This window comes from Cydia strobilella, chromosome 12 (assembly GCF_947568885.1).
Source record: "Cydia strobilella chromosome 12, ilCydStro3.1, whole genome shotgun sequence".
Lineage (NCBI taxonomy): Eukaryota > Metazoa > Arthropoda > Insecta > Lepidoptera > Tortricidae > Cydia > Cydia strobilella.
In genome coordinates, this window is record NC_086052.1 from 9,798,319 (window position 1) to 10,034,550 (window position 236,232).

The 236,232-nt window shown below is 37.7% G+C and overlaps 7 protein-coding genes across 10 annotated transcripts; 4 read left to right on the plus strand and 3 right to left on the minus strand.

Moving 5' to 3' along the window:
* Positions 1-2,631: 2,631 nt before the first annotated feature.
* LOC134746069 (tRNA N(3)-methylcytidine methyltransferase Mettl2) lies at positions 2,632-4,570 on the plus strand. Its single transcript, XM_063680290.1, has 4 exons — positions 2,632-2,808; positions 3,037-3,189; positions 3,557-3,997; positions 4,251-4,570. The coding sequence occupies exons 1-4, from the start codon at positions 2,723-2,725 to the stop codon at positions 4,561-4,563; spliced, it is 993 nt and encodes a 330-aa protein (XP_063536360.1). The 5' UTR covers positions 2,632-2,722; the 3' UTR covers positions 4,564-4,570.
* A 115-nt stretch (positions 4,571-4,685) lies between these two features.
* LOC134746068 (cytochrome P450 CYP12A2-like) lies at positions 4,686-15,288 on the minus strand. Its single transcript, XM_063680289.1, has 9 exons — positions 15,168-15,288; positions 14,965-15,083; positions 10,317-10,453; positions 9,447-9,559; positions 9,230-9,346; positions 8,858-9,136; positions 6,781-6,940; positions 5,543-5,752; positions 4,686-5,080 (listed from the first exon to the last, which is right to left on the minus strand). The coding sequence occupies exons 1-9, from the start codon at positions 15,209-15,211 to the stop codon at positions 4,757-4,759; spliced, it is 1,503 nt and encodes a 500-aa protein (XP_063536359.1). The 5' UTR covers positions 15,212-15,288; the 3' UTR covers positions 4,686-4,756.
* A 7,359-nt stretch (positions 15,289-22,647) lies between these two features.
* On the plus strand, positions 22,648-42,577 carry LOC134746070 (tripartite motif-containing protein 2-like). 3 transcript variants are annotated; one of them, XM_063680293.1, is made up of 13 exons: positions 22,673-22,775; positions 23,080-23,209; positions 26,737-26,846; positions 28,265-28,902; positions 29,114-29,354; positions 29,606-29,768; positions 30,844-31,020; positions 36,146-36,249; positions 36,554-36,639; positions 36,910-37,068; positions 37,521-37,653; positions 39,169-39,419; positions 40,303-42,577. In XM_063680293.1, exons 2-12 carry the CDS (start codon positions 23,190-23,192, stop codon positions 39,414-39,416), a joined length of 2,079 nt encoding a protein of 692 aa, XP_063536363.1. In that variant the 5' UTR covers positions 22,673-22,775; positions 23,080-23,189; the 3' UTR covers positions 39,417-39,419; positions 40,303-42,577. The 3 variants fall into 3 exon arrangements, with proteins under 3 accessions (XP_063536364.1, XP_063536362.1, XP_063536363.1); XM_063680292.1 differs by having other exon boundaries at positions 22,650-23,209; XM_063680294.1 differs by lacking the exon at positions 26,737-26,846 and having other exon boundaries at positions 22,648-23,209.
* Positions 42,578-49,539: 6,962 nt separating this feature from the next.
* Positions 49,540-137,352, minus strand: LOC134746084 (transducin beta-like protein 2). Of its 2 annotated transcripts, XM_063680322.1 has the most exons (6): positions 137,035-137,352; positions 125,208-125,405; positions 79,489-79,712; positions 65,979-66,351; positions 62,949-63,137; positions 49,540-51,318 (listed from the first exon to the last, which is right to left on the minus strand). In XM_063680322.1, exons 1-6 carry the CDS (start codon positions 137,180-137,182, stop codon positions 51,104-51,106), a joined length of 1,347 nt encoding a protein of 448 aa, XP_063536392.1. In that variant the 5' UTR covers positions 137,183-137,352; the 3' UTR covers positions 49,540-51,103. The 2 variants fall into 2 exon arrangements, with proteins under 2 accessions (XP_063536392.1, XP_063536391.1); XM_063680321.1 differs by lacking the exons at positions 49,540-51,318; positions 62,949-63,137; positions 65,979-66,351; positions 79,489-79,712 and adding an exon at positions 86,956-88,307 and having other exon boundaries at positions 137,035-137,322.
* Positions 137,353-137,558: 206 nt separating this feature from the next.
* On the plus strand, positions 137,559-147,861 carry LOC134745860 (coiled-coil-helix-coiled-coil-helix domain-containing protein 10, mitochondrial-like). The gene is made up of 3 exons (XM_063679953.1): positions 137,559-137,691; positions 140,661-140,799; positions 147,640-147,861. Exons 1-3 carry the CDS (start codon positions 137,663-137,665, stop codon positions 147,859-147,861), a joined length of 390 nt encoding a protein of 129 aa, XP_063536023.1. The 5' UTR covers positions 137,559-137,662.
* LOC134746096 (coiled-coil-helix-coiled-coil-helix domain-containing protein 2-like) lies at positions 138,542-140,052 on the plus strand. The gene is made up of 3 exons (XM_063680347.1): positions 138,542-138,712; positions 138,796-138,946; positions 139,454-140,052. The coding sequence occupies exons 1-3, from the start codon at positions 138,663-138,665 to the stop codon at positions 139,691-139,693; spliced, it is 441 nt and encodes a 146-aa protein (XP_063536417.1). The 5' UTR covers positions 138,542-138,662; the 3' UTR covers positions 139,694-140,052.
* Positions 147,862-150,736: 2,875 nt separating the features above from the next.
* On the minus strand, positions 150,737-189,525 carry LOC134746099 (rho guanine nucleotide exchange factor 10). Its single transcript, XM_063680351.1, has 13 exons — positions 189,423-189,525; positions 180,989-181,091; positions 173,561-173,771; positions 169,379-169,555; positions 164,482-164,641; positions 162,101-162,330; positions 158,701-158,823; positions 157,109-157,258; positions 156,545-156,743; positions 155,575-155,786; positions 153,814-154,074; positions 153,436-153,627; positions 150,737-153,000 (listed from the first exon to the last, which is right to left on the minus strand). Exons 1-13 carry the CDS (start codon positions 189,496-189,498, stop codon positions 151,384-151,386), a joined length of 3,711 nt encoding a protein of 1,236 aa, XP_063536421.1. The 5' UTR covers positions 189,499-189,525; the 3' UTR covers positions 150,737-151,383.
* Positions 189,526-236,232: the final 46,707 nt, after the last annotated feature.

Sequence of the window (236,232 nt, forward strand, 5' to 3'; positions counted from 1 at the left end):
GTAAGCAAAGCCTAAAGTGATTACAATGAACCTAACCTACCCCAATCTCAATTTCGCCGACCGGCAACGATGTAAAATGAGATTTGAGTAAAGATTGAGAAGCAAGTTTGAGTGAGATTGAGATTGCCTAGATTTTATTCTAGCTGTTATTGTATTTTATTTTATAATTTATGTGTGTGTTTTGTGAGTTGTAATTGCATGTCACTAACCTTATTTCATTCTAAGTTTTGTTGTATTTACTAACACTATATGGATCAAAATTATTCGAACTAAATAAATAATTGAATTGAATTGAAGTATCAATTTGAATAAGGATGTAGCTATTGTTATTTCGCGTTTCACAGCGAAAGCAAATACCTATTACCATAGAGTAACTTATACTAGAGCGGTACTGTCATAGTAAATTTTGTAACCCCAGTAAATTCACTGCCATCTGTCGACACACTTTAAAACTAAAAATGAAGATTTATAAAAATACGATAGAATGTATTTAAATATAGATAAATGATTTTTTTTATTTGCATTAATTATTTTTATGATTTTGACCCATGTTCTTTCACTGATATGCGTTAAAATTGTTAAATAACAAACGAAACCGTCAACGCCATCTATACGACTGTAGGCCAAAACTAGTAGCGCCCTCTGAACGAGAATCAAATTTATTTGATTTTCGAGGCACGTTTTTTCCTTAGACTGTATCCATCTATTACGGAGTTATATCTATCTTTGCTATTACCTACTTACTGTATCATTAGCAAGAAGTTTTAAATGAGCTACCAAATCGATTTTATGACGTTTAGGTAGTTTGATCAGAGTAGAGCATCGAGCGTCTTTTATGATGCCATTAGTCTGAAATCGGCAACGATTTTATACGGCTACTTTAAATGTGTACAAGCACCGTTGGAAGAACACAAATAAGATGTATTGTAGAATATCAGGTTTTTCGAGGGTACTGACAATTAGATTATTATACGTGTGACGACGAGCGAAGGAACCGACCGGTAAACAGCTATAATACGGGCGGGGACCGTATGATCCACTACGTCAGCTGATCTGATAAGTACAAGAATAAGCCCCATGGCACACGTTCAAGTGATGCTAATTTTGGAAAAAAGAGTAAAAAAAAATAGAATTGGCCGAAAGCACGAAAAAAAGGGTCACTTTCGGTTACGAAAAAAAGTGAAAAATACGTCATCTGAATACAAAGATAAGACTTGTGGCAACATATAGCAATTTATATGTAGATTCAGAAAACAATCGTCTGCCAGCTCGCAAATGGCCGAAAGTGCGTCTTTTAAGGTATCCCTGTACCCCTCGTAATCCTTTTCACCTAAAACTGATCAACCAAAACCAAAGACTCCGTCGTATTAAGTATATTAATAACGGGTCACTAACGTATTTTAAGTCGTAAAACAAACACAAAAACAAAACAAAACAAACAATACTCCGTCGGTCCAAGGTTAGTCTGACCTTGGCCGGTGGTTCGTTGCGACGAAATTAAATTTGGTGCCAAACCACCGCCTACAAGGGTGAAAACCAGCAAGGTCACCTCACGGTCACCTAGTAGAAAGAAATGGCCAGAAAATTGTAAATGGTATATAACCGCGAAAATCGACGTTCGCAAATTGCGGGCATCTTTCTCTGTCACTCTAAATACGCCTTCATTGGAGTAAAAGAGAAAGATTCCCGCAATTGGCGAATTTCGGTTTTCGCGGTAGGCCCCCAGAGCACATTAAAGGCTGGCGTCCACTAGGCTCGCCGAGGCGGATCGCAATAATTCGCCTTCTATACATTTACTATGAAACTGCGTCTGTTGACGAAGAGCCGCGGCGCGTCGAATCGAATTTACCATTCATATTAAATGTATAGAAGGCGAATTAATGCGATTCGATTCGATTCGCCTCGGCGAGTCTAGTAGACGCCACTACGCCAGCCTTAAGTATTCTCTATTTGCGTACAGGGAATGTTTGATTTTATATAGTATAGGTATATAAAATTTATGTAAATTACATAATTAGGTACTCACACCCGAACAACTCCGCCGACGGCGAAGTCTTCACGCCGTAAAAATATCTACACTCTACAGTGTAGAACGCTCTTCTTGTCCATAGTCCGGATTTTAATAAATTGACTATGCACTTTTTACATGTGTATAAATCTATAATGTTACAGCTTTATTCGTTTTACAGGGGCGGGAAAATACTATGTCAGTCCTTGGTAGGTAGGTATGTATTATAATAAATAAAATAACAAACAGTGAGTTAACGGTAACTCGTAACCACAATACAAACAATAGGAATGAATTCGTACACAATTTTTTTTACATGTCATTATGTCAGTCATGTCATTGGTACTCATTCATAAGATTCATACTTTGACTTGTCAAAGGACTGTCTCATTTCAAACATAGACAGAGAGACTTATACTATCTTTGTCTTACACTACTACTAGCACCCAAAAGAAAAGGATGAGTATAGTTTCTTTTTGTTCTTATTTACTGCCAATTTGGTTTGACCAACTATACTTGGCTGTTCTATTATTACAGCCAAGCAAGCGGCCAAGGCTAAAACGAGTAAACGAGTTGAGCTCAGCTGTCCTGTCACTGTCAGATATAAGTTTAGCCAAGTTGTCACTGTCAAGCTGCTAGCTGCTCTAGTTTTTTAGGTTATCTTCTAAACGCAATTCATTTTTATTTTTATACTATTCTGATAATACACATTAAATGGAAGATTCTGCGACTGATAAAAGGCCTCAGTTTGGGAACAGACTTCTAGAAAATGCTGACGATTTATTCAAACATAATGCGTGGTACAGTATTTTACAATTTATGTAAAAGACTCAGATGTTCTGCGAACAACATTCAAGATTTAGAGAAAACAAGACACAGGAAAAAGCCTCCTCGTGGTTCTAGATATTTAAACAGTAACAAAAAAGACATTGTTTATCTTTTCAACGCATGGTATATTTTTATCGTATTCACAATTATATCTTGTTTTATAGTATAAAATAATCATGAGATATTTATGTTTATTTCAGGGATAATGTTGAATGGGACGAAGAGCAAGAAAAAGCAGCAAAAGAAAAGGTGGAACAGAACTCCCAAGTTACATTTGTAGACAATGTTTTGAAGGATTTGGAAGAAAATGCTGATAAGCATTGGGATGCGTTTTACAGCATACATCAGAACAGGTAAACGAATAATTTATATTCCTTTTAATTACTTAGTACATATTTATTTTTACAAACTAGTAATTTACTATAATTTTACTAACCAGGCACTCTTGGCACTAAATGAAGCAAAAAATATTATGACTGGGTCAGTGATTATATATTAGGCAATATTGATCTTGTATTTATTGGCCAATTTAGTTTTGCATAATTGGTATAACTAATGCTTTATTTATACTTCACAACTAATCCTTTTTATTAATTTTGATATACTAACATGACAGATTGGTTGCACCAATTAGTCCAACCAATATGTAATAAAAACAGATATTGAATATGATTGGTGTATGAATTTGTTTTGAACTTATTTCTACTATAATATTTTTAGGTTTTTCAAAGATAGACATTGGCTGTTCACGGAGTTTCCAGAACTTGCACCGGACAACACTTCCGCGCCAAAGAGAGTTTTTCCCAACAATGAAACTCCAACCACAACTACACCTATCCAATCTGATGCCCCAAACCAAGTTGAATCTAAACCAGAGTCAAATAGCTCTGATAAACGGTACATATTTGAAATAGGCTGTGGAGTCGGAAACACAATTTTTCCTATTCTACAATACAGCCAGGACCCGAACCTGTTTATATATGGTTGTGATTTTTCATCAACCGCCATTGACATAATGAAAGAGACTGAGCTGTATGACACTAAGAGGTGTGAAGTGTTTGTTCTGGATGCAACTGCTCCTGAGTGGAATGTACCATTCAATGAAAACTCCATTGATATAATTGTGCTTATCTTTGTTCTGTCAGCAATTGAGCCTGGAAAGTAAGTTGGCCAAATTGATAATTATTCTTTACTGCAGTTACTTAAATAGGGTCAACATTTTATTTTGTTTCAATTACTATTAGCCACTATTAGGTTCCAATAGTATTTTTTTTTGGTGTTTATTAGATCTTCAATCTTGAAATTTAATAATTTTTTCATGTCATGAAATTTTTGCTTTTGTAATAATTGTAATAAATAAGGCAACTTAAAAATAATTAAAGTTATAAATAAAGTTTATTTTTCTGAATTTCAGAACTGCGTTAGTTGTTCAACAAATATACAAGTATCTAAAGCCAGGTGGACTAGTAGTTTTTCGCGACTATGGTCGCTACGACCTTGCCCAACTACGGTTTAAGAAAGGCCGCTGCATATCTGACAACTTCTATGCCCGAGGGGACAAAACAAAGGTCTACTTCTTCACGCAAGAAGAAATAAAGAATTTATTTACATCGGCCAGTTTCACAGAAGAACAGAATTTGATTGACAGGAGATTGCAAGTTAATAGAGGGAAGATGTTGACTATGTACAGAGTGTGGATACAGGCGAAATATAGAAAGCCTTTATAGCAGTAAATATATTTTTATTTTTATTATACATGATCCATTATGTAACTGTAATACCTATAGTGCATACAAAGCACATCCAAAATTTACAATTCATGTTTACTTTTGATTTTAAATCTTAAATCTTTCATAATTATCTGTAGGTATTCCTTATACATTCCATAAAACAATATTGCATACTTCCAATAATAGGTCATTAACCACTTTCAAATTTAAAGTAATACGGTTTCGCAAAAGTATTTATAACTTTCGTAACAACCTTTATTGGCGGGCCGTTCCAAATAACCTTTTGCTTTACCAATAACTTAGTAAGGAACACCTCAATCTCCAGCTCAGCAATTCTTCTGCCGATGCAAGAACGCACTCCTATTCCGAATGGCGCGTTGACCAAGGGATGAGCGTTCCCGTGGAACAAAGGATCTGTCTTTTCGACTAACCACCTTTCTGGTAAGAACTCCTTTCCTCGTGGGTAATATTTATCGAGGCTGGATAAGTATTCGTTTGGAGCAATCACGCCAATCTATAAGATGTAAATGAGTCATTAAATATTGTTTATGTAATATATCAGGAAGTAGGCATAAGATCTCACAACAAAAGATTAAAATGCATCTAGCAATATGTTTGTAGACATGACTAATCAGAGTAATCAGCATTGCTAACATTTTCTTTTGGATCTACACCGAAAGGACACAGTCACACCTGGAAGTTTCGGGGTTAATGGAAAACTCGTAAAACAGCACAATGCTCGTGATCATAGTCTGTACATACCCCAGGAGGTATCCTGTAACCAGCACCAACATGTTCCTTGGTTCATCTGCAAATTAGACCCAAATCCGAAACTTCCGGAAGGACTTCTTAATGTAGGCACTAAGCTATCGTCTCCACAACCCCTTGCGTATGTCTTAACTTGGCCATCTTGGAGCAGGGTTGGATAGCTTACACATAAATCATATGCTCAGCAGCAGGCGATCATTCTACGTACCCCGATAGGTATCCTGTAACCAGCCACAACATGTTCCTTGCTCGTCCGCCTCAGATTCGATGGCACCACGGCCCAGATCCGCAAGGACTCCTTCATGCAAGCCCGCAGGAACCGTCTCGATTCCCCAGCCCGGATCTCTTCCCGCAATTTATCCTGTGCCGGCTGATTGGTTGCCAAGTGGTAGAGAATGCTGGTTATGGTGAACGAGACCTTTAAATAAACACGAATACCTACTAATTAAAAATCGGCCATATACTCGTATAAGTATCATGTACATTACAAGCATAAGGTACCTTTGCAGCGCTTTGTAGGTACGTCTTTTTACTAAGAAGAAAAGAAGAGACAATAACTCAAAAACGACTGGAGCGATCATGTTCGCTATAGTTTTCATTGAAAGTATTTATTAAGCTTTTGTTTTACAATTTTTTTATATTTTTGGACCCATGGTTCAAACTCGGAACTATTATTTCCGAAAATATTAACTTTACCAAAAAATGTTTTTTGGAGACTCTTATTCGTTTTGAAAGACCTACTATAAGTATATCCAACGATACCCCACAGTATTCGGTCACAGCAAAAAAAAAAAAAAACATTTTATTGGAGGTACCCTAAAATAGCTATTTATGCAACAAGTGCGGAAAGTGTATCTCGACTCGTGTTCCTTTATACACTCGCACGCTTTGCTCGCTCGTGAATAAAATTCCACTCGTCGGAAATCATCTTTACGCACGTGTATCATACAATGTTTTACTATGCATTGTGCGAGTAAATAAAAAATATATCATGGCAAATAAATTTAATTATTAAAAGGAGTGTTTTAAATCGACACGAGTTGCGAATTACCTATTCGCACGTGTATCGTACAACGTTTTACAGTACATATGGCCCTTTAAACTTTCGACATATGCACGAAAAGTGCTCTTTTCCGCACTAGTGCGAGAAAGTAGCACCATATCTTCACACCTAACTTAACGAAATTTACAAATAAGAGCGACAAAATCAGTGCGTTACGCGCGTTTACCTAAACGTCGATCAGAAAAAAAATCATTACTAATTTAGTGAGTCTTGTTTTCAAAAAATTGATCTGATAAAAGGCAAGATAAGAAGACATGCTAATAGAAACTAGTACTTGTTATTTCAATTTGGTAACAAAAGGTACACCTTTTGTTACCAAATTGCAAAATTGCGACTAAAATCGACACCGGCCTCTTAATGAATGAATGTAGAAGCAATATTACCGTGTCAATTCCAGCCATCAACATTTCATTGGCCATCAGGATAGCTACTCTTTCGTCAATGGCTATCAGTTTTTCGAGGATGGACTTGTCTTCCTCTGGCACATCATTACCTCTCTCTTTAGCGAGTTTCTTAGCGTCCTCGATATACATTGCGCTTATACTGAAATACAAAAATAACTACATGACCTCCCCAACCCAAATTCCACAAGTTAGAGGACATTGTCATGGTTTTGAGTCAAAGTCACGGGTAGCCTAGTGGTGAGGGAAATACTAATTCGAAGGGTATGGTTCGGATCAAGGCTCGTACGTATGAGGAACTTAAGAGGAATGGGGACGGCGGCGGCTTTTCCAAACAAACGTAGTCCCCATTTTTAGAAAAATGGGGACTGGTTGTATGGAAAAGCGGTCGTCATTTGCTATTGCTTCAGAAAACAAAGGTACATACGTCTCCGAACAAATAATACTGCCTGTGTGAAGTCCCCGATCCGAACCAGGCCTCCTTCACTCGCTCAAAGCCACGCGCTATATGCCTACCGCTCGGCGTATCGTCGACGATATAATTGACAGAGGGCCGCCGAACGCCCGCCTGAGCGCTCGCACCGCACGTTTCCCGCGCTTACGCTTCGAAATGCCGAAACCACGTAATTATTGTGCAGTAGATGGGTGTAAAAGTCAAAAAACAAAAGAAAATTTGTCGTTTTTTTAGGGTTCCTTACCCAAAGGGTAATAACGGCACCCTATTACTAAGACTCCGCTGCCGCTGTCCGTCTGTCACCAGGCTGTATCTCATGAACCGTGATAGCTAGACAGTTGAAATTTTCACAGATGATGTATTTCTGTTGCCACTATAACAACAAATACTAAAAAGTACGGAACCCTCGGTGGGCGAGTCCGACTCGCACTTGGCCGGTTTTTTCATTTCCGAGAGACGAAGAAAGGTGAGTAGTATTTTAAATCTATCTTAATTTTGTCACTATTTATTTCTTTGAACATAAGTAGATAAATCGTAAATTAAGGAGTTTTTTGAGTCAGGTATTATAAGTGTTGTTTTTAAATATTTGATTGACTAATATAAAATATGGTTGATTCGCAACAGTCGTTTTATTACAATAATAACATAAGTAACAGTACAACCCTAGCGCATTCTTACGATGACGCGTTGGCACGTGGCTCGCGCGGCGAGCAAGGCAGTCTCGACTCTTTGTGCGCATACTTATGGTACATTTCTTCTCGTCCTGAGCAGTAGGTATTATTATTAAGATTTTGTAGGCTATTATAGCGTAGGTATTTTCGCTTTTGTATGGGAATGATGTATCTGTTACGTAGTAACTATTTATTAATCTGTGTCCGAACTGGGCTTTACCTAAGAACGGCCTGTGTATGTAAAAGGTACGGGAAGGTTTATAAATTATTATAAATGGCTTTATTATTATTAAATAACGACGACGATTAAACGATTTGACGATCGGTCTGGCCTAGTGGGTAGTGACCCTGCCTATGAAGCCGATGGTCCTGGGTTCGAATCCCGGTTAGGGCATTTATTTGTGCGATGAGCACAGATATTTGTTCCTGAGTCATAGATGTTTTCTATGTATTTAAGTATTTGTATATTATATATATCGTTGTCTGAGTACCCACATCACAAGCCTTATTGAGCTTACCGTGGGACTTAGTCAATTTGTGTAAGAATGTCCCTATAATAGTTAAATAATAAAGTCGTTTATTCCGAACAATCGGAACAATATAAATTACAATTGAATATATTTTATAATTATATCTCAGTGCGGTGTGCCGTAATGCATAAGGCCTACTCCAACTGTTTCCATTGGGCTCTGTCTGCAGCAACCCTCATCCAGTATGGCCCCAGAGTCAGACGAGTGATGTCAACTTTCCATCTTGTAATTGGATGGGCTTGCTTTCTAGTACAGCGTCTAGGGCACCATAGAGTAATCTGTTTGCTCCGTTTTTCTAATGGGCAGCGTAGCATGCAGCATGCCTGTCTATCGCCACTTTAGATGGTCAATGCGAGCAAGTACGAGAAGGTTTATAGCAAATAAAATAAAAACTAAATACTTACTCCCATTGCAAATCATAAGTCTTCATAAGCTTTTTAAAGTTTGGTGTCGCGATGTACTTCCACAAACTAGGTAAGAATTCTAACTTAAAGGACAGCTCAAAAATATCATTGGTACACTTTATCAATTGTCTAGCAGGGTGGTCCTCTTCGAGGTTGTCTTGAAGACAGCCGAGTCTTGTTCCAAGGCTGACAAGGGCCAAAGATTCCAAAGACCACTTTGTTATTTCGAGATCGAAATTGTTTTGAAGGTAATCGCCCTCTTTGCTAAGCCTTGTTACCCTGTAATGCAGAAATCGCACCTGAATGTTTGTTTTGGATGTACAAATATACCTAAGAATCGTATATAAGTACTTGTACATATAGTACTTTTACCTTTCCACCATTTCTTCGGCAATGTCGCCCAACCCTGGAGCGTAAATTTTCACCAGCTTCGGTTTGAGTAAAGCCGGATTCACCTTTGTCCTGAAATCTCGCCATTGAGGTCCTTGCCTAGAAGCATCATGGAACAGGTAAGAATATTAAAACCTAAGTAACTAATACTTATCCTTTATTACCTTTTTCTGAGGGTTCCGTATTTATTTTTACTTACGCTGACATTAAGCCAAAATAACCGCCAAATCTCTCTTTTCTCAACACTTCTCTGTAATATTCTATGGTCTCGAACCCTGGCCTCAGTGGATTATATTCTTCTGCTTTGTAAACCTTGAACCAACCGAAAAAAAGACAGAAAATCCTGTTAACGGTTTAGCCCTTAAATAGGCAAAAAACGCGGAAGGTCGTAAATTGCTAATGATTCTGTTTCACGAAAAATGTAAAAAGGCCTCTGGGCCCGCCCTAATCGCCTATCAACCGGACCGACACTTTACAAAATTCTTGATGTCGGTCGTCCACGGGCCCAATGTCTCCATTGCAAGCGCCGCAAACTCGTACTACTCATTCGACAAGAACGCGTATTTGCGGCACTTGAGAGTTTGGGCCTGGTCCGCGGCAGTCCCAGGCAGTAGTAGTAGATTGTCAACCAAGGGATGAAAGGCACTCATTTCTGCCGAGGTATGCTCTCACTGCGTTCAAGCGCCAATAGTCCGAGGCAGAAATGATGCCTTTCACCCGAGTTAAACACTACTTTTCATTTCGAATACGAGGAAAGTTAAATGCATGTGTTTTTTTATAGTATTTCTTGAGGTTACTTTCAATTAACAATTCAGGCAAAAGTATCGTTATTTATGGAATGGAGAGTCAAATATCAGAATCGAAATTGTATAACAAATCCATTTAAAATCAAAATTCTATTGCGTATCGTAAAAAAATAAAAAATCGTAATTCGAACGTAAAATGCTCTAGTGCAGACACGTATCATTTTCTGCACATCTTTTATAACAACAATGACCCTCTTTCAGAGCATGAGAAATGACGAAAATATTTGATTTACCTCAGTTATATTTACTTCTGTTATCCTTACCTGTTCAAAATGTTGCGGTTCGAACAACACCAAAAGTGTAGCCCTCGGCGCGATGCCCTCCAATTTCACAACTGGCCCATACTTCTTATGCAGTGTTTTTACTAAGTCATAAAAATTTTCCTTGTAACCAATAGCACCTGATAATCAATAGTAGATTGTGTCACAAGGGAGCAAAATGACATTTACGGCGAGGGAGTAAATTGAATCCTAAACGAAGCGAAGGATTATATAACAGAATCCCGAGAGTAGCGAGGGATTCTAAAGTAGAATCCTGAGCGTAGTGAGGGATTCAAGTGTGCTACGCCCAAGATGGAAATAATTTTGCTACCATATGATACATACTGCTTTTCACATCACCTATGAGTAATTATGATGTTTAAAAATATTATTCAAGCTAAAGAAATAATGTGCAGAAAATGTAAAAATAGTGTCCTAGAACAGAAAAGTGTTACTTTGATCCCTTCTAGGCGGGAAGAAAAAGCCCTTTTTTGAATTGGTAATGTGAAAAGAATATTCCGAGTTATTTTGTACATCCACAGATAATTTTTATATTGTTACTATTGTTAGCATCTACAGGATGTCTTTTATTATTAATTTATGTTAAAATTACAGCTCTCTAGCATTATCCAAGACGAAGCTACGAGGGTTCGAAAATACAGCGAAACGTGCCGAGAAAAGATATGCACTGCCTTTTGCCCTTTGTCTCGTCTTGGCGGGGGCACGGCCGTGCCCCCAGATAGTTGGTCAAACAAAATTTGCAGTAAATAAGAATAAAAAACACTATACAAGTGGGATAGAACGATACTGTCATAGTAAATTTTGTAGCCACAGTAAATTCACTGCCATCTATCGACACAGGATTAAAACTAAAAAAAAATTTTTTTTAATGTTTTTATATATGGATTTTTTTTTATATTTGCATTAATTATTTTTATATGATTTTGACCCATGTTCTTTGACTGATATGCGTTAAAATGGTTAAATAACAAACGAAACCGTCAACGCCATCTAGTCGAGAGTAGGCCAAAGCTGGTAAAACGTAGTGGCACCATCTGTTCGAGAATCAAATTTTCTTTATTTTCGAGGCACGTTTTCTAACAAAATAAATTCGCGATAGACCCGATTGTAAATGTGATTTAACCCTTGCACAGTCTGGGCTATCAAAATCTGTGCCAAACTTAGCTTGGTCTAACTCTACTGTTTTTGTTATAAAAACAAGAGATTAATTTTTCATTTCAAAATTAAACTCGTAGTTTCATTATCTGTACCTATAGTTTGTCAAAGGACTCTCTCATTTCAAACATAGACAAAGAGAATCATACTATCTTTGTCTTACATTAGAACCAGCACCCAAAAGAAAAGGATGAGTATAGTTTTTTTTTGTTCTTATTTACTGACAAGATTTGCTTGACCAACTATATGTCGCCAGTCGCCGAGTAGCCTCCAACGAGATGGAGCGACGACCTGGTGAAGGTCGCGGGAATTCGGTGGATGCGAGCGGCACAGGATCGGTCGGAGTGGCGACTGGCGAGCCTTGGGGGAGGCCTATGTCCAGCAGTGGACGTCTATCGGCTGACATGATGATGATGATGATGAGTATGAACTATATGTCACATGACCGAAAACGCAGACCGCGTTACCATTCCATTTATCAGCATTCATTTTCATTTTTGGGTTCCGTACCCAAAGGGTCAAATATCAGAATCGAAATTGTATAACAAATCCATTTAAAATCAAAATTCTATTGCGTATCGTAAAAAAATAAAAAATCGTAATTCGAACGTAAAATGCTCTAGTGCAGACACGTATCATTTTCTGCACATCTTTTATAACAACAATGACCCTCTTTCAGAGCATGAGAAATGACGAAAATATTTGATTTACCTCAGTTATATTTACTTCTGTTATCCTTACCTGTTCAAAATGTTGCGGTTCGAACAACACCAAAAGTGTAGCCCTCGGCGCGAGAGACAAAAGTTGAATGGATAACGAACGAAATACTTAACCTTATGGAACAAAGAAGACAGTTTAAGGAAACAGATAAAGATAGATACGCTCAAATAGACAGACAAATCCGAACCAAGATCAGAGAATCCAGAGATAAGTGTTTGAACGAAGAATGTAATAAGATAGAGATGATGGAAAAGAAGAGAGATAGTTTTAATTTACACAAAAAAGTTAAAGAATTCACAAATACCCATAGAAAAGTAATTACAGGAAAACTTACAAATACCCAAAACAAATTACTCATAGATAAAGAAAAACAATGTCAAGCATGGGAACTGTACATCAAACAGCTATTCGGAGACGAAAGAGGAGAGCTTGTTACGGTAAACACAAATAGACAAGAATTTTTGGAAGGTCCTCCAATCCTAAAAGCTGAAATAGAAAAGGCAATCAATACCATGAAGGACGGAAAAGCTGTTGGACCCGATGGTATATACTCGGAAATGTTAAAGTTATTGGATGAGACAAGCATGCAAATTTTAGTTAGACTTTACAATGACATTTACGACACAGGACAGCTTCCAGAAGATTGGCTCAAATCCACATTCCTCCCATTACCCAAGAAAGTGAACGCAAAAACATGCGGAGATCATAGATTAATAAGCCTTATGAGTCATGCACTAAAAGTATTTCTGAAAATCTTACACATGAGAATTTACAATAAAATAGATAAAAATATATCAGAAACTCAGTTTGGATTCAGAAGCGGGTTGGGAACGCGAGAGGCTTTAGTAGCAGTGCAGGTCTTGATTCAGAACAGCTTGGAATTCAGCAAAGATGTCTACGCATGCTTTATTGACTTTGAAAAGGCATTCGACAACGTGAAACATGACAAACTAATGCAAATACTCAATAAAACGGAAGTAGACGGCAAGGATCAAAGAATCATCAGGAACCTGTACTGGAATCAAACAGCCAACATAAAATTAGGAACATCAAGCACGAGCGACCTCAATATCCTAAAAGGTGTAAGACAAGGTTGTATTCTGTCACCGCTGTTGTTCAACCTTTATTCAGAATCTATATTTCAAGAAGCTTTCGAAAACGTGAAAACTGGTATCATAGTCAACGGAACGACAGTTAACAACCTCAGATATGCCGATGATACCGTTATTCTTGCCCACTCACTGGACGAACTTCAGCAGCTACTAGATCGTCTCAACTCTGTAGTAGAAGAATACGGCCTCAGAATGAATATAGCGAAGACCAAATGCATGATTGTGGGTAAGAATGTAACTGAACCGACCTCATTGACTATAAACGGTAATATAATAGAAAGAGTTAAATGTTATAAATATTTGGGTAGCTCACTTAATGAGAAATGGGATCCAGAAAAAGAAATACGCATCAGAATAGAAATTGCCAGAAGTACGTTCATGAAAATGAAGAAACTTTACACAAATAAGGATATTAACTTAAAGTTACGATGGCGCATGGTCAAATGCTACGTGCTGTCGATATTTCTCTATGGTGTCGAAGGGTGGACCATTAATAAGATTATGGAGGCTAAGATCAATGCATTCGAAATGTGGTTATACCGAAGAATGTTAAAAATTTCCTGGAGAGACAAAGTTTCAAACATTGAAGTTCTGAATAGAATGAACAAAAAACTTGAACTTTTGACCACCGTAAAGACAAGGAAAACCTCATATTTTGGACATATCTATAGACACGACAAGTATAACATAATTCGTAACATCTTGGAAGGGAAAATCGACGGCAAAAGGAGCAGAGGAAGGAGAAAGCTAACCTGGATAGACAACATTAAAAGCTGGTCCAATATTAATGACACTGCCAGTTTGTCTAGACTGGCACAGGATAGAACCAAGTTCCGTAAGATGGTCGCCGACATCCGCTGAGGATATGGCACAGCAAGAAGAAGAAGACCCAAAGGGTAAAAACGGGACCCTATTACTAAGACTCCTCTGTCCGTCTGTCTGTCTGTCACCAGGCTGTATCTCATGACCCGTGATAGCTAGACAATTTGAAAATTTCACAGATGATGTAGTATCTACTAGTTTTTCTAAGGACTGTCTCATTTCAAACATAGACAGAGAATCATACTATCTTTGTCTTACATTAGTATTAGCACCCAAAAGAAAAGGATGAGTATATACATAGTTTTTTTCTTCTTATTTACTGACAATTTGGTTTGACCAACTATATTTCTGTTACCACCGCTATAACAACAAATATGTACTAAAAAGTACAGAATCCTCGGTGGGCGAGTCCGACTCGCACTTGTCTGGTTTTTCTCATGAGTGACGTCACTATAGTAGAAACAACTGTTAAATTTTTTAATTGCAACAACGGCGAAAAGTTTGCGCTATTACTAATTACTAATGATATTATTAATATCCCAAGAATGGCGACTGCCATTTTGGCGCGAACATTTATTTAAAAAAAAAAACAGGAAAAAAATAAGTACCAGTGTACCAGTTTAATTGGCTATTGAAGCTATAGCTGGTCAAGCAAATCTTGTCAGTACAAAAAGGCGGCAAATTTAAAAAATGTAGGCGCGAGAGATATCGTCCCATAGAAAATTTGAATTTTGCGCCTTTTTCTACTGACAAGATTTGCTTGACCAGCTATATATGAATATTTATAAATATATTTAAACAAAATGGAATAGCCTACTTACCTACGAATGGTAAAAAATGATGCAGGCCGCCTATTATTGGAACCTTAGAGATACCCGGAATCTCTTCAAGAGGTTTTATTGAATCCGAAGCAACAGAAACAGTACGAATACTTTGATATCTAGAACATAAACAAAACAACATTTGGTAATACCAAATGAAAATACACGTGGATGTACCTACCTTATGTACGTTGTTTTCCTACCTGCTTTGATTTCGAAGATAAAATAACGGACGTAATTTCTTCATTTTTCTGACTCAACTTGTAATCACTTCTAAAATATTCTAAATCAAGAATTCAGTATTCCATCGCTGTTCAATAATCATTGTCCATATCATTGCGTCTCACTCTCTCATTAAGCTAAATGTGAGACAAAATACACATCGGACAGGTGGAATACCACCCTTAAACAAAATTCACAGCAACATACGTCTGAAGCACTGCGTGAGTAGCATTAAAATAGATTGTTGATGCATTCGGTATCAATAACTTTGACCTTGACGAGATTACCCGTTTTGACTGCTATTATCATGAGACAGCTACACGATGAAAAGTGTTATGTCGTTGTTATCAATTAAATTGGTTTTGTTATTTACTTTGTATATTTTATCGATAGGTAGATATTTGGGTTCATACGTACGCTCTGTATAACCGATAAATTAAGCGCCTACTCCGATGGTCATAGCAATATGTTCTTGTACTGATAAAATTATACTTTGTTACGGGTTGTTGAGGTATAAAAGACAACCAATTGATGCGTTTTAATGAATTTAATAAGATAACCACTAATGTACTAGAATGCAAAGGGTGAATGAAGAACTTAAATCTAATAATCTTAAACTAAGTGTTGTTAGGCGCCAGGAGGGATTTTCTCAACAGCTGGAACCCTGCCTATCCAATTGCCACCGGCTAGCGACGTAATTTATTATCTCGTAGGTTCTCCCTGCGATCGCTAAATGCCATCAAACAATAACCCGGAACTTGAAGGGCATGTCCAGAAGCTAAAACAATTACACTAATTTAATCTACTGTATGGCGTAGTGCTTAATTACAAGTTCTGATTTTAGCTTAAAACTAACACTTACCCCTTCGCCGTACAAAACACTCACAAATAGCAAAAATGTCTATAAACTACTGCACTGCGTTTTACATTTCATTATGCTCGAAATTGCATGTCATTTATACAATTGCAATTCAATCTCCATTTTGGAGGGTAAACTTAACACATTGCCACCACCGTCTTTACATCGGTGTGAACACATCTAAGAGATGAGCGGGAATGAACTCTCGAACTGACGCGGTTGTTATTTAAACGAAACTGCAATATGAAATGCTAACTTAAAAATAAATAAATGGAAAAAGATACCGGGAGGCGGGGATCGAACGCCCGACCTCTTGCACTCATGTCGGGTCCTCATACCGCTGGTCCAGCTAGCCATTAAGCGAGCTGCCGAATGATGCCGTGACTATCTACTAGCCATATAGCTATATGAGAGTCATTGAAGAATCGACCTTAGATTTGTTAGAGTGCAAACTCCAGAACGAATAATTTAATCATTATATATGCCCTCTCCCTCTTTAAAAAAAAAACTTTCTTTTTTTTTTTTTTACGTTTTGAAGTCTTTCGCATGCCACACTCCTATATCTTTACCATATGCATTATTTAGACGATACACGTTCTCTGATAACTTTGCAGTAATAACGGCCCTTTCAAATTTAGGAGCTAGCTTTGCCTTGAACTTTTTCTGAGCGCTCGACAGAAACTTTGTCCTACGTAATACAACATCTCCCACCTTAAACTCACTCCGCCTTCTAGTTTTGTTGTAATGACCTGTACTGCTTTCATGTGCCTTTTTTAACCGTTCCCGCACTTCTACGAATACTCTGTGCCTGTGTTCCAGTTCATTTATGTAATTCGTTACATCTGGGTGTGGTGGCATATTGTCTGTGTCTGATTCATTTCCTAAGTCAACTGTGTAGGGGTTGGGAACTGCCGTTTCGCGGCCGTAGAATAGGTAAGAGGGAGTGTATGTCGTAGTTTCATGCCTAGCCGTCCTAATGGCATTGCCGAATTCCTGTAAATGTACATCCCACTCGTTGTGCTTTTTTGCTGTAGTAAATGATGCAATCATAGTCCCTATGACTCTATTCACGCGTTCTGTGGGATTTGCTTGGGGATGATAGTTTGGGGTATACCATATCCTTGAATTATATTTAACTGCCAGATCTTTAAATAAATGAGAAACAAATTGCTTGCCATTATCACAGATTAGAGCTTGAGGTGCTCCAAATAACAGAAACTGATCCTCCAGGATCTCACATATTTTTTCAACCTTTCCGGTTCTCAAAGGAAAGAGAAGTGTAAATTTGCTGAACCAGCACGTGAGAACAAGTAGCATTGTGTTACATCTCTTACTTTTTGGAAATGGACCCATCAGATCTAAAGAGACTATTTGCCAAGGCTCTGTAGCGTCTCTGTGCTGGCCCATTAAACCATAGGGTACTTGTTGGGATACTTTATATTTTGCGCAAGTCTCACAGTTACCTACATAGGTTTTGACATCTTGTAACATATTCGGCCAGAAGTATTTTTGTTTGATTTTAAAGTATGTTTTACGAACTCCAAGATGACCCGCTGTAGGCTTGTCATGACATTCGTGAAATACTTCTTTCCGTAAGGCTTCTGGCACCACAAGTTTCCACGCACTTGACTTTGGGTACAACTTTAAACTCATTTTCTTAAATAATCGCCCCTCAGCTACTTTCCAATCTGATGCTTCCGTCTTGTCAGTAACCTCTTTCACTTTATCTCTATACCATTGATCTTTATGATTATCAAGTATCTGTATATTATTTATTTCCGATATTACCTTGGATCGTGATAACGCATCTGGAACAGTGTGACTCTTACCTGGCCTGTGAATGATGTCAAAACTAAACTGTTGTAGCTTCATGGCCCATCTCGCTAGCCTACCGTGAGGGTCTTTCATTTTGTGCAACCACTGCAATGCACTATGATCAGTTACGACCGTAAAATGTGTGCCGTCGATATATGGCCTGAACTTGTCGACTGCATACACCACACTCAATAACTCTCTCTCAGACGTAGAGTACCGACATTCTTGGTCCGAAAGCTTTCTGCTCAAATACGCTACAGATTGTTCTACTTCTCCGTCTTTTTGACACAATATCGCTCCAACGCCCGTGTTTGAGGCGTCACACTGTATAATAAATGGCTTAGAATAGTCCGGGCATGTCATTACTGGCGTTGTCGTAAGTAATGTTTTCAACTTGACGAATGCTGAGTCGGCCTCATCATTCCAATCTAGGAGCTTTCTCTTATTGCCTTTTGTTAAGTCGTGAAGCGGCGCTGCTATCGTCGAAAAGTCCTGTACAAACCGTCTGTACCAACTCGCTAGGCCAATAAATCGCTTTAGTTCTCTAAAAGTTTTTGGCCTTTGGAAGTTCAATATTGCCGAGACCTTATCAGGATCTGTCCTCAATCCATCCTTGTCTATCACATAGCCTAGGAATCGTAAACTAGACCGAGCAAACTTACATTTTTCAACGTTAATTGTTAACTTGGCCCTTTGTAAGGTGGTCATTACCTTCCTCAACAGAGTTAAATGTTCCTCAAAGTCTGCTGAGCACACCACTATGTCGTCCAAGTAAGACCACACTTTATCTTCATTAGAGCAAAAAAGAATATCCATAAGTCGTTGTTGAGTTTGAGAAGCATTCACCAGGCCAAATGGCATTACTTTGAATTGGAATAGGCCCCTCCCGGCTATGGCGAATGCAGTTTTCTCCTTACTTTCTTCTGACAGAGGTATTTGCCAGAAGGCTGACTTCAAATCGATAGTACTTAGATACTTCGCATTCCGAAGGCTATCTAGGATATTAGTTACTCGTGGCAGCGGATATGTATCCCTCTTTGTCACCTTGTTTAATTGCCTGCTATCTAAGCATAACCTGTTCTCCCCGTTAGGTTTTTTAACAATTAGCACAGGCGAACACCATGCACTGACCGACGGCTCGACTACGTCCTTAGAGAGCATATCATCCAACTCCCTTTCAATTTCTTTTTTTATTACCGGAGAAAAATTGTACTGCTTTTGGTGGATTGGCTTTGCTTCGCCAGTGTCTATTGTGTGGCTTAACATATCCGTCCTTCCCAGATTACCCGTCCCGATTGTACGTTTCATCTCATCTATGATATCCGCCAATTGTGCTTGCTGATGTTCTTCCAAGCATTCTCTGGAAATCACCGCACTATCCCTTAGAGTCAAAGTGTCTATAGCAGTCTGATCTGTCCTCAGTTCACTTCTAAATTTTATTGCGATACCAAATTGAATGAAAAAATCTCTACCTAGTATCAGATTTTGTTTCAAAGTAGGCATAACTAAAATCGGAATGACTTTGTACTGATTATCAAACTTGCATGGAACATGAAATATCTGAGTGATTTCATGATTCTCTCCACCTGCTGCGGAAGCCTGCATACTTGTAACCTTAATGGATCTTAGTCCTAGAGAACTTAAAATTTCTGCATAAATCTCGTTAACTACTGTACGAGTTGCACCACCATCTAACAAGCCAATCAATTGCACTTGCAAGACATCCACATATACGTACGTCCTGTTATCATTTTCCTTATTGACTAACACTGGACACAGTTCATTATCTCCCCGCGAGAAAAAATTTCTGACCACTACCAACCATTCCTGCCACTCTGTATCTTTATCATGGGGTAAGCTTACTGGGCAGGTTTTGAAACTTCCCCCGGAGCGTTTCCCTTAGTGCACTTACAATCCTTTGATGTGGTTCCAAAACGCCCACAACGGTAACAAAATAAGCGCTGTCTTGGTATAGTGCAATCTCTAAACAAATGCCCCGCCTCACGGCAGTTCCAACACCTCCTTTGAGACACCGGTTCCTTCTTTGTTTCTGTCATATGAACCAGTTCACTGATCTCCGTAGCCCCCGAAGCAACCTGTGGTAGCTTATAAGCTAAGTCTGGCTCAAGCAAGTTTTTAACTGTCTGCGGTTCCTTAAAATTGTCGCAATTTATTTTTGTCCGCTCTACCACCCGCAACACATTAAACAAATCCATAAGCGACGAAAATTCATCCCTACATACAGCTCTTTGATAGTATGGTTGAATGTTACGTAGTATTATCATAATTTTTTCTTTTTCTGTTATCTTTGTTGGTAGCCTGTTAAACATATTTTGCATTATTGAAATGTAAATAACAACCGATTCATCCCTACCCTGAGTTCTCGCTTTAATTTCCGTCAACAACTCCTCCTGATAGAACGGTGGCTGGAATGTACGCTTAAGGAGGATCACTAATTCTTCCCAACAAGTGGCATACTCCTTGTTGGCCCTATACCATATCAACGCGTCGCCTTCGAAAAAGTCTATCGCACACCTCCATAGATCCTCATCAGACGCATTTCTTGCTTCCTTAAGTTCAGTGACCCGCTCAATAAAGGCATTAACGCTCGAAGTATTGCCCCCTGAAAATTTTATTCCCCATTTAACGATTGGTACAAGCTTACGCGTGGAGAAGTCATCATCCACTGTAGACGTTCGTGTGAGTCTATCTTTATTACCCCCTACTTTTCCCGACTGACCTACCCTAATGTCGTTACTCCTAGTACCACAAGGTTCATCTTTCTTTTGTTTAGATGTTCCTACATCCCTGGGCCTTGACGTGTCATCTCTATCGCTGTCTAACTTCCCTATAATCTGCTGACCTAAATTTCCTAATGTCTCCTGTAGTACTTTCTTGTCCTCCTCAGTTAAGTCTTCATTTTCTGACAAGTCGTCCTGCTCCTCCAACTTACCTATGAGGTCGTATGCTTTTTGCGTTAATTCTGCCTGAAGAGCATTTTCAGCTTCTGTACCAGTCGATACGAGACTTAACCTATTAATAACGTGGTATAATCTTGATACCAACCTTTTAAATAAATTTCGGTCAGGCTTACCCACGACTTCTGCTATATAATTGCTCAAAACAGTTAATTTCGAAGCACATGTATGTAACTCTGTGCTTAATGTATCACTGACCCCTAACACTGGCTTGCTAGCCGACCCCGACACTACCGATGTATCACTTAACATAAGTTCTTTTAGAAGCTTCTTCAATACTGGTACTGTGCTTTTAATGGTAACACCACGGCTCGCAAGTTCGAATTCCAGCTCATCTTTTAATAAAAAGTTGGGATCCATGTTCACTAATTATTATTATTATTATTTACAAAATATTTATTTCTACAAACTACAACTCTTCGTTATCGCCTAAATAATAACACTAGCAAAAAAAACTATAACCCGATACACCAAAAACGTTACCGTACTAAGCGTCACAGTTCTCCAATTTTACTATGCTTATAATACCATAAATCCTATACTAAAACGTAATTTTAATTGAACACCTCTTCACATATGTTATTTGCAACCAAAAACACATTAAACAATATATATATATATATATGTTAGAAAGCTTTTAAGAACTATTATAAATACAAATACAGGTGTAAAATTTAACACTAACTTTTAACACTAACGCCACCTCAACCCGTGTCTTGTTTTTTTCGTTAGGCGCCAATTTGTTACGGGTTGTTGAGGTATAAAAGACAACCAATTGATGCGTTTTAATGAATTTAATAAGATAACCACTAATGTACTAGAATGCAAAGGGTGAATGAAGAACTTAAATCTAATAATCTTAAACTAAGTGTTGTTAGGCGCCAGGAGGGATTTTCTCAACAGCTGGAACCCTGCCTATCCAATTGCCACCGGCTAGCGACGTAATTTATTATCTCGTAGGTTCTCCCTGCGATCGCTAAATGCCATCAAACAATAACCCGGAACTTGAAGGGCATGTCCAGAAGCTAAAACAATTACACTAATTTAATCTACTGTATGGCGTAGTGCTTAATTACAAGTTCTGATTTTAGCTTAAAACTAACACTTACCCCTTCGCCGTACAAAACACTCACAAATAGCAAAAATGTCTATAAACTACTGCACTGCGTTTTACATTTCATTATGCTCGAAATTGCATGTCATTTATACAATTGCAATTCAATCTCCATTTTGGAGGGTAAACTTAACACATTGCCACCACCGTCTTTACATCGGTGTGAACACATCTAAGAGATGAGCGGGAATGAACTCTCGAACTGACGCGGTTGTTATTTAAACGAAACTGCAATATGAAATGCTAACTTAAAAATAAATAAATGGAAAAAGATACCGGGAGGCGGGGATCGAACGCCCGACCTCTTGCACTCATGTCGGGTCCTCATACCGCTGGTCCAGCTAGCCATTAAGCGAGCTGCCGAATGATGCCGTGACTATCTACTAGCCATATAGCTATATGAGAGTCATTGAAGAATCGACCTTATATCGATTTGTTAGAGTGCAAACTCCAGAACGAATAATTTAATCATTATAACTTTGCTTAGTCGGTTTTTAAGTTATTAAGAGCCTTTAGAGCACTATTTTAAATCCAATCCGGACCCTAGTATTAGCAATTTAGCATTTCCAAATTTTTATTATTTTAAAATAATGGTAAACCAATTAATTCTATATCAAAATATACCTTATGTCATTGTAATAAGTACCAACGTACCAATACGAGCAAAGTAATCAAACATGCTCAATCGTAGTCTAGTCGAACGCAGACTGCAGTCTGACAGTTTGTGTGAGGTTAATGGTCGACTCGCTCGAAATAGTTTTGATTTTGATAAATATTTGTATTCAAAATTCTTCTCAATCATGTAGATTCTCAACGTGAAACAGTAATACCCTTTCCATTTCAATATTAAGTTGATCAATAGTACTGGTGACAGGGAGTTAGCAAGGAAATATTGTAAATATATGATGTTTCTTTGTCATGAGAATAGTTTTTCTACTACTTATCGATCGATTACGAAAGAGCATTTAGCTTGTTTTGTTAAACATTGTAACTGATTTTCATTAAAATAGCTAGAGTATAATATCTATATTTGCGTGAGTCCGTCTCGGCCGTAATAAAGACGGGTTAACTCGAGCTACGCTAACTTGTTATGTGTGGTGTGTTTACTCAACCCGATCTATTCACAGCCAGTTACATTTGCTTAAAAAAGCCATAAAGTTAAAGCGGAGATTCGGTGTCGCTACTTGGACAGAGAAAAGGAGAGGTGTGTCTATGTGTAGCTGCTGAGGTCACTTCCATGTATTGTTGCTCTTTTCTGTAAGTACCTGCTCACTTTATTTATTTACTTTTTTTAATCAGTTTATCTACCGGTAAATTCACGCACTATTTCACCTTTTAGTTTGTTTACAAATAGTACAACTAAGTAGGTGTGACTTAAACCTCTTACCTCGTTTTATTTTATAAGTAGTCATATTTTAGTTTTATACCTACAATGAATGTAAATAGTTATTTTATCATCTTTTTAATAAAGGTTTGTTTTTCTTACAAAAGTAAACATATTCTTTAGTTCTGTAAAATAGTTACTCTTCTATTAGCTTTATCCTAAGTAGTTTTAAAGAAGGAGGTAAAACAAATAAACAAATCTTGTTTTAAATACCGATACTTATTACATAAATCTGCATTCAATTTATTATTTGTTTAGTTTTAAAATCTATTAAAATGATTAAGTCAAATTAATCAAAGTAGTGCTTTAAATTAAAATGATTGAGATACAAATTCTAGTATCCGATCCCTGCACTAGGTAAGATCACTCCTGAGGGAGGAAAAGGTGATTTAACCAGGTAAACTAAGTAAAAAAAACATTGTTATCATTAAAAAAAGAACATTCCAAATTTTAAAAATAAACACTTGTTTACAAAATTCTTTAGTTTTTATAAATACTGTCATGAAACCATTCAGAATGAAATCAAAATAATACAGTACAGTATTTAATGCAAAATATTATTTAGTGGAAAGTGGAAAGTTGATTAAATTAATTTAAAGACAATAAATACTCTGAGAGGGGAAACAGTGCTTTTATTCGCAAATACAATTAAGAATTTAAAGAAAAATAAAAAATAAACATTTTCAAATAAATATGTGTCTGTAACATGTGCCAATTTTGCTACATTGCCAATTTTTAGCCAAATGTTGTGTTAGTTACATTAATAAATATACCTAGTCCTACACATTGTCTTACAAATCAATTAACTGCTGGTATTTGAACTCTGAATGTATGGTCCATTAAAGTTCAGATGAATGAATCAATAGATATTATTTTATTGCTTACAATTTATTTTATACCAAAGTAAACATTTTAATTATTTACTAAATCATATGAGACTCCTTTTCAAAAGGCCTTAGTTCTCTATGAAGACCAAGCAAAAATAAGCCCGTTTGAAAAAATATGTATTGAACTATAACCACGAGAGGTCGGTGGGGGTGAACTATTTTCCTTATAATTGGAAATGCCTTACATCATATTATAAGGCAAATAGCTCACCCCCGCCGACCTCTGATAATCACACAAGACTTGAACCACAAACAAAACACTGCATAGGGTTTTGTTATCTCAATTTCAACAGAAACAAATAAAATTGTGTCATAAGTATAATAGACTAAACACTACCACATTTTTAAATAGCACAACACAATTATAAACTACATTATTCTGATTTAATTGGCTACATTCAATTAAAGGCAATGAGATGAGTGGGAGTCCGGTGGCAATCTGCCGGTGATTCACACATGACTGCATTATCACATACTAGCCAGCAATCAGGTTAGATACCATGTAATAATAATGTAACTAATCATGTATCTGACATGTTCTAATGATCATTCAGTTATAACAACAGTTTGTTTTGAAATTCTAACATTTCCAGTCACCCATAAGTGTTCTGCTAGTAAGTTTTGTTTTGTATTCTTTATTGTTTTGTTTTTAATGACTACTAACTAAACCTGCTTAATATGTTTATAACCTTGTAAGGCCCAATATGCATGACAATGTACACTCCATTTCATTCTAATAGACTGCGAGCCACGAACAGATTTCAATGACCAATAGTCTCCCGGGCGAAAACTCGTGTAATGGTTAAGGTTTTTTTAATTCATGACAGTATCTAAACTATCATCTGACAAAGTATCAACCGGTAGGCGATATATGCTCCTGGCTCGCGGTCCATAATTAGAACCTGTTGAGATGTTTCATTGCTTTCTCGAACATACGAAAATCATACCAAATTATTATACAAAAAGGTTTCTAATTAAAAGTAGGAAAATTTTGAAGGGATAAAATTTACCACAAAGGACCATTATACTTCTAATGGCATAGAATATCATATTAAATTTAGTCATATTATGCCCTGTTTCATATTGTTTATTATGTTATTGCCATTTCCTTATATAATCTTTATATAACACAATTTACCTTTTACAATCAAACTTCCTTTTCTAGTTGATGAACTAACCTTAGCAGTTTGGCTTAAACAGAATGAATTTATTATTATTCATCAATTTATTCTTGACAGTATGTTTTTTACAGATGCTGGCCGTCATTCAAATCTAATCTAATTTTGTTGCTTTTACTTTAAGAGCATGCACCTAGAATATAGTGCTAAATTTCCTTAAATAGGCGAGCCAGAGTGAATCAAGTTCAATAGGTGTTTCACCACTACTCCACAGAATAAATTCATGAATGAATATCTTAGACATTATATTTCACAAGTTTGTTAATTCTGATTGAGCCAAACATTTGTGCACAGTACGAACAATCTGACCAAAGTAGATATGCACGCATTTGCTGTACATTTGGGCACGTATGCGGTTGCGGTCCCACTATATTGGTCAGGTTGGCGCGTGGATATCAGAATACAAGAGATTTTTCATTACCTTATTTTAGTTTCTGAAATGATGTTGGAAAGTTCTATTATTTGATATTTTAAGTTTCAACACTTTCAACTAGGTACATAATAACTGTAACATAAGCAACAATGGCATCATAAGCCTTTGCTTATGTCTCTACATATGATATAAATAATAAAGAATTAAAAACTCAATGTAAACAAAAAGCCAGGTCTCACCCGCCAGGTACATTGTCATTTATATATTTTGTGGCAAATAGAAGTTTCACTTCAGAAACTAATGCTTGCAGATCAACCTGAGAAACTACCGCAAAAACCGAAATTCGCAAATTGCGGGGATATTTCTCTTTTACTCCAATGAAGGCGTAATTAGAGCGACAGAAAAAGATGCCCGCAATTTGCGAACTTCGATTTTCGCGGTTATAGCCCAAAGAACATATACCAGGGTATACCAGGGTATATGTTCTAATTTGCGCAGATACATAAGCTGAATTGATTGTAAATAATGTAAACATGTGTGTTCACTTCATGTAAACAACAAACATCCGTGTTTGCAATTCGTTACCTTTTCTTCTAAACATTTTGCGCAGGAAACAACACGTGCACCGCAAATCATATTCTGTTGTTATTACGATTATATTTAAAAAAATACATTCTTTTTTAATGAAATGTAATAGTCTGGTTGCGTAATAAAATATATGGTCACTGCAAAAATCATAGAAAAACACACAGGGACACAACCCTGTCTGATTGTCAAAAATCCTTATTGAAACGTTGACTTTTTAGTTCCAAAATTTGAATTTCCAGTTGAAGTGAAAATTTGGACTCGAAAGTGAGAGGTTTTGGATCTCGCCGCAGTTGCGCGGCATATCTCTTGTATTCTCATATCTATGAGTTGTCGATTGTTTTCCTTTATCACTCGGCTTGTTCCATTTGTCACAGTTCACGTTTGGGCGTCGGGATGGCGAGCATGAGTTCGACGCTCGTCGAGACCGTCTCTATAAACTACGAGGACTTTAACGAGAGCTTCCTTACCTGCGGCACATGTTTATGTTAGTACAAGTTTTTTTATATCACCATAGACAAAGGAATGAGATGACGTAACTGGCCAATGGTAATCCTTATTGCATTGCATTGCATTGAGATAAGGTCTACCAATGATCAACTAAGTGCGTTGCTGTTAATACAAAATGGAGCAATATAATATATTTTGGTCTGATTTTAACACCTTAACTTGATGGCGTTGTAGGGTGCTGTAACTGCTGTAAGTGCGTTGTCTAGATTGTCTAGACTCAAGACTAGACTGGGTGTTATTGACTAGCTAGATTGTCAAACGGTCAGTCGGTGACGCTTGAACCAAACGAATATGGCGGTATACAGATGCTCGTGAAGTTGACCACCCCATATCGTCTGCCCGCAAATGGCATATCTATATCGTTTGTTCATCGTTAGTTCACGTTTGTTCAGTAGGTAAAAGTTTGGCTTTTATAAGCAGTCATACGATAAATTGCTCCAATTTGTACACATTTTAATTCCTTTGACTATATGTTTATGGTGGCAGACAGTACGGACCGCTAGATGGTAAACGGTAATGTAGTCTATAGATGTGAATTGGGATGTCACATGCGCATAACCGACCGTTTGGAGGTCTTGCATTAGTCACTTCCGGAAAACGGGCATTCTGCAAAACAACTTCAGAAGTGTGTTTCTTAAAAAAAGGACATTTTTATTTGTTGTGACTTGATTATAATGTACGACGTCATCTGCATACAGTTAGTTCAACTCAGTTCACAATAAGAATAGATCAAGTATTTCGAAATTATTACACAACACTAATATATGAGAATGACCTTTGTTAACTTAAGTTTAAGGAAGCTTAGCTGTTAATAAGCGAATCCTTATAGAAAATGCTTCGTACAAGGTAATGACGTAATATACCTACTACGAAAAAGCCACACCTTATATTTAAGTGTTATACAGAAATAACTTTGATGTCAAGTAGCTAGTAATAAAACCATAACCCTAATGTTGATTGAATATTAATTACCACTTTACCACTAAGCTACTACTTTATATGTGTCATCATAAAGATATTTTGGGAAGATGTACTTTTAATTTCTTATCAAGCAGTCTGAATTCTAATGTATGTATACATAGACAATATTGTTTTGATGATTGATTATGAATCAGACAATCACGAAGTTCATTTAGTCCTTTATAACTTAAATTTACCGAAGTTTTTTGTTACGCGAATTCAAGTTTGCACACCACCTCATCCGCTCCATCTTGATTATTAAGATCTGTTTTTGCTTGATACTATTCAATGTATTCTTAAATATCTCCCACACAAAAAGCGGCATCCTGCTAAGGAAGTCAATCTACCATCCTTTAGTAGTTGTTTTCTGTTGGCTAAAATAAGAAGTAATTAGGACTGGAAAAGTGGTTTGATGAATAAATAATTTCTTTTCAGGCACTTACGACGGCGGTGAACATACGCCTAAACTTCTCCAATGCTCACACACAGTCTGCTTACATTGCCTCACTCGAATAGCCGCCTCACAGACCAGAGACGCTGGTAGCTTCCGATGTCCCATCTGCCGCGAACTCATAACTATACCGAGAGGCGGGGTTCAAGCATTACCACCTTCGTTCCTCGTCAATCAGCTTTTAGATTTAATGGCCCGACAGAGAAGAGAAGTCATTCCACAGTGCAGTTCTCATCCTGGTCGCGAGCTGCTCTTTTGTGAGACTTGCGACTGCGTTTTCTGTCGACATTGTGCTGACGGGCCACACAGCGACACGCCTTGCGACCACACTGTAGTGCCATTTTCTATAGCGTTAAAAAGAATGTCGGAAATTCTACTATATAGAGCAAACGAGTGTTTAAGTAAGCTTGGTTCAGCAAGAGATGCTGTGGCCAGTGAATTGAGGAGGTTAGAGGCTGCGGCCACTGCAGCTGATGACGCTATAGACAGGCATTTTAACGAATTGAAGGCTGCCTTAGATAAACGACATAGCGAACTGAAGTCGGCTGCGTCGGCCGCTGCCACACATAAGCGGAAGTTACTTGAAGAACAGTTAAAGTTAATAGACGCTGAGAAAACCAAGGTAAGACTGATACAGATGTCATACATTAAATACTGATGGAAACCCTATAATTTTCAGTTCTTACTCTTTCGGTGCGATCTTCTACCCTATTGGCAGTGCCAATCGGGGTGCCAACAGTTAATTTCTTTGAGTAGCGATGATGTTGACTCCCCATATCTGGATAGTGGATCCGGTAACCAACAAACATATAATATTCAATTGTCATTCTCAGGTGGAGGCAGAATGTTCCGGCCTCCAACAGCAAGTGGAAGTCCGCGAAGTAAGCAGCCGAGCGGCAGCATTAGGCGCACGGTTAGGAGACGCGGCGGCGCTGGCCGAACCCCGCGAAAACGCTTTTTTGGCTGTGGACTTTGCCCATAACGATGCTCAGCAGAGATTCGCGGAAGCACTGGCGGAACTTGGGAGAGTTAGGACCAGTACGACGTTTCCTGGCCTGTGTACTTTGCAATTAGGTAAGCATTTCATGAATATTATGACGAGATTTTAAAATTGCAAATGCGGAAGTTCTCTAACTATAGAGCTGACAACTTATTTGTCATCGGGGGTCTGAGTCTTTCCAGTATACTTTATTTTAAATATTGTCCTTTTTGCCTTCATCCAGGGTCAGCAGCGTTATCTTTAGTACCTATAGTCTCAAAATTGTCTAATATAATAAATGTGCCATGAGATGATGAAGCTCAGCGATACAATCGTTGATTTTCAGAATCAGGGTGTGTTTGTGGTCTGGAAGTGAGCGTGATTCTCCGCACGGTGGATTATCACGGCGAGGCTCGCAGCACAGGCGGCGACCCCGTCAGCGCGGCCGCCACTTTGGACGATGCGCCTCTACCCTGCACCGTGACGGATCTCGACTCTGGTCACTACAGGTATGTATGATCGTTTTAGAAAGGATCGGTTTCGGACAGTTTCTAGGGACTATAGAGGATTCTGAGATCCTGAAGCGATCCTAAAAACCATAGAGGACAGATGAGGTAAAATGATTGGGTATTTGATGCGACACGACCATTTCTTTAAAACTATTTTGGAAGGAAGGATAGAACACAAGAGAGGTTGTGCTAGACCCAGACACAGTTAAATGGAACAAGAGGCGAATTCAGAAGACGCTGAGTCGTTTCCACCTCTGGGCACTGCCTTAGTCACTATTTGTTTTGTGTATGAAATCTATTTAGATAAAAGATAAAACGTTTATTTCAGTTTATGATAAGGATTCAACGGAGCCACGCCGTTTTGTCGCCTAAATAAATAAAATAAAATAAATAAATAAAAAAGCCTTTTATTCCTTGCTTGCACTTAAGATTACAGTTTTCATGTTAGTTATTTAAGTAATCTATTTTCTAATGTTAGTATATTTTTTTCTTATTTTTGTTCTAACTTCTATATACAGTTTTTACTTTATAAAAAAAATGCTTCATTACTCTAAATGTTTGTGTATATACATTAGTTATTTTTATTTTTATTAATATGGTTCTGTTGCAAGAACCCCTGTTTGGGTATAGGCCTCCTCCAAACGGTTCCATCTCTCTCTGTCTTGGGCCACCTGTAGCCACGAAGGTCCAGCGGTTCTGACGACGTCGTCTTCCCATCTCGTATGCGGTCGTGCCTTACGACGCTTTCCTATAGGACCCTTCCAAGAAGTTACTCTTCTCGTCCACCTGTCGTCTTGCAGGCGTGCTACGTGCCCCGCCCATTTCCATTTTAACCTTCGCCTAAATAGTGTTTAGTTTTTAAGTTTATAAAATGCATATATATGTTAGTCTGTAAGGTATTTGTAATATGGGCTTTGTTGCCTGATTTCATTTTTTTTTATAAATAAATAAATAAGGGAATTCTGCCGTTCGAGCCTTATATAAAACTGGTTAAAAATAACATGTCCAAAAGGTGCAAAGCACAGCTCCTACTTTTGAATTCTAGCGTGATTGATTATTGTCGGAACTTTTCCAGGATCACGTTACGACCTTGGGCCGCGGGAGCGCTGACGGTACGCGTGCTGGTGTTCTCGCGCGCCGTGCGGGACTCGCCGCTGCGCGCGGACGTGGCGGCCACGGCGGCGCCGCTGCTGCTGTGGGGCGCGCGCGGCGCCGGCAAGGAGCAGCTCAGCCAGCCCGTGGCTGTGGCCAGGTGTGTACACCGGCACACACCGAGGGACGCGGGCGGGACCCGCCGCTGCTGCTGTGGGGCGCGCGCGGCGCCGGCAAGGAGCAGCTCAGCCAGCCCGTGGCTGTGGCCAGGTGTGTACACCGGCACACACCGAGGGACGCGGGCGGGACCCGCCGCTGCTGCTGTGGGGCGCGCGCGGCGCCGGCAAGGAGCAGCTCAGCCAGCCCGTGGCTGTGGCCAGGTGTGTACACCGGCACACACCGAGGGACGCGGGCGGGACCCGCCGCTGCTGCTGTGGGGCGCGCGCGGCGCCGGCAAGGAGCAGCTCAGCCAGCCCGTGGCTGTGGCCAGGTGTGTACACCGGCACACACCGAGGGACGCGGGCGGGACCCGCCGCTGCTGCTGTGGGGCGCGCGCGGCGCCGGCAAGGAGCAGCTCAGCCAGCCCGTGGCTGTGGCCAGGTGTGTACACCGGCACACACCGAGGGACGCGGGCGGGACCCGCCGCTGCTGCTGTGGGGCGCGCGCGGCGCCGGCAAGGAGCAGCTCAGCCAGCCCGTGGCTGTGGCCAGGTGTGTACACCGGCACACACCGAGGGACGCGGGCGGGACCCGCCGCTGCTGCTGTGGGGCGCGCGCGGCGCCGGCAAGGAGCAGCTCAGCCAGCCCGTGGCTGTGGCCAGGTGTGTACACCGGCACACACCGAGGGACGCGGGCGGGACCCGCCGCTGCTGCTGTGGGGCGCGCGCGGCGCCGGCAAGGAGCAGCTCAGCCAGCCCGTGGCTGTGGCCAGGTGTGTACACCGGCACACACCGAGGGACGCGGGCGGGACCCGCCGCTGCTGCTGTGGGGCGCGCGCGGCGCCGGCAAGGAGCAGCTCAGCCAGCCCGTGGCTGTGGCCAGGTGTGTACACCGGCACACACCGAGGGACGCGGGCGGGACCCGCCGCTGCTGCTGTGGGGCGCGCGCGGCGCCGGCAAGGAGCAGCTCAGCCAGCCCGTGGCTGTGGCCAGGTGTGTACACCGGCACACACCGAGGGACGCGGGCGGGACCCGCCGCTGCTGCTGTGGGGCGCGCGCGGCGCCGGCAAGGAGCAGCTCAGCCAGCCCGTGGCTGTGGCCAGGTGTGTACACCGGCACACACCGAGGGACGCGGGCGGGACCCGCCGCTGCTGCTGTGGGGCGCGCGCGGCGCCGGCAAGGAGCAGCTCAGCCAGCCCGTGGCTGTGGCCAGGTGTGTACACCGGCACACACCGAGGGACGCGGGCGGGACCCGCCGCTGCTGCTGTGGGGCGCGCGCGGCGCCGGCAAGGAGCAGCTCAGCCAGCCCGTGGCTGTGGCCAGGTGTGTACACCGGCACACACCGAGGGACGCGGGCGGGACCCGCCGCTGCTGCTGTGGGGCGCGCGCGGCGCCGGCAAGGAGCAGCTCAGCCAGCCCGTGGCTGTGGCCAGGTGTGTACACCGGCACACACCGAGGGACGCGGGCGGGACCCGCCGCTGCTGCTGTGGGGCGCGCGCGGCGCCGGCAAGGAGCAGCTCAGCCAGCCCGTGGCTGTGGCCAGGTGTGTACACCGGCACACACCGAGGGACGCGGGCGGGACCCGCCGCTGCTGCTGTGGGGCGCGCGCGGCGCCGGCAAGGAGCAGCTCAGCCAGCCCGTGGCTGTGGCCAGGTGTGTACACCGGCACACACCGAGGGACGCGGGCGGGACCCGCCGCTGCTGCTGTGGGGCGCGCGCGGCGCCGGCAAGGAGCAGCTCAGCCAGCCCGTGGCTGTGGCCAGGTGTGTACACCGGCACACACCGAGGGACGCGGGCGGGACCCGCCGCTGCTGCTGTGGGGCGCGCGCGGCGCCGGCAAGGAGCAGCTCAGCCAGCCCGTGGCTGTGGCCAGGTGTGTACACCGGCACACACCGAGGGACGCGGGCGGGACCCGCCGCTGCTGCTGTGGGGCGCGCGCGGCGCCGGCAAGGAGCAGCTCAGCCAGCCCGTGGCTGTGGCCAGGTGTGTACACCGGCACACACCGAGGGACGCGGGCGGGACCCGCCGCTGCTGCTGTGGGGCGCGCGCGGCGCCGGCAAGGAGCAGCTCAGCCAGCCCGTGGCTGTGACCAGGTGTGTACACCGGCACACACCGAGGGACGCGGGCGGGACCCGCCGCTGCTGCTGTGGGGCGCGCGCGGCGCCGGCAAGGAGCAGCTCAGCCAGCCCGTGGCTGTGGCCAGGTGTGTACACCGGCACACACCGAGGGACGCGGGCGGGACCCGCCGCTGCTGCTGTGGGGCGCGCGCGGCGCCGGCAAGGAGCAGCTCAGCCAGCCCGTGGCTGTGGCCAGGTGTGTACACCGGCACACACCGAGGGACGCGGGCGGGACCCGCCGCTGCTGCTGTGGGGCGCGCGCGGCGCCGGCAAGGAGCAGCTCAGCCAGCCCGTGGCTGTGGCCAGGTGTGTACACCGGCACACACCGAGGGACGCGGGCGGGACCCGCCGCTGCTGCTGTGGGGCGCGCGCGGCGCCGGCAAGGAGCAGCTCAGCCAGCCCGTGGCTGTGGCCAGGTGTGTACACCGGCACACACCGAGGGACGCGGGCGGGACCCGCCGCTGCTGCTGTGGGGCGCGCGCGGCGCCGGCAAGGAGCAGCTCAGCCAGCCCGTGGCTGTGGCCAGGTGTGTACACCGGCACACACCGAGGGACGCGGGCGGGACCCGCCGCTGCTGCTGTGGGGCGCGCGCGGCGCCGGCAAGGAGCAGCTCAGCCAGCCCGTGGCTGTGGCCAGGTGTGTACACCGGCACACACCGAGGGACGCGGGCGGGACCCGCCGCTGCTGCTGTGGGGCGCGCGCGCCGCCGGCAAGGAGCAGCTCAGCCAGCCCGTGGCTGTGGCCAGGTGTGTACACCGGCACACACCGAGGGTCGCGGGCGGGACCCGCCGCTGCTGTTGTGGGGCGCGCGCGGCGCCGGCAAGGAGCAGCTCAGCCAGCCCGTGGCTGTGGCCAGGTGTGTACACCGGCACACACCGAGGGACGCGGGCGGGACCCGCCGCTGCTGCTGTGGGGCGCGCGCGGCGCCGGCAAGGAGCAGCTCAGCCAGCCCGTGGCTGTGGCCAGGTGTGTACACCGGCACACACCGAGGGACGCGGGCGGGACCCGCCGCTGCTGCTGTGGGGCGCGCGCGGCGCCGGCAAGGAGCAGCTCAGCCAGCCCGTGGCTGTGGCCAGGTGTGTACACCGGCACACACCGAGGGACGCGGGCGGGACCCGCCGCTGCTGCTGTGGGGCGCGCGCGGCGCCGGCAAGGAGCAGCTCAGCCAGCCCGTGGCTGTGGCCAGGTGTGTACACCGGCACACACCGAGGGACGCGGGCGGGACCCGCCGCTGCTGCTGTGGGGCGCGCGCGGCGCCGGCAAGGAGCAGCTCAGCCAGCCCGTGGCTGTGGCCAGGTGTGTACACCGGCACACACCGAGGGACGCGGGCGGGACCCGCCGCTGCTGCTGTGGGGCGCGCGCGGCGCCGGCAAGGAGCAGCTCAGCCAGCCCGTGGCTGTGGCCAGGTGTGTACACCGGCACACACCGAGGGACGCGGGCGGGACCCGCCGCTGCTGCTGTGGGGCGCGCGCGGCGCCGGCAAGGAGCAGCTCAGCCAGCCCGTGGCTGTGGCCAGGTGTGTACACCGGCACACACCGAGGGACGCGGGCGGGACCCGCCGCTGCTGCTGTGGGGCGCGCGCGGCGCCGGCAAGGAGCAGCTCAGCCAGCCCGTGGCTGTGGCCAGGTGTGTACACCGGCACACACCGAGGGACGCGGGCGGGACCCGCCGCTGCTGCTGTGGGGCGCGCGCGGCGCCGGCAAGGAGCAGCTCAGCCAGCCCGTGGCTGTGGCCAGGTGTGTACACCGGCACACACCGAGGGACGCGGGCGGGACCCGCCGCTGCTGCTGTGGGGCGCGCGCGGCGCCGGCAAGGAGCAGCTCAGCCAGCCCGTGGCTGTGGCCAGGTGTGTACACCGGCACACACCGAGGGACGCGGGCGGGACCCGCCGCTGCTGCTGTGGGGCGCGCGCGGCGCCGGCAAGGAGCAGCTCAGCCAGCCCGTGGCTGTGGCCAGGTGTGTACACCGGCACACACCGAGGGACGCGGGCGGGACCCGCCGCTGCTGCTGTGGGGCGCGCGCGGCGCCGGCAAGGAGAGCTCAGCCAGCCCGTGGCTGTGGCCAGGTGTGTACACCGGCACACACCGAGGGACGCGGGCGGGACCCGCCGCTGCTGCTGTGGGGCGCGCGCGGCGCCGGCAAGGAGCAGCTCAGCCAGCCCGTGGCTGTGGCCAGGTGTGTACACCGGCACACACCGAGGGACGCGGGCGGGACCCGCCGCTGCTGCTGTGGGGCGCGCGCGGCGCCGGCAAGGAGCAGCTCAGCCAGCCCGTGGCTGTGGCCAGGTGTGTACACCGGCACACACCGAGGGACGCGGGCGGGACCCGCCGCTGCTGCTGTGGGGCGCGCGCGGCGCCGGCAAGGAGCAGCTCAGCCAGCCCGTGGCTGTGGCCAGGTGTGTACACCGGCACACACCGAGGATGCGGGAGGGACCCGCCGCTGCCACTGCTCTAATGACATTTCAAAGTATTGTTAAAAATGTGTTGACGATGATATTGTTATTATCTTATTATAGTGGCGATATGGTAGTTGCCAGGTTGCATCTAACCACCGATAAAGCGTTGGCTAAATTTAATTGTATAGAAAGTTTCACAGCTCATTGCCGACATTGATCAGTGCTAATTGTGGTTGTAATCCAATCATTGGGGATTAGGTAAATTTTTATAATTTTAATTGACTGTCATGACATTTTATTTTATATGTTGTATATTTTATTGACATTGTTTAATATTATACCCGATTTTTTTTTGTTTCCTAGCGTGTAAGTAAATTTGAAATTAGAATTTGTTTTGACATTTTTATGCGCATGTTTTTATAAGTATTAATGTTGAGGTTAGTTTTAATTAGTTTCCATGTTCCTACTCATATCTGTACTCCTAGCATGTAAGTGAATTGGTTTTAAACTGTAAACTTACATTGTTTCCAATAAATAAATAATAATAGGTACAAGGTGAAAATGTTTTAATTGGTCCAACTGGCCCTAGGATTAAATATTATAATATAATTTGCAGATGTCCGAAACGACGTGAGATCTACGTGCTGGACGCGGGGAACTCGCGCGTGATGGTGCTGGACGAGGAAACTTTCGCCTTTAAGTCGCACATCGTCAATGAAGGTTAGTTTGCATTTGCCCTTTTTTCTTTTACACAAACTCCTTAAAAAAGTAGTTGGGCTTGTCACACTTCTTCTTCTCATGGCAATCTTTTCAGGTTGTGCAATTGGCCAGTGTGGACACGCAATCCCTTTCGCTATAGTAGTAATTCAAATACGGTGTAATAACACTCGTCCCCGTTTACTACTTGACCCGTCTTTTGTGACACGAAGATGAAATAAAAAAGTGAACGAAACTGTTAATGATAACACAGTATTGTGTTTATAATCCGACCTTATTGATTAAAATCGTTTTGTAACTACTCCAGGTTTGGCAGGTCGCAGTTGTACAGGGATCGCAGTTACAGCTGACGGCATAGTCGCTGTCAACTGGCGAACAAGGACGCTCACTGAGGTAAGTGATTAATTTATTTATAAAGTGATAAGCTGTGTACATACAAGGCAAATGCGCCGCTCGCGTGCTATTTGCGAACCGCTTGCGCACTGCACGTAGGCTGTAGGTGAATGTATGTACATCATTCATACTACGAAATGCATGCAAGCAGTTCGCTAGAACCGGATGCAACTTTAGGCACAATCCTGTTGTTCTATGCGTAAAGCCAAATTTTCTTGTTACGTAATACTATATTTTGTCTTTTCATTTTGTTACTATTACTTATTTCAGGTGAGCGTAGAGGGTTCAACTCTGCGTACGATCAAGTCGGATCGTCTAGTGGAGCCAGTGTGCGTGGCGTGCGACCCGAATGGTCGGCGACTAGCAGTCGGGGACAACGGCGCGCGATGCGTGTTTGTGTTCGATGCTCGTGGGGTGATAGAACGAGAGGTAGTATTTTCTACTATTACTGTTATAATTTAAACCGTTTAGAATCATTTATTCATCAATTGTGCATTACAGGTAATGAATACGGGTGTTATAATTTGTTCTCTGTAATATGTCTTGCGACGTACAATGATTTTGGTTACCTAGCGCATGCAATATTATTAGAAATGTCACTATATTTATAATAAATAATAAGTTGTAATTAATAGTTATAATAAATAATGATTAATGGGCCTTTTATAGATGACTCGTTTATTAGCAGCTGTACTCATAGAAAAAGTTACAATTAGGACACAATGTCAAAGTTAAAACTACCTAATAGGAAGTACGCGCGAGTCGATCGATGCAACATGCTTGATCGGAGTGATTCCTTCTCTACACATCTTAATCTGTGTATTCAATTGTAGAGTATCAGTTTGGTAGGAGTAATACGTAAAGTTGTAATTGTTTGTCAGGTGGGCGGCGGGTCGCTAGGGCTGGTGGGCGGGCTGGCGCTGGCGGGCGACGTGCTGGTGGTGGCGGACGCGGCCGTGCGCGTGTACGACGCCGCCGGCGCGCTGCAGGCCACGCTGGCGCCCGTGCCTAAAGGTATATCGACCTTACTATACACCGGTTACAGTTCATATTCGAGTGGCAGCGCTGCACCGTGATGCGCTCACGCCAGAGAGCGAAACTTTGGTGCCGATGACAGACGTATGACGTCAAGCTAAATACAGAGTGTTGTTCTCTAGATTATAGATACTTAATCAAATAACAACTTATTAGCCTCTTTAGTTTACTGATATTGAAACTTGAGTTGAGAGTTTTTATACGTATAGGCCACGTATAAAAACAAAACTAACTGTCTTTGTCTTATTTTTTGTGTAAATTACCAAGCATTTTCATATATAAACAATTATATTATATATATCATCATTATTAACAATCATTGAGGTGTTACAATGTTGTTTAAAAAAAACATCCTATATGCGACTTAACGTAATACGTCTGTCATCGGCACCAAAGTTTCGCTCTTTGGCTCTCGCACTCACACTCCCTCGCGCCCGTGCCCAAAGGTACGAGGGAATTTCAACCTTATATACACTGGTTACGTTCCATATTTGAGTGGCACCGCTGCCCCGCGATGTTTGCCCTTGAGTGCTTACGATTAGCGCTGCTATTTAAATATGGGACGTAACTAGGTTGGTATTCAACCTGCCCAATTTATTGGTCCAGTGTGCACTGCGTCACACTAAGCAAAATGTGGACAGGTGTTACCACACTAAAACCTATTTATTCCCGGGTCTATCAAGAATTTCTTTTGTTACCTTTATTTCCGACGTTTCGACACAGGTTTCACTAACCTACTATACTACCTACCAGTGTTGGGCGCAATTAATTACTTGCGTAATATAATTACTAACTGAATTCCATGTAATTGAATTGCATGTAAATCAATTGTTTGTAATTGAATTACATGAAAATTCAATTACATGCAATTCAATTTGTTATGTAATTTGTAATTGCAATTACAAAAATTGGTAATTAAATTGCTCAATTACTTTATGTTGCCAGAAGTCTAATATAACAACAAACAAAAATTTATTTCAATAATAATTATGTATAACAAACTTACTGTAATTTTTTTTATACATTAACTAAAACCCGATGGTATAAAAGTCTAACATTTTTATCCTTCGATTTTCCATACATAAAACGGATGGATTATTTATTATTTCCCCTTGTACAAAATCTTGCAAAAATACTCATTTTTTTAAATATAAAAAGATTAAAAAGTTAAACACTGTTAGGTTAGTACAGTTTAAAGCTCAATCATAATTTTAATATGACTTTTTAAATAAAGATAATCGAAAATTTGTATTCAATAAAAGTAATTTGAAATTGAGTAAATTAATCAGTTTCAAATTTAAATTTCAAAATGTAATTAAAAATTTAATCAACAATTACATTTTGCATTTTCAATTGTAAATCGAAGGCGCAATTACTTTTTACATGTAATTAAAATTATTAATTCAAATTACTCATTGTAATTGCAACTGTTAATTAATAATTCAATTACTTTTAGTCCAACACTGCTACCTACGTTTTTTTATATCGTTCCAGGTCGCGGCGGCTACGGCGGCGTAGCGCTCGAAGAATCAGAATCAGGCCGCCACATAATATGTATACGCTCAGCGCGCGGGCGCCCCGCGCTGCTGGTGCTGGAGGCCAGCGGCGGCCGGATCCTGGCGGCCTGCGAGCTCGCGGACAAGAAACCGAGGCGGGTCGCCGGGTTGACGCTGCTGCCCAACAAGCGGGTACTGTTGGCGGATCTGGCAGGAAACTGTCTCAGGTTGCATACTTATTGGTGAATGGTAAGTTTTTTTTTTAAATTATGGGATAAAAGATACGCCTGTTGTAAGCGTCTCGGCCTTCGCCTAAGCTAGTCGTCTCGAATGAGAATGAGATCAGCCTGCCACACACATTCCACGTTTCTAGTATTCGAAGAAATTGGTGGCTTTATTCTGGCGGCCTGTGAGCTGACAGTGAAGAAACGTAGACGGCTCGATGGGCCGGCGTTGCTGGTCACTTTTCACTGCCCTATTAGTAATCAAAGCGAATGGTGTCCGTATTCTGGCGTGTCGACAATCTGATAATAAACCTAAATAAAATGCGGGATGATTGCGGGGAAATTTACTATCCAGCTGCAGTGTGCTGCTTTACGTGCACCGCACGCGTTAAAAACCCAGTTCAGTACATTTCATTATCTATCCACTGCCTAGGGCCATAGAGATGAAAATTGGTAATAGACAAACATTATATAGCCCTCTGAACAGTTTTTATGGCGGCCCCAAACGGCGGCTTTAAAACTTAAAGACTACAGGTACCTAACTAACCTAACCTAACTGCGGGTCTAACAGGGTTGCCATAAGTGGTGCAAATTTTGCTCCTGTGAGTATCACCGGACCGGGTCACCGAGCTTCAAACGAGGACGTATGGCAAGCCCTTGCAAAATTCTGAACATTGACGGGGACAATTTACTTAATGACGGCGACACGGGACACCAAGCTTCTAAAACACACTACGATTTTACTCAGTATTATAATTTTCATAGGAAGAATTATTGGTCATCGTAAAACTATTTTTGATTTGACCAGATGTAAGTGTGTATTGCGTGACAAGTATTTTTAACTACTACTCATATAATTTGAGTAATTTAGTAACAGCTGTTCAATTATTCCAATTTTGTCATTTCAGAATGGAAAGGCGAAAGAATGGAACGCTTCAAGCTGCCATAAGGCGTATTGTAAACGAATTTCATGCTAGTCGAATATTGCAACGGGGAATCGAACTGAAGGCCATACGCGTGGGCGGTACTCGTACCAAAGTCAATAGTCGCCGCAAGGCTTCTATCTTATCCACAGACATATATCTAGATCGACGCCGCATCGCGATTTGATACAATTTCCAAGAGGACAATTTCAAAGTTAGATGTGTGAGCATCAACTGATACTTATATTTACTTTGCGTTTACATTAAGCTTATAATTTGCGTCTAAATCTAAAACCTGTGACTAAGCTGTGTGGCCTAAGCAATTTCTATCGAATCTGATGTAAATTAAATTCTAATCTAGTCAGAAATTAATAAATCCGTATAAAACGCCATTTGGGTATAAAACACCGCTTTACACAGTCTCGGTAAAGATTAAAAGTGAGTTCGACTTCAAATATTATGCATTTTATGTGTTCTGTAGTGCATGTTCATTCGATGGCACGCAAAGTAGGCGAGTTTGGGTGTTCTACTTAGATATATGTCTGTGATCTTATAATTTACGATGTTCTTTAGTACTTACAGTATTTATTTACGTATTAAGTCGATTAAGTTTTTCACAATTATGTCAAAGTTGGCGAACTGGTTTTTTTTTGTTGGTGTCTTTAACTTTTTGGTTTTTAATATATTTGGCGTTTAGTGATAAGTATTTATATGATTATATAACCGTTTGAAAAATTATGATATTTAAAAGCTTCGAAATATTGTTATTGGCGTAAAAATCTCACTTTTGACTAGTCATTCGACGGTGGCATTTATGGTTGTCTACATTTCGACACTTTATTAATCTCTATGTTTGTAGATATAAACTATCTGCTTGGCACAAATTCGTAATAAGGGTGGTGGCAAATTGTGAGACTGAAAAATCAACACCTCGTTAAGGAGAAGCGGAGAATGTATACCCTCAAGTTCGTAATTTGTAGATATGCACCGGATATTCGGTTACTAACCGGTATCCGGACCTTATTTTAATATCCGGCCGGATACCGGATAATAATTTTGCTTGATTTCGGAGTAAACTAATTGGATTTAAGAAACATTCACGGTCATAATCGTACTCGTTTATTATTTTTCAACACACTTGCTCAAAACGACGTTTTGATTCCACCGATTTTTGGCTCATAATCCTAGATATTAAACACGCGTGCTCTTTCAGTGTATTATTCCACTCGTGCTTTTTCAATATATTATCCGACTGAGTTAAGAAGGTAACTGATTGCTAATAATATGCATGGAAAGGGAGCCTTCTTTAATTGGTCGGACTGGCGGGCACCGGCGCGCTCCTCGCGCCTGCGCGGCGCGCGGCCCGGCCGCCCCTCGCCCCGGCCGCGGGCGGCCCGCAGTACGAGTATGACAGATGCAACACACAATACTAACTGTTTTAACTATTAAAATTTGATTAATATGAGTTTTTTTTTTTCTCGCAAGTGTGTTGAAAAACGTCGTATGAAACGCGTGTGCATTGGTCTTTACACACATCGGCTTTCTTATTGCGCGCTCGCTTACAGCTCGCGCGCACAATATCGCCTCGTGTGTAATGACCAACTTAGCACACTTGTATCATAATGTACTATTAAAACAGTTTAAACATTCCACTCACATGCACGCGCACTCATTTCGAACCTAGAAAATAGTCCGTGCGAACGTTTACTACGAAACAGGTCAAAACCTCCACAATGCGCACCTAAAAAAACCGAGTAGGTATAGTTCCGCCGGCCGAATATTAAGCGACCGGATACCGTATATTCAGCCGATGGTCGGGCCGAACATCCGGTATCCGGTAACTGTCCGTTGCATCTCTAGCAATTTGATTCCAGAAATTGCACTAACCACGGCATTTTTAACTGTGGATTGGAGGCCTGATGTCTTTGAAACAAGGTTTACGTATTGTCCGTTAATAACGTAGATGATGGTACTAAACGTCTAACACTGAGTTATCAATATTGGCTTTATGTCGTGGTCACTAACTTTATTCTTTGCAAATATCTGACATATTACCAATGAAATTCAGACATTTGCTTAAATTTGTAGCATTAAAGCTAGTATTTTTTTCCTGGTCTGAAATTACTGTAAAAACATTGCTTTAATGGCGGCAAGTTGGTTGATTTTTGGAATCAAATTATACACGAGAGTATATTTTCCTAATTAGATATTATTTAAGAACAAAAATAATGGTTAATATGTGAGCAATTTACCATGATCCTTTTTGCGCACGATATTTTCTTATCAGATATTATTTTTAAGTATCAAATTTTGTAGCATCAAATCATCTTAACAACATTTCTCGTATTTTACATTTAAGATTGTTTTCACCCTTTACTAATTTACATAGTTTTACCACTTTATTATAAATTTGCTCAATGAATACGAAAACACCATATCACATAGTTGATGCTTCCATTTTGCTAGTTTTAGATGTTAAAGCATTCATTGTAAAAACAATTAAAAGGAATAGAAGATCTGTAAGCGTATGTTGGTAGTGTAAGTTTCTTAGGAAACGGACACTAAAATTAGACTACGGTTCGACCCTTATATCGCCACAGTCGTGAAAGTACGCCCAAATGAAAGTAATTTGTCTGAAAGAGCTATATAATTTTGCTTCATATCTTCTTAAGAGTGGAATCAACTAAAGCAAGGCAATTTCTTCGCTGTGGCGCTAAAAGGATTAAACGAATTGGATTTCATAACAGTTAGAGTTGAAAGTGCATTATTTTCCTATTATCAGTATTGTTACTATAATTTTAAACGTACGACCTAATAATTTAATACAAGGGTGCCAGAAAAGCGTCTGTCATCTTCTTAAGCACTACACTATTAGAAAAGTACGTAAAATTAGAACTCAAAAGTAAAATAACGGAAAATTTGACGAGTGACATAGTTACCACCATCTGTTAGTCACCTTCTATTTACCTTTTGACCGCCACGGCCACGACTATCTTATATAACACGTAATTGTAAACTTTATTAATATAGTTGGTCAAGCAAATTTAGTCAGTAGAAAAAGGCGGCAAATTTAAGAAAATGGAGGCGCGAACGAATACAGTCCCATAGAAAATTTGAATTTCGCGCCTTTTTCTATACTGACAAGATTTGCCTGACCAACTAATAGTAGTTTATGTGACTGCTACATAATGAAAGGCATCAAAATATGAGTGTGGGTTTATGAAACGAATGAAATGAGTTTCATAAAAGAATCACACGATTATTTTAATGCCTAATTGTGTACAGTTACATACACTGCCTTATCTACATCCATATCATAAGCTAAAGCAAAACAAATTATTTTATATAATACCTACAAACCTACTAAACGTCAAATTCAGAGCCAAACTAGAGTTGGGGCCCGGCCGACTGCCATATCGATCCATATCAAGAAAGAAACATGTGAGACTTGTCAAAATTGTTTGTCATTTCGACTGATATTAGAATAGAGGTCAAATCAAATTTCTTTGTTTCTCAGAGATGTTTTAAATTTGAATGTGATCGGTTATCGATAACGTGAAGTAAAAATTACGATTCAATTACAGATAAAGGTTTGTTAATATAGGTCATTAGCTTATCGCTTCTGAACATTATAAGGGAAGTTATGATATGAAGTAGATAAAATGTATTAAGGTTTGTACTGTAATCTTTGTCGGCTATAGCCGACTGTGGCGGTCAAAGGGCTAAACGCTCAAAAGGCAAAGTATAAACCGAAGTTTTATAACGGTCATTTTTTCTTTATAATTTAAGCGCAACGTCCCCGATGCCCGAATTATTATGATTAAATTAGCTGTAACTATCACCCAATACCTACATGTGTCGATTTCGTCAAGAGAAAGAAAAGCCGTGCTGTAAATGACAATACGAAGTCATATTTTGACTTGTAATACGTGATATTAATGTAATGCATTTAATAAACACCGAATTATACAGTCTTTCAAAAATAATTTTGTGACCGACATGTTTTCATTATCCTTTATGTTGCATTATTTCTTTGATGCATCAGGAATCAGACAGATGTGAACGCAACCATATTAAATGTATGAAACCGATACCCGTCACAACACAACACAACACGACAGACAAATGTGAATGCGGCTTTATTGTTGATTTACATGATATTATGCTTTTCTTTCTAATTAACATGCAATTGTCGCATACTCATTGTGTAGTCTACGTGCAATATGGTAATATGTAATATTTGTTTAGCTGAAACTTATGACACACTTAAGTACCGAATTGTTTGAGCGACAACTCACAAATGTTGCATATTTGCTTTAGTTGTGTATAAATTAATTTCAATAATGTATTGAGACAACTTTTGTTGATTGGCGTTTTTATTTATTCGTTTTATAATGCAAAACATGTTTTTTTCTCAATAACTAAAGAGAACATGCATATCGAAAGATCTGGTTAAGTAAACATGATAAAGGCAAGAGTTGTCACAGCTTTTTGAAATATCATTCAAATTGTAACAATAAGTAATGTATTTACAATATGAGGCTTTTATCTGTAACTAGATTAAGTCAAAATATTCATAATAACAACATTTAATAGCGATTCTTGGCAGAAGTTCAATCATAATATAAAACAATAATATCAACACCCAGTAGGATTTTCAAATTTGCTGTTAGAAATTGTGATTGATTTGTACAAAAGTTACTGTATACGGCTCAATAATTTTGAATCATTTTAGTTAATTATATTGCTAGTTTTTGGGCGTAATGTTAGTATGTACAAGGTACCTTGATGACACAAGTTAATTATAGGTACACAAGAGCTGTTAAAATGGCAGATAAGTAACCCCATTTTCAATGCTTTTGAGTACCTATCTAAATTGTCATACCCCTTTTCAATGCACTTGTATGCGTATTTAAGTACCTTGACCACCTCATATTTGTCAAGGTGAATACATTTGCAACCCAAAACTACATAGTACTTAAATAAATTTGAATGACCGTAATAATGTTAAATAGCACGTGTGGCTTGCTTTCTCGCTGCCTACATTAACTCGGTGTGTGTTGGCCCAAACTATTCAGATGATTCTATTCTAACAAAGCAAATTATAAAACAACCAATTACAATATGATCAACTTTCTTTAGCTACAGTGGACGTCAAAAACATGTATTAATTATTCGCCCTATAACTTGTTATAAGCCCCAAATTCCCTTGGGAATATGGTGCAAAAGTGTTTGCATACTTTCGACGTCGCCAGCATTTTGTCACTGATCGATGATCAATCGTCGTGAATTGCTTTGTGATGAATTATGATAACTCGCTTATTATCTTGAAGTGTATAAAGTAAGGTCTAGTCTCAAATAGTGATCACACTAAATTTCCTTCTAAATAATGTTTATGGTGAAGTGTTTTTTGTCTTAATCTGTTTAATGAGACATGTAATACAGACAGGGCACACTGTATCTGTTTTTAGTTAGGTATTAGGGAAATGAAGGTTAGCACCCTACTGAAATAACTTATAGGTTAAGATTCCTCATGATACCGCCTGAAAATTGGAAAATGTCTAAGATACCTTTTCTCCGAGTCACCCATAAGTGCCATGTGCCCTCTAGCTTATACAATACATCTACTGTGTACGTAGTCGATGGTAATAGGCAGCCAGTAAAAGTTTACATACTACAGAATTTAAATATCAAAATACCTATCCTTTATTGCAAAATATGTCCGATATTTGTGGCAGAAAGGTATTAAACAGGGCAAAAAACTGGTACATTCTTGGACTAAAATAAGGATGCGACCAATTAAGCATACCTAAACAGAAATATGTGTAGGTACACGTATATATATTTCTTTATGACCTGTATGTACTCGTTTTCCTTGCTCGAGAGTATAGATACTGCATACCTGACCTGTTTTAAGTGAAAGTGAAAAGTAACAATTCAGTCTCAAAATATTTAGGGATTGATTACTTATGTTATGTTATGAGATTCACATAACATAAGTAATCAATCCCTAAATACGAAAACCAAACGGAGCACTGTATGAAAAGTGAATGAAAATATCTAAAGATATTATTTTTGTACTAAATGATTTAAAGTTCCTTTGTTTCTCTCTGTCCATTGTTATCTACTGCTAAATAATGTTACAATAGAACGTGATAGGCTGTAGTTTCAGGAAGTATTTTTCGTATTACGGCTACTATACCACTAATAATAATACAAGTCATCTTGTACATGTATAATATGTATGTATATTTGTTATAACTTGATAATGTACACTTGAGTGTTCGTCAAATTTAACGCGGGAGCAAGCTCGAGTTTCTATGCAAGTAACGGCAAACAGTGTCAGAATAACACTGACTATTATTAGGCAAAGATTTATTATTATTATTTGTAATGCAGGCAGGCAGTTTAAACAACTGATAATGCCTGTATCCAGAGTCATAAACCAAGTTCTCAGTGTTGAGTAGAATTTGCTTTGTGCTTATCTAATTTATTCTTAAACTCATTGACACTTTGGGCCGCTACTACATCCCCTGGGAGTTTGTTCCAAGCGTTGACCACTCTGTTGCTAAAGAAGTGTCTATGAGGATTATTTATAGGATTTATTACAGTTTTGAATGATTCACGGTTAGTTTCACTAGACATATTGACCGGGATATGAACCGTGATTACCTTTTGTATTGTTTTCGAGCTCCCGATATTTCGACCCCGTGAACAAGATGCATGTATTAACTGCGTCGAAATATCGGGTGCTCGAAAACAATACAAAAGGTAATCACGGTCCATATCCCGGTCAATATAAGTAAAGATTTATTAATTCTGTAAAATGAGGAAAATCTAAGACAATATCGTGCTTCGAATTTGAGATGACGCTGTACGGCTCCGTACATTATGCGGTAACTTTGGTTGTCAAAATTTGACGTTTGACAGTTCAGTGACCAGATAACTTAGGATGCTGTACCTACGGCGCCACCTGTTTGACTGTCAAACTAGCGGGCACTTTTTCATCCTAGATTTCAATCAATAACTCTGCATTATAGACATTCTATGAATTCTGACAAGAACAGAATAATTTGAGTATTAATTACGTTAAAAGAAGGTGTTACTCTCGATAATCGTTGAAACGACGGTGTGACTTCAAAAATTCTTAGTGCAACCAATAAAATAATATCTTCATTATAAAATATGCATTTAAAATACGTTATTTTGTTGTTACTAAAGGTGTGTAATGTTTGATATACTTTTTTCGTGCTTAGTTAAATTATTAAAATCTCATTCAATGCAATAGTGTAGGTAGACATATATATTATTTAATGTTAACTGATCATCCTTTATTATTTGATATCCTTTATTGAGACTTGTTTTTTTTTTTACATTGGAAATTGCATAACGTATGAGTATGGAACAGTCAAAGTAGTCTGAACCCTAAATTAGTCAACACAGACCTTACACTTAATGTAATATTTGACCAAATTTTTTTTGCACGGCATAGCCTCTTGCTGAATTGTTCGGGTCATGTCAAATGATTTAACATAAATATATCAAACGTCCAACACCTAAATGAGTTTATTTCTATTGGCTCCTTCACAGTTCTAGACTTGGTTAGTCGATAATTCAGATCAAAGTTAAAAGTTATAGAATTACGAAGTTAATGCACCGAATAGCATAGAGGTGGTGTGAAGGGGCTAAACTTAGTGCATCCGTCACAAATGCATCTGCCACTGCCTTGTAACTCACGTGCATTTTTAGAAATATTCAAAACGTTGGTCCTCTTAACCTTTTGTCCGCCACAGTCGGCTGTGGCCGTCATCGGAGTCTTGCCAAGGACGCCAACACGCCAACGACGGCTACAGCCGACAGCTTCGCCAATACAATAGGGACTTACGTAAAGATCAATTTCGCTTAAATAATCGCGATCGCCTGGCGATGGCGTCCGGGGCACGGCATATTCCTTCGCCGTCTGGAGTTCATAAGGTTAATAGATATCACAATATACACTTAATTTTAAGGCGAAATAGATCAAAAATGTTATTACGATAATCTTAATATAAATACAGTTTCAACCGCAGATTGGTACAAAATAAAAGATTTAACAGAAGCATATGAAGATAAGAATAGTTATTTTTATGCCATAGCCAAACCTAGGTATTTAGATTGGTAGTGAAGAGTACTTGTTAATTTAAAAAATGAGAACTATTTTGGCATCAAGAATATTTTCTAATTATTAAAATTTAAGGAATTGAGTAAACGCACTGTTTATAATTGTAATATCAAAGCTCTTTGTGTTCGTCAAAAGCTGTGAAACTGTACTTAATTTGCAAATCACGAAGTATCTCAGTATACTTGTTGTCACTTTTGTGAGAGATGATGACGTTAATAAATCCTGTAAAGGTATATACTGTGTTTTCTTTTCTACATTTTAGAGTAGGTGCCTACACATTTACAGTACTTAATCATCATATCATCAATTCATCAACGTATGTATAAACAGGACAAGTGCGGACAGCGGAGTCTTAGTAATAGGGTCCCGTTTTTACCCTTTGGGTACGGAACTAAACTTTCCAGTACATTGTTATGAATTATGAACATTAAGTACCTACCTATTTTTCGTCTACTGGTTCTTGCCGCATCGGGGATATTAAATCAAATCGTGTATTCAACTTTATCAGACATGCGAAGTCGAACATAGCATTGTGGCAGCAGGCGCCATGTATTTTACTTTATTGACAATCCCCATCGCAAAATGGTAGTTAACTAATGGATTTATGTATTTAATTCAAATAAAAATCAATGCATTATAAGAATTACTTTATTGAGAAAATAGAAAAATCAACTCGTATCTTCATAATGGCGCATTCAGGACTGTCGAGATGAAAGTATAATATAAATGCAATCTGAACTGACCCCATGATTGAGCCTCGGGTCACAAGAATAAATGACAAACATGTGTGTTGTTAATAATACAATACTTTATAATATTGTAGTCTTAAAATATTATTTCAAACAGTAAAAATCAGAAAGAGTACCTACTATACTAACCCGAACGCTACTAAAATAAGTTGTCGCTTTAAAAATATTCAATATAGGTATATTCAAAAATCATGTGAGGGGTTTTAGTACATAGTTAAGCTACAATTCACTTAATATGATACATGTGTAAAAATAAACATGTCACACATTTATACAGGTAAGAGGTAAGCTTCGTTACACAATTAAATCTAGTACCCATTTAATCAACTTTTTAGCGTCATTTGTTGCCACGGTTACGTTCTCCTGGACAAACCTTAAAACCCTTATTTTATGGTATTTAACTTTTTGGACGCCAATGACCGATATATCGGCACCGCAGGTCTAACGCCAAAGACTGATTAATCGGCCACAGACCACAGAACAACATAGACCCACGTACATGTGCATAAAGTTCAATTTCAGTTTTGACACTTCGGTGACGTGGCGTCCGAGTGACAGCTTTTGTGTTTGACACGGCGTCGAAAAGGTTAAAAACTTAAAACCAAACATGCATTTTTGGGGTTGTGTGTTTGCTAATGAAACATGCTTAGTAAAGCATGTTTGTAGAACGCGATATCATGATATGATATATCATTTCTTCTCCTCTGGACACCGGGCCAAAATAACTACACAAAAAATTTATCCACCCTTAAATATTTTTAATTGATTTTAATCATATATCTGCTTTTTCATGCACAGTAATCGTGCATTGATAAAACTATACAACCGTGAAATTTGGGTGTAATACTCATTTAACGTAATAATAAGTCAATTCGCAAATACAAACATGATATTTATTAGACATTTGCACGCTAATTGAGAAATTAGAGTAGGTATTTTTGGTCTTATATTATAGAAACAACAATTTTATCTAAAAATAGTTGTAGTCTGCCAAAATACTTATAACTTTACAGTACTTAAAACAAATAAAAAATAAGTGTTATATTGGAACTTTTTTATAACTTATACGTACGACAAGGACTGTCAGAGATAAATGTAGACAAAAAATACAAAATTAGTTTTATTTCAATACATTAGTTTAAAATATGTGTCGGTTGTACATAAAGGACCATCTCGCTGACCACAAGACTTATAACCGTAACTGTCTGCATTAAACAAGTTCAAGTCAAGTCATTATTTAGTCTGTATAAAATTTAATTGTAACTTCAAATAACAATATGATGCTTCCCGTTTGCATTTTACTCCATTTTGAAATCGCTGCACATTACACATCGTTTACAAAATAAAGCAGTTCAAGATGTTAAAATAATTGCTTAACGTTTTCGAAAAAATAAAAATAAACATATACATATTACTCCCAATAAGTACAAAATATATAAAATGCAATTGAGATCATACGTATCAATACATTTGCACAATACTTACTCCACTTTTCACTAAAAACTAAAAATAATTATATAAAAAAATACTTTTTGTGACAATAAATGCAATATAGAAAGAGAATTGGGTAGTTATTCCAATTGCTTACTAGCACTGGCGAGTTGACTGCTCAGGCACACTAAAACACTCCGCACGGTTGGTTCTAACTTCTAAGGCCCAATTTAACTCGAGAAAGTGTGACGTAGTTATATACCATACCTTTTTCTACTTATAGCACCTAAGTGGCACAGTCGCGGCAGAACTAAACTGTCAAATTTTACCATTCGTCTTGTCGCCAACCTTCCGACACTTTCTCAAGTAAAATTGGGTACCGTGGCATCCGAATCGCCTGATGCTCGTTAGCAATGGCACACAAGGGCGATATGGCAAAGCCGAGCTACTTCCCAAACTTGGCAAGCGTTTTCTTGCATTCTTGTATTGTTTTATTTAACCGTTCCGTAGTAGCCGACGTCTGCCTCGTGGCCAGCAGCCGCGTGCAGCTGTCTACCGTAGTCTGATACCCGCATACGTTGTGGAGTATCCTCACCACTTTTTCACCGCAGACGAATAGGTATTTCCCGCTCGCGTCGAATCTCATGTGATTAATTAGACCTGCAACAGAAATATTAACCTTAACTCGTATTAAAGCATATCTGGCGTTTAGTCCATGGTTTTTCAATGTAATAAAATTTGTAATGCTTGGCTAGAAATTAGCGATTATGAAAAGGCAATAAATGTAATTGAAAGTACTACTTTATAGAGGCGATTGCCATTCATTGATTGGTTTTACGTCTTTTACAATGTCATAAGACGCATTTTAAGGTGCAACTAAGTAGCTCGTATTCATGCACCTATGTAAATACTATTGTACATACAAAGGACAGGTCAAAATTAAAATAAAAACAAAATAAATACACTATACAAAGGCGAACTAATCCACAAAAGGGATGTCTTCCAATTAACCTCCAGCTAGTTCAGTTATTTATTCGGGAGAACAATTAAGATAAAATATGACACCAAAATTTTAGTGTTTAAATTTTTAACCTTTCTTCCCAGTTAACTTTGGGTATGTGTATAAAAAAAATTACCCATACAAAATCTAACGAAATTCTAGATCCAAAACAGACACATTTAAAGAAAAAAACCCATTACGTCTGCTGCCGCTAAATCAACGTACTGTTCATCATAGCCTAAAAATGTATGTTATGACATAGTTTACGAGCAAGTGCGATGAAAACACCTGTGTGGGTCTCTTTTGTTTCATGATCTCCAAAGGACATGACAGAAACATAACAAGGCGAAGATAATCCGTTAGCAATATTCAAATAAGCAACTTTCGCTTGGCAGCTAAAAGACATTAGGCCAACTGTGTCGTTCAACGGTTTCTTCAATTCTCAATCGACCAATGGCGTTCTGGCCAAAATCTTATCGAAGATATGACCGTTTTTGGATGAATTTCGGCAACACCGAAAGACGAAACCATCGTAAAATGTTTAAACCATTAGGCATTAGGTAGCCGTTAAGCATCCATAGTTTTATGTAGGCATAGGCATGGCAAAAATAATGTAGTAGGTACGAATCGAAGAAGATTTACATATTTGTGTTGGTGACGCTACAAGTAGGTATATTTGCATCCAGAATTAGATTGTGTACTAAAGAACCTAATCAACGTACATATGTGGGCGTGTGTTTCATGAAATTAACCCGCTCGAAGATTTGTACCATATTTTATCTTAAATTGATGTATGATTAAAAGTTATTAAATAAACCAAAATATTGCTAAAAAAAAAGGTAAAATGTAGGAGGTTTTTTTTTTATATCGTTAAAGAGAAATATTATCCAGACAATTTTTGGGTAGCACAGATATTTAAACAAATTCATCGGAATTAAAAAGGAGTTGCAAAAAATGTTTAACAATAAATATGTAGCCTTAGGCTAACTGAAACGAACGGTATATATTTACCATAGTTTCCATTCTATAATAGTAGTATACTTCATCTGTTTTCACACGGTTGGCGTTTATCAATACAATACAAATAATCACAGGTTGTTGTCACAAAGGACCCAGGCAACGGTTAAACGTAATAATATACTATAATAAGGTAGCCAAGAGAACCATCAAAATATCAAAGGTATTTAACAGGCATTTAAAATTCTAAGGCGACCAAAATGATAACTATAAGTACAGACATTTGTATAAATAGACTACGTGACTAGACAATGTTACTACTAATTTTGTCCCCTATTAAAACAATACAAAAGCACAAGCTAATAGAACGCAAAACAATTATCATAAAAACTATAATGTGGGCTCGTATGTGTACTAATTGCAAACACTGAGGACGGCTTTATGCCCTTCCGTCCGGCAAGGCAAGGACGTCTTTATTTGTCCTTATTGTATACCCGACACGTCCTGGCCGTCTCTTTTCAATCGCTAGTATCGCTACCCGAATGCTTGGAAATCGAGTGGGAGCTCCATTGTAACGTGACCTCCGAGATACGAGTAATCTCTTCTTTTTCATCTCGTCATTGGTACTGAGGTTCACGGCCACATGTAGACCAGTCAGTGCCGGCAAACGCGATCTAACTTCTTACTCTATTGTCAAACCGAGTAGGTAAGGTGCATGAGGGTAACTTCGAAAGCGGGAATGATTTGGAAAATGGCAAACATCTATAAAATTAGAAGCATTTCGTATTTTAGCAACACTTACGCTTCTTCATACTCTTCTTCATTTTGCATACTGTTGCTACAGTTGAAAATGTTTCTAGTTTAGTTAACCCGCTTTCGAGATTACCCACCTTATGTAGGTATGTACATGTGTCATTTGGCCTAAAATAATCAGCTTCTCCATGTTATGCCTTGGAAACTACCCAATGTGCCCGGCTTGAAGCTCAGAACTTTAACAGAGAGTTCATCGCAAGTTGTGGAGATGTAAGTGAGTGATGAATTTATACTGGTTTGCCGAAGCCTGCGACTCGCCATTGTTCATAAGCGATTGTAATATTACCCCTGATAACATAGGATGTGATATCGACGTCGGCGTAGGTATAGATAAAGGAGCCTTGACTGCCCGCTCAATAAATACAGTCTTCCTATAGCCTCGAGAGTTAAAAATACATACAAACGTTATTGATTTTGGCCGGGGCTTCGACTGGAACTGAGTTAATTGGTTAATAATTTACTTAGGAAAATTTTATGGGAAAAATCCGATACAAGTACAAATACAAAATACGAATACATATAGTTTATTTTTGGTTTAATACACTTTACATGAAAGGCTGGAGTCTCCCATTAAGTAAAACAATACAAGTCTTCGTCATAATTTTGTTGGCGACATCGTATATGATGCGCATGGAAATGAGTTATCTATATTAAAAACCTGATCTGTTGGATTTATTCTGTTTTTTATTTCTAATGAACACAATTATTTATAACGAATCAGTTTTATAAGGTGGCACCACTCAGCAAAGTCTCAAACCTATAAATACTCAAAGGATTAACACCGCAGGTAATTAGTTAAATTATTATGTTTACTTGTTAGTTATAGAGCTAAAACTAATGTGATTTACACAACTTTGGGAACAAAGCAAATAATTTGATTTGTGTTTTTTATGTAGTCTCACTACTACAGGGTGTTTGGTAACAGGATGCAAAGCTTAAAGTAGGTGATAGTTTAGGCCATTCAAAACATTTTAAGGCATATATGTCTTAGACAATTTTTTTTTTATTTTTTTTTATTTAAGTTTTAGCATTTGCTGATACGATAGCTACAGCCGTGCTTGATAGCTTAAATGAAAGGGCAAAAGGGCAATAGCCAGCCAAGCATGTTTCTAAAATGGTTTGAATAACCAAGGCTATTTTAGTTTTTTTTTAATATCCTATGAAAACACTTAATTTTTTTTTTTTTGGTTAAAATGTTCTGAATGGCCTAAACTATCACCTACTTTCGGCTTTGCATCCTGTTACCAAACACCCTGTATATATAATATTAAAGATATAATATTATATGTCAAATATTAAAGAAAAAGTGAAGAAGCCGTCCAGTGGTGAAGGCCGGAGGAACGAACTGACGTCTTTAGGTATCCGGGCTAACGCCATGAACCCCTAGGCAACCTCGCCACTGGCGTACTGACGACAGGACGACACTTTTTCTTTAATATATGAAATCTATTTCAGTTTATAATATGTTGTGTACAGTGTAGGTACATGACAACAATATTATTGAGAAACGCAACCTTGTATAGAAATTAGAAACTTTCAGACCTTAATAATTTATCGTTAAGGGAATTGATCAATACCACGCGATAGTCCGAGTGCAAGCAATAACATAGATGACCTACAACAGGATTATACCTATCTGCGATATTTATAGTAAAGGATGCGACCCAATGCTTTTCTAATAAATTAGCATATGGTTTATTTATGACTTCCTACATTTTCAGGGTTGCAGGTAATTACAAAGTAATCAGTAATAATGACATGAAGGTAGCAGGCAATGCAACAGTCCTGCACTTTCTACTTGTTACATTAATTTATATTCAAAATCCAAGCATATATGGATGCTGATAAGCAATAATGTGTCAACCCACAAAACTGCAAAAATGAGATTTTAATGCCATATTGTAGCTGGTCCGCTCTACTTTACTTTGCAAAAATGAAATTTATAACTATTCCAAAAGAAGGAAAAAAGGTTAACACCAATCCGTTAACACGTGTCTGTTTTGCATTAATGCGTCTAGTACCTTAACTTATTCCAGTAATGGACAGAACGCATACTAAAATCTCCTGTGACGTGACGTGACGCATTATTGCGGAAATCCCATTCCATTAGTTCTGTTTTACCAGAAGCGCTCTGAAGGTAAGTGCAAGTTTTGCACGTTTGCATTTAGTGCACAAATCTATTAATTGTTGCACTTTTCAAGAGATAAATACTAATGCTAATCGAAATAAGGTATTTATAAAGCGTAATCACACTAGATTTTAAGGGTTTAATTTTTTAGGTAAGTTTGCCGAAATAAATTAAACAAAACCGCTAAATGCTGTAGTTTTTCTTAGCAATTCATTTTAAATGCCAAGTTCAACAATTTGAATTTACGCATATTCGTAAAATAATGTTATTTTAATAATTATAATGAATTTAAATTACTTGCTAGACTTGAATCATTCTTGCAAATCGAAAAACATATCATATCAATGCATTATGAGGCTTGATTGATTATTGCAAAACAAAATTTATATTGAGTTAGTATTTAACAACAACAAGTTATGTGCTATAACATGTGGATTATAAGTTCAAATGCAGATTTACACAATAAGCAAAACTGTGTTAAGTATAATGACACGTTCTTGAGAAAGTTTCACGTCATAATGCAATTCGCAATAAACAAAAGCGGATTATTACGATATAATTAAATTTATTTTGAATAATATAATTATAAATCATGTCATCAATCAGTATTTGTCGTATTTAAACTGACAAATACAACAGTTTGAACTACGAAATAATCTTTAGACGCCATTTTCTCAAAATGGTGCTTATGTGGGTTAACACATTATTGCTTATCAGCATCCATATACATGATCGTTACCGATATAATTTGTTCTGGCCGTCGTGAACGGTGCTCGCGCTGTTAGTGCTTTTGAATGTCGCGCGAGTGACTAAAAAACAAGTGATTCTAAACTGTAAAATTATTTAACGTTAGTATGTCTCACAACAGTTTAAATTCGATTTTTTGGTATTTCCTAAAAAACGTTTGTTTTAACGTCTACGGGTTTTTTGACTTGTCAAAGAACCAGATCGTCTATCATTTCTAATCCACTACATAATCTACATAAATAAATAACAAAAACCTTGTGTTCATGACCTCAAATTCTGAATATGACAGCTGTAGTATATTGTAATTTTCTGACTGCTAGCTAAAATGTGATATAGGTACTTAGTTTTATTTATTAAGGTTCGATACTGTAATCTATATGCAAAAACTGCGCCTATAATATTCATCGCCACGCGAGTAATGTAAATATTTAAAAAACTTATAATTAAAGTAGTATATTTTTGGCGTGCGAGGTCGTGTGTGCTGTGCTCGCCTGCTCGGTGCTCGAACTGCGGTTCTCTATACTTACTACGTAACGATCTCGATCTCATACACAGATTTACGAGAGTGGTTAGTTTTTTTATTTTTATTTTTTTATTTACTAGATAAATCACAAATTTTACATGGTAATTAATAAAAAGTATCGTTAAACCAGAATGGTTTGTCTCGATACTCCATTCCGCAGTACTTACATAATCCAATATACAATACGATACTTAGGTACACATCCAGTTTACCTATTGAGATAAATTATAAGGTGCTTCGTATTCATACTTCAGATTTGACTATTTCATATAATTTAAACATCATTAATTTTATTCAGGATAATCGTAATAGTTAAGATACATGAGAGTTAATAAAAATACCTAAATCGGAAACAAACTTGACATTTACATTTTGCTGCAATAATCAAGGGGCTCATGTGCTGCCCCCTAAAGTTCATGCATCATGTTCCCTATATCAATTTGTAAGAACTAATACAATTAGCAGAATTAGCTAAGCGAAAAAAGTGATCCAAAGTTTTGCGCACGACCTTATTAATAAGACAACATATAGCATGTTTTTACCGTATTTTTATTTCCTAAAAGTTACATGCCAAGTAAATTAACGTGCTAAACGCTAAACTTCTAAAAAATATATACATTCACGTGACAACTAATACTCCATATAAAAATTAACTGTCATAAGGGACCATCATTCGAAACGAGAGATATAACAAATGAAAATCATGCGTCATTATGATCAAATACCAGGTTACAAATACTAAGTACCTCAGGTACTCTGACGACTCGAAAATTGATTAATTTATTTGCAAACATTACTAACTGTCGTGCCCGCAAAATTCCTCCTCGAGTGCGGTGTATATTAATAAATTATGTTGCGTTCATCTCGCGCAAACTTGGAAGTCGATCCGTTATCTGGCATTATTTGTCATGTTTACGCAACACTTACGTATTGTATGTATCCACTTAGAACATGTATACCTTACTGTGCACGTGTATCATGATAAAACCACCTACATATAATAATGATTGTGATGGGAGATACTTCACTTAATAAAATTGCTAAGTAATGACATCGTTGTCCACAGTCCACAGGGGATTTTGTAACTATTCAGGTAAGTCGAGTCGTAAACTACTTTACACAGGTAGTCTTTAGACACGAAATGACAACAGTTCGTCATAAAACTCTTCTGTGGAACAGAATTGGGCCTCACTCGATAGACTTAGTTAGGCACTTCAACCAAAAATGGTAACTTCTTCGGTGAATGGACGAGACAGACGACCGTTTTGAGACCACTCTCTTTTTAACTCTTATGCAAGAAAAATACACTCTTACACTAATAACAAAACAATCAGTGACGCGTTCATTTATTATACATATTGGTTACAATAACATGACGCAGATTCAAGATCATAGGAATTTAAAATTTTACTTAAAAACAACCACAGGCCCCGTCCCATAAAAATTTAAGAAGAAACCCAGAAGGAAAAAACATATATGTATGTAGTCCTTGTGTGAATAAAATTGTAAAATAATTTGAAGAAAAGTAGGTATATAATATAAGACAAATGAATGTTAAGAAAATCTGGGTATAAAATGCTCTGGAAAAATATAGTTGCTAAGTGACAATAAATAAATAAAAATGTACAATATGTATATTCAACGTCTAAAATAATTAATAAAAAAAAGTTAAAGGTAAAATTAGTAAACGGTTTTTAAAGTCGAATCCAACTTGATTTTTATTGTAAATATTTTATAATTTTGAAATGAAATAAATCAATATTTCTTCTTTTTTCGTCGTTGCGCCGTGACTAAAAGTCGTGACCAATCGCAATGTCGCTACATATGACACGGTCAAGGGCTATGTGAGCTGCATCTACTTGAAAGAAGAAACTTTCTTGATGTGTCAGACCACCTTGAACGTGATCTGCCCTTAATGGATGCGTTTGCCCTCGATTTGGTTTAGCATATTTGTTCTAAATTTTCTAAGGAACTCCATAGGATACATCCTATGCCTGTTTTAAACTGCTCCTTTTTGGTCTTTAACAATTTGGATTCAATATCAATGAAAAACCGGCACTAGGTGCCAGGTAGTACTTTAAAGGTGCCGCCTTGCATATTAAATTACGAATAATTTTAATACTGACCACAATGAATTTTTAATTTGAAGACCTGTGCACTACTAGGCATTTAAATTCTACTAATAGAATTGAAAACTAGTGATCAATACTACTAGATTCCCAATTTCTATCGCTCGTATTTCAAAAATTAGCACGTCGCCGTTTTCCACCGATTTTCGAGTAAAGAAATCGAGGGGTCGAAATTCAAAAATCGGCCCCCTGAATCACTTAACCTACTTTTGACTAAAGCGTGAACTAGTGACAAAGTCGAACGTTGCACAACCTCGTTTTCACTGTAACAGGTTTTGGCAACATCATACCCCTTTTCAAAATAGTTAATTTTCTAACTCGGCTCGCCGTCGCAAAGTAAACAAAATCAGCCAAATTAATAGTAAATAATACGTCAAATTAGAAGCCAAATTCAAGATAACATCAACCATAAAATATAATATATTAATGTTCATGCCTATAAAGTTTGCCAAGCGTTTTTTATTGCGTAATTACTTACGTCACAACATAAAAGATACGAGTTGTGACCTCAGACAAGCCTCTTTGAGATGATCCATGACCATGACAAGCTTTGCTCCATTAGATTTGAGGAAAATATTTATTGCGCTTTATACAAATTAGGTACGCTTCTCAAATATATCTCCTAAAATGTAATTTTATTTCATACCTAGTCAAAGCGCAATTAAACGTACCTAAACGTATGCTAATTCGGAGCTTTAATTGTTTTGTAAAATAATTTTACATCGATTCCTTTAAATACAACATTTTTGCTGTATTTCATTAGTTGAAACTAACACTTACACACTATCGCAATTATATAAGAGGTTAACGTGGAGGGCCCTACTTATAGATGAAATATAAGGAAATAAAAATTTATTGTATACTTTATCCATTTCGTGTCGATTGAGTACAAAAGACTAATTAAATAAAATTGACTCTGCATTAGTAAAAATTTACATAGGTTTTATGTGACATTGGCTTCAATTACAGGTTTCGATTTTTAACACTTTTAAGATCTCCATCACGCTTATTTATAATATAGGTACCTAGTTGATACATTTTGATAAGTCTTTGTAAAGAGTTGTTGCCAAAACTCTCCCTAGCTGTCTGAAACATAACAGATGTCATATTTTCGAGGGCGTAGATATTTTCTCATTACACTAATATACACCAAGATTGCTTGTGTTTGAGACTGTACAATGAAAATGAACCTGATTAACAACTTCAATGTGAAAACTAGGTCATTTAGTTTTTTTTTTCAATACCAGTCTTAAAATAAATCGTGAATATTAACATATTCAATCAACTTTTTTATATTATTCATAAGTATAATAACAATTACGGCTGTTTTGGTATCTGGCATCAACAAAAACTTAGCTATTATGGCCGGTTGTTTAGTTGGATTCTACTTTACAATGTATATTTATGTATATGTAGTAAAACTACTTTGCAGATGCAACAGGAAACGAACCATTTTATCCGATATTATTGTATAGAATCGATGAACTGAAATAACTAGCAATAGTTAGTCTTGTTATCGATTTTATACCAAGTGATGATTAAATAATTGACTTAATGAAGTAGGTTGCACCAGTAGACAGTCGATATCATAGTCGTATTCTTGAGTAGGAAGGTAGAATAATAGAGATAGAGAAGAGAGAATAGATGATTTGAGATCACAAAGCTTTGATTTGACGATTTTTGTTACACTGGGAATTCTCGTACCTAAAAATGATTATGCGCGTATATGTAACGCTCGTGTGATTGCACCTAACGGTCAAAAAAGTTAATTTTACTGAAATATGCCAAAAGGTAAAGGGGGAAGAGTAGCGAATGCAAAGTGGCACTGCTCCGGCTTCAATGCCGACCTTGTCTAAGGGCCTACCGCGAAAAACGAAAATCGAAATTTCGTTATCTGCGTCTCTATCGCCCTTACATATTTAAGCGGTAGGCCCTCAGAAGTCACACAGTAACCTAAGTGTAAGGCACGCGTCCCAAGCGATGTGTCATTTGATATACGAATGCAAATATTACAGCCGACGTGTGCGCGCACGTATTTGCGTGGGAAGCCGAAGCCATGCTATTTAGTGCATATAGTATGATTTAGCCTGAAATGGGAAATATCCTTGGCTCGCAAACTGTTCGCAAGCTTCCTTTATTTGTTGTAGTGGTGCGTCATAGTTTAAACTCTAAAGCCAAGCTGAAGACGAACTATGCGGATTATCCCGTAGTTTTGTTTTATAGTAAGTATTTAAATCTTAAAAAGACAATGACATAGTCGATGTTTGTAACATTTTCCCTTACCTACCCTACCTATTTACCTACCTACCTACCTGTTTACCTAGTTATTAAAACGTCTTATTATAATAAGACTTTAAATCCGGCAAAAATTGCAACATTTCGGCTTGATGCTCGTTGCAATAAATTGATTTCTTGAGAAGTTTCCGATTGTCGAAAAACCTTAATAAGGTAATCCGTCGGTTTGCTGGTAAATATTGGTACAAACCGAGGGCCATGTGGTCACGGCCGTTTACGCCATCACATTTACGTGTTTGTACAAAACATACGAGGCTTTGTTAATGGTTGCCTTAAGACCGGAAAGATCACGCTAAAATACAGCAAACATACAGTAAGCTGCAAATAATAAAGACTGATAATGTGAATACAAAGTGTAATTTATCAGGGCCTCGGACGTCTCGGTCTTATAAGTACCTATAACATAACTACCTCTTGTAAAACTATGTACTTGTTTTAGTGAGGCATACGATTCTGGCTTTGTATTCCTTTGATCCTCTGTACCTATTTGATACACTGCCAACCCCAACAGCAATTGCTTTAATGACAACCTTAAAACGCTTACTATTACATAAATAAAAACCGGCCAAGAGCACGTCGGGCTCGGACCATGCTTATTGTAGGGTCCTGTAGCTACCCTTCTGTCGCAATAGGCTGCCTTGAACGGTGGCTATCCTATTAGTAAGTATCGTGTATTGTGTACATAAAGCTTATTCCAGGTCGATAGTGTATTCCACCTTCGCTTTCTACGTCTTTTTACTAAGAAGGGAATACTTTTTGTGATAATTCAAAAATGGTTTAACCGATCATGTTCGCTATAGTTTTCATTGAAAGTCCTTATTAAGCTTTACTTTCACTTTAAATTTTTAGGAAAAATGATGGTTCAACACTTTCCGACAATATTCACTATATCAAAAAATAGTTTATGAAAACCTCTATTCGTTTTGAAATACCTATCGAACGACACCCCACACCATAGGGTTAAAGCGAAAAAATCATTCCCACTTTACGTGTAAGTAAGCACCATCGATCACGGAGCAAAGCCGCGGACGGATAGACAGACAGATGGACATGGCGAAACTATAAATGTAAGGAAAGGGTATTTGACTACGGAACCCTAAAACCAGGTGTTAAAATAGCAGTTGACAATAAACTCCGTCACAGATAATATGCATTAAACCCCTCTACTTGCCGGATTTAATATTAGTGATTAGATAGTAGTTTTTCCGCATGGCAATCAAAATGATCATCATAATCAAGTTCACCTAGATTTATACTTCGTGTGAATCGCATGATAATTGGATCAGCAGGGTCTGCAATCAAATTACACAAGTCGCTTTTATCAAAATGTACCTTATGGCAAGTGTGTAACTGTTAGATATGGAAAGACAGATACGATTTCGCGAGCCGTACGCCCAAATAGTTATGTTATAAACTTATAAAAGCTATCGCTAGCTGAAGAAGAAGGTGATGAACAACGCACTCATTTGTCAAAGATTATTTTGGCCATGTGGTTACGCGTTACGATTATGAAAAGTGAAAGTCATCCAAAAACTTTAACCGTCGCTAACTTCGCTAACGTCGCTAACTTATTCCTTTGTAAACAAAGCCTAAAGTGTGTTGTGTTTCTAAAGTACGGCTGAAATTTAAGCGTTTTTTTTTCAACACTAGCAAATGTCTTAATGGCACCTGCATGCGTGTTGTGTGTAGTGCACATACCCGCAGTGTAAACGTTCTCCACGGTGTCGTACAGCTGGCCGGTGTACGTGTCGTAGAATTCGACCGAGCCGTCGACGGATACGGCCAGCACTTCGGCGTTGGGCGACAGCGCGATGCACGGTGGGTTCGCCGTCTGCGTGTACCGGCCCGTTTCTAGCACGTGGGGACCCTCGCCAATGGCGTAGTTTACTGTAACACGAAAATTAGTTTTGTACAGTCAAGGTATTGCCTTAATATCGACACGGACAAAGTGCCATAAATTTGTACACACTTAACTGTATATCGTTTACTGTTTAAACTACATAGCTAAAGACAAATCGGCACAAATTAAGAATTTGAACTATCACCCTTTTACAGTCACTGACTTTAATTGTTGAGCCATATAGAGTTTACTTCACATTGGGCATTTCATACAGTTAGTATTGACAACCAAACCAAATTAGCTTGAACCTTAGATGAATCAACAATTGAAGTCTGTGACCGTACACATAACTTCATATTTAGATACTACAAAGTAGACAGGACTTCTCTGGTGCTAGAGGAATAGATAAAGAACTTTCAAATTCGGCAAAGATTGGTCAGCAACACAGACATGCAGGGCCATTTGAAATGCCTCGCCTTTTATTATGAATCCGACCATGACGTAGCAAAAAAGATCAGCTGTTCGAGACATTTCGGCCGAGCACGACTACCTGTTAAAGTTTGGTTAAAGTTTTGTGTAGAACAGCTGATTTTTTGTTTATTTCTGGGTTGTACCATAGTAAAAACCGTTCAGTATGAATGACAATGTTCAATGTAGCATGATTTGTACGCATCGTTTTTTTCGTATGAAGATCCCACGCATGTTGTTCTAACACATCTGTAGAATCCTATGTACATTTCCATTGAATATTCTAAACGGAACTAAGGTATGTAAGTAATATGTTTACTGAGCTCAGGGCTTGGTCAAGGCGAACTAGAATTATCTGAAATCGCTTAGACAAACATTGTGTCTTCATTAGTTTAGTTTACTCTACTATGCTTAAACCGGAAAATTCAATGTAGAAAACCTTTAGGTACAGTAGATAATTAGGTATCCAATATACACAAGCAAGGCTAATTACGTTGGCATACATTGGTCCATATCATTGGTAATCGCGATTCCTTAGTGTGATAATATTGATAGCTTCAGGTACTGTTGGTTGCATGGGTTTGGCCAGTCAACGCTTTTTACAGATGGCGCCATTATAGGTTTCCCAGTCAATCATACGGTCATCGTCGAATTTAAACTGACCAATCAATAGTCGAATTTAAACTGTTGTGAGACATACTAACATTAAATAATTTTACGGTTTAGACACTTGTTTTAGTCACTCGCGCGACATGTTTCGGAGAGCCTAGGACTCCTTTCTCAAGAGTACGCGATACACGACTGTTAGTGCTTGAGAAAGGAGACCTAGGCTCTTCGAAACATATCGCGCGAGTGACTAAAACAAGTGAGACTAAACCGTAAAATTATTTAACCAATCAATAGTTTGTTCTTTTTTTTTATGTTTCGGATCTAGGATAGCAAGTCCCCTTTAAGCGAAATCCCATTAAATTGAACTAGAAACAGCGGGAATCTATTCTGGCACCTTCTATAAAAACAGTTGACCGTTGCCAACCACATTAAACTGTATTAAATCTCATACTCATACTCTGTAGCATAGCTCATACTTATATGATAAGAAGAGATCTGCCACCCAGCAGTTGGACACGTAGTATAGACACAAGTGGTGTTATTAATGGCTATTTTAAATAGCGGTCGAGGTGTTATTGAACTCGCTTTTCCAATGTAAATTAGCATCAATTACTTTTGTTGACTTTATTTGTCAGACTCGAGTCACTTTTGCAATCGGGCTATTGCATCAGATTGATTAAATGCGGCTATAAAAAATAAAGTAGGTACTTAAAAGGTCGACGTCCAAGATATGTTGTACTATTGTAGTTATTAAGGCAAAGTGTACCTATCTAAATATTTTAGACACCAACTATATACAAATACAGTCACCTAAAATTATACAGTACAAATGCTGGCCAACGAAGCGGTAAAAAAATGTAACGTGCTCTTATGACTACAAATTGTGTCATATCAGATATTTTTGCACGTTTCGTTGTGCAAGATATTATTGCAGGTGAGGTAACTACGAGAGTGCCTAAAATGCCCGAGCCCAGTCACAATTTTCAAAGTTCTTTGGCGAGTTTTATTTATTTATATTCAAAAATCGGTCAAGAATCAACAACAAAGTCCGAATGATGGACTATACTAGTACACTCTGAGAAGTCTGAAACGAAGATCGTCTTATCGAAAAAAATATTCTTTTCTGGATGACATGAGTTTAGATGTAAAGCTTTTATTAGAAATAATAGGCAAGATACTAAATTACAATTATAGTAAGTACACAATTGTATTTTTTTCGTAGGAAAAAGACGATTTTCATGATATTTTTTTAAATACTTCCAATTTTATTTAATTAAATGTTACAGTTAATTTTGAAACAATGTCAAGTAATGCAGAAGAATTATAAAAAAAGATCCAATATAATTGATCTAAAGTTATAGACTTATAGTTTTTCCCCTAGTTTTCATTTTCCAATTGACTGCTATTATATTGCACACAGCTGTATTGTTAAAATCTTCGTGACTACACCCACTAATACTTGACCGCTTTAGCGCATTGGCCATACACGCCAGAGACACGTAACATAAGCGATTATTACGAGTATATGTATAGATAACATAAAGATTTCCTTAAGCGTTTGTATTAGTTTCCACTCAGTAAGATTGTACGTCGCGGACCGGTTGAGTATCCGCGTGAGGCTGACCCGCGACGTATTTATAATCGACCAATATATATCATTAATGTCCCACTAAACATTCATACTCATTCACCGGGGAACAACGTCTTCGGGCTGACACACGATGTCGTCATCCGTTATCCTCACGTCCATATATTATATACACGTAAATTGCATTCGATAAGTAACTACGCAGTTCAAGTTATGTACTCACTCTTTGTATGATATAGTTTCCACGTGCCATCCTTCGATATGGTGGCGACGTGCGAAGTATCAACGTCGAAGGCAACCTCGTATATGCCCGACGAGTGGCCGGTGAGATCGTATGCCTTTGTCACTTGCTTGTACTCCCCGTTCTTTGTGAAGCAGACTTCCATGACTTTGATATCCGTTACTTGTCCCGTGGCGACCACGAAACGTCCGCATGGAGATATTTTGGCAGAGTATGTACTCATTAAATAAGTGTCGAGTGTGTCTAGTTTCTGGCCTTTCAAATCCCAAATTACCATGTCAGTTTTCGAGGAACATGACATAATAAACTTTCCGTTGCTGGATATGCCAAAGCCAACGACGTTTGAGTCGTGTACCTGTGGGACAAAATTTAAGTATACAAAGAGTGCACGTCGTTTAACAGCTTGTTTAACATACTTATAGATGATCTAAGGGACGTACACGCAACGACTAGCCAATTAATATCTAGGTACTAACAATAAGAGATCGCTTTATAGCGATAGGTTCGCCTGTTCTTACCTACTCATTTAAGTCCTGTCTTTGTTTGTTTTATGAACTTTTCTTTAGTAGAGTAATTAAGTTTTTTTTTATTATTATCTCTTCATTATTCATTAAATTTAACTTCTTAGGTTACTACTTAGGCATAATTATTATTAATGACACACAATATGTACTGATAGCAACAACAATTATCACAAAATGAACAAACATGTATTGTCTCAGACGGCAGACACAATACATAAGTAAATCTACTAAATTTGACAACATGATAACACAACACGTAAATAGGGCTTCCGGAGAGTTGCTTGAACGCAATCTTCTTTGTTATGCGGGTCACAGACAACAGTTAAAGCTAACAGTTTAACTGACAGTGAAAACAGTGCTTGTATGTGTACCATGAAAGCTGGAAGTTTTTGTTCAACAGGTCTCCGTTTTCATAGTCATTCGGCAGTTAGCGGAACTAATGACTTGCCTGTTAGTTACTATGAACAATCTCACAACAACGAAGCAGTTTTTTGAAGCTATTCCAGATTTAACATCGACACAGTCGAGTCGTGACTGTCGCGGGTTAGCAGCTATCTAGGAAAAGTAAGTTAATACCTAATGAATGAATATTAATCTCTATTTATAGAAGACAATAGTCTTAGAAATGCCTTAAGAAGGAGGTAAATAGTAAAGTTATCGCGGACAACAGTTAAAGCTAACAGTTTAACTGACAGTGAAAACAGTGCTTGTATGTGTACCATGAATGCTGGAAGTTTTCATTCGATAGGTCTCCGTTTTCACCGTCATTCGGCAGTTAGCGGAACTGATGACTTGTCTGGTAGTTACTATGAACAATCTCACAACAGTCACAACGAAGCAGTTTTTCAAAGCTATTCCAGATTTAGCATCGACACAGTTAGCAACGATCTAGAAAGAGTAAGTTAATACCTGATGAATGAATATTATTTTCTATTTAGGTATAGAAGACAATAGTCTGAGAAATGCCTTAAGAAGTCAAGTTACAATATAACGTATAGTAAAGTTATATAACAGACGACTTAATTGTCGTCATGTAAGTAGTCTAGTTCATGTTGTATGTAAAATGAAAACATATTATTATATGGATGTTTTACCCACAATATAAATTTGATTACTGTTAAAACATTACGGGACAATACCCTATAGTTATTATATACTTAGTTGCTGAATTAACATTAACAGTCGGCTGGTATCGAGGAACACGCGTCGCAAAAAAGCGTAAGAGTTCAAATTTTCATCGACAATTAGTCACAAACTGTGCATGAACAATGACATGAATTACAGCACGAAGCGAGATTGCGACGACACGCGCCTTACAGATAGACGTATCCACACGGAAACCGAGGCGTAGTTTTAATTGACTTGCGTCATCGGGGTCACGACTGTAGGCCCAAGTACATTTATTGTAATAAAGTGGCAAAATCATACAACACAGCTTACACTGCCTATATGCATGCACGGACTGCCTCCATTAGACTCGTATTACGAAGCATGCACCACTCTTAGGTGATCTTGTATTTATGAAACACTACGAGCTGCACCATTCCGATGCATTCGGCACTGTTTAACACTACAACCGCTCATGTTTCTCTCTGGAATCCAATTTGCTAATATTTTACACACGCATAACTTTAAAATTTGCCTCTCTATAGGACTATCAATAAGACGTAACGTAATTACGAAATTTTAGAGCAGTTTGCTCCAAACAGTATATTAGCCTCATCATAGTTCGTTATAATTAATTTGTACGAAAAGTTTGACAGTTAAGAGATAACAGCTGGGTCAGTTCATTGGTTGTACGTAGTGCAGTGCCACGCGCCCTTACATGCTCGGTCTAACGGGTAAGTGACCTGTGCCCTAGCCTCCAGCGAACAATGGCTTGCTGCTGTGCATGTGCCGAGTTCAGAGGATCGTCGTACGCGCAGCCTCGAAAATATATTTAGATACAGGAAGGTTTGCCGCCCGTTTTTCTCGCGTTCAATGTTTGCATTAAACCGGCTCATTCATAAAACATTCTGTCTCGACTGTGCTCTTCCCTAGCACAATTTGACCCCGACGGTCATGCCAAGTATGTATAGGTAGATAAATGTCAGACATGGTTCATAGTATTCATACACAGTTTTAGGCTCTAATTTGTGTACCTACCTATTCTCCACCACACACAAACCACAAATTAAAATATTTTCATAGGAAATAATTTAATTTGTTCTTAGACTACCTATTCTCTTCACGAACGTTAAGAATATCGGTAGCAAATGCCCTTAATTTAGGTTCAAGTCTGAACTGTAGGCGGTTTTTGGTGTGTACGACTCAATTATACTGCTAATTATAAAATAAAACTATTATTTTTAGGGTTCCGTACCCAAAGGGTAAAAACGGGACCCTATTACTAAGACTCCTCTGTCCGTCTGTCACCAGGCTGTATCTCATAAACCGTGATAGCTAGACAGTTGAAATTTTCACAGATGATGTATTTCTGTTGCCGCTATAACAACAAATACAAAAAAGTACGGAACACTCGCTGGGCGAGTCCGACCCGCACTTGTCCGGTTTTATTTATACAACTGTTTTTGAAACGACAACTTATGGTAATATTAACCTTACGACAATGAAGTTGAACAGTTTGAGGTCGTACTGCGAGGGGCGGTGCGAGTGCGACATTGGCTAACAATTATTTATTACTATTCAATAACCATCCACCTAGCTAATTATCGTTTTTATTGAATAAAATAAGTAGGTGTGTTGTGTTTAAGCATTCGTTAAAATCATAGAGTAACTTATACTAGAGCGGTACTGTCATAGTAAATTTTGTAACCACAGTAAATTCACTGCCATCTGTCGACACACTTTAAAACTAAAAATGAAGATTTATAAAAATACGATAAAATGTATTTAAATTTTATATTAAAGGAAAAAATGGAAAAAGTTACACTTCCGGCAAAATATAAAATAAAATAATTAATATAAAATATATATATATATATATATATATATATTGGTTTTAATATAAAATTTGGAGTATCGCTCGCAGACGTATCTGCATGTTAAAAAAATATTGATAATGTATTTAAATATGGATTAATGATTTTTTTTATTTGCATTAATTATTTTTATGATTTTGACCCATGTTCTTTCACTGATATGCGTTAAAATTGTTAAATAACAAACGAAACCGTCAACGCCATCTATACGACAGTAGGCCAAAGTAGCGCCCTCTGAACGAGAATCAAATTTTCTTGATTTTCGAGGCACTTTTTTTCCTTAGACTGTATCCATCTATTACGGAGTTATATCTATCTTTGGTTAAAATATAATTTTAATGACAGTCGCAACATGAAGGCACTGAGGTCACCGCAGACAAAGCGAGGTAATATGAATATTATTATGATCGCTATCGATGATGCAAACTATTTTCATGTAAAAAATATATGGAAAAAAAAAACCGCGACAACATATAACCTTGCTTATTCTTTTCATATCGCATTCAGAAATTGAGTACACCGAGCAGTTTTCTTAGTGATAATGATGGGAACTACGCAGCATTGAGGCTCGAGAGCTCGATTACCGCCGTAAAGCAGAGAAACCTTGTGATCGTGGCAACAATGACATAAAACTGCATTGATACTACAATGCTAGAAAAGTAATATTTTTACGAGTAAGTAGCAAGTAACGCTAGTTGCACTGGATAACGTAAACGTTTTGACAACAACATACTTATTGTTGTTGAACTAAATGTTCTGAGTACAAAATGATAAAGCACTCGTAACTATACTGAAGAATTGGATTGGACCTGACTACAGTTTGTATAACAATTAGTACTAACTGAAGTACCTACCTACCCTTTTCTATCGCCACACACATTATGAAGCTTAAGTTTTATTCCTACAATATGGTGCATTCAGTATTAAATATGTATCTACCGACGTCAGATCCTGTTGCCAACAAAGAACTATGTATTTCGATTTAAATAATTCATGGAAGTATGCACATACATAATCGTATTATTCCTGTAAATACAGCATAGGCAAGAACTGACATCACAACACAAACAAGCGCATCATCAATGAGACCAAAACAAAGAACATGCTAATCTCTGTTTCTTATATTATAATACACAATTTTATCAGATACGGGCTCCCGAAACGTGATCTTTTTAAAAACAGCAGCACCAATAAGCAATTGTTTGTAAAGTTCTCGGAATTTGTGAAACAAAAATTAGATATTCGTGCCTTTCGCAATGCTCACGACCCGTGAGAAGTCAGGTAACATGCAATACTGTCAGAGCTAGAAAAAAGTAACAAGTAAATCACAGTAATCGATCCGAGAAATGTTGAAGCGCTGGTTTAAAAGGCCGATTATATGTAAGCCTGATTTGTCTATTCATATGGAGGCAGATCAAGGCCTAGTGGATTACTGGTCTGTCTTCACGATCTTGCAAATAGACTAGCGAAACGTATCGCTATACAAATGATTAGGCTAACACAATGAGTCTTATCACTGCGTGACTCACCAACTCGCCTTCAACAGCTCAGGAACAACGCTACCGTTCAATGTCTGTTCAAATGTACCTAAAAAACTGTACTAAAGTTTATAAATAGAGCCGAGAGATTGTCAGTATTATATAATTTGCAAACCAAAACATAGGTCAACATTAACAAGCTTAATTCTTACTTAACCTTCCACGTATGAGTAACAATGTGACTGTTTGTAAATAAGTCGTGTTTATTGATTGTTAGTTCGTGGCTCGTGGCCATCCGATTGTATTAATCAGGCATGATATAGTACATTATGTTTCGAGGGCGACGTAACAGACGTCCGTCGGTGAAGTCGGTGGATAACCCGAGTGTGTACCTACTTTTTTATCGCTCTTAATCGACTGATCTTATCACGCACAACCTACATTTTTAAGCCAAATAAACAAACACCACACAAAGAAGACCCGTAGACAGAGACGCATGTCACGATAAAAAAACTTTACAGCTAATGATCTATAACATTCTAAACTGCAACTACTGAAAGTATGTAAATAAATAATATTGTCTTCGGTTACCGCGAAAGTTACTCATGAAATAGAACTATGAAAACGGATTATATCGCGTATATTGAATTTATATATATGTATTATAAATTCAATATACGCGATATAATCCGTTTTCATAGTTTTATTTTATGAGTATGTAAATAACTTTAACCTGTTAAATTTATCTGCATTTAATTGGATAAAATTATATTATCGTTCTCATATGAGTTCTATAAATTTAGATTTAAATTTACTTATTTATATTATCTAGAAAAATAGAAACTCGTTTAGAAAAAATCGAATTAAAAAATTGTCTTTGTTGAAAAACTGGCTTATGAGGAAATGGTCCAACTTCAGAAGAGAAAAGATTTACACCCATAATGTAGGTAATTGTACCTATGTCAGCATATGACGAAAATATACGAATACAATGATATAATTAGTCGAAAAAAACAAAATTACAAGAAACGTTACGCTCATGTTGTAATGTTCCGTGCAATCATTTTATTACTCTGCGACGTAGTACTGTAGGTACCTAATTAATTACTAGTACAGAATAAATTATCGCCATTCGTTATGTAATATTCGCTATTACTTCGTTTACGTTCTACCGCAGTGAGCAACCAAGTAAGCCGGGAAGTAAGTAGTGCAAGTACTTCCTATTTCAAAGAAAAAGTTCAATGGAAAACGGTTAAGAAATATAAATTATACTTAATCATTATAATTAATCTTAGGTTAAGAAATAGCGATTACACGTATTAATTCTATGGAACTACTGGACAGTAAGACATAACACTATTAGGATACTTCTCATTAGGTAACCCAAGGCAACATTATTATACACATTATCTATACAGATTAGCAATTGTCTGATGGAAGCCAGCGGAAAGAGCAGCGTGTGTGAGAGATAAAGACTACAAGTATGCAAGGGTCACCACACTACATCGTGACATTCGGATGTCAACTGCTGCGACATTACTTTGGTGGCGTTGATATCGCCGTTGTATCTGTAAATTTTCTTGAAATAATGAGTGAACGTTCAATCCGTCACTCATTTTAGTCATTTTATCAAGGAAATTGACAGATACAGCGCCCACGTAAAGGCCGCAGCAGTAATGTAGCAACAGTAATGCAGCAGCCTCCTCCGACGTCACCTAAAGACTCGCAGTCGCCACAGGGGCTCTTTAATATGTATGCAAGTTGTAACATTGAAAAATACTGCGCTACGGCTCACCACGTGGAAGAAACTCAAAGGCAATGAAAACGGAAATTTAGGTAAATGATGTGGTAAGAGACAAACTTAGTGTAAATGTAAACCGCCATGTCCCCCACTCAGTCACTCGGCCGTAGTTTTCGGTAGCGTAACGTAAAAGGGGCATAATAAAAAAGTTAAGGTAAATGATGTGTGGTGAGAGACAAACTTAGTGTAAACCGTCATGTCCGCCACTCAGTAACTCGGCCGTAGTTTTCGGTAGCGTAATGTAAAAGGGGCATAATAAAAAAGTTAAGGTAAATGATGTGTGGTGAGAGACAAACTTAGTGTAAACCGTCATGTCCGCCACTCAGTCACTCGGCCGTAGTTTTCGGTAGCGTAACGTAAAAGGGGCATAATAAAAAAGTTAAGGTAAATGATGTGTGGTGAGCTGGTGAGAGACAAACTTAGTGTAAACCGTCATGTCCGCCACTCAGTCACTCGGCCGTATTTTTCGGTAGCGTAACGTAAAAGGGGCATAACAAATTTGTATCCTCGCTGTGATCTTAGAATAATCTATTAATACTTAGAATAATAATTTCAAATGATTTTGTCATAGCCAAGTTGACAAAAGACCGTGACAAAGAAATGAATGACTAATAATGGAATCACGTTTCACGGCATCGTTTTCATACCACGTATGTATGTGTTTCTTGCTCGCACTTTTCCTACGACATCTGCACCAACATGAGTCACCAAGTACCTAGGTACTTGCCTATGTATGTAAACCTCTCACGAATGAGATTTAATGACACTAAAGGGGCCCACTGACTATCAGTCCGCCGGACGATATTGGCCTGTCAGTTAGAACAAAAATTTGACAGTTACGATCAACTGACAGGACGATATCGTCCGGCGGACTGATAGTCAGTGGGCCCTTTAAACTGTGGTCGTGATTGTGGTGCGTGTAGAACCTGTAGAGTAAAATCAACGGTCTGAACAACATACAGTTGGATGAGGGTAGAGCAGGACCAGTCGCTGTAGAGATCCTGGAGGGAGGAATTTGCCCAGCAGAAGACCAAACAGGTCCTCGGCTGATAAGACTATGACTCAATAACAATTATAAGTAATAATTAATTTTCAATCCGTCTCAGCGTTTCGAAGCGTGCTAAAGAAATTGTGACACACCCACCACCCAGTATGTTTATAAATTATACCTTTTCGTGAATGGATATACATTTTACGTAATTTAAGTCTCATTGATTGTGATTAATACAGGACATAACAGAACAACATCCGTCAACGTTGGCATTTCGCCTTGTTTTGTAGTTTTTAAACTAAAATTTTCACTCACTTTGAGTAGTACGACAACAATATTAGTGACATAAGGTATACCCGGGTAAGATGGTTATTGCTTCCAAAATAGTAGTTATTTTACATCACACAAAGTTAGTGAGATATAAGTAATATAATTTTTTGTGATGTCTTTCCAACTCGCCGAAAAATAGTCCGGTCTTACCCGGGTATACCTTAAGAGGCCGGTGTCGATTTTAGTCGCAAAAATGTAAAATTGATAGATTTCGTCGATGAAATTGTACACCTTTTGTTACCAAATTGAAATAACAAATACTGTTTTCTATTAGCACGTCTTCTTATCTTGCCTTTTATCAGATCAATTTTTTGAAAACAGACTCACTAAATTAGTAATGATTTTTTTTCTGAAGGACGTTTAAGTAAACGCGCGTAAAGCACTGATTTTGTCGCTCTTATTTGTAAATTTCGTAAAGTTTGGACTGCTAAAAATGGTTAATTTGTATTACACATATTCTGTACTTCACCTTTATCAGATTACATTTTTGTTATATGACTTAGAGTTCGAGGAAATGAAAGTTAAACGAATTCAATTTTCTCCAGAAATTACTTCAAAACAAGTTACAATTTCTCTGAAAATCGACTTAATTTCAACGTAATTTGGATACTTGAACAATCTACAACATTTGCTGAAACTATTCTTATACAATAATTTGTATAATTTACTACCATAATTTTTTGATGAATTTTTAAAAACTGCCCCTTCTCTTCATATATTACCGGTGACGGACGCTCGCGACCTCATTATTAAAAGGCAAGATGAGAAAACGTGCTAATAGAAACCAATACTTGTTATTTAGATATTACGTAACAAAACGTGTATAATTTCAACGACTAAATCTATCAATTTAAAATTTTTGCTCCAAAATCGACTACGGCCTCTTAATGCTAGCGTCGTCATTTTTTTTATAGCCTATCTTGTTTCCCACTGCTGGGCAAAGGCCTCCCCTTTCTTCCGCCACTCATCACGGTTTGGTGCATGCTCCCGCCAGTCGCTGCGAAAAGCGTCGAGGTCATCCCGCCATCTCTTTTTTGGCATAAAAAAACAAAAAATTCATCATCTTCCTCGCGTTGTCCTGGCATTTTTGCCACGGCTCATGGGAGCCTGGGGTCCGCTTGACAACTAATCCCGAGAATTTGCATAGGCACTAGTTTTTACGAAAGCGACTGCCATCTGACCTTCCAACCCAGAGGGCAAACTAGGCCTTGTTGGGATTAGTCCGGTTTCCTCACGATGTTTTCCTTCACCGAAAAGCGACTGGTATCAAATGATATTTCGTACGTAAGTTCCGAAAAACTCATTGGTACGAGCCGGCGTTTGAACTCGCGACCTCCGGATAGTCCGGATTGCAAGTCGCACGCTATTCCGCTAGGCCACCAGCGCTTCAAAAAAAAAACACAAAAAAATTAACGAGCGAAAATTATTTAAAGTAAATATTTGCAAACTTACAGGTAATCTACAAGAAATAAAGAAGGTATAAAATATTCAAATTATTTGTTTCCTGTAAAGGGGCAAGGAAAAAAGTAATAATAAAAACTTTCTTATTCTCGAATATCATCAATAAATTGAATAAAACAGCACTAATCAGTAAACGATTCCAAATTAGCATAGTAATAAATTCCTGTTTCGATAAAGAATTCTATTCATTCACAAATCTAGTATGAACACAATATTAATCGTTTATCTTAATTGGCCATTATTAAATAACAATTAGGAAATAGGGCATTTACTAGAATTTTATAAGTGAATGCGTAGTATTTGACCGCAATCCTCATAACATACTACTGACAATTGATTAAATATATGTACTTAAATAAAAGCGTAAAATAGGTCACGTTTTTGGGAAATTTTCCTTCCGTTTGTACTATAATTGACGTATTGGAATTGAATTACAAATACGAGGTGGCCAGTTTTATTTTTTAATGAAATTTTGTAAAAGACGTGTAAGTAGGTACTATAACAAAATATCCATCTGTATGTGTGCATGGAAATACGAGTATACATAGTACGTACCTACTTATGCACTCGCTTAGTTTCATAACATTGAATTTGATATTATAAATGAATTATAAATCAGCATGCACTATCATGTAATTTTGATTAATATTTAATTCTCAAGTACCTACACATCCTACAGTAAAGTTATTAATATTAACTGAGACTCTGTCGTATTTACGTGATTAACTATATTATTTATGTATGTACAAACTTTTTTACTGGAATTGTTACAAGGTTAAACGGGACTAAAACAACGGACACAAGTCTGTTAATATACCGTTCCCCAGTACGCATTTAACTGGTACTAATTGATCTATTAACGAATGAAATCCAACTTTTCAGCTGAGGCCAATGCTCTGCCTGAACATGCGTTTACGTTATGACGCCCACCTATTTTGGGCTTTGCTATATTTAATGCGCATTTCATTATACATATTGCGTCAAATCGAGCGGAGTTGGAAGCGAATGTTTTTTTGTAAGGGATGTTTGAATGAAAGAATCGTGTTGTGTTGTGAAGCAGCTTCTAAAATGGATACTTCAATTGCCGGATGAGTATTCTACGAGTATGTCTTATTGCAGCAATTGCAGGTAATAAATTATCTGTGTGCCTTTGATCATTTGATCCAAATGAGTTAAGTCATTTTTGAGTGATTGTCTGATTGAGCAACAAACATCCTAACATCCAAACATCTCAACATATAAATAAAAATTATATTATTTAATTAAAATTTGATTCAGAATTTCAAAAGTTGGTCGTCTGATCCTAGAAATAAAGATGATGTGTCATACCGTATTTACCAAGGGCCTGACACTCTTTGATAGAGAAAGATAGTCTTATTGCGATTCCTATACGAGGAAAGAGAAAATAGTGCCATGCTTTGTCCTTATCACCGACCGGGTTTTTTTTCATGGTCGGGTTATGGCAGCATAGGTAGGAGGCGATGGCGAAATACCGAAATTCATAAGAGTAAAAGAGAAAAAGGATTATGCTGCCATACATTAAGAGGCCGGTGTCGATTTTAGTCGCAAAAATGTAAAATTGATAGATTTAGTCCGTGAAATTTTACACCTTTTGTTACCTAATTGAAATAACAAGTACTGGTTTCTATTAGCACGTCTTCTTATCTTACCTTTTATCAGATCAATTTTTTGAAAACAAACTCACTAAATTAGTAATGTTTGCTTTTCTGATGGACGTTTAGGTAAACGCGCGTAAAGCACTGATTTTGTCGCTCTTATTTGTAAATTTCGTAAAGTTGGGACTGCTAAACATGGTAATTTTGTATTACACATATCTTGTACTTGACGTTTATCAGACTACATTTTTATTATTATGACTTTGAAGTAGTGTAAATGAAAGTTAGACGAAATCAATTTTCTTCAGAAATTACTTCAAAACAAGTGACAATTTCTCTAAAAATCGACTTAATTTCAACGTAATTTTGATACTAAAACAATCTACAACATTTGCTGAAACTATTCTTATACATCAATTTGTATAATTTACCACCATGATTTTTAGATGAATTTTTAAAAACTGCCCCTTCTCTTCATGCATTACCGGTGACGCACGCTCGCGACCTCATTATTAAAAAGCAAGATGAGAAGACGTGCTAATAGAAATCAATACTTGTTATTTAGGTACTACGTAACAAAACGTGTATAATTTCAACGACTAAATCTATCAATTTTACATTTTTGCTCCAAAATCGACTACGGCCTCTTAACCTGTCAATACATGAATATGTCTTTCTACGAAAGTGAACTAACTACAATTGGCAAGAAATGACAAAAATGAGGCGTGTCTTGTTTTGTTTTTCTATTTCTGGTCAAACCAATCTCAACGGACAGGAAGGTCGGGTCGGCCAATTCTCCGCCAAACACGCGCCGGTCGGATAAACGTCACACGCGATCAAAATACATATGTATGTTTTGATGATAGCCAGATACAAAAACAAGCGTCGGGCTTAGAGGTCAATCTTGTACTCGTAATCATAAACGGATTTTAGCGTAAATAACATGACGTGACTTAGTGCTTGTTAGCAGCGCAGCGACCAATTTATCTCGATTACTTTTCGTCAGGTCATCTGCCTCATTAGTAACTAAATGCTATGACTCAGCTAAACGAATGCATGACTTTCGTCAGGCTGCTAAGCTATTACGAGGTATTTAATCATCAGGCTATACCTAATAGATCCCACGACTGGAGCACAGGCCTTATAACATATACGAAAGAGTTTGGACCAAGTATAGCCCCCAGTCAATGTAACAATGCAGTTACTAGCATGAAATTTCAAACGGATAAATAGATAGGTAATATTATTTACAGTACATATGGTGCTACTTTCTCGCACTAGTACGTAAAGAGCACTTTTCGTGCATATGTCGAGTTTAAAGGGCCATATGTACTGTAAAACGTTGTACACGTGTTGATTTAAAACACCCTCGGTCGTGTCGATTTAAAACACCCTGTGGTCTTTCGTACTTGTATCGTAAATAACTATTTTGTGCGTTTTTTTTTTTTTGCAAATGCGATTTCATGGTAATGAGGATAACTTACCTATACCCAAGTTCCAGTGAACTGCATGAAAAGAATATTTATCTGGCTGATTATCCAGGATGGACCCAACGTCCATTCTTTACAACTTGCCCTTACAAAAACTAAACGTGACTACAATCAGCTGGCACTTAGTTTAACAATATTGTTAAATGTGGCAGGTATTATTCGTTATTTAAGGGTATTGCATGCCATAAAAGAAGAAACAAAAGGTTTACAATTTGCTTATACACTCACTTTCAGAGAAAGGTGAACCCGTCTGCAAATTAGAAGCAGAGCTGAAGCTTTAACACACTTGTTTATTTATATGTATATAGTTATAGTTAACATGCAGAGTGCACTACTATTTTGCATAAATATTTAAATGAAAGATGTTTTTATAACGAAAGAACCTAGCCTACCTTTGAGATCATTCAGAGAAGGTTTAAGAGAGCTCTGAATTGCCTCTAATCTGAGAGTATATGACTGAGGGCAAATACGTTCAAACGTTAATTTACAACTGCTCACAAGCTCGTATGATAAACCTAACGATAACCAAACAACACAGATAAGAAATTAGATAACTATTTGTTTGTTTTGTTATACATACCTCGTGCTTGCGTGCACAGCGCATGCATCGGCGTTCGAGTGTGAAAATATTTAAGGAAGATTCACTTTCAAAGCCACAATACGTCAACTTTAAACAGTAGCAGTAAAGGCTAGAACCGCGATGGATAAAAGTTTCGCGGTGTCGCGCGAATCCCAACACAGTGCCCAATAGCGCTAACTACTTATAAGGTCTAGTTTATACCCAAATACGAATACTAAATATACACTGAATGTTTCTCACCTTATCAAACGCGAGAACTTGAGTGGCGGCTCCAATAGCGCCATCTTTCTTCTTCTCTATCTTGTAGACGACAATGTTGTTCTCCCTCGCGGTGTGTACGATAAAGGCCTTGGAGTCGGGGCTCCAGGCCACGAACTGCGCGTGGTCGAAGTCGATGTTGACGCGCAGCGTCTTGTGCTGGTTGTGGCTCAGATCCCGGATATCCCAGAGGATCACTGACCCATCTGCGTCAAATCATTTTCAACGTAAGTACTGATTATAGATGCCATTCCTTGACCAAGGCGCAAACAATTCGCATCAACCGATTACAGTAATTACTAAATCGCAAGTTTGTTGCCAGCCAGTCAGATGTTCATATCACACAAATATTGTGTTGTTTTCGTCTATGACCATAGTTGTATACTAACTACGTTCGTCACATTGTCATAACATGTCTGTCTGGCGCAATATTTACCGGCCCGACGTCACGTACAAGTCGTACAATAGCATCCATCTATCTGTAAGGCCGTACCAGTCACAACGGCGTAACTAAACGTGCTTTTTCTACTCATCCTGACCTTTCGTGTAAAACGGTAACCGCCTACTATAGGTAGAGCCCATTTCTTGGAAAAATAAACACCACGTTTAGCTACATGTGAAGCGGCGAGTCTTACCGTGGGATCGTAAAGCAATTTAGTCCCTCAAGGAATTCCTTTTGTTTTCCAAGTAATTCTGCTATGAACACCTGACTGGCTGTCATAATCATAAACTACCCTTTTTTACCATAGCGCTAATCCTGGTTGTACTTACTAGTTACTACAGTATAGATAAAATTTTCTCTACTGAGCTCGTTCACTTACCTGTACTAAGAATGGCATTCTGTTAAACAAAAGCCATTATTTATTTTATGTGAGCGCCTGGCTATTGTGCCTAAGCGCGTGGCCATTGTGTTTGAGCCTCAGGCACAAAGGCCACGCGGTCGCACAAAATAAATAATGGCTTTTGTTTAACAGACTGCCATTGTTAGTACAGGTAAGTGAACGAGCTCAGTAGAGAAAATTTTATCTATAACTAAATATACTTCTTGGGAGCCCGATTTTATAAACCCAGTTTAGGCTGGCCTAAACCCAAAGGTTTATAAGTAGAAATACGGACCCATAAGAACATAAATATTGAAGCGGTATTGTAAAATATGACTCTATATCCAGCTTTAAAATTCCATCCTCATTTGAATAGAGAGAGAGTACAACAAAGCAATAATTGTACTCCCAAACCTACCTACTTTGAATGCTATGAAATTCTTTAACAAACAATAGGAGTCTTATGTTTTTTCTTACGAAATAAAGTTTATTGTAGTGTTTGAAATTTCTAAACTTCAATTACATGCCGAGATCATATTATTGGGCTTCCAAAGTCGTAACTCGAACAAGTTGTTTTTGTTTTTCGACAATGTAAGTACTATGTACTTATTAAGCTCTATTTATTTTAAAAACGTTGCCTTACAATATCGAAATTCGAAAGCGGTAAAATTACTATTTACAAATACAAATGAGTTTATTTCATTAAGTTAAGATAAGTTTAAGATTGTCTATTTAAGTTAAGATTGTTTTTTCTTCTTTTTTTGTTTATAGTGCCACATTAGTTATTTGTGCAACAAGAGAGGAAAGTCATACCATACCATACCATAAAAAAATGTATTAAAAGTATGAAGTTCATGGCCTTCACTAAATTAAAAAGCTACATTGTTTCACTCCCTGGAGTGAGGAAAGTGCGACTAAAGTAGGCTTGTTCGAGCTGTTGAGGTGAAAAATAAATAACCGAGTAAAGTTGAATTAAAAGTCCTAGTTAGAGGTTACTTTGGGAATTAATTGTATCGAGCGAAGTGTCATCATAATTCGTGTATCGAAATCTTATAAATTAAAGATAATATAATCAAGAACTACATATATTTTTTTCAGGTCTACGAATATCAACATCTCTTAGAAAAATATGATCATATACTTAAGGAGATTTTTCGCCTTCTGGCTCAGGGAACCGCCTTAAGGCCGTTCCATCGGTTTGCCACTGTCTTTGTCACATTTCGCAAGAAAGAACGGGAAAGAACATACGCGCCAAGTGTCAATCTTGATCGAATTTTGTCGGTCATTATTTATTTTGATAACGTTACCTTACAATATCAAAATTCTAAAGCTATGAAATTACTATTTATGTTAAGATTGTTTTTTCTTCTTTTTTTGTTTATAGTATCACATAATAAATAACCGAGTAAAGTAGGATTAAAAGTCCGAGTTAGAGGTTACTTTGGGAATTAATTGTATCGAGCGAAGTGTCATAATTCGTGTATCGGAAGCTATGTTGTTAAAGATAATATATAGGTAGTTAAGAACTACATATATTTTTTCCACGTCTACGAATATCAACGCCTCTTAGAAAAACATGATCATATAAGGAGATTTTTCGCCTTCTGGCTCAGGGAACCGCCTGAATAAAGTGGGTATGCACTTATTCAGCTGGGTGTCCACTCGTTCAGTTACTAACTATTATCGTAAACTTGTGATGTGACACAAAAGGTCAATACGGGTAAATGTACGCAAAGGCTAAGTATACACAACACACTCTCCCTTTATAATTGAGTATCTTTACCGTAAAATCATATCTCTATTAATTTAACATTCGTGATCTAACTGATCTACCAATACGGGCAGCTAGGGGTTAAGTAAGTGTACTTATTTTATAAAAAACCAACGTGGATTTCATTTCTTACTGTAATGAACACTCTATTTTTACCCGTATTGACCTTACTTTGGTATATTTAATGATGATACTTCAAGGACCTGCCAATACACATATACTCCCGCTTTTGTCCGTTCGGTATGACGCTCCTTATTATTTAAAATTTAAATAATTAACGTGCAACACGCGGCGGGTAAAGTTCAACGGACCACTTAGATATCGAAACTAAGTTACTGTATCAAGGTCTCTGGTTTCAGGCAATTGTATAGCACAATCACCGTGGGTGGAGCCGTAACAATGAAAACGTTCGACGAAATCTTGTCACGCGGTGCGGAAGAAAACTGCCTAAGTATAAAAGCAATAGGCCTAAATTTCGTGATCTTTTTATTCTGACATCGTGATCGACTGCGACATTTTCTAAGGACATTTTACATGGTTGAAGCTGTGCAGCTATGCAAAATTTTGAGATCTAGGTATAGGTAGACATAATTTGTCAAGAATTAGTACGTAACACCAAAATTGGTGTTATCTTCAGTTATAGTAATCTACTATCTACTAGAGCAGAACTCATTAAAATCAATTCGATTAGTCATCGTTTACAAAATGACCAGAGCCAAAGGGTGTTAAGATACAGTGATTGCTTCCTTCCTTGCGTAATGATTTCATCAATTTCTGGCACCATTGTCTAAATTATTTATTAGCCTATGATTTCAGAGCCGTACGTGATGCTTTGCAGATGTTGACGTAGGCATATAGCAAGCATACGTACATAAATACACGTAATATATTAAATTGTCTACATAAAGGAAGTTCTGTATTAGGAACTCATACGTTCTTAGTACGTTTCTCTTTTGTATTGTAAACAAGTGGGGGCCTGGCGTATAGGCGTGCCGAAGTTCCCTACTTCGATGACGAAATGACGCCTAAAATTTGTGCAAGTCGGATTGTGAAAGACTTATTGAGGCGGAGGCGAGCTCGGCGCCATGGAGGCCGATTCACTGTATATGTAATGTGTTTGCTTTAACCAAACCTGCTAACTGTCCTGTCCACATCTGAAACAAAGTACTTCAACTAGCGATTCATATGTAAACCTGGTTATTTATACACGCTCTGTCCTGGTTTTGAAATTTAAAGCAGTTTTGTTAGGTTGATGTATGTGTGAAATTCAGAGGCCTTCTTCTTGACCTATGTCAGCTGCACATTGCCCGTTTCATCCCGTGCGGGAGTTATTGGAATCGCCTACCGAGCGCAAGCGAGTCGAACAGTTTAGTGAACTAGTATAATTAAGTTCGTACGTCGATAATAAGGTGTTACGGATCGTTTGGCTGGACGTTTAATTCCCCAACTAGCTAGGTTAGCATTGATAATAAAACCAGGCTGCATCGGGGCCAGTCGGATGGGTGTGCCGACGTGAATAACTTGATCAATAACGTCGGTTGACTGGATAACACTGATTTATAGCAGCTATCTCGCTTTCCAGCCGCCCGGTGCATATTGATTGTAAGACTAATATACTTACGTTTCATAAGTTCTATTTTCAGCTTTCATTCGACGTACTGGGCAGCCGCTGCGGTGCGCTCTCCGATTCAATAAACTAAACCACAACTTCCTACTCATATAAATTTGCATTCATCTACATTATAGTATACCTAGCTTTAGTACAATTCGACTAAATAAGAATGGAGTTTATTTCAAGACTATTTATAATTCTGCCGCTTATGTACAGTGAGGTTCGAAATTGCATGAAGAAATTATGAATGAATTCCATTCAATTGCTATTGCAATTACGGTGTAGAGTCCGAATTCCAAGAAAGTATTGCAAAAAATCTAGACGTACTATCATCTATTTCTAATTTCGAAAACAGGGAAAGCGAGTTCTTCCGATGACTCAAAATACTCATGCTATAGATAAATGAAGCAATCCGTAATGATTAGCCTAACCCATTTTATAACGGCCAGATGATGAAGATAACAACGAGTATTAGATATAGCTCTCATAATATTATGTACGTAAGATTTGTACGTATTATCAACGATATCTAAGGAAATAAAAATTAAACCGATAATTAATATAATATTATTTAACAAGTGCTAGTCGGACTCGCGCACGAAGGGTTCCGTACCATTACGCAAAAAACGAAAAAAAAAAAAAAGTTTGTTGTATGGGACATGGGAGCCTCACTTATTTATTTTATTCTGTTTTTAGTATCTGTTGTTATAGCGGCAGCCGCCAACAGAAATACATCATCTGTGAAATCAACTGTCTAGCTATCACGGTTTATGAGATACAGCCTGGTGACAGACAGACAGCGGAGTCTTAGTAATAGGGTCCCGTTTTTACCCTTTGGGTACGGAACCCTAAAAAGTACTATTTTAACTGTGTTAGCCGATATTGACTCATAATTTTATAAAGAGCCGAGCCGCGAACTTTACGTAAAATGACGTAGGTACGTATTGCACTTTCTTAACCTCGTAAGACTAATCTATTTTTAGGGTTCCGTACCCAAAGGGTAAAAACGGGACCCTATTACTAAGACTCAGCTGTCTGTCTGTTACCAGGCTGTATCTCACGAACCGTGATAGCTAAACAGTTGAAATTTTCACTTTTTTTTTTTTTTTTTTTAATAACCTGTAGTATCCCACTGCTGGGCAAAGGCCTCTCCCTTAGATTTCCATGACTCCCGTTGTTGAGCTGTTTCCGGCCAGTTATTAGTGAAGGTGTCTAAGTCGTCCCGCCATCTCCGCCTGGGCCTGCCACGTCCGCGCTTATTTTGCGGCATCCACTTGGTGGCTATACTAGCCCACCTATCCGGATGCATGCGGCAGACGTGACCTGCCCAGTCCCACTTCAGCCTAGCGGTCTTCTCCCCTACGTCAGCTATGCCTGTTCTGGAGCGCAGTGTAGTGTTTCGGATGCGATCCATCCTTGTGACACCTAGAATGCTGCGCTCCATTGCTCTCTGGCAAACCTTCAATTTGGACTTCTGACTCTCGGTGAGCGACCATGTTTGGGCACCGTAGGTTAGGACAGGCAGAATACACATGTCAACGAGTTTACGCTTTAGTGACATTGGAAGGTCCCCCTTCATTAGCTCCTTCATGGACCAGTAGCTCTTCCAGGCGTTTTGAACACGGCGCTCAACTTCCTTGTCTTGCCTGTCGCTGAAAGAGACTAACTGGCCCAAATATATATACTCGTTGACATAAATTTTCACAGATGATGTATTTCTGTTGCCGCTATAACAACAAATACTAAAAACAGAATAAAATAAATATTTAAGTGGGGCTCCCAAGCATACAACAAACGTGATTTTTTTTTGCCGTTTTTTTGCGTAATGGTACGGAACCCTTCGTGCGCGAGCCTGACTCGCACTTGGCCGGTTTTTAGAGAAGCTCAAGATCGAACTTATATAAAATAAAAACTATTTTAAATATACAGGCTTCAAAATAGGAATTTGATTATTATTAATAAGCCGTTGGTCCATTGGGGTCAATTTATTATATTACTACTACGTTTCTTTCGATAACTTTGTTGACGTCTTGGCGCAATCTCAAAGTACATAGTAAATTGAATGTAAACCATATTTTGGAGACACGAATGGTAAACAAAACGCGTGTAGAGATGACCGGGCGCGAGGGCGTTGCTCCTTGCTGATACTCGAGGCGGCGTGTCGTGGTCTATTTACAATCATAATTTATCATGCTATGCAAAATTTTCTATTGTTCTACAATACACTAACTGAATACGGAACACTAGGCGCTCCAGACTATGAGTAATATAGTTTTCTAATTATGTGTTTATTCTATAGCAAAGCATTAAAACAATCCTATGATTCTATTTAAAGTTTGCTCTATTTCTCAGGTCTACAGAGTGGCCTAGCCAAGGTGGAAGTCATTAAGTTTGCTCATCTACTAGGCGTTTCGTCATCACTTTATGTAAGCAGCTTACGTAAATCAGCTCAACGTGCACGGCCGCACCGCGGATACTACAAGCATTTAGTCCAGCTTTATAGAGCTTTGTCTTGTACAAAGAGAAATAAAACTATTCCAAACTGGTATTTTATCCCAGCAGAGCAGGTAGCGAGGGCCTACAGACCCTTTTGACTGAGTGCATTCTTTCATTTCTGACAGGTAAATCATGGCAAAAGAATCACTACTTCAGTTCAAAGAACTCCCACGCATTTTTTTCGTTATCATATAACATAAAAAACTTCAGAAATTGATGATTGCATTTCAATAACAAGTTGTAACTAGACGTCATCGTTTTAGTCCTGAATCCGTGCGCGGTTCTTAGAAGATTGGATGAGTCACTGACATTAAAAAATCACAACTACTTTAGTCATCTGTAGTCATGTATAGTTCACCGATGAAGCCGTGCCGAAAAATAATTAATGATAAAAGCATGATATTACATCAGGAGATAGCAATATTAGGCATCATTGTTTACTGTTTATGTTCCGATGCAGTCTCATATCAATTTCCTGTTCGTAAGTCTGAAGATAAATGACTCAGATATAAAACCGGAATTGCCATCGGTTCATAACGCGGGAATTCCTCGAGTCAGTTCAAACTATGTGCTGGCGACCTGTATGTATGAATGCCAGACGTTGCAAATAATTTAGCATGCTTGCGTCATCGGCATCGCCAATGGCTCATCCAATTCCTATGAATATTAAAGGAAAAACAATTCCCATGACCATGACTAATATTTTTCTTACACTAAAATTTGGGTAATGGGAAAGCAAACAAGAAACATAAAAAAAAATTACGTTTATTGCGGTAATGCAATTCGAAGGCACATACGCTGAAAACGTACGCGCGCTCCGTCAACGTAACGTATCTATGTCACTTTACGAAACCGTTCATTCATATTGAGCCTAACCAGAGTTCATGTTCATAGCGTAGTCGTCTATCACTTCACTTATCACTTGGAATTTAGGCGGCACTGATTAAGGGATCATACGGTTGCAACATAGACAACTGTGTTGTAATGCGTGTACGTTTTGCTCGTTCCTCGTGTACTTTGAGCAGTACCAGATCCATAGCCGCACGCGCATCCTCTAGAGGAGAATGGCCGGCGCTGCCTCGCTGCACGCTGCGCCCGAGCAGCTCCTCGCACAGGACACGCAGCGACCGCCGCAACGGGAAGCCTCGCGCGTGCGGATACAGTGCACACGTATCCACCACAGCTCCGTGAAGCAACTTCAAGGCACGCAGGTCGTTGTCCAGCGCGTGCCCAATCAAAATAGTATCTGTTCCGACAAATCCAAGAATATCATTCTGCACATCCCGTAGCGTCTTAGTCGCGCGCGCCAAGTCGCGCGGCCTGATGCCCGAGAAGCGTGTGTTATGGTCGACAACGGGAGAACTAGGTTTAACCAATGATCTGTATACCAGGCGACCATCAGCAGCGATAACCGCGATGCTGGCCAGCTCGAGTCCCGCCGTCGTGTAGCACATCTCAGCGTCGATGGCGTAAACACCGCCACGAGGTGAGCGTGCACGCACATATCCTTCGAGAGGGCCATTCATGCCGGGGCGAGTGCCGCTCCATACGTGGCAGCGGGCGGAGCTGCATCCTCGAACACCCAGCGGGGCGTTGCAGCAAGTGTGTCGGTAGTCACCACTGCAGCGGCCCCAATGATACAAACAAGACTCCTCAGACAAATATTCACCCTCACGAGTCATTCTAAACATTTTGTCACAACGCACACACAAATGTTCCACTGCATCGGCTTCCTCATCGCTGTCAGACCGCGGGCTGGAGCCCAGCGATCCTCGTCCACTGTCACCTTGAGAGCCGCCAGGAACGAACTCCGGCGCGTTCACATCCCACGCCGTATAGCGCAAAGTGGTCGTTCTTGACCGCGGCGGAGGATTGATATACACAACAGCCTTCGACGAGTTGGGCTCGATCTCCAGCGGGTAGCCCAGCGCCCACATGCGCTCCGGCGAGAGAAGGTGGGGGCGGAGCGCCTCCACTAGTTCTTCGGTAGAGATTCTCTGGGGCGTCGACGGCGACGGCGGCGCGGTCGGGGGGCGCCGTCGATCGCGGGGCTTGCGCCGCCGTGCTGCAGCGCTGGCAGCATCCACCGTCGAGATGGTCTCTTGGTAAAACCAATTTTGCAAATTAATACAAAAGTGCATGTTTCTTCGTACGCTTGTATACACATAGAGTCGAGTGTTTATTTATTGAGAGCGAGCGCGGAGTCGACGCGATACGTGCGAGTGCGCGCGCGGGCGCTGTACTAATGGCACGATGGAGGGGCAGACCGAGCTATATACGACACGCAGGTAGCGCGTTTGTTAACGGGACATGCCAATCGACCGGCCTATTCTCATTTTTCTAAACAATAATAAAGTATTATTTCTTTGTGTCAATAAAAGTGTAAATGGGGTGATTTGTGTTACTGCACTAGAAAAAGAAAATTGTAATTGTATAGGCCTAGGAACGTTTCAGTCGCAGCGCAGCTGTTGTTTGTTTACGTTGATCTGTACCGCGTTTATCAGCTGTTAGTGTTGTTAGACGCCGTTGGTTATGCTTTCTAATAGCGCGCATTGAGATGAAATTTATACGTTGTGTGACTTGTGTGTTGAAAGTACCCGGGTACTTTTAAACTCTACAAGTATAAGCCGACCGCTAATTTAGCTAAGTTAATATGTCTCAATATATTTTAAATTCGATAAGCCGACCAATACTGCTTCGAGTAGTATTGATCAAGTATGTAATATTGAAGTATTATTCTCGACTCGTAAAAAATGGTTTAATAGACACTATCAATATTTAAACATCCCAAATTAGTAAAACAGTAAGTATTTTTAAAGCCTTCCGATAAAAAAGAAAATTTGGTAAAAATTACTAAGTTATTAAAAAACACACACTAGCAAGGGCTCATAAACATATTTTACTACATAGGTACATAATTTAGTAATGATAATTAGCTCATTATGAATTTCGTATTAGCATAATGTATTTATTATCGATGGAATCATTAGTTAACGATATTTTGCGTAGCTATTTAGTTTATGAGACTTAACGTAGTAGGTACACTAAGTACTGAGAAATACGAATCGGAAAAAAAGAGAAGACATTAAGCCGTCTGGTGGACGGGCGGGCGGAAGGAAGGACGGCGGGCCATTGCCCTGCCCGGCCGGCGTATCTCGTATTAATAACGTCAAGGTAAATTCAGATACCTAAAGACAATGTCTTCATATCATGTCATTCACTTTCAGGCGGTGCAAACACCTTGTACGATGAAAAAAACAATTACTTAATATACAATTACATTCAACATTCAGACATTCAATTAGGTCTGTATCATTGCAATTTTGCAATCGTCATTTTTATCTTATCATTATCACTACCTACAGATTTTTAAGATTTATGACAATTTTATGCTATATTTATATATCGCGTATTGATCTGTTGGCCTAATAAATCTTGAGCGACGCGAAATTCATCTAATCATGCTAACCACTTAGCAAAATGCTACCGGTTCGGAACCTAAAGTAATGACATTGATTATGGTTACACGATTACATAAAGTTTGTTCGATAGAAAATACCTAAAAAAAATTGCAGTCTAATCTTACCTCGGTTTTACTAATGTACCATTAGCAAAACTTATAGTTTAGCACCCCTGCATACAAATATGAAATTAGCGCTGCATTCAAAATTATATCCGACCTAACCTGCTGCGGCTCCCGCACTTTAGTTACGCACTAACTATTAGCCTAAATAAGCGCGCGCAAACCGAAAAGTCTTACGTTTTTCACCTAATACCCACGTGAAAAACCTCAATCGGTTTAGACATGTTAAGACATGATTGAACGAGCCTCCACGAAAGTTGGCCCAAGTGTTGTCGAATGAGCAGTCATGTGCGCTGGGCATGTGTGAGCCGATTGTTTGTATACATAGCGTGTGGGCGCGGCGCTTGGTCGCTGACACCGGCGATAACCTTCGAATCTATGTCAGACAAACGGGATAGAGTCGACGAACGGAATCGCTTCTCTAATTCACGAAGCATTTCTCTTCTGTGAGCGCGTCCCTAGTTCAACTTGAGCCTAAGATCGTAAAAACTGTGAGGAATCGAAGAGTATTCGTAGTCTCGTAGACTGGTTTGCTTGTGTAAGTTCGGTAAGTGTGGATAACACGATATAACACGCTGCTCGCTGGACGAGTTAGCACCGTAGATTCTGTGAAGAACTTACTAATGACTAACGGTCTGTGCCCAGCATATCACACCGTGTAAAGTAGATCGGTATCGGTGGGTACCTACTTTGTTACCAGTCATATTTGAACACCGCATTTGACCACATTAGTGTATCTTATTTAGTTTATTTTACAGAGCCACGCTCAGCCCGTATTCGTACACTGTTATCGTTTAACTCAATATTTGATGTCTGGGAGCATTAATCGCTTACGGCGGCCTTAAAAGGATAACTAGTCGGTCAAGCCTGTCCGTCCGGCCGGTTAATGCAAAACGTTTACTACCACTCGAAATTCGACATTTTTGCCTCCGACCAAACAGATATACAACCGGCCGTTGAAAAGAAGACACGGGAAACCGGTTTCTCTGTCAGTACAATATTACGAATGAGAAATCGCGCGATAAAATTGTTCTCATGTGATCATGAACGTGCTATCAGGTAAGAGGTATTTAGATTTCAATAAATACGCGCTAATATTGTAGGTCAGTTCCTACGATTCAAGAAACAATTCGTAGTAAACAATAATTCTGATTATGCATTTAAATTGGTTCATTGGTCATGTTTACTCATACCTATAGGTAGGTATGAATCAGCCATAAACCAATTACCAAGGGTAATGTTTGCATAATTAATACTTGTTGGTAACTATGTCAAACTACTCCCATAATATGCGATTTGACTACTGTTCGAAGAGTAATAAATTTGCTTCCGAGGCAAATATTTTAGCCTTGAATGTCAGTCGAATCGAAAATAAGCCACGCTTTTTTGTAAGAGCAACATTATGCTTAATTTGCTCATCAAGAGTAGAATATATATGTCTATAAAGATAACCGCCCACTTCTGGTGTCCCAGTAAGAATCGCGGTCACTAGGCCAGGGCGAGCAGAAAACACCGGAACTTCAATTTCAACCAGGTTACCAATTTCAAGTTCAGAAGCCTTGGAATCCAATCATTAATAACAAGAGCTCGGTACAGTATCGATTCAATACTAGTTTCGTTGTAAAAAAATCTAAGATCAAAACTAATTGTGTTTGACAAGGCTTCCATAAGATTGAATTACCCGAATGTAATGCAATCCAACCGCGAAATATAAACAGGATAGAACAGTTATAAATTAATGTATTGAAGGATTTGTGAAAACAAAAGGGAAACCGCGCGGAGTCGTAATATCTCGTGACGTAGTGTTTTGGTGAAAGTTGTTCATCATCGGCTCACGGCAGCGGTGACCACCGTCACGACGCGAAGCTCTATGTGGGTCAAGGAGCTCGCGTTGCCAAGCTAAACCTTTTTGCATGAATCACTAATAGATTAAGGGTCAGCGGCAAGTAAATTGAGTAAATTCCGTGAACGTCAACTTTGGAAAATACAGCTCTTGCAGTCTTGCGTCAGCCGTAACCGTGAGATCATAACCGAATATTCGAAATAAGATCAGATATGATTTAAGTTGATAAAGTAACCATAATCCGAAATGTTAATTCATTTAAGCGCTAAACACGACGAATGATACTAAAATGTGGTCCGCAAATGACACGCATTACGAAACTATCTCGTAAAACTGTCCGAAAATAGTCACTATCAGCCCGACAACTGTTGAAGTAACGGTCGAGTCGACTAAACCAAACAGAACGAGTCCACACTTAAACCGGAAAAATAACGTTTTCGGGGCACGTCCTCAGCCTGCGATACAAGTGATACTTACAACGTCGTGATCTACACACACGAGTACTACCTGATACGAGACTAACGAGACACGAATAATGTTTTATAATTTTAACAACGATATTTGTTAATTCTACATAGGAAACGCAATAAATTGATGCGTCGATTGGAGCCTCAATAAGACAAGAAATTAACCCTTAAATGCATAGTGTAGGATGCAGCCTACACAACAAAAACATCTAATTTTGTACATAATTAGATGAAATCTATTTGTTCGTATATATTATTTCAATAGTAAAACTAACCCGTTTTCCATTTTTTTTTTTAAATTTACGCAGTATTTTAATTTATAAAAATTATGTCGGAAAACTTGGAAAAGTTGAAGATTTTTAGTATATGTGAATTTGAAAATTTTTTTCAGGGTTTGTAATAATTTTATATTTATAAAGACTACTTTATAAGTATATCGGAAACAGTGTACCTTTCTGATGGTAGTAAAATCTCCTACTGAAAATTATATATTCACATAAATATGATTTAGCCTATGCAACTTCTGACACTGATTACACAGTAAAAATCGATGTTATATTGTTTTTACCATTTTTCCTATAATCACTAAACAATTACGTAACACATGTATTAATTTCGGGCAAAAAGAAAAAATCATGCATGCAAGGGTTAAATGCCTACTCAAGTAAATACTCAAACCTACTCAAAAAAAAAAGGAATAAAAATAATGCAGCAAAGAAATCAGATTCCATATATTTAAGAGGACTGTACTGACTGTAGGTAGTTTTAGTTTTCCTTTGTTTCATAACATTACCAAAACCGTTTCGATTCTTCACATGTTCCAAATACAAAAGCAAAATAATATTTTTGGAAATAAGGCCACCGTCGTCGGCTGTGCTATGCGCTCTTTGTTCTGCATACGAATAGAGCGTGATATCAAAGATAGATATAACTCCGTAATAGATAAGATACACTCTAAGGAAAAAACGTGCCTCGAAAATCAAGAAAATTTGATTCTCGTTCAGAGGGCGCTACTAGCTTTGGCCAACTGTCGTATAGATGGCGTTGACGGTTTCGTTTGTTATTTAACAATTTTAACGCATATCAGTGAAAGAACATGGGTCAAAATCATAAAAATAATTAATGCAAATAAAAAAAAATCATTTATCCATATTTAAATGCATTTTATCGTATTTTTATAAATCTTCATTTTTAGTTTTAAAGTGTGTCGACAGATGGCAGTGAATTTACTGGGGTTACAAAATTTACTATGACAGTACCGCTCTAGTATAAGTTACTCTATGGTGATATTTAATGCGATCTCATTTGACATCTCGTCCTAGTTGATGGAAATCGATGTATATTTACTGCTATGTTGTACAATGGACATATCCGACATATCAACCTATTATAATGCATAACCTCTATTAAATCTCTGTAACCCTTAAAGGGGCCCACTGACTATCAGTCCGCCGGACGATATCGGCCTGTCAGTTGTTCGGAACTATCAATTTTTTGTTCTAACTGACAGGCCGATATCGTCCGGCGGACTGATAGTCAGTGGACCCCTTTAGACTGTTAAAAGGAATGTGACGGTTATAATTATCTGCGGATGATATTCAAGGGAAAATATTTTTCGTTAACATATTTGGCAGAATAGGCCAACTGCGCACAATATCTACGTAGAGCTACCTATATATTGAAACTACTACTAGGTTGAAAATAATCTGCCCTCTCTCTCTCTTTCATCATGGCGTTAATCCCGAATGTAACCGGGCTAGCTAAATCTTTAGAGCTTAAACGACTGTGCTCAGAGAGCGGACGCTTTCTAAGATTTTCTCATCCACTTTTCACGATTGGGACAAACAATCAGTTTTAATCATACGAGTAAGTTGCAACAGACAACCTATTTGTAACTGATTATACACTATTAAATATATTGTTTCCTATATTGACCGCTTATCATCACGATATTGCGCAGCAATAGTGCTTTGCTTGAATCAATTGTTTTAATGAACATACAACTTGTGCTGGCATATAAATACAATCCAAATGAATGTAAGGTTGTAAAATAATCATGAAAGTTTAATTCCTTTAAATAATCTTAACATTACTGCATGTAGGTAAAATGATAACCTTTTAAAGTTATTAATATAGTGTTATCATGACTGAAACTGGTGAACCTAGTTCATTTACGTAGTTGACCTCTGACATACTACAAGATTGCACTTAGACTTATAACAGGAAACGCGTAGCAAGCGATCATCGGAGGTCAATAAACTCTATATATTGATAATTCAGTACATTACATCTCTATACACGAAGTATTTACGCTTGTGTGCTGCTCCTCAATTAATTTGCCTTTGAGATCTATTAACAAGTAATTACTCGTATTTGCATAAATGACGCGTCTACGAGCTACAATGATTAACATAGAATATCTATTTGTTCGTTAATATACTTACAAGGACGATGACCGACACGGGCGACACGACAAATAGTAACTCAGTAGTCACTCTAGCAGAAAATAAGTAATCGGAACGTATCATCGAGGACCAGTTAGTACCTCTCAAGAAAGACGCTCAAGTGATCGCCAAATCCAGGGTAGGTAAGTATTGCTAGGATTCACAAAACGTGCTGTATACTTAAACCCCAAGATGTCAAATTGGTTAAGGTTGTCAAAAAGGCCAGATTGGTTTGCCTGCAAGCCCAGCGCAGAGTGAATACCCGCTCTCGTCCGCTAGCTATAATCACATAAAAAAAATCCCACAATATAATCAGAAGAGTGAACCGATGCTATAATGAAATAAAAACGTTCAAATTGGAAGATGATGATAGTGTAATAGGAATAATACAAGTGACGTATATTGGCGTCCCGCCGACCGGGGATTCCGCGTACGATCCCGTGCCCACTCAAATGGCGTGCTCGTCCTCCACCTTAACATTCGTTGTTCTTAATATATTCGTTTATCATTCACTTTCCTTCGAAACCCCGTTTTCATATTGTTTGATTCTCCTTTGTTTACGTTTACGTTAACAAACGTTTTCAAAGTCATCTATTTATATTTTGAAAAACTTTTTGAAGACAGATAGCGGTTTAATCATCTAAATTACGAATAAATTCTAAATATGTAGATCACTGGAGTTATACAATTATTTTATTAACAAAAAAATCTACGTGTCAAAAAATACTTAAAATACTTGTTAATAGTTACCGTAAATACACCTTTGAATCAATCAGCAGTATTTATAGTCATACTGGTGGACTGGCGGCGGTGTTCTAGTTAGATAAATTACACATAAGAACATGAAAACATACACTAAATTGATACAATGATATTGTATGTTACGCTGTCCAGTTACGCATGTATGACTTGGATGACCAAAGATCCACAACAAATTGTGTAAGTAAGAGCAACGTAAGTTGATAATGAAAATTATTATTTTGTGCCCAGACCAGCGGTGCTATTGCCTCACAGTTTAAACCGCTAGTTTCTAAACGGAAACACTTGAATGTAGTGTGTTTTGTATACGAATGTTGGCCAATCCGCCATTCATGTAAAAGGCTGAAGGTCTTACGATTAGAACCTTGAAAAAATCAGCAAGATCGGTAACCGTATGTCACATCGAGAGGTTCTAATCGATGTTTGCAAAATCGTTTTGATTTAATAGTTCATCATGTGAATATTAAAAAAGTATAATTTACTCTTTTATTATGTAGGTACGGTCGAACGGTAATCGGTATACTCGGTATCATTAAAAAATCAGAACATGATTATTACATTTCTTATGTTATAACGAGAAAAAAATGTACGGCAAAAAATCATGCATGTAGGCAATTAGCGTGGACAAGTTCTATGAAAGCGTCTGTAATAAATGAAATCTTATAACCCGAGGAGCATACAAAGCATCATAGCGATCGGTTTCTGTTAACCAAGTAAGCATCCTGACTGGCCACAAGGGCACGATTACTTCAAAACAGACCAAACACTCTAGAAACAGATGTAAACCCTACAAATGCTTCTTTATTTTGTGCAATGTATAAACGACAAAAGCAAGGTCTAACGTTGATTTGACGGTACACAAAGGAACGTTTCGCAATGACCAAGTGGTGTCAAAATTATCAGCCAATTATTACAATTATAAGCTCCTTCACACTGATGTCCGTTTCAAATTGCCACGTACATTTTATTCAATTGTGTGTGGAATCCTTCAACTTTGCTCGGCAGTGGCGCCGCTGTTCAACACGAATGCTTCACACATGATTTAGATTTGACATTGTTAAATTGGTAATTTTAATTTTACACGACTTTATTAAAAAGGTAGAGACGCAAGGAGAAACCGTGAGGGTCCTTTTTCCGCTCTCTGTCTGCGTTGGCTTTAATATCAGGTTTATAAGAGTACAGCAGAAATCTGTCAATCTGTATGTGTTAAGATTGCAGGATACCTTCAGCGTAAGACCGGTCACCATGAAAATCCCCGGGAAAGTCCTTTTCCAGCAGTGAACGTCTATATAGACCAATCCATACCAATATTATTTATTTATTTTAAACTTTATGGCACATAAAAAGTGTACAACAGGCGGACTTAATGCCATTATAGGCATTCTCTACCAGTCAACCATAGGGCTAAACAGAAAAGCGAAATATTATAAATGCGTCAGTCTGTCTGTCTGTCTGTCTGTGTGTTACCTCTTCACGCTTAAACCGCTGAACCGATTTAATTGCAATTTGGCATAGAGATAGTTTGAGTCCCGGAGAAGGACATAGGATAGTTTTTATCCCGAAAATCGCCCTTTAAGAGGGTCAAAAGCGGGGTGGAATTGAGATAATTAATGAAAAGCTTGAACATTTGTGTAAACGATTAAGCAGATGCTCAAATTAAATGATTGCTAATATTAGACTTTATCCATATATCATTTATTTCGTGATAAACTTACATACATACAAAAAGTAACATTACAAGGAAAATTAAATTAGAACATATATGCAGTGTTTACCACGAAATGATCCAGGCGCTATTCTTACTCTAGCTGCGGTTACTAAGTCCACGCAGAAGAAGTCGCGGGCAAAAGCTAGTATGATTATAATGATGGCGAGGATGACCCCACCAACGAGATATCGGATTGCGAGTCATACCGAACGGACGTTAATATGCTAATTATTTTTCTTTTTCGCTAATATTCCTTAATATGTACTGTGTATTGTCCTATATAGTTTAAATAAATAGTATAGTGCATTATTTGACCATTTTTATTGGAAAAAACCACTAAAAACTACGACAGTTTTATTAGATGATGTTATTTCCGCTCCTAACGACAGGGTTGTGTTCATACATTCATTCATAGTTCATACATCTTTAGAATCGTTATTTTACAGTCATAACATAACACGACTTGTATTATATAGCTAATAGTAATTATTAACTGACTACTAACTACTTTTAAAAGTAGGCCGCAGATTCGGAAGTGACAACCGAATTTAAAAACATTTAGCGGCAGTTAGGCGGAAATAACGGAATTAACGCGGCTTTTGTTTTCAAAAATTCATGTACACGTTACAGTGGCTCACAGTTCTAAAATAACTGTGACTATAGTAAATTATTTACTGCGTCTCCAAATATATCACTCAATTGCGTTGTAATTAACGTGTGTCAGTTTTGTTCTTCAATGCAAGTACAATACATAGGTACGAGTAGCTAATTCTGAGATTGCGCATTGCACTACTTATGTTTGCTTATTTGCAACACGTATGTCGTTTCTCACAGAACAACGCAAACTGTCGCCATCCTAAGCCTGTATTTCTATAGCTAACAAAGAACATATCTTAGTTTACCCAGTATAAATGATCTCCGATAACGCATAGTCATAAAGAATCATGAGGTCACATTTATATTGTATGGTTTGAGGCGAGAGCTCTGTAAGTCACGAGAACCTAGGGCCTGCAATATCTCTCTACTATGCCATTGTTCTTAGGAGGCTTAGTGTTAGTGTTTCGAAATACAGCAGAGACTCCGTCCTAGGATGTTCCGGATCGGACGCTTACAGAGCGCAAGCGAGTACCTAGCAAGGATCGGAACCGATTTGTTCTTCATACTAAAAATACCGGTATTATTACGTTCCATAAGTTGTTATTAAATACATACATGATTCAGTCCTACGTATAGAGCATAAGAGAATTAAAAATATTGGGCTTTTACGGGTTTTGAAAAAAAAAACCGGTTCCGATTGGTACCTATAGTACCTATGCTCAAAGGAAACTATATACCTTAAATCATCTTCGTTTTACATACAGTACAGTATGTCATGATGTCTACTAAATTCATAAATTACCTAGGTGATCCACTTAGGCTAACGGACTTAGAGGATATCGTGGAGAATGGGATCGAAGGATTATTTATTTTATTTTAACGCTCACCGTGCTATGGTTGGTTTCAGGGACACGAGGTATATTTGTTATAGATCTCTAGGACGTATACGGGTGATCACTATTCACCTGCACTCGCTAAGGAATGAGAATGCCTACACGTCCTATTGTTCACAAGTGAATGCTCAGTTTGGGTAAAGATAAAGTAATTTGAACGTTTCCGCGTTAGAAAGCTGTGAGCTGTAACGACGTGAACTTGAACGCTCAAGGATTTCGCAACCGTATCGGATTTGAACCTTCGATTGTACTGAACTACCGTTTTGCTAACTAATTATTTACTTTTTAAACGCCAGTATTTTTTGATAAAGTAAGTAACGGTCCGTGGAAGAAATTGCCATCGATTTTTAACTTTGAGCCTAAGCCAGATTTTCATTTTAAAAACCTTTTTTTTTTACAAATTGGCCCCGCAATGTTTTGTAACCATAGACGATTTTAAAAATAGCGAATTGTCGATAAACAAAGAAATGAAGGTCATATTATCCAAAATTAACATAACTAAATAACATTGAAAAACGAAATGCTACAGCGCCATTACTACCTCCTACAATGACAAATTCATGACTAAATAAATAAACGATTGAATACAATATCTTATTAATAATTCTCTCTTAGGGTTCTCGGCCATCATCACACTTCTCAATAATAGTACGCAATTTGACATGTAATTATTAAGTATTTGCGAAATGTTGTAATTTGTAATTTAGTATAATTTTGAGTAGTTTTAGGATACTTTTTATAGTTTTAGGATAGTTTTTGCTCCTTATATTTCTTTCTTGCTGTGCATGCTTGCTTTGGATGGCATTCTTATGCAATGCCTACCACTCATGTACTCTTTGTAACTATGTTGAATGTTGTCTGTTTAGTGTGCCTTTTAAATAAAAATAAAATAAAATTCTCCACTCTATGCATATACAAGCTTCATTTTGGGACAATCACAGATATCAATAAAATAACTTAATTAATAAACCTTAATAATACCGCCACCATTGTTATTAAGCGAGACATAGCATGGGTTAATCATATATTAAACGAATATGACAATAATTAATTGTATTATCTGTCATGTGCATTTTCGACGGTCCAAAAGATAAAACATTAGTCAAAAAATAACTAAATAGTCAAAATATTAACACACCCCGACATAGGTAATAGGTGAGTAATAAAACTATTAATATTTTACGCATACTAATATACAACATGGGCAGTGTCCTAACCGGTTCCGTGTATTAATAAAATATATGAATTAATTTAATAAATAAAGCAGATATAAGAGATCAATAACTGATGATAGAAAAAATACCCGGAACACCAAAATATTTATAAAACAGTTAAATACTTACAAGTGTTCAGTATGAAAGTTCGCGTTTTACTTATACCCGTAGAAAAGAGATATTACTACACCTATTTGACCTATTGCCCCAAAAAACTAGTAAGTAAAACATGCAAATCCTAATCATAACTCATTTAATTTTTTGTATTTTTTTTTTTTATAAACAGGAAAAACATATAATACGAGTTGATGAGGCCAAAGTCACTAATATAAGAGATGAAAGACTTATGAAAGAGATTATTTAAAATATTATTGTCTCAACAACTATTGCACGATCATTATTTAAGGAATTGTGAACTTTGACCAATGTATTTTTATCTAACTATCATATTTAATTGTATACAACTGTCGTATTTCAAATGTATCTGTGTGACCTGTAAAATATTTTTTATCAATAAAAAAACTGAACTGAACTGTAGGGTTGTGCCACCTTTTTTGAGTCAATGGACTATATTTTCGTGGTCTCCATTAATTTATTAATTTTATTATATTCGTGACAAGCAAAAAAAATATTCAACTGAATTAAGCTCAAAATTTTTGAAATATGTTAATATGTCGTGAGTTCGTTTTGGACTTTTATTAATACGCATTCCGCACTCCTTCATATCTCACACCTTATAGGGATAACTTCGCCTTTGTACATTGTATATATTTTGTTTTTATTCTGTTTGTAATCTGTCTTATGTACAATAAAGTGTTCACATACATACATACACCTTATAAGAGACACACGTTACTAGTTGGAAATCTAACTTTTTTCTAATAAAAAGATGCTAGTATATTAAACAAGAGCCGATAATACAAGGAACTCTAAAAGTACAATTGCTGTATAATGTCGTGTTTTATGTAAAACAAAGCCGAAGGTCGCTCGGTGCCTTCCGCGCCACCAGACCTTCGAGGGTGATGAGGGAGACAGAGACCATGACGTTTATCTCTTCCTGGTTCCAATTCTAATGCCCTTGGTGCGATAACTTAGCACAACTCTGAACGTACAGTACCGGCCAAAAACGTATTACCTTCGCGAAGTTTTTATTTTTCCTAAGAGATTCTTGTTTAGAGAGTTGGTCTTGTATAAACGAGTAAAACTGAACTGTACTCTACTAGGATTTTTTTATTGATTTCCAGAAATCAAATTCATCCTATATTACCTTGACTAGATATAATTGCAACAAAAGTATTGTGTGCAAAAAATACAGTCAAAATGAGACCTTCCCTTTTTATAAAAAATATTGGTATATATTACGGCATATGTATTAAATAGCAAGATTAATATAAAATATATAAATAGTGTTGTATAATGTATATGGTAAAGCAACGCCATCTCTAAGAATACGGTGCAAACAGCATGCACTTCGGTCTGCGACGGCGAGTGCCGAGTTAAGATAACCCAGAGGAATCATAGATGGCGCGCGGAGTGTAACGTTCAATTTGTTCAAGCTAACTCTTCTTGTTAAATACTGTAATGCGTTTAATTTCTTAAACTACTGAACTCTATAAAAATACCAGTGACAGGGATAGATTAGATATAGACGAACAGTGCGCCAATTTATTTTTCTAAAAAATCTTTAGTAAGCAGAATTCTCTGTAGCTAACAATTTTTTGGTTTGATTAAATTACTTGTTTTTTTTATTTTATTAAAGTAATACATTGGTATGCTTTATCTGGGATCGTCAGTCTGAAAGGCATTTACTTTTCGCAACAATTTTATTATGATTATTTTAAAGATATAATTATTAATATTGTTTTAAAATGAACTTACAACGTAAAATAAAACTATGAAATCGGATTATATCGCGTATATTGAATTTATAATACCTAGTCGGCTCATAAGTTCTGTCATATACATAGTATCAAATAAAATCAAAAGTTTAAGTTTATTCCGTATAATTTGTACAGCGTTTGAAAGCTTATAAACTAGAGAATCTAAATGTATAACATTTATTCAAAATGACCGCCATAATTATCTACACAGGCTTGAAGTCTTCGTGGCCAGTCGTCAATGGATTCACGCACCACTTTCATGTCGATATTGGCCACTGCCGTAGCAAGAGATTTTTTCAGCGAGTCTAGATTTGCATGAGGTTTTGAGCACACCTTTTCCTCTAAATACTGCCATATTTTATAGTCTAAAGGATTAAGATCTGGGCTAGAGGAGGGCCAATCTTCATGCCGTATAAAGTCGATTTTATTGGAGGCGAGCCAGGCTTGTGTAGACTTTGCCTTATGGGCTGGAGCAGAGTCCTGCTGGAAAACCCAATGCTGGTTTAGAAACATCGTATGGGATAGTGGTTTCACAATATTAGTCAACACCGTGTCTTGGTACACTTTGGCACTAGTTTTTACTCCTTTCTCACAAAAATGCATACTAGTGACGCCCGCATAAGAAACTCCCAGCCAAACCATCACAGATGAAGGGTGATGACCTCTTTGAATACGGGGAATGCTATTAGACGCTTCTTTACTATTGCGAGCGTACACTCTATCATTTTGTTTATTACAGTTTTCTTCTATGTCAAAAATTTTCTCGTCCGAAAACAGTATACAACGGTGCTTATTTTTAGCGTACTTCTTCAATAAAGCTTTAGATCTTTTAAGCCTTAAAGCTTTAAGCCGACCATTGAGAAGATGGCCAGTTTTTCGTTTATAAGCACGAAGTCTCAGGTCTTGATTAAGCACTCTTTTCACCGTGTTTTTGCTCAAACCCATCTGGAGGGCCATAACTTTTTGTTTCCTAGCGGGATTTCTGGCAATGCGTGCCCTAATTGCTTGTACAACCGCTGGAGTCCTAGCTGTACGCGGACGACCGCTTCTTTTCTTGTCATTTAAACTAGAGACCTCACTGTATCTTTCTATGGTACGATACACAAATCTTAGAGAGAATTTTAAATTTTCAAGTAGCTTAAAAATTTTAGTCGGCGAGTGACCACAACGATATAGTGCAATTATTGCGGTACGGCTATCTTTAAGCGTCCACTCCATGTTGAAGAAAACAGAAAATTGCAAAATTATACTACTCAAATATTTAATAAAGATTCGAAATTCAAATGCAGAACGGTTTTTGTTTTAGGAGTTCCAAATTTAAATTTTAAAGGCCAGTGACAGAACTTATGAGCCGACTAGGTACATCCCAACGATTCACACGATTCACGATTTCATAGTTTTATTTTATGAGTAACTATGGCGGTAACCGTAGACAATATTACAACGTAAAAGTTTAAAACCACGTGTGTTTCATTTGGCGCGTAAGTGCGCTTGAACCAGACAAGACGCGTAAATAAACAAATGTATGGACACCACGTGGAGCGAAAGAATGCGCAATAATTATGAATTACTCACAATACATGTGACTCGACTGTGCTTCGTGTCTAGTGTAACTTAAGATCGAGATCTATAAAAAGTTTAGTCACCGGAGATCAAAATTATGCTGGTTTTATGAACAGCGATGCGCGTGGTGCTATAAATTATCGCAGTCGATATGACGTCTAATGATATGGCCAAATAACAGGTATACACTTTAGTTTTGTAATTTTATTCCATGAAATATTAAAAATATTAAGTATTCCTTGTTAAATATAGTATAGCAGTTAAACATGGAAAACAATGTCAGACAAATGTCCACCTCTAGCATGGCAGATGTGAACCCTTTTCATCGCGTTTTTTCACACATTTCCTGCGTTATCTCTTTCAGTGACTGTCTCGAATATTGTGTTTTAATTGCTGAAGGTGCCTTAGCATAGACACGTCCCTTTAGGTAGCCCCACAGTAAAAAGTCAGGAGCTGTTAAATCAGGCGATCTTCGGGGCCAATCAATGTCACCGTTTCTCGAATTTTCCGCAATTTTAGTCTCCGCAATACATGATTGGGTTGAGTAAAACGTTTTAATAATTAAAACACGTTGTTCCGTCGTAAAACGCTCCATAACAAATTTGCCGTATCTACACAAAGTAATTTTCATGCAACAACTGTCATATTTACCCCCTAAACAAAATGGCGGCAAAAAAAGTTGTATACCTCCAGGTTGGCCATCTTGTATATATCGATTTAGAATAGAATAACAATAACACAAATTGAATGGAATGGAGCGTGCAGTAACACAGCGGCAGTGTTCATTTCGCTATTGCGTATCAATCTTGCTTTCATCGGAAACTACATCTAACAATTCAAATAAACCATTTACTATGACTACAAGTAAGTTTCATAAGCGGAGATGACACAAACTGGCTGAACAGCCATAATAACAACCACCCTCTGGCGCCATCCTCATTAGGACGGTGCCTCGCCTTCAAAATCTCAATAAAGGATTTGGATTTATCATAAAATTGCCACATTGTGAGTCTCTGACATTGATGTTTTATTAAGAATAGCTGAAATTACATTTTAGGACACTGTCCTATTTTCATTCTTATATTTTGTAGCTCATGTCCAACTGGTGCTCGTACGGTGCCTACTTAACGTACAGTATGGTACTGATTAAAACGTGTTTACTTAACGTATCTACGTATGAATAAAACGTAATAACGTTATAACGAATAAACGCGCAACGTCGTTGGATGTAAACATTAATTGATAATACATTGGTTTGACGATGTGGAAACTGCCTAAATGAGAAGAAACAAGGTAAACAAAACAATATTGAAATAAATGATGTAATAGTTGTAAGAAATTTCACGTATTGGTTGGTTAAAAATAAAAGGTTAATTGTCCTTTTGTGGGGCAACGACTTGTCTCATCAAGCTGTAGCATGATCGACTTTTCAAACCAGAAAAACTACTCATATAATATGGGTAAATAAAACATGTACCTACTAACATTATGAATGAGAATATTTGTATGTTTAGATTTTTGTACTTAATCATGCTAAGTTAGCCAATAAGATTTAGGAAGTCGCAGAGATAGGTGCATACAAGTAATAAAAAATTGGGTAAACATATTAACCTCTTGTCTTCTCTGTGTATGATAAACTTGGGTAAACATATTAACTTCTTGTCTTCTCTGTGAATGATAAACTTGGGTAGACATATTAACCTCTTGTCTTCTCTGTGTATGAAAATGAAGAACCACAAAGCTGTAGGTCCCGATGAAATACCAGCTGACCTATGGAAGAAGATGGGTCCTATAGGATGGGAATGGCTGGCACGACTGTTTAATGTGATTTTAGCGACTACTAAGATACCGAATTCTTGGCGACAGAGTTTTCTTATACCTTTCTTTAAAAACAAAGGCGATGTAAGTGTGTGTGGAAATTACCGTGGAATTAAACTTACCTCACACACTTTGAAAGTCTGGGAAAGGATTATAAACAATCGCCTCATAACTGGTGGATATGTCGGTAAACCAGTTTGGCTTCACTGCTACCAGGTCGACGACCGATGTGATCCAGGCCATCAGAATTATTATGGAGAAGCACTGTCTCAATCGTGAAGACCTACACCTTGTATTTATTGACCTGGAGAAGGCATTTGACCGCGTGCCTAGAAAGCTCGTCTGGCAAGCTATGAGAGCTCAAGGAATACCGGACTCTCTCATCAGCTTAATCCAAGACATGTACGACGACATAAGCACGAGGGTCAGAAGCCCGGCGGGAGTCAGCGAACCGTTTGCGGTAAACGTAGGAGTCAATCAGGGATCTGCACTGAGTCCACTACTATTTAACTTGGCGATGGACTTCCTAACCAGGAATATTCAATCACCTCTTCCATGGTGCCTGCTGTATGCCGACGACGTTGTGCTGGTCGATAAGTGTGCACAACATCTGCAAGAAACCTTGGAAGCATGGAGACACGCACTGGAAAGCAATGGTTTGCGTATCAGCAGAAGCAAGACTGAGCACATGGAATGCCTATTCAGCACTGGCACCTCGCATCCATGCACCATAAACCTCCAGTGAAGTCCTCTACCAAAAGTGCACCAGTTCAAATACCTTGGGTCGATGCTCTCAGCGGATGCCACTATTGAAGCCGACGTCACACATCAATGTTGCTTGGCAAAGATGGCGAGATCTCACAGGGGTTCTGTGTGACCGAAGAATGCCGATCAAGACCAAAGGCAAAGTGTATAAAACGGCAATAAGACATATGGTGCTGAGTGCTGGGCGCTGAAAAAGGTGCACGAAAAAAAAGTCCATACCAACGAAATGAGGATGCTGAGATGGGCTGCGGGTGTAACTAGACTTGATAAAGTTCGTAACGAGCACATCAGAGGAAGTTTCAAAATAGCGCCCATCACTGAGAAACTCTCCGAACAGAGGCTGAGGTGGTATGGACATATTATGAGGCGTGGCGATTACCATGTCGTGAAAAAGGCACTGGCCCTTCAGGAAACCAAAAGAGGACCAGGGCGCCGGCCTGCTACTTGGTGGTCCACCGTGTCAAAGGATTTAGAACGAGCCCAATTAAATCCACAGACAACCCAGGACAGACGGTCCTGGCGCATGAGAACGAGGAGAGCCGACCCCAAATAATGGGATAAAGGCAAAAGACGAAGAAGAAGAAGAGTCTTCTCTGTGTATGAAAAACTTGGGCAGACATATTAACCTCTTCTCTTCTCTGTGTATGATAAACTTGGGTAGACATATTAACCTCTTGTCTTCTCTGTGTATGATAAACTTGGGTAGACATATTAACCTCTTGTCTTCTCTGTGTATGATAAGGATCCTGACCTATTTTTTTAGTCATCTGTTTGCATTTTTTTCAATAACGATATTTTCTGCTCTGTACAACACAACCGAGGATCGAACCCGAGATTTTTAACCACCACACACATATGAAAGGTTAATAGGCTTTTAAACCCCTGAAAACATGTCTTAATAGTATGAATTTGAGGGTGGTAACTTGTACTTTGTGGAGACCGGTCTGTTTAAGTTTACACGGGCTTCATTTTACCTATGTAACTTTACTTTTGAGTGGCGTTAACGTGAGGCACTTCATTCCGCCCGCCCAACTCGGTGCATACTCAAACTCGTTCGATCTATTGTAATTAATGCCTCACTAAACTGATGTCATACGCTTAGGAAAACCTGAGCCGCTTACGACTTTCTGGACACGTAAATCGCCCAGCGATAAGGAATTCACGGCACGGCCGGTTGTGTACTTGAGTGGGAGATATTTTGTTTTACCCGCCGATAACTCTTATTGTAATTAGGTAATCTCATTTTTAACTTTATATAATTTTTGTTTTTCCTATGTACCACAACAATGTTTAAATGTAAAATGTATCCACGAATGCAGTGTCGATACAAACCCGATAGGGTTTCACGGCACTTTTCTGTCTGATGTAATGTAAGATTTTAATATAGAATAAATAATAATAAAAATAAAATAAAAAATCGGTTCTTGTCTGTTTGTCTCATTTAATATCTTGTCTTTTTATTAATTATATAACAATTCAAGTCTTGGAGACCCTTTACATCTCTGGATAATTTGATGCTCTTTTTTATTATTATATACATTTTATCTCTGACACCTAGAGACTTTTACATCTCTAAACAATTTTAGTACTTCTGTTGTTTGTATATTTTTTATTAGTTTTTTTTTTGTGTAATTTGACATTTATATTTATGTAATTGTTTTTTTTTTTTGAGTTAATTTTATTGTTTGTAAAAAATTACATGTAAAAGTGCCCCTGTGGCCTATTTGCTGAATAAATGTTTGATGTTTGATGTACGGGACTGTATGTAACGGTTTCTACGCGGATAAAGTCATCAATGTCATGGACAAAGACTAGTACCTATCTAGACAAAACTATATCGAAATGGCTAATATGAATAAATCTAGCAGACGGTCTGCAAATATAGTGGCGTCCAAACAGTGACTAAATTACCATAAAAAGGCTTCGGATCAAAACCTGTGACTAGGTGTCAAGGAACTAATAAGTTACAGATTTTTTTGGCGACACCCACAAAACAGTTGAATTCGGAGGTCGTTGTCTTTAAATGCTAATGAACTCTGCGTCTCAAAGTCAAACACCGAGGTTGGCCGATTGTTATTATTATGGATTGCGTATTTTAGATCCACGCTTGTTTAATTATGTCGGAAATAATAGTGATAATTGCTTGTATAATCAAAATTAATGTAGTAGGTACAATAAGTAGATTTTATAGAGACACCTATTTATCTATTTTAGTGTATACAGATTGGCGAATGGCGATAGTCTTTAACTTCCGCGTGGAATTATTTAAACAATCAATTAAGTTGAACTGGCTTGGAACTTTAACTACCTACTTGAACTTCTGTGCTAGCGCTTTTAAATCATATTAGGTACATAAAACTATTATAAGGGCAAAATCCTCTCCGTGACTAGTTCTCAAAACCAAGCAACTCTCCATCCAGCGAAAGATATATGTAGTTAGTAACTATTACGAAAAGTTCATAGGCCCTCTCTTAATACGTAGTTATTACTCGCAAGCAAAATGTATGTTGTTAGGATATAACAGGCACAATACTCGTGTACCGCAGGCTTCCGATGCACTAATGGTGAAAGTAGACTGGCCCGTTCAGTGCGTAGCGCACATTTCACCCGCAGCGAGCTTTCCAACGCGCCCGCGGTTACAGCCGCTCGCTAAATTCCTACTCAAACAAGCGCCAAACGGCTGGAGCTAGCTTAAAACTAGAAAACGCGCAAGGTTTTCTCGGGATTTTTTCCAATTATGCAATTAGCTTTTACAGCTCTACAGACATAAAACTACGTTTGACACCTTTCCGTGGGTTTTTATCCTGGCATTTCTGGCTCATACTAAATTACGTAGAACTTTCAGGGAAATTTGATAATAAGTACCTAACGCTGAATTTTTCCTCTCTTGGTTGTAAAAAATCACATGTAAAAAATTGTGTTTACTCCAAATTTTATATGAAAATACCTGAAAAGCGCTAAACGCGGAAAAGTTAAGAAGATGGTAATAATACCTATTATAAAATCGATTTCGGATTGTAAAAAAAAACACGCCCATTTTAAACAACATGCAATTCTTAACGAAAGATACGTCACGTATAGCGTTATGTCATCGATATAATTTGATAATGATAACCGATAAGCTTCATTATGTCACAATGCGATAACTGAATCACTGCTCTGATTAATTATACTACAAGGTTGAGTAACGTTAAATGAAAACGGAAATCAATCAGTTATCAGTTGGAAAAAAGCGCATAACTGTTTGCATAATATTGAGCAATATTGTCGTCAGAATGATATATTATTATAAGACAAATCAGAACAAGTATCGTTACAAAGTTATCTCATTCTATTCCTATTATAACTGAAATAAGCCATATCAATGTTTTTATTCACTCCATGCAACTTGCATAACAAAGCAACTAGTACTTTTTTTAAGATTTGTATGTGAACTCTCCCCGTAAAAAGATCCGTATGTTATTATTCAATTTAGCTTTTAGTGTTTCACCGCTAAGTTGCGATTTTTATTTGCACTACAGATTGTGAATGCAGTGAACTAAGAAAGTGCGCGTGAGACAACTTTCGCGACCGAATTCGAGAGAAAGTAGTCCGGGCCGTGCGCGGCGCATACATTATATCACTTTATCCAATGTCTTTGGATTATATCACAACCGACTCTGTGAAAAAGATTCCGCGTTTTACTCTTATGACACGGTCAGGTCATTTATGGTCAGTTTTATTCACGCTTTGCTGCAAACTGTTTTGCGGTGTTACATTTTATGTTATTTTAAAAGTAGATCCTTTCAATTGTGAAACAGTCTACAGTAGTTAGGGTCGGCAACGCGCATGTAACACCCCTGTAGTTGCAGGCGTCCATAGGCTACGGTAACTGCTTACCATCAGGCGGGCCGTATGCTTGTTGCCATCAACGTGGTATTAAAAAAACAAAACATTTTTGTTGTCAATGTAAAAACAGATATAAATCAGGTGTTTAAACTGTCTAACATCATCACCGGCCGCTCTTCTGACAGTATCTGTTTAAAAATAACAAGTTGCAATTGCTACGCTACGTAACGTTTATTGCCAAGCGGAACTGTTTAAAAGTCCACCTCCGCTTCGCCAAGAAAATCTTTTATTTAAGTAACTCCTTTCGCTTTTAGCTGGCCCCGGCAGCATCCGCGGAAACGGGCGCTCGGGAAGAATTAGCGGCCGTGTGTTAAATGCCGCCTATTTGCAGAAACAAACAATGAAAGGTCGAGCTTTGGCCGCGCATACTAATGAAGTAAACTAATCGGGATGGACAATGCCGAAAATTTACTGGTTAGAACAAAAATCGCTCTTTAACTTTACATTCTAAGCGTTTTGTTCCTAAATTGGTTCAATGTTGCTTTGGATTACTATATATCCGTGTGTCGGGCAATTCGGGCATACCTTCAAAGTTTTATTTGCATTTCTCCTTTAATATATTGAGCATATATTAGGTTACAATACTGGCACGATATAGTAAAGAATGTATTTGATATGTTGGCGAGTCTAAATGATTCTTATTGCATTGACTATGTAATGTCCATATTTATTTAGATTGTTGTTGGTAAGAATTAAGAATCAAAATTTTCCGGTTTCCATGTTAAGTTCGAGTGTACACGTGCCAGTTTCTTATTTGAAACGTACCTAGTTCGCAAAACTTGATGTAAAAATAAATAAATAAATATTTTGAGAGCTATAACTACGTACATGTACACAGTATATTTTTAGTGGTAAGTAATTTTTTTTATCAAAACAACTATCGCATCACCGGCTCGCAAAATTAGGCCGCGTGCTCATCTCCTTGAATCTCCGAGTTATCGATTCCGGAAGACAACCACTTGTGTCACACATATGACGAGTGACGCAGTTGTAACGAGTTTATCACGCCAGTGTTTTGCCTAAATACGACAATCGCACATTTATATATTATACCAGTACACCGCCAGTTACAGATTTAGAGCAGATTGTTACAAATATGTTATTTATACAATTTGTTATTATAAATTTTGTGCGTTTTATTTTTAGAGCTTGAGACATAATGTTTTTCGAATATACTATTAGAATTACGTGTTTGTATGCATGGCTATTTTTGTGGCACGGCTTTAAGCTCAAACGGATTGACAGACGTGTGAGATGTCGTTAGATACGTCACAGTTGTGAATGAGATAAAATGCAATCAGTGAGTTTTTTAAATTATTTTTCTTCGCTAGTTTCCCACCGATCGGTACGTTGTGTGGTAAAACCTGTCAAAGAATTAGACAACAGACATCGATCGCATTACATTAGCAACCGTAATCTAAGTTTAGTCAAGATAAAATATAAGATATCGCAACAGGATGTGCAAATAGCAGCAAAATTTAAAATCTTGTTAAAAAACTTATCTCCGATAACAAGTAATTCAGGCTCATGAATTTTATAACGATGACGCGTACGCAAGTACACAGAACCTTATTGCAACTGACCTTACGGGGCACCGTCATCGCTGATCTCATTTTGACTTTGTATGGGTGTATTTACAGAACGCCTTTTTAGAACTCCTAGCTAATTTCTGAAGTTTGTAGTTATAGAAAGTATTAGATATCAGTCCTGCACAAACATTAAAAGTACATACATGTACTCGTAATTATGTAAAGACCGTAAAGTTCCTATTGCGGACCTTATCAAGCTTTCAATATAACCGATAAAGATGCTTATCTTCGTCCTCCTTTCATAATGACAAAGGAATTCAAGAGTTTCGTGTAAATCGTGTATGAGATATTAAAAAGTTGAATTATTACATAAAAATACGTTATAAAAAACATCCGTCCATCGTATCAATTATCATTTTCATAGTAAATAAAACATTTTTTTAGTTTTAATTCATGTTTAGAATTGTGTGTGTACGAGACGATGGATGAGTAATGTAATGTAATTATCATATAAGCAGGAAATACAGTCATCGCACCCGAACCTAGTAGTCTTACATCATAACGTGATACCATACCTAGTCAATATTGATCATAGTTTATTGGAGACTCAACCAATTTTGTATTAGTATGACGTGTATTCGTATTTCCAAACTATGTTATATTACATTAAAATATATCAATCTATAGTTATATATCAATTATATCATATATCAGTTTTCTTTGTCATAATAAACTCGATTCTTGCTGTGGATCTAGACCATGCCGTGCCTACATTAATGAGGTCTAAGATAGAGCACTCTTAATACGTTCGATTTATAGAAATAAGATAAAAAATACACGACGGCTGAGAATTCCACGTACTTATTAGCTGTTCGCAAAATTATCCTTCAATGCGTGTGGTTCGTAATGATCTTAAAATAGGCATTTCGTGTGAATCATAGAGCCAGCTAAGAACGGGAACATAGATTTTCTATAACAACCTCTTTAACTGTATTGGTAGAACACAATTATAAAACTTATTTAACAAGTTTCAATTAACTATTCGTTAAAGTAAATACGTAATCTGCCGTATCTTATCTGCTAGCTAGGAAGTAAAATTAATACGTGTTTTATCTCCACGATAACCATTAACTTAGGCGCCCCTTTAAAGACACTGCTCAATAAAATTTATTTTTAATAAATAGTTGATTAAAATTGCAGCTACATTTAATTTGTTGTTGTAAACATTGATCAGTTTCCAACCGCTTTTAGGGCCAGTTGCACCAACCACAGTTAACAGACTGATCAACGTCACGCAGGACAGATCTATGAAAATTCCCATACAATAAAATTTCGCGAACGCTTTAACGGTGACAGACGGTTTGGTGCAACCGACCCTAAGTCATAAGTGTTGTGTCACTTCGCACGTTTTTTATTGCAAGAGTGCTAAATAAATGAAAACATTTCATGCTTCAAAGTCTGACAGATACAGCCTTGTTTCATCTCAGTAGGTACTTCGACAACTATTAGAGATGATACTTCGCAAGGATGTCAAGGCAATCGCCCAGTTCTGGTGTGCCGTTAAAGATGGGTTGATTTGCGATTAAAATACTTAATGGTTTTATGCATTCATTAGGGCACTCGAAGTTTAATAATTTATAGTGAAGTTTAATATTGTATAGTGACATTGCATCACGCTTTAGCCTATTTTAGACAGACGCCATGGAAATAGAGGCATTTATCGTTAATTTATTGCATACCAAGTCCAGATTTCGACTTGCTTAATAAGGCCTAAGATGCTGCGTTTCAACCTCGATTTACGCATTCGTATGTTTATCCTCTATTTAATTAAAGACTAATAAAACTGTCGCCAGTACCCTAGCGTCAACAAATTCTATGCATGCAGAGGTCGCTACACGGCTTGGCCAACGGCACATAACCATAAAACTTTATGATCCATTGTATGATGTACTGTCGCCGTACTTCAACAGATAATAAGTCGCACCTACTGAAAATTGCACGCAAAAATAACTTGCATATAAACCCAAGTAGAAATAGAGGTAACATTATGACATTTGGTTAGTGTTACCGGCGTTGCGTGCACAGCTGTAACAACATATGAGTGCGCATTGTGAAACTCGAGTATAACCAAACTGCATGACATAACGCGGTCGCTGAGGAGCAATTTATGAAACCAAAACTTGAATCACACACTTATTTAATATGTAATCGCTATATACAAAGCTGTAATTTGATGATATAGTTTATCCAATTATAGAGCACCAAATTGTAGTGTTATTATTATTAGGTATATTTTTTACTTGTCCTGCAACAAGTATAGGTACCTCATTTGTCACGCACGGCGAACGTTAAGACATTCTAGGACCTAATTATCTCGCCTTAAATAATTGGCATTGTTGAACTTATTCAATTCTGAATTTAGGGCCCATATTTTACTCGGGATCCTAATTTTATTGAACGAAAAAGTGTTATCATATGCATAAGAACGTATACAATTAACTTATGCTATTATAGACTTATAAGTCTATATGAGAGGAACATTATCAAAGTTCAGTGTTCCTTATTCGCAGACCGTGGAGAGCTCAATGCATCATTTAATCCGAAACCTGTTTTTGGCAAAAACAAATATTTTGGCTAAATAACATGGAAATAAATCCTAGGCAAGATTATTTTATTGTCAGCCTTTGTTATCTCCACAAGTATTCCGACAGACTATTGCATAATTGCATACAGAGATACAACGTATTTAACTCTTGTAATTTTAATATTCCGCATAGGTACGGTGCGGATACATATTATGTACATACTTATAGAGGCCCTTCATTAAAGCCACGTCATCTAAGGAAAACTATACTAAAATACCACCATAAACTTACTATTAACAGGTTTATGTATTTTTAAAGAAATCTAACCATGAGTATTCTTCCAACGGTTAATTTATCGACGTCATAACTTCATAAATATGTCATAATTCACCAAGTATATTTCGTTCACAGTTTCGACAGGATGTTGAAGACCGCAAAGTTATATGTATATTGGCTAATGCACAACAAATCAATTTAGCTCGCTTTATGAAGTGAACCACATATAGAACGAATTGTCATTCTCCTAACCTGAACCCGATGAATAGTTTGATTGATTCTGCTTTATGATTTATTAAATACTATGTCTAGTCCTTTTCCTATTCATTTTCTGGGGGTAGGCGCAGCGTTAATTTCTCTTCCATAGTTATTTCTCTGTCACTCGTATTATTCTCACTATCAGTCTTAAAAATGACTTACTTTCTTCCTACTCTTCCTATATCGTTACTTACATTTTCCATCCACTTTTGCCTTATTATTTCTTTCTATGTTCGTATATAACAGACATGTATTTAATGCTAAACTATTTAATATTAATAATTTCACTATACTTCGTTGTTTTATCATTAGAAAGAACTTCGCAGAAGTAAGCTTGTGGTTCCAAATCGGACTCTTTATGTAAAATCTACAAGTAAATAAGTATCGACCATTCTACATTAGATAATTCCATTATTAAAGTTTATAGTTTTTATGGTTCACCATTTTTGTTTGTGGGTACTTTTGCATATTGTAGTTTTTCCTCAGTCACCCGTTGACCACGACGCTGTAAAGGGTTCGACAGGGATATTTGATAATTATTAAGAACCTTTATAATCGCTTTTATATTATTAGTATGGATTGTGGGTTTATTTTCTCCGCGTATTCCTAATTTTGCATGCTGTAAAAATCAGTGATCATAATAATTATACGGTACCAATTTTTAGGGTTCCGTACCTCAAAAGGAAAAAAAACCGGAACCCTTATAGGATCACTCGTGCGTCTGTCTGTCTGTCTGTCCCACGTCTGTCCGTCTGTCACAGACTATTTTCTCCGAAACTACTGGACCAATTAAGTTGAAATTTGGTATATTTATGTAAGTTTGTGACCCAAAGACGGACATGTAACGTAAACAAATGAATTTTAAACACGGGGGCCATTTTTGGGGGGTAAATGAGAAAATTAGAAAATAAAGTTTTTCAAACTATATCGTGTTACATATCAAATGAAAGAGTTCATTATGAGAATCTCAAAAATATTTTTTTTATAATTTTAGGATAAACAATTTAGAAGTTATTTAAGAAAATAGGCAAAAAATTACCATTCCCCCGCTTTATCTCCGAAACTACTGGGTCTAAAATTTTGAAAAAAATACACAAAATAGATCTTTACCTATAGATTACAGGAAAACCTATTAGAAAATGCAGTCAAGCATGAGTCGTACTTAATTACTTAGTTTTTGATCCGACCCCTACGGGTTTTTTAAAAACATTTCACTCACGTTTCACATAAAAAATACATTGATTAAATTGTGTAATGTACGGAACCCTTGGAACGCGAGTCCGACTCGCACTTGCCCGGTTTTTTATATGAAATTTTAGTCCAACCACGGAACAAATCAAATTATTTTATGAAATATTTTTTAATTTCATAAAAATAAAATAATTTCAGTTTGAAATTTCAGTGTCAATGACATATTAACACATTCTGGACTGAATTTGTCTTTAATAAATGCCTGTCGTAACTGAGTGCAGCGGTTGCTTGCTATCCGAGCAGTAAGGGAGTATTTTCTATTATAAACCGGAGGTCGTGAGTTCGAACACCGGTTCGTACAAATAAATTTCACCAGGTTGCTTTTCAGTGATGGAAACTATCACGAGGAATGTTGCATACACCAGCAAAAAAATTGAAACGTTCGTAAAGTCCCCAAACCGCATTAGGCTAGCATTTGAGCCCAAAGCATCTAGTACAAAAAAGGCCTGTGCCCAGCAGTGGGACGTATATATATATATATACTGACTGATGATTGGACGTGTGGACTGATGATTTGTAGCGATATAATAAGGTAGAGATGGTTATGGTCGGGCGACGAGGACGGAGCGGGTCGCGGCAAGGTTACAGTTTCCGCGTCATCGCACCTTGTGGTAGCTATTAACTACTGAACGCGCCTATTCCCATTACTTACTCCGGCAGACCAGCTTAAAGTAATGCACCAACTATGTATCCCCTTTTTAATTATGGAACAGGCTTATACTGGTTGTCTTGAGCAGCATTGCTCGTGGTGTGATTGGAATGACACGCCACACGCCTGTAAACGATACTATTGTGTTTATCTACTCGCCGTGATACTATGACGAGAGCTGATTACGATTAGTTACGTTTACACTTAGATTCGTGTATTTGTGTTTTGTGTATTTTGGCTATTGAGTCAGCACGAAATGTAATTCAAATCCAATTCCGCGCTATATTAAAAGTGCAAAAATATATTCGTCTGGTTTACCTATACATTTTCTCTAAATGGCCTAAGTTACTGTTCATTTATACGATAAATATTTTGGGTAATTACTAACCTAACCTGACCTACACGTCGTTATTAAAAGTTGATGCATGGAATGTTTTAGAATGAGTGTCAGTTTTAAATTTCTATTTTTAGGGTTTCTTTCCCAAAGGGTAAAAACGGGACCCTATTACTAAGACTCCGCTGTCTGTCTGTCTGTCCGTTTGTCACCAGGCTGTATATCTCATGAATCGTGATAGCTGGGCAGTTGAAATTTTCACAGACGATGTATTTCTGTTGCCGCTATAACAACAAATACTAAAAACAGAATAAAATAAATATTTAAGTGGGGCTTCCATGAAACAAACATTTTTTTTGCCGTTTTTTGCGGAATAGTACGGAACCCTTCGTGTGCGAGTCTGACTCGCACTTGGCCGGTTTTTAATATAAATTATATTTTTTCCAACGCATATTTACGGAGTGCTAAGACGTCAGAGATAACAGACACGTGGTCAGAATGAAGGTTAAAAATGTAATGCGATTCCATGCGGCCAACCAGTAAAGTTATAAATAATTTAGTCCGTCAGTTCGCTAATATACACGTCACATCTCAATGAGCCTTTGATTCTCTTCCGCCTATGTCGGTGATACATCCGCAGACATATATCTCAATAGATGCCGCATATACATAGACAGTCTTTTACAAAGACATTGGATGTCCTCACTTATAAACCCCCATTCAGGGGATATATATTTTTTTAATTAAGGTAGTGTGTAATGAAAATAGTTTTAGTATAAATAACCTAGCTTTTAAGTAACATACTAACAAATTTGGAACACCGTATCTGAATAAAGAAATTATTTATTTATTATTATTATTTATTATATACCGCTTCCCCTTCTTGTAATGTTTGTAGCGTAGCGGTAGTCTGTTATTATGCATACACGCGTTTTTGTATTTTGCATAGAAAGAGACTAAGCTTTTTAACGATTCAGGTTTTTTTTGAGTTCTGTCACTGATTACAATTTTAATTTGGGTAAATGGAAAATAGTAGTAGTAGTAGTCGTAATCACTTTATTGTACACAACACAGGTTTACAAAAATAAATTACAGTAATACACACAAAAAGAGCTATTCCAACTAAGGCCTAAAACATGGTTTCATTAACGTGGGAAAATACACAATTCTAATGTATTGTATTATATATGATTATTGACATGCGGAGAAGGTACATTACGTAGTCTACAAATATGTCTGTGGCAATGGTTATTTTACAATTGAAATCGTTAAAGCAGTAATCTCGACTTGTTTTATACTTTTCGCTATTGTAATTGACAGTTCCGCCGTATAATGCAATTATAACTGCCGATAAATAAGACGAAAATGTTTTATTAATATAAATAACTTGTTTTGCAACATAAAGAGAAGTTGGCAATGATTTGTAGTATGTATGTTACAAAACAAAAGGTAATTGGCAGAATGATTGAATAATCACTCAATGAGCTTTTAGCGGGTCTTTTTAGAACCCTTAGGGCTATTTGAACTATTTTATTTAAACATTATCATCATTTTTATTTGCGATAATTCAGACTGTAAAATATTAACAAAGCTTACGATTATCATAGTACCTACTGCCTACCAAGTAAATATCATAAGTAGTAATAAAATAAGTGGAAGCAGATTTAGTATGTAACGAATCATAACGAATGCCGTGCTGTCGATGCCGGAGAAAAACGCAAGTGTCTGAAGTTCGTATATACTTTCGTAATTTGTTGTTTTATTTTTATATTATCGGATAGCTTCTAGAATGACTGTACAGAAACAGTTATCTTCAACTCCTATTTTATCTTATTACGACGTTACTCGTATTGGCACCGAGCGAAGTGCATGGTGGGTGTAACTGGTGTGAGTAAAGCGATCGCAGCGCATAAAGTGGTAAAAAATGTAAAACAATAGGCATCTAACGGAAGTCAGCGTCTTTAACATTTCATACAAGTTATATGGCTCGAAATGTAACTTTACGATTACTCCGGAGATATTCATTTAAATTTTATGGTGTAAGGGACCATTGTAATCTGTTTGAAATGCTTAATATAACTAACGCATTTAATTTGATAATTATTAATACTGTAAAAAAAAATGAAAATGAAAATATTTATTGATAACAATCCGGGTGTATCCGGGTAAATAGCTTTGCAAATACCACATATTATGAAATCTTTTTGTAGAAGATAGGAATGGGTATAGCAAGTTATCCTTAAAAGATAGACATACACCATCGCGGACTTTTTTGTAGACCAATGAAAGAGAGACAATTCCACCATACATTGTGTTGTTATATCTCAAACGGGTTGGACAGCGTTTTCGATTAAAGCTCTTAGCCAGCGTGATTTTTGTCTGACTTCATTAGTAAATATCGTCATATTTCAACAAATTTACCCAAAACCTTAACAAATTATACGCCATAACCTTCCTAAAGAATCACTCTATTCATAGGTAAAAACCGCACTAAAACTCCGTTCAGTGGTTTTCACTGAAATTATTACGATTTACTTACTTCTCGCTTAATAGTTGTGACAAAATACCTACGAGCCTATAGTTGCAACCGCTGTGTGGCGCTGTCGTCGTGCACGGTCCCAATATTGAGCGGTTTTCCCATTATCAGTTTATCGTTATAAAATCAAGGCGAAATCCGAGATTATCTGATGTCTGACAGTGTGATAATGACAGTGTCTGTATGTTTCAATTGCGTGATGCTAAAAAGATACACTTTTTTATCACGTGCATAAAGCCATCGATAACACGCATGCTGTTTCCGACAATTAAATTATATTGATACTATTTAGCTTCGCTTAGCATGTGAATCGAATCGCGGAATATGAAATAGAACAGCATGTTTGACAAGAGGCGTGGCGGGTCGAATTTAACATACATAATTAAACAAATATGCTCATTCCACATAGGTTAGTTGTGTATAAACAATGCTCGGAACAGGGTCGCAGACGTTTCGCGAGGTGAGCGACCCCGGTATCATGTCGATCATTCCGGTTAGGAATTATCAGCGCACGCGCAGTGCAGAGGGCTGTCACTAGGAAACTTTTTGCCCCATTTTGATCAGTGGTGCAGACTAGAGATCCAGTGACACTCGTGCATGTGATGGCCAGCGGCAAATAATTTATTTCACTGTTCCTCACAAGTTTAATTACCAGAAAATGTACTTTAGCCATAGATGATGCTAATGATTAACAGCCTTTCTGGTCACGACCCTAAACCTACAGGAGCCGACATAGACTCGATATTGCCTATAGATAGTCTATTCCATTAGCACATTAAATGGAATAAATCATAAGCCCAAAATTATTCCTTAATTCTGATAGCATAAATATTCTTAAAGTTAAATTTGTGACTAATTAATTTACAATGATATAATTAGCAAGTGCGAACCCTAAGTCCCACGTGACCGCGACGCGACCGTTGCCGCCACAACTAGAGCGTCAAACTGATTTTTCACACCGATTTACTCATGTAACGACAACGGTAACTAAACGTTAGATCACACTAGTGATTAACAGATTGCTGTAATTTATTAAATTTCCGCGACTGTTTCGCCCATTGTTGAAATGTCAACGCAAAGGTCGAGCTCGTATCGGCTTGTGAAGTAGGTCACGAATTCAAGTAATCGGATCACGTCTCGTTAAAACTGTCCTAAATCGGGATGGAATTTCAAATACCGGCTAGATATAAGATAGGTACCGTTTTGTGGCTTTATTTTGAAACCTAGGGCTATTTGTATCTATGATGATAATCATATGGTTTAAGTAAAAAAATATATATACAATTGCAAAGCGCTGGTATAAATGTTTCATGTAAGTTTGAACCATACAACGATTACGATAGTATAAAATAATTAAAGCTTAAGTTTTCATCGTTACAAATAGCCTTAGGGGATCTAAATAGACAAGCCATAGTAATAACGTCTTATTGATAACAAATCTACAGTATCAGTTTTGCCTAGCAATAATTCACTTCCTAGTTATTCAGGGTGTTCATTGAGTAGATTTTCTTTGGCTAGGTTTACAGATGTAGCCTTGACGCAACGACCCGAGGACCTCCAAATTACACATAACAGCGTGGCTGAGTGGGACAAAAACTCGCAAGGTCTTGCGCTGAGCTCTTCCTTGTCTAAACTGTGATTCATTTTAATTGTGGATTCGCGAAATCTTGACGACAATGAAGACCGAACACGGTCATACAAGGCAGAACTCTGCGGTTGTTCAAAAGTGGTGGAAAATATTAATTCAACATTTCTTTGTAGAACAAATATACAAGATGTACTGTCCTCAATTACACTTTACAATTGTTATCTGACAATGACTATTCGCGGTACATTTCTGGGTCGACTGGTAATGTTGTTACCTAGCGACCCTTGTTACTAGTTGACCCAGAAACATGCATGTAATTGTTATTTTACAATGTCTATTTGCTTTATATTTCTGCCATAAATATGAAGATGTAAACGAGAAAAACAAATGACAGTGCCAGATGATATATGTTGGTTAGGCCAGAAGAAGAAGGCCACACACATTCTGCCCTACTAAGCCAAATAGCGCTATCTCAAAAGAAAATTCATTATTCATTACTAACTTAATTCTTACTTCCTTAATTTCTATAGCTGATAATTCCATTTTCAAAATCATTTGTTATTGAGACAGCGCTATTTGGCTTAGGAGGGCAGCAGGGCAGCATAGTTTATTCGACTCAAAAATATATTATTTTCGTAAATTTACATTAGACCTTGTCAAATTACACAACAGCTGTTCTTAAAGTAGTATTTAAATTTTAGCGTAATTATGACGCATCGCATACACTACAAAGACGCATAAATTAATATTTTTAAAGTGTAATCGTTCAAATGACTTTCCACCACTTCCAATAACTTTAAAGCCACACTGATCTTTCAACTTCGCACTGATAAGTTAACTTTGACATTGAAAGATATGCATCGTCTATTGACGTAATGCAGTGAAACTTTAATCTTTATGACAACCTCACTAATAATATTTTATATACACCGTGTTTTTTTTTAATTTCCGTTAATTTAAGGGTGCGTTCCTGAGCTTAAATCAAGTCAATTTCTCAAATTCTAATTAACTCTATTTCGGAGATAACATTTTTTTTCTGATAAGGCCCCTACGAGCGTGTACACTTGTCTTAGGACCTGTTTACATATTTATTAGTTTTTAGTACGAGTTCATACATTTGCGTCTAAACTTAAGTACTATCTCGGACGATCGATGTTCGAAATGATATTGACATGTCACAATTTTCGATTGTTTAGTTGAGTTCAAATGCAATGCCTGTGTTACAACAACGCTATATGCAACATTTAATTACTTTTTATAAACAAAAACATTTTTAGTTTTTTTTTTTACTTTGCCATATCGTTTTTATAAGCGTTTTTAACCATACCCTGAAGTTAACGGATTTCAATAAAAACACGGTAAATTGATTACGTCAAGATCAGAGTGGCGAAATAAATTAATTACTATGTTAGTTCAGATAGTATATCAGCATGTAAGGACAGCGTAAAAACGTTATTTATACAAGATAGTATTAACTTGTTTATTAAATTTCGGTTATATCATCAAGGTGCTTATAAAAATTGTGATAATTCCAGAAAAAAACAGCTCTGAATATAATCATTGTGCAGTCAATTCACGGAACCTTGACTCAAATATAATAAAGAAATAATAGTAAACCGTCACGAAAAAAAAAATCATTTTCTTTTTTAATTTACCGCAAAGCACGCTTTACTAAATGAATAATTAGATATTAACAATTTTTTTACGATTGTTCCTTACATGCTATATATTATTATAATAACCACAGTATGAGGAAGCAGATGTAATCAATACACGTCACCGTTGACTGAATACTGAATCAACTATTATCTTCCGATGATCGCATGGCCATCGCAATACCTAATTTGTTATGGGTATACAAAGTTGCCTGAAACAAACATCTAAAAATGGAAACAGTTTAATTACTTTTCTGCCTACAATTGTCCAAAGTAAGAATTTGAACGGCAATTTTTTACAGCATTATGATTTGGCATTATGTATTAATTCAAATATTAGGCCGTTCTACAGAGGCCTTTGCAGAGGCAGATTATGTCATACAACACCGTAGTAGTATACAGGTGTCCCACAAATGACACGTCACAGTGACACTGGAGGTAGACCAGGCCAAGAGGTACCGAACCAACCTAACTTGACCCCAGTAAAAGTGGCACGGTTTTCAAGTTATTGCCAAATTTAAGGTTTTGCATGAATTTTGACCGTTTTTAACATTGTTAGTGCCAGTGTGCACCTGGAAAGGTCTCGAGTGCACCTGGAAAGGTTTCAAAGTTAGTTTTTTTTTATGTGTACAGGCGTCATGAACAGTTAATTTAGATAACAGATGAGGTATTTTATCGATAAACGGTGTAATATGCAAAAAAGTACATTAATTTCGACTTTGACCACCAGTCGTGAAAAAAATACTATAAAAGTAATGAGCAAATAACGTCAAGCTATTGAGTATGTTATGCAGATTCAAAAATGGTATGTTACATATGTACCTTAGCCTGGTCTACCTCCAGTGTCACTGTAACGTGTAATTTATGGGACATCCTGTATTTTACTTGTACGAAGAAGATTTAATGACAATAATAAGGTTAAAAACCCACAGAATATACTGGTTCCACCAACTGGAACCAAAAGTAATAAAAACCTACGATTTTTGAAATTTCTTGTTTTTAAACGATTACAGCGCCATCTACGTTAAAATTTACGCGTTAATTCTCATTGATTTGTTTTGTTTCGTAATTTAAATTAAATAATAAATTAATAATTAACGGATCACGGAACTATCTTATAAATTTATTTTTGCCATCGAAAGCCTTTTGTGTAGGTATATTATAACTTATAATGTCTAATCATGATTATCATGAATAATGTTTGTGATATTTTTAATTTGTGCTTCTTTTTAACTTAGTTTTTTAGGGTTCCGTACCTAAAGGGTAAAAATGGGACCCTATTACTAAGACTCCGCTGTCCGTCCGTCTGTCTGTCACCAGGCTGTATCTCATGAACCGTGATTACTAGACAGTTGAAATTTTCACCAACTGGAACCAAAAGTAATAAAAACCTGATTTTTGAAATTTCTTGTTTTTAAACGATTACAGCGCCATCTACATTAAGATTTACGCGTTAATTCTCATTGATTTGTTTTGTTTCGTAACTTAAATTAAATAATAAATTAATAATTAACGGATCACGGAACTATCTTATAAATTTATTTTTGCCATCGAAAGCCTTTTGTGTTGGTATATTATAACTTATAATGTCTAATCATGATTATCATGAATAATGTTTGTGATATTTTTAATTTGTGCTTCTTTTTAACTTAGTTTTTTAGGGTTCCGTACCCAAAGGGTAAAAACGGGACCCTATTACTAAGACTCCGCTGTCCGTCCGTCTGTCTGTCACCAGGCTGTATCTCATGAACCGTGATAGCTAGACAGTTGAAATTTTCACAGATGATGTATTCCTGTTGCCGCTATAACAACAAATACTAAAAACAGAATAATATAAATATTTAAATGGGGCTCCCATACAACAAACGTGATTTTTTTGCTTTTTTTTTCCGTAATGGTACGGAACCCTTCGTGCGCGAGTCCGACTCGCACTTGGCCGGTTTTTTATTTATTATTTTTAATTATTTTACTTAATAATTTAAATTTTGATAATATTTTTGTAAACACGATATTTATGTAAAGTATTTTCCTTTGACATGCATGAACTGTGTCAATACAAATAATTTTCACATGCCCTAAGGCCGAACATATCATGGGTCAATAATATAAATTTAATAATATCTACTGTACCATATGCTCTCGTGAATAAACTTTCATTTCATTTCATTTTATTGCACTTTAATAAGCAATTTGTCTACCTAAAGCAATTATCAAATTTATAATACCTGACACAAAGTGCGAAAAACATTTGTAGGATTGCAAGTCACTGTACCTAATACCTAATCTAAAGTGCTTCCTGTAAAGTAGTAATACGAAGAGCCTCATCGTGTTGCACTTTTATTAGATAGAAAGGGAAACGGTAGTAAAACTGTGGTGATTATAATAAAATCGGGTTATTTACAGCTTGTTTTATTAGTATGAAAGCACTGTACACAGACAAATATCTAAATATCCGTCATTTGTGGCAACCAAGCGTATTTTCCAGGTATGATATTACACATTATATCCACTACATCTCAGTTGCATCTCTATCTTTAGTGCCTATATTAAAAATAACAAGGAATTTACGCAAATATTGTATAGATTATACTACTTTTTATATTACAATTTATTTATGTATACGAGGAAATCCTGTCCTTTAGCAATACAGAGCCAATTAAAACCAATAAGAAATAAGATAATAGAGGCAATTAGAGTCGCAAATATATGAACATGCTTTGAACATCATTCAAAGACACGCATTACTTTAGGGACCGCTTAGATACTTGTCTGTACAACAGTTTACGCTAACATTAGTCACTAAGCCCTTCGTCTCCGGTTGACGCCATACGCTGCCTAGGTACAGCATCACATACTGTGTGTAGTTAGCTCTACGCAGGGTATGAGATCAAAGTATATAGAAATGTCAAGACACTTACCATCGCATGTGGCGGCCATGAACTTGCCATTGGCTGAGAAGTCGACGTGGAGGACGGTCCCCGGGTGGCCTTTGAGGTTCTTCAGCAGCCACGGGTGGTTGAACTCATGCTTGCCGCTCCATGACGCCAGTTTCTTGCTCTTCCTGTTTGAGGGGCGTTCCGCTGTCGTGGATTTGGTTTCTTGTTTCTCGGGAGCTCCTGAAATTAATGGTTAGAATTTTAATCAAATTAAATGAAATCAGTATTTTTAGTAAAAATAAGTTTCATTTGCCGAAATAGGGCACTCTACAAAACTGATATGGATAGTCAAGTCAAGTATGCGTTGCTTATATGTAATAGGTATAACACAAGCACCCCCTCCAAACAATCTTCTGCTCCTATCAAGGGTAATGTTGAAGTTGTTCAGATATAGATCTACAGGCTCATGATAAAGAGATGGCTTGCAATCGGGACGAAAGAATATATCATAAAAAGGCTTTTGGCCAGGTGTGAGACACTCTTCAAGATTTTAAGCTTAAAATGTTTGGCTACAAACAAACCATTAATACTCTTTTCCCTCTTGTGATTTGGTTAGCTTGACGTATCTTTTTCTTCACGTAGACACAGTACTCAGAGGTGTCATATATTATGTTTTAAGACTGTTTCAATAGAATTTATTTCACAACTATATTTTTGACATATGGCATATACTCTTATTTCCTTAAAATGTTGCTAATAGATTGGGGTGCTTCTATCACAACCTGTTTAAAAGATATTCTGTTGATTTGGGTAGTAATGAACAATCATAAAATTTGCAGTTGGTAAGACTTCCAAGGCGATCCAGTAATAACGCGAAATGCCAAAATATTGATTAGGAATGATTATCATTATGTAAAACAAAACAGTGATCGTGATCGCATTAAGTAACGGTAGTTGCAAATATGAGTAACAATTAGGTACATCTATTGCAAATAGTAGGTAACTATAAATAAACATTAATAATAAGAGCTCCATATACATTGCATTGCATAATCAGATAGTATAAGTACTAGAGTACTAATAGAGATAATATAAACAACTTTCTCGTAAAATTTGTTTATTTAACAATGTTATCATTTAATCGAAACATAGTGAGTTCGTGCTGTGTGGCGCTACAAGTGTTAGGTGACCCAAACCCAAACACACCACTGTGCCCGCCTACAACGATAGCGCAAGACCTCCCCCAACCGGTTTTCTCGGCGCGCGCGCAACGAGCGACGCGGCGCGCGGCAGCGGCAGTACGCAACACACGGTCGTCGTGAACGCTGCTCGCATTATTAGTGCTTGAGAAAGGAGACCTAGGCTCTCCGAAACATGTCGCGCGAGTTATCATTTAAGATGCCTATTTATTTAACTTGACTTTCATCCGATACGATACATCGTTATACTTTTTTGGGTCGTCAAAGAAACAATGACCGTACAAATGTCGACCCAGATATGTACGACTATTTATTAGTGTGTCAGGTAACACAAGTTGACGAGAAACTATCGGCGAGGAAGTTGCGTTGGGTAAAATCGAAACGGGAAGTTTTCGAAAATAACAAATTTCTACTCCACCATTTTCCTTTTTACAATCGTCATTCAGAATTTTATACGAACAAAACTTCGCCTGTTACTGTCTACAGGTCCTAGATATCGATAGCCACTCAGTTTATAAATACAAGGAAATAAAAAATATCACACAGATACGCATCAAAAAAACATACGAGTAACCGGACCGGAGTAACACAGTTTACGCACAGCAGAGTAAAAATCAGTAAGCCACATTTGCCGCGGTTTACCCTTGGACATGTTTCTGATTAAGCTGATGCCTTCAAGATTAAAGTCCGTCATACACTAAATACATTTAACACTGTCACGCGTTGGATTAAATGAATAATCCAGCGGTTTAAGTACACAATGTGCTTATGCATGTGGTACTGGAGAAAAGGAAAATAATAAAGACTAGCCACCCTACATATGTTTACATCCAATATTAAGTTGCGTGTTGCTTTACCATAACTGTACAATCCGCATCAATAAGATAGTGACGTTCAAATGGCCGAATATAGGTAAACTATTATACTTTATTTTGATGGTAACAATATATTTTCGTCACTGGCTAACTATTTGATGCTGACTATAGATGGCAACAAAAGAGAGCGGTAATATACATATTTTGAAGGGCTTGAAGTTTTCTTAGCGCCTTATGGCTATTTATTTTATCTTATTTAACTTTTATTCTATCTGTGCCTTATATATATACACCACACACACACACACACGCACACGCGCACACACACACACACACACACACACACACACACACACACACACACACACACACACACACACACACACACACACACACACACACTCACTCACACTCACACACACACACAGCAAAGCGAAGCAGACATCAGAGCATCTTACAAAATCGGTTCGAAACTTTGCTCGGCGAATGATGGCTCCATCCACAACAATAACGTGATGGAACGCATTTTTGTGTGGCGACTGGCGATAGATGGTCTAGACAATTTATTTGTCTCTTGTGTCACTAAGGCAACAGAAGCGGCTGAGAATCCAGGAAGTCACGCTCGTGGCCAAGCATAATGAAATAATGTCGGCGTGGGACATTGTTTAACAATTAGATTAGCAAGATGTTAAGCCGAACTGTTGTGGGTGACATGTCAAGTCAGCAGTTTGATGCATAGTTCTATTCATCACTTTCAGTCTTTATCATATCTAATGTAAAAAACTACTTAGTTAAGAAAAAACTCCGACCCGGTTAGGTACCGGTGTAACGTAGGTAATGCTCATAGTTTGTAAAGATGACGAAAGGTAAGTAAGATTCTTACGATTTGGCATCAAAATCATCCGTGAGGTCTAAACTAAAATTAAGCTGTACTAGGCTTAAAAGTGACTGAAACTTTACTGCCATTTTCGTTCTTAATTCTGCCTTACATTGTTAGATTCTTTAAAGAATTAAACAAATCATATCAATAGAGTGATTCTTCAGGAAGGTTTAGCTGTATAATTTATTAGGGTTTTGTGTAACCCGTGCCAAAGATAGATATAACTCCGTAATAGATGCATACAGTCTAAGGAAAAAACGTGCCTCGAAAATCACGAAAATTTGATTCTCGATCAGATGTCGCTACTACCTTTGGCCTACTCTCGTATAGAGGGCGTTGACGGTTTCGTTTGTTACTTAACAATTTTAACGCATATCAGTGAAAGAACATGGGTCAAAATAATAAAAATAATTAATGCAATTAAAATAAATCATTTATCCATATTTAAATACATTTTATCGTATTTTTTTATAACTTAATTTTTAGTTTTAAAGTGTGTCGATAGATGGCAGTGAATTTACTGTGGTTACAAAATTTACTATGACAGTACCGCTCTATAATATTATATCCTTTTTGCCCGTGCGAAGCCGAGGCGGGTCGCTAGTATCTACATAAAATAGATCTATGCGTACGTCGGAAATATGATTACATAACACAATACATATGTAAATAACTGTCCCGTGGCATATACACAATGCCCACCAATACCATTGCCAACTTTTTGTGTGCTATAGTTTTACACATGTTTAAAACTTTTACGCCAAATTGATTATATATTTTGTACTCAAACGTAAATGAAAAAAAAACTAAACAGAACGGCAAAAAAAGTTACTATACTAATATTTATGCATATGTTATGTGTTGAACTCGAACACTACTCAAAAACAACTTTAACCTACTGAGCTTATTAAACTTATACGAATAAAAATACCGGGTACTAAAGAGGAGACAAAGCAGGCTATGCAGGTTTTTTTTTAATTCGCTACCTAACCTATATTAAATGAAGATCGAATCGAACCACCCACAGCGGCACATGTAAACGCTAAGCACGTTTGATACGACTTTCGAGGGTCCACCCACGTGGCTAGCATACGTGTGTTGCTTACTACCTATGGTAGGTTTCCGTCAGATGAAAATGCACGTACCAGGGAACATCTAATCATACTTCTAACCGAACCACATCAGTTTATAGGTAAGAACCAGCACAGACCGAGTAAACAGTTTCAGGTGAGATATTGTCCAGCTGTAAGTGTCTTTAGGCTCGTAGCTGTCTATAATTACAATAAAGCTTCATTCAGATTTCAGCGAGGACAACCCTGTTTCTAAAATTGATGGATATCAATGATATCATACCTATGCATCCTAGTTACTCAGCTAATATTTGTTGCAAATAATGTCACTAGCATAGCATGTCAGCCCAATCACGCCTACTATTAGGCTAGACAAAGGTATCCTCCGAAGATCTCCATAACGACTGCAGATCTACTAATTTCTTCTAACGGATCTACTAAACCACATATCGGGATACTTTGTTAGCCTTATAATATTGCGTGATCGCCACTTAAACTTTCTTTCTACAAGCAAGTTTCTCAGCAGCAGTTACACGAAGTAAATACGATTCGTAGTATCTCCCCCCATCAACTTCCTATGAGGAGCTGTGTGCAATGAAGACGCGTCAAAACCCTCTACACATTATTAAAATGCAACGCGTATCACTATCAACACAGGTAGTCATAAGCAATACGCCATCAATAAAAAAAACGAAGATAAGCCAGTTTTCCTTTGTTTTCGTTACGTGTTTTATCTTTTCCTTGTGTAGTTCCTGGATGGGTGAATAATTTTCTGTTCATTTGTGTACAGTAATTGTTTCGCCCACATCTAAACTGTACGTGTATACAGGAAAATATTGGATAAGGATTATTACAAAGGCAAATATTGAAACGAAAAACCTAAACGTTGCATTTGTCTTATTTAATATTTATGGCGTCTTCTTTACACCAGCAGACATCAGGCGAAATTATGAATTGGTTCTTTATGATTATCGTAGGTTGTTTGGAGGTTTTTTTGCCCAGCTGATTAAGACATACGGATACTACTGTTTTTAGTGTATGTTGTAATGGAAAACAACATACATAGGATGTTGTTTTCCTTACACCAGCTGCACCAATTTTATCATGCGATGAATTTTTACATTCATCGTCGCCGATTCGAATTGCAATAATGACGTAAGTTTGATTTTTAATTACATTTTATCTGATGACTGATGATAAGACTGTCGCAAGAATGGAATTCAAACAATTATGACTTTGAATTTCTAAATCCTTTACGACAAAACAGGCTAGGGCAGTTTATTTATACAGGACTGTTAGAAATATCAAATAGAAATGACTTCACTTTTGTAAACACGACACAACTATGCAAAACATTTTGCATTTAAATATGCTCTAAACTTATAATTTGTAGCCATAAAAGCGGCGCAAATCAGTGAAAGATGGATGGAAATGTAAAATATTATTTCTAGAAAATTGTCTATATTTTAGTTAAGTTTTAAGTTTGATTGAATATGAATAATAATTTAAATTATAAGGCGGCTATTTACTTGAAGTGTTTGCGCATTAACAACGTTGTTGGTTTATTTTGGAAAAGGGTGCAACGAATTGTTGCAACAAGATGTCAAAAGTTTTAATGGTCCTACTAGGTTGTACAAAGCAGAATAGGGTATTATGTATTGTGTTGACAAAAAATACGTAATTATAATAGGTACCTACATACACGTTAGACGATCATAAAGAAAATTTTGACATGGATGCAAATTAAGTAGTATGTTTGTATAAATAGATCTGAATCTAGAAAAGCAACGATCGTTTTTGGGTGAGCGCGAACTGCTTGATCAGACCTTTCACTCGAGTCGTGGGTGACTAAGGCCGGTCATATTTTCTGAACTCGCGCCATCTCTAACGCCTCAAAACCTCAAAATAGCATTCTATGGGTATTTCCACTCAATTTTAACTCAATGTGTAGAACTATGGGCTACTGTAGCTGAATGCAGTAGAGTTCAGTAGACCATTTAGATTACAAAAATGTGCGCTTAGGATAATGTCGTAAGCCTATGATTATCCAGCGCAGTCATTATTTAAAGAGCACAAAATACTTACGCTACCATGTATTTACATACCAACAGCCTGCAAATATGTAAGGTCAAATCTGGGGCTATATACCTACAATTCGTGAACTCGCGGGCAGAACCATGGCCGCAACACGCGCGGCGATCATCTCCTGCTGGTCCCGCGCTGCCGACTGGCCAAGCCTCAAAAGTCACTTGGTGTCATGGGTGTAAAGATTTATAACACCCCTCCGAAAGAGGTCATTAACTCAGCTAGTGAGGCAATATTTGTAAGTAAACTAAAGAAAATGATAATTGGTTTAGCTTGTTACACTAAAAATGAATTTATGTTAAGAACCACTGATGTCCCAAAATGATGTAATTTAAAAACTAAATTCAAACAATGCAATGTAAAATAACTGTATGTACCTAATTCTATGAAGCTGTAATTCTAATTTAATATTAAAAAAATATATTTAACTATTTGAATTCAAATCTACCTCAACCTCACCCAATAAATTGTAACTAACAGTTTAATCTAGTGATAATTATGTATATACTAGTTTTTGCCCGCGACTTCGTACGGGTGGATTTGTATGTTGGTGGTTATATATTCTACATGAGCATAATATAGAACATTATGCAGCAAAAGATATCAGTAGGGACGGTTAATCATTTGTTAATAATTATACAACGCATGAAATTTGTCTTTCTCAAACTACGAAGTTTTTAAGACCCTAACTGAAAAAAATTGTTCCCGATATAATCCCTCTCGACCCTCTTAGAAGATTTACAAGTCCACTATTAAAAAAAAAATTCGCTCCCGAAACTATTAATACAAACTTTTCAAAAATGGTGTAAGTAATCAATTTTCGTCTATTTTAATATATAGGTAATGCCCTTTTTACCAAGTTTCAAGTTCCTAGCTTAAAAGAAAATTTGTACCACATATAAGCTTACATCCCCTTTTTAACCCCTTTAGGGGTTGAATTTTTAAGAACGTTGAAATAACTATTTTGGAATCTTATACAATGCCTTTCTAAGAAGTTTCAAAGCATTTGTAATAGATTCACTTTGAACCCCTTTTTAACCCTTTTAGGGGATGAATATTTAAAAACGCTTAAATTACTTTTCTTGTATTCTAATAATATATGCCTTTATACAAAGATTCAATTCCCGCACTCAAAAAAATATTTGATCTCCATACAAACTTTCAACCCCATTTTTACCACCTTGGGGGATGAGTTTTCAATAATGCTGAAATAAGTTTTTTTCTTTTTTAATTATATATATTTCTATGAAGTTTCAAGTACCTAGCTTAAAATAAAATTAGGACCACAACAAAATTTCAACCCCTTTTTAACCACTTTAGGGGATGAATTTTAAAACACGCTGAAATCACTTTTCTTGTATTTTAATAACATGCCTTTATGCAAAGATTCAAGTCGCGCACTTAAAAAATGTTTGACCTCCATACAAACTTTCTACCCCTTTTTCACCACCTTAAGGGATGAATTTTCAAAAAACGCTGAAATTAGTTTTCTAGGATTTTAATAATATGCCTTTATACAAAGTTTCAAGTCCCGCACTCGAAAAAATTTATGATCTCCATACAAACTTTCAACCCCTTTTTCACCAACTTAGGGGATGAATTTTGAAAAACCCCTTCTTAGTGGATACTAACGTCATAAAAGCTATCTATTGTGAAAAATTCAGCTCTAGGTCCAACGGTTTGGGCTGGGCGTTGATTTAAGTGAGTCAGTCAGTTAGTCAGGACTTTTAAGTTTATATATATAGATTATGCTGCGTGACGTGTAAAAATATTTATAATTTTATCAATAAATATCTCAATCTCATCTTTAGTAATAGTGTACATCGTATCGAACGTGCAGTTGACGTACAGAAGTTTCATCATATCGCCCAAAATACGTGCTGGACATAGACCTCCCTCGAGGATCTCCCCAACGATTGGTCGTGAAACTGAGATTCGTAACAATCGTAACTCGTAAGCTCTCATACAACTGATACAAGGTTTCCCTGCGATCTCCGCCAGATTGTTGAACCGCTTTCTTGGCAATCTTTTCTAGGTTTATTCTTACGCCAATGTCGCCAATAGGTAACTCGCTTGCCCTCTTATGTTTTTTAGTAATAAGAAGTTGCAACCAGCATAACTTGTTCTTTCTTGTAACGAAGCTCTATCAAAGAAGTACTTAATGCCCCGACCATGCCGAATAAGTGGAATATAGTAAAAATATAAATCTATATAGAGTAGGTACACATAATAATGATCAAATGAATCATCACCGTTACTCACGTCGCATCTTTTTACATACTTGTAGGTACCTATACCATAACAGTAAAATATCACGAAGCATGAGTAAGAAGATAAATAAATTATTGGAATTCTATAGGAGCCATGGAACTATTAAGTTAACAATCTTAAGAGCCTCGGCAAGCTCGGTTCTCCATACAAACGTAGTTACGCTCTCATTTTAAAACGAGTAGCTAGTTTGCTCTGAAACTTTGTACTTACAAGGGGATAAGGTACATCTATGTCGGTAATTAGTTTAGTAGCTTCAGATACCATAGTAAAAAAATACAGCGAATTTTTAAGTTTTTTATACAAAAGTTGTTTTAGCTCTATTTTGTTTGTTTTATAAACTGGAGCTATACAAACTAATCACAGACCTAGATATCGCTGCCCCAATATTACAGGGTTCTATGTTTCACTTTTATCGAACTGAAATTTGAACTTTATCATAGTGACATAAAGTCGAATTTCAACTATCTTGAAAATGTAACATAGAACCCTGTAATATTGGGGCAGCGATATGTTACCTCATGTCATTGTATGTGCAGTTTTATTATAATCCAACACGTAGTTTTAAAATTCGACTATATCGATACCCTCAATACTCAATATCTTTATTGCTAATAAGGAAGAAACCATGCAGCAGTGGATACACAGTATCAAATCAATTTGAATAGTATAAGCAATTAATTTTAAACAACGCTAACGTAACGTTTACGCAGAAAAGTACCTCTCATCCTAACGCACAAAACGGGTCACTAGTTCACTACGCATGAGCAACGCCAAATTTTCTGTTATTTTTGGTTTCTAAAACCAAACCATAGTGGTGTGGTGGCATAGGGATGATGGAGATAATCAGAGAGCATCACATTTTTATAGGAAACAATTAATGAATTTATATTCCATGAACAATATTATGGAGAAAAAAAATTTTTCACAGGCTACAATGGTTACATTTTTGAATGAAAATAATCTTTCTGTGGATATTACTGCTATCAACATGACCTATAACAATATTGTAATTGTTGTCAGCAATGTTTAGGTACTCATTTTAGTTTTAGGTACCTACGCAGATTAAATTTCTTTAGGTATAAACAATGCCTGCTGTCATACAGATGAATCATAATAAATTTCGCGGTATCTGTTTGTAACATGTTTACCTCTTTAACCAGGTTTCAAGACACAATGCCCTCATACCATATAGCCACCTTCGAGTCAAAGGGCGTAACTACATTATATCCAAATGGTGTTTAAGCTGGCTCTAAACATATCGAATTTACACAGGTGAACAGTTTCTGTGATGAATTAATTTAATGACATACAATTCGAGCATGAAAGTCATATTATTGTTGTGCTTCAGAATAGTTTTATAATTCATAATTGCGTTGTATTTGGGCATGTTATTTAATTTAACCATTTTTTTAGGGTTCCGTACCCAAAGGGTAAAAACGGGACCCTATTACTAAGACTTCGCTGTCTGTCTGTATGTCCATCTGTCACCAGGCTGTATCTCATAAACCGTGATAGCTATACAGTTAAAATTTTCACAGATGATGTATTTCTGTTGCCACTATAAAAACAAATACTAAAAACAGAATAAAATAAATATTCAAGTGGGGCTCCCATACAACAAACATGATTTTTTGCCGTTTTATGCGTAATGGTACGGAACCCTTCGTGCGCAAGTCCTACTCGCACTTGGCCGGTTTTTTTTCTAAAAATATTGTTATCAATTGGCATACACCACTAAAGAAAATGTTGGCCTCCTAAAGCAGAGTTTGTAATTATTTCCAATTATTTGCCACTTTTGGTATCTAACAGAAGTATCTAGTTAGAATATTAAGTAATCTCTTACTTAGCAAAAGAAGTGTGTATGAGTATGTGTGGAAGGGTGGATGTGTAGAATATGAAAGTGAGTTCAAACCTCTATTGTAGTACGGGCGAAACCTCTAAAACCGGACAAGTGCAAGTCGGACTCGCCCACCGAGGGTTTAGTACTTTTTAGTATTTGTTGTTATAGCGGCAACAGAAATACATTATCTGTGATAATTTCAACTGTCTAGCTATCACGGTTCATGAGATACAGCCTGGTGACAGACAGACGGACAGTGGAGTCTTAGTAGTAGGGTCCCGTTTTTACCCTTTGGGTACGGAACCCTAATAAAAAGGACATTAAAAGGGGGGAAAATGATTTCACTAACATGGGGCTCAAAACCAATAGGTACTAATAGGTGGATTTTACATATAAATTTCCAAATGTCATATGAACCCAACTTTTGATTGGGATTTTTCAGTCTAATTAATTTTCTCAAATTGCCGTAATGAAAACTAGTTTTGTACAGTAGCATGCATAAGATAGCATGCAATGATCCATACATAATTTGTGAAATATATTACTCTGTGTGAAATATCATCAGAAAATAATAAATAAATAAAGTAAACCACCATACCCACATCTTTAAGTAACTGAAAATAATTTATTGAACCAGCTACACTGTTTTTTAAGTAAGTTCAAACTAATTAACTGTGTACCTATTTCAATCTAAGATCTTAGTCTCCAACTGATTCTGATAGATTGTCTGACATAATACCAGTCTATTTAAAAAATATTTATTATGTTATGATCACATAATAAGTTTACTTTTCTTACAAAATAAGATCAGTTAAAATTGAAATAGATGTCATATATTAAAGAAAAAGTGACAAAGCCCTCCAGTGGTGAAGGCCGGATTCGAACCCAAGATCAGTAAAATTTTTGTTTTTATGATAGTGGACCCTTTTCATGGCAAAAAAATGTTCCAACCTCGGTTGCAACTGACAAACAAAAAACATTATTAAAAAAATACAAAAAGGGTGTAAAATTATGCATCGTGTAAGATATGTTGCCAAGAAAAAGGTTAAAATATACTCCGCAAGTTATTTAATTTAAAATAATTGTGTATGTTTCATCCATAATATCTAAGATATATAAGCATAACAGCCTAAGGTAACATGAGTTCAGTTTATATATAATTTTCATGTTTCCTATATTACTATGGTGGTCATCATACATGGCTCTATGACAAGGATAATTTGATATTTATCGTATATTTGCATATACTTTTTTATACCAAATAAGTTAAAATTTGGTTTTAGTATTATTCATTGAGATAAATATTGATTAATAAAGAAATATCTAAATATTTCTCGGGCCGTCTGTGAACGAATCATTTAGAATCATCAAAAAAAACCGCGAGTCACCAGACAAAGTTAACTGTAAGATCAATGTGACCCTAATCGCGCGGTAAAATATAATCGCCAAAATGTGAATGAGGGAGCCAAACTAACGCAACGTGGTTGTAGAATGCACCAGTCTCTGAAGCAGATTTAACAGTTAGGCACGGGCTTACCGAGCCCGCTCGCCGGGTCAACGATACAAACCCGCGAAGAGCTGCAAGCACGCGGCGCTCCGTCACGTGTGCGTTGCAACGACCATTCCACGCCAAATGTAACTAGTCACGAGGTTTCATTCCTACTGAACATTTCCCTATTAAAATATCTACCTCCAATTGAAAAACTAACCTGTATCTTTCTCCGATTCATGTTCAACTGCCTCCTCATTCTTCCTTTCCAGAAGCTTGTAAATAAAGTGTGCTATCGCACAAACTAGGACTGTAATCCCCGCAAGGAGGAATACATTAAAGTTCTGACCGGCCTGAAAATCGACCATTTTCACTCAAAAATCTCCAGTAGATAATTAACTGCACAAAACGTCTTAAAAACACGACCGCCACAGTCACGCGGCAATAATTGGCAACAAACTAAATTACTTTACTGTTCTATGTACTTGAATGAACTGAAGTGAGGCGAACGAGCACCGGAGCTAAAAGCGCGCGAAGGATACTTTTTACTACGGTGAAGACAGAGACAGAAAGACAGATAGAACACCGGCCGGCATGCGGGCAATAGCATGGTTTCTTAATGTCAACGTCTCGTGACATTGACGTATAACATTTATAATCCGTTTATGAAGTTTGTTATGATGTGTCATAAAAAAAACTGGCCAGAAATGAAGTGAAAATTTAATATAGCTGTAAGGTAAAAAAAATAGACGTCAAATTGCAGAAAATAAATAATAATGTGTCAAATACTATTAATAAATTATAAAATGGGCCTTCAATAACATTTCACAAAACCACCCCTGGAAAATATGCCATTTGGTCGTAGCAGAAGTGGCAGGTAAAGTTTTCCTTAAATTTTTAATGTATTTAGTAGTAGATCAACTTGCGAAAATACTTGTGTATAATGAAATTGATGAAATCAATTTTCTTAGTGTTAGATTATGTTCATAACCACGTTCATAACCGATCTATAACCGTGTAACAGGGTTTATTTAAATACCACGAAATTTTAAGCCGTAACAGACTACTGCACTGACCACGACCTTGGTGCGGTCAAAATATCTCTTTTTTCATCCTAACTTATAGCTGCGTCCTTAACGCACGTACAGCACCAGGGTTGCGGTGCGGTAGTCTATTATGACTTTTAAACGCAACAATATTTACTGAATCCCATGACCTTGTATCAGCGCATGCGGTCTAGCGCACGTCGTGTGTAAGGTGGTCCGCCTTATGTCCGTTAAGGACGCAGTTATAAGTGAGAGCGAAAAAGAGATATAGTTTGTCAAAGGACTGTCTTAATTCAACAATAGAGAGAATCATACTATCTTTGTCTTACACTAGTACTAGCACCCAAAAGAAAAGGATGTATAGTTTTTTTTTTGTTCTTATTTACTGACAATTTGGTTTGACCAACTATATTTTGATCGCACCAACGTCGCGGTCCGGTACGCCCGTCTGTTATAATTATTATGTTGGCAACTTTGTTTAGTTTTTTATCTCTTTCTTTATTCTTAAGTTAAAAGGGCCCTCCACACTCATGCGCGAATCACGGCGCGAAGCCGCGAACGCGAGTGTGGAGTCGATTTCGCTGAATAGCGCATGAGTGTGGAGGGCCTTAAAAAGTGATGATGCTACTCGTTCCATTTTCAAAATTTCTAGAACTTATTGAACCATTGATATCTGTCAGAGATGACATTTTACAATGCCAAATTGAATCATTCATTCAGAATACGTCGAAGCAATCGCGAGTGATTTTGTGAAATCGAAAGAGAATTGTATTAAATTATTTTGAAATATATATAAAAAACAATGGTTAGACGCGGACGATCAGCAAGCCCACCGCCAGCCCCTCAGCGAAGGTAAGAAACGTTTAATATGTGCTTCTTAATATGACTGGTAATTGTAATGATGGCAGGATAACCTCTAAATGTGATTTATTTAGGGCTGCGCCAGCACCAGCACCCGTGCCGAGCCGAGTTCCGGCTGCCGCGCCTGTTTCTACACCTGCACCGATGGCCGCTGCGTCCCAGCAGCCCTCCCTGTTCGGACAAATGGCTGCCACGGCTGGAGGAGTCGCCGTTGGCTCGGCTGTGGTACGTATGTTACGTAAACAACGTCAACCTTGAAATAAGCCAATTTAAGATGCAGTTATTGAATTTCATAATGATATGAATTATTACAAAAGGAAGTTGTCCTAGAAATTCTGGTATGGCAGGAAGCCAAGATAATTGAAGCTGATCACATGTTGTGACGTGATGACACCACTCATTGTCTCTGATAATCATCATAATATTAGAATAGAAATGTACTTTACTAAATATTTCAATACACTACATTAAGTATTTTTGTTTATTATTATAATGAATAATGTAAATGGATGTTACTCTTCATTTTTATTCCATTGAGAACTTCTGGCTAACAAACAAATGAAAATAAAGTTAAATTGTATGCCACAATATTAAAATGTAATCAATTTATGCAATAGTATCAAATGGTAATGGACAAATCTGTAGGTTTTTTTAATAGAACCCATTGTTTATAGCCTAGGCTGGCCATTTTTGTAAAAATAGGTATTGTCAACCATAACAATTTTGTTCCAGGGTCATGTGGCTGGTAGTGCTCTAACTGGCATGTTCGGCGGAGGTGGCAGCAGCGAGCCCGCACCGCAGCAAGCCGCTCCAGCAGCAGCCCCTGCCTACAACCAGGGACAACAGCCAACAGGACCGTGCGCCTGGGAGATCAAACAGTTCATTGAGTGTGCCCAACAGCAGCACGATCTCACACTGTGTGAGGGCTTCAACGAGGCTCTCCGCCAGTGCAAAATTAACAACCATTTGTAAACACCTACACTGACAGGTGCCATTTTTTAGGATTGTTTTTCAAAATTATCCCTTTTTAGAAGATCCCTTACAAAACTATATAGAAAATATACACATTCAGTGTTCTATTTAAAAGGCTACCATTATCTAAGAACTTAATTTCAATAGCAAAATGAAGCACCTGCCAAGTACTGTCAATATCAATTGTTTTGTTTAGCAGTTAATTGTAGTCAAACATTCTGGTTAGCGAATCTTAGTGTTCTGTTGTTATATTTTAAGACCTGTGATGTAGATTTTATTATTTACAATTTAATTGTTAATCTGATTTACGTAATTTAGACAAATTCTATAACATACAATAAAATAAAAAACCCCAAAAACGTTTTATTTCTGGAATATTGTACTGTTTTCATCATCACCCAAGTAACATCTGTTTTCAAGGTGGGATCACATAATGACTTGGAAAATGTGATCAGAGGGTCAATCAACAGACTTGAAGTGGATCTAACAACACAAGATGTGCTCCCGATGTGGTGGATCGACCAGTTCTAGGTAGTTTCTCAAATGGTCACATGATTGAAGTTTCAGTAATGACTAATGTCTGAGACGTAAATTATTTTTGCGCAGCAGGCCGGCACGCGATTAGATTATAGGAACAATAATAACAATATAAAATTGATTGACCTTTGATATCTAAGTGAGGCGCGGGCAATAAGCCAGTTGATTATCACTATACCAAACATTGCTATGATAAAAATACTAGGCGGTTTTAACACTGGAACAACCGGAAGCAATGTTTTAATTTCAGCTTCCAATGAACCCTTTTCAAGCCTAGTTCAAAATCCTTACTTTTGGTCATAGCGTAGTGCCAAAAAAGACAAAGATTGTCTTTTACAAGTTCTCAAATAATAAAATACCGACCTACCTATATTTACACCTAGTCCAATAACGAACTTACACTTCACGTTTCAATACATTCTATTAGCAGTAGCCCGAGGAGGACACCATACTCCAGGGCCGAGAGGCAAGCACCGTCACAGCCGCCGCCAATTGTCGTCCAGCCGCAACGCTCGGTGTTCCGCGATGCTGCTGCTGTGGCGGGCGGCGTTACTGTAGGGACCACAATGGTATGTACCTATAATACATGTCAAATAGCGAATAGCCGTCCTGGCCCTTGGGCGTACTTAACCAGCCAGTGAACTAGGCGGGGGGGCAAGTTGATATCGCTGGAGGGGCAGGCATATATTGTATGTAAAATTTGAGCTCCAGTGGGGGGTGGGGGCAGCTGTCCCTGCTCCTGCCTGCCTACGCCCATGGGCCCGCCCTACAGCATCGAAATTTTACTATCACCTGTGCTGGGGCCATGGGGCTGTGTCAGCTGTGTGATACCTACGCAATTACATGGGTAATGGTATAGGTAATCGCCATCGCGAGTCGCGACCACTTATCGTCTAGCTAGGCTAAACACGCGGCTTTACGCGTTAACAATTCGTATCTACTTTACCCCAGAACAAAATGCATGTCCCTTTCTGTGAATAAGTACTTACAGCGCATAACAGGAATAGGAATTCTATCTAAATAGAGAAATATCATAATATTTCTATTTTAGGCTACTTACAAGTATTTAACCATTTTGTGTGCCAATCGACATAATATATATATAAGCATCATTGTTTGGTCTTGTCTAGGGTTTCCTGTAATAAAGGTCATATCATAAGCAAAATACAATATAACCTTATGCTAAATGCCTGGTGAATACACATAAAACGCCCCGCTTCGTGTATAAATAGAAATCCCATCAAAAACATAAATGTCAAATGAGAGCCAAGTTCAATATGCGTCGTTGATGACTTCGCCGGAAAAATAATTAATTGAGATCTATACATACCTATGTGCCATTTCTAGTTCGCTTAGTGTGGTGTTTAGATTTACATCCGTTAATCTAACCACTCTTGGATTAATTATATTATAAATAAAACAATTTGTTATTGTTCCACACAGTGCGCTCGAAACACCCTCCGCCATGACAGTCTGACTAGTGTTGCCAACGCATCTGATTGATTTATTTATTTATGAACACCACATCTCTTCCCTTTTAACAAATTTGAAAATGTAGAACAATTCATAAAATGAACCATTTACTAAATAACAAAAAGTAAACTCGCACTACACACATTTCTAATCAGCATCTTAGCTTTAACCAAATGAGTGGTAACAATTAAAATAATGCATTTAGAAACAATGACAAAACTAATAAATCACCACACACTTTTTATTAACTCGGTGTTCACCTATGAATGACAACACCTAATGATAATATCAAGAAGTCGAACTCCAGTTACCAATAATATTACAGCTTTCCACATAGTCTTAGAAACCTTATTTCTTGTAAATACCCTTTAGTGTACAATAATTATGTTTACAATATGATCACGACTATATATTACCTAGCCAGCTTTGGATGCTTAATATGTTAACAACAATGAGTGATGTTAGACTAGAAATATCTACCACTGGTTAGTAGCACAACATATATTCTTACTTGAGTCTAGATTAGTCCTTAATGTAGGTAGTTAAAGTAGACCACATACTGATACATCAATGACATGTAACATTCACTGTAGCAATACTGATACATCTATGACCTGTACATCCAGTATAACAATGATTGTTCCATAAATATCTTGTTCGCAGTGTATCCTCTTTTGTAGAGATACCTATGACATTTATAATCTATTACCTCTCCTTTCTTTTAAATGAAATTGTAAGTACTTTTGTTACAATCTGCATCTATTCATTTCAGTGTATACTTGCAATTATATCATGCATAATAAAATCTGTTAAAGTTTGTCAAGGACTGTCACATTTTAAACATAGACAGAGAATCATACTATCCTTGCCTTACACTAGCACCAGCACACAAAAGAGAGTATTGTTCCTATTTATTGCCAATTTGGTTTGACCAACTATAGATAAATCTATTAACCCTCTATAGATAAATACATGAAGCATATAAATGTTTAATAACCTTTCATACTTACAATATTTTTTGTAGTTGAAACTACCTATATGAGCCAATGTGCACATTTTGTCTACAAGTAAGTAAATATAAGGATACATACGCCACGCAGGTGGCGCTGTAATCGTTACAACATTTCTTTAAAAGGTGCTAAATCCGAAACATAAACCGTAAACTACAGACTTCTGTCACTCATTATTCCGGTTGGAACTAGTATAATCTGTGTAAATTTTATATAATTGTACTCAAATCTTATCCTTATAACAGTAGGTATAGATACTTACAAAGTCAAAACTTTAAATAAATCAGCATAGTCAAATATTATATAGATTTCTGTTAGTGATGTTACCATATGAACAGTGACTTCACTTACAGATATGTAACATCAATGATTAGCTTATAATTTTAATAAGAAATTGATTGCTTAATTACTGGTCCAAATCCCATGTTTGCTGATGAAGATGTGAATGTGATCTAAACTTTCAACCAGTCGTGTATGTCATCTATTACTCAGGCATTAACATTACATAGACAGATGTGATATTAATATGAAACTGGTATGATATTTTATTGATCAGGTACCACTATTATCTTCCACTATTGTAGGTGAAAAGATTGGAAACTAAATACCTACGCTTAAGAAATCTCAGAGGTTAATGCAGCTATGTAAAACTCATTTACAACTTCTGCACTTAATTGTCATAAACAATCAAGGTATTTGAAATTCGCTTCACATTTTACTATTTTTATTCTGTGTTGGTACTATTGGTATCTAAATACTTACATAAAATACATAATACATATGTATTTCAAAACAACAGAAACCAAATTATGTCGACAAAACGTCGTGGCTAACTTGCGTTATTTGCTTGATGGAGGATTCAGTGCAATATTTGTAACCACCAGAAAAACTCCACCGACCTTCGCCAGGAATTTGCACCCCAAATGGACTGTTTAGCATGTAGTCAGTTTTCAGCCGCATTGGTTGGTTGTGAACTTCCTGTAAGAGAAATCCAGACGATTCATCTGTCATTACGCTATGGGTGTGTTTTATACCCATTTGGGAAGGTATATGTGGTATATAAACAATTCAAACAGTTGTCTGTGTTGTGAGCCGTTAACCAAGTTGATTGACATGTAATAATTTGATGTTGTCTTTCTTGCGTAAATACATAATGGACTTGTGGTATGGACTAGTATAAGCAGTATACAGTAGTATTTAGGTATTTATTTGTTCTGTTACAGGTATACATTTCAGGCCATTAATAAAGCATAAGCGTCAACAATTTAACGCAAAAATGAACCCTATAACTTGAAATAAAGTTCAAATCAGGTGGAAAATATATACCCTCTGCCTTAAAAACTTAATACTCCATTGCTATTTATAATGTACACATTTCATGAAATATTGAGTTTTAATGTCATAGGATACCTTGTTCCTGAAAATTCTTGCTGAAAATTTTAAGGAAGAAATCTACCATAAATTTGTTTAAGAAACATCATAGGTAACATTGACACTAATAAGTACATTATTCTAATCCCTCCTATAAGGTGATTGTATATCATTGGACCTAATGTATTTATTATTTAACCTTTTGACGCCATGTCAAACACAAAAGCTGTCACTAGGACGTCACGTCACCGAAGTGTCAAACTGAAATTGAACTTGATGCACATGCACGTAGCTCTCTGTTGCGCTGTGGTCTGTGATGGATGATCCGTCTTTGCGCATTGTACCTGCGGTGCCGATATATCGGTCATTGGCGTCCAAAAGGTTAATACACAGTAAGAGACATTGCCAGCTTGCCTAACAAATGCAGGCCGCACAATGCACAAGATTAAGATATGGTTTAAGAATGGAAGGTTTTAAGATATGGATACCAATATGTGCCCGTCGAATTTAATTTCAATTTCGATGAGGTGGTCTAAATCACTGCCACTCAAGAGTTGACAATTTCGACATGATCACTAGTAAGGTTAAATCAAAACTCCATTAAGATTTTCTTTTTACTTGCACTTACCCTATTCCACTGACATTTAGAAATATATATGGCTCGTAACATACCACAGGTGCTGACATCATTATACCTCACGCAGCTAAGTCAGTCTCCATTCCTGGTCACTGATATTTTCTCTGACAATGTTGAACAACACCCACAGACGTTGCAAACAACAATTTTACTTAAGTTGCTGGTCTCAATGTGTTAATTAGGACATATTGTGACATATCAATATAACTTAACATTTGCATTAACACCCAGTATAATTATTTTGCTCTGTAGTTTTGTAAAATCTGGTGATGCCCAAGAAACCTGAAAACTCATACAAATTGTTAGTACACATTCCTAGAGTAAATCTACTCCGGGACATTGTTGTATTCTCTACTAAGGCCTTGTCTGTCAGACCTCTCTTTCAGTTTTTCTTTTATTTTATTTTTTCTAACATGTATATGTTAACATTGTTAACACTAAATGGCTTCCCCTTCCAGGGATAAGCTCCTGCAATGAGAATCATTTTATAACAGGTGTCTTAAATGACTTCTTTAGTGCCTACATTGTAGAATTTGATAAGACTAATAAAGTTAATATAAGATATATAATGTAAGTCAACTTGTTGACATTTGTTGTTGCTCATAACTTGTCTACCATACGACAAAATTTAATTGAATAGGCTAGATGACAAATGTTGATTTCAATGATATCACTTGTTCCGGTATATCTTGAGAATCAAATGTTTGTATGAGACTCGTCCTGGTAAAACTTAAAACAATCCATAAGTCAGAAATGTTGGTCACGGTCTGACAAAATTTCTCAATACAGGAACTACTTATATGCGAGATCCAATTCCAGTAAAAGCCATCTTGATGTACAGGATACAAGAAAATTGCTATTTAAATATTTACAGTTTGTATAACAAATAACTATATACATCTACTTTTCAATAAAATGCAGGGAATCATTTGAACAGATACTGCTAAAATTTGGGTTTATTGAATGGACCAGTCATGAACTTTTGAGAGCTTATTTTGTTTCAGACGTCTTGTATGTATATTACTGATTACAATATTAATTCTTATAAATCTCATTTTAAAATTTAAAATGCAATGTACTATTATGCAGCATAGCACTAGAAAGAGAGAAATGGAAAGAGTTGGGGGAGGCCTTTGCCAACAAAAGGCATACAGACAACCCTATTATAATAAATAATTAAGATGTAATATACAAAGATAACAAGTGAAACCATGTAATTGTCTGAAACAAAAGCTATTTTTATTTTATTATTATGCAGCATACAATAAGGAATCAAACACACAATCTCTTCTTTTCATTTTGAAATTTGAAAACAAAATAACCTTGTGGAGTTCTTGTATTTCCATACATTATTAGATAATCCAAATCATTGTGATAAATTGCTCATTTATCTACTTCACTAGACAGTGTATTATTGATTCAACATAATGTCATCTTGCCAATTTACCTTGTAATAAAACATTTAGATTAGACTCCATTTGAATCCACAGACGCCTCCGGGTTACACCCATTAAGGCATTAGAAAAAAGCACAATAGTAATTGTGATCTGATCTGTCAAAATGAAGATACAAAATACTAGTCCTTTTGTAATTCTGAGCAACTAGGGGATAATTTATTTGTTTATTATGTCTTTATATGTGGAAATACCACCAAGCATTCACTTTTTCCTTTAAATTACCCTGTACATGCAGGTCATATTCCAGTTTTCATAATTTTTTATTAGATAAGTACTCATGGTACATATATTTTATAAATAACTAACAAGTACAATAAAATTCATTTTCATCAATTTATCGCTTTATTCGTTCCCATCCATTTTGTGGGGTGTATGATGTATTATTTGACAACTCGGACGTACGAGTTTACATCATTTTCGGCCGCAGCCAGTAGTCATTTGACATTTTAGCGATTTCTTCCCATCATTTTATGGGGTTTATGGCTTTACTAGGACTTTACAACTCGGCCGTACGAGTAACCTACACCATACATCCGGCATCAGCCTAAACCAACTTGTTGGTATTTTCGTTATTTGGGTTTATGGCTTTACTAGGACTTTACAACTCGGCCGTACGAGTAACCTACACCATACATCCGGCATCAGCCTAAACCAACATGTTGGTATTTTCGTTATTTACGACATGAATATACATTCATTTACTGCAATCGTTTGTCTATCACAAGACAAGATTGAATTGAATTGTACTTATTTAGTTAAAATTTCGATACCATTTATTGCCGCTGCAATTGTTGGTAAACATGGCGCCTTATTTATTTCTGCACGCTTATTTGTCACATTTCGTGTTTACTTACAGTTTTCTGATTTACCTCGTCGCCACTTGTGGTGTTTAGATTTACATCCGTTAATCTAACCACTCTTGGATTAATTATATTATAAATAAAACAATTTGTTATTGTTCCACACAGTGCGCTCGAAACACCCTCCGCCATGACAGTCTGACTAGTGTTGCCAACGCATCTGATTGATTTATTTATTTATGAACACCACACTTAGGATGTACCTATTAAACCATTATGATTTAATGTTAGTACCTATTAAAGTTCAGGATTTGACTTGGCTAGTTTTTACGTACCCGCTATATTATGTTTGTCTGTTACTTTTCAAAAAAAGATTACTTTGTTGGTATAAAAACTAGCCAAGACAAATTCTGAACTTTAATTACATCCCAAGCGAACTAGAACTTGCACCGCACAGCCGCTGCGTCGCCAGTTCTCTTCTTTTGAACTTGACTTGACACACTTAGAAACTTACATAACCTTAATTTCAATTATATTTTAGGCCGACAGTCCACTGAGACTCCAATGGCAAAACTTTTTAAATCCACTGTAAAGTAAAATGTACGCGGCACTCTAACATAACACATGTATGTACTATAGGGATGTTTAAATTGCATGGCAGGGTCATATAGCGGGTGAGGCTATCAGCAGCCTGTTCACCGGTCGCCGGCGCCAGGAGGTGGTAGAGGTGCTTCCCCGCAACTATTCCATGGAACAGCCGCCGTCCGGTCCCTGCGCGTACGAGATAGCCACGTTTCTCAACTGCGCGGCGGACCATCAGGACCTGACTGAATGCGCTGCTTTCAATGAGGCGCTCAAACAATGCAAGAAGCGACATGGTTAGCACGACTTGTATCTAACTACATAGTTTATTACGCGGGGCACGATATTTTCACTCTTAATCGATAACGTTTTATTTTAATAAATAATAACTTGTCAATCGCTATAGTCAAATAATACTCGTAGCAATAGTTGAGAATGTTTATGAGACTTGACGAATATAAATATACGTAGTGTTTTTTTTTGCAGGTCTAAACTGAAGCCTAATGACATACTACTGCAGATCCATCTCCTATCTAACATCACATCAGTTTTAATGACTTATACCAAATAAAACCACTTTTACCGCAATAAAAACTATCTTTCATTTAAATCTTTCATTTTAAAGAGTAGATACAGCATATATGTGTATATAAAATCAGAAATGTTCGTTTTATTTGGTTTTATTTAAAGCTATGGAAAGCTAAAGAGACGTGTGGATAGGAATAAAACATAATGTTACAGTGTGTATATAAAACTTAATATTTATTTACACGAAGTACATATAGGTTGTGACATTTTGTTGCATAAATAAAAATATTTTCGCTTCAATTCAAAATAAACTTAATATGTTTCTTTTTGGGGTAACAATAAACTATTCGAGAATATATCGGTTCCAGGATCCTGTTTATATAAATATTAACTTAATATAAACATTATTCGAATCAAACCTCACGTAAAGATCTGCAAGTTTATTATCAGAAATATGTAAAACAAGGATTACGTGAGCTGAGAAACTATTTTATTTACATTATTGTAATTAAATTTATTTCTGTACAAGTTTTGTAATAAGTAAATCAGATATTTTACAATTTGGCACATTGAATACTTCGGAGAGGGGTATAGGCGTGGAGGAAATCGTTCGGCGTCTAATATAATGCCTGATTTATTCTTTGGATTTGACTGTACCCTTTTAGCACAGAGGACTGAATTGATCGACGGTGCCCACTATAAGAAAAAAATAAATGTAAGGGGCGACATCTTACACAGATCAATCTAGCCCCAAACTAAGCAAAGCTTGTACTATGGGTGCTAGGCGACGATATACATACTTATATAGATAATTACATACTTATATACATAGAAAACATGCATGACTCGGGAACAAATATTTGTGTTCACCACACAAATAAATGCGTAAGAGTAACATCGCTATCATATTATAAGCAGCCAGATCGCTCAGAATCTCAGATATATCTGAACACGCCTCTATTGTCAAGTCATTAAGAGGGCATGTTAATATATTTTCAGCGCCTTGCCCGCTCCTGCAGCTTTCAGCATGGTTGTCTAAAGCCGACACTTTTCCCGTCCTCTGTGCCCTTAGCTCGCGGGAGCCGTATGCGCAGGACCCTTCACTCACTACCGAGTACTCTTCAAACAAACCAATATAACTGTGATCACGATCCGTAATATCACAATCCGAAATCGAAGTAGTACTATTTTGCTAGAGGTACAGTAGAAGGGAAGAGAAAAACATGTTGTGCCGACCCCACATAACGTGGGATAAGGGCAGGAAGAAGAAGACTCACAGTAGAAGGGAGTAACAGCTCAGGTTAGGTGTAGGTACTGACCGCTAACAAATACCTAGCGACTAACAATAAACAACATGATTATTACAAAACATTATTAAGCTTCTCTTTTCCTTTTCGACGCCAACGACGGATATATCCGATTTCCAAACAAACCAAAGAGCAACATAAACTTACCTATGCATAAAGTTCAATTTCAGTTTTGACCTTTAAAGGTTAACCTTTTCGACGCCGTCTCAAACACAAAAGATGTCACCCAGACGCCACGTCACCGAAGTGTTAAAACTGAAATTGAACTTTATGCATGTGCATGTAAAGCCTGACCAGAAATATATGATCATTGTCAATAGGGCGCTGTTATTCTCAATGTATAGGGTGACAGTTCAGTATAGTATGAAAAATATAGTTCCAATGAAATTCCGCAACATGGCGCGTGATCATAAATTCCTGGTCAGGCTTTAGGTCTATGTTGTTCTGTGGTCTATGATGTGGTAATCGGTCTTTGGCGTTTACCTTCGGTGCGTATATATCGGTCATTGGCGTCCAAAAGGTTAAGCTTAATTGGACAAGCCCAAAACGGGTCAAAAGTTATTACAAACGTCAGGCACATGTAAAGTGACCTAGCAAATTGTACTGGCACGGAATATGCTCGAAACATTGTTAAACAGATAAAGCTGTAACATTATTGATTCCAGATTTGTAACGTTATACTAACTTGTAAATTTGTAACTACAAAACAAATTTTGAGAGGACGTGAAACAAACAAATAAAACGGCACTAGAATAGACACATTTAACAGTGAAAGATTCGTTCGATTGTCGTACGTTCGCCTTAATCACTAAAATTTAACTAAAGTATACTTTAACGCTTAAGCTAAATCAGTCTAATTCTTAAAGCGACATTAAACATATGTCCAACAATAAAGCTTGAACGAATGCTACAATCACCACACTGGAAATTCATAAGGCCACTAGGTTCAATAGTTTACAATTACAAACAATTCATCAGATTTTTTTAACTTACGTATTCGTAACCCGGAAAAATATAATTACAATTTTACAACGAAATCTAACCTATGTTAATATGGCGGATCGTTATAATTACATGAAATTAAATCACAATGTCGTTTTATGCAGTATCTATTCGATTCGGATTCGAAGTAAGTTTCATTGAAATTGATGAAATGGTTTTTCAGAATCCATAAACTTGGACATTCCATAGGATTGGATAACAGTAATTATAATTTGTAAAATTACAAATCAGTTTTAGGTTTCGTAAGTTAAATGAGAATGCATTTTTGTGTAAATTGCAAGTATTCAATGGGTTATTAGAAGATATTTAATGTTTTCGTGTGCGTATTGCTTATGTAACGCATTATTTCAATATATTATCATCCCCAATCAATTTCATTTAACATTTGAATATAAAACATCTCAAAAATAATGCACCAGCGCATAAATATGATACGATAAACCAATGTAAAATTCGGGCCAACCGGCTTCTAGCTGTCCGAGTATAGAAAAATAATTTAAAGCTTATCACAATCATTCACTCACTGTATCGTATCCCTCCCCTTTACTATATTCTACTTTACGTTAAATCTTAGTTTAGCGCTAAGAACACTCAAAGCATACAGTCAAACATTAACTAATATAACTATCATATGAAGTACAGCTTCTCGGTCGAGCTAAACATAGATTCGAACGTATTCTTGCATAGTTAGCGGGATCGAACTTTACATAGGTTTTTTCTTTGTATACAAAGTCATAAATTTATTTATTTTATCGTATACGCTACAGGAATAGCCGTAAATCTATAAGCATTCACGTATTTACAATAGCACGATTATCTCAAATATGACACAAAATATTTTGTGATACGCGATGTCAAACCGAGATGCGAACTTATCCAGAAAAGCGTCTTCCAGCGACCGCCACTCTATTTTTTTTTCTGTGCGGGCATATCGGTTTGAAATCGACGCGAGTCAATAGAGCGAGACGGACGGACGGGCGATCTCGTCACAAGCGCATCTCCCACAGGATGAGGTGGGCGTCTTTGGGGTTTGGTTCGGCGGCGGGCGAGGGGCGCTCGGCCGCGTCGGCCGTCTGCCGCCAGTCCACGTAGCCGCGCCCGCCCACCACCGTCACCACCGAGCGCCGCGCCGAGCCGCCGCCCATCACGTAGTCCGCCCCGCGGAGACTCCGCCCCGCCGTCTTGTTGGCGGCGCGCTCGCGGTCCGGCAAGCACGTGCCCGACGACCTCTCGGAGGCGCACGAGTCGGGCGTGGACACGGCCGAGGGCGCCAGGCCGGCCGCCCCGGACGCGCCCGAGCTCGTCCGCGACACGCCGCGCAGCGCCATGGACTCCTCGCTGCCCGACGAAGTGCAGAGACTCGACGCCCGGGAGTCTACCGACCAGCTCGACAGGTCGAGACTCCTCGGCCGGCCGGCTCGCATCCGGAGCCGCCTGTCGAGGGTGCTGACGCGGAACGGGATGGCCGCCAGCTCGGGGTCGCTCCGCCGGAGCGCCTCGCCCCCGGACCCGCTGACGTCGCTCTCCCCGGCGCAGTCTTTCACGAACATGAGATCACCGTACAACCCGTACACGTCGCAGGCGTTCAGGTTGGCACATTTGGGAAGAGTTTTGCTGAGGCGGACGTCCCCGGGCTTCTTGCGGCGCACGACGGCCGATTGCACGCGTTGAGGGCGGTACGGGCTCAGCTCCTCCGATATCCGCCTCTCCAGCTTTGGTTTTTCGCCGTCCTCTTTGGACGTCTCCTCTTTGTATTCGTGGAGGACGCTGTTGTCGGAGAGGGTGGCCTGGTAGGCGCGGGCGTTGGATAGATTCCGTCGGACGACGTTGACGTCCACTTCTTTCGTCTCCGGTAGCAACGGAAGCAGGAAACTGACGGGACCGGCGTGTGCGTGGTATGACACTCCGATGTGTCCGCCGATAAGTGGCAACCCTTCGAGCTTGGGCAGAGGCACGGTGACGCTAACGCCGGCGGTCGTACCGACCCAAAGAAGCCCTTGCACAGCGAGCAAAGCGGAGACGTAGGCGGGTTTGCTTCCCTCCCTGGCTCCGATCGTCTTGGCCACATCTGCAGCGATATCAATATTCTGCAGATGCTCGAATGTTTCAGCGTGATAAAGACTCACGTACGTGGAATCCGTGCATGCGGCCCAAAGTCCGACGCCAGAATGCGCTAAGTACCTTACAGATCGGTCGCTGTCACCTTTAAGTTCTAATATGCGCAATATTTCAGCTGTCAGCGCGTTTATAGCGAAGACTCTTCTTCCGCAAGAAGCGTAAATTATCCCATCGACCGGCAGTACGCAGTGCACGGGCTTGTCGCCTAGCTCTATAGCTAGCGGTTCCTGAAGGGCCCACGAGTCGTCATGGTTCCTTCGGTAGACTGACACTCGCCCGTTCGCGAGTCCGACGAACATCGCGTCGCAGTGGTATTTGATCTGCGTGACCGGCGCGATGGTGTTGACCTCGGCCAGCTTCTCCTGTTTCTCGGGCTCGACGCCGGAGAAGACGATGATTTTCTTGTCGTCAGTGCCGAGCCACACTGTGTCGCCGCACAGCGTGGTCACTTGACGGATCCCTTTGGCGTATTCCATTGATGTCACCTGAACAAGTGAAAACAATCGTTTAGGTACATTATACTTACTTGCGAGGTAGTGTTAAAATGGGGCACATTATTGTTGTAAACATGTGATGTAATGTAATGTACAGGAATGGCATAGATACCTTGGTGTCGAGCAGCTGGAGCGTGACGAGCGTCTTGAGCTTGGCGGCGCGGTGCGTGAGCACGGCCACGTGGCTGTCGGGCGCGGAGCCGGCCGCGCACACCCACAGCAGCGAGCACGCCCGGCGCATGGAGGCGCCGCGGGACAGAATGGCGTACCTTGGTGTCGAGCAGCTGGAGCGTGACGAGCGTCTTGAGCTTGGCGGCGCGGTGCGTGAGCACGGCCACGTGGCTGTCGGGCGCGGAGCCGGCCGCGCACACCCACAGCAGCGAGCGCGCCCGCCGCATGGAGGCGCCGCGGGACAGAATGGCGTACCTTGGTGTCGAGCAGCTGGAGCGTGACGAGCGTCTTGAGCTTGGCGGCGCGGTGCGTGAGCACGGCCACGTGGCTGTCGGGCGCGGAGCCGGCCGCGCACACCCACAGCAGCGAGCGCGCCCGCCGCATGGAGGCGCCGCGGGTGGACGACGCCGACGACGACGACGACGTGTAGAAGCAGCCGCAGCGGACCTGGGGAAACAAACGACAATCCCACATTACCAATCACATATTACAATTTTATGAGCAGGTGGGTGCTGTGGAGCAGGCAAACGCCACGCGGGTGAGTTGGCCGCAGCTTACGCTAGTTGTGCTAAGCGAAACTGCATAGCACGCGAGCCGGAAGATATGTTTACTTGGTATTAAAGTCACACTCACCTCTGTGAGATACTTGGAAGAGTGCACTGGTGTGGCGGCCACGAAAAGTGGCATCTTGTGAGCAGGAGGATGCTGTGGTGCCGGTAACCGCCACGCGGGAGAGTTGGCGGAAGCTTGCGCTAGCTGTGCGAGGCGCAGCTCGGTGGCCCAGGCGAGGCGCGCGCCGGGCTCCTGCGCGCGGAACGTGACGGGCTCCTCGCGGCCCCGGATCGTCAGTTGTAAGCAGCACGAGTCCACCCACGCCATTTCGTCGTCTTTTTTCTGAAAACGATGCAAAATGAAATAAAACTATGAAAACGGATTATATCGCGTATATTGAATTTATAATACATCCCGACGTTTCGAACTCTTTACAGCGTTCGTGGTCAACGGGTGACTGAGGAAAAATTACAAAATGCAAAAATACCCACATACTAAAATAATGAACAATCATAGACTACAAACTTTAAGGCTGGTTGTACATGCAAAATCGGTTCATAAGGCTAGTTATACACTATAATTATTTTTCAAGTAAAGATATATATATATACGCGATAAAAATAAACTATGCCGGCTCCAACCCTACACCACGGACCCGAGAAGATTTAATTCCCTCCTAAATTGTATTGTATGGGACCCATATTGGGATACCCTCCTACAATTTAGGAGGGAATTAAATCTTCTCGGGTCCGTGGTGTAGGGTTGGAGCCGGCATAGTTTATTTTTATCGCGTATATATATATATCTTTACTTGAAAAATAATTATAGTGTATAACTAGCCTTATGAACCGATTTTGCATGTACAACCAGCCTTAAAGTTTGTAGTCTATGATTGTTCATTATTTTAGTATGTGGGTATTTTTGCATTTTGTAATTTTTCCTCAGTCACCCGTTGACCACGAACGCTGTAAAGAGTTCGAAACGTCGGGATGTATTATAAATTCAATATACGCGATATAATCCGTTTTCATAGTTTTATTTCATGAGTAACTATCGCGGTAACCGAAGACAATATAACGATGCAAAATTTAAAGATTAACGTTAAATATTGTACCGCTAGCGGTCATTCCATGGGTCTAAACTCCCGATAAAATAAAATAAATTACGGATCTTTAGGTACTACATATGCATAGCAAGACTAAAACTACAGAACTACAGATTCCCCAAAATGTTTACGTCACATATAATAACAACTGACCTGTCCAATAATTAGCTCCAAGCATGTTTTTTTTTTAATTTTTGTAATCATAATTTATATCGTTGAACACCGGAAAAAATAAAAAAATACTTTTGTAAACCTTCACATTATTTTATAAAAAAAATATTTAAAATGTTGAACAATTTTGAGCGGTTGAAACGCTCATAATTTGGCGCGAATTTGACAGAGCGTGATGACGTCACACGTTGGACGGTCCAACTGACGTTTGCTACTAATTACACTTATGTGAACGAATCTTTCGAACGCGTGACGTCACGTGACGTTTTTTGTACTTTTTATTTATTATTTTAAGCAATTAAATGATAATTTAATAACGTAACAAAGAAAGTAATAAACATCCAAATAAAAAATATTTCGTTCAAATATAAACTTCATGCATGAGGCTAATTGTGACATCTTACTGAAAATATTTACACGCAGTCATAGAACTCTTCTTGTCACCGTCTCGTGGTCGTGCATCAACGTCGACACCTCGTTGCAGAGAGAGTCGCCGCGCCGGTAGAAGGAAGAACGGCAGAACAGCCAGTGTTATGATGTATTTGAGTGTAAATGTTGAATGTTACCTGTATACTCTGCTGTATGTTCTGTAACAACGCTCTGAACATTTCCGGCGCGAGCTCGTGGTACGGCGTCTTGAGTGAAGCGGCAAGGTCGGCCATACGTGACACCGTCTCGTAGTCGTGCATTAACGTCGACATCTCGTTGCAGAGAGAGTCGCCGGTAGCCGGCGACGTACTGCTTGAGTTGGAGCGGAGACTGCCGCTTCGATTCATCCCTGGAATTGAAAAGGGTTGTATGGTAGGGAAATAATTGAGAAGAGTAATATGAGCGCAATTTACAAGGCAAAGAAGTCAATGTTTTACGGGGTCATTCAAGCGTTCCTATACTACTTAAGACTTATACGTATTTACATACTTTCCCCATACCAATATGTAAAACTAGGATCTACATAGTTGTTTGAACCCTTTACCAGGCTGACAATTCAAAATGTCAGTCTTACTCATCGAAAATATAACACAGCCATGTTTGAAGTGCCGTATGCGGGAAATATATATCCCTTAGCCTGGTAAAGGGTTAAGGAAGGATACAAATAGTCATATTTTACCATAAAAGTACGTCATCTATCTGCGAAACTGTAAAATTAGACCGGTCACTGAAACATCTGAACTGAAATGAAGATATGCTTTTTTTGTTTGTTTCCCAGGTAGCAAAGCGACGTCCTAATGACGTAATAATGACGTCATTGTGAAGTCATAATGACGTTGCTGACGTCATAATGACGTATAAATGCTACCTGGGTTCGCGTCAACTGCATTGTATATGCGACATCTCTTATTCAGGTCTTACAAGAGTCAACTTTCTATACAGTTAAGACACTGAATCCGTTTCATCCGAAACCTACATTATAATGTACCTGATGGCAACTTTATATACAGAAGTTAAATTCCACAATGAAATGGCAACGCCGTATCGCGCCTGCTACTGTTTGCGACTAGAAGGTTACCGCCAGGTACATAATGAGCCAGCTGGTACCTTGAGCCAGCACCCGGCTGAGCGTGGGCGAGGTGCCGGTGTCGAGCACGTCCACGTCCTGCACGGGGTGCGCCCACTTGAGCCCGAGCCGCTCCGCGTCGTCGCCGCTGTTGCACACGGACACGCACACGACGAGGTCGTTGAGCAGGAGGAGGCGGCGCGGCTTGCATTTTGATAGGGCACCTGATTGGTTGAATTCCTGTAAAAGAAATGATATATGTAACTTGTTGTCACTGCCAGAAATTTGTAAGCCTGTCGATTTTTAGGTTTAGTTTCAGAATTCGTAACACAGTGCCTTATTATCCACAACTTGCCTAAAACACTTATTTAATTTATCACGATTTACGCAACAAGCCAGAGTAGGAGAAAAAATTGTAAGAGCCGTACTGCTTGCTTTTATAGTATTATCAAAGACGCCCAGTCTTCTAAAGAATACATGCCTAGAGGCCGCTGTGGCCTAGAGGTTATAGCAACTGGAGATGCCGGTTCGAATCCGATCTCAGACACAGGAAGGCTTGGTCCATTTTCTTTAGTATATGACATCTATCTCTGATCACGACTTACCAACTGCGTCAAGTCGTCCTGCCGTAGTAGATGTCGCTTGTCAGCGCGGGAGGCGAGCAGCCGCGCGGCTCCGAAGCGCGCCGCGCCGCCCGCTCCGCCTGCACCCGTCACGCCGCCGCGCGTTAACCGCCGTAACGCTGCGCGGAATGCCTGCACAAGTTTATGTCGATTACACACAACAAACATACACATTCAACATTAAAGCAGTCGATTAGTGGACATTATTAACCTTTTCGACGCCGTGTCAAACACAAAAGCTGTCACTCGGACCGCGGACGCCACGTCACCGAAGTGACAAAATTGAAATTGAACTTTATACACATGCACGTATACACATTTGACACAATTGGTTGTATATCAACCACAGCTATGCCCCTGCGTTAGATTTTTTTAGATTTTTTAATTATTGTAAACTTGGAGCATTTAAAAATTTGGATGAAATCTGTTTTTCACTCCTAATTTTTACAATAATCAAAAAATCGAAAAAAGTCAACGTAGTAGCATACGTACGTAGGGGCATAGCTATGGTTAAAATACATCATAGATCAAATTATGTAAAAATGTTTTAGTAATTTCAATATCCAGAGAGGAAAATGGGGACTACGTATGTATGGAGAAGCGGCCGTCCCCTTTCCTGTTAAGGACCAATGCAGTCGAGATAGAACTACTTAATTAACAATTAATAAATTTAAGAAACTATGTAAAGCGTAAACTAAATTTCTAAAGTTTATTATACCACACAAGACTACATGAATGATAAAACAACGAGGGATTAATTGTGATTCGGAATGATTAATTATTTATTAGGTACATTTGATTAATGATGAGGAAATGGATATTCCAATGTATGTAGGTACTTCTTTTGTATGTATGTGTGTATAAACTCTTTATTGTACAAAATACAACTATGGCACATATATAATATATGCCATATTTATAACTGGTATATTGTGTATAGTGTTTTTTTTTGACATTTAGATTTTATTCTAGAAACATTGCAGACTAGTATTTTTTATACAATTTTTTTTACGTTTGACGATCTTTTTGTGAAATTCTTAGTATTAAATTTGATCTGTATAATAATTCAATATTATTCCACCTACGGACAACGCTTGCCATCTATGTGGTGACTCGACCCTTATAGGGGCCGTGGGCGTTAGAGGGTCTGCCATCTTGTGGCCTGAATCGGAAACATAAACATGTACATTGACACTTCACGCCAAAGCAAATGCTGCCATCTACCGTTCTCGTACGTTTTCTTGTGCATAGTACGTTCTGCCATCTTGTGGGCTACATAAACATAAACTTCACATTTACGCCTCGCGGTAAAAATCTGACGGCTCCTGTGCTGCCCCCTACATTTCATGCACGCTCCCTATACTGATAAGAGAATCTGGCAGAGGCCACATACTAAAAATTACCGTCGCAATGTCTCGTCGTCGTATATAATTTGAAACTACATCAAAGAACTAAAAGCTATTAAACTAAACTAAAAGCCTCGGCCACCGATGGCCTTGGTCACTTTTTCTTTAGTGTATGATATCTATTTCAGTTTATAACTTTATATCTAAAAGCTATTTTATTATAAATACCTGGGTCCTTTCCGCTTCCCTTTTCCTTTCATTAAGAGCGTCAGCTAGTGCTTCAAGTCTCGTCAGGGCCCTCTGCAGGGCAACGCGGTCGGCGTGTCCTGGAGGCGTGTGTTTTAATAAATCCTGAAATAGAAAAATAAGGTTATTTCGGAACTCCTCAAATACACATTTTTCTTTTTTGGCCATTAGTTTTCTTTGTTAACGCTATTAAGCATTTGGTAATTATAATTTTAGTTCTCGGTTTATGTAATTGATAATGAAAACCAGAAATTGATCAACTGAACTCCCAGTGAAACATTCGTTTCCTAACTGTGTTTCGGCAAATAGTATTTGCCATAAGATACAATTTAAATTTGTTAAGGTGCTTAAACGTATTCTATACTTGATGTATGTATTCAGTGGCATGTAGGTAATAAGCCATGCGATATATAAATAACATAAATAAACTACGGCCTACCTTGACGATTTAAATGCAATTTTACGAGTAAACTGAAAGTCTGTATTATCGATTTCCATTCGTACGAGTATTGTAAATTGTATAACTGTTGCAAAAAATGAGTTGCTCAATTTGCAAAATGACTTAATTAACAATACTCATACAAAACATCCTGCCTTAGAGGATTACTTTGCGCAAAGCCGACAGATTTCTCAGATAAGTCCTGTATTGGCAAATAAGTTAAATACTTTACAGATTCAATGTGGTTCAAAAGTGTGATTTGTTAATTTTATCGCTTCCAATAAAAGCGATTACAATTGCAAATTTGCTTAAATAATCAGCGCTTTAAAAGGACTTGACGTCTTAATTTGTAATTACCACACTGACACGAATGTAAAGAGGTGATTATAGGGCATACCTTTCATGCCGTCGGTATGGTATGACACAGATTCTTTTTTTGTGCTTTTACTTACAAGCCATTATCGAAAACAATTTAATAAAGCGGTGTTGCAGTACATTATGAGTTATGTTTTAGCCTATATTATATGTACTATACATTATTTACACAATACCATATATTACATAATATCATATATAGTCATCATCGCATCACAGTTTACAGTAGCAAATATAAATCATATCACCACAATTATTAATAAAAAAACATGTCAAATTGTAGGTACAGTATTAATACATATTGTTCGCTGATGATACGTCGGTAATAATTAGAGCCAACCCAAGTGAATCACTTGAGGATAAGATTAACTCTACTCTGACGAAATTGCACCAATGGCTGTCTAAAAATAATCTAAAGATAAACTTCACGAAGACCAAAGTTGTTCAATTTAAAACGCAGAAGTCTAATTATGCTCCACTCAACACTGAATTTATGCAAGAAAAGATAGAAGAAGTCGATATCACAACGTTTCTCGGAATACGGCTAGAAAACGTGTTAACTTATAAATCACATGTAAAATACGTCTGTGACAAGCTACACCGGTTTGTTTATGCATTAAAGCGCTTAAAACAGATTGTTTCACGTAAAGCAGCTATCACCGCATATTATGGCTACGTCTACTCGAGCCTTACCTATGGATTAATAATCTGGGGAAACTCGACCAAAGTCTATGATGCTTTTAAAGCTCAAAAGAAATGCATCCGTGCCATTTGTGGCAGTGGACACAGAGAAAGCTGTAGGCACCACTTTAAAACATTACGCATTCTGCCCTTAGCTTGCATATACATCAGGGAAGTATGTATCTTCGTTAAACAAAATACCTAACTATTTAAATTACAATCTCAGGTCTCAAATCGTCCCAACAGATATAAATTTAAACTTGCAACACCATTTTACCGCCTAGTATGTAACCAAAAACATGTATATTATATGTGCATCAAATTTTATAACAAACTGCCATCTGAATTCAAAGAAGACTGCCTCAATATCTTTAAGAAAAAAGTGACAAAATGGCTTCAACAAAATTGTTTCTACAGCCTTAACGAATATTTCGATTTTGATTATAATGCAAATTAATTATTGAATGAATATTTCTATTATTATATGTGATTCTAAATTTGACATTCTACTAATTGAATTATATAATGTTACTTTATTTAACAATACTAGTCTTTATGGAATTCTGATAATTGACATATGTGTAATAATATTATCTCCTTAGGCACTTAAAAATATATGTCATTTGGCTAAGTTTAGTCTAAGCCTTCTTTGCATGCTTTGTTAAGCAGAATGTATTGGACATCTTTATATTGTAAGAACTTGTTTTGTGTACTACATTCTTGCAAATGAATAAATGATTTAATGATTTAATTTAAGCAAAAGCATCTTCATTTCATGCAGAGATGATGTTAAACCTTATAGCGCGTGTCAATAGTATATATTAAGCACTTAAAGCTTCACAAATAGTACGTGCTGCTATAGGATATCTCATTTGTTATTTTGTATTTGGCCATATAAGCCGAAAGCCATATAAAGTTTTATACTTTAGGTTATTGAGTTTATTCTATACCTTCGTTAGGCAAACGTGTTCTATCTTCGAGCTGGCCATGGGCGTGACCAAACTCAAGCGTGCGAAAGGATTTTATGGTTATGGCGATTTTTTTTTTATAAAAACTACGAGTATGGATGGATATTGAGAATAAAAAGAACGGAATGGTATAACAGAGCGGCGGAATGTGGCTAAAACAATTCTTAAATATAGAGGGCCTCTTGGATAATATATCTGATCTCATTTTATTAACTATGTGATTGCGCTTAATCAATCACCAGAAGCCTTTTGATCAATGTTGCTATAAAAAAAAGGTGCTCCACGTTGCACGCGGACCCTCGTGTTTGAGCGGGACATCGCTATTCGCTCGCTAACACATCGGAGAGGCGTGCGGATCCACATGAGCGTGGGAATCGCGTTAGGTATACTTTGGCCCAGGATTGTCTGTCTTTGTCTTTGGCTAGTACTAGCACCCAAAAGAAAGGGATGAGTATAATTTTCCTGGTTCTTACTGACACGTTGTGTTTACCACAGTATAGCTTTCTGTAGGAACATGATGAACTGCGAGAACCGTGCACCGGCTTGACCATGAGCCCGAAGAACGAAAGCCGGTCGTGCGCGCTGATCTGCTGGACCTTCAAGTCCGCCAGCGCGCTCTTGCGCCTCGACTCCATCTTGGCCACGGAGAAGTTGTTGATGAAGTTGGAGTACACGTTCAGGCTTTGGAAAGCACGTTTACGAAGATCAGCTAGGCAGGCATCTACCGACAATAACGCTGCTAGAGCGCGACAGCCCCAGTCACACGGATGCCAGGTTTTCTGTTCTTTACGGATTACGGTGTGACGGTGTCGTCAGAGATCCATGATAAAGAGCGACATGTTATAAGCGGTGCAGAGGCTTACGAACTTGCCACTTAATGCTGGGCTGATTTGTGTAAAACAACAGATGTGCTACCTACCTGTAGAAACATGATGAACTGCGGGAACCTCTGCACCGGCTTAACCATGAGCCCGAAGAACGAGAGCCGGTCGTGCGCGCTGATCTGCTTGACCTTGAAGAAGTCGGCCAGCGCGCTCTTGCGCTTCGACTCCATCTTGGCCAGCTCCATGGCCACGGAGAAGTTGTTTATGAAGTCGGAGTACACGTCCAGCACCACGGCTTTGGAAAACGCGTTTAGGAAGACCTCGCCTGGAACAATAATCATTTTTATTTTAAACTATGCGCGAGTAGCGCGCGGTTGTTTTATGCAATAAACGCATGCGTCAACGGAATGAAGGAAAAATTACAATGCGCTTACTTAACTCACACGTTATATCTAAAATTAAATCATCTTTACATTTAACCATTTAACCGAAATAAGTCGGTTCGGATACTTCGGATTCTACCTTCATACAAGAGTGGTAACGGAAGTGCGTAACTTTTCGACTATATTTTGTTATGATGTGATGACTTATTACTCTTATTAGTACGTGCTAAACTAAAATTCGGGACCGGTGCTTTTAAGTCTTAAACGAAAAATTTAAAATGTTGGGGGCTTACTTACGCAAAATATGCAGACGAGTGTCCGTGTTTTTTTTATTCCGTTTTCCCGAGAAAATAAACAAAGTAGGTACCTGCATAACAATGTTATATTTTAACAATCATTCCGACCGAATCAACCGTGTACCTATTATTCTCGGTGCGTATGTTCTCCATTCATGGCTAAAGTATTTTTTAATCATGTCAGTAAGCTCATTTAAGTAGATATTAATCCGCAATTATTCGCTACGCAGGTGCTAAACCGATTGCCAAATGGGTGGTCACCAGTTTTAATCTTACGTTTAATGTCAGCAAGGTTTTTGACACTTGAGCCGAGTGACGGTAATCCAAGGTCTTGAGCACGACCTTGTACAATCAGCCACTAATCTTTACACAAACTCTCGCAATATTGTGTTAAGTGAAACATAAATATTATTTTTGTGAGCTTCGTTGGTAGGATACAAATACACTTAACATTTTCAAAGACGTGTGTTATATTATCATCTTAAGGAACATATAAACAAAATTAAAATTAGTAATAAAATCAACAAGGAAGTTCGAAAATGATTTATAGTAAACAGAAGAACGAGCAGAAGCAGATAGTAGCGAAATGGCTATCGTATCGTATTAAGACGAAAGTAAAGACCCGCGCGAAATCGCTTTTTCATACAAACGTAGTCCTCATTTTCCTCTCTGGATGTTAACATTATTGAAAATATTTTGACACAATTCGTTGTATATCAACCACGGCTATGCCCCTACGTCTGATTTTTTTCGAATTTTTATTTAATATAAAAGTTAAGAGCATTTACAAATTTGTATTAAATCTTTTTTTCGCTCCTAGTTTTTACCAAAATCAAAAAAAGTCAAACGTAGGGTTAATTTACATCCAATTATGTAAAAAAAATCCATAACGTCCAGAGAGGAAAATGGAGACTACGTTTGTATGGAGAAACGGCCGTACCCTTTCCTCTTAAGGAATACATACAAAATACGTAGGATTCAAATACTTGGTAAGTACCATCGACGTTGTCGTCGACTCTTTAACGGGCCAATTGACGGCTGAACTAAAAAACCGGCCAAGTGCGAGTCGGACTCGCGCACGAAGGGTTCCGTACCATTACGGAAAAAAAACAGCAAAAAAATCACGTTCGTTGTATGGGAGCCCCATTTAAATATTTATATTATTCTGTTTTTAGTATTGGTTGTTATAGCGGCAACAGAAATACATCATCTGTGAAAATTTCAACTGTCTAGCGATAGCTACCGTGATAACGGTTCATGAGATACAGCCTGGTGACAGACAGACAGACAGACAGACGGACAGACGGACGGACAGACGGACAGCGGAGTCTTAGTAATAGGGTCCCGTTTTTACCCTTTGGGTACGGAACCCTAAAAAGTAGTCTGCTACAAACCAAACCGTGTCCTCTTAGCTTAAGGAATGTAACTACTTACTGTAAATTACATAAGATATTTCGAACTAACTCGTCTCAGCAAACAACTACCGGTGGTCCGACTTAATATTATTATTAATACTACGTCGCTTGCAAATAAGCCTAGTGTTTCTCTCTCGTATATACATTAGCCACCGTTTTCACACTTTGCGACACACAACGAGTAGAACATTTACAGGTGTAGTAGCATGCCAATAGTTTAGTTTGGAATATGGATATTAGATATAGTAAACCACTGTCTGTGAGTCTTAAGTCTATGAGGACGTGCCCAACTGGTAAGATTTTGGTCTTCAATTGACGTACAGATCATGTGACCGTGGTCAGTGGTGTTACGCCTCTCTAAAGATCGCAGGTCTTAACATACCTATTTTTTCATCGCGGTCCCACGTCCGCGCGCAGTCCGCGAGTGCTGTACGGAAGTGCAGGTGGCATTGCAGTATGTCGGGCAGCCGGTGGAATAGCGTCTGGATTTTCGACGCGTTTAATATTGCAGGGCTACTTTCTTCTAGGGGCTTCTTGTAGTCCTGGGAACAAAATAGGATATCTAAACAACATTAACTTCGGCAAAAATGTTAATATCTCAAAAGGAGTAAATTAGAGCTTGTAAGCCTTTCTGTTTGTGTACATTTTCGAGTCATAAGTCATCAACAGATGCTGTAGTGTTTTAACGACTGTCATTTATCTACGTAACAGCGGATAAACGGAAATAGTTTGAGAGCCAGACATGGATAGTGACAGGAGCAATTTTTTAAACCCGGAAATAAAAGTCCAGCTGAGGTCGTATAATTAAGATGTACTTGTCAGGCCAGCCAACCCACGAGAGTTGGTTTAGAAGTTAGTCTTTATTCAGCTCTTTATTTAGGTATTTTGTTCTAGCATCTTAAATTTTATTTACATTATCCGTAAAAAAAAATACGTTATGCTGTCGCAAAAAAACATAGAGCTTATTAGTTAATCTTGTCTAACTAGTAAGGCAACATAAAACCAGACTGGTAATATGCAAACGTAAGTTGTTAGTGTTACCTTGTACTTAGTCGCGTGACGTGATTGACACATTTAAAAAAACGTCTCGGATCACAGAACGTCATTTCTCGAAATACACCTCATTATGAGTGAGGCTGTCGAGTGCAAATACTTGATCGATGCCTTGAGTTTGTGTAAACCAAAAATACATCTTCAAACGCTGATATAAAGTTTAATTTGTTATAAACGTAATCACGTATACAATACACCACAGAGCTTCAGAACGATTCCACTATCAAACTGCCAATAAATTTCGAGGTCTGGTATCTAGCTCGCAATTTAAAAGTTTTATTGCAGTTTCGGAGGCCTAGCGTTAACTCAGAACTTGGATCAATACTCTAGTTTCACTCTGCTGCCAAAGTGCTTCAATGTAAAATTCAGCAGGTTGCTTGCTTCGATGTTAAATCCGTTGATGTATACTAACTAACAATCTATTATTACATTGGAAATTATTACAAGAGCTTACGCGATTGGAATTAACCAAGTCGTTACATTTATTTTTACATGAGGTACAGATTGGAATTACATTAAAACAATATTTGTCACATGTTACATTTTTGCTATATCACCGACAACGAAAGAAGTCACATAATGCGTGCACACATAGTGTGTTCTACAGTTTATACTTATAATCTATAACATAAATATGTCTTGAACGATATAACTAACAATCGTCGAGATATCGTTCAAATTGGGTAAGTTAATAAAATATACCGCCGCCTGTATGCTAATAACTTCTTATTTATGCTAATACTAAATTGATTATAATATAATTTAGTATAATATTACATACAAACGTTTAACACCTGGCCTTGTAATAATGTCTTTTTAGCCATATGCAAAATTGTCAGGTGACGATATTAAATATAACGTGTCATAATGAATGCATGTAAAGCTATAATGCTATACCACCAAGGATACACCTGCTTTATACAACTATAAAACAGTCGTAAATCTTAAAGATATGGGATTGCGACCTCGCTTTTACTATTGAAATCGTTGTTTTGTAAGAAATATTCTTTTCTCTGACATTTGTGTGGTACAGTCACCAGCGATAGCATCGGATAGAACAATGCGCCAAAAGTAATTGCAACAATGTAATAGATCTACAAATATATTTGTAAAGCTATTAGACGGTAATTTTTTTTTGCTCGTGGTCTCATCTGATAATACTATTGCTTATTTTCCGCAAATATTTTTTTCATTACTGCTAAGCAAAAGGCCTGATTTGCTTTCTTCCAGGTATCGTTTAGTTTTCTTTCATATTAAGTGATGAATGTCATTATTAAAACTAGATTATTGGGTTTAGAAAAGCTCGCGAATAATTTTGCACAAGTACGATCCAATTTTCGCGACATTAAAATGCATGAATTGCAAATACCCATGTACTTAATATTACTTAGTTGCGTAAGCACAAACAGATAAGCATTATAAATTTATTAGATAATATAGGTATTGAAGAAAGCGGTTTATAATCGGTTATGCAGCGACGAATCATAAATACAGTGTTACAAAGGCGGCTAATCTTTTTCTGAACGCTCGCAGACGCCGTGGGCAGTTTGTATTTATGGATGCAAACAATAAATGGTGTTCACAGTTGCAATAGTTAATGTCACATTAAAATGGCGGCGCGCGTTTAAAACAGTGACCTCGCGTTTGCAAATACTGCCTATTCAAACCTGCCCCACTTCCTAATATGCAAATCTCTATAACATGTGAATTGTGGGCGAAACAATAACAAAAGTGGGCCAGACAGGTTTCCGAATTTGCATATGTTGAGATTTTTGACAACTAATAAGCTACGGCTGTTGGTCTTAAGGATAATGAAAATTCATAAGGTGCATGCTAGAACAAAGAAAGGAAATTTTAAAAAACTTATTTTAACTAGTGTTGAAAAAATGTATGTTGACATGAAAACCTAGCTCAAAAACAATAGGTCGTTTTTAGAACCGGTCAAACTTTAGTTAAAAAGGGGTGAAAACAAGTAATTACTAGTTTCATAATGAAATAAAAAGAAGAAATGCTTAAAGAGAATGTCATGAGTTAAAATATTTCTCTTTCACCCCATAAGTATCGCAACGGTCTTTTAAACAACTGGCATATTGCGTAATTCAAAGAGAAATTCAGTAGCTGTTTTCAATCAACTTTTATAGGATGAAGAAAGACAGCAAGTTACTTCCCGAGCGACTAATCTCGTTACCTAAAGTAGCTGCAAGTCATAGTTTTGCAACTGTCAGCTTACGATTTAATTAACCGCCATGTCATGTCACACCTCCGTACTGAGCGAAAATAAAAGTCGCGAGGTGTCCGATTGCGTAATAACCTATACGAGTTATGCGAACAAACAATTATGATATCATTTTAACATACTTCCTTCCCGATCACGAATTTCTCCGGAGTCATGAGAAATGTCAGCGTGTGTTATTCAGACGTTGGCATCGAAGATGTGTATCTAGAAACCAGTTTACGAACAGTGGCTTGTGTTAGCCGGTTGACGGTCCGACGGTGTTGCGTAAAACAAATATTTGAAACGGTCGTGTAAGGCTAATTACAGATCATTTGTGCGAGATAAATATTGCGAACTTAATTGTTTAACCTCCGTATTCGTTACATGTGGGTATAAATATTCGCAATATGTTTTAAGAAATCGACTTTGCCATGGAGTAGCGTTAGATGTAATGAAATTTTTGTCTATTAAGAAATACCTAATTGAAATTTGCACGAGTAAGAATTGCACAATCGTAAATGTCATAGTATACCTACTTACACATACTTAGTGGTCACAAAAACGAATAAACATTACTAGAATGTAAGGCGGGGTCGTTTTGAGTGCTCACGACAACGTCTATGCATATGCACATTTAAATAATGTTATAACATATACTGTCAAATATATTTGAGAACACGCTAGGTATATTCATTTTGTATTGGAAATGGGGCGCTTGGCACTGAAAGTGTTAAACAAATTGTGTTCCTATAAAATTTGCGACTTTAAAAAGTTACAGATGTTTTTAAAATGACTTTAAATAAAATTGTCTTCGGTTACCGCGATAGTTACTCATGAAATAAAACTATGAAAACGGATTATATCGCGTATATTGAATTTATAATTCATCCCGACGTTTCGAACTCTATCTATATTATTATTATATTATAATCCGTTTTCATAGTTTTATTTCATGACTTTAAATAAACTTAAAAATACACCTAAAAAGTTGGCTTGCCGAATGTTATGTAATGTAATGTAACCACATGAAACCACAGAGCGGTAAAAGTCTTTAAGTTTAAACATCGCCTTTGGCGTAGAGCCAAGGGTTGGTCCGTGTAATCAGATTTGATAACAAACCAGCGCATATTAAGCTGTCATTCCTCAAGCCAAATACTTTTAGTTTATGATATGATATGTTAGGGAATGAAATGTGTTCCCGTTGTCTATATTCCCTGGCAACTTCATATAGATCTTCAAGATTATTGCTGAACGAGTGAACTAGACTATTGTCATTGTGACAAGGTAGTCATATGAGATTCCTAGCGGCTTTCTTATTAATTGTCACTGGTCAATGGAGACCACCTTCTATGAAAAATGCTTATTTTGAAAATGATCCAATAAGTTTTAAACTGCTATCAAACAAACGCGTCTAGAAAAGATAAAAACAAATTGCACTGGTTTTTATTTACTGGTAGATTCACTGAGTAACAAATTCGAAGTTTGAAAGGAAAAAATTCGAAATATGCCACTCTACCAAGCTATAAATAAGATGACAACTGCGGTTAGCCCTTTACCAGGCTGGCAGTTCAAAAATGTCACTCGGATGTCCTAACTCACTGAATATAGAACACAAGTTTGAAGTGCCGTATGTGGTAAATATATCTCCCTCAGCCTGGTAAAGGGTTAGGCATACAATTCACTTAATTAATTTATCAACAATTGGGAGTCGGGACTAGCTTAGAACATGGCTTACCAAGTTGTACATGATGGACATTTCGAACATCAAGAGTTTGCAACGATATAGCCGTTTAGATTGAACAATCGCATTGTATAAGCATCCTTTCTGCTTGATAAGAAAAAGGCATCATCTGCTTAGCAAACCGCTGTCGAGCCGATTAGCGAATACGACGGTCAGCCCATAAAAGCGTAGTATAGAACTGTGACTACGTGGATGATATTGATATTTTACGACCGGTGACTGCATACCTACTGCATTGTGTGTGTGTGGCGTCAGCAGTATAAAACTTACGTTGACGAGCCGCTGCAGCGTCGCGACGTACGAATTCTCGCTGTGTATGACGGCGGCGATGACGTGCCGCCGGCGCAGCTGCACGGCCGTCAGCGCGTCCGGCGGCGGCGCGAGCGAGGGTGGCGCCACACGCCCGCCGCGCACCTCACCGCCGCATGAGAAGAGATCCTCTTCAAGCTGAAAAAAAAAAGTTGTTGTTATGATTACTGTAGAGTATATGCTTGTTCAGCAGGCTTAGCATAGGAGCGCCGCGACAGTATCTCGCCCGCGAGATTTGACTACCCGTCCCTCTACAATTAATAATTATACATATGTAGTTAGAAGAAACCGGCTAACATAGGTATCTCACGGGCTGATACTGTCGCGGCGCTCCTGTGCTAAGCCAGCAGGTTGTGGTTGTGGTAAAGCTATTCCTTCGGGTGACAAACACCAATTCCAACAACTCTTATGTATGCCACTTGAAGGGTTAAACGCTTTTGTGTTGAGGTAATGAGGTATTTGACACGTTATGGTGACATGGGATCAGAATTTTTACTGCAATGCAAGTATCTGAATAGAGTTGTGACAAAGGCGTAGAGGTTATTGTTGCTGGCGGTTTGCGGTTGCAGTTACGCTGTCATGCTGATTTATATACACCTACCTGCTTTGTAAATATGTATATACTTACTTTTACTTAATACATAAAGTTAGCACATATAAGGGTTTCTTTATATCAGAGCATAAGTATGTTTCTTACTGGAAGACGGATAATTCGTGACCACAGTTGAGAATTATTAATAAATAATTACTCTTCGTAACTCATCACCATCTGAGATGTAGAACCTAACGTGGGATACCGACTGCGGCGTGTCGCCCTGGGCTATTCTTAGTAAATGCGTTTTGGTTCCTTTTTAATAGTCATTTTAACTCGCTATTATCAAGAATATAATTATAAGCGTGGGTATAGGTGTTTAAAATGATTATTAAATAAGCAAGCACGCAAGCGAATAAACATAAACAGCGAACTTCCATGACCATAAAGAGACAACTCATGCAACTTAATGAAGTGTCGGTTAAGTGAATATTACGGTATCAGCGCTTAAGTCATGCGACTAAGGCTTAGGTCACCGCTGCACACACAATAGCTGCATAATTGCATCAATTACTGCGCTATGCAACATGCAACTAAGATACCATCCGCATGTGCACTGTGTTTGCTAAACAAACGTGTTAAGCTGTTTTTCCACCAGAGATGCGCGGTAGCTATACGATACGATACGTGAGATAAAGGATAACCCATAAAACTGTTTCTCTAAAGGTAAAGGGGCCCACTGATTACCAGTCCGCCGGATGATATCGGCCTGTCAGTTGTTCGGAACTGTCAAATTTATGTTCTAAGTGATTGGTGGAGTCCTAGCGTAGCCCAACACATCTCTCGTGGAAATAAAAGATTAGCCAGTTGCGTAGAAACCACACCAGGCAATATCTTATCCGTCACGTGAACTAAACCAGACAGAGAAGCGACAGGAAAACACATTTGCACGTAAACGTCAAAAGTAACATCCTCCACCACACTCACGTCATACTCGGCCATGCAATACTCGGCCTTATCACTACGAAGCTTCACACAGAACATGGTTAGATCGGCGAGAAACCGAGCAGGGCACACGATTTAAAATTTACTTTTGACATTTACGAATAGCACGTTATTCACGTAATGACACTTAGAGCAAACTGAGATATTACAATCGTATACATGGATCTCCGTTGAGGCACTGTACACCCGCACATGATTGTATCACCGTGTTTTTCTTATTATTTGTTCATAGCAAACTAGGATCGACATGACCGGCCGTGCGACTGGTTCGTTACTGCGCTCGTTGAAAGAATGCCCAATGACCGCGTGAATCATTCTATAATATAAATGTGAATCATGTACATATATCCTTCCTCGTATTAATTTGATATACATGTAGTAATGTTATGGTCTGTGACAAATGAGCAGAGTCCTTTAATTCCAGAAATTGTCGGTGCGGTGCGAGTCAATGGCCTGTTTGCGGTGTGTTGGTGCGTTGTGTTCTTTGCTTGAATGTGCAGTATAATAATTGGATGGAGACCTAGTTCATTAGTATCCCTAGCCTAGAATTATGAATGGGGACGTTAGGCTAACAAGGCTCGTTTGTGAATGGGTTTATTTTATTCATCATGACGTATGACGTAAGTCCTGCGAGTGATAGATGGAGTAACCTACTATTTATTTAGTGAATTATGATGACTTATGAGTTACATTTAAACTATGATGTACTTACTTGTAGTTAACTTAATAAAATATTGCAAAGGGGCTTTCCAAGGGGCAATTCGTGTATTGTATTAACCCATAAAGCATACACCGCTGACACCAAATACCAATAAGATTAAAATGTTTTCATCCATATTGGGAAAAAAATGCATGATTTACCTATGCCGTGTCATTAAGAAATGAAAACTTCACATTACGTGTGACCTATGTATATTAAGGAACAACAGCTGGCCACTTTACAAAAAACAGGAACTTTGACAAACGTCAAAATTTCCACGATTTGTTACCTAAAATGACCAACATCCCACCGCAATGGGCATCACTTCAAACCAACGGAATAACAGTTCAGAAGTTCCGTTAAGAAAAATAAAAATATTGTGGCTTTTGGTGACTAACATGCGGCAGTGCTGTTCTACTTTAAATTTTAAATCCACTGTCATCAATGTCATCATGTTTAAACTTGAATTGCATTAAATAGTAATTATAATTAAATATTTTTTTAATTTCATGAACAGTAAGTGCGTCAATGGTTATTCATATTGCGGTTACAACAAAAGTCCTCATTACAAAAATTGGAACAAAATATGTAGGTAATTTCGGAAGAAGATTCTCGTTAATTCCTTCCGTTGTGTTACGTGTCATGTGTCAGCGTGCCTGGACGTAAACAAACAATCTTAATAACAATAACAACATTGCACGTCGGTGACTCTGTAATCTGTATTACGGTCGCGGTGAAAGCAAATAATGAAGGATTTGAGACATGTGATTGAAAGCTTGTGTTATAAGTGTTATAACTTATAATGGCGTTATGCATAAACGCGTTACTGGCCTGAATTAGCTATGAATCGTTTGTCTTTATCTGTCGTTTTGATTTTTGTATTTGTAAGAAAGGGATAAAACATAATTTAACTAAATCAGGCCCGTAAAGGTGCGGAACATACAAGCCAACAATTGGTTTTTGATCACCTGCTCGTAGAACCAGATAGTTATTATAATTAATATTATCTAAGGTACTTATCGATATAAAAAACTATTAAGTCTAATAAACAACGGAATAAATAATAATTTAAGGCCCATATTTGTAAGCCCAAGCCATGACTAACACCTGACCGCACCGTTTCTTCAATTCCGTTGAATACTGAATCACCGCGCCAAATCGTATTGCCCATTCCTTTGAAGTTTGAACTTCGCTAAAGCAGTGGAAATTTACCTGTTTATTTTCACTGCTACTATCCCTCGGGTGATTAATTTGCTTTTAAGAGTATATTTTTGACCGAATTCGCAGATTTAGGAAAAAAAAATAACAAAAACATCAGTTTTATTTCTAGAGATTTGTTGATTCGCTAACAAAACGCGCAAAAAGTTAATATTTTGGCAATCATGGCCTCCAACCAATCCAATGATGTCACAATATGAGAAACGCGTTGATAAGTTAGCAGTGTGGCAAACTTAAATATCAGTCTTAATTTTTTCAACCTTTTGTTTTTGCAAATTTTACAGTTAAGGACCAGTTCTTTTTGAGTAAAATAAAATAACTGAGTTTTTGCCGAGGACTAACGAGTACTTAATCGGAGACATGAACATTATGTGAATACTTGAATAGGGGGAGACTGCTAAATTTCTTACGGCTTAAATGCGATATTTCTATTTAGAATGTTTTTACAATAGTATCGTAGCCGGCAATCCTAAATTGTAATTTCTTTAGTTTGCAAGTACCTACGAGTAGTTATGTAGCCTTGCCATGCCATGCATTTAGAAATAAGTAATATGTCGTCGCCTGTGGAAGACGGAAAATACCCCAGCAGGCCCATGCAGTATAAACGAGTCCTGACGATGTTGCAGCAGCGCGTTATACGCCCCCCACAACTGAAGGTTTACAATATAGGTTGTGTTTGTTTAGTTACCTCTGGCAGATTCGGCATCTTGTCGCTCTCATGTGTGTGCATGTCATACTGGTGTGTCGAGCCTCTCCTGACGCTGAACCAGCGTGCCAGGCGCCCCCCGCCCTCGTCTTCGGGCGGCGGCGCGGGGGGCGCGGGCGTGGCGCCGCCGCTGCGCCAGCGCTCGCATAGCTCGCGGGCCCGGCTGAGGGTGTTGCGTAGTTGACCGCTGCTCCTGTAGGCAAAATTGCTATTTTAATTTAATGACCTATACATTTATTATGCTCCTAATCTGTGTTAGGCAAACATGCTAGAGGTAGGCTTATAAATGTAGTCTATCAGATCTGTCCTATAAAATAAAGCCTAACATGGATTGCATTTACACGATTATGATCATTGGACTCTTTGATTTGAAAATTTTTATACGACCCGTTTTGATTTAACGTTACTACTGTTACTAGACAAAGCGAGATATGTACGTGATAGTAAACAAACTCGTGTGAATGTACATATATTAGGTACCTAAAGGTATGTCATTTTTATTTTATTAAACTTGTCATTTAGCTAAACAACAAACTTTTATCTTCAAATTATCCTATCCAGTTTCATGTTTATGAAAAAGAAACATCAATAAGCAATCAAGATATGTTTAACGGCCATTACATTTACATTTATTGGCGTTTAATTAATAGGATCTAAGCAATTAAATATACACGGAAGTCATTTAATTATACGGGAGGAAACGTTATACGCCACAATAATCGGTGAAACTACGAATAGAAACTGCAGATGGATCAGTGACTCGGCGTTGTTCGTGGTAATAGTATTAGTCGCTCGGAGACCCTGATCCCTATTAAGGTTTAATGCCTTTCGCATTTCTTAATGCTTGCTACACACAGACCGGTATAGTAATCGGTGAAGTGCTTAGTAGTATACAGGATGAAATACGAAAGAAAATTAGTTCCGATATGAACAAATAAAAAAATACTGAGTACCGCCAGTAAGTTTCCAAAATAGCGAAATTTCCACTTGAAAAAATTTCGGAACTTTTTCTTGGGCGCAATTTTTTTTCTATGGGGCAGGTCGTCGTCGGCCAACCCTCCATACAAAGGTCAAAAATTGTTCGTGCAAAAAAAAATTTCTTCTACCTATGTATTTCCTAATCTGAACACGCTATACTGAATACGCCCTTAAACAGATATATTGTTACGCCCTGCATACGAGAACATCTTCCATTTCATCCTGTGTAATACTGGTTGCCGATGTGCTACCTGTTTAGTAGATACAGGAACCGTGCAAGTTTTTTTATAGGCACAGACACAATAACCTACGCTCTCGCAAATGCCAGATTGCGCAGAAATGCGAATGCGTGCGATGAGAATGCGTCAGAACGAAAATGATAATTCAATAACACATTATCCTAGCTCTGTTTTGAAACTCAACTGAGCTAATGTTTGGCATTGTACCAAATGTATCAATATCCTCGTTTACTGTTTACTCAGCCCGTAAATTGCATGCTAGGTCCGTACCTAGTTAGTAGGTACCAAAAAGACATACGCAACTCCGTATAAAATGAATAGTCTCAGGAAAAACGTGTATCGGAAATCAAGAAAACGTCATTCTCGAATAGATGGCGCCACACCTTTGGCCTATACTCGGCTAGATGGCGCTGACGACACCGTTTGATATTTAACAATTTTAACACATATCAGTGAAAGAACATGGGTTAAAGTCATATGGCGTTCTATAAAAAAAAAAACATTTATCCATATATATATATATAATTTTTTTGATATTTTTATACATTTTCATTTTCAGTTTTAATCGTGTGTCGATAGACGGCAGTAAATTTACGGTGACTACAAAATTTACTATGACATTATCCTCCCTCTATACTATCTAATATTCTCTTTGGTAGGTACTAATCTCCATGTAAGAAATATAAGACTGGGCGTCAATTCGTGTTAATTATTAACTGTCATTGAAATCTTTACTCATGAATTGATAGGTTATCACATAATGTGATATATGGCCCGACATTGTCAGGCCGAGAGCGGAAACAGAAGCTCGTAACCATGTTCACTATAACGATTAAGTACCTACTTATTTATAATATAACATTAACTTTAGCATCATTTGAGAGTTTACCGGTGACATTCCTACATATTTCAATATGGTCAGCGTTTCACGATCTGGCATTATAAGTCAAATAGTCACCTGGTATGTATTTAAATATCGTAAAGCATTGCATTAATGGCAGATGAGATCTGCGGTGTCATTGTTGAAGCCAAGCAATCGACTCTCGAACAATCGGTCAATAATAATAAAATGACAATAGAGCAATTAGTTTCGACAAATACCTATAGGTACTAAACAACGACTCCTACCGGAGCTGTGACAAACTGACAAAGTAGATGCTGCGTATAATAACAAAGATATAGCATTATGTTTAATGTATTACGGTATAAAGGTTGTTATGAGTCTGGAAAAAGTACATAAAACTATGAACTGAACATAAAAATACCTTGACGACGAAATTTCCTGCATTAAATGTCATTTAAAATATCTAAATGCCTTAAGTAAAATTCGTGATCAGTTTTAAGGATTTGTTACCTGGGGCCCGTTTCTTAAACGCTTGTAACTTGTAATACAAGCGGATGTCACATTTTGACAGCTTTTGTAAGAAAGGGACTTCTACTTGTATTACATGCTACAAGCTTTTGAGAAACGGGCCCCAGGACTAGTCTTTTCAATCTGCGTACGTAAGTATTAGTCTACAATAGAAACCGTGTCCGTGGATTGCTTAGCTGCCTGAGTAATTAGCAATTATATTCTATTATTAATCTGTATGGCGATTATAATAAACTGTGCTAGCGTCAAATTGTTTTTCTTATGCAGGTGTTTGGTGTTTCTTGCGCCTCTGTTACTAAGGCAACCAAAAAATCCACGGTAGATGTCAGGCTTAAGTCCAATACAAGAATGCTGATGAATAAATAGATCAGTTCTTCGCTAAGCTACGCTTCGCTTATGCTAAGGCATTACATATGTTACTTTAGCCTTTTATGTCTAAAAAAACCGTTCCCTCTATCTTACTGGATGTGCAGATTAGTGTGAAAGTGCCTGCCTCAACATCATCAAATTCAATTAATTTTTTTTTGGTGTTAGCTGGCCAGGTCCAAAAAATAGCAGGTTCAAGTAATATGTACACATGTCAACGTTCTCAATCCGTATCGTATCTAGGATTCTCAGGTGGCGCGAGGGACAGCGAATGCGAAATAACTGTAGAAATATCAAACAATGCCTCATTTTCCCAGCACACGGGCCAACTGCAGTGATCAAATACTCAATAAAACATGACAGGTTTTCTGTTATTTTGTTTTGTGGGCTTTAATAACGAAACTATAAGCATTCTTAACTACTAAAACTAGGTAAAGAATGTAAACATACATGTATATTAATTTGTAAGTAGCTCGTGTGAATATAAACATGGGAGGAAAGGCAGCCGTCGCTCAGTCTGGCTGCCGTATCATCGGTTTATCTCCAGCGACCTGTGTACCTACGTGCAAGATGTGAATTAAGTATGTGCCGCGACTTGTATGAAGTCATCCTCATATTTATATAAACACAGCGAGATCTAGATAATTACGACTCTTACTGACATTTATATTTTAATCATCATCATCATCATTAACTAGCTATTCTATTCTACACACTAGCTATTCTGAACACTATTGCAAATAGACGCGCAAAAATTATTGGACACTTAATACGACACGACTACTTCTTTAAAACTATCCAGGAGGGGCGGATAGGAAGGAAGCGGGGTAGAAGAAAACCCAGACGCAGCTTTTTAGATCAAGTGAAAGAAAAAGTAGAGGTAGTGTCGTATCAAAAAGTCAAAGAGCTGGCGCAGGATAGGGAAAGCTGGAAGATACTCCACCGACAAGAGAATAACTCTTAATTTAATGATTTATATTTTATACATATAGATATATATTGTTCGACATAAAAACTTTGGCGATTGCTTTAAATCTAATTTTTTAAGGAACTGATATTTCATGAACTGCTCTTTTACAAATAACCTTTATTAAAAACTGTATAAATTGATCATGACTCCATAATTTTAGCACGAACTAAATAAAACTTCCGAAACTTTAATCACATTTACTTGTCTATCGGCAGTTAATTGAACATCATTACAATTTCATTAAAAATAGTATCGGTTCTATCACTAAAACTATTAGCCATTGATCCCAATTAGTGAAAATAAAGTCAAGTCAATGCCAAAACAATTACTGCTAACGAATCGCGATAGATTCTAGTTAGAACAGCTATTCTATTTTAGCTAAGGTTTCATTTAGCTGCCGTATACGGATGGACCAGTAGAGAGTTGGAGCAGGTTTTTATTCTCGATCATTTATCTGATTACCAGTATAGATGTACTATTGTAGACAGTTATAACCTAGCTTAAAAATATCATAATTTATAAAACTTATTGTGACGAGACTTATTGTACATTGTATATACTTTTGTTCTTTTATTGTGTTTGTAATCTGTCTTATGTACAATAAAGTGTTTACATACATACATACGAGACAAAGTATGCACGTGGTCAGTTTATTGTATTGCTGTTAGTATGGTTGTCTGACAAATTGATTAAATCTTAAATATACTTCACAGTCATACTTTATAAGTCACTTAATATTCTTATTAGTTGGGAAATAATGTTTATGACAACTTGCTTAATCAACTTTAACTACCATTAGCTGCAAAACTATCCACAGTTTAAAACGGTAAAAAAGTTGCTAGACGCTAAAAAAATGGAAGTTGTTAAGCCTTTTCAACTGCACTTACATACCATAAGCATTAGGTAGCTACGAGAATAATAAATAACCAATATAATAATTCACGTTATTTAGAATTTAGACACAGCACTAGTTAGTATATATTTCCTGTCAGAATAATGTACGCAAATTACCTTTAGAGTGAAAAATTAAAACTAATTTAAAATACAAAACGAGCATTTAAAGTTTACCCACTCTTTGTCTTGATATGAGTTCGAAGTGTACACTGGCAATGAAAAAAAAAGCGACTAATTTAATGTAAAATATAAGTGTGCGCTACAATAGGGGCCAGAATAATTATGCTTCGTGGCGTCGGGTTGAATAGCATACTACCATTATCAGTAACATGCAAATTAATGTCTGTCTGTGCATTACCGTGCCCTGGACCTTGACATGATTCTTTAATATTTATCTGTTCGGAGAATGTCACGCCTGTTGACTGTAGATTGCTTTATGTTAGCAGTTATGCGCGATATGATAGGTTTTGTAACACAAAGTGTGAATTTAGGTGTGTCTTCAGCGCTAGGGGATTCAATGCCAAGCAAACAATAATAAAATTCTAAAACAAATTAAAACTTTAAATTGTTATTGTTGCGCGATACGTATGACCATGATTATGCATTCTGCATGAATGTCATACATGTTATTCAATGTCTATGTATATTTAAAGTTGTCTTTACTTTGTTTTAGCTAATCAAATAGGGGACCGTACATAATAGCGATCATATGAACATTAGTAAACAGTAAGCAGGAAAGGCCTTGCGCGCTCATCTTGTTTAAATATAAAGCGTGCAATGATCGTTGTCGGAGGCAGTGCCCTCGGCTACCCTCTGGAGTTTAAGCGGGGCACAGGAAATTCGTGTTAATTGGCCCTGTAGCCCCGCTAATTGTTCGGCGCGACGGGACCACACCGCGGAGGAAGTCGCATATGCCAACTGTCAACATGCTGATGAATTTACGAACGAGAACATGAACAATAATATGATTTCAAACAAAACAGTGGTTTATTAACATAACAAATGGTTATGAAAAGTGTAGCGTATTGCCGCGGGTAATTCAGCTGCGCATGCCTTGTTGTGTATTTTAAAATGAAATACTTGCAAACAGATACGTCAAATGACAGTGATATCGACATTTGAAACAATATGCTTCCCACTCGTGTTCTATAAAAACGTCGAGGGACTCGAGGGGGCGACAAATTTGTCAAAAAATAATGAAACATCATCAATATAGCCACTGTTTGCTTAATTACTGAATTCAAACAACGTAAAACGCGCGCTCCGGTTCCGTCCCTCGGCTTTAATAGACGAGAATTGGTTCAATTTTGGAATAGCCATCAATCATACTTACTCGTAGCCTATGTAACTACTTCCTTAGTTCTGAAATTGTAGTGTTTCGAGTACTCAATACGACCTTTGGACAGCACTGCACTGTGTAATTTGTGATAGATAAATGTAAGTAGTTTATAATGACGTTTATGTTGTATCCTGTGCATAAAGGCTTGATTAGATGTATAGTGGAATTAGTAGCGTAAATTAAAACAATCAACCCATTGTGTTATAAAATATGAGCCGTGTGGCATTGAGCTATAATCGAAGAGACACATGTGACATTTGATTCGACATGCAATAAAATTATACGAGTTGCGTCTGACATACCACATTCGATTCGTTTAGACCTCAATAGCAATAAAATGGATACCGGTTAACACGTGTAAACTATTAAAATTAAAGGAGTACATGCGCAGTCGCGTTTAAAGTTCAGTTCAGTAATATTTACATGAGTAAAAGAGCTAGTATCCTAGTATAAGTTACATTTACTAGTAGATTTGTTAGTTCCTAGAATTTAGACTTCCCAGTAGTGACATATACAACTTGTCGGAATATGACAAACTATTTCTCCAGGATTACCCCTGTTCCTTTGCATAATTGGAAGTACCTACACATGGCAACCATCTAATACGATATGTAGCGGTAATGGGAGTCACCATAAAGCAAACGTTTACGAGTGCAGTACAGTTCCAAGTACGCTTCCTCTCTTAACTGGAGTATAATTATTAACTCTTAGAAATAGAAATTCACAGAAACAATACGACGGCGAACTTACCCCATTCGTCTTAGACTGCGTTTCAATTGAAAGAAAATTCCGCAAGAAATCTCGTGGAAGTAACGGAGGGGCAAGGTTCAAATAGTATGTAATAGGTACGTGTTAAACTGTTGTGTTAGGATATTAGAAACGGCAGTTAACACTTGCAAAGAGCTGTCCAAGAAAAAGCTGTGGTAGCTAGGAGGCTCTCGTTGTAGTAGTCGGTTCTTAATACATACTACATTTTACGCATTTTACACGATACTGCATATTTATAGTCTTTAAGGTAACATTTTGTCCCCTGGCACGAAAACTGTCTGACATCGGCTGGGATGGTGCGTGCGTGGGGTTTGGCAGTCCACCGGCTATCATGATGCTGGGGACCAACCGCTGTTGATGTTGGCGCCAGTAACTACTTAGGTACATTGATAATAAATAGTTCGGATAAAATTATGTATCTTTTTAAGGCCACTTCTAAATCAGCTTACAGACCAGTCCAAATTAGCTTTAAGAGACAAATTACCTGGAGTCCAGGGTGGAGTTGAGTCGCTGCGAGCGCCGGAGCGGCGCGTTGCGCACCGCGCTCACTGGCTCCTCCCAGCTGCCGCCCGCCGAGCGGTGCTCATCTAGAACAAACGGAGCTACTTTAAATTTACATATAAATGCCACTGCTGGATAAACGAAATGTATAACTATTTTGTATGAAGTTGATACGCACTATCCGTACGCGCTATTAAACCATTCGTTCGAAGTTGCGTTTCTATCCACCTAATACGGAATACTTAGGTAGCGTGGGATTCAATTCCATTTTTTATAATATTTAGATGAAACAAAAAATACGAGTACCTACTTAAAGTGCACACGTTACCCATATGCATGTTGTTTATAACAGTTTTGACGACTGGTCTGGCTTAGTGCATGGGTAGTTGACCCTGCCTATGAAGCCGATGGTCCTGGGTTCGAATCCCGGTAAGGGCATTTATTTGTGTGATAAGCACACATATTTGTTCCTGAGTCTTGGGTGTTTTCTATGTATTTGTATATTAGCCTTCTTGAGCTTATATTTATTTATTTATTTTATTTATTTAGATTGTATTAGCTATATTATTCCCGTCTCTAGTTACATCCATGGTAGGAAGTGCTATTTATACGTGTATGCTCTTTTGATTTCTACAACCTACGTTTGTTCATTTATTTAAAGTTGTCTGCATCGGTATTAGCAAATTACATCGTGTTTAAAAAAAAATTGATCCGAAGTGACTTGTATAGTAAACAAACCCCTGTAAATCAAAACGACAAACGAAAGAGCATATTTTAATTCTCCCTTCTAATTAGCATGCAGTAATCTCAGTCATCTCAACGTTACGGTTACTCATAATTATCATGTTGCGCGTCTATTTAGAGATAAACCAATGTCAGAGGAGGCATTAACAATCGCGCTTCGGGCACCTTACATTTAGCAGGTGGGCGGATGACCAAAGCTGTACTCGAACTTCAAAAATCTGTTCTTGATTAAACATTACTCGCAGTGTATCCCGCTCGGGGACATAATGTGCGGGTGAGATGCATTGCGAGTAATGTCAAATCAAATTCCGATTTTTAAAATTCGAAAGCCGCTCTGGGACTGGGATGCTCTTGCGCAAGTACGCGTAATGGATTTTGATTATCCCGTTAACGCTATGAACGAGTTTAAGTAATAGATTATCTTGGATTACGTTTGGAGATTTAAAGTAGTAGACGTAAGTTATGTTATAATGAAATGTTCTGTTTCCAATTATGTTTAGACATCTTTAAGCTAAAGGCAATGTTTAATAAATACATAGTTTAATTTGTGGGTGACATAAATCGTAACAAGTTTCTTAATACGCGCTTATTGCATAAGTCTGTAAAACGAACGTTTATACGGTCGCCATTATATATAATATATCCGATCTGTTCACACATACCTCTACTATAGCGGCAAAAAATCTATCATATTCCTATTTTGTTATTCAAAAATCCGTGAAATTAGACTGTATTTAATGTAAACAATTATTGTATCATCATCACGATCATTTATACATACTTACGTCCCACTGCATGCACGTGGCAACTGGCAACATAGGCAGCCACGTTTAGCACAATGCGGATTGGGGACTTCACACACACCAATTAATGTATGTTATAAATATTGAAAATTTGAAAACACACAAAAGCGAATCTTACCAACAATAAAACCTAGCTGGATCGCTTTTTCACCCTCGTTAGCCTCTGGTTTGAAAATTAAATCGAATCATTACAATTTAATACCCATCAGGCTACCGCGAAAACTCGGCCAAACTAATTATTTGAAAAATGTACCCTAGTCTGATCGAATTGTCCTTTTAATACGCCCCTATATTGTAAATTTCATTGAAATCGCTAGAGCCGTTTTAAAAAATTACCAAAATAAATATGCGAATGTACCTGAAAAAATATGATAGAATATTGTCCGATACTGTATATATCAACATCATGAACCTAAGCATTAAGGCATTAGCGAGTAGTTATTCTCCAACACTCTATCTATTCCAGAGAATTTTATATTAGCAACTTTATGTGAGAAATAATAGAAAATATAAGTTGCTTACAAAATGATTATGTCAAAACAAAAAGTTTCGTAAAATATACATATCGTTGGTTCTTTTTAAAGAGCTGAATAATGCTCCCAGGTGTATGGCATTGACAGTATTGTCCCAAGCACAAAAACGGTCAGATCAAAAAACCATATTCGCTGTGATGACTCTCAGGATTTTTTATAACCGAATTTGCTCATTAAGTTTGCGGCCTTGAAACTGTAAGACAGTGTGGGAGTAGCGACGAACACGTTTTGCTACCACGTTGCCGTTTAAATACGATTTAAACAGGCGGAATTAACACTAAGATGTAAATAATGTCAGTAAAGTATGAAATGATTGGTTAACATTGACCAATTATGCTATAAAGAAGGCTTTATAATCACAAGGAAATCATTCAGCTAGCAGAAAAATGGCTACTCGTACGACCAAAGTAATAGGCACACGTTCTTGCGTTTTTAGCAATAACGTTATGCCAAAGATATTTATTAAGCAAAAAAACATCCATCAGATCAGGAACAAGCATTCGTGCTTTTTATACGAATATCCATGCATAGACACAATGAAATACGTACTTAATTTATGTTTCTTTATCAATTTGTGTTTAATTTTACTAAGTGTATCACTCTTTTTTGTTCGCTTCATCGTATCATTCTTGTGTACACTACACCACAACGTATTCATCACTCCACTATATTAAGTACACATTACATAACCTCTGTTGTTCACTGTAAGGTTAAAGATCACTGTAGAAATAAGGAAGTATATGTAAAACATCTTAACATTATACCGACGACTCGCGTCAATTTCGAAACTGGCATTTAGTTTGAAATCAGCAAGCGCGTTTAACGAAAAACGTGTTGCCACCACAATGATTGACTACACACTAAACTATAACTTCTCAGTCTTCTCAATGGACGGTTAACGAGATACTTTACTAAATAATAATAGCAATTTGATCGCTCGTAAGAATACCTACTCACCACAGGGTTGATGACCTATCTAGTTGTTAATGGGTTTCTGAACTACATTTGCACAGTTGCAAGGTAATTAGTAGTGTGTTATGAAATTAATACCATTGTCAACAATATTGACCCACATGTGTTGAAAATAGTTACGGCTGCTCGGCGAAAGTAATAAATTAGTCTTGAACAAATTAAGAGTTATAGTTGTTCAATTGTTTATTTTTAAAATTGTTACGAATGTAACCTTACATTAGTTTGAGCGTGTGTATTTCCAATATAAAACATATATATAGTTTTTTTTAGGTCTTAATTTAAGAAATATTTGTAAACTTGTTTGTAAACGACTGTTTGTTTCTTAAATAAATAAATATCCCCTGTTTAGTGGTAGATTACAGGCAGTACGGCCAAAAATCAACCCAAACTAGGTTGTGAGCTCACCGAAATCAAATTATAGGTTTTGTGACCTTTGTGTCAAAGAAATATTAAATCTTTTATCAGTATCAAACTTATTGCGTTTAGTTCATGCTCATCTTATAAAAACATAAGCATGATGATGGAGAAAGAGCAGATGATAGTATCTTATCGCTATACTAAAAAATATGGCCCTTTTCTCAACCAGCTGCTAAGCGACAACAGATGCGCTAACAGGTAAATTTCCCATATATCCCGACCCAAATGAGACTACTAAAGTAGTAATAATAAGAGCGTTAATCCATGCTCTCCCGAAAGGCAAATATTACGGGATCAATTCAGTTTTAAATAAGTGACTGGCACTCAAAACCTTTCATGCAAATCTAGTGCATTTGACGCCGTAGTTGCAAATGCCAGCAAATAAAAATATCATATCAAATAGAATGAGAAAAAAGAAACAATATAGGTGTTCAATATAATATTTCAATACATATATTACCTATACAGTTTTGTAAGAAGATGGTTGATAATAAACTCTAAAATTATATCTCGATGAAGTAAATCTTTCAAAATGTATGCCTTTTATGCCTTAGGGTCCATGTTTTCAAAAGACTTAACGTATTAAGGCTTTTAAAAACATGCAAACGCGTATTTCAATGTCATTTTTTGCTTGAAGTTACTGTTCTAATCTTATTGTAATTCCATGCTTAAAATCGAAGAAAAGGCGAGGCGAAAGTAGTTTGACTAGTAACCCTATCCTATTTCGTTATCTAGTGCTCGGAATTAAGATGACTGCATCCTGAACAGCGATGACCCCCCTTTCGCTCCTCTAGATACAAGTATGGCCCATAAATCAAATAGTAGATAGCATTACTTGGAAGTTTGTAACGGGGTAAAGATGCTGCAAACTATTAGGTCTCGTATTTTTCTCGTAACATCAGTACCGGTACGATGCTGTTTATAACAGACATAAAACATTCTTCTACTTACGAGCTTATTAGAAAGTGACGAATGCGGCTGGTCGTGATAAGAATAGCGCGGTCAATGGAAGGTTCAGAATAAAAATAGGTAAAAGAAATGATTAACAGTATCAAAACGTATATGTGCCTCTTGTTTTATAAAATTTATACATATTTATTTATTAAGCGTGTTTAATTTAAAATATTCTCTTCGTATGCGTATTTTGATTTTAAATAGGTATTTTAATGGCGCTTTACTAAAGATACATTGAAGATATACATAATATATACTTTGACAAATTTATGTCAATTGAAGATCACCTCATTTCGCGAATTATTGCAGTTCGGTCATTCGAGTAAATATATGTTTATTACACTAAGTCTTACGTAAGCGAACAACTCGCAATTGCGAAGCGAAGCGGCGCGGCGGGCCTACAGCTTTCGCGTTTGCAACGAAATCCCCCACGTAAGACACTTCTATAGGGATCAAAGGATTGATTTGATTCACCCCGCGCCGCATCGCTTCGCTTCGCATTCGCGTGTTGTTCGCCTACGTAGTACGCTGCGTTAGTAATTGTTAATTTCATACAATATCTACATAAAAGTAACTTCATTTATCTTTTTTTAATATACCCCATATCAAAACAATACGTAAATAATGGTTGTATAGAGATAAATTAACAGAGAGGTTGTCACACTGACACAATCTGACTAAAAGTAGATCTAATTTTGTATCTATTTGTAGTTGGCCTTATTAGACACTAAGGTATTGTAAATAAAGAAATAGCAGGTCCATATCAAGAGCAGATTTATGGACGTTTTGTATCTAACGATCTATCGCAGTGGGTCGAGATCAGAGGAGACGCCGGCGCGGGCGCGCCCGGTCTCACATACGACACACTGGTAAAATTTCATAGCAGTAGTTTGACTTGACTATAAATAACAAATTATCTTATCAGTAGTTAAGAATAAAGCCGACAAAGCTAAATCTTATACCCAATCAAGTTTCCGTTTCTAAATCTAGAAAATTATAAGATTTTAAATTAGCTTACAATTGCAATACCTGGTCGCTATCTAAGTGGGTCAAAATCGTTCGACAAAACCGGCGTCTTTTATGTAGACATTACAATAAAATTTTGTAACTAGTATTAAGTTAACTTTTCGGATATTTTATTCCAAATTTAAAGAAGTAGAAGATATAAAAAAAACGCCAATAAGGTACGAAAATTAGACTTTAAAGTCCGTTTATTTTATAATGTCTATAGGAAAGTCGCATAACCAACTCATACAAAAAAAGTTTTTGACTCAAGTGTCGCGGAAAGTGTTGTGTATCTATCTATCACCGCTCTATACCTTACTGACTTATTGATTATTATGACCTTATTTTATGAAAGATGATGCAGTAAAACAAGGGTCGCCAAGATCTTCGTAGTTTGGAGACTCCCGTTTTAAACAAATGCTCGCATACACGTCTAAGTTAAAAAACCGGACAAGTGCGAGTCGGACTCGCGCACGAAGGGGTCCGCAAAAATTGCCATTACCATTACCCCCCTTAAATATTTATTTTATTCTGCTTTTAGTACATATTTGTTGTAGCGGCAACAGAAATACATCATCTGTGAAAATTTAAACTGTCTAGCTATCACGGTTTATGAGATACAGCCTGGTGACAGACGGAGAGACAGACAGACAGCAGAGTCTTAGTAATAGGGTCTCGTTTTTACCCTTTGGGTACGGAACCCTAACAATCCAGACCTAAATCGACGTAAATACCCGCCGTCCATAACCATAATTCCAGTGGGTACTTTTTGCTACGTCGCGCCGGGACCTTAGTCTATGAAATTATGAAGTTGAGTTACTGATTGCAATAACATTATCGTGCATGCATTATTGTTTGAACCGGCTAGATGGTATGATTCACAACCGTTGCAAGTTTCAGATAAGAATGCAGCAAATAGGGCGTTGCGAGCTAACAATCGGGCTCGAGAACATTATGCGCTTGACACAATTCCTGGCCGTGGATTCCCATTGCTTCAAAGCTTAGACGAGTCAACTCCTAGGCTTTAAGGCTATAACAGACGGAGCGATAATATACCGACAGATATCTTGGAGTATAGCTAAGCACCACACAAGACTACGATACCAAAATATATATCGCTCTCTGTCTAGCACCTACATTGTGAGAGAGACGAAATATCCCAAAATATATCTTAAGGTATCTTAAGATGCCTTGTTATAAGATATCTTAGGATGCCAAAATATATATTATAGCTTCGTGTGTGGACTCTGTCAAATAGTACGTAAAAGATATCGTAATAAATTAATTAAAAAATGAATAATACGACTGCGGAATTTTAATCGTCTCTCAAAGCTCTTCATTTTGATACCCCACTCGATAAAATGCAAGATTATTTTTTTTCAAATGTCGCGCGTTATTGTGTATTATGTCCGATGTTGTTGTTGATTTAATTGTGACGTCATATAGCCTATGTCACCCGGGATGACGAAAGGATTCTAATGATATATCATACATCTAAATCGGTTAAGGCATTTAGAAGTTATGGTGGAATAAAGAAACTCACATACAAACATGAACCCTGAAAACAATACACTCTTTTTTTTGGGCAGTCGTGTAATAAGATGCCTTGCTATAAGATATCTTAAGATATATTTCGCTCCGTCTGTGACGGACTTTCGGCTAACCTAACAGTGACATCGAGATCCTCAACTTTTACTTTTTAGCCGTATCCCTCCCTTCACAGTCACCTTTGTCATGGTGGTCGTTGCATGGCCCTTCGTATAGTCTTAACACTATCTCTAACAGAGGTATTTAGTAGATTTAGGGGTGATAGCGAGATCCCTAAAAGCTATGTTTGACTAAACATTTAACGCACTTGCTCGACTAAGCGATCGAGTTGCATAAGCTATTGGAATATCCTTATGCAGGAACGCGCACATATGGGCACAGTGAGACAGTGACGTTGAATGTAGGTACCTATAGTTTAATAAGGAGATGTTTATAGGTCCGTTGCCCGTTGACTTCAATTTAAACGTCATTTTTAGGTTGACTATAAGTTCGCGATGCCGTTATTCAGACGTTGACCTACGATTGTTTCAAAATCAACGAGCTAGACACCTAAAAACATGAATCAACATATCCGTGTTGTGTTCGGGAGTGTGACACACTGTAAAATATAACTAAATAAAATACCCACGTAAGATGTTTACTTACTTACGCTTACTAAATAAAAGTATGGTGCGTGAACAAGAAATCAGTCGAATCCTTTGAAATATAGCATAAACATAATATTGTACCAACTGTATCGCGACAAAGTTTTTGAATAAGTTGTTCAAACGATATTCAATCGCTTAATTTCACTAAGTCGGTTGTGCAACCCGTGTGGCAACCGTCCATCGGGACCAATTCCGTAAGTGACGTTAACCATCTGAATAAACGTAATTGAACAATTTCTATCAACCCATTGCCCTTATCTACTTGCTACTTGTGTGAATTGGTACCACAGCTGCCGCTAATCATTTTTATGGGACTCTTAAATTCAATATTCTACGATGTTAAACAAGATGTTGCAAGCTCTAATAGAAGAGTGGTTTGAGGACGTAATTGTACGAGTACAATTCTAAATGGCTATTTTACTCGTATGTTCGTAACAGTGTGTGCAAAATTATTAGTTGTGAAAATGAAAATCATCGCGAACTACCTACACATGGAACCACATCGTCACAATTGTGGTTTAAATTTAAATATATTCTTATTTGATCGGTGTTACTGGTGTTAGAATTCATTCGATGGTATTGTTTCAATTAACGCTAGCAACTTTCATTGAAAAAAAAAATAGGACGTTCTAAAATTAAACCACGAGACAAAGTAATTAAGATAATTAAGGCGACAAAATTAGGCTTAGTTTTATTTTTGGCAGCAATAAACATAAGTCGACGTGAATTTGCATGCACTTAAAATCGTCTCGCGTACCAGGCATGCACTTCATTCACAAAAAAAGTATGTTTACCAATCTGTTTGTGAGTTTCCTCGAGCACCGGACATAGCTTCACCTTATTTACGACGATCACCAACGTAAACTGCATTTTCTCACACCACACACTCGGCAGCGTAACTTTCTCACATTTCCACTACGTTTGAAGAGATGCATCGTACGCAGCGTGCACTCGTCTGCACTGTCGGTTTAAAACTAACCCGGATTAACATAATTGGTCACAATTGGTTCTATTCGGGAGCCGTGTTGAATTTTAATACCAACATCGGTGGTGACACAGTATAGGGATAATGATAGTAATCTTCCAGAGTATTTAGGATACAACATTTGACTTTCAAATCTAGAATGCGATGCGACGGTTGCTCGTCCCAGTCCCAACTGATCCCGGGTAATTTAGGCAAGCGGTGCCCTTGTAACGTATATATCGTAACTTTATTCGCACGCATCTGTACTTTTGTTAGAAGATGGACTACTCTATACAAATCTCCCCTGGTTATGACTGGCGTTCAGTCATTAGAGTATTATTATTAGCCCACAAACAAAGCTAAATTGTAAATGTGCGCCTCCCGCATCAATTGGGAGCGCAACGGGGGACTCGCGGACGGAAATAACACAAAAATCGCTATTTCAAGGAATAGCAGGGATAGGATATGTTCGCATTAGCGAAATGTTTACGGCACGAAGGACCGGCTGTTTTCAATCCGAGGTTTAGTTATTTCTGATCTTGATATCTACGTCGTCTCAATGAGAATGTACCACGATAATTGTTATTTCAGCAGCAGGGTTAGGATTTGGTCGTATTTACTAGCGAAATGGCACGCCTTGAGTGACATAAGCAATATGCATAAGGCAAGCAAGATAACATGCAAATGTAATAAAATAACCATGATTTTAAAGAAAAGAGTAAAGGTTCACATTAGCGAGAAGTTTACGTATATACGTACGGATCAGTGACTTGAATAGAGACTCAAAGAAGATCAAAATATAAGGATGTGACATGTGACGCATGCTATATGCACAAATGCGGGCCACGTTGACGAATTCGCGTTCATTTAATAAAAGCGCGTAGTGTTGCACGTGTCACTGTAGAGTCTATCTTTATTTCAATAAAAAGGAAGTTTTGATAAACATGCGTAGCGTGGCCAATAATAGAAGACGTAGGATGCTGGTTTGAATAAGCTGACAGGCCAGTGACAGCAATTAATCAATTGAAACAGACGCCCGAATTGGTATACCTAACCATTAATCATTGCTACGATTCCGATTAAACAATATAACCATATACGGTCATATGCGAACGATTTCCCGTAGCAACTGCCTTTTATAGATTAAATATTGACGCATATTAGCGGTGTTATTTAATACAGTGAGTGGATTTACATTACAATCGGAGCCAACGTGCCAGCGTGCGGCGATGTTGACGCGGTAATGGAGACCGATCCAAAAATACTTACATAGCAAGACTAGCTAGCGCGAGCTTCTGATTAATGTAAGGGCTAAATATTGCCTTTTGAATTTACACGTCAACGTAATGCATTCTATTCGTCGGACGTGAAGCCGGCTTATTTTCGTAGATAATTACAGTCATTAATATTTCAAAAGATAGTGTTAGTGGTGTTTACTTGTAACAGCGACACAGCAGTGATTCATCTATCATCGTGATGCTGCTCATCTATCATTTTTTACCAGATTGACTGAAAATATCTGCGCGTCAACATTGTATGCATTGGTGTCCGGTTATACTAAAATGACTTTCAGTCAATTTGTCCGACATATGACATATGTGTAAATGCACGTTTTATTTTGACGAAACCTAAGGTGGTTGAGCTTTTTGTAAGATGACGAAGCCTGCGCTGTGGCTGTCAGAAGGTATGCTATTTTTTTATACAATAAATTTGTCCGACTTAAAATCTGTCTTTTTTTTTGTAGAAATGCAGGACCAGTAGGCCGAGCACATGATTGGCGCGACAGTATCTCGCCGCGAGATAGACTACCCGTCTTTTACTAACTGTATGAATTAAAGCGGGACGGGTAGTACTTTGTACACTCAAACTATCATTTTAATGACCATGATTTAAAAACAGAGCTTGTTATACTGTTATATGTGATCAAAGGTCTCCTGACGAATAATTAGACATTATACAAAAAAAAAATGAAAACAAGAAGGATGTCGGAAGGAGCAATTAAGGGGTGGTTGTACCCGCCGTTCCCCATGTAACCAACTAGGTGTAAAACAGTTATCCTTATCCGCCCCATCGTTTGCTCAATAAATCGGTGCACAACGCATGTCCTTATTAATAAGTATGAAGTATGTACATATATGTGGGTGTAACAGCAATCAGTTTAGCCACTAGTCTTGTCTTTCTGTCATTTGATTTTGAGCGTTAACAGAAGTAATTGAGGTAGTATTTTGGGTGTGTTGTGTGGTGTATACTTACATTTGATGAGTACGACGGAGTCGTGGGGCTCGCATTGCACCTGGGTGGCGTTCATGGCGAGCAGCCCGCCGCTCGCCCCGCCACCCGCCACGCTCGCTTCTCTAGACATAACAAAATGCATATTAGAGTAAATTGTATGAAGTCAATAAGGTCATTTCGTAATTGGTGCTACGGTCACAGAACTAAATACTATCGACAGTAATTGGGTAGTTGACATTTTTTTATTAGTCGATCAGGTTTGTTTCGAGGATCGAACGTCTGTATGGGACCCATTGTCTTAAAGCAATTACAAAAGTCACAAATGATGGTCAAAGTCTGACACCCGCATTTTACTGACGAAACGCTCTAACAAAATGGCAACACATCGTGACGTCATTGTGTCACTTTGCTTAGAAGCCACAGTGTTAGAAGCCATTTTGATGTATGGAAAACAAGGAAATTGCGATTTTGTCGCTGAAATGTTGCGCTTATGTTGCTATACATTTTTTTTAAATAAAATGTAAGGAATCGAATGGTACCGTTATTTTTTTTAGACTCCGACACGCTAACTTTGTACTGACTTGGCAGTAACAATACATACATAATCCATAGAACTGCCATACTTGACGAAGCACTGCTTGGCAGGAAAACTTAGCTTGATCCAACTCTAATGGGCCGGATTAGGGTATGCTCCCCATACTGTCGCCGTACTAGTCGCAGCCGGGTGGGTCCAGGCGCCTATTTCACTAACTTGACAAATTGACACCTAACACGGACGATTTCTTGTACATTTCTGAGTCGATAAGTATCGACGGTACATTGTGTCAACATTACTGTTTGAAACAGCAATGTACGATTAATTGTCATTGTCAGGCGACAGTTGTCAACGTGGTGGTGAAACAGGAGCCAGAATTAAATTTAAATTTTTAAGGTGCCGTATACAAAGGGTAAAAACGGGACCCTATTACTAAGACTCCGCTGTCTGTCTGTCTATCCGTCTGTCATCAGGCGAACCGTGATAGCTTCGTGCGTGAGTCCGACTACGCGACTTGCACTTGGCCGGTTTTTTTAATTTTTATTCATGTAATGTAGGTAAGGTAATTAATTAAATTACTATAATAAATTTAAAATATGTTAAAAAATACCTATTAAAATATGTACATGAAAAATATACAGGAGCAATGTTTTGTTTTAATGTAAATATTTTTCTAAGACCTAACCTAGTGCTACACGATAATTTCTAAGCGAAACAATGACCAATATACCTAGATGCAGGTCGGACTGATTCACTATGCATTACGTTACAATTATAATATTTACTAAACCATGGCAGTGATTGGCAAGTAGGTATTAATTGGATTTTCAGAACTATTATTGTTATAGTGAAATTGCAATACATTAACTGCACTGCACCTGCAGCTGTTATTTTAGTTGTACTTAATAGGCATGTACTTATTGTCAACTAGCTTTTATTAGATTTATATTAGTCTTTAATCGCATTCGCACTGCATAAACTTACAAAAGGATGTTTTGTTTTCGTTTTGTTCTCCGGTAGGTATTGAATAGGTATCTTTCTTTAGTCTATTATAGTAATTTGGAGCATTTTCTATGAAAAGGGACCTTATTGTCGATGGCGCTTACGCCGCACAGCGTCGCGCGGCATTGTATTTATATCAGAGCATCGTTAATAATGGCGTAAGCGCCATCGACAATAAGGTCCCTTTTTATAGAAAATACCTTATTTAATTTAATATAACATCTTAGTCAAGTAGTAGTCGTATTCATTGCGGAAATAAAAAGAACATACCTACCTACCTAGTAGTGATTTATTTCATTTTAAAGTAGTTATTTGTGGTGAACTGATAGGTCATTGCTCTGTCCCTTCAGAACATAAATTGGCAAGAAGCAGGCAAGAAGTGAAAACAAACACCGGCGGCTGGCTGGACAAAATGAGATTAGGACTCGCGCCAAATTAAGGGCAATGATTTTTTTTACTGTTACTTTCGCGTGAATCATTGTTGAAATATTTAAAAGTCTAAACTATTTAAAGTTACAATGTGTCCGTTGGTAGGCACCCACCTAACTATAAAAAATCATACATACATGTTGAATCATATATTATACCAGCATTACCAGCTCTGCACTTTATATTCAGGTTCCATAGTAAATTTCATCCCCCTTTTCACCACCTTAAAGGACGGTTTTTGAGATAAAAACTAGAGTCAAACCAAGAAAAGTCTGCAGAGATTTCGACAGCACACTTCAATGAAATTATGAGTATTATGACGTATAAATAACACTGGCACTGCGTGTGCTGTCAAAATCTCTGCAGACTTTTCTTGGTCTATCTCTATGTTCTTTCCCGGGACTAACTATTTCCTTACCAAATTCAGTACGCGCGTACCAAATACAATACATAAATCGGTTCACCGGTTTAAGTGTGAAGAAGTAACAGACAAACAGTTACTTTCGAATTAAAAACAGGTATACTAGTATGGACTAGTATATGAATTAGTATGGATATATTTAACAGCACTTTTAATGATTACAAATATAACGATGTAATCAAATGATTAGACTCAGAGTACTCAAAACTTTAATTTCCCACCATACCAAATAGGGTTGGTAATGATGCAATGTAGTGTATGAGCATAAGTATCAAAAAATTATAAAGATAGGAAAAACGCATTGACAAAGAATGATAAGAACTCTACACCATGTTGTCCAAAGGTTTGAGCCATAGCTATTAGAGAGCAACATAAGACACAGCAAGTGTTCAATTGATCGTGGGAGAATCTTGGTCTGGCCCGTGCACTGATTTGAGTTAACGCTCAATGTTGTAAGTGTGACTGACTACATGGTAGTCACTAAAGTATTGGTCAAAACCACTCATGTTTTAATACCTAATTGACTAACATTTCGTAACTGTGACCAACTTCTTCGAGTCAGTCATACAAGAATTTAATGCGGCTCATCTCATAAGTATAAATATTGTAGGTAACTAAAGTATAAACAGTAAATAAAAGTATAAACAGGTACATTACAACAATAGATTTTTTTAATTAGCATGAATGAATGTCATAAATATATCGAGACACGGCAGTGTGTCCGGCCAAGTTCAGAGAAAAATCCGTGCGAAATTGCAGTGTGTCACAGTAGGTATTATTTACACGAACCCCTTGGAGCCGCTTTTTCAACCCGTTACTTTTTCAAGTGCAGCCAAATCTGATTATACTAAACTTGATAATATATTAATATTATCGTCACATATTAAATCACATTTACAATCGGGTCTATCGCGAATTGATTTGCTGGGCTGGGACGTCAGTTAGCCGCGACCATGACCAGTGAAACCTGTGTCGAAACGTCGGTAAATAAAGGTAACAAAATAAATTCGCAATAGACCCGATTGTAAATGTGATTTAATATGTGTTCAAAACGCGAAAGTTTTAAATGTTATATTATCGTCAAAATTTTGAAAAAATTTCGAATCCGCACTGCTACTCAGTAAGTTAAGTGTTAAAACGCAGTAACTGCATCCCATACATAGTCACCACATTTTAGATTTCACAGAACAAGATAAGAGTTTTTTTCAAAGTAGGTAGTCACGATACATACCTACCTACTGGTTATAAGAAATTTACTAGGAATTTCGTGTCAATAGTCTCGTATAGTATAGTTTCGTGTCTTTAGATAGTTAAAACATACCTACCTACTGGTTATAAGAAATTTACTAGGAATTTCGTGTCTATAGTCTCGTATAGTATAGTTTCGTGTCTTTAGATAGTTAAATAAATGTAAACAATGTGTTTTTACATTTTCGGGTACTTGAAACATTTATCATTTAATTTTTTTTTATATTCTTACACAAATTGACTAAGTCTCACGGTAAGCTCAATAAGGCTTGTGTTGTGGGTACTCAGACAACGATATATATAATATACAAATACTTAAATACATACAAAACATCCATGACTCAGGAACAAATATCTGTGCTCAACGCACAAATAAATGCCCTTACCGGGATTCGAACCCAGGACTATCGGCTTCATAGGCATGGTCACTACCCACTAGGCCAGACCGGTCGTCAAAACCAACCAAACAGAAAACTGCCTGTATCTGTTCCTCATCGTTCTGGTTTTAACCTATTTCATTTAATCATATAATGTTTTCATCTACCCTCAAATGGCTAAATATTGCGTCTCCTTTTAGGTTCTTTACTAGGGAGAAGTAATAGCAAATATTTAAAAACTTTTGAATCATCCCGATATATGCCTATTAGCAAAATAGCATGATTATAGCAGCTTCGTTGTTATGCTGAGTAAGTAATATATCAGTAAAACTTCTGTAAGTTTTGTCATATCAAGTTAAATTATTAATCAACTCGAAGAATGTTCCTGCCCAGTAAAATACCTTATTGTGGTTTGTTTACATTGTGTTAAATACCTAAAGAAATAGACTATAGTGGGTAGATTTATGTTGTTCAGAGAAAGGTGGCATTTTGGTTGCTAAGGTGCTGCAAGGAAATGCAATTAAAACAGTCTTTATTTCTTAGCCTTATTCAATTACATAGGTGTAGTTCCTTAAGTGTTTATATACACATTGTACATGTACATCTATAAAACTATCAACACTCCATGATTCATTAAACTTTATAATTATTTTATTATCAATTCTACTATTTATCTAGTATGTACCTATAAAAAAGCAAATAATATTAAGTATTGTGTAAATAGTAAATGACTAATGTGGATCGAATAATTATTTTATCAATTCTATTTATTTTAATTAAATATATAAAAGAAATTACTATATATTTGACTTTATTTACATAAGCAGTGAATGACTAACACTGACTGATTATCAATCTTGTACTTATTCTCATTCCCCTTGTTTAGACAACATTTAGGGACCACCTCATTTCAAAGTCAAACCAACTAACCAATCATTACAACCCCTAAAATAGAAATGATAAACCACAACAGTTAAAAGCAGCTGCTGTTCCTTTGAAACATTTAATTGCTAGCCCATGTGTTTACAGCTTAGTTTGCCTTTAAAAAACACTCAGTCGGGCTCTGGTTTCCTGACTATTTTTATCTATTCATTAAGGGTGGAATTAGCTACAGTCAAATTCTGATTATGAATAGGAACTGAGCTGTAATTCATGTTTAATTACAACACAACATTAATAAATAATGTCTGTAATTTATTGTAAACCAAAACAAAGAAGCTATGCAAGCACTTGTATTCACACCAACTTGGGGAAATTGTCAATATTAAAACCAGAAGCAAAGAAAATCCTAGTGTACAGTCACCTGCAATAATATGTTACACAACAAAAAAATATTTGACACAATCTTATTTGTAGAGCCCATAAGAGTGTGTCACACATTTTTGCGGCCTTTGAACAGTAACATATTATTGCAGGTGACTGTACAAGTCTACCATAACATTTGAACCTGAATGTAATTTGTACACTCAGCATTAATAGTAGCGGATGGAACAATGCTCGGAAGTATCTGCCCTTCTGGAATTCTTTTTCAAATAGAGGTATAGTATATCTCTATAGTTCTCATTCTCAAGTATTTGTCACAGTTTAATTGTCTACATTTAGATACATATATCTTTTTGTTAAGCTTTTAGAGAATTTTTGATCCATTACTTATGATGATAACTGTACCTACTTGCATTCATTTTAATAATTATTAAATAATAGCGATCCGCACAGGTTAACCTTAACAAATTAGACACCTAAACCTTCCTTAAAAATAATTCTATTGATAGGTGAAAAGCGCATGAAAATCCGTTCATACATACAGATAGACGCGGCGGGGGACTTTGTTTTATAAGATGTATAGATTATTTGTATACTTAATCTAAACAGGAAAATCCCCATTTAAAACTTTGGAGCTAGCATGAAAACAAGGTGTTAAAATGTAGTTCTTATGAACAATTGAACATGGGCCAGCATTGGCAATGGGCATTCAAGGGCCGACTATCTGAAAGTGGTGTTGAGAACAGTGTGAAGTCAAGAGGTGAGAAAAAAAGAGGTGATCCATGAAAAGAAAAACAGAGAGAGTGGGTCAAACTATAGGTTCATTGACCAACACTCAACAAACAATGGAATAGGTAAATGAGAGACAGTAGTCTAATGGGGTCATTCTCACATATTGTATCATAATTGTGGTTTGTATTGAGATTCACTCACTGGAGAGTTTTAATCATAATCATCATTTATTTGCACATAAGAAGGGTTTTACGTAGATATTATAAAAGTTACATGGTCTAGCCTTTTTAACTGTTTTTGGCAGCATGCAAATGGGTCCTTATAATACATTAAATTTGTATTACATAAGACTACCTTAAATTAACTTAATTAATTACCTACTAACTATATTAACTTATATTAAACTAGAATAGGATGCACAATAAGTTAACTTTACTATTCAATACAAATTACAATACAGTCCCAGCAATTGATAATAAAATAATTAAGTTCATATGTAATGTCCAGGTAAAAAATATTTATAATACAAATTTGACTAATATTAATTTTAAACATTATTATGCGCAATAAATTCATTAATAGAGTAGAATGATTTTGTCAGTAGCCATTTAAAAAATGATTAAATGATTATGATTTTTTTATATTTTTATTTTGTTTTCAATTATAATAAAATTTGCTGGGGATTTTTGTGGAACCACTGTAGATATGTAACTAAATAGGCCCTTAAAAAATTTACTTATTTTTGAGAGACAGGTACCTAGGAACTTATTAAAATAAATAAAATAAATAAAGTTTTATATTCAGGCAACATGTACAATGCATGTTAAATGCAGCACAAAATTTCTGTAGCCAACATCACATTAAGATATAACGATATAGGAAATGTAAATATTTAATATAGTAAATATGAACAAGTGTTTCATATGACATGTTTGTTTTTATTATCTTACTAATTGTATCTACAAGCAAGACAATGATAACAAGAAGCTTTTTATTAAAATCTTTTTAGGTGATCCATAGAAAATGGATTGATTTGGAGTTACATATCTTTAGGGTGGCAGAGGAGGCAAAATGCCACTGACCTCCAGTTTGGGAAGTTGTGACTACCGGAGGAAGCAAAATATATAAAAAAGCAAACATCCCATCAGATATATTTGCTATGGGCCTCAGTTGATAGTTGTTCAACTACAGTTCCAGGAACTTATTGTTCTACTGTTTATGAAAAATGATTGTAAAAGTAAAAAACTTTTTAAAAATGAATTTAAAAGGTTTTTTGGGGCAATAAAGCTTACCTAAAGTCAGCCACCACTCTTATGTCCACCACCACTAAAACTATGGTTGATAGCCATACCCAAGATTTTTTGGTGCACGAATGTTTAACATTAACCAAAGAGGTAGGCCCTACAGCCTATTCATTCATAGTTTTATACTGCATATTTTATAATTATAAACTAAGTTATAAATTAAATAATAATTATTGCACCAGAAACCCCAGGGTATAAGTATACTTCAGGGCAGTTCTGTTGTGATTATGGAATGATTATGATAAAATAAAAAAAATAAGAAACAAGTTAGACTCGGTTTTCCAATCCCATTTTTAAAGGGATATAGTTATAAGTGTGAAATTCTGTGTTATTATTATTATTCACTTTACAACAAAAGCTCTTCTTAAAATAACACCCAAAACTCAATAATTATGCTTTCTTTTGTAATAAATCTATTAACATTTAAATAGTTTGATATACACTATCACTTCTATTTATTATCTGCTTTGTCTATAAATTGTATGTTGCAATGACTGCAAGTGCCACCAATCAAACCTTCAAGTTATCACTGGAGGTGACATAATTTACTTAGTTGCAGAAGTATATTGTTTCAACACTTTCAACCGTAACATAACAATAATGTATATTATCCATTTAAGTTTGGTAGTAGGACAAAATAAATATTACTAACGCAACCAGGAAACCCTTAAAACTGAAGTTTTATTAATATATACACTAAGAATACCTATTGTTGTAAACATCTCGACAGATTTCGTGCAACATGTTATGAACACATTAGCAACTGTCTGCTAAAAATTTAACCTAGTTTCAGAACAGAAGTCGCGAGGAAACAAAAGATTAACCTAAAATCGAAGTTTCTTGGTGTCTAGTTTAGCATAACACAGTTTCTCAAACCTTTCAAGTGTTACGTTTAATTTTAACGCCAGGTCAATGCGTGGCCGGAGTTTTAGGTCAGCCACGGTGCGATGAACTTAGCGTGGTTCAGTACTTACCGTAGAATTCTTATGGTTCCCACAGGAATGCGTGCATTCGTTAGCTTTATGCAAGTATCGAAAGTTCCCTTTGAGGAAACCGGCAACGAAAACAATCACTGCCTACTCCAACACTTGATCCAACAGTAACAACACTTGTAAAATCCACTAAATCAAAAGGCACTGCATATAAAAAATGCAACTAACGTACACCACCGATCATAATAACACTACGGTTCCGTCGAAATGTTTGCACTGTTAGTTTATAGAGTTTCTGGAACATCGGTATAAAATGTTCACATGTCAACATACACGATTATGATAATGTTTATTTAACAACAAATTAATAACTAATTTCAAATGCACCGCAAAATCCAAAAACACAAGACGCGCAGCTGACTGTCAGCCTGTCGCCTCTCGCTTGGCTTGAGTTTGACTACGGGTCTGCGGAAGGGTGGGGCGAGGGGAGGCCGGCGCTTCTACCGCGCCCCCTACCGACTGCGCCGTGCAAGTCAATTTCATTGCGTTCATTTTATGACGTTATTCAATGCCGCGTTCTCTCGATATGCGAACGGCGCGGCGCAGTGTTTTTTTGTTCTAAAAACTTCAGCAATTATTAAGTTGTCACCATTTTTTTTTACAGATTATGACATTTGCGTCCTTTTTATAATCCTTTAATTTTTTTAGCTTTTTTACTCTCTTTTTCTTCTTGTTCAGCCTGAACAGTTCAGGTATGATAATACTATTACTTATTTTGTGGTTCAGGTGATTCTGCACCTCACCCACATTAACGTGCTGACTTTAGAATCTTCAGATCATACCTACCGATACCATAGAATAAAATTTAACCGTACGGAAAGGAAACTTCCTACAAAACCGAAGTTTGACAGCGGTTCAGGGTCGAATCATGCTGTCCCTTTCTAATATATGGCACTATCCCTTTCGGCTACTTAGGGTTGTCAAAATTCAAGTCATTATCTTATCTGTGGTCGTGCACGCAAAGGGACGTCATGTTGTGCCAACCCTAATAATTGCTCGGAGTAATGCTGCTGAGCCGAACGGAGCCGAATTTGCCCGAAGCGAGGAGTTTCGCACCCCTGCCCTGCCGATACTGAAATCAACCCAGTGAGTGACGAAAGTAGGCTTGTTCGAGCTGCTGAGGTGAAAAATATATTATATAGTTACCTAACAGTTTTAAATGATTCACGGTTAGTGTCACTCTTTTCACTAGACTTATATCGACCGGGATTATGGAACGTGATTACCTTTTGTTTTGTTTTCGAGCTCCCGATATTTCGACGCAGTTACACATGCATCTTTTCGACGGGTACCTACCTACTTAGGTAACTGTCGTATAAATTATAAGATAAGATAAGATGAAAGTTCTTAATTTGCTGTAAGATTTTTAAGTATGTTGCACGTTTGGATGACTTGGAATCACGCTTCATCAGTTAGAACTCGGCGAGTAATCTTCGAAACCCGACTTTCCTAACGTCGGTGGCAGTACAGCCGAGTGAGCAAGTACAAGTACTTATACGTAACATAGGTAAGTAATTTAGGTTCTGTAGTTCAGTCGCAGTCGCATAACGAACGACCGCCTTCTCCGATCACCGAAGTGGAGGAACGAGTTGCCTGGAACGCGGTATGCGCGATTGGAAACACAACATAAACAAGCCCAGCCCGGCCCGATGAAAGCACGCGCCGGCAGTTGTTAGCCTTCGTGCCTTCAGAAATCCGCAAACAGATTGCATATTTTCGAAAAAAAAAGCGCATTTTCGCACGGCTCACTTTCGGACAATTTTCGAGAAAGTAATCCTTCATTGGCTATCTATCAAGGGCCCCATAATTTCTCCATTTCATTACCCTGGTGTAGCTCCCTGTAATTACTAGCAGTTTACCGGCAGATGAGTTAATGTTTGAAATTCTGGGTTGTTTGTAGCTTGTAAGCTTGCGGGGAAAGTGAAGTGTTAATGCGACAACTTGATAATAGAGTTTCGTTCCTTTCCGAGTGCGAACCGGGAAGGAATATCATGAACCGCCTGAGACCTCGCTAAATAGCCTGCCTAAGGAGTAATTGCCTGTCTAAAGAGCATTATATCGTACCTGATGATCAGGTGTTAAGTTCTTTTAAGAGCTTACCGTTTTGTTTTGGCTGGTTCTTGCTCAATGTTATTGAAGGAACATCTGCTCACGTTTTTACATAGTAACTCTATACTTCACCCCAATTCATGGAACGGAAGTTGGGTGCGGGTGCGTTTTGGGCGCGTCCTTGAGAGCGATTCGTGGATTGGGACCGGAAATTTCTATTCGCCTGTTTTATTTTCGAGCCCGGTACAAATTTAATGTAGGTAGGTAGTTCTGCGTTTGCACTGCAGAAAATATAATATATATTTACAGTTTTTTGCTGATTGTACTAAAATTACAAATTGTATTGCGCGATTGATTAGATCAATCAAGATCAATGCATTCGCTCTCCACAGAGGTACGTAGGCACTTAACCATCAACCTGTCGAACCTATAATAAAAACCTCATTAGCTCGTTACTTTCCTTCAAGTCTTGAGTGACGTATCTACAACAGTTCCATTATAAGTTCTACGCCATTTCTATGAATAGAGATTTTGTTTAAATTAAATAGTGAAATAAATTAAATCTACGCTTTCTGTGTTTTGGCAATGGCCCATGAGGCTGCCACTTCATCATCCAATAAATAAATAGTGAAATTATTAGTGAACACAAAGGAAGGAACGAAAGGAAGCTTAGGAAGAAGAGCATAAATTCATATTTAAGTAGATATAACATGGTGCTCAATCCGCGTTAGGCAAGCGTGTGGACTAATAAGTTCTGTTTACATAGGTACTTAGGTACCCCAATCATGAGAGGAAGCATTTTGGTCCTGTGTATGGACACCAATGGGTCTTGTTCTGTCTCTATGGATTGATATGTTGAAACGTGTTGAAACGCAACATGTGTGCTCTTAGAAACACATCTAGTAAAATCTAATTTTCGTCAGGAAATTTTAGCCATTCCTGAATATGGAAAGTAAGTAATGCATAGACAAATCGTCATTTGCATGATAATAGTTATTTACGATACAAGTGCGGAAAAGAGGAAATTCGAAACGAGTGGCGATAAATTAAAACACGACCGCAGGGAGTGTTTTAAATCGACATGAGTTGCGAATTAACTTTTCACAAGTGTATCGTACAACGCTTTACAGTACATATGGCCCTTTAAACTTTCGACATATGCACGAAAAGTGCTCTTTTACGCACTAGTGCGAGAAAGTAGCACCGTATGTACTGTAAAATCATTAACTCTTAAGCTTAATGTCAAACACAATAAATTATCTTTGGTGTCGTAAATTGTGTAATGTTAAGCTAGCATTATAGACTTTGCGGCACTATTATATTAGACCAGGTAGGTACCCTAGTTACGTTCCTCTGTAACAATACAAACGGATATCCTTTCCATTTCGAAGCTTATACGGCCCAAGGATAAATGCCATTTGAATAAGTAAAGTTTATTTTTAGGATATGATTTAAAGGGGCCGATGTTGTTGATAATAACTTTCCACAAAAGAAGAATATGATACGACTGTCAACTCGTAGGTAAGTACTTATTTCGCATTAGACATTAGACATAAAAAAGACGGTAGGCGAGCGTCTGCTTAGTTGGAGTTCTCTTGTTTAATTTACCTAGGTAGGTATGTAAAAAACAGGAGTACTGAATTTTTTTGTGTTCTTTTTTTGTGGGTATTTTTTTGGGTCATACTCATGAGTATGGTAAAGATAGAAAGCCGTGCAGTAGACATTTCTGCAAAGCACAAATACCTATGTACTTTGCCTAAAATATTGTAGAATGTTTCACGTTTTATTCGCGTCTTGAATACATCATCTGTACGCGCGATTCAAGTGAGACAGGAATGCCACCAAAGGGAGTAGAGTAGACGCGTAGGTACCTATTTATACGTTACAACTGTCGTTCGCGTGCTCGACGTGCCTGCTCAAAATATCGTGCGTGCGACGTCCTGTCGACTTCCGTCGATTCAACTCAAGCTCTGCTGGGTCACATTGTCATACGGCATACGGCATTTTTCAAGGCCCAATATAGAGATATATATAGTCCTCCTCATCGATTTCGATGACGGCGACCTCAGCAATTATGGGTTACGCCTATTATGGGCTCGAATGTGGCTAGCCAGGCCGAACTTGGTCTTAAAGACTCTATTGCAGGTGCTACAATAGAGTTGGCTAGACGCGTTATACGTATACGCGTACGAGGGCTTCGGTCTCTCTTTACGTAAGGAGAACACAAAAACCAAAATTTCATGGGTTATTCCCTGTTATTAGTACCTACCTAAGTTGTTAAACTGGTAACAGTTGGGATTTTTTTTCTGGTACCAATGGGAACAACTGAGAATGGAAAATCCCAGTAGTTATCACCAAATTGCATTACCTACCTACATAAATACAGCTAGAGAGGGTTAAATTTTAGTTGTAATAAGGTGATTAAGTTAACTATGAATCAGCTATGAACATACTCATTTGGTCGAAGAGAGACTTAAAATCATATGTTTTCAGGGTTCACGGTGGAGAGCCAGTTCCTCACAATGCGAAGTTTACCTGCATTTTGACGGTGCTACGTTACGTTCTAAGGTGAGAGACTGGGGACGAACCTTGGAATCAGAGGTAAGGCACGTACATTAATGATAGGTATGTAGGTAGGTACTTATATATTCCAACAAATGATGGTCATGAACATTGACATATGTATATACATATATCTAGTCATGAACTGATTTAAGGAGAGGTAAGTATTCATCTACTTATGTTGTTATGTATATTTAATGGACATTATTTTATTAGAAATAACGATAGTGATTACTAATGAGCTAATGACTCATTAGACAATATTTGAATACGATTCGTTGTACGATGGAAACCCGCATATATACTGCTTATATACATTTTTTTTTGCGCACTTACATAAGTTTTTTATGTGATCATTGTCCCAAGTTTTTTGACAATTTGCCTGAGGACTCAGATGTCTCAGAATTATCAAATTGACCGACAGTACCGACACGTCGAAGGGCAGGCGGTTCTTTTTGAACTTGACAAGTGTTTTATAAAACGAAGCCACTCGAAAGTTAAAAATAAAGTTAAACGCGTTTTTCCGACAATCTGTTTTTATGGACGGTACGGGTCGTTGAAGAGAGCTGATACCTACTAAATTATAACTTTATAACTGTCGCAGTAGTCGCAATACTGTTTTCATTCAGTAAATATGCCTTGATTTAAAAACGCCGTGTGCGAAAACAGAACTCTTATTTATCGTTCCTGACTCCAAACCAAACAGAGGCAGATAGCGAAATTACGGATTCGCGTTTCCAGGTAGGTCCTCTGTAAAGACTGTAAACAAACCGCCTTGATACATCAATGTCATATTTTATTATCTCTGAAAACTTGTCAAAAACCTGTTAAAGGTACAGTATGTACTAAAAAGTATGGTTTACTAAAAAGGCTAGTCCTGCACTCTGGTGGCAGAACATTGCAGTAATATCCCCTATCGCGTTCTCATTGGTGAATAGAATCCCTGACATGCGATGTCTGAAAAGTCCTCACACTAAATATCTGATGACACAACCTTTACCTATTACTTTACAAAGGAAGAAGACAATGAATCGTAAACACCTGCATTTTGCAGTACCCTGAATGGATTTCCTCGTAGACGATGCTGCAATGCTGCGTGGGTGAGCTGTAGGCTAATAGGCCAAAGGAATAAGTGAACATGATACTCACTGTTGTAAACTATTGGGTTGATTACTTGTAATTTGTCAATTTAAGTGCCTAGGTAAAGTTTCATTTACCTACTCTTTATTGTGTAAGGTTTCAAGAGACTGCTACTTCCTTCTTTTCATCTTAGCGCTTTGTAGATTGAACCATATATTAATTTTTAACAAGCAGAAACGTCTGCGAACGATGCTATTAAGCTTAAGAATAAATTTATGAGCGGAAAAATTACTGCCGGATAAGACTTGAACTCACGGCCTCTGGATCGATACTCCAGCGCTCTATCATCAAATACCTCACCAAAACCTCATCCATAGTCAGCAAATCTTCCCACTATATGGGTCTAAGGCGACATTTACCGTAAGAGCGTTACACTTCTTAAACGGCCACCGGAGTTCCAAGTCATATTGGAAATCCCAATCCAAAGCCACCAAGACCATGGCTCAGTTGGTAGAGCGCGTGAGTATCGTTCCAGAGTCCGTGAGTTCAAGTCTTACCCGACAGTAATTGTTCCACTTTTAAATTTATTCTAAGTTGATTGTATATGTATCTACTTTGCTCGTTAATCCCAATTTAAGAGTTCATAGCCTAATCCCAATTTAAGAGTTCATAGCTTATCCCAAGAGTTTGGCATAGGGTATCCCCATGGGATCTTCCAAAGTAAAGACTGCATCAGTCATAGAGATCACCAAGATCGACTGTTTAATATAGTTACTTTCCAAAGCACAAAAGATGTGATTTTTAGGATTCCGTACCCAAAGGGTAAAATCGGAACCCTCTATTACTAAGACTCCACTGTCCGTCTGTCTGTCTGTCACCAGGCTGTATCTCATGAACCGTGATAGCTAAATAGACAGTTGAAATTTTCACATATGATGCCGCTGTAACAACAAATACTAAAAACAGAATAAAATAAATATTTAAGTGGGGCTCCCATACAACAAACGTGATTTTTTTGCCGTTTTTTGCGTAATGGTACGGAACCCTTCGTGCGCGAGTCCGACTCACACTTGGCCCGTTTTTTAATGTTTTAAGGCTTTTGATGTACCTATAATTTTAGAGGTCGCTCAGCTCAGGGTAAACAAATTCTGAACATACCTACCTAATTCCGCTTATTTGAGTTGTAGGTGCACTGCACATTCATTAAAAATTGTTACATAACGCAATATTACTTAAAGTAAGTTGAGAATTGCGCAGATTTAAAGATATTTAGCAATAAAGATGCAGGAATGACTTGTTCAAAGTGCATTGAACTATGCTCTTCTTTATCTCTGAATATTATCTAACGCGTTTAAATCGATATCGTTAGAAAAACGATCTAACGCTAGTTATATCATAAATTACAATTAACGATTAAGCACAGTAATTGGACAGTTTAAATTACGGAGCATTGCATAACTTTGTTCTAATAGAAAAGAGTAGTAAGTACCTCAAACTTTGAACCATACTAAGCCATTTCGGCTTCAAGAACATATCAACCCGCCTACGGTATCGATACCTATAAGATTACCCATATGATCTTTATAAATAACGGTTTATAGTGGTTTTGAATTGGTTTAACAAAATTATGGAACTTTAATTATATCTACAGTGCGGCTACCACCGGTTTGGCACTGACATAAACGCTAGCGTGATGGTAACTTACTTTTTATGCATCACGCTCGTACTGACATATTAGTGCGAGCGAGATGAATAGAAAGTAAATTACGTAGACGTTATAGCTTATATGTCAGTGTTGACACTGTCAGTGACTCATGGTACGGGTACAGGTGGATATATGTACTGATTGTAATCGTACTGTTAGTTTTGATAATAATCTATTAGCCGTTAGTATAAAAATGTATCTTTGCATTAAAATGTTTTTAAATTTTAGGTAGTTAAGTTTAATCGTTTTTGATTTACTTTCCCTTTTTAACATTTTTAAATAGGTAAAGGTCAATACGGATAAGCGTAGCGACGGGGTAGGTGTAGTGTAACTGGCCTTCATATTGGGGCTTGTATACACATTTATTAGTATTTAGTGCGAGTACCTACATTGCCACTAATCACAAGTAGCAAGTTGGGTCTTAATTAGTAAGCAAATAGGGAAATTGGTTTTTTATTGTTTACACTATTTTACCCGACTACAGCCAAACCAGACGGACGGGTTATGATTTAAACAGTGAGCGTATGCATTTATGATAGGTATGATTCAGTCGAGTGATATTGTATTGTTTTATATTCTTCGTAAAAACAATCATTTTTGTTTTGCATCACAGGAGTGCACACACAAAAACATGTTTACAAAAACTCATGACGATTAACGATTTTGCTACTATGGAATTTATATGAAACACTAGTATGTGACGTAACAATCAAATAACCTACTCTTTATAGTTTTATGCGGGTTTTAAAATAGAAATTGTGTCTAAAATTAACTGCTGTCTACGTTTCTCATTCTCTATTAATCTTTTGGTGCTTTATTTCATGTATGGTGTAAAATAATTTATTTTACATACAGTCAAATACCCTATCATCGTCCAATAAGTTCTCACGGAAGGGAACAAAAGACGAACGATATAAAAACGCACTCACTGGAGAGGTAGAGCGTTGACCTCCGCCCCTGGTCGCGTTTGATAAGCCGGTTAATGGGCCGTGCTGCCAACAATGAATTCCATTGATACACGCTACTATACTTATAAATTTTGTGCCATTGATACGCCATTCATCTGGTAAAATACTCTTTTGATTGGTTCACTGATTTTGCCGTACTACCTACCTGCCATTATTTTGTACCAACGGGTTCGGCGTTTATAATTAAGAGGAAAGGGGACGGCCGTTTCTCCATACAAACGTAGTCCCCATTTTCCTCTCTGGATATTGACATTATGGAAAATATTTTTACATAATTGGATGTATATTAACTATAGCTGCCCCTACGTTTGACTTATTAGATTTTTTGATTAGGAGCGATAAACTAATTTTATACAAAAATTTTAAATGCTCGTAACTCTTGTAATAATTGAATATAATTGAAAATTAAAAAAAAAACAAACGTAGCTGTGGTTGACACACAACAAATTGTGTCAAAATATTTTCAATAAGCAATGTTAATATCCAGAGAGGAAAATTAGGACTACGTTTGTACGGTTTGTATGAAAAGGCAATTTCGCGGGGGTCCTCCACTTTCGTCCTAAACTAGGAGGTTTTCATAGGAAATACTGATACTGTGTAGGCGGTTTTCAGAATGTCCATGGCTACCGGATCTCGGTTAAAATCCCGCAGACAAATATTCTATAAATATCCATTCTATAAGGTTCATTTTTGTGTCATTTAATAAATCTTCTAAAAGTTTAATGGATGCTGTTTTGAAACTTTCAAATAAGCGAATCCATATAAAATGTACTTATTTATTTAGGGGTTTGTCTTGTCAGGCTTCTTGTAGTCTTTGTAGACACCGTGTGACGTTAATGTAAGCGGTATTACAGCGAAGAAAGATATACTGCAATGCTAAGCCGATAGTTAATCATGTTTGCTAATTTCGCTGTGTAAAAGCAATAAGAATGCGAAGTAACGTTTTTGCGTGTCACGCTCATTTAGATGTTTGCATGGTATTACAAAACGTTCATTGTTTCAATGTTAACCAACTCCGAGTTTAGAAATCCGGCCAGCACTCCCATGAGAGTCGTGCGAATTATAATCCGTCTCATTAGCTACAAAGAAAATGTCCGCTTTCTTTCTATACAGCCGACGACAAATTTACGTTTACCCTTGTGCACTCTATTCCATTGTAATAAGGCGAAAACTGTGTACGAATCGTTGACGTCGATCGTACGTAAAAAGAGGCGGCGTTTGAAAGTTCATCGAGCATCAAGCACAATAGCGGACAACGATGACACCGTCGTCTTATCGAACATCGAGAGCTGACTCACTGCCCATACAATCCTCCTAATTACAATAATTTCCGTACTAAACCCATCTAAAGTGAAAGTATTCTGGTTCCCTGGTTCCGATGGTCACACGCTCGGCAAGTTCAATGGCTTGATTAAGAGTTATTAAAAATGTGTAATATTTGTAATAGCTTTTGCTTTCGTTCGGAATGGCGGAGGCGAAGTGGTCTGGTCTGTGTCGTAATCCGCATAATCGTGCGCTGGCCGGTGCTTGTAGTAGTTGTAGACTTCCTTCAGGTACGTTACTGTTACTGACAAAGCTCAGTCTCCGCCCCCGGCAGATCGTGTCGCCCATGGTTGATGCATTCCTGATGTGGTTTATGCTCAAATACTACTATGTAAGTACTTATTTGCACACTTATCTGACATACAGATCCCGAACATAGGATACATAATCTTAGGTTAATATTTTTAACTCGAACTAGAGCATATCTCCACACTCCGTACTCCATAGTACCCCGTATTCCCAAAAATGTACGTGTAGATTGGAACATTGTTTTATTAATCCAAAAAAAAAACCTATATAATTTTTCTGATTTCCGTGTGGATTCCTATGTTTACAGTTTTATATTTCGAATGCATCCTGTACATTTTTTTTATTATAAACTGATCGGCGATTGGCCCTACTGGCCCAAGTCATGCTACATAACCTACCTATTACAGAACAGATACATACATACAAATATTCGAAAATGAAGACGACTAAGAACGAGAATCAGTCCATTTCGCTAGCGCTAGTTTACGTCTGCAGCAATTCGTTCAGATATGATTAAAGGTAAGCGTCCACAGGTCCGCATCGCACGCATCGGACGCATCGCACGCAACGGATTTCAGTATCCTTTGTATGGAAAGTCACACAAGTGCGTCCACTGATCAGCACGCATCGGACGCATCGCACGCAACGGATTTTATAATTATTTGTATAGAAAGTCACACAGGTGTGTCCACTGATCCGATGCGTACAATGCGGACCTGTGGACGTGTACCTTAATTCAAAAAGCTTTACATATTAAAGGTTCATTATTTTGCAAACATAATGCAGTGAATGGCAGGTCTTAAGTGAATGTGATGTCGATAAGTGAAATCATACTTAACATGTTCTATTTTTATAAACATAACATTTAACTCGTTTTAACTCTATGATGTGCTATGATTTACAACTTTAGGTTTGCAGTCGCAGCCAAGCTGTTAATTATCTCTGCGCGGCATTTCTTATTAAGGTTTACGTTTAACCATTCAAACTTGTTACTTATCATTATCTTGATGCTTATTTAAGTGCATTTCAAAAGAACTCATAGAAACTTTACTACAAGTAATCTCCATAAGTAATTTCCATCGGCACTCGTACAAAGGAAGGGCTAAAAGGATTCTTGCTCCTCAACTTTATGTCTTTAACCTCCAGAGCTCGAGAGATAAATGCATTTTGAAATAGGAAAAAAACGCCTTGCCGGGAGAAAGTATAGAAAATTTGAGACGAGATGAGCGAGTGGGAGTAAACGAATGAGTAAACCATTTTAGAAAACGAATGCGACCATAAATCTTAACCGCACCAAAATATATGAGAACTTTATTAGAACAATCGGTAATCAGTGTGTAACGTAACTTTCGTATTACGCAACACCCTTTCATTCAATATATTTGACAAATAGTGGTCCGCACCCTGTTCGCGACAATGCTGGTTTTCTGGAACCTCATCATCATATAATAAGTCAATCAATCAACGAGATTATTCTATTACGGCATCTCGCATTCAAATTAGCGGAGCGTGACCGGAGTCTGCTTGGGCAAATACAACAATACACGGCGTTCATGCCGCTGCGGTGCGGCACTTTCACCGTGGACCTCCGAGTCCGAGCCCCGGGGCTCCGCGCCGCTAGTCGGTGACGATACCGACACTGCAGTTTCATAAAATTACACACTTTGAGACATACAACACCGATCTACAATATATCACTTTTATGTCTGAAAGATTATTTATGATAAGTACATTTTTTACATGTCGATCAAATCAACAATGTTTGCCCCACCTGAGGTTAAATATAATGAATTCAAAAAGTAATATAAACAATTTAATATTGATACTAATTAAATACTTTATTTTCGTAATATTAAAATGTGACGCCGTCTGTCACTATGTCACTAAATATGTGTATGTAATGTATGTTCTAGGTGACGCTTCTTCTGCACACTTAGTTTGCAACTACCTACCTAATATAAAGAAATAACAACCATTAAAAGTTTCCTTAATAAGTCTTAAAGCAAATTTGGAGATTACCATAAAATAAAATAAAACTTGCTACTACAAACTTGTTGGATGCAAAAGGAGTCATTCAAAAATGTACGATTCTCATAACTTCAAACAAATTAAAGAGGATCCCATGCATGTCTTATTTTATTGTACATTCGATATGAATCTTCGTTATTCATCACCCGGCATCAACAAGTTTTCATCTACAAAGCGGCGCCGCCTGAGGAATAACTGTTCCATACACCTAAACATCAAACCAAAATTGGGGTACGTCATAAACGAAGGCTTTTTAGTAACCGGTTCTTACTGTTACCAAGTTGGCATAAGCTTACGTGAACGATATAACACTAAGTACCCACGCACCCACATGCATTCACAGAATTACAAGCTAGATGGAGCATTGAAAACAATTTGCGGTCACCACTCACTACGAATTTGTGGTCCCATACTGATTTAACATGTGTCGCTAGAAAGATGCTTGCAAGTTATGATTATTACCAAAGATAGATATAACTCCGTAATAGATGGCTACACAGTCTAAGGAAAAAAAGTGCCTCGAAAATCACGAAAATTTGATTCTCGATCAGATGGCGCGATTACCTTTGGCCTACTCTCGTATAGAGGGCGTTGACGGTTTCGTTTGTTATTTAAAAAAATTAACGCATATCAGTGAAAGAACATGGGTCAAAATCATAAAAATAATTAATGCAAATAAAAAAAATCATTTATCCATATTTAAATACATTTTATCGTATTTTTATAAATCTTCCTTTATAGTTTTAAAGTGTGTCAATAGATGGCAGTGAATTTACTGTGGTTACAAAATGTACTATGACAGTACCGCTCTATCCTATTATATCCTCTTTGTTATTATTATTACTATTGTCTGATTTTTAGGGCCTTTCCAAACGTCACCAATAATCACATGCGATTTGCGACACATTGCGCCATTTGAACGGCCGATCGAATTCGTTGCACCCACTTTAGCCGGCAATTATCTAAAATCGCAAGCCATTTGCTGCAAGGTTTGAAGACTTTAAAATCAAACTGCCTTTCGCAGATGTCTTTTGTTTAATGTTTAAGTTGTTAATGTCTTGCAATTTGCGACGGTTTGGCTTTAGCAGTAAAAAGTTGTTTTAATTTTCTTTCAGCGTTTCCGTTGCGTTCACTGTCACAACCATACGCACTTTAGTGCCAGGGAAACACGTACAATTGTAAGAAATGGCTTGGGGTAAAATTAGTTTACGCTTGCGGCATAATATATAATATAAGTATAGGTATAAAGAGAGTTTATGTATACCTAGCGATCGAAATTCTTAGTATATGCTTCACAAGACGGAGTCCTTGGAGAGGTAGTCTATGGTATGTTGTACATTCTTTCATGTTTTGCTTGTAAATGTAGCCACGTTTTGTATACCTTGGGCGAGAAGCTCCGTTAACCTTGCTATCTTCATTGCATGCTTGGCGACATCACATCACCGACATCACCGTTACATGTGCAACTAGAATCCTAGGATTTCTTGTTGAGTCTGTTGCCCACTGTAAACACTGCTGAGACTATAATTAACTTGTATTTTTAAATTGCTTCATGTCTTGAAATGTCAATGTCAAGTCAACTTCAATTTTGCTTTAAAACGCATTGTCATAGAAAGTGCCAGCTATGTTACAACGTCTCAGTCACACGTGTAAAAATAGTTATTTACGATACAAGTGCGGAAAAGAGGAAATTCGAAACGAGTGGCGATAAATTAAAACACGACCGCAGGGAGTGTTTTAAATCGACACGAGTTGCGAATTACCTTTTCGCACGTGTATCGTACAACGTTTTACAGTACATATGGCCCTTTAAACTTTCGACATATGCACGAAAAGTGCTCATTCCCGCACTAGTGCGAAAAAGTAGCACCATATGTAGATACTGTAAATAATATTGTCGTATTGTCTCTAGATTGTCGCTTATTGTCGTTTTTGTCACACTTGATATATTCATGAATCATGAGTAATATCATCGTGCGCGTCTGTCTACCACTGTCTAGACTGAAGAAATATTATTTTAAGTTGTTCAATTGATATCAATCCATCTGTATTTACCGTTAATTTTTTCATGTTAATATGATATTGACATGTCGACGCCCTGTTGGACTTATATTCGATCGATCATTGCATTCAACGGTATAAATTTATTTTATGCCGCAGCGTAAAGTTCCCGTATACATATATCTACTCGTAAAGTAAAGTAAAGTAAAAATTTATTTGTGGAACACAGGTAATCAGTTAAGGTCTTAAATGTATATAAATAATAAATAGAGCTCTGTGTTTTGCCTATTGGCGTACAAATATTAAAAACTTAAAAATAATGGTGGTGGTGATGTTAGCAATAAATTATTTCAGTTAAACATACATTATCTATTATTAATATTACGGCAATAAACATTTCGAGTAGAATAATATATTGTTTAACATCGAAATAAAAATAATACATTTCACAAATCACATAATTATAATAAATGTTAAACTATTATATATATAAAATGGGCAAGTTATAATTGTTTCAGGTGTCTGCAAGAAAATCACTAACGGAGTAATAGCATTTGTTAATTAAGTATGTTTTAGTTGTATTTTAAACTGGTCAGGCTGCAGGCATTTTACATACATGGGATATTATTAAAAAAAATTGGAGCCATACCTAGTATACTCTTACCCAAGAAAGCTGTGTTTTGATCTTACATTTAGAATTTTACCAAAATACCTATGTTTATTTATCTTATTATGCTGCATTTTTAAACAATTCTATGTTGTCCTGACTTCTTAAAAAAAGGTTATACCCAAAATTGGGACCATCCACAAAATATCCTTATTTGGTCACAAGTCCCAACTTCGTTTATTTTACACCTCAGTGACTGGTGGTCTATCCTATACTTACGAGTATATGTCTGTACTATAAATACATCACATTCGATATAGGTGCAGAAATGTTGAACGTTTTACGACGCTGAGACGAACAGGCCTTTGTTCAGATCGGGTCAAGGGAACCGCGATACCGAACCAAAAATATAAATTGGCACGAACCGCTGATATGGCGAGCTTTTGATTTCCTAACCGTACACGCGAAATGTTTTGTCAAAACAATGGTTCTAAAAGTGGTGGCCACGGCTCTAGTTTCTCCGGTTTCTTTAAACTGTCGTGAGATATTAATTGAAAACTTTCTAAAGTAGTAAGTTATTTTCTGTTTTTGCGGCTACACTTTTGCACTTATGGCACAGAACAGAATCCTAGAGTAAAGTACTCAAACTGCTGTCTAAAATGAAAATCATTACTAGGATGATGTAAAGCCAGAGTCATTTGCTAAAGTAGATAGATTATACGGCGTATGTTCTCAGTCCCCGTGGCCGAGATTCCCCGCGATGAATACCAATAGCCGAACGAATAAGGAGAGTAACTGTCGCATTCAAATATATTAGCAGTGCTTGCACAGCGCGCTCCAGTTTCTTATATGCATGCTAATCAAAATAAGAACTAATGCGTGACCTACGTGTCACGTGCGCGAGAAATTAGCGACGTTGATCAAATGTAGGGTAATCTTTATAATGATTTGTATATCTACACATCACACCAGTCTCGGGGTTATAGAGCGTTAATACCTACAGTAAATATCGCTCATCAACATCACTATTCGTTTTCTCCATTTCTAACGTTTATAAATTTCAAGCCACAACAGATGCACGTCAAGTCATCTTCCTCACTTTTTTACTTTGTGGTCTTTGTAATTGATTGACCAATATGAATGCATATGTGAAAATGTTCAAGTCGAAACACCAATCGAATCACTGACACATCATTGTACGTTAGAAATTTTATAGACCATATCATGATATAACCGCGTCGGCAAATAAAATCTTATTAACGCCTTACTTTTACAATTTTTTTATATATATCTTATACCTTTAAACGAGCAATTCTTGTATATATGTATATATATATATATATTTCGGGGATCTCGGAAACGGCTCTAACGATTTGGATGAAATTTGCTATATATGGGGGTTTTCGGGGGCAATCCGCATCAATCCGCAAACCAACTAGCGTACTGATGCGGGCTTCAACAGGCTTAGAGAATATAACTACTGCAGTGAAGTACCAGAATATAAATTTTAATTTCACGTCAGTGAAGAAATAAATTCGCATTAGGCTAGCGTCTTGTATAATGAGAGGAGGCCTATTGCCCATGCCCATGCAGCAGCAGCAGACGTTTATTGACTATACAGCTATTGATGAAAAGGACAAAGGGTGACGACCTTGATCATTCTGAGAATCCAAGAATCCAGAATGAGGGGAAGAGAAAATGAATGCCATTTGAAATGTATTGCAGTAGAAAGAAAAATAAGAAATCAGAAACCACCATAGCCTAGGCCACTTTGTTAAAATTGGACAAAACAAATGTATTCATCTATTCTTCCCTGGACCTCTTTCCTCTTTGTGGGGCCTAGGACATTTATGGTCTAATAGAGTACTTCTTGTAGATATCAAACTCGTCTCTCCAATACTTTTAGAGGTTTTATTAAATCCACTGAGTCTCAAAGTTTTTACTTATATGTATCGCCTTAACCCCTTGACAGATTACTTATTAGTCATTAGGTATACCTGAAAAAGGAAATACTATAAAAACTTTTACTCCGAAAGACTTAGAGGAAATCTCTTGTCTTTTTTTACCTCTATTAAGTATCACCAATAAATAGAAAACGAATTTATGAAGGTAAAACAGCATTGTCCTTTCTCACATGCTTAGAAATCGTATAGGGCCATTGTGTGTAGTGAGGTGCTATTTCTTTGAATATTCCGGACTCGTGAGAATATTGTGGAATAATATACCTATAAGTACCTACCTATATCAACTGTAACATTATTTTTTTTGTAAAGGCGAAACATTTTTCACTATGGTTCAAAAGTAGCACGTTTCCAGGATTAATCAATAAATTGAATAAATACATATTTTAGACTTTTCACGGGCATTTTGCTTTCGTATGTCCGGATGTTCTCCTCTATACAGGTCGCAATTCTTCTCCGATTCTCGTGAGATTTTGTGACCACTCTATGATTAAATATTTTTTTTTTAACAATCCAGTCTTTGGATTTTTTTTAATACCGAAATTGGCATAAAAGACTTAAGCGCAAATAGCGTCTATGGCCTTAATACCATTGTGAATTAACTGTGATAACGACACAACGAGCTAAGTATTTTTCACTTTTACGTTTTCTAAGCTTAACAGGAGTTTATTAAGTGGGATTATTCAATAATATTGGAGACTTTAAATTTATTAAGTTTAACAATTTTGCTTGGATTTATTGGAGAGAGGTGAGATAGAAGTGACAGAACAGCCGTCACATTTGGTAGATAAAAACTGACTTTTTATTAGGTATTTGTACGGTTGAAAAACGCAATGTTTTTCTCTGAAGCACAGACTTTTGTCTCTCGAAATGTAAGAACAATCACTTGGCTAATTTGTCAATAAGTTGTATCAAAAATAGTTTCGTAATATCAAAATTAAATATAAGTAAATAAATATTTACTATACTTAAATCGACCGGAATATATATGGACCGTGAAAGTAACCGTAAATCATTCAAAACTGTTAATAAATATTTAGTTCAAATAGTAATGTGCCATCTACCAAGACAAAACAAAGTCCGTTTTGTTTTCTTAATCACATTCGTTGGACATAATGTTAATTTTAGAAAATATTTCCCAAAATATTTAAATGAAAATTATCCCTGGGACAAGAATATAATGTGGCGCAGCACTAGCAGTGCTTAGCGTGTATGCGATGTACGTAGTATGGTAATACCTGTCGTCGCCCACTTTCCAGGTCTTGTAATATTGAACCATCTCGACGGCGACGTCGAAAGTTGCAAACAATAGAAAATAATATGCAAACGGATAGTGATGTACTAGCCAATGCTTAATACCACATACATATCCACGGCTAGAGAGTTCGTTCGTTTCGTATCGTTTTGCTGCAACCGATTTCCAAAAAAGAGGCTGTTGTTGATCGATCTTATACTAGATTTTCCCTAGTTAAAACTATAAGTAGTTTTGGTGTCGTCTTGGTAAACACGCCTTTTTACTATTTAAATCTGGTTTTCTGAAACGCCTCGGTGAAAACAAATTCAAACTTGGACTCTTCAGTCCTTTCAAATCCTTTCACTAATCATTCAAAATTAATTTCAGTTAAAACTAGTTTTGACTAGAGTAAACGCGTTTTAACTAGATCAAACTAGTTGTCACAGTATTTTGAGTTAAAATATTAGGTGCGACGATGAACAAAGCGAGGAGGAGCGTGTTAGGTCAACCGTGGCCGAAGACCGAGGCAAGAACTAGCTTTTTTCTGATGTGTATTGTCTAAACTAGTTTTAATTTAACTATGTAGTATGAAATGCGTTTTCATCGAGGCGATAAGAAAAACTAGTTTTAACTTAGGAAAACGCGTTTTCACAAAACACTAATTTTTACGGTAACGTATGTGTAGAAAATAGAAGATTAGTACAAACTTAAACGCGCGCTGTACGAATCGTCGACGATCCCAAACTCACAAGCGGTATTGAACCTTTTAAGTCTAAGGAGAGACTTCGCCTCCTTGTGTGTGTTCTACCGCTTGTACAATGGGCTGTGCTCTGAAGAATTGTTTGACATAATGCCAACGGCCGCTCTCTATCACCGCACCGCTCGCCATCGGCAGGGTGTCCATCCTCACACCCTAGCACCTAAATGGTCGCGTACTGTGCGGTTTAAGAGGAATTTCCTCCCGCGTACGCTTCGGCTGTGGAATGAGCTCCCTGCCGAGGTTTTCCCGAGGGGCTACAGTATGGGGTTCTTCAAAAAAGGAGTGTACAGGTTTTTAAAGGGTCGGGAACGCGCGTGTAATATCTCCGGTGTTGCAGGCGTCCATAGGCTACGGTAACTGCTTACCATCAGGCGGGCCGTATGCTTGATTGCCACCGACGTGGTATAAAAAAACAAGCTTTTTCCCGCAGGGATAACAACGTAGGGAAATTGTTGCTTGACCGGAAATACTTACATTTACATATGCAATTAATATTAAATTGCCTTTCTATTAACAATTGAAATAAAATCGTTTAATTATTTATAATGGGTGAAAGGGTTTACTCAAATTGGAGTACTATCAAGACGTGTTCGTTAAAGGGCAGTTAAATTCGCGTTAATTATAAAAAGTTTAGCATTTAATTGATCCGAAAGTTTCGTTATGCAAGCAAATTCCAATAACCAAGTCTTACATATATATCGGGTGGAATAGAATGAGGGACTTTTATGCAAACGGGGAATGGTTTAGGCTACGTAGCCACTTTATTTTTCACTTATTAATCACGTTAACATTTCTAAGTAACTGTATTTGAGATTCAGTTTGTTAAACATTAGTGCAAAAATCTGTATGTTTCAACCCTAGCAAGTTGATCCGATGAATGACATGACAAGTGTGTCAATTTAAAATGTAAATTACTTTGTAGGGTTGTCACTGATACAAAAATATTTCATTCTAATGTTTTTATTTTACTTTTTAATCCAGCTTTACGATTATAATAATACGATTGTAGATAACTTAGATAACACTATCCTTCAGCTCAGTCTCTAAAAATGTTCCATCCTGTATAAGCTAACAAGTTGTAAATCTGACGAAAAACATCAATGTTTATTACAGGCCTAGAAAATGATGATAAAAGTTGCTCTACAATTGATATAGTGAGCCTATCGTGATGTAAATAGACAGTTGAGTTGAGATCGCTTTATTGTAAAAGCTGTTAAGTGAATTGAAAATAATGGTTGCAGTCACGGCATTCTCGACAATCTTCGAACATTGTCTGGATATAGGTATGCGGCATTTATACTTATATTTACTGTAATTTCTGGGTATATTTCCATGCTTTGGGTAATAAAGATATGGAAAACGTCATAGAATGATTCAAATAGCTTGAAAGGAAATTTATATTTCTAAATACATAACCAATACTTTTTTCTATAAATTCTACAATACTGAAAATAACAATATTGAACTTTATATTATAGGTACCTACCTAAATGTTAATTTGATATGCAAAAATAGATAGTAGATTTATCGCTGTATGGCACTATTATGTATTTAATGGGCATACCAACATGACTGGGGCAATAACTTTCACTAGATCAAATAGTATGAGATTAACTAGGCAAAAAAGTTCGCGAAAGATTTCTTATTGTTGTTCTATATTGCAAAGTCACGTTATTTGGTATAGCTTTGTAGCAAGGTCAGAAAACCGGACAGTATTACAATACATTACTTTCGTACTCGGTGGACGAAAGCGAACGCTGCCTCCTGTTTTGGCGACAACTTTCTGTATAGGCAGTAGGTAGGTACGAACCACTTTTTGTCCTTTCCAAAGTAGCAAGTAGATATCTCGATATAGCATCAATCACCCGAAAATGGACAGGTCAACTTTCCACCATGACATAAGCTGCGGTAACCATTGTTACTCAATTAAAGGGAGTGTACGATAAATCTGAGAAATAAGGGGTCTTTATTAAAGCGTGGGGGTTTTTTATACGCACAATGGAGAGATAAGAGCAATTCTTATATTAGCTTTCTACTGATTCGTTCAGGAATTTTAATAACCTACTGTATGTTCATAACTAATGACCTGTAGTTGCGCGGTCCGCGGAATCCATTTTAAGTATTTCTAAATTTTCTGTCAAGTTTAGGGTGTTGGGTTTAAAAAAATAGGTATAAAATCTTTTTAGACTTTTTAGAATTCTGAGTTCTGATTTGATTTGATCTGATGGAATAAATCGTTTGATTTCAGGCATTAGGTACCGAAGCTTACACAAGATTTGCTTCAGTAAAAACACACCGCAATAGAAAGCATGTAAGTAACATGTACCTATTTAGAATATAAAAATTTGTAATGGACTGAGACATATTATTGCAAAGTCAGTTTGTAGCGTATAGACCAAAGATATATTGATAAGTGGGTTTGAAAACTAGAATCGATCTGTTTCATAGAGAAAAACCAAATATACCACATGTTCTACTTATTCTATAGATAAGACGTTGCCTAAATAATGTGGGCGTAAAATTACAATTTTATTCTAAGTTGATATTGTCAATTTGTATCGATTTGCAAATGTAACCTTATAGACAGCTGAGTGTATCATAGCGAAAACTCACGATTTTGAAACAAACATTTATTGTTATGTTATTATTATGGATATCTAAAACTTCGACTCTACTTTTATTCGCATTTTGACGTGAGCAGATCACTATAGGAGGCTATTAGACAAAGTAAATTAGCCCGCTGGGCTGTTTTAAATTCAGGACAACGCGCATGAGCGGCACAAAATACTTTTAGCCTTGACACAATAACATTTGTAACTGACGATGCAATTAATTTAACCGAGGACCGCGAACTGGAAGCTGTACAAGATAGCATCGCGATTGATGACAAATCAAATTGTTCTTTGACAATAGATCGTTCTGTCCACTCAATCCTTAATGATTAATTACCCGTTAAGCTCACTTGAGGTAGGTATAGGTATAATTATAAACCTAACGCGGGAAAGACAAAAGGAGAGGTTATGATTTCAGCAGTCACAGTCAGCATTGAATGTAAATATGTGTGTACTTACTGTGCATATTTGTATTTATTACTTGTGTTGCTACAAAGCTATTATTAATAAATTAAGTATTATAATGTAAATTAACGAAGAGTTTTTATGTCTTGTACGGATGAAATGTAGCTTATTACACATTTAATTTACCAAATTTTCTAGAATATTTTTTTTTTTTACATTTCAACGGAGACCAAAATAATACTTGATGTTATTTTCGGTTAATACTTCCATTTATTCTAAATCTCATTATTTAAGTATCAATAATTATTGAAATAAGGAGCCAACCAATCAGTCAACAGCATGCGTGACAGGCATAATGCAGAAATCATATTGCAGGCTTCATGCATTATTCGTCGACGAATTGAAAACCGTTTAACAAAATTAATCGATAAATGTTTTCGATAAGTAATTAAAAGAATGTTAATGTTTAAGTCTTAATCGCGGCGGGTTTAAACTTAAACGCAAAACGCAATAAAAACACGCTGGCCTTAAACAGGCTATAAACCTAAAGGCCGAACTACACCGCTGTCCCAGTTTGCGGACTGGAAAAAAATAGCGCACGTGGGTGCCGCGACATTAAAGATGGTGGATAAATTCGCATATCAAGGATAACAGCGCGCTACTATACAAGGTGGGCTTTGTAGCCCAATCAAAAATATAAATGATTATTAAGCCTATTTTATGTATTTTTAGAATGGTATGAACAAAAACAATCACATTGTTACACAAACGTAGGTAATTAGCTGTACTTATCTGATGAACCGCCAAGACGTTTAATTACTAGGGATCTGCGATATTGTAACGTAAAGATTCATTACTTATACACGTTTAAAACGTTAAAGGTCATATTCGCCACATTTAATACTCTGGGACCAATAATTGTTATGTACATAGCAATATTTCCACGGGAAGGTTTCCACGGTAGACCAGTGTCAGGGTACCTTAACAGCAAGCTATGTGGAAACCTTTTGAGTGACGTTTTAAAGTGTTTTTTCGACATGTGTCAATTGAGGTTCTGTTGTTTTTTTTTAATGGTAAACATTTGGCCATAATCTCACCTGACCTGATGGTAATTGCCGATATAGTCTAGGATGGAGCATGCTTCCCTAAAAAATGTCTATTCACTTTCGATTTAAAAACGTCCTCAATAAATTTATTCTATTCTGTTCTAATAGTTGCTCTTGTCCAAGGCTCACCCGGTATAATCAGCAATCAGCAACCATATAAGTATGTATGATGTTATTCTCCTAAGCACGAAAAATGGTTAAAACGGCCGTTTTGCCAGTTTGGTGCTTGTGGGAGCAGAACATGCTCAAGCAGTCAAGGCCGAGGCCGCCAGTAAATTGTCATTGAGGAGTCACTCGGTTGCGTAAACTTTTTGTGAATCGCGAACCATCCTTCCTTTTGGTGTTTACGCTGTTAACTTATATTATGGTTACAGCAATACTTGTCTTATAACTGGCCATAAGTGAACCTGACGGCTTTGCAATAAGGATCACAAATTGCCAGTAAACAGTGTTGAAGTGTTGATGATAGTACATATTTGATTACATGCTGATTTTGCTCCAAGAGTATTGACAAACATCAGAAAGATGTTTTTATAGGTACGTAATGACATTATAATGCAATAGATGATGTTTTATTTTATATATACATTAATTGCATTTGTTTAATCTTAGACATAAGAGATTTAATAAAGCTTTATATAGTTTCGGATATCGCCATTGCAGTAACTAAATGAGAGCGGAAGTTATGTATAAAACCAAGGAGCGTAAAACTAAGTATGTATAACAATGTTATGAAGCGCATTGTGTTTTAATTACTTTTATATTATACCCATTACTTTTATATTATAAATGCGAAATTAACTATTGTCTGTCTGTTAGTTTTGTTACCTATTCACGCTTATACCGCTAAACCAATTTAGACAAATTTGGTATGGAGACAGTTTGAGGCCCGAGGAAGGACTTAAGTTAATTTTTTTTAGGGTTCCGTACCCAAGGGGTAAAAACGGGACCCTATTACTAAGACTCCGCTGTCCGTCTGTCTGTCTGTCACCAGGCTGTATCTCATGAACCGTGATAGCTAGACAGTTGAAATTTTCACAGATGATGTATTTCTGTTGCCGCTATAACAACAAATACTAAAAATTACGGAACCCTCGGTGCGCGAGTCCGACTCGCACTTGGCCAGTTTTTATCAATCAATATCATCATCCCACGCAGACAAAGTCGCGCACAAAAGCTAATATGTAATGCGAAATAATATAGTTTTATCACGCATATCATATTTCTACTCAGATGAAGTCACTGCCAGAAGCTAACTAGTGTAAAACCATATGAAAAAGTCTTAGAAGATATAACCAAACGGAGCCGTTCCCCTCTGTCGAAAATAGTCGGCCAATGGTCATACACAATGTATGGACTGACGTTTATCTGACATGGCTCTTTTGACGTTACGTATACATTTGAAGTTCCCCCTACTTCATAATTGCGATCACTCGGCATCGTTCATTTTAGGGATGCGGAAAATAGAACGCGTACAAATTGCCCAAATAACTTTTCAAGAGCAAATCATTTAGAGCTTCATATTAGAAGATACATAAAGTACTAACCAATAACCGGCGTAAGTCAAGTATTGTTAATAAATATAAAGATTAAATATACATATTGACTGTGCAAATAACGATGCAAAACTGTGCACGCACGCGATAACAACTACAGTCAACGTTGCTTCAATAGGGTTCGCGTTAAGGATGTCAAACACTACCTACAAGAAATGAATGTAAACCCACTGCAACTGGTTTTGATCATTTTCGGTCAGTGGTAAAAAATACATAAATTGCTTGCGAATAATTTTTGCTGTACAATACTTTTTTTTTAGGGTTCCGTACCTCAAAAGGAAAAAACGGAACCCTTATATTATCACTCGTGCGTCTGTCTGTCTGTCTGTCCGTCTGTCACAGCCTATTTTCTCCAAAACGACTGGACCAATTAAGTTGAAATTTGGTACACATATGTAAGTTTGTGATCCAAAGATGGACATGTAAACAAATTAATTTTAAACACGGGGGCCACTTTTGGTAAATGAGAAAATTAAAAAATAAATTTTGTCAAACTATATCGTGTTACATATCAAATGAAAGAGCTCATTGTGGGAATCTCAAATATTTTTTTTTTATAATTGTAAGATAAACAGTTTAGAAGTTATTCAAGAAAATAGGAAAAAAATGACCATTCCCCCCCCCCCTTTATCTCCGAAACTACTGGGTCAAAATTTTTGAAAAAAATACACAAAATAGATCTTTACCTATAGATCACCGGAAAACCTGAATGGAACGGGAAATTTGCAGTCAAGCGTGAGTCGGACTTAATTACTTAGTTTTTGATCCGACCCCTACGGGTTTTTTTAAAGACATTTCCACATAAAAAATACATTGTTTAAATTGTGTAATGTACGGAACCCTTGGAACGGGAGTCCGACTCGCACTTGGACGGTTTTTTATAACAGCAACAAAATATGTGTATTTATGAAACTTAATTTATATTTTATTTAAAAAAAATATTCCCGCCGAGTTTCTTGCGCCGGTATCCCAATCAATATATACAGATATCCTCACTTTTGAAATATGAAGTAGGTACGTAACTAGGTTGATAATAGTAATTAAACGGAACTAGTAACAGTATCACGGTCCGAAGAAAATGTTTTAAAAACCGTTTGAAGCCTTTGAAGGTGAATATTACACCAATTATAATTCCAGCCACGATTCGGGTCAATACCAAACCTAAAAAATAAATCTTTTCTCACAAAATTCGCAATGTTCGCAGTTCGCATCACATTGCAATTGAATCGGCCGTAGAATGTTAATGAGAACTATACTTTTAATCGACTGATATTACGATCTAAATGGTGTGCTAAGATTCGAAATGTCAAAGGACATCTCGCTAAATACCGCTAATTTTGTAACATATTGGTAAGCAAAGTATATCCAATAAGGTACCTATCAGTTAAGACGAAATGTACGGCATTTTCTGTATACTAAGCGTAATCCCCATTTTCCTGTCGAGGTCTTTTATAACATATTGGGGCATACCATAATCGTAAATAATTTCTTTGGTTGTATGGAGGTACAAACACTCTTGAACAAATTTAGAGGAACGCAAAAAAAAGTTTAATTACTAATTTTGAAATTACTTTAGGTGCTGTAATACAGTAATTAAACCTTTTTCTTGCGTTCCTCTAAATTTGCCCATGAGTATTTAAACCTTAATCTTTGGCACAAACAGTAAAAACTCAATTCACGAAAAACATCAAGTTCCTGAAACACTAAGTGACAAGTTGACAACCCTGGGCAAGTGAGAGGTAGGTATGTACAATCTTGTACTATACGTACTTTATTCACTATCTGATGCAATTCACCTGCAGCGAACGACTTAACTCCTTTGGACCGCATTTTTCTTCTCGCGTAATCAACTTCGCAATAAATTATTGTGAATATTAAAAATGTGAAATACTTTTCGGTAGTCCTTTCGTCATAAATAACGGTGCGGCACTTGGGTTTTCTCACTGCGTTCGTACGCTATAGATAATTTAGGTACTTACATGTGTTTGGTTTATAACGATTTTGAAAACACCGACATTAATCCGAAAGGCTTGCAATTCCACGTAATTATCGGTCAGAAACAGGCGAAATCAACTGAGTGTTCGAAGTACCTATAAGTTTATTATTAGTATTATTTTATTCTCTATTGTATTGCAGTCACGCTCATTATACATTAGGTGTTACAATTTGAGGATGATCCTTACATGACACCCTGTAAGGGCACTCAATATTTCTGAAGTCCAGGTAGGTAAGTACATGCATTTTACACTTATAGCAATAACATTTATATTTTTAATGTTTTATTTTATCGACCTTTATACAATATAAAATGTCAAGTTCATTTATAAAATAAATAAAATAATGATGGTAAATATTAATGTCAAGGTTAATTTAAATATATTAAAATGATAAGCAATATGGTTAAATATTAATTAACTATAATGTGATTTTTAGATAATGCATGAATGTCGATAAATATTTACAATAACAATACAATAAAATTAAATTAATTTAATTTACAATTTATAAAATTTTCATTTTTTTTATACCACGTCGGTGGCAATCAAGCATACGGCCCGCCTGATGGTAAGCAGTTACCGTAGCCTATGGACATATTACAAGCGCGTTGCCGATTTTGCCAATAAAGGTTAAAGGCCTCATAATGATAGCCACATTTTACAAAAGTTGCCACGTCACATGGTGTCTTTAATTAAAGCAAGTCGAATTCGCCACCTGATTATTCGCTAACGATAAGGCCTTAACAGTGATTGGAATATCATTTCAAAGCCTCTTTGCGTTATATAATCGGTTGAGAATGTGACCGTGACGGTCTAGAATCAAAATAGTTCCATCTCGATTGCCTATGTAATTATAATTAATACACTTTCTATTCATTGTTAGCAAATTGATATAACGCCTCAATGGGAAAAAAGCTGCATTCCTTAGTTAAAAGACTGTGAACAGGCAGATCAGTTTTTATACGAATGCTTGTTGATATCAAACTGAAAATCAATTTGGTTAACAATCACTGTACAATTAATTTTTAGCAAGCAGAAAAGTCCGCAAACGATGCTATTAAGCTTAGAATAAATTTATATGTGGAAAAATTAATTCTAAGCTTAACCACCGTACAAATCATACAATTGTGTTATACTTAATTTTGAAGAATTTCGATATCTAGGTTTGTAACTGCAGTATAATCATATTTATACAGGTGTGTTTTGTAAATTATTGGCTTATAGTGTACCTACAGATTGCGCATGGTGAAAGATTATGTTGTCTTGTGTTCTTCAATGCTGAGGATAGTTACATGATCACAGACCTATCAAATGCTGGTATATATAATACTGCCAAGAAGTGCAGAAGAAGTCAGTCGTCTGCTCGTTTGCTGACTATCACAATGTAAAAAGAAGACTTGCCACTGGCCACTGGTGCCACTGTGCCAAGTGCTTGTGAATAGTGCCTGATATTATCGCGGAGCCCAGTTAATTTTGTGATTTGATTATTTTATTTCGAGCTATGAGCTCATGTGCCCTGTACTAAGCAATACCTAGGATAAGACCAGTGACTAGCCCTAGCTCCATGTAGCAAGATAGTTCATGAGAAACAATAACAGACAATTATTGCAGCATATTTTCCCAGTCAAATCCCTTCGTCAATGAGTTGCCGTCGTTGCGCCGGCGCATTATCGCGGCCATGTTTGTAAATCACAAACACTGGGCGGTGACGCTGTGTTGTGGGAAAGTCGACGAACGACGTCGTGCTATCGTTGCTTCAGTGTTGCCTGGTGATGAAATTTAAAATGTGAGATTATCTATGTACATATTTTTCAATAAAATATTAAATATATCGGCATATCTTCATAAGTTGTGTTACATTTTTTGGGGCGTTATTAATAAAATTACGACCAAAAGCAAAGTTATTTACTTGAGCCTAATGAAAAAATTACTACGTTAAGTACACATTTAACATTTGCAAAAATTGGAAAACAAGATATCTGGCAACACTGCGTTGCTTGAACAGGAAACTAACGCTAATCATTACACTCCCTCTCCTTTTCGCACTCTCAAAACGCTTAATTAGTTCGCAAAGGATGGCAGGCTGTAGAAAGGATTCGGTGCAGGTCGTGATTAAAGGGTACTAAGTACCTAGACCACATGCACGTGCATAGCTCAGGGCGTGAGGGTAAACAAAGGATTTGAGAATGGGAACATAAGCGAGCCCTGGCTAAGTGAAACAATGGTTTTTATTACTTAACCATTGAGCGGTTTTGTCTATTTTTAGAGCGTGAAGGGATCCAGGTTTCGAAAGTGTGACAGCTTTCTAGGTATCAATGGGTAAGGTAAACCTGTAGTAGTTATGGATTTTTTGAACAATAAGCTCACGCTCACCCAAGTGGAAAGTTAAAAACTTTAACCTGACCCGGACGTCCTACTTTTTGTAAGTCGGTTCAAATTAAGCCTATGTTACCCGGGCCACAAATCAAATTAATATTTAAAACTTTAAATCGGCTCAGTAGTTTCAACGTTCCTCCACTATAGCTCGCCATAGATTGCTAAAATCGCCCTTCCTTTTGACATTGCCATTGCCGAGTACATACACTACTTACTATAAAAAATCTCATTTTAGTATCAAGGTAGGTTTTTATAGATAGCTTTTTCTTTTGAGTAATTAATTTATTAATTATATAATACATTATAAATAGTTATAATCGCCACAGACGTCGCAGTAATAAGTAGACACAATATTGATTTTGTATTTACTTGTTCGTAATGTTTGTATACTTGCTGTAATATTGTTTTGATTAATAATCAAATTAAAATATAAACATTTTATTGTTACTGGCGGCTCCTTTCTATTAAAAACTTTATTTAACATACATAATAATGAAGCGTTAAGTATACGATTATTCATGCAAATTTGGAACAGGAAATGACTTCCAACAGTTCCAACACGTTTTAAGTAGTAAATCATATCTCTAACGCGTTTTTAAGTAAGTTAATTAGGCAGGGTCACGGTCGAGCTCAGGTTTTGTGTCGCATCTCAATGAAATCGTGAGAATCGCAGTCTGCTGCAGTCAAGTGGAGTGGAGAGCTCTATAAATATTGTAACTCCATGAACAAACAATTTGATGAATCGTTAACACGTTTTTTGAACTTTTGTAATCATTCGGAGGTCGAAAAACTCATTCGATCGAAAAATACTGAAAGCAAAAACTAAGTATGCATATTCAGTACGGAAATTCACCTTAATGAATTTTTTTATTGTTTGTAATTTGTAATTACATACATAGATAAGCACGTGGAATTGAGTTAGATTTAATTGCTACAATTTTAAATTGAGTAGGTATTTAGTTATTTCTGTTGCAAATTTCTTAAAAATATATTGTTGGTACAATCTCGTCTGCAAGGTTTTATGTAGGTACGCTTCTATTTTTAGATTGAACGTGGAAGTAGGCAATATTGCTTAATGCGTAACTTGAACCACGGAAATAAACAATCTAAACTAAATGTCTTTATTACACGCAAGTCACATTTATTTTATTACCTATCTACCTTTATAGTCTTCGTCGTATTTCACAAGGTAATTTCGAGATACGATACGCATGTTGTTTCCATTCCAATAGTATCGCAATTGCTGTTAGCACACATCGATTTGTTCCTATAGTTCAGAGGTCAACTTTTCGGCCAGGTTCATTGCATGCTCTTACAAAGATACCTATCTCGTTTCTATGTCTGTCATGACCACTGTCTGTCATTCTTTAACTGTAAATGTAACGGTTACAAATGTAATTAGAGACGACGACGGCGGCTTCTTTAAATAAAGCTACGCGGCATTCCAATGCACTTTATAGGAACCATTTCATTCATTTAAGTTGAAGCACTTGTTAGAATGGAATCGTAAAATATCACATTGATCTCAATTGTCTTAATAGGTGAGAGTGAGGTCAAAGGACGTCGAAAGTATCATTAAAAGCAAGTGGATACCTGCAGATTCTCAGAGCTGGACGTGGATATCTTCATTCACGACGCGTTTGTTCCGATGCATACTGATCATTACGGCGAGATAAGATTATAGGACATAACGACGGCAGACCTCCTGGGTGGTCTGTGCCACGGTAATATCGCATGTAACCAGCTCTGTCTGACCCACCTGCCTCTCCCCTGCGATACTGTCATCAGCACCATAAGAAGGTATTTGATGTTTATATAGAGCTCTTGATATCTGGTCGCATCGCACAATGTGATGCTGGCCGGCGACTCCAAACTGTCTCAGCGAAAGTGTGCGAACGTTCCGACGTCGTTGGCGAAATTTCTTGTAATTCATCAGAATATTTTTGCAATGTAATCAACCGGTGGGTGGGCACTATCTCCTTAATTCCTGTCATATATTTTCAACAACCTTTTACCGCTTTTATGATTGACCTGAACATGATCATATGAAAGTTTTCTAATCGGTCAGCTGTAGAGTTCTCTGATTCGGGGTATCTGATTACTAAATTAGGCCAAGTGTTATATCAAATATCACCCATGAAATTTGAGGATCTGATAAGTGTGTTGTTGTGTTTTTGTTTCTGTAACACATACCTAACCATTTGGTAGCGTTATTAGCTCTTGGGCCACCTGACTAAAGAGCGTAATATTTCCTTAATGCAATCTTAACATTCTTAACTTAACAATACACATTTAAAGTCTGACATGAGTTATGATTAAGTTAAAACTAATAGTAATAATATGGCAATGTCGATGGGCCATCATAGCTCTATTCATAATTTTGATGACAATTTATGGAACGTTTTTAAACAAATTAACTAATTGTCTATTATTGTTTTTTATTGACATTTAATTATTTTGTCTACAATATTATAATATTGTAAAAAAATACAGAAATGGAAAAGAGGTATTTAACTATGTAGGTACTCTTTAAACCGTCACTTATTTATTTTTATATTCGTAGAATCTATAAAAAAACACGTTGTTAATGTTATACAACTGCCTGTGATAATATTTAGCCTTTTTGTCTAAGAAAACAATAACGTGTTAGGAAATAGGTCATTAACATGGCCTTATCTTTGTATTGTGGTGCAAAGCAAACAAAAAAATACCTGTGCAGGTAATGGTAGATAATCACCTAATTATTGTTGAAGCCACATTTAACAACGAAAGTGTAGAAAGAGCAATTAGTTGGAATTTGAGTAATTAACAAAGGTTTTTAATTTTAAACGAAATTAGGTTTTATTGCCATGCCAATAAGAGGGAGGTACAAAGTCTGAAAATCTAAAAATGTATTGATCAATACTGGCACGTGTTTCAATTACGGAACTATCGTATCTTTACCTTTGACCCCATTACCAATATTTTTACTTTCTATACTGATATCCAAAACTGACAACGTTCACCATTCATTAATATTCTTTGTCTTTAGGTATATATTACGTTTTAGATTTAATTTCGCGAAGACTATTTATATTGCCGTTAATTATAAGTTATAACTATAGTCCAATAAATATTACAATTATGGGCTTAAATAAGTAGGTAAACTATTGTTCTAATTACAAAACTACGTGAAAAAACGTGAGTGACCCGTTATTAATATGTTTAATAAACTATTGTTCTGTTGCGTTTCGTCTGAGTTATCTCTCCCATATATGAAGTCTTAATATATCCCAACGTTTATTTAGGTATAAACTTAGGTACTTATACTTATATAAGTGGAAACAAGCATCAATCCATGCTCCGTGATCACTGATCAGCAACACATGCTTCGTCAGGTGGTCTAATATTTTAATTACACGTGAACAAAGATTTTCGATTTGGTTTTGATCCATAGTTAAGGTTTTTATAGTAGGAAGTACATATATCATATTCATATCATATTTTCAAAAATTTTGTTTCAGAGTTATTTAGATAATTCATATTTTTAATCCGACTGACTATGGATGTAGGTAACCTTTTGCCTTCAAATTTTTTATTAAGCAGTTGTTGACAGTAATATCAACGGCCCAAACCAGGTTATCATTCACTCATTATCCCCTCCTTCTGGACATTATCCGCTTATATCTTATCAGTACCTGTTTACAACCTGCTTGCGAAACTAATGGATAGTCCGTGAGACTAACTTTCGTTTACGTACGTTGTCGGGTCGCCGTTTAAATCATTTAGGTCAAACAGGTTTCGAGTTTCCTCAGCTAAGCTATATCTTAACTCATTTTTAGGGTTCCGTACCCAAAGGGTAAAAGCGGGACACTATTACTAAGACTCCGCTGTCCGTCTGTCCGTCTGTCTGTCACCAGGCTGTATCTCATGAACCGTGATAGCTAGACAGTTGAAATTTTTACAGATGATGTATTTCTGTTGCCACTATAACAACAAATACTAAAAAGTACGGAACCCTTGGTGGGCGAGTCCGACTCGCACTTGGCCGGTACTTTTCTACTCGTCGACTGTAATGGTAATGGTTGAGTTGAATTAAGATTTCGTATAGCAAACTGTCATTGGGTACTTTTCATGAATGGGCTCCCAACTCAACTATAATATTTATTTCGAAATGGTTTAGTCAACTATAATGAATTTGAACAAACCCCTTGGCGCCGCGGTCCAGTGGAAAAGACACCAACGCGCGACTATTTCATGAGTAATACCTATTCATATATTATGCACGCGTTGATGTCTTTTGTACTTCTGAGATACTTACCTAATTTTCTTTAATTATTTAGATTTTGTAGTAGATAAAGTATTAATTTATATGACTCGTAGAAAAAGTATTGTATACAATAGTGATATAATCGAGCTTTTGAATCTCGTGCCTTCATAAGTGCCTAAACATGGTACTCTACTGAAAAACTCTATTATATCAAGATTGTAGAAAATGCTATAACGCTCTTACTACTTTTAAAGTTCCGTTTTGATAAAGCCACATGTCACAATGCAATACCTACTTAGGTATCTATTATAACACAGCGCTTGTAATAGCTGCTGTAACACTGGTGTTTTATTACCGAAACCTCGCAATAATGATGTTTACTTCATAGCTCAGTGCAATGCCAGTAACACCGTCCCATTTCCCACATATCTCTTACTGACTAGATAGAGCATTCAGGGCGATTCGATCATTCGACAGATTAGAAGTGCGGCCACATTAGGCGCAGCAAATTCAAATGGTAAAATAATAAATTCAAATATTGTGTATGGCGGCTGAAATTATTGAGTGACCATAGGGATTCGGCTCAAAGTTAGTAATAAATCACCTTTTGTGTGATATGTCTTATACTTGGTATCCGCAAACCAAACTAACTACCGACAAACTTTTTACTCTTGCTACGGCAGCTACGGCTACCTACTCTTACTTACCTGTCTTCAGTTTGGTTATGTTAAAAATATAAATAAAACATTTCAAGGATAAATATCGTGTAGGATGGGTAGTAAGATGGGTTTTCGTAATATAAACTGCTACAAATAGCAACTGAATATTACTGATCATTTGATCAAAGTGAGCTACTTTACTACTATATGTGATGAGCGTTAGTATCTATATTAAACCTACAGTACAATAAATGGAAATCATTTTTTAAAGAATGGAATCTAGTTGGTTCCAGAACTTGGTTGTCGTAAGCAGCCTCTTTATTGCAAATTTCCTCGAAATTGAATTGTTAGTGTCAGATTGCCTACACATAAGAAATACTACTCGTATACGTAATACAAATAAGAAATACTATTCGTGTATAAGTATATCCCACCAAAAACATTTTCATGTAAAATGTTGCCAAGACGAAATCATAAGGCTCGCACTGTCAAAAAGTTATCAGATCTCTTGTAGAGCCAAGCTTCTAACTCTACAAGTCCTAACTTCACTAACTCTACACCTTAGCCAAAATATTTATGTGGCTTGGCCGTTTCACTACCGTCACATAGACGTAAGGTGAAAAATTGATTCACTATTCATTGTTTTTTGTTATACAATAGTTCTTGTAGTAACGAATAGGATAGTAGGATAATGTGTTATCTATGAGAGGTAATCGTTATACCCAACTCTTATTGCTTACAATTGTAAATGTTTTTGCATGAGCGGTAGTTCTATATATATGTATAGTTCATTCCGTGTCTAATGTCAAGTTGCTAAAGTTATTGTCATGATTATAATACATACATTTTATTATTATTTATTATGTATTTACAAGTACTTAAGTACAAAATATCTAAGTAATACTTACGTAAATATTTGTGAGTAATAGAGAAATATTTAAGATTTGATTGCAAAAATGACTAGCTATTAGTGCTTTGTGCTGGAATATATATCATTAGTTAAAATAGAAAGAATATTGTGTAGAATTTTTCCCTGCGCAGTGCGCACGTGGCCCACTGTTTCATCACTTTCGGTCGATTACTGGCAAAGAGGTCCTTAAGTTTGTTTCGTACAATAAAGATTAAGTAAGTAACCATTATTTATTACCGCTATAAGTACTTGCGTTTATATAGCTACTTTATAACGACATGGTTTTCATCTCTCCGATGCTCATTCGCTTCGCTTACCTCAAGGAACAACCCCCAAGAGGACTGTAGGTAATACCTACTTATATCAAGTAGTATTAATCAAGAGTCGGTAACTAAAACACGTGATTAGTTTAACACAATACGAGTAGTTAAATGAAATGAAATAATCCATTGATGAATGTTGAAGGCTGTTATTTAAAAACATTAATTACAGCAACAATATGCAACGTCATCGTAATCTTGCTCAATGCTCACATTAGAAGTAATATAATAAAAATATATGTTCTAATTATAATCATGACTATAACGAATCACGTTTTCTTTTGTATTCAAAACCAAAATATAATGGAGTTAAAGCCAAAGCCATACTCGAGGTGTGTGGCCGATGTCCGTTCGCGAACAGGTTTCTGTGCTCTTGGAGCTATAAAAAAGCATTCATAATTTCTGTAGCACACAACATGGTTGGACGTGATGCTACTATATACTGAATTTACGACGTTTTCGTTGTAACGTTGAGTTGTAACGCCACTCGCATTCAACAACACTTTTTCTCAAATTCAATACAAATCTTACTTTCCGATGAAGATACAATAATGGGGGTGTTCTATACACTTTATGTTGCGACTTCCGTCCAGTAAAACTGCTCTTTCAAAATAACCCATAGTTTTTACTTATCTAGAGATCTCAATATATTGGCTCACTTGAAGGTGCAATTCGTTTCTATTTGCATGCATTGAGAATACACAGTCAGATTTAGCCATGATTCGCTAAATGACTTATGTGTGGTTTATATTATAAGGGACAAGTAACCTTACATTTTGAGATGATGATTGCGATGTCATGGCGCAAGGTATGTTGGTAACGATATAATCTGCAATCTGCAACGACATTTATTAGCATTAAACATATGTTTTCGGTCAGAGAAGCTGTTATTCGTTAATTCTTGTAACTAAATTTAATGTTTCATTGGGAACATAAACTAACCTCAATTTTGTGTAGCTCTTAGATCTTTGGTCGGCTATATTACACAATTTACAGACATACATAAAATGTACCTACTAACAAGTTACATGAGAAAAAAAAATACACAATGCTATAATATAAACACTTTAAAGCCTTCAAAAACAAATATTTATACTAGTATTCATTATATTATTTACAAGTATATTTTAACTCTCTAAACACCTTTAAAATGTAACCTAAGTCTTAAGTCCCTGTTAATATATTTTGCTGTGAAAATTAACCGATGTACGAGTATACTCTAAGAGCCATCCTTCATTTGCTTTCCCACAAGTTCCTCATTCGAAGCGGACGCTAAAGTCGAGAGTGACAGGCCATTCTGTGTTAAACCTCCGTCAATGCATCAACACTGCGAATGGCAAGGGTACTCGATCTCTGTTCCTGGCACTGTGTTCCAAAACTTGCCATTG

Coding starts and splice junctions, on each gene's coding strand:
- LOC134745860 (XM_063679953.1), top strand. CDS start 137,663: ATGCCATTTGGTCGTAGCAGAAGTGGCAG. Junction 137,692..140,660: donor GGTCGTAGCAGAAGTGGCAG/GTAAAGTTTTCC, acceptor TTCTATTAGCAG/TAGCCCGAGGAGGACACCAT. Junction 140,800..147,639: donor TTACTGTAGGGACCACAATG/GTATGTACCTAT, acceptor ATTGCATGGCAG/GGTCATATAGCGGGTGAGGC.
- LOC134746068 (XM_063680289.1), bottom strand. CDS start 15,211: ATGAAGAAATTACGTCCGTTATTTTATCTTCGAAATCAAAGCAG. Junction 9,347..9,446: donor TATTTTGGCTTAATGTCAGC/GTAAGTAAAAAT, acceptor TGATGCTTCTAG/GCAAGGACCTCAATGGCGAG. Junction 6,941..8,857: donor ACTTATGATTTGCAATGGGA/GTAAGTATTTAG, acceptor TTTGTATTTCAG/TATAAGCGCAATGTATATCG.
- LOC134746070 (XM_063680292.1), top strand. CDS start 23,190: ATGTATTGTTGCTCTTTTCT. Junction 26,847..28,264: donor TACCTGCGGCACATGTTTAT/GTTAGTACAAGT, acceptor ATTTCTTTTCAG/GCACTTACGACGGCGGTGAA. Junction 37,069..37,520: donor GTGGGGTGATAGAACGAGAG/GTAGTATTTTCT, acceptor ATTGTTTGTCAG/GTGGGCGGCGGGTCGCTAGG.
- LOC134746096 (XM_063680347.1), top strand. CDS start 138,663: ATGGTTAGACGCGGACGATCAGCAAGCCCACCGCCAGCCCCTCAGCGA. Junction 138,713..138,795: donor CCGCCAGCCCCTCAGCGAAG/GTAAGAAACGTT, acceptor TGATTTATTTAG/GGCTGCGCCAGCACCAGCAC. Junction 138,947..139,453: donor TCGCCGTTGGCTCGGCTGTG/GTACGTATGTTA, acceptor ATTTTGTTCCAG/GGTCATGTGGCTGGTAGTGC.
- LOC134746069 (XM_063680290.1), top strand. CDS start 2,723: ATGGAAGATTCTGCGACTGATAAAAGGCCTCAGTTTGGGAACAGACTT. Junction 2,809..3,036: donor TTATTCAAACATAATGCGTG/GTACAGTATTTT, acceptor TGTTTATTTCAG/GGATAATGTTGAATGGGACG. Junction 3,998..4,250: donor TCAGCAATTGAGCCTGGAAA/GTAAGTTGGCCA, acceptor TCTGAATTTCAG/AACTGCGTTAGTTGTTCAAC.
- LOC134746099 (XM_063680351.1), bottom strand. CDS start 189,498: ATGCAGTTTACGTTGGTGATCGTCGTAAATAAGGTGAAGCTATGTCCG. Junction 169,556..173,560: donor AGATGCCGAATCTGCCAGAG/GTAACTAAACAA, acceptor TTTTTTTTTCAG/CTTGAAGAGGATCTCTTCTC. Junction 158,824..162,100: donor AGTTCATCATGTTTCTACAG/GTAGGTAGCACA, acceptor TTTCTATTTCAG/GATTTATTAAAACACACGCC.
- LOC134746084 (XM_063680321.1), bottom strand. CDS start 137,182: ATGGTCGATTTTCAGGCCGGTCAGAACTTTAATGTATTCCTCCTTGCG. Junction 125,406..137,034: donor TGAATCGGAGAAAGATACAG/GTTAGTTTTTCA, acceptor CATTAATTTCAG/GAGCTCCCGAGAAACAAGAA. Junction 88,308..125,207: donor CATGGCCGCCACATGCGATG/GTAAGTGTCTTG, acceptor GGTTTTACCAAG/AGACCATCTCGACGGTGGAT.